We start from the raw sequence: 236,929 nt of genomic DNA, 5'->3' as shown, positions 1-236,929 counted from the left end.
CAGAAACAATAGCTGGACTGTGGCCAGGGCCGGAGCCCGAGTGCAGGACGGGTCTACACTGTCTGCTGGACGATGGAACACACAGAAGTCTCTAGGCGGAGTCCAGAATCAGATTGAGATCCCTCCCTCTGTGACCCCACAGTCAGACTCAACCAGCACCTCGGGGAGATACCGGCACCCAGAGAAAGAGTCTAAGGGACTGGGGTGGGGACAGGAGTTCGGGTTTGGGCTAGAAGGTGAGGGGGTCCCTGAAAACCAGGAACCTGGGAGGCGTGCCAATGGGCACAGGAACGTTGGCAGGTGGGGTGAGCGGGAGGCAGGAGACCACAGTGACACAGGTGAGGACCCCAGCCGGACCAGGTAAGCCTCCGAGGCTCCGTCCCCAGCAGCCCTACTTTCTCCTCCCCTCTCCCAACCCCTCCCTCTTCCTGCCTTAACTCGGTGCGGCTCTTGCTTCTAGAACCTCCTGCCCTCCAGAACAGGGCCTGGCAAGGGACGGAGGCACATGAGAGGCCACAGAGCCCCAAGGGTTAAACGTGCGAGACTGCACTTGGATCAAGACAAACGAGCCATTATGTGAAATGCTGAAGCAAGATAAGTGATGGCATTGGGTGAGTGAGATCAATAAAAGTGATGTTTTATCAGGTAGAAATGACAACCCGGCTGATCGCAATTCGTTTTTAATACCACAAACCAATTGGGGACAGGGGCTTTAACTGTTCTTGCCCGGCTGGGGCGAGGTGGCTGGGGGCTGGGTGGGGAGCAGACCCAGGCCGGGGACAGGGGAGCTCGGCTCTGCAGCCTAGCCATTGAGGGGTCATCCAGGCACTCAGCCGGCCAAAGGCCAGTGGCCCGTTGGGCTCTTAGCAGCCTCCTGAGTCTGTGCAGCTTCGAGAGGCCCTGCCAGTCATGGAGAGACCCACCTCCGGGGCCCCTGGGTGAGGAAGTGGGCCAAGGCGACACCAAAAGGGTGACCCCTAAGGGCTCCCTTGCCTCCCAGAGAGAAGCTGAGGTCTCGACCTCCATCCATCCTGCCACCCACCCTCTGCTGCTACCCCCTCTCCTTCCCCAGCACTCCCCGTGACAAGCCAGCACCCCTCCCAAGCCATTTCTGCTCTGAAAGTCAGGCCACCTGCTGAGACCCAGGATGGTGACAGGAACAGGGCTGCTGGTGCACAAGCTCCAGGCAGACAGACAGGCTGGGGATCATCAAGCGAGCCCCCCCAACAGCGTCCCCGGGGTCAGAGTGCCTCAGGCCTCCGGAGAGAAGGATGAGGTGGGCCAGGCAGGGTGGCCGGTGGGAGCGCAGCCCTGGACCACAGAGTCCTCGTCTGTGAAACGGGATCCCCGACTCCTGCCAACTGAGGAGATCGGGGGAGGTTGGTGGGAGGTAGCGAGGGATGTCTGGACCCACAGGTGGGCCAGGGTCTTTTCCATGGGCCACACGCCACTGCCCAGGTAGGAAGGGACTGACCGACAGAGCCCTGGGCTGAGCTCCTCACGCTGCCCAGCATGCCGCTGCCTCTACACCCTCCCCACTGGAAGTGAAAGGGCTCCGAATGTGGGGACACGCACAGGCCCGAGCTGGACACGGTGGAGCTGGATTCCACGCCCCTGTCTGCCTCAGGGACCTGCCTCTCCCCTGCCTGGAGATGCCTCAGGACCTAGGAAGCCGCCCCAGCTTCTCCACTCAGGGGCCCCCAGCCTGCCCAGTGGCTCGGCTGGGAACTGATGAGGCTTCCCTCTGGGTACACTGGGGGTGCTACCTGCCCTTCCCCAACAAATATTCACGGGGCACCTAGGTGTCAAGTATGTATCCCCCTGCTGCCCCAGGCGGGTCCCCAAAGCCACACCTCCCTCCCTCCACACTAGCCTGGGGCCCTAAGGGCCCCATACAGCCCCTGGCCCAGCCCTGAGGATGGGAGGAGCATGGAGCTGCTGGGGCCAGCGCTCTAGGACAAAGAGGACCCGAGGAAGAGAACCGGGGTGAGCAGAGGCGGGTGCTCTGAGCAGTGTCCTGGGGCGAGGGTGGCAATGTCCCTCCTTCCCTTCCACCCCTCTTCCCCCTATCGGCTGCCCCTTCCCCAAGCCCCAGCTCCCAGAACTCAGCCTGTCAGGAGTCAAGCTCTGTGTCCTCCGGAGGCCAGCCCAGGCCCCCGGAGAGTCTCCACCAGGCCTGCAGGGGTCCAGCCCATGGGAACTGGCTCTCCCCTGCCTGGCGATGGGATGCCGGATGGGGTGACTCGGGCCCTGACGGACAGTGCTGGAGCCCCTCCCTTCACCCTCCTTACCAGGAGCCCAAACCAGCTCCGGTGGGAACGGAAGTCAGTTACTTAAGCCACAGAAGAGTCGGCCACACCTAGCCAGCCTGGTCAGCATGGCAAGAGGCCACTGCAAAACACGGGGATCAAGGCCTTAGACCGAACCATCTGGGGTGGGCAGGCCGCGGCTCCGTGACTGCACATTCTGCTATCTCGACACCTCCTCCTCAGAGGCTCCCATCCCCACTTCACACCCTCAAGAGACCTGCTGCTGCCGCTAAGTCACTTCAGTCATGTCCGACTCTGTGTGACCCCATAGACAGCAGCCCACCAGGCTGCCCCGTCCCTGGGATTCTCGAGGCAAGAACACTGGAGTGGGTTGCCATTTCCTTCTCCAATGCATGAAAGTGAAAAGGGAAAGGGAATCGCTCAGTCGTGTCCGACTCTTCACGACCCCATGGACTGCAGCCCACCAGGCTCCTCCGTCCATGGGATTTTCCAGGCAAGAGTACTGGAGTGTCAAGAGACCTGGGAGGGCCCAATTCGGGCCTAAAGAAGATAGGCTGGCCTCCAAACTGCCCTTCTGTGTGTCGCGCTACATTGAAGGGATGGAGCCTGGAGCCAGCACTCTCCGGGCATTTCCATCAATTCTGAAGTTCAGACACATTTCAACTTCTCTTCAGCCTACTCAAATCTCCAGGGCTGAGGACAAGGCCCTCCCCAGCATCTAGAAGCAGAAAGAGCATCCAAAGAACTGTTCTGTCACTTTGCTGATGGAGAGTGAGCCGCTCAGGGCCTAGAGAAGGGCTTAGAACAAGCTCACGACACAGCTGTGGGCACCTGACGCCATGCAGAGCTTGGAAAAGCTTTTATTTTCTTAGGTTCCAAGTTCCCCTGACAGTGTACTTTGCCCCCTTCCACTGCTTAGACTGAGCTTTCAGGCTCTCTCTATTTCAAGCCATCGCAACCTCAGGGTCAGTGGGGCCTACTCGAATGAGTGTTTCCAGCCTGACTTTGCGGGGCTCCCGAGGCAGACTGCATCCATCTTCAGAGAAAAAGCAAGACTGACCCAGCACCCCAGACTTGCCGGGCCAACACCCGTTGTTCAGGGAAAACCTTCACCAGTCCTGTCTCCCTCAACAGAGAAGGACAGGAGCCCTGGTGACACCCACGGCTGGCGGGGAAGGAGGCAATGCCTCCCACCCTTCGCAAACATCCTAGAATCCGCCATCCTGCCCATCAGAGAAGGACACGGCCTACATCTTTTCTCACCCCCTGCAGATGTGATCTGCTCCTGGCAGGAACACAACTTGTTTTCATCTGTCTGCTCACCCAAACATCCGTCTATTATTTCAGCAAGTATGTGCTGAAGACCTACTGTGTGCTGGGCCCTCTGCCAGGTACCATGATGCAGCATGGAGGGGGTGACACAAAGTGCCTGCCCTCTGAGAGCCTGAGCCCAGCCGGGAAGAAGGCTGGCCCAGAAACCACAGCATCCAGCAAACCCAGAAGCTGTGCACAGGGCGCCAGGCAGGGAGCACAAAGCAGCTGCAGGCTGAGAAATCCAGGTCAAGGACCCGGCGGGAGGGAGGGGAGCTCCTCTCCCAGGAAACCCAGCCCCTGGCAGAAGCACTTCTAGGGGCATCCACAGCTGCTTCCTTTAACTGGTTTAATCTGAAGAAAAATGTTTCAGCTGAAGAAGCTTTCAGAAGAAGGCTGAACTAGGGCTTTGCTAGGTAGGAACCATCTTCCCCTGGCCTCACCTTGAAAAACAGCAATGCGGAAAACAACTCAGGACCTGAGTTCTCAGCCCTGGGGCAGACTGGCCCTGAGGCCAGCAGGAACTCCGCTCTTTCTGAGCCTGGGAGTGGGGACTGGGGCTCCACTGAGAAAAACAGCTCCAGATGCCAGTGGGGTGAGCGAAATCCGAGGCCTCCCACAGCTCCTCTGCCCTAAGGTTCCCAGCAGTCAGGAGCCTCAGGCTCCCCAACCCTTCCCGCAGTGATGGAATGGTCCAAAGTCCTCCTCAAAGATTTGGTTTGCTGAGAGGGGAAAGTTAAAACCACCCTTTTTATTTGGGAGATTTTGAACAAGTTTAAGATCTTGCCCCTTGTCAGGAAATCTGTTTTCACTTATAAGAAACAGACTCAGGGGCCGGCGGTGAGCAGGGGGAGTGTCAGGAGACTCCGCACGGACAGGGTAATTATATTTTTCTCTACCGGACCTTCAGCCGACCCCTCTGATCCTGGGCAAAACACCCCAGGCCTGGGGTTCCCCGAGGTCCCTGCAATGGCTCCCTTCTTGTTGTTCCGATGGACGCAGGCTAGAAGCGGGTGTGGAGGGACTCTGCTGGAAAGGGACACGAGCCCAAGGACAAGACAGCGCCGGGGCAGCCTCTGCTCAGGCCATCAAAATTTCCGTGGGATCAGCAGGGAAACCACAGCACCCCAGCCCTGCGGGACTCCCTCCTTTGGCCAAAGTGGAAATGCCAAAGCCCTTGAAGCCTGCCCAAGGCCAATGTCCCAGTGGTCCAGAAGCCCCTGACCCAGCAGAAAGAGCCTCCTCTATAGTCCATGACCAAGACGACAGCACGAGGGACAACCACAGTGGGAAGACGCCATACTGGCAGCCAGGCCTTACTCTAGTCATATAACCTCAGCCTAGCCAATCAGAGTGCCTCTCCCACAGTGATTGGTTTTGGAGTGTGCATGTGACCCAAGCTGAGCCAATCAGGACCTGCTCCTGGGATTCTCAGGAGAGCTGGAGATAGGAGCATAGCCTTACTTTAAAAGCCAGGTGGGATGCATGAGCTGCAGGTACAGGTGAAGCCTGTATCTCCTGGCCTGGTACTAGACCCCAGCAGGTCCAACCTCTGACTGGACCGGGTCACCAGATAACATACGGGATGCCCAGTTTAATTTGACTTTTGGATAAACAACAAATGACTTTTAGTATAAGTATGGTCCATGGTAATAGGGATATACTAAAAATTATTCAGTGTCTAAGATTTCAATTTAACCCAATATCCTGGGACTTCCCTGGCAGTCCAGTGGTTAAGACTCTATGCTTTCTCTGCAAGGGGGGAGAGTTCAATCTCTGGTCAGCAAACTAAGATCCACACGCCATGTGGGATATAATAAAATAAAATGATAAATTTAACCCAACATCCTATATTTATTTGCTACTGTGGGATGATGGGTTGAACTTGAAATCCAACTAGTGCTCCCAACACAAACTGGGTGCTCCCCAGCCCACCTGGCCATAAAAAGGTGTATCCAGCAGCTTTTTATCATGGGGCAGGAAGGGTACACAATGAAGAGGCCAAGCAAACCCTGAAGGCACGGAAAGCCACTGGAGCCGGCTCCTGCTGAAAACCCAGTTCTGGCTTGGGGCAGGGGGAGGGGCAGGAAACACTGCTCTCCAGCCCAGATGAGGGGCTGATGCCAGGGTTGGGGGAAGGGGGGTTGCTGGGACTAAGAGGGCCAGCTCTCAGGTCCTCTCCTCTCTGCCTGTGTTCCTGTCCAGCACCAAGGGTACACTGGTCACCCAGAGCTTGGCCACCTGCCTCCTGTCCTGCCTTGCCTCCTATTCCCTGAGAAGTTGGGGTCTGGAGGGAGGGTGGTTATGGCTGCTCCTGTGTCCTGCTTAACAAGTAGGGAGACAGCCTTGGGCACTTCAAGGAAGGGAGTGATGGGGGCTTCATGGTCTTGAGTCTCCTTCACCACGTGGTAGAAATCTGGAAAGTTCTTAGCAGGGTCTGCTTCTCTTGGCCTATCTCCCAACTACAGGTCCTTGGATAAGCCACTTGCCTCCCTGAGACCTATGTTCCCTGTCTGTGAAAATAAGATGAAATGTGAGGACAGTTCATTGGTAGAGACTCCAGCATGTTCCGTGTACCCCATGGCCTCTGAGCTGCTGGGCCTAAGCAATGGCACTATCTGCAGAGAGGGACAGAGACAAAAGGTCATTTGTTGCCTTCAGCATCATCTCTTCATTTCCAGTTACCATCAGGGGCAGAGACTGTGCTGCCCCAATATGTCTTCCCCTTTTTCCTCAATAATAGAACCACAACTTATAACTGGGCACCTGTCTATCCAGAGTTAAGATCACATTTCCAGCTTCCCTTGCAGCTATTCCAAGTTCTGGCCAATGAGTGTGAACAGCAACATCATGTACAATCAGAAGTGTCTTTAACACAGGGTCTCTGCTCTTCTTTCTCCCTTCTCCTCTCCTGCTTGTTAGAATGTACGTGATGGCTGGTGCTTGAGCAGCCATCTCGGATCATGAGGAAGATTCCATATTTGAGAATAGTAGAGCAACAAGACAGAAGGAGAAGGAGCCTGGGTTCCTGATGACTGTGGAGTCTCTGGAGGCTTTTTGTGAAATGTTTCTCTTGTTTAAGTCACTGTTACTTTGGAGTTTCTGTGGACATTAATCCTCACTGAGTGTTGTATCTTGCTCGGTCCACCCCCAGTCTCTCAGGCTCTCCTTTCCTTGCCGCTTGTCTGTTGGTGTTGAGGACTTCCACTTCCACCTCCTGCCATTCTGCTGGGACACCTCTTTTAAGAGTCCCTGGGGCAATGTGATCTCTAATGTGGTTCATTCTCAGTCCTGATGTCATTGCCAGGTCAGGCCCTCTCGCAACACAAAGCGCTCATCACAGTCTATAATTATGTATTTATTGTGGATTTCCTTGATTGCCTGCTTCCCAGGACTGTCATTAATGTGAGGGCAGGGTCCCTGCCTGTGTGGGTTTACCATTATGTCCCTGCACCAGCTCAGGGCCTGGGCTCAGGTGTGCACCAGTTGGGTGCTGGCCCTGCTGACACCACTGTGCTCCCCAATCCTCCTCCTCGGCTCCACAGCCCCTCCTGCTCCCCACCCTCCTCCAATGCTCAGAGTCCCTTCCATAGCTCTCCTTGCTCTGCACCGGTCTTGACCTCCAAAGCCCAGAGGCTTCCGGCTATCAACACCACCACATTTCAGTTTCTGAGTTCTGGGTTCAGACATGAGGAAAGAATTGACTCTAGAACTCCAGAAGCAGCTCCAGGGCTTGCTGGCCATTCGGCTTCACTTCTCAGACCCTCCCCCCACTCTTGTCCCATAAATGAGGATAACACCACCCCCACCCAGGTAAGCATCCTATTCACAGGGGCATTAAGAAGACTGGGAGATGGGATGAGTTCCTCCAACCCCCAATGGCTAACAGTAAAAGACAATCTCAAATGCTGACACAGGACTGGGGCCACCAGAACTCACCCACACTGGCAATAAGAAAAGCAGTCCGGATTGCCACTTGGAGAACTAGTGGTATCTACTAAAGCTAACGCTGCCTCTTCAGCAACCCCACTGCCAGGCACAAACTCAGAAGACATGCACTAGAATTTAGTGACACTCTAAATTTTGGAGATAACTTGCACGTCCATTAACAGGACACTGGATGAATAAACTGGCATGCCCATACAACAGAATAAACCGGTGATGCTAAAGATCACAGCTCAGCCATGTATAGCAAAGAAGGAATCACACAGCTTTTGTTAAGGAAAGAGGACAGCCTCAGGACAGGTGGTGTGACCCCATTAATAGGAATATAAAGATCAGGCAAAAGTAATCTCTAGGGAGGCGTTTCTGGGTCTGGGATGAGAGGTGGCACTGGGGAGACACTGAAGGGGCAGTCATCTGGGTGCGATGGTGGCTGCATGGTGAACACAAATGGAAACTCCATCCACCTTTAAAACTGAGATCGGTGCTCTGCCTCAGGATTTTTAGATGAATTTTTTTTTTTTTTTGGCTGCATCACTCAACGTGCACAACTTCCCCAACCAGAGATTAAATCTGTGCCACCTGCAGTGGAAGCATGGAGTCTTAACCATTGGCTCAATAGGGAAGTCCATAGATGAACTTTTAAAACAAGGAGGTGTGGTCCAGGAGCACAGAACATAGGTTCACAGGAAAGTCTTGTCACTGAAACCCCAGACCAGCTCTTATTGCTCCTCCTCTCTCCCCATTTCTGTTCAGGACTCACTGGCCTCCTGCCCTCTGGGGTCTGCCAATTCCCTGGCCAAACCCCACACTCCCTGCAGCCACGTGCTTCTGTGCTCTCATACTCCTTCTGATGCAGTCTCTCTCTTTGACCTTGACAGGCACCCCCACCCTGGCCTCCCTGACCTTGAGTCAGGACTGCTCTGACAGCACTAGGGGCACCTGCACAACCCAACCCTGCAGCCAGAGGTGCTCTTAAAGACACGCCCTCCCCACCCGAGTAGCATTCCATCCACCTGCCCCGCTTCCTTCCTTCCTCCCTCTCTGCAAGGAGGATCCAGGTCTGAAACTGGCACTCCTGATTTCAGGCCATCACATCCCAACTTCTGATCTCAGCCGAGTCAGGGATGGCAAATTGGTCATCTTATGTGCCAGCTGCAATTGATTAGAGGGTTGCCTGGAGAATGTGCTGAGAAGGATTCTGAGGCCACCTTGGGCTCCACAGGAAGGAGTGGTTGATGGATGAGTGACACCTGCCACCTGTGATGGAAGAACGCGAGGCCACCGTACGGCCCTGTGGGCCACCTTCACTCTACAACCCCCATGGCCCCCAGACAGGCTCCCCAAATCCCACCAAACCCAACGCCACCTCCTTGACTACAACGAATGCTTATAATGACAGCTCACGTGTATTTATTGAGCCCATAATTACCATGTGCAAGACTATGCTAAGCACATCACATACAGTCTCTTTCAACCTGCCCGATAATCCTGTTATTACCACCATATGACAGGTAACTGAGGCGGGGTACTTGGCCCAGGCCCCCTGACTCCCATGTAGTGGGGTGCACACACAGCCAGATTTCCTAGAACCACCTCCTTGGATCTTGAGGTTTTACCTCTGTGCCCTTTGCCTTTCTTCACCTTCTCCAGTGCTCCAACGCCTACCTGTCCTTCCAAGCCACCTAAGGCACCACCTCCTTCCATCTCCCCTCCCCAAACTTTTCAGGGGTCCTTGGCTCAGGCTGCCTCATCCTGAACTTGTTGGACTACGAACTTCACACCTGGAACACATCCTTCCCTCCTTGGAGCCTCCTGGGACTGAGACCTGGCCAGGCAGAGAAAGGCCCCCTGAAAAGATGTGTTAAGTGAGTAAACACCCCTTGTCTCAGAGCAAAGCCTGTCAGACCATGCCAAGACAAAATGCAAAGGTCCGTCCACCCTCTAGTATGTGCTGAGCACTGTGGATGAGGCAGGCACGTGAAGAGACAACAGTGAGCAAGACCAGTCCCTGACCCTGGGACTTAGGGTCCCAGCGGTGCCCTTGACAGCCGCTTAATGAAAAGAGAGCATCAGGGAGGGCCTCCTGAAGGAGGCACTTGAACTGTGTGGCCCACGTGCACTGACAAGCACGCTCTGCACCCACTGCTCTGCCCTGTGTTCGACTCACTGCTTGCATGCTGTCTTCCCACTCCTAGAGCTTGGACTGGTTCTGCACCAGAGAGGAAGGCCGAACCCCGCCCCACTCATTTCTCAACAACCTCAGCATAAGAGTGCACAAGGGTTTCACTTACATCCTGTGTTACTGCCTACAAAACAAAACAGCAATGTTTCTGAGATGCTTTTATTCACACTTCCCAACAGGTGCTGGACACCTCCCCGTTTCCCTGCCCCAGCTGCCCTGCCTTGTGGCCTGAGGCTGACCTGTGGCTGCCGTGTTAATTGTAATTCAGCCAAAAAGGAGCCGGCAGATGAGAGGCGCAGGCAGGAGTAAAGTGAGGTCAGTATATATATCACCTGGCTCCTCCTGGCCAGCCGCTGTGTCCCTCCCTCCAAGGTCGGAGCTCCTACAGGATGGGCCTCTTCTGTGGCTACAGCTACCCTTCAGGTCAAAGTGGTAACAGCTCCCCTTTGTTGCTGGCCCTGGGCGGCACCATCTCTCCTTTAATTCATTCATTTTCCATTTATTCAACTCTCCTCAAATACTCTGTCTGAGGGTGCCATAAAAATGTAAGACCACGTCAACTGCCCATAAAGAACATTCTTGTATGTTCCACTTGGAGTAGCTTGGAAGGGAGACTAATGGAAACTAGGGGGAGGCTAACCTCCAAGCCTCCCCTGGGGCCACCGCTGTTCGTGTCCCCAGGATAATAGTAGAAGGTGTCGATAACTGACTCAATCGATATATGAACTGATCCCGCCTAGCCCCTCTACCACCCAAGAGCAGACTGCCTCTTCCTTCCTTCCACCCGATCCGCTTCAGCCTCCACGGCCAAGCCCAGATGGCATGCTCCTTCCTTCCTCGTCCCCTGAGATCAGGAGAGTACAGCGGTGAGTGAGTGGCTCAAGCCCCCAGGGAAGGTGAGGACCCGCGGCCGAGCAGCGGAGTCAGAAAACCGGGTCTCCAGGGGCTTCCGCCCTAACAGGCTAGGTGGATTTGAAGCTGTCACTTCACTCCACGTGTGCAATGGGAGCAACCACGACCCTAACCCTGCACAGCAGATGACCCAGAAGATGGTACAGCGCTTTGCGTGCAAAGGGCACTCAGGGACCCTCGGGGCGGTGGGGATCCTCAGGGTTGGGGGTCCTTGAGACGGCGCAAGTCGCTGTAAGGTGTCCCCGGCGCACCCAACTATCAGTACTCAGCCCGCCGCAGCCGGAGTACAGCGGCGCACGCCGCCCCACGTGGGGCCGCACGGGCTCGCGGCCCCGGCGCCCGATTGGTCTTCGTGCAGCCAATCAGAGGGCGTCGTTGACAGTGGCCTCGCCAATTGGCTGCGGGGAGCCGGCCAGAGAGGGGCGGGGCCTCCTTTTGTTCTTTCCTCCGCGGCACCGCGAGCCCCGCCTCTTGGGCCCCGTCTCGGGGGTACCCTACCGCCTGTGTTCCACCGTTGCGCGTACCCCAATCCCAGAGCTCAGGTTGGGGCCACTGGAGAGCTGCAGGCTGCGGCCGCGGACCCCACTAAGTGGCCGCTCCCGGGCCGGCCTCCCCTTCAGTCCCCTTTCCAACCACCCTCCCCGCAACGTGGTCACACACAGGAGAAAAAACCCGCAGCCTGAAACGCGGCCTGCGCTGGGGCTGACCTTGGACAAGCGCTTTCAGTTCTGTCCCTCAGTTCCCTTACCCTTGCTTTCTGTCTCCTAGGACTTGTGGACAAGAAGAACCCATAAAAAAAGAGCTCAGGCTCTTTCTAAAATGTACCCAGTGAATGACAGAAAGTCTCTTGATTTTTCCAGAGGGGAAGTTTGCCGAGGAGAGGAGACCAAGTGTCCGGATGTTGCTAGCCTGAGACCGTTTTCAGAGTGACAGTCTTCTCCTAATCAGAGGGGATGGTTGGGGGATGGGGCAAAAGCCCCTGCCTCATCCTGGCCAGCTGTGCAAACTCCCTAAATCATCTCCCTCTTCCATCACTTCACAGTGGCCTCCCTCTGGGGTGGAAAGTGGTGGCCTCAGGAGCCAGAGGCCCTTGCAAGGAGAGGGCTCTGGGCTGAGTTAGGGGGTCAGGGGTCTAGGTCTGGTCCCTTTCCTTCCCAGCCCACCACCTTCCCCCAGAAACTGCCTGGAGGCGTTTCCCAGTGCGATGGTGGCTACATACAAATCTCAGGCCGCAGTCAGCCTGCGGTACTGGCCCGGCTATGGACACAGGGCTCCCAATCTCTAGCTCCCCTCCCGCTCAGAGTTCCCCTGTGCCCCTTCTCCCCACCCACTGGGAACCCAGAGTCTCAGCTCCCTTCCTTCCATGAGGTGTCAACCAAGCGGACCACCAAGACAACAAGAGGTACAGGCCTGCAAGGGAGGAAGTCAAGCCCCAGGGACTCCTCAGCACCCACTCCAGCCCCCATTGACCTGGAAAAGCCCCCAGACCACTGCTGATGGAGTCCTAATGGTGGCTTAGGGACAGCAGCTTGAGAAACACAGGAGTCACCTCCAAAATCACCTGTCCAGACCTAGGAGTCTGTAAAAAATGTAATTCCCTGAGATAGACTGGAATCTGACCCGTGTTCAGAATGCCTCCACATGCCATCTGTGGAAGAGTCCCTCAGCCATCGTGTGTGACTCCTTGGTTCTGGTGTGTTGGGCCAACCACTCCAGCTCCCAGCAAGCATCATGGGGTTCAGAGGCCTCCCCTGCAGCCTGGCTGTAGTGGCCCTGGAAGGACTTCCAGTCTCAGGGCCTTGGCAGGTGTCTGCTGGTTCCCTGGGGGTGGGGTGCTGGAAGCCTGACATCTGCGGAGTGTTTTTACTGTTGGACAAATTGAATCAATTAAACAGGCCCCATCAGGGTGGCCGGGAGCCCAGTGAATGGGAAGGAGGAGGGGAGCAGAGCCAAGGGGGCAACACAGCCTGTCTGTGGGAGCATCTCACCAGCAAGGGTTCAGGGTGAAGAGGCAGGTGGAACATATCCCCTTCATGGCTGTTTGGGGGCAGGGACCCTCTATGCTGACCACAGAGAAGGAGGGTCTTGGGGCAAAAGCCAGCCAGGGGTGCTGGGGCAAGTTACAAGAGGTGACCCATTTCTCTGCCCAGAATGCAGACCTTCTGGGCTTCTCAGCCATCTGCCCTACAGATCCTTGGGGGCACCTCCTCAACACCTAGGCTCATTTCAGTGGCATTTTGTTGCACTCATATGGAGGCCTGCGGAAGCTGGAGGCTCCACTCAAGAAAGAGGAGGATGCCTAGGGAGGTTGGAGGAGCCAGCGGAGGGAAAAGGAAACAGACTTTGGAGGTGATAGCGAGGACCAGTCATCCACCTGGAGCGGAAGCCTCCCCTTGGGCAGGCCCAGGATGATTTAGGGGCCGGCTGCTTTGTGACCCAACTGACCCAGGGCTGGCCACTGCTTGGGAGGCTGAGCAGCTGCCGGAGCGTCCCACTAGCCCTGCATCCAGTTCCCCCAGTTCCCCGACTCTAGTGAGGGCAGCAGGGCCACCTTCTCAAATGCCCTTCCCCCGAGTCCTGAGTCCTGGGGCAGTGGTGTCTCCTGAGGCTGCAGCTGCAGGGTGGTGACAGAGTTTCTGTGAGTTGGGCCAAGATTCCCCTCCCCCACCAGCTGCCACCCTGGCACAGGCTCTCTCCAAAGTACCTTTGCTCTGCTCTTCAGATGCCATGGTGGTGATGATGTCACTGTCACCCTGGACAGCCAGACCACGTCTGTCCCTTGATGTCAAATGACTGTTACTGGGCCACCTGGGGCAGACGGTGTCTCAGCAGCAGCTTCCACGGAGGACAGAGCGGTCAGCAGGAGACCTCCATGGGGCAGAGGCTGAGAAAGGACACTGACCAGTGTCTGGGCCCGGGGACTGGCTGAGGGTCCCACTTCCAGAAGTTAGCTTGGGACCAGGGTCATTTCACTGGGAGATGAAGAGGAGACCCTTGCAGCTGCCACAGCCCTGTGATAATTTCACTGTGGATGCTGTCCTTTCCTGGTGAGGCCACTGGCACCCAGTCTGAATCCCCGGGGGTTGCTCTAACCAGAAGTCCTGCTAGGGGAGGAGACGCGGGAGGGCCGGGAGAGGGCGGCCGTCCATGTCTTGGTTCTTGCTTGCATGTCACCTGCTGAGGACCCCCAAACTCAGACCCCTCACCTCCCTCGTAGGTCAAGTTTTGAGGCATGGAGGTGTTGAATATGGGGCACAGGGACCCCAGAGGCATGCCAGGTCTTGGCCATCTAGTGCCTTGTCTTCAGGGAAGTGAGTGTTCAGATCACCTGGAAGGCACCCCCTCGGGAGGTGGGATTAGTACAGGTTTGCCTGCAGAGGAGCAGTTAACAGGCAGGCACGGGGTCCTGGGAGCAAGGAACTGCGTTTGCTTTCTCCACTGAGCCTTTGCTACATTTTCGCCCCCGACCTCACCAGCTGCAGTGCAGTCTCAGGGCCGGAAGTCGCCGCCCGCCCGCTCCCACACTTGGTTCTACCGCCCTGACGTGAACCAGGAGATCAACCTCCTTCGCCGCCGAGGGCTCAGTGGTGGAGGGCGGGGGAAAGCCAGCGGCCGGCAGGAGCGGTGTTGGGGCGCCCTCCAGCGGCTGCAGCAGGAACGACGGCAGACCTGTGGAACCGAAGAGCAGGCGGGGGTGGGTGGGGGTGGGGGTGGGGGTGGGGCGCACCGGTTGTAGGGGATCCAGCCTGGATCCAGCCTGGGGACCCTCTCGGCGCCCCGTATTCTTGATTGGATCTCAGATAACTTGGGAACCAAAAAGGGAGCTGCCCCGTGAGGCACTCTGCTCCTCACAGCTCACCAAGTGAGGTGAAGGGTAGCACACACACCAGGTAAAGCATCGGGGTATTAGCCACCCCCACCTCCCCAGGAGTAATCAATACCTCCAAACTCAAATCCTGCCACACCCAGGCCCAGAGCACTTTGAGAGCAGAGAAGGCAGATACTGTTTCGAATATAACTCGCATACTCCGTACAATTTGCCCCTTTAAAGTGTACAATTCCATAGTTTGGGGATGTTGCATCATTAATTTTTTAAATTGTGGTAAATATATATAACAAGATCTGTCATTTTAAAACCATTATCAAGTATACAGGTCAATGGCATTTAGTACATTCTCAGTGTTCAGTAACCACCACCACTATCCATTTCCTGAGCTTTTGCATTATCCCAGAGAGAAACTCTGTACCAACCAAGCAATAACTCTTCATTCTTCCCTATCTCATAACCTCTAATCTACTGTCTGTCTCCCTGAATTTGCCAAGGTTAGGTGTTTCATGTAAATGAAGTCATACAATACTTGTGCTTTTCCCTGATGGCTCAAATGGTAAAGACTCTGCCTGCAATGCAGGAGACCTAGGTTCGATCCCTGTTCTGGAAGATCCCCTGAAGAAAAGAATGACTGCCCACTCCAGTATTCTTGCCTGGAGAATTTCCATGGACAGAGGAGCCTGGTGGGCTACAGTCCATGGGGTCGCAAGGAGTCAAACACAACTGAGCGACTTTCACTTCACTATTCAGTCGGACACGACTGAGCGACTGATCTGATCTGATCTGATTCAGTATGTCACTTAGCATAGTGTCTTCAATGTCCATCCGTGTTCCAGTGTGTGTCAGAACTTCATTCCTTCTCATGGCTGAGTAGTATTCCTTTATATGGATAAACCATGTTATATCCATTCATTTGTTGATGGATCTTTTCCCTACTGTGATAATGTTACAAGATACATTGACTTACAAGTATTTATTTGTTCGAGCCACTGCTCAAGAGGAGTGAGGATGGACTAATTGTTTTAGGTAAGGCTGCACCAGCACTTTATGAGGGCTCAAATTTCTCTACAATCTCACCAACACTTGTTACTTTCATCATCATTAAAATTTTTTTTAAGTAATATTTTCTTCTTTAAAATTATTTATCTTTGGTTGCACTTCATTGCTGCACTCCGGCTTTATCTAGTTCTGGAGAGTGGGGACTACTCTCTACTTGGGTGCATGGGCTTCTCATTGTGGTGACTTCCTCTTATTGCAGAGCATGAGTTCCAGCTAGGGGCATGGGCTTCAGTAGCTGCAGCACAGGGGCTCAATGGCTTATGGCTCTCAGGCCTAGAGTGTGCAGGCTCCAGTAGTTGTAGTATGCAGGCTCTGTAGTTGTGGTGCATGGGCTTAGTTGCTCCTCAGCATGTGGAATCTTCCCGGACCAGGGATCAAACTCATGTCCCCTGCATTGACAGGTAGATTCTTATCCACTGCTCCACCAGTAAGGTCCTAAAGTAATATTTTCAATACAAAACATATCTGTTGAAACTAATTTGTAAGCCAGCTTCCCAGGTGGCTCAGTGGTAAAGAATTCCCCTGCCGATGCCAGTTCAATCCCTGGGTCAGGAAGATTCCCCTGGAGAAGAAAATGTCAGTCCACTCTAACAGTCTTGCCTGGGAAATCTCATAGACAGAGGAGCCTGGCAGATTAAACAATTTATAAGCTACAGAGAAGAAAAAGTTTGTATTCATCTCCAACTCCACCACCTAGAAAAGACCACGGGTAATCTGTGGTGACACTGTTGGTTTTGGGAAATGTCTCGTCTACTAACTTTCTAAGGCCCAGGGCAACTCCCGGCCAGCACTGGGTGGGGCGGGGGCTTCACGTCAGGCCGACTTCGGTTCTGTGCACAGGCCCATTATTTGCGGGGGGCGGGGGTCGACAAGAATCGCGGGCTCACTTCCCTTACTGAAGGGCGGCAGAGGAAGGTTAAAGAGAGACCCCAGGAACCACAGAGCTGGCCCCAATCAGACCCGCCACCCGGGCCCTACTGCCATCGCCCCCGCGGCTGGGCGATCTGGGAGCCGCGCGCCCATTGGCCAAGAGCGCATTCGCTCGGACCAATCACAGAGGCGGTTTCCCGGCGACCAATGCTGGCGCGCTGCAGCGGGCGCACGCGCGCTGAACCATGCGCACGGCCCCGCCCCCGCCGCTCGGGGGTTCGCCGCGGTGAGCCCCTGGGTTCTGGTGGGGTTCTCGTGCCGCGTGCGAACCTGTTCTCCCTCCTGGCTTTAGTCCTGGGGAGCGCGAGCAGGGGGTCCTGCAGATGCGCCGTCCCTCCCTAGTCGTGCAGTCCCCTGCCCTGACCGATGGTCGGTGCTCGCCCGCCCTCTCCGAGGCCCCGCAACCCACGCATCCCCCGGTCCCTTCAACTAGGACCGGGAGGTGAAAGCCCCTATTACCGCACTACTGTCGTTATTGTAAGAGAATAAACGCTTCAGTACAAAAGGGAGACGTAGAATTTATGAGATGGCCCCCCCAGAGCCCGTGGACGACATCTGGCTGCGAGAGGGGTCCCTTTTATCCATAGACAAAGGAGCCCCTGGGCCCGCGAGGCCGCAGTGGCGGAGGTCCCTGTCAGCCCTGCGTGCGGTCGTGGGGAGGCCGCACTTGGGAGCGGCGAGGGCTCTCGGTGGCCGATCGCGTCTCAGAACCCCCGTCCCGACTTCAGGCTGGCCTTCCCCCACCCCCGCGTCGGGTTTCCCCTCCCTCCCCTCCCCTCCCCTCCTCTACCTCCCCTCCCGCCCTTTCTCCATTCTCCCCTCCTCCCTTTCCTCCCTTCTCTCCGCCCTTCTCCCTCCCCTCCCCCTACCCCGCAGCAGAGCGGCAAGGTTAAAAGAAAAGGCTTCAGGAGAATTTTCATTAAGTCATCTCTGCTTCGGGGAATAACTAATAGAATCAAGGGCGGCCGCGACCCCGCCCCTCTCCTAGGGAGATAACTTATCACGGGTTCTGAAGGGCCTTCGGGGGATCAGGGCTCTTCCTGGACAGAATCTTGTCCCTTCCCTGGGGAGCCTGGCCCCTGGAAGACCCCCGCCCCTCCCTACCCGTCCGGCTAGATCGCTCAGCGGGACCGACGGAGGGTGCTGCTGCTTCCGCCCCAGGCCAGCGCAGGTGGCCGAGGCGGAGCTCTGCACAAAGGCCGCGGGGATCGAAAGCCTCAGCCCCTCGCATTTGACCGACCCCTAGATGACCGAGATTGAGGCCCCAGGGCAGCCCCCAAGAGGCAGGCCAGGCCCGCAGCACCTCCAGAAAGGAGAAGGGGCTGAGTGAGAGGGCTGGTGAGCAGGTGCTGTCCCCCACTCCCTCCTGGGAACAGGCAGGGCTAGCAGCACCTCGCCCCTGTGCACAGTGCCCCCCACCCCCCAGCTGCAGGGACATGTGACTGGGTAAAACCCATCACCGCCATCTCCCTACCCTTCCTGTCACCAGGCCTGGGCCTTTGCTCCCCAAGAGCTTCCTGGGTATGGATCAGAAACCCCAACTCCCAGAGAGTAGGGAGAACAGAGCAGACCAGGAGGTCCTCCCAAGGGCCTGTGGACCCAGCGCTGGGTGTGATCTGCCTCAATATCCTTAGAACCCTGTAAGTCACTGTTTCCAGCTGTCTACTCAGCCCTGAGCGAACCCGCTGCCCTGATCATCTTAACTCCCTGCTGAGTCCACCAGCATCTCATAACCCCAGATTCCAGATAGCTTCTCCTATAGTTCCTGGAATTCACCCAGACCTGCACTCCCCCCGGGGCCTTCGCATTGTCCATCTCTCTTTACCCCTCCATCTATCTCCTCCTTTTAATCTTTGTTCAAATGTTGTCTTCTCAGAGGGCTCTCCTCTAACCCCCTTCTTAAAATTTTCACCTCCGCCCCAGTCCCTGTGCCCTCCGTCCCAGTTCCAGCTTTGCTTCTCTATAGCTAGCGTCCGCCTCCAATGCAAAGCAGTTTCCTTGTTTTAAGAGTCTGTTTCCGCCTACTAGGATGTGAGTTCTTTCTGCCATTGTGTTTCCGACTATATCCTGCCTGGCCCCCAGGAGGCCCTCTCTAAGTATTTGTTGACAATAAAATAGTGAATATAAATCCAAAAAATCTGCAGACCACCTTTCAGATCAAGGCTGACCCTCCTCCCAGCTACACACCAGAGCTGTGGCAATAGGCCAGGCCACTGTGTATAACATACACGAAGAAACATTAGCGATAACATTCTCAACACAGCAGAGAGTCTTTATTAACCATAGAGGAGAAACAGCAGTACTTCAATAGAAAATAGGCAATAGTTATGATAAAGACATTCCACGAAGGCCCCAAACAAATGAAAAGACGCTTCAACCCTCCAAAATTAGACATGCACATTCAAACAGCCAGGAGGTGTCATTTTTCACCTACCAGACTGGCAAACATTTCAGCATTTCAGGGTGGTCGTAGCTGGTGTTGGTAGGATGTGGGGGTAGGGGGAAGGATAGGGGGTGGGGGAAGCCCACAGTAGGAAGGAGGAGGAAGGAGCTGTGCTCAGGCCCCAAAGAGTAACCGCACAGGAGAGTCTGGCCTGGCCCCAGGGTAGCCAGTGAGACCTTCCCCAGGACGGAAGGGCGCCCACCCCTTACTCCTTCTCATCTCTTCCCTGGTGGCATTGTATTTGATGTTCCCAAACACGAGCTAGAAGGACACACGCCTCTTGGCCTGGCCAGTAGATGCCAAGACTGAGCGTTGGCTGTGTTCACAACCTCAGTGAAGGGGCCCCCGGGCACCCTGTGGTTGGTGCAAGGCTGCCAGAACAGCCCCAGAAATGCTTATTAAAGAGCCAATAAATCACACGGCTCCATCCACCTCCCCACCCTCTCCCTTCCATGTTGCTGCCTGACGTTTTTTTATATTGATGCATTTAATTTATCTTTAAAAATGAGCCAGACTGCTTGTTTGACTTCCACAGGGGCCTCGTGGGGCAGAGAACAGACAAATTATCTCCTGACCCCGCTGTCTGATGTCAGGGGTCCCCGGCACTGAAGGCCCCGTTCCCTTCTCCTTCATGCTCCTCGCTTTGGCTCTGGGCCACTCCCCCTGCTTTGACATCACAGCCAGTGCGGTCCTTGGCAGCTGGCTTGTTCCCCCATAGCTGTGGACACCTATAGAGTTCAGGAGACCCCTGCCAGGTGGCAGGTGTGGCCCAGGCCTCTCTGGTCCATGCCTCCCAGGGATATGGGAACTCCGGGCTGGGGAAGGGCTGGTGAGTGCTGACCCCTCCTTGGGCCTGACAAGGCTGCAGGGACACTTTGGATTATTCCTTTGCCTGAATCATCAAGACAGACTAGATCTATGAGCATCACAAAAAGGGATTAATTTTCAACCAATGAATATTTTCAGCAAAAAGAAATCTGGAGAAGGAATTCAAGGAAATTCTTTGTCAACGCTGGACAGGCTGAGGCCATCTGAGCCTGTAGAATGTCCCAAGAAAGGATTCCGGAAGAATGCCAGCAGAAAAGCCTCAACCTGTTTCAGGTGGACTTAAGGCATCTTAAGAATAAAGCTGGCTAGTTAGCTTTTTACATAAACACATAGGAATTCCCTGTGGTCCAGTGGTTAGGACTCCACACTTCCACCGGGGAACTAAGATCCCACAAGCTGCGTGGTGTGGCCAAAACAAAACAAAACAAAACTCACAGATGGGCAAACACTCGACAGCAGCCGTGACTGCCTCCAAGGTGACCCCATGGCCCCACCTCCAGGTCCTCAAGCCCCCAGCCCCCCTCAGACTGGACCAGGGCAGGTCTGGCAGTCAGCAGAGGAGGACAGAGCAACAGCACTTCTGAGAGCAGGTTGTGAGACCACGGCTCTCTCCATCACCTCCTCCTCCCGGCAAGGAACACAGACTCCTGCCAACAGCCACGTGAGCTGTTGGCAGTCCCCGTTGAGTCTTCAGAAACCATGGTCCCAGACCACAGCTTGACCACAACCTTGTGGGAGACCCTGAGTTAGGACCACCCAAGAAGGCTGCTTCCTGACCTTCGGATATGGTTGTTTTAAGATGCCAAGTTTTGGGACAGTTGGTTACCCAAGAGAGAGGACGCACCTGCCCCCAAAAGCAGCAGACAGTACAGACAGCCTGGCATCCTTAATGAGTTGGTTATGAAAACAGAAAAGGCGGGAAGGGAAGGGATTCTGTAGCCACACAGTTTTCCTTTCCTAACAAAGGACAGAGGGTAGAGCCTGGATTTGGCATCAGAGCCCTGACTGGAGCCCTGCAAGTCCCCATTCCCTGGGGGCTACTGGGCAGCTCTATGATCAGCTCTCCTTCCTGGCATTCTTGCACATGGAATTCCTTCCACCCAGAAAGTTCTCAGCCTTCCTGTGCCCTGCAAGGCCCTGCCCCTGTCCACCTTCTAGGGAGGTTATACCTGCACAGGCATTCCCTCCCCACCATGGAGTCAGGCAACCCCTGCAGCAGGCATTACCCAAGTTCAAGGATCTGCTTGAACCGCACTAGGCATCCAGTGGGTGCTTGATAAATGTTACTGACTCAGGTCAGGCAGCCTCAATTTTCAGTCTGTTCTACATCAGAAGGAGAGGGTGTTGGGGATAATAGCACTTAAACAAGTTAACACAACAGTCCCCACAGCACTGCAAGGTAGGTACTCCAATGTTACCACGGAGACTAAGGCTCAGAGACGCCGAGGAACTCACCTAAGATCACACAGCTGTGGCAGAGCTGGGATTCAGGTGCTCAGACTGGCACTGAAGCCATGCTCCTAACTCCCGTCTTCGCTGCTTCTTTGCTGTTGGGGTGGCCCCCACATCAGCCACCATGCATTAGGGTTCAGGTTTGGCCCAGTGATTTCACATTAGGTAATCTCTCTCTCCAGAATGGTAGTGATGGGGAAGCACTAACACACATGTCATCACGATGGGGCGGATTATAACCACAATCTGCGGCATCAACCACCTTTTCCAAAGAGGAGAATATGTGAATCCTGGCCCAGTCATCCTTACAAAGAATGTTTAATAATCTAGGGAGATGCTTGGGTTAAAATGGTAGATGAAAAGACCAGATAAGCCTGTGGTTGTCTTGGCAAAGTCTGCTAATGTATTATTTACTGACATCAAGAAACCAGCTACACAGGCCTGCCTGATTTGCCCCCACTTTTTTTTTTTTTTTTTTGGCAACGAGGCATTTGAGATCTTAGTTCCTTGATCAGTGATAGAACCCAAGGCTGCTGCATTGGGAGCACGGAATCTTAACCACTGACCTGCCAGGGAAATCCTAAGACTTGCCTGATTGAACTTAGTTGGCGGAATGATTTGGAAATTTGGAACAGTCTCCACATTTTTTCTTTGTATTTATTCTTTTTTTTAAATCTGGGTGTAGTTGCTTTACAATATTGTGTTAGTACAATGAAGCGATTGGGAAAGACTGAAGACAGGAGGAGAAGGGGTTGACAGAGGATGAGACAGTTGGATGGCATCACTGACTCAATGGACATGAGTTTGAGAAAATTCCAGGAGTTGGTGAAGGACAGTTGCAGTCCATAGGGCCGCAAAGAGTCGCACACTACTGAATGACTGAGCAACAATGAAGCGAATCAGCTGTATGGATACGTATACTCCCTCCCTCTTGGACCTCCCCTGCCAACTGAGTCTCCAGATTTAAACAGAAATTACCCCATGAAGATTAGGGAAAGTCTTAAAATGCAAATACCCTTGAAGAAAGCTTGAGGTTGGTTGGCTGAGAGCTTTGAGGAAATGAGCATTTCCAGACAAGTTCACAAAGATGCATAAATAAGAAAGCCCATCACTGTGTTATGTGAATTAGTAAGAATCTTAAAGCCACCTCAGTAGCCATTAGTAGAGAGGTAGTTCAGTTCAGTTAAGTCACACAGTTGTGTCCAATTCTTTGTGACCCCAGGACTGCAGCACGCCAGGCTTCCCTGTCCATCACCAACTCCTAAAGCTTGCTCACACTCATGTCCATCGAGTTGGTGATGCCATTCAACCATCTCATCCTCTGTCGTCCCCTTCTCCTCCCACCTTCAAAGTTTCCCAGCATCAGGGTCTTTTCCAATGAGTCAGTTCTTCACATCAGGTGGCCAAAGTATTGGAGTTTCAGCTCCAGCATCGGTCCTTCCAATGAATATTCAGGGCTGATTTCCTTTAGGATGGACTGGTTGGATCTCCTTGCAGTCCAAGGGACTCTCAAGAGTCTTCTCCAACACCACAGTTCAAAAGAATCAATTCTTCAGCCAGCGCTCAGCTTTCTTTATAGTCCAATTCTCACATTCCTTACATGACTACTGAAAAAACCATAATCTTGACTAGACAGATCTTTGTTGGAAAGTAATGTTTCTACTTTTTAATATGTGCTCTAGGTTGGTCATAGTTTTTCTTCCAAAGAGCAAGCATCTTTTAATTTCATGGCTACAATCACAATCTGCAGTAATTTTGGAGCCCCCCCAAAAATAAGGTCTCTCACTGTTTCCATGTTCCCTTATCTATTTACCATGAAGTGATGGGACTGGACGCCATGATCTTTGTTTTTTGAATGTTGGGTTTGAAGTCAGCTTTTTCACTCTCCTCTTTCATTTTCATCAAGAGGCTCTTTAGTTCTTCTTCCCTTTCTGCCACAAGGGTGGTGTCATCTGCATGTCTGAGGTTATTGATATTTCTCCTGGCAATCTTGATTCCAGCTTGTGCTTCTTCCAGTCCAGCATTTCTCATGATGTACTCTGCATATAATTTAAATAAGCAGGGTGACAATATACAGCCTTGATGTACTCCTTTTCCTATTTGGAACCAGTCTGTTGTTCCATGTCCAGTTCTAACTGTTGCTTCCTGACCTGCGTACAGATTTCTCAGGAGGCAGGTGAGGTGTTCTGGTATTCTCATCTCTTGAAGAATTTTCCACAGTTTGTTGTGATCCACACAGTCAAAATCTTTGGCATAGTCAATAAATGAGAAGTAGATGTTTTTCTGGAACTCTCTTGCTTTTTTGATGATCCAGCGGATGTTGGCAATTTGATCTCTGATTTCTCTGTCTTTTCTAAATCCAGCTTGAACATCTGGAAGTTCATGGTTCACATACAGTTGAAGCCTGGCTTGGAGAATTTTGAGCATTACTTTGCTAGCATTTGAGATGAGTGCAATTGTGCAGTAGTTTGAATATTCAGTGCCAAACAATGCCAAAGAGAGGTAGTTAGTTAATGATAAATTTCCACAGCAGAATACTACATAGCCATGAAGAAGGTACATTCAAACATATTGACATGGAAAGATGTCACTAGCATGTCAATAAAAGGAAAATCAGATCATGGAAGAATATAACCTTTATGCATAAAAATATGTCAATATATATATATTACAAAACATAGAACTTCTACTTTTGGCTATCATGGGATAATTGGTATGGGATTTGCTCTCCTGCCATAAATGACTAGAAAACTGGGAAGAAAAAACATGAGGCAACTATTTTTAGACATTGGACAGTAGGCATTCCAGGTCTGTGATCCCTAAGGGAAGAGAAACATCAAATGTGAGCCCTACAATTATTGGCTTTCTGTCTAGAGGTACTTTCTGGACTGAGGTGCAGAACACAGAGGTCATGTGAGTTGAGACACAGAGACTGGAGTTTGGAGCAGCTGAAATGTTTGGCATGTGCAAAGCAGAGTGTCTAAGGAGGTGACTGCGCAGAGAACAAGCTCTGGAAATCTGCATAGGGGTCCCCTAATTATGAATTTTTAACTGTGCATGTGGACCAGAAACCCCATGAGACTCAGCAAAGAACAATTCCCAGAAAGCTGTGAAGCTGAACCATTCCCAGAGCTTCAGACCAAGACACATGTGGGTTCCCAACAGACCTCATTAAGCATCCAAGGTGCTTCATGGAGATCCCGTAAGAGTCACACCAGGAGTAGCGCTAAACCAGAATCAAAGGGTAATCTAGACTCAGCCTAACAAAGCTTTAAAATTGCCTCCAAAAGATCAAACTTCTCTGCAAGTAAGTTGACTTCCTGTGGGAATGAAATTCAATACTCTTAAAAAAAAGGACAATAAAATCCAGAGATTCAATAATGTAACACTTACGATGTCCAACTGGATGAAAAACCACTAGACATGTAGAAGCAGGGAAATGTGACCCATACCAGAGAAAAATCAGTCAACAGAATCAGGCCCAGATATGAGATGGTGGAATTAGCAGACAAGGATTTTAAAAGAGATGTTACATATTCGTTCACAAATGTAAAATAAAACCTGAACATAATACAGAGAATGAGATGATCTAAAAGAAACCAAATGGAACTTCTAAGGCTGAAAAATACAATATTTAAAATTAAGAATGCATCCCATGGGGACTTCCCTTAGTCCAGTGGCTAAGACTCAGTGATCCCCATGCTGGGGGCCTAGATTCAATCCCTACTCAGGGAACTAGATCCAACGTGCCAGAACTAAGACCCAGGGCAGCCAAGTAAATAAAATGACATTTTAAAAAAGGAAGAAGAATGAATCACATGGACTTAACAGCAGAAGAACAAAACAAAATACCAAAGACCTGGAGGATACAATAGTAACTATCCAAACTAAATCACAGAGAGGAAAAACACAATGTATCAACATTTTGGGGACTCAGCCAAAACAGTGATTAGAGGATATAGTTTTAATGTTTATATTTTTAAAAGAAGTCCCCAAATCAATGATCTTTGCTGTTGTCTTAAGACGTAGAAAAGAGAAGATTAAATCCAAAATGGAAGGACAAAGAAAGTAGGAAAAATCAATGAAAATGACATAGAAAATGAATATGCAGGAGAGAAAAATCACTAGTAAAAACTAGTTATTTGGGGACTTCCCTGGTGGTCCAGTGGTTAAGAATCCGCCTGCCAGTGCAGAGGACACAGGTTCAATTCCCAGTCTGGGAAGATCCCACAGACTGCAGGGAAGCTAAGCCTGTGTGCCACGACTACTGCAGCCTGTGCACCCGAGAGGCCGCGCTCCACAAGGAGAAGCCATCGTGGTGAGAAGCCAGCCCAGCCCAGCCAGGAGCAGCCCCTGCTTACCGAAACTGAGAAAAGACCACAGATAGCAACAAAGACCCAGGGCAGCCAAAAATAAATAAATAAAATTTTAAAAACTTTTTAAAAAGCTAGTTCTTTGAGAACTTCAATAACTTTGATAAAACTTTAGCTATACTATTAAGGGCTGAATTGTGTGCCCCCTCTGATTCATCTATTGAAGTGCTAACCCCCAGGACCTCAGCATGTGATTGTATTTGGAAATGGGTGGCTTTAAAGAGCTCATTTAACTTATATGCAGAGTACATCATAAGAAACGCTGGGCTGGATGAAGCACAAGCTGGAATCAAAATTGCTGGGAAAAATATCAATAACTTCAGATATGTAGATGACACCACCCTTATTGTAGAAAATGAAGAAGAACTAAAGAGCCTCTTGATGAAAGTGAAAGTGGAGAGTGAAAAAGTTGGCTTAAAGCCCAACATTCAGAAAACAAAGATCATGGCATCTGGTCCCATCACTTCATGGCAAATAGATGGAGAAACAGTGGAAACAGTGAGAGACTTTATTTTTTGGGCTCCAAAATCACTGCAGATGGTGACTGCAGCCATGAAATAAAAAGATGCTTACTCCTTGGAAGAAAAGTTATGACCAACCTAGACAGCATATGAAAAAGCAGAAACATTACTTTGCCAATGAAGGTCTGTCTAGTCAAGTTTATGGTTTTTCCAGTAGTCATGTATGGATGTGAGAGTTGGACTATAAATAAAGCTGAGTGCAGAAGAATTGATGCTTTTGAACTGTGGTGTTGGAGAAGACTCTTGAGAATCCCTTGGACTGCAAGGAGATCCAACCAGTCCATCCTAAAGGAAATCAGTCCTGAATATTCATTGGAAGGACTGATGCTGAAGCTAACTAAAACTCCAATACTTTGGCCACCTGATGTGAAGAACTGACTCATTGGAAAAGACCCTGATGCTGGGAAAGATTGAAGGTAGGAGGAGAAGGGGACGACAGAGGATGAGATGGTTGGATGGCATCACCGTCTCAATGGACATGAGTTTGAGTAAACTCTGGGAGTTGGTGATAGATAGGGAGGCCTGGCATGCTGCAGTCCATGGGGTCGCAAAGAATTGGACACAACTGAGCAACTGAACTGAACTGAAAGAGTTAATTAAACTAAAATGAGGTCATGTGGATGGGCCCTAATCCAACGTGACTGGTGTCCTTATGAGAAGAGATAAAGACAGACACACCCACAAAGGACATTCCAGTGAGGACACAGGGAGGGAAAGGACCATGTACTTGCCTAAGAGCGTGGCCTCAGGAGAAACAACCCTGCCAGCACCCTGATCTCATTCTTTTTTTTTTTTTCTGATCTCATTCTGTTAGCCTCCAGAATTGTGAAAAAATAAATATTTGTTGGTTAAGCTCCCTGGTCTATGGTAATATGTTACTGCAGTCCTAACAAATTAATAAAAGTGATCAAGAAAAAAAAAAAAAGAGAAAAATCACAGACCCTGACACCAAAACTTGGCAAAGATACTACAAGAAAAGAATACTGCATACACACGAATATCACTTAAAATACAGATACAGAAACACTTAACATACTAGCAAACTAAATCAACGATATACAGAAGAGTCTGACAAAGTGGGGTTTACGCCCAGGAATACAAGATCAGTTTAACACTCAACAATCAGTCACTGTAATTCATCATGATAACAGAATAAAGGGGAAAAACTGATCTTCTCAATGAGGCAGAAACATCATTTGACAAAATTCAATACCCATTTCTGATTAAAAAAAAAAAATCATGGGACTTCCATGGTAAGCCAGTGGTTAATATTTCCTACTCTCAATACAGGGGGCATGGTTTGATCCCTAGTTGGGGAACTAAGACTCTGCAAGCCACACAGTGCAGCCTAAAAAAAACAAAAGAACAAAAAACAACAACAACAAAAAAACCAGCCTCATATCAAAATAAAAATAGAAGGGGAATTCCTGAACCTGATAAAAAGTATGAAACACCCACAGCTGACCACACTGAATGATTAAAGACTGAGAGCTTTCTCTCTAAGATAAGGAACTACTGTTATCACTCCTGTTCAGTCTGCTGAATTATCATACTGGAGATGCTAGCCAGTACAATCAGACAAAAATAATTATTAAAAGCAAACATATCTGAAAGAAAAGTAATAATAAATGACTCCTTATTCATGACCAGGATCTGGTCATGTGTATAGAACACCTACTTCTGGAATTAACAAGTGAATTAGCAAGATCTCTAGATGCCAGACCAGATGCAAAAATCATTTGCCACTGTTTCTCTCACTAGCAGTGAGCAACTGGAAAGTGAAAAGAACCAGATCATTCACAAGTATAGCCCAGAACATCAAATACCTAAGAATAAATTAGGGCTATGTATGGATGTGAGAGTTGGACTGTGAAGAAAGCTGAGTGCCGAAGAATTGATGCTTTTGAACTGTGGTGTTGGAGAAGACTCTTGAGAGTCCCTTGGAATGCAAGGAGATCCAACCAGTTCATTCTGAAGGAGATCAGCCCTGGGTGTTCTTTGGAAGGAGTGATGCTAAAGCTGAAACTTCAGTACTTTGGCCACCTCATGCGAAGAGTTGACTCATTGGAAAAGACCCTGATGCTGGGAGGGATTGGGGGCAGGAGGAGAAGGGGATGACAGAGGATGAGATGGCTGGATGGCATCACTGACTTGATGGACATGAGTTTGAGTGAACTCCGGGAGTTGATGATGGACAGGGAGATCTGGTGTGCTGCGATTCATGGGGTCGCAAAGAGTCGAACATGATTGATCGACTGAACTGAACTGAACTGAACTGAACACCCGTCAACTGAAAACTATAAAATCTTACTGAGAGAAATGAAAGAAGACCTAAATAGATGGAGGGAAAGAAAACACATATTATTTGGAGGACTCAGTATTGTTGTCGATTCTTCTCAAACTGACTATAGATTTAATGCAGCCGTAATCAAAATCCCAAGGGCTTTTGTTTATAGAAAATGACAACCTGATTCTAAAATGGGTATGGAATGCAAAGAACTTAGAGCAGCCAAAGCAATTTTAAGAAAAAAGAACGAGGTTGGAGGACATATACCACTTGATTTCAAGACAATGTAAAGCTGAAGTAATCAAGAGAGTTTGCTCTGAGGAGGATGTATATATAGGTCAATGGGACAAGGTAAAGAGGTCAGAAGTAGACCCACGCAGGCAGTTGATTTCTGACACATTTCAAGACAACTTAATAAAGAAAGGAAAATCCTTTCAACAAATGGTTCTGGAACAACTGGATATCTCTGAGGGAAAAAATGAACTCTTACCGTACGTCATTCACCAGTGATCAACTTTTTTTTTTTTTTGCCCCGCACCATGGCTTGCAGGAGCTTAGTTCCCTGACCAGGGATGGAACCTCAGGCCATGGCAGTGAAAACACTGAGCCCCAACCAATGAACTGCCAGGAAATTCCCACACAATAATCAACTTTAAATGAATCATGGATCTCAATGTAAAAGTTCGAACCGTAGCACTTATGGGAGAAAATAAAAGTAGGACAAAATCTTGATGGCCTTACAGTAGTACCTAAAAAACCCTAATGATAAAAGGAAAATGGGTGGAGGCTCCCTGGTGGCCTGGTGGTTATGAGCCCGGGCTTTCAGTGCCGTGGCCCGAGTTCAATCCCTGGTTGGGAACTGAGATCCTGCAAGTCACACAGTGCAGCCAAAAAGAAAAAGGAAAAATGGAAAATAAGATGTCAACAACTCTTGAACGTTCTGTTCTTCAAAGTACACTGTTAAAAAATGAAACGGCAAGTTATAAAATGAGATAAAGTACAACATATGCATCTGATAAATTATTAGTGTCCAAATAGACAAAGAACCCTTACCACTCAATAATAATAAAAAGACCAACAACTCAATAAAAATGGGCAAAAGAATAGACTATATACTTCAGAAAAGAAGACATAGAATAGACCAATAAACACATAAAGAGATGCTCAATATTATTATTTATTAGGAAAATGCAAATTAAGACCACATTATGAGGCCACTAACATCTAACAAATGACTAAAATTTGAAAACATTGACAACACCAAATGCTGGTGAGCATGTGGAGCAACAGAAATTCTCCTTCATTGCCAGTGGAAAATTCAGAATGGTACAGCCACTTTGGAAAACAAGTTGGTCATTTCTTACAGGGACTTCCCGGATAGCTCAGTTGGTAAAGAATCCACCTGCAATTCAGGAGACCCTGGTTTGATTCCTGGATCAGGAAGATCCGCTAGAGAAGGGATAGGCTACCCACTCCAGTATTCTTGGGCTTCCCTTGCGGCTCAGCTGGTAAAGAATCTGCCTGCAATGCAGGAGACCAGGGATTGATCCCTGGGTTGGGAAGATCCCCTGGAGAAGGGAAAGGCTACCCACTCAGTATTGTGGCCTGGAGAATTCCATGGACTGTATAGCCCATGGGGTCACAAAGAGTTGGACATGACTGAGCAACTTTCACTTCACTTCACTTCGTTTCTTACAGAGATAAACACAATCTTACCATACAATCCAGCAGTTATACTCCTAGGATTTTTGCCTAATGGATCTGAAAACTTATGTCCACACAAAAATGTCCAAAAAAAAAAAATGTTTATAGCAGCTTTATTCATAATTACCAAAATCTGGAAACAAGCAAGATGTCTTTCAATAGGGGAATGGAAGGCTTCCCTGGTGGCTCAGTGGTAAAGAATCTGCCTGCTAAGGCAGGAGACACAGGTTCAGTCCCTGATCCAGGAAGATCCCACATGCCTCGGAGCAACTAAGCCCCCGAGCCACAGCTGTTGAGCCTGTGCTCTAGAGTCTGGGAGCTGCAAATACTGAGCCCATGGGCCACAACTACTGAAGCCCTCAAGCCCGCAAGCCCGAGCTCTGCAACAAGAGAAGCCACCGCAATGAGAAGCCTGTTCTTGGCAACAGAGTGGCCCCACTGGCCACAATTAGAGAAAAGCTGGCACAGCAGTGAAGACCCAGCGCGGCCAAAAATAAATATATAAATAAGCAAATTAATTAAATTATTTTTAATAAGCATTTAGGAAATCAAGGGACCCCAGGAAGGAAGGCAGAATGTGGCAAAACAAGGTAACAATTACAAATGGATGAAACCACCTCACTAAAGTGGGTGGGGGAAAGGTACTGACCTGGGTAACTTTGGGAATGGGAGGATCCCTGAGACTAAAGGCAAAAGAACAGTACATAGCCCCATACTGCAGTTGGTAAAGTTGTTTCGTGCTGGTACTGGTTAATTCTGAAATGCTGTACAGTTCAGTTCAGTTCAGTCGCTCAGTCGTGTCCAACTCTTTGTGGCCCCATGAATCACAGCACGCCAGGCCTCCCTGTCCATCACCAACTCCTGGAGTTCACTCAGACTCACCTTCATTGAGTCAGTGATGCCATCCAGCCATCTCATCCTCTGTCGTCCCCTTTTCCTCCTGCCCCTAATCCCTCCCAGAATCAGGGTCTTTTCCAATGAGTCAACTCTTCACATGAGGTGGCCAGAGTATTGGAGTTTCAGCTTTAGCATCATTCCTTCCAAAGAACACCCAGGACTGATCTCCTTTAGGATGGACTGGTTGGATCTCCTTGCAGTCCAAAGGACTCTCAAGAGTCTTCTCCAACACCACAGTTCAAAAGAATCAATTCTTCGGCGCTCAGCTTTCTTCACAGTCCAACTCTCACGTCCATACATGACTACTGGAAAATCCATAGCCTTGACTAGACAGATCTTTGTTGGAAAAGTAATGTCTCTGCTTTTGAATATGCTATCTAGGTTGGTCATAACTTTCCTTCCAAAGAGTAGGCATCTTTTAATTTCATGGCTGCAGTCACCGTCTGCAGTGATTTTGGAGCCCCCCAAAATTAAGTCTGACACTATTTCCACTGTTTCCCCATCTATTTTCCATGAAGTGATGGGACCAGATGCCATGATCTTAGTTTTCTAAATGTTGAGCTTTAAGCCACTTTTTCACTCTCCTCTTTCACTTTCATCAAGAGGCTTGTTAGTTCCTCTTCACTTTCTGCCATAAGGGTGGTGTCATCTGCATATCTGAGGTTATTGATATTTCTCCCGGCAATCTTGATTCCAGCTTGTGCTTCTTCCAGCCCAGTGTTTCTCATGATGTACTCTGCATAGAAGTTAAATAAGCAGGGTGACAATATACAGCCTTGACGTACTCCTTTTCCTATTTGGAACCAGTTTGTTGTTCCATGTCCAGTTCTAACTGTTGCTTCCTGAACTGTACGCTGTACAGGAAGACCTATTTTTTTTTTTGAGCTTCAGTTTATTGCACATTTTTTACAAATCAAAGGTTTGTGGCAATTCTACCTTGAGCAAGTCTGTCGGCCCCACTTTCCCAACAGCATTTGCTCCCTTCATGTCTCTGTGTCACATTTTGGTAATTCTCATATTTCAAACTTTTTCATTATTATCATATGTGTTACAGTGACCTGTGTTCTTTGATCATATGTGTTACATTTGTGTTACAGTGACCTGTGATCTTGTGATCTACTACAACTCACTAATGGCTCAGATGATAGTTAGCATCTTTTAGCAATAAAGTATTATTTTAATTAAGGTACATACATTTTTTTTTTTAAGACAATGCTATTGCACACTTGAGGCTTCCCTGGTGGCTCAGATGGTAAAGAGTCTGCCTGCAGTGCAGGAGACCTGGGTTCAATCCTTGGGTCGGGAAGATCCCCTAGAGATGGGAATGACTACCCACTCCAGTATACTTGCATGGAGAATTCCATGGACAGAGGAGCCTGCCGGGCAGAGTCGGACAAGACTGGGTGACTAACGTATTTCACACTTAATAACTACAGTACAATGTAAACATGTTTTTAAAGATGTTTTTGTTGTGGACCGTTTTTAAAGTCTTTATTGAATTTGTTACAATATTGCTTCTGTTTTATGTTCTGTTTTTTTGACTATGAGGCATGTGGGATCTTAGCTCCCCGACCAGGGATTGAACATGTACCCCTGCAGTGGAAGGCAAAGTCTTAACCACTGGACTGCTAGGGAAGTCCTAAACACAACTGTTATATGCACCAGGCAAGAAAAAAATTCATGTGACGGACTTTATTGCAATATTTGCTTTATTTGGTGGCCTGGACCTGCAATATCTCCGTTCTGCCTGTACATATACACTGGAATTGATGATTAAATGAATGTATGGTGGATGCTGGGGCTTCCCTGGTAGCTCAGCTGGTAAAGAATCTGCCTGCAATGCAGGAGACCCTGGTTTGATTTTTGGGTCAGGAAGATCCCCTGGAGAAGGGATAGACTACTCACTCTGGTATTCTTGGGCTTCCCTGGTGGCTCAGATGGTAAAGAATCCATCTGCAATGTGGGAGACCTGGATTTAATCCCTGGGTTGGGAAGATCCCTTGGAGGAGGGTGTGGCAACCCACTCCAGTATTCTTGCCTGGAGAAACCCCTGGACAGAGGAGCCTGATGGGCTACAGTCCATGGGATCACAAAGAGTTGGACACAACTGAGCGACTAAGCACAGCACAGCACAGCATGATGGATGCTGGAATCCAGGTTTCTCATTGTTAGAGTAAGAGTTTACAGAAAAATGAAGACAGAAGAGCAGACTGATCCAGTGGTAATGATTAGAGCTGGAGACATCAGTAGGAGCTCATGCTTAACTTAATATAGATACAGATGGTTTTATATATATTACGTGTGCACATCAAACCCAGTGTCATGAAGCTTTTGTCCTGTTCTCTTTTTTAAAAAAATTATTTTAATTGGAGGCTAATTACTTTACAATATTGTAGAGTGGCTTTTGCCATACATTGACATGAATCAGCCATGGGTGTACATGTGTTCCCCATCCTGAACCACCCTCCCACCTCGCTCCCCATCCCATCCCTCAGGGTCATCCCAGTGTACCAGCCCTGAGCACCCTGTCTCATGTATCGAACCTGGGCTGGCGATCTGTTTCACATATGTGTCCTGTTCTCTTCTAAGAGTTGTGTAGTTTTAGGTTTTACATGTAGGTCCTTAATCCATTTTGAGTTAATCTTTGTATATGGTGTGAGGTAAGGGTCCAGCTTCACTCTGTTGCATGTGAAGATCCTGTTTTCACAGCACCATTTGTTGAAAGGAATATACTTTCTCCATTGAATGGTCTTAGCAACCCTGTCGAAAATTATTTGGCCATATATGGGAGGGTATATTTCTGGGCTCTTCCCATTGTTTTATGTCTGTCTTTATGCCAGGACCAACCACACTGTTTTGATTACTTGTGCTTTGTAGTTAAGTTTTGAAACCAGAAAGTGCTCCATCCTCCAGCTCTGTGCTTTTTCAGGATTGTTTTGGCTATGCACGGCGCTTGAGATTCTATGTTAATTTTAGGATGGATTTTTCTGTTTCTGAAAAAAAAAATGTCATTGGGATTTTGGTAACAATTGCACTGAATCTATAGATTGCTTTGGATAATATTGACATTTTAACAATATTGTCTTCCAATCCATGAACATGAGATATTTGTGCCTTCTTTCATTTCTTTAAGCAATGTTTAGTAGCTTTAATTGGACACATCTTTCATCTCCTTGGGGAAATCAATTCCTAAGTATTTTATTCTTTTTAATGCTATTGTAAAAAGGATAAATTTTATATACTGTGTATATTTACCATCATTTAAAAACAAAAGCACCTCACAGACCCGTGAGGGAGACAGATAACACAGGCATTGAAGTGGTAGGATAGGTGTACAAGGGGTGGGGCAGGGCTGTGCAGGGATATCATGGTACAGATGCACAGGTGGCGCACTGCACAACTCTAGGGGTAGCCACTCATATATACAGTGATGCTGTATCAGATCACACCGCTGAGGCTTCGTTATTCTGCATAACCAGTGATTCTGTAATTTCACCAACTTACAGCAATAAGGATTTGTTTCTTGCTCAAGCTCTATGTCCAAACATGTTAGCATTGATGATGTCTCTCAGGCCTCCAGGCTGATGCAGAAGCCCTTGTCTGGAACACTGTGGTCCCAGAGCAGAGGGAAAAGAGAGCAAGTCCACCCTACATAGGTTCCTCCAGCCTCTTCACTCCTATTTCATTGTCTAAAAATGTGTCCAGGGTCAAACTCACCATCGATGGGGTAGGAAATGGAACAGACCCCAAAAAGGGGCAGCCTCTGGACCCTGCACTGAGACAGGTCCCCCTGGAGGGCACCCCTTAGGGCCTCAGCAAGAAGCTGAAAGAGGAAAGGGAACTTCCATCAGGAAAACAAATCTGAATGGCCACTGGTCAATGAGGGTTGAATCTGCAGACCAGCACAGCTGTGAGAGGCTGCCCTCACAGAAGGCAGCTCTAGCTGGGGTGGCTCACGTGCCTCTCGGGAGGAACACCCCATGGAGAGCTCTCCAGGGCTGAAGTTTGGTGCCTCTAACCAGAAAAGGGTCCTGGGAAGCCACAATCTCCAAGTCATCAGAGGCTAGTCTTTCCAGTGTGAATCCTTGCAACTCCCTCCTTGAAACACTCTCTGTCCTCTACCCAAATACTGACAATTCCTGATAAAAGGGCCTCGAACTTGAAGTTGCATCCAACAAACACAACATCCACCTCTTGCCGGGGGATGCTAATTTTGAGTCGGCGTCATCACTGACCGCCCACCAGGCACGTGGATGGGCTCCTCACGCCGCAGGAAGGCTGGGCACCCATGAACCTCCTGCGTCACTCGCTGTCCTCCACCTGTCTCAGCATCAGGACACCAGGGGCCCTGGAGAAGAAGAGCCTCTCAAGGGTTCAGCTCACAGATTTCCTCAGGACATGTGTTTCTCTGAGGAGGCAGCCCTTCCAGAAGCTTCCATTCATTAAGCTAATTGGCATTAAGACATCAGTCTTTGAGGTTTTCTTGCCTTCCCTAAGTGGCCCATCTGAATGTTTTTCTCTCATCTGTGGTCCTTCCGTGGTCTGGAGATACATACATATATATATATATATATATTTTTTTTTTAAATTAGCCTTTATGTCTTTTTAAATATTTGGCTGCATCAGGTCTTAACTGTGGCTTGCAGGTTCAGTAGCTTCGTGGCATGTGTGACCTTAGTTCCCAGACCGGGATCAAACCCACGTCCCCTGTATTGGCCTGCAGATCTGTGGTCTGCAGATTTATCCCATTTTCCACTTCAAAGATGCTGCATCCCAAAGATGCTGCTGGCTTTGTTAATGATGTTCTCCCTTGAAGAGCTCCTTCTTTCTGTAGAAGTGGGCAGAGCTGGGACTTGCCTGGCACTCCAGTGGTCAAGAATCTGCCTTCCAGTGGAGGGGATGCGGGTTCAATCCCTGGCCAGGGAACAAAGATCCCACATGCCAAGGGGTAGCTAAGACCATGCACCGCAACTAGAGAGAGATGCCCATGTGACACAACTAAATCCCCATGCAGCCCAAAAAAAGAGAGACAGAAGTGACCAGAGCTGTCCACCTCTTGCTTTGTTTTGAGCAAATTGTGTCCAAAGTCATAGTGGCTAGTCCATCTTTTCCTCCAGCTTCCTCTCCCGTGCATTTTGCTGTATTCTGTAGGCAGAGCTGACAAAGGTGAGATTTTCCACACAGGCTGGAGGGGGGCCTCCCTCTGGTGTGAAGTCTCTTTTCACAGATGGCACCCTGCTGAGCTCTCCAACAGGTCCAGCCAACGGCACCAGAGGCCAGGCTTCCCCACATGCTCCTTCCTCCAGTGGGTACAGTGATTGGGTTTGACATCCATTAACTGTCCCCAGAATGCCACGAAGCAAGGCCAGTGTCTTCTGTGCTGCAGAAATCTTGCTATACCCAAGAGCAGAAGGGCAGGCTGCCATGTGCCCCTTCCATGCATGGGGATGGTGGCTGGCCTCCACGTGGAGCAGGCACTGTTCTCGTTTGCAGAGGGGACAGAGACCCAGAGTAGAGGGCCATGCTCACTGGACCCAATGCAAGGAAGGGTTTATGGAGCTGGGATTGTGGTCACCCAGGCAGCCACCTTTCTCCTCCCAGTTCCTAAAGGTGTTCTCTCCTCCCTGCTCACCTGAGTCCGGTCTATCCTGTTCCCTGAATCCAATCAGGCTTCAAATCAGATTTTCCTGTTCTGAAAGTGGAATGCTGCCCAAGGCAAAGTAGTCATTTCTGACCCATCACTCTGTGTTCCATGAGTGGTCACGGCGTGCTGTGAGCAAGCAGACAGGAGCAAAGCAGTTGGAGGTCTGGGCTTGGCAGGGTCCACATTTTGTTCCCAAGAGACTCCCCATCTCCTTCAGTTATTTGTTCTTAGGGCCCCTGGCTCCTGACCCAGTCTAACAAGGCCTCCCTCCCCTGGACCTGGAAGCCCCACCCCAACCACAAGGTTAAACTAGAAAGCACTACCAGCCCCCGCAGGTGAAACTTGCTTCCCAACAGCTGAGGAATGCAATCTCGATACCTAAACCGTGTTCTTCCATACCCTTAAAAGCTTTTTCAATCTAGTGAAGTTTAGGTCTGACCCAACCTGCCAAATTTGAAAACCTGAAATAGCTGTGGAAGACTCTGCCTGCCCTTAGGGAAAGCTTTGGGGCTGGAGCCTGAGTCAAGTTCCCCCTACCAGGTGACCCTTATCAGCAGACTGAAGGTTCCACAGCTCATCAATCCGGCTCTCATCAACCCCATGGTTGCTTCACTGACCAGAGTGCACCGCCACCCGCCCACTACCTGTGTGCTGAGAAAGCCACGCCCTTTGTGCTTCTATGGCAGCACATCTTTATGCCAAAGACACCAAGTGTAAGATGCCACCCTCCTCCCAGCCCCCTTGGGGGTTAGTCCCACTCAAGCTTTCCTTTTCCCTGGAAGCTCAACCTGACGCAGACTCTAGATGCTCACGGGACCTCTGTTCACCTCTGGTTTTGGAGAAATCAGTTTCTGTTGCCTAATTTGACACCCGCACACAGCCCACCGCTCCCCACTGATGAACACAGGCACCGATCGGTTTACTGCAGCACTTTTATTTCCTCACAATGACGCGTTGCTGGGGCCTAATGTTCTCACATGACAGTAGAAAATCAAAGTCTGTTGTCATCTCTTAAAAGAATTGAGAATTGCGTACAAAAACCTTACATAAATTAAAAGGATGAATAAATTTACAGGTGTGAATGCAAACTGTTTCCAACTCAAGGCAAGTAACCAGAACAGTGCTCTGGTGGGAAATCTTCAGTAAGAAAGGAAAGCAGGTCCTACGGCTTGGACCTTCCCAACCCCGTGTAAGACCGGCCAAGACAGAAATGACAACTGTTTCAGGACTCTTGCCAGCCTCTAGAGAAATCCTGGAATAGGCAGCTCTGACACATTAATACCCTGCACAGACTGAGAGACTCACAGTCTCCCAGATTCTTATCAAGCCATTGGATTTCTCTTCCATAAACATTCTCACCTCAGCTCGAGGTGAGAGAGCCGCATATAACTAGGGGTTTAAATCAAAGATATGCACAGGGTATTAAACATATACCAAGGTAAGAGTTAACTTGAATACAAGGTCAAAATCAGCAACAAGTTCTACAATCCAGTGCTGATATCAGATACAAGCTTCAAGGACAAATTTCTTTTCAAAGGCTTATTCCAGTTTCATGAGGCTAGCATGAGGTGTATACATTTGCCACGGCAAATTTATACTTCTGAATTAACTCATGCAGCAAATGCTACGCATCTGCTCGCAGTCCATTTAGAAGCATTTGCGGTGGACAATGGAGGGGCCAGACTCGTCATACTCCTGCTTGCTGATCCACATCTGCTGGAAGGTGGACAGGGAGGCCAGGATGGAGCCTCCGATCCACACCGAGTACTTGCGCTCGGGAGGAGCAATGATCTGAAACGACAAGAATGGGGCTTTAGCAGGTAGCACCATCTTAGCCGCAAGGCCCCTGGGCCCAAGGCCACAGCCGCCTCTGCCTCACCTTGATCTTCATCGTGCTTGGAGCCAGAGCGGTGATCTCCTTCTGCATCCTGTCAGCGATGCCAGGGTACATGGTGGTCCCACCAGACAGCACTGTGTTGGCATACAGGTCCTTTCGGATGTCCACGTCACACTTCATGATGGAGTTGAAGGTGGTCTCATGGATGCCACAGGACTCCATACCTAAGGGACAAAACTCACCCTCAGAAATTGCACGTTCAAGGTGAAAAGCACCTTGACCCTCGGCAGCCTCAGAGGGAGGTCACTCATGCTGCCCGCCAGACACCTACCCAGGAAGGACGGCTGGAAGAGCGCCTCGGGACACCGGAACCGCTCATTGCCAATGGTGATCACCTGACCATCGGGCAGCTCATAGCTCTTCTCCAAGGAGGAGGAGGATGCAGCAGTAGCCATCTCCTGCTCGAAGTCCAGGGCGACGTAGCAGAGCTTCTCCTTGATGTCACGCACAATTTCCCGCTCGGCTGTGGTGGTAAAGCTGTAACCACGTTCCGTGAGGATCTTCATGAGGTAGTCTGTCAGGTCCCGGCCAGCCAGGTCCAGACGCAGGATGGCGTGGGGGAGGGCGTACCCCTCGTAGATGGGCACCGTGTGGGTGACCCCGTCCCCAGAGTCCATGACAATGCCAGTGGTGCGGCCAGAGGCGTACAGAGACAGCACAGCCTGGATGGCCACATACATGGCAGGAGTGTTGAACGTCTCGAACATGATCTGCAGGAGACAAAAGGCTTCTTTACTCAAAGGAAGGGACTCAGGGCCACCCCATGCTCTCACACCATGCCAGCATGCCACAAATGTGATGTGTGGAGAAAAGAAAAGGAAGCAAGCAGAAACACAAATAAGAAACCTTGAGACTTCAGGAAGGAAATGCCAGGAGAAGAACAGAACCCTGGAAATATTGAAAGAAATACTTGAATTTCAGAAAACAAAACTGAACATGAAATGACTAGCGAAATAGGTGAAATGGCTCAACCCACCCGGCTGTGCTTACCTGGGTCATCTTCTCACGGTTGGCCTTGGGGTTCAGAGGGGCCTCCGTCAGCAGCACGGGGTGCTCCTCGGGGGCCACACGCAGCTCGTTGTAGAAGGTGTGGTGCCAGATCTTCTCCATGTCGTCCCAGTTGGTGACGATGCCGTGCTCGATGGGGTACTTAAGGGTCAGGATGCCACGCTTGCTCTGGGCCTCGTCGCCCACGTAGCTGTCCTTCTGCCCCATGCCCACCATGACGCCCTGGTGTCGGGGACGCCCAACGATGGACGGGAACACGGCCCGGGGGGCGTCATCCCCAGCAAAGCCAGCTTTGCACATGCCAGAACCATTGTCGATGACGAGGGCGGCAATTTCTTCTTCCATGGCGATCTATTCAAAGATGAGACCAACTCAGGCGCGCCCTGACGCTCAGAGAACGGCCCCGGCAATGGCCCTCCCCGCGAGGCGTTCCACCTCCCCCCGACCCGGCTGCAGAGTAACCGCCTGGAACCGGAGCCGGCTTTTATGTAACGCCCCCTCCCACGTCGTTCCGCGGAAAGAAGACTGGGGGCTCTCAATACTGCCGCCCGGACTCGCCCTGCCCCCTCCCCCAGCAGCACACCCGCTGCGCCCTCCGCGAACCAGCTGGGGCGCGTCCCAGCCCACTTACCCCACCCCGCCCCACACGACCACCCTTTGTTCCCGGGGTCGAGGTGGCCAGGCCTCTAGGGCCGGGAGTAGAAAGAGGAACTGCGAAGGGGTGCGAGGGCCCGGATACCCGGACAGGCCGCCTAGGCCTGGTCGCTTACCGATGGAGGAGACGGGCCGCGGGGTGCGGAAGAGCGAGCAAAGAAGCGCGGGAGGACACGGAACACGAGCCGGCTGCGGCGAGTGAGACCGTCCGCGGCCTCCCCCGCCGGTATTTAAGCGAAGCGGGGCGCGCGCGCGGACCGGCGGCGCGCGCGGCCCCAGAACATGTCCATATATGGCGATCTTTCCGAACGCCGGGCGCCCATTGGCCCGCCCGAGAGGGGCACGTGGGGCCCCGCGCCCGGTCCCGCCCCCCGCCCGCACCGCCCCCAACCGCCCCGCCCGCGCTGCCCCCGGGCGCCCGAGACCCCCAGAATGGGACCCCGCGCTGACCGGCGCGCGGGTGGGATGGGTGGGCGCCCCCGGGGGGCTGCAGGGGTGGTCGCATAGGAGGCCGGGAGCTGACCTGGGGGCCCCGCCCCGGGACTGTCGCGCGCCGTGGGGGAGGGCCCGGCTGCACCCCGAAACTGCCTGGCCCGGGGCTGGGCGGCACCCGGAGCAGGGTGTGTACCCGCGGCCTGGCCGCGCCGGTGGGCTTTCCTCCCCGCGCCCCCTTTAATCTTCCCCTAGTCTCTGCAGGCCATCAAGGGGGGGTTCCCGGCACCGGGCTGGGGGAGGGGAGGGTAGTGGTCCCGGGAGGGTGGTGGTCCCGGCCGGCCTCCCTTGCGGCACTGTGGGCCCGGTGTTCCAAGGCGGTCCTGGGGAGCCGTGACCTCGACCCTGTCTGGATGGGAAGGAGCCGCTTTTCCCCCACCGCAGCCAGGATCGCGTAGGCCTCAGCGTCGGAGTTGGGGCACCGTGGTCCCTGACTGTACAGAGACTGGCCCGATTCTACCACACCCAACGCATCCTGCCCCTCAAACCGCAGGCCCGATTGTCCCCAGGCGGGGGCTCCACTCTGGGTTTGGGGTCACCCCGTCCCCTCTGGGGAGGGGCTGGAGCTTTGTTTCATTTTAATGACCTTTGAGCGTTGTAGGGAAACTGAGGCAGGGAAGAAGTCTTGACTGCCTAAACGGTCAACTCCTCCTCTAAACTTGAAGGTGGCACCCTCTCTTCTGTTTAAGTTGTGTGTGTGTGTGTGTCTGTGCGTGCGTACAGTCGGTCACTTGTGTCCCACTGTTGGACCCTGCTGCCCTGGGGCTGTGGTTTTCCCGGGTCCAGGGCGCGCCCTTTCTCCCAGGAGCTGGCATTGAAGACTTGTCACCTCTGGCAGGGTCCTGATGACCCCCTCTGCCCGCCAGTATTTGGGTTATGTCCAGAGGGAACTAGGTATCATGGTTTCCTTGGACTTGTAAGCTTCAGGATTGCTCAGTAATGAATGAAAACATCACGGGAGACATAGGGAAGAGCAGTGGCCAAAGAGGGATGGCAATGGTGCCAGGCAGAGTGAGTCTGGGGACTCGTCCAATGTCCAGGTGCTCTGGCTGGCATCTGATGGGGGGCGGGGCCGAGCGCCCCAAAGAGCTGGGCAAGGTCTGGTGTCTAGCTGATGTCCATATCTACCTTTGCGCTAGGCAGGTAAAGCAGGTGCCCAGCTCACCTGCGGACTGCAGTCACCCAGATGCCAAAGCCATACCTGTGGCCACCCTTGCTGCCAGGCCTAGCTGGGTTCCCGACTCCCAAGACTTTGCAAGGGCACAGGGCAAGGCTGCTGTCCATCAGGTGTGTGCTCCACCCAAGGGAGAACCTGGGGCTGTCTCCCTCCAGAAAAACCCACCCTTACAGGCGCCCCTGGGCACAACCACGGGGCCTTCAATCCCCAGGTGGGGGAGTGTGTGAAGATGACTGCAGTACTTGGCGGGAGGGGGGGGGTCCCAAGATGTCACACATGGCAAGTGGGAAGTTTCCAGTATCGTCCAAGGCGTCGCGCCCAGTGTCCGCCTACCCGCATTCCACTCAGGCTCTCTCGTCTGCGGGGGCCTCCCCTCCCCGGACTCCAGTTCCCTCCGGCACTCCTTTGTCTGGTGCGCCCGGGCTGCTTCGTAGGACAGATGGGGAGGGGGCGGAGGCCGTTGAAACTCTGTCCCCTTCCCCACCCCACCCCCCGCTGCCATCTTCCCCACTTTGCAAGGGCGCTGGATGCACAAGTCAAGGAGTCGTGGGGGGAAGTGGGACCCGGCCTGGGTTCCCGGGGGCTCCCACCCTAGGCAGCCAGACCCCCACCCGCAGGGCCGGCCAGCGGCGGAGGGGCAGGGGCACTCTCAGCCGGCCTGGCGCGGGGTGGGATGAGCTGGGGGAGCAGCTTCCACTTCCGCGGCTGTGTCACCCGGCGCGGGGCGGGGGGGGGGGTCAAGGTGCGGCCGCAGGTGCGCAGGTGGGGGGCGGCGGCGCGCAGTGCGGCCATATTTGGCCATTTCGGCGCCGCCGGAGCCCCGCCCGCCGCCCGGGAGGCCGCAGCCCGGGCAGCCCTGTCCCCGCCCGCCGCCGGCCCTGAGTCACCGGCCTGGCGGGGGGCGGAAGTAACGGACTAGGGGCTCTGGGCGCGCTCCTCGCCTTATTTAGTCAAGGAGGCCGCGGATTGGCCGGCGAGACAAAGGGGCGGTGGCGGGCGGCCGGGGCGGGGGCAAGGAGGCCCCGGCTGCCTTCGAGAGGACGGGGCGGGGAGGGGGGGGCACGCCGCCGCCGCTCCCACCCTGTCCGCGGGTCCGGGAGACCCCGCCGCCCCGCGTCACACCCGGCCGCGAGAGCGAAGGGTGGGGTGCGCGTGTCCCCAGAGGTCAGGTGGCGCGGGCGGGGATGGGGGGTGGGGAAGCGAAGCTGGAGGTTTGGCTAGGGTGTGGAGGGGGCGACCCCTCGCCTGGGAAGCACCCCCACCCGGAACCAGCAGTAAGTGGATGCTGCGGGTCCAGGGACCGAGCCCCACAAAGAGAGAGACCTCCAAACCCTGCGCAGGGGGCTTGGGGAACGCCGCATTCTGTGCTGTGATTTTTCTGTTTTGCAACTGGCAGTGTGAGGCCTCGCCCAAGGTCATCTCAGGGCTGTGCTAATGGAAGCACAAGGCCGCCCCTCCTCCCTCAAGATGGAGGGGCCCAGGAATCCCTTGGGAGGGGACCGCACGAATGTGGCAGCCCCTGGCTCGGGTGAGCAGGGAGGCCCTGGGAGGAGCGAGAGACGGCAGCTGCACTTCTGCCCAGAAGCGGGTGTGTCCTTCCATCGTGAGGATGGAGGGTGGTCAGAGAAATGATGTGATTTTTTTTTTTTTTTTTTTAATTCGGTGCTGGGTTTGGTGGATTTATCGTGTGCTTGCTGCGTCTCGTTTCATCTTGCGGCCATATAACGGCAGAGAAGACACTGGTGCAGGGAGGTGGCATCCCCTTGCAAGGAAGTGTGGCCTGACTGACTTAGCCCCAGGCCTCCCCAGCCCTGGGGCACTGCCAGGCAACCCCAGCTCAGGGTCTTTCTTTATTTTTCCCTCTGACAGCCACACCAGCCTGTCAGTCTCCCAGCTCCAGCCTCCAGGGATCCTTTGCAGGATCCAGGGTCATCTCTGCACCTGGTAGCCTGACCTGCAGCCCATCACCCCATCCCTGCCTCCCGCCTCTCATCATCTCCCACTAGCCAGTTACTTGCCAGGCAGGCAGCCTAGGGACTTGGTAATGAGTCCCCCTTTCTGCTTTTGCCTCTGCCACTCCACCTGCCAGGAATGCCTTTCTTTCCCCTCCCCCCAAACGCAACGTGGGATTCTGAGTTGGATCCTCGAACAGGAAGGGAAAAAAGACAGTAGTGGAAGAACCGGTGAAATCTGAGCCAAGTCTGAAGTTTAATGAATTAAGTACCAGTCAATTTCAGTACGACAGCCGTACCATGACTTGTGTAAGATGTTAACGTTAGGGGAAACCAGGCGGAAAGTCTGCAGAAATACTAATACTGACTTTGGGGCGTTTGTGTCAGTCTAAAATTATCTCATAAAAGGACTTAATTTTTAAAATGCCAAGGAGGATTTTCCTGGTGGTCCAGTGGTTAAGACTCTGTGCTTCCACTGAAGGGGGCACAAGTTCAATCCCTGGACAGGACATGTAGGGAAGTTCTGTGTGCCACAGTATGGCAAAAAAAAAAAAAAAAAATCCAAGGAAAACCACAAAGTTTCCCTACCCTCAGCTCACTGTCGTATTCTCCTGGGCTTGTGGGTCAAACGCAAGATGACTGTTCTATCACATAAGGCCTTCTCCAGGGTGCTGGGCTGGCTCCCACGGCGGCAGGCACAGCCCCTGGAGTGGTTCTGTCTGTTTGGAACAAGGGTCCCCAAACTGCCCTGGTAAACAAAGTCAGGTTCTGCTGGCTTGGCCTGCCTACCTCTAAGTTTCAGATCAATAAACAGAGTCAGACCACATACTTCTGTCTCTGGTCTAGGTGTCTAGAGGGATTTGTTCTGCTGGCACTTTATAGACAGGCACGCAAAGTCCAGCTGTCCCAAGGCACCCCAGGAGCCTGGGGCTGCAGCCCCAAGCCCTGTGGAGCCTCCATGGTGGCCAAATGCTTGGGTACTCAGGCGTTGGTGAATTTTCAGGTGCTGTATGCTCATCCCTGCCATTTGTCCTGTGCCAGGATGCACTGGGCCAGGCCTCTTCATGTGTCATCCAGTCATTGCTGCATGAGGCAGGTAAACAGGGTCACAGGGTGTACCCCCCCATGAAGTTAGGGGGTCAGGTACACAGAGATACCCAGGCCAGAGCTTCACTGCTCTGGCAGTGGAGAGCTCCAGGTATCTTTTAGACAGGCCCCACTGGAGTTTCTGGAAGCTTCCCATCTCACTATGATGCAATGGGAACCGAGGGGGCCCTTGGAAGAGTACTGGGCTGGGAGTCAGGACCTGAGTTCTGGGTCTCAATTTCTGTAAAGAAGATGGGCCAGTGATGTGAGTGATGTTTGACCCACCAGAGGCTCTGAGCCTGGTGGCCCTCCTGCACTGGACATAGGTGTGGGGACAGGATGCCCCTGGATGGCCCAGTGAACTTTCCCCAAGCCTCACTACTGAGGTTTTCCAGACCTCTGGCCTCGATGTCCCCAGGCATTCAGTTTTCTTTGATGAGTAAGAGGTACTCAGTCAGCACCTCCACGTGTCAGACCTGAGATTCTCTGGAGCAGCAGTCTCCGCACTCTGCTTCCAACGGCGCATCCCCAGGCCTCACTGACCTGGGCCTCCGGGGCCAGTGACAGCGCTCTCTACACCACTGAGCAGCCTGCTGGCCTGGCACAGAGGCCCAGAAGTGGTCACAGTCTGCTTTTCACCTTTGCTTGCACACATGCCAAGAGCACACTTTGCCCACCCGTGTGGACCCTGCTCTCTTTGGTTAGGGCTTATCATGTGTGCACAGTTCTTACTCTTGGTGAGCTGTGTCCAGAGATTGCCAAAAGGAACCAAGGATTATACCCAGAATTCTGGGCTTCCAGCTGCTTCATGATAGCCCTACCTCAGCATGTGGCTAAAGACAGAAACCCGGGTGCCTGCCAGACCATAGCACTCTGCACATCCTGGTCCTGTGTCTGTCCAGTCCAGCTGCCAGCCTTCTGCTTCCCTCCAATTAATGCTACAAACCCATCACCCTGCCCCCCTTGCCACCCACTGCCTTGAAATAGAAATTCAGCCCCTTACCCTGTTGCTGGGGGCTCTCATGGCAAGCTCTGATTGACCCCTCCACCCCCTCACCTCACACACCTCCCACTCACAGCCCTCCAGCCCAGGACCAGCATCTGCCCAGAAAGATTTTCCCATTGGCTGCTGCCTCTGCAGGCCTCCAGGTCATCCCCTGGCGTTGGGACAAGTCCCCACCTCCCACCTGAATGCTTGTTATTCAGTTTGTCCCTGCCCTTGGCCCCAGAGTGTGGTTCTTCTGAGGCAAGGTGCAGCTGGTGTCCCCTTATACTTGGGAGGGAAGAAGGAATAGAGGTAGAGGGTTTCCAGACAGCCCTGCCAGAGGGAAGGGCCTTCCCTGAGAGTCAGAAGAGGGACAGGGGAGCGGCTGCTCAGAATATGACTCTAGAGCTGAGAGGGAAAGGAGACCCACCCAAGGCCTGACTATCCCCAGGAACCCTCATCCAGTAATGCAGCTGGTAGGCGCATGGGGCTGTCGGCAACAAGGGTGGGGCCCACCTCCTGCACCTCTCGTTCTGGCCCCAGGCTGCGGGGGGCTCGCCCAGCCAGCCGAATTCTCTTGAGTTGGACTAGGTCAGGACTGTCGCGACAGGTGTCCCCACCCCCGGGACACCTGGCGCCACACGTAAGACGGGGAGGCGGATCAGGGCAAAACACAGGGAGGAGGCCGCTGCTCTGATGCTGTCTGCTCCCCGCTACTACTCCAAAGGCTGCAGCTGGGGTGAGCAGAGTGGTGCGGGGCGAGGTCAGGGCCGAGGTCGAGTCGGTTCCGGACGGGTCACCCGGGCCTTCGCCGCACCCACATTCCCGGGCTCGGACTTCCCGGGGAAGCTGCGCTCCGGGGGCGGGGCCTATAGAGCCCGGCCCCGCCCACTCCGGACTCGCTGGCGGGGCCTAGGGTAGCTTTTCCTAATTTGGTCCCGGGGCGGGTCCCAGGCCTCGAGTCCTAGCGCGCGCCTCCCCGTCCCCCGGCTCGCTTCCACCTCCGGGAGCCTGACCCCAGCCCCAGCACCGGCTTTCCCTGGGCCCTTTGGGGTCAGCGCCGGAGTCCCGGGAGAAGCTAGGTCCAGCGGGCGGCGGAGAGAGTGCGGAAGAGGCTGCCTCTGAAGCAGCGCCAACTGGGTCCGGAAGCCTGGGGCGCCCTGCCACCCACGGCCATTCTGCGCCCCCTCTGTTAGCGGGTTTCAGATCTGGGACCGCCCGTTCACCGCTCAACCCGCATCTCCGCAACGGGTTGCGGGCAGGGCACTGCACGCATGGCCCTGCAGACTGGGGAGGTGGGCGCCAGTGCCCGCAGGCAACACGCACCTCTCCAGATCAGGCACGGGCTGGGTGCGGGTCATCCCCTGTAAGCAGCGAGTTTGGAGGCTTGGGCCAGGAGATGGCGCTCTGGCCGGTCGCGGCGGCCCGGAGCGTCCAGCTCTAAAACAGGCCACTGTCATTCCCAGGTGGGCCGCCAGGTGGATCCCGCTATCGCGGCAAAGTGCCCCGGGTCGGGCGAGGACTGGGCGAGTCGGGGCCGCACCTGTCAGCCCCACCCTAACCCTCCACCGGGCTGGCCGGGGCCTCCCGCACAACACCGGCAGCCACTGACCCGGGCTGGGGAGGTCGCTGTCGGTGGCCGCTGAGTCACTGCCGCCCAAGGGTGACAGGGAGTGGCTTGGGAGTGGCCGGTGACTTCAGTCCGTACTGACGCAGGGAGACAAGGTGGGATTGGGGTCAGCCTGTACCCAGGGCAACAGAAGAAGGGAGGGCCAGGGCCACCACTCAGGAGGCAGGGCCAGCCCACCCCTATGTCCCTGTACCTTCTGTTCAGGGAGCAGACAGCACCCACAGAGGGATCCCAAAGCTAGAGCAGACCCTGGGCCTGAGTGTGTCTGTTGGATACACAGCTGGTTTAGATGGCAGCTGCCATACCGTCTGCTCACCGGACACGCTGGGTTATTTCAGCAGCTAGACCACCTGGGCAGATGGCCATAGATAACCAGTTCAGAGAGGAGGAGGAGGCTCAGAGAGGCCGAGGTTGGTTTGAGGACGCACAGCATGATTTGAGGGGTGGGACTCTGAGCCCCTCCCCCAACTACACACATCCTGCTGGCATGGGCAGGCCTGGGTTGGGGGCCGAAGGGGTGTGTGTTCAAACCACTTCTCTAGAAGCTATGCAAGGGCTGTCAGCTGGGGGGCTAGGTCATTTGGGGTTGGGTTAGCCCCAGGAATGTGGGAGTGGGAGCTGGTGGAGGTGCAGCCTCTAGGGAACCTGGAGTGCCACGCCAGGGCAACAAGACCCAGAACGCCCTGGGGTGGGTGGGTGGGTAGGGAGTTGAGGGCAGACTCATGAGGTCTCCCTGAAAGTTGATAGGCAGGGGGCAGAGAGAGCCAGATTGGGGTCAGGTCATTCCTGGGAAAGGACAGAGGATGCCCATGGGCAGGTGGCCAGAGCGGCACCTCTGCCTCCCTGGGTGACAGGTGAGTCACCCTACCTGTGTGTCCACCAGGGCCTGTGTGAGTGAATTGTCTCGGAGCCAGCCCCCAGGAGCAGCCCTGACCCACAGGAGTCAGCCAGGGTTAGCAGTACTGAGCAGGCTCACAGACCCACTCCTGCCCACAGCATTTTCTTCCCTACTTTGCCCAGACACAGACTGAGTGTGGGGCTGGGAAGGGGCAGGCCTAGGGCCTGTAAGTAGGAGCAAGTTGGCATATCTGCAGGTGCCTGTGTCTTACCTACCTGGGAACAAGGGAGGGAGTTTCAAGATGAAAATGTTCCCTCGGATTTTTTGGATGAATGTTCAGCATGCAGGATCTTATTTCCCTGTTAGTTGCTCAGTCGTATCTGATTCTTTGTAACCCCATGGACTGTATCTGCCAGGCTCCTCTGTCCACGGAATTCTCCAGGCAAGAATACTGGAGTGGGTTGCCATTCCCTTCTGCAAGGGATCTTCCCAATCCAGAGATCAAACCCAGGTCTCCCATATAGCAGGCAGATTCTTTACCACCTGAGCCACAAGGGAAGCCCTATAATACTAGAGTGGTTTGCCATGACGTCCTCCAGGGGATCTTCCCGAATCAGGGATCGAACCCGCATCTCTTATATCTCCTGTATTGGCAAGGGTGTTCTTTACCACCTGGGAAGCCCTAGTTCCCTGACTAGGGATCAAGCCCACACCCCCTGAGTGAAAGGATGGACTCTATTCCACTGGATGGCCAGGGAAGTGCTATGTTCCCTCAGGCATTGAAGACTTGACTCCCTGGCTCTTCCTACTACTGCTCTTGGGATATGGTTGTCATTTGAGCCCCAACCCAGAGTCCATGGTTTTTTGTGTTTCTCCACAAGAGTTTGTTGGGCTTCCCAGGTGGCGCTAGTGGTAAAGAACCTCCCGCCAATGCAGGAGACTAAGAAACATGGGTTTGATTCCTGGATCAGGAAGATCCCCTGGAGGAGGGCATGGCAACCCACTCCAGTATTCTTGCTTGGAGAATCCCATGAACAGAGGAGCCTGGGAGGTAGGCTCCTGGTGGGTAGCAAAGAGTAGGACACGACTGAAGTAGCTTAGCATGCATGCACAAGAATTTAGGCTTTCCCCCTTTTTTTCCAGCTGATCTGAGATTTCTGGGGTACCAGTACTGAAGACTTCTCATTCTTGTCTTGACCATTACTAAGCCCTAGGCCCTCAATGTCCTTCAGTTCTTCGGAATTTTCTCATGTTATTTCTTTCATATTTTCCCTCTATCCTGTTTTATTTTTTCTGTTCTTTGGTTTGGGGTTTTCTATTAATAGGCTGGTCATACCTCCTGGTTGAATCTTTTAATCATCCTATTTTTCCTTCTATCTCTTTATATTTTTTTAACTTCCTGTAATGATTTTCAACTTGTTCTGACCCTGCAGTGGAATTTAATTTTATTTATTTATTTTAGTTACACAGTGCAGCATGTGGATCTTAGTTCCCTGACCAGGGATTGAACCCATGCCCCCTGCAGTGGAAGCGTGAATTCTTAACCACTAGACCTCCAAGGAAGTCCTACAGTGGATTTAAAATTAGTTATTATGGTTTAAAAAAATTTTTTTGAGACACTTTAAGATGCACTAATTTTTTTTACCATTTGTCACACTTGTCTTATTTTCTTTTTATTTTTCTCTTTTAATTTCTAAACCATTTGGGAGTTGGTCTCAGACATTCTGACCTTTACTCCTTAATATTTCAGTGTCTTTTCCCTAAGAACAGGGACATTGTCTTATATAACCACAGTACAGCAACCAAAATCAGGCAGTTTCACATCAATATGACACAGTTTATCTAATCTGCAGTCTGAATTTCAGTGATGACAGTTGTCCCAATAATGTCCTACACAGAATTTTTTCCTGACCTAATCCAAGATCTGCATTGCATTTAGTTATCCTAACTTATGACACACTTAATCCCCAGAGCCTCACTCCTGTTCTCTGTACCATTTATAGCATATCACCTATAGGTGAGAAGATTTTTATCAGAAGCAGACCAGCACTAATGCCTCAAGCTGAGTGGCTTGGCATGGTCCCCATGGGAACCATTTGATGAAGGTGCCCATGTGCAGAGCCTGTTTGACTGTAGGACCAGGCAATGAACCATTTCTGTTTTGGCCCAGAAGTCAGAGATGGAGCTTAGTCCATTTTGGATCCCCAGCAAGGTTTCTGGCACACAGTAGGTACTTAATAAGTGCCTGTGATTGTTGGACATGAAGTGTCTGATTCTTTCATGATGGCCTGAGCCTCTGCAGATAGATTTGGGCTTGGCATGGGTGTTTGGCTGAGAAAAGAAGAGAATGTAAAGGCAAAGGAGAAAAGGAAAGATACCCCCATCTGAATGCAGAGTTCCAAAGAATAGCGAGGAGAGATAAGAAAGCCTTCCTCAGCGATCAATGCAAAGAAATAGAGGGAAACAATAGATGAGAAAGTCTAGAGATCTCTTCAAGAAGATTAGAGATACCAATGGAACATTTCATGCAAAGATGGGCACAATAAAGGACAGAAATGGTATGGACCTAAACAGAAGCAGAAGATATTACAAAGATGTGGCAAGAATTCACAGCAGAACTATACAAAAAACATCTTCATAACCCAGATAACCACGATGGTGTGATCAGTCACCTAGAGCTAGACATTCTGGAATGTGAAGTCAGGTGGGCCTTAGGAAGCATCACTATGAACAAAGGTAGTGGAGGTCATGGAATTCCAGTTGAGCTATTTCAAATCCTAAAAGATGATGCTGTGAAAGTGTTGCACTCAATATGCCAGCAAATTTGGGAAACTCAGCAGTGACCACAGGACTGGAAAAGGTCAGTTTTCATTCCAGTCCCAAAGAAAGGCAATGCCAAAGAATGCTCAAACTACTGCGCAATTGCACTCATCTCACACACTAGCGAAGTAATGCTTAAAATTCTCCAAGTCAGGCTTCAACAGTATGTGAACCGTGAACTTCCAGATGTTCAAGCTGGTTTTAGAAAAGGCAGAGGAACCAGAGATCAAATTGCCAACATTTGTTGGATCATTGAAAAAGCAAAAGAGTTCCAGAAAAATGTCTACTTCTGCTTTGTTGACTCCAGCAAAGCCTTTGACTGTGTGGATCACAACAAACTGTGGAAAATTCTTCAAGAGATGGGAATACCAGACCACCTGACCTGCCTCCTGAGAAATCTGTATGCAGGTCAAGAAGCAACAGTTAGAACTGGACATGGAACAATAGACTGGTTCCAAATAGGAAAAGGAGTACGTCAAGGCTGTATATTTTCACCCTGCTTATTTAACTTATATGCAGAGTACATCATGTGAAATGCTGGGCTGGAAGAAGCACAAGCTGGAATCAAGATTGCCAGGAGAAAAAAAAAAAAGATTGCCAGGAGAAATATCAATAACCTTAGATACGCAGATGATACCATCCTTATGGCAGAAAGTGAAGAACTAAAGAGCCTCTTGATGAAAGTGAAAGAGAAGAGTGAAAAAGCTGGCTTAAAACTCAACATTCAGAAAACCAAGATCATGGCATCTGGTCCATCATTTCATGTCAAATAGATGGGGAAACAATGGAAACAACGAGAGACTTTATTTTTGGGCTCCCAAATCACTGCAGATGGTGACTGCAGCCATGAATTAAAAGATGCTTGCTCCTGGAAGAAAAGCTATGACCAACCTAGATAGCATATTAAAAAGCAGAGACATTACTTTGCCAACAAAGGTCTGTCTAGTCAAACCTATGGTTTTTCCAGTAGTCATGTATGGATGTGAGAGTTGAACTGTAAAGAAAGCTGAGCACAAAAGAATTGATGCTTTTGAATTGTGGTGTTGGAGAATACTCTTGAGTTCCTTGGACTGCAGGGAGATCCAACCAGTCCATCCAAAGGAAATCAGTCCTGAATATTCATTGGAAGGACTGATGCTGAAGCTCAAACTCCAATACTTTGGCCACCTGACATGAAGAACTGACTCATTTGAAAAGCCCCTGATGCTGGGAAAGATTGAGGGCAGGAGGAGACGGGGACGACAGAGGATGAGATGGTTGGATGGCATCACCAACTTGATGGACATGAGTTTGAGCAAGCTCTGGGAGTTGGTGATGGACAGGGAGGCCTGGCGTGCTGCAGTCCATGGGGTCACAAAGAGTCAGACACAACTGATCGACTGAACTGAACTGAACTGAACTGGGTGTCTGTGTGTGTGTGTGTGTGTACAGGCATCTGTGTGTGTTTTTGTGTGAAGGTGCACCCAGGCAGAGTCTGGGCAGAGGCTTCTGTGGTCACCTGCAGAATTGTGAGCTCCTGACTGTCCATGCCAAGTATTGACACACCTTAGGCACTGGTGTGTCTGGAAACCCAGGTGGGCAGTAGGCAGTCATATTTTGATGAAGCTGACCTGGTCCTCACTCAGTCCCATACAGCCGGGACTCACTAGGATAATATGAGTGCTCCTCTTATCCCAAGAATGTGCAAAGGTCCTGAGGTGTGGGTGCTGGAAGATTGCCCAGTGGTCATTGCCCTCAATCTTGTCCTTGTGGTCCCTTTGGAAACTTTTGGCCTTGCTGGAGCCTGGAGGCCTCTGGTCTCTCCCTCCCCCTCCTGCCAGATATAGCCCTCATCTCCTACTCTCCCCAGCCCCTCACCTTATGGCTTTACAAGAGACAAAAACTAGGAGATTCACCAACTTCGCACCCTGACAGCCCCAAGTGGGGGTCTCCCCAGCCCAGCCAGTAGGTCTCTGCTTAAAGTGGAACTGCCGAGATGGTGTGTGTGTGTGGGTGCATGTACATGTGTGTGTGTGTGTGTGTGTGTGTGTGTGTGTGTGTGTGTGTGTAGATGAGGGTCTTGGGAGGAGGGGTCGGTGGGGGAGGTGAGAGGTCTTGAGAGATGGTGGTGGGTGGAGCAGGCCGGGCACCCCCAGTGTTTGCCCAGACGGTGCAGTCTGAGATGTGGGCGCCCCCTCCTTCTGCCCTGCTGAGGGGAGCTGTCACCCTAAACCGCCAGCAGGCCTCCAGTAAACCAACCTAGTCCCCCGCCCGCCCGTGTAAGTGGAACTGCGGGGCAGCAGAGAGCTCCGCCATGAAAAAATCATGAGGACACCAAGCTGTGGGCCTGTTTCAGGAACAATGCAGGAGTCTAGGCCCTGGGCACCTGCCGAGCTGGACCCCAGAAGCAGATGATGAGCCCAGGAGTGAGGAAATCAGGGCTTCGGGCTGTGCCCAGCGGCACCTGGACCACCAGGACGGCCCTCACCTTGTGGGGCCGAGGAGTCTGGGGCAGAGGGTTAAGGAGAGACGGCAGAGGCCTGGCATGGGAGGGATGGTGTGCCCAGGGTGGGGTGGGAGAACACCATCTAGGGCAGCAGCTGGCCAAGGCCTGGGGCTGAGGCTCTGGGGTGAGGCGTCAGCGATCTGCTCTGTGAGGAGTAATTCCCAGACTCACTGCCCTGCGGGCCCTTCTGCCGTTGCTCAGCGCCGGGAGTCCAGACCTGATTTGGGAAAGGTGTGACTGTGGAGGTTCCTTAGCCGGTGGGGCTGCCCTTGCCCCTATCCTGGGCCAGTTTCCAGGGCTCCAGGCCAGCTGAGGCAGGGAGGGCCCCCTCCCCCAGCCTGCACACACACAGCACCTGTGCCAGCTCACACCACCAGCATCAGCGTTGCCCGGGCACCGAGCCTGGCGCACGCTCTGGTTGCCATGGCAGCAGGCAGCGTGCTGGCAGGAACCCAGGCTGGGCTCTAGCATCAAGGGCTGGCTGTCTAGACGTGCAGAGGTGGGGGTGCTTTCCCTGGTAGCCCCGGAGGGGTATGGCTGGGGGGAGTGGGAGGGGGTCCCTCCAAATGGCTAGGACTGCCCAATCCCCAGCATTCCAGGAAAGGAACAGTTTCCTGAGAGCTACAGGGTGAATGTTAGAGGTCTGGGGGGCTTTAAGGCCCTCTCTGCTCCTGGTCCCACCTGGACACTAAGGGGGGCAGGAGGTCGAGGATCAGCCCCAGCCTTGTCTGCTGGGGGCGTCTGATAGCTGAGGCCACTCCCACCTTCCGGGGCCAGCTGTGGTCCGAAGGGCCCATCTGGCTGTGTCCATCCACAGATGGCAGGGCCAGAGGCATGGCTCGTTGCAGGAAATGGCGCCCTCCTCCAGTCAAACATACTAAAGTTGGTGTGTTAGACGGCCTGACATCTGTGCTCAGGCCTGGTCCCGGTTGCAGATGCCAGCTCAGGGTGGGTTCATGCCCCCACCCCTGGGAAGGGATGGGGTCAGGTTCAGAAGTGAGCAGGGCAAGTGAATAGGGCTCCCAGAGTGGCAAGGACCTTTTATGTCCCAGGGCGAAGGCTGGACAAGGCAGTGGTGGGCACATTTGTGTGCCCCAAGTGGGTGGCTGTATGGACAAGTTCTGGCAGGGGGCATGGGGTTCTGTGGGAAGGGTGCTCCCCATTGCCTGCGGATGCTGCCCCAGTGTGAGAGGAGCCCCTGAAACAAACTCCCTTAGGCCACCCACAGCCTGGTCATCCTGCTGGGCAGCCCCGAGGGGGTTCTGAGGCTGGGATCCAGAGTAGCATCTCCAAGCTGGGGCTGACCCAGCAGATGACTGTGGCTCACTCTGCCCAATTCCTGCCTGTGTGTACTTACACACACACACACACACACACGGCCAGACTTGCAGGCATCCTGCCCCACCTATCAGCAGATGCTGGGCCCATCACACAGGAACCCCCACATCAAACATTCACAGGCAGTTATTAAGTACCTACTGTGTGCCAGAGCCTTGCAGGGGATCCAGAAAGGAACCATGACCCTAGCAGGCAGCTGGGCGAGGCCCTGAGATCCTGATGGGGGGAGGGAGGAAGGGAGGGAGGAGGGACCATCTGTGCAATCCCCCTCCCTTCAAGGAAGCCTGTGCTGGAAGGGCCGCCTCTCAGAGCCCACCCCCCAGCCCCCGGGGCCTGAAACGCCACCCGGCTCATGCCCCTGGATCAGTGCCGGGGAGCCCCACCCTACCCCCACTTGGGGCTGTGGGGCCTGAGAATTGAGAGGCCACGGCACTTCTGGCTCTGCTGCTGAGAGGCTGCCTGGAGCCAGGCCTGCTTAGCGCCTGGTGGCTGGGCTTCCTCCCGCGGGGCACGTGATGCCTGTGAGCGCCCTGCCAGCACCAGTCAGCGCTAATGAGGCCGTCGTGCTAATCGGCCCGGCTGGGCTCCTTCAGAAGGCTGGCTGGGAGTTGGGAGTGCAAGGAGAGAACAGTGCCCATGCCTGGGGTGGCCACGGCCACAGCTGCCCCTCGGGCTGCCCATACACACAGGAACTGAAGTGCGGACAGCATCACGGCTGGTACGCCCAAACCAGGACGTTTCCCTGGCATCAAGCGCTGGGCAATGCAGTCCCCTGGGAACGTGGGGGGATTTCATGTGGGCATCATCTCTGTGGAGGGGGTGCAACCCCAGATGGCATCTCCCTACCATGGGGTGCCTGGCACACAGCCTAGTCAGTCAGTGTCCCGTAAACACCTGTGGGCCACAGAGGTGGACGACACTAGCCAAGACCAGTTCCTCGCTCAGTATGCACCATGCTGTCATGGGGATTTGTGTGCAGACCTATCTCCCTGAACCCCAGTGTGAACCCCTCAAGCAAGGGGTCGGGTCTCCTGGTCTCCTGCTCAGTGTCTGCACATGCCTGGGGAGGTCACTGCCCGGGATTGGGAACATGGAGGAACGACTCCAGAGCCGTGTGCCCATCCGCCCCACCCACCTCCTGGGGCCTCCGCATGCCCAACCTGAGGCCCCTTCATTCTGTTGGACCCTCACATGGCCTTGAAAGGGATGGAGGGGTGATGCCTGGAGCATCAAGAGCAAGACTCAGGAGGCCAAGGCTGGAAGTGCCCTGTGGCTCCCACTCCGGGTCCCCAGGGAGGCCTGAGGGTCACATGCTGAGATGAGGAAGAAGACACCGAGGCTGGCCCGGGCCCAGGGCAGGTGGCTCTGGTTTCACTACTTGGCTCCTGGCCCCTGAGGCAGGTGCAAGAGACAGACAGGCAGGGCGAAGCTGAGCAGGCCCACCGCAGCCCCCTAAGACAGCATCCACAGGCTCAGGGTTTGGGGAGGTACAACAGGGTGGGACCCCAGAGACTGAGCTGGGAGGTACCAGGGTCCGAGGGAGTCAGCTGTGGCTTCTCCTAGCCTGCTACCCTTATCCTTCTGCTGGGAAGGCTTTGCTTCTGTGCGATAGTGGGACCCGGCCCATTAAGGACCCCATAAGGACCCACAGTCAGGCCAGTCGCTCTATGTAGTGTGAGTGGCAGTTCAGGGGTCCCCAGGGCCATTCATCAAGGCTGGCTTCACCAGAGCCCACCCATGGCAGACAGAGCAACCTCATAGGCCCTGAGAGTCGCTCAGGGTACAGGGGTCGGGTCCGAGCCTGGCCCTGTGACCCCAAGTCCCGCGGCCTGCCACCTCCTCATGCTGCCCAGGATGACGCCTGCTCCACACGTGTGCTCCCAGGTCACCCTCTCGCTGTGCAGCCCGCGAGTTGGGCGTGACTGTCTCCATCACACAGCTGCCACCTCAGCCCAAACCGAGGGCCCTTCCCCCCAGGGCCCGGCAAAGCCAGGCTGCCTGGCCAGTGTGAATCTGGCTGAGCAGCTGCCTCTTCACACCTGGCATGGATCTGGGTGCCATGAGTACCAGGATGGGGGGGTTGCCTGGCCCGCTCACTGGTACTGACAGCCCTGCCTGCCACTTTCCCAGCTACAGGTCATCCTTGGGAAGCACCAGACTCGGGGCTGCAGGCTGTGACCCAGGGGCTGCTGAGGAGGACAGTGCAAGGCTCAGTCACAGCCGCCCAGGTAGCAGCAAGGAATCAGAGAAGCGGTAACTGGATCTGGCGGCCGAGGGTGGAGGGCTGCGATCGGGTTGCGGCCACACGCAAGTTTTCCACCAGGCAGCTTTCTCTACCCCGGGAAAGAGCTGGGCTGGGCTGGCGAGTCTGTGCAGTGGGTCTGGGGGCCCGGAGGTGGGCAAGGAGAGAGGCCAAGACTGGGGGGTGGGTATCCAGAGGGTGGGGCACAGTGCCGGAGCCAGGGCCGGGCAGCCGCCAGTGAGCACAAAGAGGTGGTCAGCCCTGCGGCGAGTGGCACTCTCCAGCCCCGCCGGCCCCGGGCTCTGGCCCCTGGGCAGTCCGGGAGTGGCTGAAATCCAAGCTGGGGTAACGAAAGGCTGTTCCTAAGCCGGCACACTTCTGATCCGCCCTCCCACCCTCCCTCTGCTGCCCGCTGGCCATGTAAGAGCTGCCTGGGCCCTCCACTGCTGGTCAGAGGCAGCATCTGAGAGGGCAGCGGGTCCATGACGCCAGCCGGGCCTGGGGGGCGTGGGCCAACCCAGACGAGCCGGGCCTCTAGGGGACCTCAGGGGCCGTGAGCACAGAGAGAGCTTCCTGGGCCCCCGTCGGGGACCTCAGCCAGGCCCGAAGATGCCTACCAATGGCCTGCACCAGGTGCTGAAAATCCAGTTTGGCCTCGTCAATGACACTGACCGCTACCTGACGGCCGAGAGCTTTGGCTTCAAGGTCAACGCCTCAGCACCCAGCCTCAAGCGGAAGCAGATGTGGGTGCTGGAGCCGGACCCAGGGGAGGGCACTGCTGTGCTGTTTCGCAGCAGCCACCTGGGCCGTTACCTGTCGGCCGAGGAGGACGGGCGTGTGGCCTGCGAGGCGGAGCGGCCGGGTCGTGACTGCCGCTTCCTGGTCCTGCCGCAGCCCGACGGGCGCTGGGTGCTGCAGTCGGAACCGCACGGCCGCTTCTTTGGTGGCACCGAGGACCAGCTGTCCTGCTTCGCCACGGCCATCACCCCAGCCGAGCTGTGGACAGTGCACCTGGCCATCCACCCGCAGGCCCACCTGCTGAGCGTGAGCCGGCGGCGCTACGCACACCTATGCCCGCAGGAAGATGAGATCGCAGCGGACAGCAATACGCCATGGGGTGTGGACGCGCTTGTCACGCTCATCTTCCAGAACCGGCAGTACTGCCTCAAGTCCTGTGACAGCCGCTACCTGCGCAGCGACGGCCGCCTCGTCTGGGAGCCTGAGGCTCGTGCCCGCTACACGCTTGAGTTCAAGGCGGGCAAGTTGGCCTTCAAGGACTGCGATGGCCACTACCTGGCACCTGTGGGCCCCGCGGGCACGCTCAGGGCGGGCCGCAACACACGGCCTGGCAAGGACGAGCTCTTCGACCTGGAGGAGAGTCACCCACAGGTGGTGCTGGTGGCCGCCAACCACCGCTACGTGTCCGTGCGGCAAGGTAACGGGGTGCGGGCCTGTGTGTGTGTGTGTGTGTGTGTAGGGTCCTGTAGTGAGTGGCTCCGGGTTGAGGGGTGAGAATACACTTGTAGAATACAGTGGGCCGTAGGCCAGGTATGGGGTCCCTGCTGAGCCTCAGGCCCGCCGGACAGCTGCTGAACGCAGGATGGGCAGCGCCCAGGTGGAGGTGGTTGAGGCCCAGGCTTGCTGTGGTGAGGGGCAGGAGGGCAGGCCCCATCCGCACCAGGCTGCCCCCTGACCGCCCTTCCCCTTTTCTTCTATCACCCCACTTCTGAACTTTAAAGGAAATTGGGGCTATGGCCAAGGGCAGCGAGGGCAGGCAGCAGGAATGGAGTGGGGCGGGATCCTGGGGGCCTTCCAGTCCAGGGAGATGCAAGCGGCTCCTCCAGAGCCTGGACTCCTTGGTGGGAAGACACTCTCTGCTCAGCAGGTGTCGAGTGGCTCCCCCCAGGTCCCCGATCATTGGTCACCTGCTTCATGTGACCCGCGGGCCCTTCTACACATGATCACCTGCCTATGGGGTGAACATGGGCAGCTCCTACTTCCCCTCGAGGAAAGTGAGGTTCCAGAGTGGCTCCATGCTGCCTGGACTCCTGGCTCTGTGCACCCAGAAGGGGTGGGTGTACCCGGACCCGGCTCACTGCCACCACCTGGTCCCAGCCCTGAGCACATAGAGGGGTGGCCAGCTGTGGCTCTAGGGACTCCTACCTGTCGTTTGGATCTTCAAGGCCAGTGCTGAGTAGGGACCGGCATTCAGCAAACACCCCTGAATCCTTGTGGAGTGTGGTTGGGCCCTGAGGTGTAAGGGAGGACAGACAGCCCCAGTCTTTCCCGTCACAGGTCCTACTGTCTGGCCACACTGCTTTCTGGCCTTGACCAAGGCCCATATGCTTGGTTTGCCAGTAAAAGGTGGGCAGTAGTGGGGAAAGCTTTCTCTGTGAGTCAAAGGAAATGCTGGCTACAAAGCATTTGTCCACGTTCAGCTTGTGAGCGAGACAAGTGGTAGTGTGGATGGTGGTGATGGTAAGGGTGCCATGGTGACAGAGCTGGTGCCGGTGGCCCTGCTGCTGATGGTGATGGTATTGGTGCTGATGGAGATGACGGTGGTGGTGGTGGTGAGGGGGGATGGTAGCCGTATAAACCATTTTTCATTCTTTGGATTACCCTGCATCTGACCCGATCCCTTTGATGGGGGAATTCCCGCACAAAGGAACAGATTCACCTCCCCACCAGCACCACTGTGAGGCCAGAGGTACCTACATTCACCTCCCTGCTTTCCTTGCATAAGCCTGGGGGCACCAGACCTGGCCCTGAGATGTTCCGATGTTGACTGCTAACCAGTGATTCAGGGAAGCAGAGTGTGGCATCTCAGGCTGAGGGAGCAGGGGATAGAGCCGCTAGGTTTTCAGGCAGCTGGGGTGGTGGCTTCTGCAGAGTGGGCTGCTGGTCCCTTGGTCCCTGTCATTTTGCTGGCCAGGTAGCCCCCAGACTTGTCTCCTTCCCCCAGGCCAGGGCGTTTGTGAGCAAATTGGCTTTTCCTGTTGATTTTTTTTTTCTTTCCCAACCTCCATCAGCCAGAGTCTGCTTGTTTCTGCTATGTCCACTGCCAGCCCTCACTGATGTGGCATTGCTGCCAGGCTGCCCAACAAGCAGTGTTTGCTGCTGCAAGTAACAATGGCTGCTTATTGGCTTAAGCCACGAGGACACTAATATCTCGCCTAAGTAGAGGTCTGCGGGCACAGGGGTGGTGGGGTCCCAAACAGGCACCACATCCAGCTCAGTGGCATCACCAAAGTCCTCTGCTCTTTCCTCTTTGAGGAACTGCTCTCCCAGGACAGCTCTGACCTCAGACTGGTGCCCCTGTGGTTACAAGACGGCTGCTGCTATTCCAGACCTCACGTCCAAACAGAACAAAGTCCAAAGGGAAGAGGGGCACTGGCTCTTCTTGTGGCTTTGCAGGAGTAAGAATAGGTCTCCTGTAAATGCTCTCAGACACCCCTTCTTGCTCACACATCCACCACTTGATCAATCCCTCCTGGGACAGTAGGGTCCATACTCTTTGCTGGCACCAGCCAGGACTCCATGAGACCCTGATGCTGCAAGATCGGGGTCCCAGGAGCAGCCAACTGTGTGAGACCGAGCCCCTGGGCTGTATCCTATCTAGAGAGGGTGTGTGGAAGGTGATGCTGGGGACAGCAAGAGGCTTGACCTCAGAGATGGGGATGAAAAACTTGAAGCCACAGCCTCAGACTCCTGGCTTCACGCCTCCCTTTAGTACCTGTCGGATGGCTCCCTCACCTTCTCAGGTCCTGCTTCAGGGAGGCCATCCCTGGCCAAAACCCCAGCAGTCGTGGGCACTGGACATACCATTTTTGTTGTCCACTGCTCCCCCGGGCCAGCGTCTGGAGAACAAGGCCATTGTCTTGTTATTGCTGATCACAGGCTGGGGGCAGCAGGAGCTCACTTTGTGCAGCACTGCTGATGGGATGGTGGGGTTGGCAAGGAGAAGGGGTCACTTTCTTGGGATCTGATCAGTGATCTGTGTAAGAAGGGAGACAGACTCCAGTCTGGGGGACAAAGAGGACAAAGCCATGGCCCCCCCTCTCCAGTCTGGGCCCTGCGTGCTGCCCCACTTCCTTCCCAGGGAGCGGGGCAGGACAGGATATGGCCCTGACCCTTCAGCCCTGGTGGGGGTATGCCCCACTCCCTTCTGCTCTGCTTGCTGGAACTGCTGGGGCTCTGCCTCAGTGGAACTCTGATCTGCCAGTTGCGATGAAACAAGGATGTGGTTTATGGGAAGATACCAGGGAAACCCCACTGCCTGACTGCTCTTCCCCACCCTGGTCATAGATGCCCCATTCATCATTCATCTCCCTCCCAAGCAGAGTCCCAAGTAGCTTTGCCCTCCCTCCGGGGTCCTGGGAGACCATACACATGTGCATGAGGGGCTGAGGAGATGACAGGGGGCCAGCCCCAGCTCAGTGCCCAGGAGCAGACCCCAGGCCCCCGCTGTGTCCTGAACCATGCTAGGGAAGGACAGGGACCCTGCTGTGTCCACCCGGCAGCTTAGAGAGGAGTTATAAATAGAGGCTGCTGTAAGTCCTGGGTCCAGAGAGCAGGAGCAAGTAGATTACCTGCTGATTAGCTGAGGCAGGGGATTTGGTGGCACGGAAGGGCCTGGCTCCTGGGGCTGTGTTGGGAACCTGGCCTCCAGGAAGCGGTGTGTGTGTGTCCACAATGTGCCTGCATGGCGCTGGGGCAGAACTCCAAATCTTCTCAAGTCCAAAGGGTTCTAGAAGAGACCCCCGCTGACTTCAGGGATGCCCCAAGAGCATGCCTTCCCATCCCTCTGCTCCCCACCCCACCCAGGGTGAGGCGTGAGGGGCTTCCCATCTCCTCCCTCCAGGGGTCAATGTCTCAGCCAACCAAGATGAAGAACTGGATCACGAGACCTTCTTGATGCAAATTGACCAGGAGACAAAGAAGTGCACCTTCTATTCCAGCACTGGGGGCTACTGGACCCTGGTCACCCACGGGGGCATCCAGGCCACAGCTACACAAGTGTGAGTGCGCCATCCTCACCTCTGTGACCCCCTGCATCTCCACCATCACCTCCTTTACACACACCACTTCCGTTGCCGTCACCACCACCTCCTCCACCATCACCACCACCATCATCATCTCCATTTCCACTACCATCTGCATCACCGCCTCCACCTCAACCATGGGGACCACGTAGCCGCCCAACCAGGGAAGAAGGCTGCTAGCGTGCAGGGCAGCTCTTCATGGTGGCGGGCGTAGCAGTGGAAGTCAAGTGCCTTGAGCGGGTGGTACTGGACTTGAAGGGGATGGGGGAGGTCTGACCCTGAGTCCCCATGTCCTGCTCCTCTGAGGGGACCTTGACCTGCTTCTTCCAGTTCTGAGAACACCATGTTTGAAATGGAGTGGCGGGGCCGACGGGTGGCCCTCAAGGCCAGTAACGGGCGCTATGTGTGCATGAAGAAGAATGGGCAGCTGGCGGCCATCAGCGATTTTGTGGGTGAGCACACCCCTCCTGCCCCGGGGAGCCTGGGGCTGGGCGCTCTGCCTGGGGGCAGTGCCAGCTCAGCCCCTGTCTCCACCCAGGGTTGGGCCCTCTCCCTCCCCATGGAGCTGCTGCTGTCTACGACAAGAGTCGTACTCCCTGGTCCAGCCCGTTGCTCTTGACGTGGGGGCTCAGATCCAGAGCCCCCGGATCTCTGCTGCACTTCTGGGGAACCAAGGGCTCACATAAGCGGTGGGCAGATCCAGGCGCACAAGCGGGGCCGGTCCTGGCCTGGCGATCTCGCGCGGCTGTGGGAAGGCCCCTCAAGCCCTTGTCTCGCCAGCAGGGGAGGACGAGGAGTTCACGCTCAAGCTTATCAACCGGCCCATCCTGGTCCTGCGCGGCCTGGACGGCTTCGTCTGCCACCGACGTGGCTCCAACCAGCTGGACACCAACCGCTCGGTTTACGACGTGTTCCACCTGAGCTTCAGCGACGGCGCCTACCAGATCCGAGGTGCGGGCAAGCGGGATGGGGCTGGGGAGCAGCGGGAGGTGGGGGCCGGAGAGAGTGGGGGCTGTGCCCAGCCCAGATCGGGGAGCGAGCCGCCCGTCAAGCCCTCTCTGCCCCACCCCAGGCCGCGGCGGCGGGTTCTGGCACACCGGCAGCCACGGCAGCGTGTGCAGCGACGGCGAGCGCGCCGAGGACTTCCTGTTCGAGTTCCGGGAGCGCGGCCGCCTGGCCATCCGGGCCCGGAGCGGCAAGTACCTGCGTGGCGGCGCCTCGGGGCTGCTGCGCGCGGACGCGGACGCGCCGGCTGGGGTTGCGCTCTGGGAATACTGAGCGCCGCCCGTCTGTCCCCCATTAAACCGTGTCTGTGACCAGCGGCTCGCGGGTCAGTGGCGCCGCTCGGGGTGCGTGGGGAAGGGTTTGCACCGACCCGCCGCAGGCCCGCTGGGCCTTTCCTGCGATGGTCGCTCGACTGCTCGACACTCCGCCATCCCTCATGCCCAGAAAATCCAAGGTTAGCGCTTGTCCAGCCGATTGAACGTCCCGAGACCCCTTCCTGGACTGCCAGTCCCAGGCCTTCTTTTGTCTGCATCACTCCTTGGCACATAGCTCCTCCCCAAGCTCGTGGGGAGTGGAGAGGACCCCCATTCTACTCAGCAGGACAGGGATGGGAGTGGGACAGTTGGGAGGAGCCTCATCCCAGTCCCCAGCAAGTCAGGTAGATTAGAGGGTCTTCAGGGTTTTCATAGCACACATCACTGCTCCCTTCCCCAGGGGCAGGGTCTTAGGGAATCCTGGAAGCACCTGATGAAGTGATCTCCAGCCCTCCCAGACAGGGTTATGTGCAGCCAACCATGGGGGAGAGGGCTCTTCTCAGCCTGTGCACTGGCCTGCTGCCACCCAGTGTAGGAAGGGTGGACCACCAGAACAAGGCCCATGGTTCACCCACAGGTCTCCCCAAACCAGCTGGCACCCAAACACCCCAGTCGCCAACGACCCCCACCCAGGCCAATACCTCCTGGAGGTGCTGGGTAACCTGGACCACAGGAGGTGGGAGTGGGTTGGGAGGTGTGCCCCCTGGGATTGGCCTAGGCCTTGAGGCCTGGGGTGATGGAGGGCTGGGGGGACAGCCTGAGCAAAAGTAGGGGGAGACCACCGGCCTCACCGACCGTTCCCCTCAGCCCACACCCTCTCCCACCCTGGGCAGCCCCCACTCTTGCCTGGGGCCTGAAGTGCCCCTTCCAGTGAGTCTGGCCAGTGTGAGGCGCTTTGGGAAAGGGGGGCAGCTGGGACTCCTCTCCAGGGCCCCCCCTTGGCTGGTTCCCTGCCTCACCGCTTCCCCACACCTTAGGGATGGCCCCACATGGGCCAACAGGTCAAGGTGGGCTCTAATGGACACTGGCCCGGAGGGGACGAGGGGACTGCCCTGCGTGCGGTCTGCACTGCCCCCTGGTGGCCTGAGGGACAAGAGGGTTGCCTGCCGGGCGCTCTTGGCACCCTTGTTCAAGTGCTCCAGTAGGCGCCAAGGAAGGTCTCCTGTTTGCTGACCTTGGCTGGACTTGGGTACTTGGCCTCAGACACGCTGAGCGGAGTCTGTGCAGCCCAGGGCAGTGGCTGGAGACGGGAGGCAGGGAAGAGGGCTTGGGGGTCCCTGTGGGCTGGCCTGCCCACTTCCTCCTCCCCCGGGAGGTGACAGGAAGATGACCCTCAGAAACAGCCACTAAGGGGGTGCAGGCCCTTCCCTGGTTGGGCCACAGCTCCCCTCCAGGCTGTGTAAGGACCACCCAAGCCAGCAGGGACCGGAGGCCAACTGCTTGCTCATCCTTGAAGGCAACTGTTACACTGCTTCCAGCACACACGGGGACAGGAGGCGCAGAACAGACTGGGTGGGCAGAAACCCCTCCCCGTCCTCCCTCCTGCTCAGAAGAACACTCCAGTGCTGGGTCTGTGTGATGACCCCAGACCCCAACTTGGAGCACACCACCGCCCTTCTCCCTCAATGGAGGATGACGAAGAGGTGCCCATGGTCCTCCTGCGGAGGGGCCCTCATGACCTGAATGGCCCTGCAGGGACCACTTCACCCCAGTGTGAGGGTTCCCACTGGCCTGAGGGCCCCACAGAGGCCAGTTCAAGGCTCCTCTGGGGAGTGCAGTGGCCACCAGCCTTGGCGGGGGCTTGGAGCTGCAGTGAGCCCAGGAATCCAGGTCAAAGCTGCCACCAGACCGCAGGGGGAGGCTTAAAAAAAAAGCCCAGGACAAGGCAGAGCAACAGAAAGGGTCATTTTTTGAGGCAGGATGCCTCGCAGGCCCTGCATGCACAGCAGGAGAGCACCGTGTGAAGTCCCGGGGGAGAGCCACCCTCCCCCAGAGCACCGGAGCCACCCCGGGGCTGCTGTCTGCCCTGAGGGACCCTTGGAAACAACGCACAGTGCTGGGCGCTGGGTGTGGCCCCGGCCAGAGGCACCTAGTTGTTGAGTGTTGTGGCCACAGGGCACCTGCAGGAAAAAACCCCCACCCCCCCACCCCCACCCCGAGTCTTTGTGCTTTGGTCACAGGGAGCACCCTCCCACCTGGTGACCCCAGTAACTGCAAAGAAGCAGAACCAAGGCACCAGAGCGGGCCAGCTGCGCAGGTGTGGACAGTACTGGACAAGAGGCCTATGGGAAGGCGAGTGCTGCTGCCCCAGGCTTTGGGCACCGTGGTGGGAACCAGACAACCGCTGAAACGCACCTGCCTGAGTCTCAACCCTGAAGCCCTGTCTCCGGGGCCCCTGCAGGCAGCGAGGGCAGCAGCAATCCTGCTCTGCAGTCTAGACCCCACGGCCAGGCCCGACTTCTGAGTGGAGCGACGTCGGTGATCCAGCCCCAACGTTCTGGGTGGGCGGCGGCCCAGCGGCGTGGAGGTTGAGTGCAGAGGCTGTGGCAGCTGCTGGAGGAAAGGAAGGAGTGATGTGGGAGGCCAACGGGCCCCCGGCCCAGCGGGGTCACGGACTGCCTGGCTATCCTGACACAACAGCTACATGACCCGCCTCCTCTGAGCACACCCACCCCGGGGGGCACCGGGTGGCCATCTGGGGGTGCTGGCTGCATTCACCCCAGACCTTCCCCAGCTGTAACCAGGCCGAGTGCCTCCTGGGTCAGGAGCCAGGTTATCTCCATAAAACCATGGAGGTACTGTGAGCTGTCAAGGGTTCAGAGGCCGGGAAGGCCCCGGGCAGGGTGGGGTGGGGGTTTGGGGAGGGGGCTGCCAGTGTCCTGGGCGGGGCGGGGCCCACCTGGCGTCACAGCAGGAGGAGGCTGGGGCTGCGGAGGCGCCTGTACACCTGCAGCAGCCTCTGGGCGGTGGCGCAGGAGCTGGCTTCGTCCTCTGTGCATAGCCGGTCCCGCAGCGTCTGCACCTCCCGCAGCAGCGTCTACAGGAAGGGAAGGGTGGCGACAAGCTAGGGGCCACCTTCCTACCGGGCACGTCAGCAGGCCCCTCCGAGGCGGGGGGACACCCACCACTCAGATCCCACCCAGGCTGTGGCAGGTGGCCCAGGAAACACACTCCTCTGTGGCCTTAACGTGATGACCCCTAGGCACAGGAGGTGTGGCTGGGCTCAGGGGAGACCCCGTCCCCAGGGGACGGGAATGTCCCGGCCAAGGTGGAGCAGCGTGACCATGCCCACTCTGCCCTCATCTCGCCCCTGCAACAGGAGCCCAGACCTGACTCTGGGCTGAGCGGACTAGGAGGCCCCGCCAAGCTGGGCGATACGCAGATGCTTGTGTATGTGACCCCAGTGGAGCCCCAGAGGGTGGAAGGTTCAGGGCACGGACCCCCGAAGGGCCTCACCTCGTGGTTGGCCTGCATCTGGTGGAGATACTGCAGGCGGAGATCAGGCGGGCTGGAGCCCCGGGCGGCCTGCTCCACCACCAGCCTCTGGAGGGTTACAAGGGGTAAGTGGCTGGAGAGGGTGCCCCTCCTGTGTGTCCCCAGACACAGCCCAGGGCTCCTGGCACCGGCCCGCAGAGCCAGGCAGCCCTCCCCGCTAGCTGAGACATCCATCAGGCCTCCCTGCCTCGGCCCTAGTTAATCTCCGCTCCACACGAGCCCCAGCCTGACAGTCTTTTACTTGGAAGTAACCTTCCTGATTCCCAGGGAGGATGCTCCCAGATGGATCCAGGCAGCAAGGCCCCCACTGGTCTCTGGGGCAAAGAACTGAGAAGAGACCCCAACACCCCGAGAGGCAGCAGGAGGTGCCACCAGAAGCAGAAACTACACATCTGACAAGGTCCCCCCAAGTCTGAGCGGCCAAGTGAATGAACATCCTGTCATAGGTGTGCGATGTGGCAGACGGAGGGCAGAGGTCTGCAGCCCACGAGAAGATTCCCATCAGGGGAGTGCCCGCAGCACTCCGTTAGGGGCTGACTCATGCCTCCCAGATTCACACGTGAAAGGTCCAGCCCCCAGCACCTCAGGTGATGGTGTTTGGAGAGAGAGGGGTCTTCACAGATAATCAAATTAAAATGAGGTCAGGTGTGTGGGCCTTAATCCCACAGGACTGGTGTCCTTCTAAAAAGAGATTAGGACATGGACATGCCAAGGGAAGATCCTGTGAGGACCTGGGGAGGAGTTGGCAGTCCACATACCCAGGAGAAAGGCCTCGGAAGGAATCACCCTGCAGACACACGGATCCCGGCCTCCAAACTGAACCCACTGTGTCCCGTCTGTGGCACTTGGTCACTTGATCCTAGCAGCCCTGGGATGCTAACTCCCCTTCTTGCGCGAAGTCTGGTCAGCACGCTCCCCACCACCCCAGTTTCTCACAACTGTCCACCTATCAGCTGCTGCGCTCGGCAGGTCTGCAGACGGCCCTGCACGTTTCAGGCCCAGCAAGAGCAACCACGTGGCACCCTCTGGGGTGGAGGGAAACAAGGGTGGGAGCTCTGCTCTGGGGACAGGAGAACAGATTCCTGAGCCCGGGCGTGAAGCCAAGGCTGTGCCATGGCAGGGCCGTCATAGCACGGCTGAGGGGGACCTCTGGTCAGGGACTGGCCCCCAGGCTTGCCTGGGCACATAGGTGGGTCTATTAATTGAACAGCAGCCTCTGATCCCTGCTGGAGCTCGGACTGCAACTCTCCGACTTGGGGTCTGGGGTGGGGTCTGGGCATGTGTACTGGTAAGTTCCCAGGTGAGGCTGACGCAGAGCCCACACGTAAGGAAAAGCATGGGAATCGGCTGATAGCTGCCAACCCAGACTGCTCTGTGCAGCCGAGGCCATGCACACAGAACAGGCAGGAGAGGGGCCACCCGGCCCTGGGTCCAGCCTGCCAAGGGCCCCAGCTCACAGATTTCCCTGGGGGACACAAAGACCTCCCCTCAGATCCTAGACTCGTGGCCCCAGTAGCCCCACAAGGCACTGAAGTGGCAGTGAGCGGCCCCCAGGGCTTTGTGTGTGTGGGGGGCTGGCTGCCAACTCTCTCTTTCTTGGCAAAGACATGGAAGCCCCGACAAGCAGATACGTTATCCCAGGACCCGAGGCAGACCTCTCCACACTACTGTATGGAAATTTCATGCTGACAAGTCACAGGTGGGCTGTCTCCCTGTAACCACGTGTGCTCACGGGCCACTGGGGGCTACTGCCAGGAGGGTGAGAGACAAGTTCCCCCCACCTCCCAACTGGCCACAGCTCATCTGCAACCCCGGGCAGGAAGCCAAGCCACCAGGGTCCAGTGTCCCCACCACCCCAGAGAGACCTCCCAGGCAAGCCCATGAGGGCCAACAGACCTGCAAACGCCCAACGATGGCGTGGTGTGCCCTGCACATGTTGGCTAGAGAGGAGCTTTCCACCTGGATCTCCATGGCCTGGATGGGGCCCGCTGGGCACAGGTCAGTGACGGTCGCCTGCAACGCACGAGAAGCCTCATTGGCTGTCCACAGCCTCGCCCGGACCGAGGGCAGCGTGGCCTATGGGAGCGTCTGAGCTGGCTGAGGCACGTAAGGCCTGGGTGGCCCCTCCACATCCCACTGTGGGCAAAGCCTGGGGGGCCCTGGGCCTCGATCTCCACACCCAGCATGAGTTTCCACCTGCAGAACCAGCTAGTCAAGCAACAGCAAAGCTGCTCATCTGGAAACATCCGTCCAGGAAGAGCCCTGCTCCCTCTGAGTCCAGGTGTGTGGCACTTACGCCAGAGATGGTGATGGCTGTGGCTGCACCACCACGGAGAGCCCACGCCCCAACCCCTCCAGGGCCACCCTGTGCATTCCAAGTCACCCGATAGCAAGGTCAGGTTGTAAAAAACAGGGAGGGGTCTGGGCAACGGAGATCTCTGCCTAGTGCCCTCCAGCCAAAGATAAAACCTGGCAAAGATGGGTGACAGCCAGGACACAGGCAAGACCCCGGGGACCTCAGGAAGGATGTCCCTGGAAGCTCTTCCTTCTGGGACTGTGGGATGGCTGGGCACCTCGCCCTCTCCACCACCAGGCCCCCGGGACACCCGACCTTGTTGCTGCCTAGTGTGGGTGGACCTGAAAGGGCCGCCAGTGGGCAGCCTCCACCCACCACCCTCAGAGGGGTGTGCCGGGTCACACGGGATGCTCCGCCACAGGCACCAACGCTGCGGCATGAGGGTCAGCTGGATGTGACCCCGAGGCTGCCAGGAGGGTCTCCGGAAGGAAGGTGTGTGCAAGGACTGCACCCAGAGGACTAAGCCCCGCCTCAGTGTCTCAGCGGCCCCTGGGTGGGATGTCTGTGACAGGGCCCAGCACCCTGGGGCTCTGGGGGCTGCGTGACTCAGGGGCTGGAGGGCTTGTGCTGCTGCTGGCGGCACAAGTGAGTGAGTTGCTCGGGCCACTATGAACTCCAGCTGGACGTAGGGCCAGGGCCATGCATGGGGAGCGCTGGACAGGGTGGCCCTCATGGAGACCCAGCTGGGAGGCTGATGCAGCTTCCAGCCCTACGAAGACCACCCCATCACAGCCTGCCTCTCGGACGTGGATGCATCGGACTCCTCCGGAAGGTGGGCCCCAGAATCTGATTCCTCTCGAGCAGCCTCGGGACCCTACTCAGAACTGCTGCTGTCGAGGCCAATGTCCCCCCGGGGCAGGAGAGCTGACCCCTGCTTGCCTCTCGGATGATGAGGTGGACATCTGTGCCATCGGGGGCCACTCCCTGGACAGAGGACAGCGCCTGGGCCTTTATGATGTCTGCGGCAGCGTTCTCGGCGAGGAGCCACTGCAGGGTGGCACAGCCCAGGGACACGCCTGGAGGAGAGAGGTGCACCAGTGAGGCTGGCCGGATTCCGGGGAGGGAGGAAGGGCCCCGAGGCTGCCTGAGGCCAGTCGATGTCACCAACCTGCATGACTGTCCCCCAAGGCGGCCCTGAGCAGCTCTGCCGACACCTTGATGGTGGCCACTGACGGGGGCAGGTACTTGGCCCGCAGGGACTCGGGTCCCGCTGGCTGGCTGCCCGGCACGCGGCAAGTTCCCAGGAAGGTGTGGATGGGGTCCCTGGCCGGGCCCAGGGCCTGCGTGTGGGGCACGCCCAGGCTGGGGAAGCGCAGGCCCTGCAGCATGTCCACTGTGTGCTCGCTCAGGGGCAGGCACACGCCATCCTGCTCGGGTAGGACGATGGGGGTGCACTCGGCCGAAGGGGGGTCCTTGAAAGGGTCCTGGGGGGTGAGGGCCCTGCCCACGACCTCCCGGAGGCTGTAGAAGAGTGCGCAGGACACGGTCACGGGCAGGTCGAGGGCACCGTCCTCGCCGGGGCCCAGGGGCAGCGTCACCTCGCGCTGACCGCCGGGGCCGAGCTGGTCCACAGGGATGGTGTAGGTAACGGCTGAGCCAGCCGAGTCCAGGTCTAAGGCCCGGGAGCTGCGGAGCACCTGGATGCACAGGGCCCAGCCCCGGTCCAGGCTGAAGCCGCTGCTGTTCTCCAGCAGGCAGGTGGCCACCAACACGTCCTGCAGCTGCAGGTGGCTCCAGGTGGTGCTGATGGTGCAGGAAATGGGCCGCGGACCCTCCCGGCTCGACAGCAGGGCACAGCTCACGTTCATGACTTCGTTGAGGCAGGTCAGGGCCTTGTCCCGCTGGTCAACTGCCTTCTTCAGAGAAGACACTCTGGAAACAGACGTGGCTGCTGAGGGAAGACCCAGACCTCTCTCCTCCTTAGCATAGGGTGAGAAGCCTTCACCTCAGGAGCTCCCGTCCTTCTCACACGACTGTCTAACCTGATCTTCCTCTCAAGCAACAAGAGAAGAGAGGGTGGAGGATGGAGTTGGGGCAGCCTGGACTTGGTGGCCTGGCCTTGCCCCCTGGGCTCACAGAGCCTGTAGCCCAATCTGGGCCACTGGGCCAGGAAGTGCCCATGGTGGGGCTGGCCACCCCTGCTGTGCTCCCTGACATGTTCCAAGTTGGCCCAGGTGCTCCTCTGCAGAGCCACCGTTGACAGCCCAGAGGGTGGCATGCACCCTGGAAATGGTCCTAAGCCACAGGGGCCTGGCGTCCACGCTGGCCTTTAGTATCACCTTTGGCCAGGCACCGCGACATCTGGGGTGATCTCGGGGGTCAAAGGCAAAGTCACAGGCCCTGTCGGGACCAGCGCCAGTGCCAATGTCTCAGACACCTCCTGGATGCTGTGCTGGCCTCTGCCTGGGCCGCAGCTCCCTGCTCACCTCTCAGACACGGTGCCAATTCCAGACAACAGCTGCTTAATTTTCTTGCCAGCCTTTGCTGAGGTCACTCTGGAGGACTGAGGTGCCTCATTGTGTGGGTCCAGGTGGCAGATCATCAGCCGGCCTTTGGCAGACAGGGCCAGGAGCTCGGCACCCCCTGCAGAAGACACGCAGGGCTTGGGTGGCAGGCAGGGAGGGGCACACGCCTGGGAACATCCAGCAGTTTCTGGACTCAGATACATGTTGGCAGAACAGCAATGCCCCTGTGAGGAAAAGAGAGTCCTAGGGACATCCTTGAGGAGCCTGGAGTGCATCCTGGGCTGGGCACAGGCTGTGAGGGGCCTCCCTGGCAGGGGGTCAGCCAGCAGAGGCGTCACCTTGTACGTGGACTAAAAGGGAACAGATGAGGGCCGTCGAATTAGCAGGGTGCGTGCCCCTTTCAACACCTGAGTAGTAGAGCTGCTCTGAGATTTCCTAAGAGAAATGAGTGCTACGCAGGCCCAGGCCTCCTTCACTGACCAGTCTGCACTTGCTGGGGCCTTTCTGGAAGCCTGCCACCTCCCCAGCAGCGTTCTGCCTCTGTTCCCCATCCTGGGCACCAGGAGCTCCCTGGGAAACAGGTTCCATCTCCTGCAACCCACTGGTTCTGCAGGTCCAGTACGACTGAGGCCCTGAGCCCTGCCCAGAGGTATGGCTCCCCCATTGCCTGCTACAGGCAGCCCTTCTTTCCCTGTGGGAGACAGCAGTTTCTTCCCTTCGAAAGCATTTCTTTCCTGTCGAGTATGGTCCACGGCAGGTCTTAGAGTGCACTCATGGGCCATCTTAAGGGGAATATACAGTGGGGGGAGGACGGCTGTACCCCTCCCCCCAGCACTGGGCAGACACGGCTGAAACCCTCTCCGGCCCTGTCCGGAGAGAACACACAAATCAGAGCTCCGGGATGCCCCCTTCCTGCCCCCCGCCTTCAGGGCAGGATGGGCTCCTTGGAGGCCACTCGGTAAGTGGAACAAATGTTTTCCAGCTTTCAGGAGAAACGTAAAGGCTTGACCTGAACCAGTTTCAGTTTCCCTTGGATCACCTGCTACGTGAGACCTGTCACGGGAAAATGCTCTTACCAGGGGGCGTCCAAGTGCAGACCCTACCTAGGCAGAGGGGCACAAACCCCACCCTGAAACCCACACAGGACCCCAAGACCAGCACACCACGAGGCTGCGGCAGCGGAGGGTCGGGCTGCCCGGGGCAGTTTTAAGGAGAGCAGGAATGAGGCAGGGAGAGGAAAACGGCCAGTTCACAGGGAGGAGATGCCAGGGCGGGGGCTCTACCCCCCACCGCGGCTTTGGTTTTTAGCTTTCGGCCGTGGCTCCTACCTTCAGGCGCGCTCGATGACACACAGAGAGTGACAAGGCTGCCGACACCCAAGTTGTCTGGATACAGTAGAGGGGGCAGGCTTCCTGGGGCCCCGTCACGCTCCGTGGGGTCCAAGGGGGAACCCTCCTGAGCCAGGTCGACTACACGGAGGCCCGCAGAGGTGCTGTGGTACACGTGGCTGCTCCTGTCGCAGGCCGCGCAGAGCACGGGCCCTGGGATGCTGTACTCCCGCAGCTCAGGCACCAGGTGCCCTGCCTCATCCCAGCTGGCCTTGATGGCCAGTGTCCGGCCGTGGTGACCGAGGGCCACTAGGCAGTCGCAGTGTACGTCTTCCATGTCCTCGGCCAGTGGCTCTGTCCTCAAGGCGCCAATGAAGACGACAGGCTCCTCCAGGTGATGGAGGATCTTGACAAGGGCCTTCGGATCACCCGGGGCTGACATGGAGGTGACCAGGGTCTTGATGATCACACAGCAGAGCTGGCCATCGGGGAGCCCACAGAGGACCACGGGTGACTCCAGGAGGGCGGCATCAGCTCCAAAGAGTAGCCCAAAGAGGGCCCCCTCCAGCATGACACCCTCAGAGCTCCGTGAGTGGCCGAGTGGGGTCCTGGAGCCAGGTGGTGATGCACAGCACAGCACTGGGAGGAAGCGGGGGGCTGCGGACTCCCCCTGGCTCCCAACTGGGGGGGTGCAGGTGGACAACTCCACCTCACCAATCTGGCCTCCGGGCCTGGGGTCCTCCCCTGGAGAGGGACGCTCAAACAGCTGCATCTTCCACTGGGTGGGGCCCAGTGCCAAGGTGACGAGCGTGTCATCAAGGACGGTGAAGGCATGCAGCGAGGCGTCCGGGAGCACACAGGAGTCTGGGTCCACGGGGATCACAGGGACAGGGGGCTCACCGACCTGCCCATCCTCCCTGTCCTGGTCGTCCCCGCCATCCTCCTCGTCTCGGCTCACAGACCTTGGAGAACCCAGGGGACTGTCGGTTTCAGTGCTCACAGGCTCCCTTCGGGACAGCCTGCCACTGACATGACGGGTGTGGGGTCTGCACAGGGAGCGATCTCAGAGGCTGCCACCAGGGAGCAGCTGGCATGCCACAGTGCCTCCTACCTGCTCCAGGGAATGCTCTGCTTCCCCCACCCCGGTCACCCAGGGACACATGCATAACAGCATGTATCAAGGCTTGCAGAAATGGGGTTTGGATAGAAAATTCTCAACAATGCAGAACTGTCAGGACCCCGAGTCCTCGCCTGTGGTGAGTGCTCATTCTGAACCCCGTCCAGAGGTGACCAGCCCATATAGGTCACAGGGGCAGTGTTTGAGGACGACAGGGAAGTACTACCACTCAGAAACAGTGACAAGCCCATCTGAGGACATGTCAGCCTCAACCTGGTAGAGGCCAGTGTGGGCCCAACCCAAAGCAGTGCCCTCCAGCGACCAAGCCTCACCTGGTCGTCTGGTCCAAAGACAAGCAATAGATGCCGCTCCGGGCGCACAGGACATAGAGCACCTTGCGAAGGGCCAGGAGCTCCAGGTGCCACACCTGACCGGGAAACTTGTACACGGCCTGGACGACCGGGGAGAAGGGCAGTGTTGGGTCAGGGGCGTGGGGGCTCAGGTGAAGCAGAGGACAAACTCCTCAAATGCGCCGGCCGCTCCGAACATCCACGCCCGACCCCGCCCCCTCCAGGGCCCGGGATCCCTCCCGCCCCAGCCCCCCAGCCCCTAGGCCCCCAGTCCCGGCCCCTCCCCGGTGTGCCCGGTGCTCACGATCAGCAGCCGCCCCTCCCGGTCGTAGACATAGACCATCTCTCCCCCAGTGGACAGGAAGATCTCCGCCCCGTGGCACAGCACGCGAGGCTTGCCCGCCGCCACGCCCCCGAGCGGGCAGCAGAAGCCCGCCAGGTATTCGACCCGCGGCCTGGGGTCGGACATCGTGGGATCGCCCTGGAGCCCGGCCAACGGCGGGGGCTCGGCCTCGCGGCGCGGGAGCCGGGGGGCGGGGCCCTACGCTTTACGGCCGCCCAGGTCGTAGCGCGGCCTCCGCCGTACGGCGGGGCCGGGGGGCGGGGCAGCTGCGCGCCGAGTCTCGGGGGCGTCTCAGCGGGAGCTGGGCCCTCGTGCCGCTGGGATAAAGCTAGCGCACACAGAGCTGTATGCCAAAGGGCCAACGTGTTTAAAGCCAAACGCGGGAAGCACGAGGGCCTGGCTTCTCCACTCCTCTCCACTCGGGGGCTCCACTGGACCCGCCCGAAGTCGAAGGGCCGGGCAGGCTCCCCCAGGGCGGCGACCCCTCATAGCATGTCTCCTCCGAGCGGACAGTCCGCTCCTAAAGCGACTGTCTAGCGTTTTGGGGTTGGGCCTGTTAAGTCCAGGAGGGGGCGGGCAGCGCCAGGTCTTGACATTTTCGCAGCCGGGGTCTCTTCCCTCTGAGCTACTGAGCCACATCCACGCCTACCCCGTCCCCAGGACACTGCCGCCTCTGAACCTAACATGGACAGAAGGGTCTCTTCCTTTAATGCTTTAACTGCCTGTGGGTGTGTTGGTTTGACTGGACAGTGGGGAAAATGGGTAAGCCAGAGGAATTCTGGGTTGAGGGCAGAAGACCATAAAGAAAACCACTGGTTAGGCCTTGGTAAGGGGGTTGGGTACAGCTCACCAGTAGTCATCCTGGCAGTCAGGGTGAAGACAGGGCAAGACATCTCTTCTCCCTAACCCTATCCTCCACGGCTTTGGGGAAAGGTCTGATCAGATGGCCCAAGAGTTCTCTGAATAGAGACTGAGCTCAGAGTGACACTGAAAGATGTTTGCAGATAGGTCAGTTACACTCCTCTCAAGGCCAAACATCTAGGAATGAAAGAGGCATCTGCAGGGGTGTGGCCACAGGCCAAGTTGAAGGGGCCCAGCAGCCAAGTGTTTTCCCGGCTTGAGTTAAACTGACCTCACCAAGGCTGATCTACCTACCAAACAAGAAACCAGTGGCACAAGTTCTAACCCCCCTTGTTGAGGTTGGTGCTCAACCCCTAGGGCAGTGGACAGCCACTGTGCTTCTGGGTTGGACCCAGCATGAGTGCACCATCTGCAGTTTGTCCTTTGCCCTAAGACCAGCTCCTGCTTGGCTTTTGGAATTAGAAGTGAGGACTCCTCTCAAGACACACCACTCTGAATTCCTCCTCTACCCGCCCCCCCACAACCCCCACCTCCGAGTGCAATGTGTTCTTGGCTTGTGTTATGACCACCAATCCTTGTGGGTGATGTGTCCATACCAATTTCTACTCTGATCCTCCCAGACTTCCAACTCCAAGGGAACTACACTGAGATTGTCCCAGAGAAAATGACCATATGGGCAAGTGGACTTCGAGGAGATGGGCTAAGCCAGTCAGGCCTCACCACTCTGCTTCAGCCCGGACTGGCCAGGCACTGTGAAGTTGATCACTGCTCTGCCCCACTCCCTTCGGCTCTGGAGGGCTAGCAGGCTCCTGGCCCCAAACCCAGGCAAACCTGACACTCTACAAGGATTTATGACCATCAACAGTCTATCCTGAACAGCGAGGGGTCCCTGAATGCTGATCGCCCTGGAGAGTACAGACATGAGCAAGGGGCTTAGCCAGCTCAGGGGTGATGCAGAGGCCGAGCCCCTCATGTGGGTGTCCCCAGAAGGCCTGTGGCAGGAAGTGAGACAGTAGAGCGTGCTGTGGAGTCAGTTGGTCTCTGTGCCACATGGAAGCTGTATCGTCTTCCAAGGACAAACTACTGACAGCACTGGGTGTGGTGGGGGGACAGGACACAGCATGCACAGGTAGTGCCAATCACTTCTCATAGCAACATGGAATGCCAACATGTTGAACGTGCCAAGAAAGGGGGTGGCAGGACCCTGAGCTCTACTTCCAAGCAGTACCTTCCATTTGCTTGATTTCGAGGGGAGGGGGGATATTCCAGAACCTCATTACTTCATAGAACCAACAAGGTCAGCAGCCTGAGCCATGCAGAGGGCAGAACACTGCTAGTAAAAGCACGCAAACTCAGGGACAGGACTGGAGCTGGGAGCTGAGGCCACTCACCCCAGTCGAGAAGCTAAGCTGGGCCTGCCTCACCCTAGGGCCCCTTGGACATCAGTGGTGGCGTTTCTTATATATGTGTTCAAGGAGCAGTGGGTCAGTGGCCAAAGGACAGTCGGCTGTTAGGTATGTGTGAAGGCTGTCACTCGACAAGTAATTCAGGCCAGGCAGCATGTCCCCTCCAGGCCTTGCTCCCCTCGCACCTGTCTAAGTTCACGGGCTTCTGGCCTTTGTCCTTCACCTGCTGCCTGGCTGCCTGCACCTGACCCACCAAAGGCCAGGAGCAGCCACATGGCTGACAGTGGGAAGGGTACAGGAAAGGCACAGAGGAGGCCAGGCTCTGCTCCTCCCAGGGACATCATGCTGGGACCACAGGCCGACGAGCCTGGGCAGGAGGGGGTCTCTATCCTTCATACTCTAAACACATCAGCAAAGGACAGTGACATGTGGAGAGGAAGTCATCAAGTCACCCGACAAGGTAGGCAGGTCAAGGATCAGGGCAGGGAGAGGCCTCAGGGCCCAGGAAGGACAAACGGGGCGCTGACAGTCGCTTCAGGTGCTTTTATTGGTTCACTTGCAGGGCTGGAGTCCAGGCAACACTACTGCAAACCCAACCGACACACACCTGCAAGACCCAAGTGGGAGCACGGGGAGCAGACTGGTCAGTGGAGGCTGGGCACCTAGTCACCCTTCGCTGAGTTATGGTGCCTGGTGGCATGAGAGGGTGTGTCCACATGAGGGCAGGTAGGATGAAGGTGGGGCTGGGGGCCCCCTCCCTTGTGTAAAAGGAGATGGCTAAGCTGCCTGGGCCTGAGTCTGCTGGCAGGGTGCCCCCGCTCCTTATGCTGACCCCTGACTGTCTTTGGACAATAAAGTGCATTACTGAACAAAGAGTGACTCAAAACCAGAAGCAGAGAAATCACAACACTTTTTCTTTAGCTAAAAGACAGACGGAAATGAACTATGCAGATGCCAGAACTTCAGGGTGAGCAGGATATTGGTCGAAGAGAAGGTAAAGACCAGAACAAGAGGAGGAGGAACGGTGGGGGCCGTGAGGTCTGAGGTTAGCGCACTCCTGCTCCCCCTGCAGACTCACGTCTGATCAAAGGAGCAGGCGACCTGGGCCAGAACACACGCCCAGCTTTCTGGCAGGCAGCCACAGATGAGCTGGGGAAACGGGGCTCTGTGCCTCGTGCCCCTAGAACAGGCCCAACCCACTGGCCACTTGAGTGTCCTATGCCAGGTCAACCCGGAGGTGCCAGGCACACCCCTGCCACAAATAAACACAACACCCAGGTGTGCTCTGTTCACAGGCCAAGGGCGAGGGAGGGTCACATAGATTTGCGTCCTGCCCTAGGACAGAGACACGAAGTCCTCAAGCAGCCTGTGTCTGGGTCCACCTCTCCCGGGGATGAGTGCAGTGCAGCTCAGAGATACAGGTTTTTTTTAAGGCAAAGAGGCATCAGGATGTCCACAGCTCCTGGGGAAGGGCCAGATTGGAACCCAGCTGTAGAAGAAATGCAGGACCCTAGAGCACGTGCAAGGTCTGACCACAACCTTTGTCCTGGGATGGTCTGTACCCACACCTCAGCACAGTACCCACTTTCTGACGACCCAGCAGCAGCTCCACAGCCCTCTACAACCAGGTTCCTACTCCCTGACCTGGCTTGTAATGTGGCCTTGTCAGAGGCCAGGGTCTAGGCAGGACAAGAAGAAGGAATGGTGGGGACAAAAGGGACCAGAGCTTCCAGCCCTGCCTGGGGCCACCCAGCTCACCCGATGCAGGCCTGGTCAAGTGTTGGCTGCCCGAGGGGCTGCCTGCTCAGTGGGGGACACTGCCATGCTCCTGCTTGGTCCTGGGTCTGCAGCTGTGCCAGCCATGTGGCCTGGCAGGAAAGTCTCAGGCACTGAGGTTCACTTGTGAGGAGACCTGACTGTGGGTCCCCCGTCCACTCACCCAGGCTGCACACACCTCCAGGGACTCATTAAAGGAGGGACGAAGGTGGAAACTAGTCTCTCTCACTCCCCTTTTATGCAGTTTTTATCTTAAAAAAAATAAATAAAAGTCTTCTGGGCAGGAATTACTGATTAACTGTTATTGCAACCAAAGCAGACTTTAAAACCCCCCCATGGAAGCTGGGTGGGAGCAGGAAAGGGCGGGCAGCAGATTCACCTGCAGACCAGGCGGACAGGAGGCCATGAGCCTCTGGCCACACATTTCCACTGCATGATGGCTACCAGAAGGGGAAGAGGTGGCCCTCACAGGCAGGGTCTGCCCCAGAGCAACAGGGTACAGAGGTCACCAAGAGCTCCCAACCAAAACAGGAACAGGAGCAGGAACAAAAAGCATCCAAGGAAGGAAAAAAGAAAGCTGGATGGTGGCAGCGAGCCCTCCCACCCCGATTCCAGGTGATGATTCAGAGGCACCTAGTCCTTCTACCACAGTGGGGGCTGCTGTGGGCGGCCAGTTGAGGCCACACCGTGCCTCCACCAGGATACTGGTTTTAGCCCGCAGAGCACCAGCCTGACTCCCTCTCTCCAGGGAAGCCTGGTGCTGAGAAGCTTCCTGGGTCAGGGACCCCAGGGCAGCCGCCCCCACCTTGCCTTCAGGGCTGCTGAGGTGGGGCACGGTCACAACAATCTCGGCTTCTGAGAGGGCTGGGGTAGGCCCAGTCCCGCCAGCAGGGCCTGGGAGCCCTAGGTCCTGGGGAGGCTGCACATCTCGCAGTGGCCGGTGCCCGGCTGGTTCATGAAGGTGCAGTGCTGACAGGCCCACATGGCGGACGAGGCGGCATGTGTGGAGCCACCGACGGCTCCGTACTCCTGGAGGCCTGGAAGCTGCACACCAACTGTGCCTGTGGGGTAGGGAGAGAAGCAGTATTCATCCATTCTGCACAGGAAGCTGTCCCACCCCACTCTGAGAGCTGCTGCTTATCAGGACAGGAGGGGACTCGAAAAGCAACTGCCATGGGCGTGGACAAACGTGGCTTGAGAGCCCCACCTTGGGTCCTCTGCTCTCTCTCACACACAAAGCCCTGCTAAGGAAAGCTGCTGTCTGCTGAGCAGAAGGCTGCCAGCTGTGGCCACTCATGCACCTGCCCACTGCCCCTGCCCAGCTGCTGTGTCAGTGGCTCCTTCCTTTTCACTGCTGAGCAGCAGTATGTGGTATGAAGAGCATCTCTGGTTATCTGTCTCCCTCCTGATGCACACTTGGGTCACTGCCAGTTTTAAGCTATTGTGAACAAAGCTGCCACGAATATTCTTAACACAAATCTTAGTGCGGATTTGTGTTTGCCTGTCTCTTGAGTAGCAGTGGGCTGGCTGGGTCATCCTTACCAGGGCGTGGGAGAGCTCCAGCTGCTCTGGGAGTGTGTGAGCACGCAATGCAGCCAGAGTCTGCATCTCATCTCACAGCATGTAATGGTAGCTTATTCAATTTCCACTTTTCTGATGACTGATGGTGACCTTACTGAAGCTTTTTGTGGGACATCTTCTATGGCGTATCTTCTCCTAGTCTGTGCCTTGCCTTTTCAAGTTTTAGACAACATTTCTTCATGAGCCCAAGTGTTTCATTCTGATAAAGTCCACCTGACCAATCTTTTAGTCAGTGTTTTTCTCTGTCCTACCTTCAAGGTCCTGAACATATTCAACTCTTTTTTTAACATATATCTTTACAGTTGTAGATCTTACCACTAGGTCTATCAGCCTGTGATAGACCTAATGTCCCAGCCTGTATTGATTTTTTGTTTCTTTGATTAAAAAAAAAAATCTTTTAGCTTCTCCTGTTGCAGCACACAGGCTCAGTAGCTGCAGCTCGCCGGATCTAGAGCTCATAGGCTTCAATATTTGTGGCACACAGGCTGTTGCTCCACAGCATGTAGAATCTTCCTGTGTCCCCTGCACTGGCAGGCAGATTCTTAGCCACTGTACCACCAGGGAAGTCCTGTGTTGATTTTTATATATGGGGTGTACTGCAGAAGTCCAAGTTCATTTTACCCACACAGATACCCATTTGCTTCAATGTGTTTTCCTAAAAAGGGTATATCTCAATCAGGTGCCTTGTTATCACCCAATTCTCAACTCTCCATCTGGCCCATCAGCCTATTTATTCTCATGCCAACAGCACCCCGTTTTAACCATGGCAGCCTTACTATTGAAAACAGACAGTTCACATCCTCCAGCTTCTTTTTTTTTAAATATTTTATTTCTTTGGCTGCACCAGGTCTTAGCTGTGGCACGTGGGACCTTCGATTTTCACTGCAGCATACAAGATCTTTAGTCGTGGCATGCTAACTCTTAGCTGCAGCGTGTGGGTTCTAGTTCTCTGACCAGGGATCGAACTTGGACCCTCTGCGCTGGGAATGCAGAGCCCAATGGCACCCCACTCCAGTACTCTTGCCTGGAAATCCCATGGATGGAGGAGCCTGGTGGGCTGTAGACCATGGGGTCGCTAAGAGTTGGACATGACTGAGCAACTTCACTTTCACTTTTCTCTTTCATGTATTGGAGAAGGAAATGGCAACCCACTCCAGTGTTCTTGCCTGGAGCATCCAGGGACGGGGGAGCCTGGTGGGCTCCCATCCATGGGGTTGCACAGAGTCGGACACACTGAAGCGACTTAGCAGCAGCAGTAGCCACTGGACCACCTAGAAGTCTCCATTCTTCTTTTTTCATGATTGTTTTCTAGCCCCTCTACACCCCCAGATAAATTTTAAAACTTTTTCCCCTCCCTTCCCTTGCAAAATAAATATGTCTAAAGGGGAATGATGATTGAGACTGTACCAATTAATTTTGGGAAAACTGACATCTTAGAAATATCTTGCCTTCCAGTCCAGAACAATGGTATTTCTTTACGATCTATTTAGCTCTTCTGGCAAAGTGTTAGCTTTCAGCAGAGAGCTCTTACATGGCATCAGTAGACTGTGTCACGAGATCACTCACGTTCTGTGACTCTGCATCTGCAAAAGGTACTCCATTGCTAATTTACGTTACCAACCCCTGTGTAGTGAGCAGAGTTCTGTGAGTAGTGTATCTGTTGAAAGCATTTGACAACCACACAGCATGTTTTAGCAAAGTGACAGGCGCTTTCCCAATAGAGGCTCCAGGCAGTGGGTCCAGACCATACCATCCTGCTGCTGTGAGACTGATGCTTGACATAGGTTTGGGTTTCTTCCCAACAGAAGTATGAGGCGTGGAGCCAATGGGACCCAGCTCCTATGGGGTCACTAGCTTTTCATTAGTTTCTAGTGAGGATGGCAAGGCATACCACATGCTCAGACGAAATCCTTTCCTGATCTGGTTTTCTTTTCTCCCAACTGGGCCAGTGCTTATCTAGGAAAACCTCTTGGTCAAGCCACCCTCCTTTCCCAGCTTCCCCATGTGCTCTTTCTGGAGCTCTCTTTTTAGAGAGAGGGCTCCAAACCACTAAAGCTGCTGCAGTCAATGTTTCTGTGTGAGGCATCTGAAGAATAACACCAGAAGCTGGGAGAGCCCAGTACGTGGGAGAGCTGGACCAGGAGCTGAGACCCTGGCCAGCACCTCACACTGTCCACCCAAGGACATGAGGCCATGGGCTTGGCTGTAGGAATTTGGTGACAACATTGGGTCCTCTGTTTCAGAACGTGAGGACAAGAAGTAGATGGCATGTTCAGCTCTTTTACCGTTTGGCTGTCAGAATCATATAAAAAGAAAATTTAAACAGAAGAGCAACACAATGAATACCAAGGCTCCTCAAGCCCTGAACTTCCAGGTACTCAGTGTACAGAAAGTAAGAACCCCACGGGGCTCCCTGTGGCCTGGGCTCCACTGAGGGTTTCCTGACTAACTCTGGCTCGAGTAGCTGCCCTCCAGACTGAGAAAATGTTTAAACACTTTTTCATATGTACTTTCAGGTGTGTTTTCAGGGGGCACTGCAGTTCTTCTCAAAGCCACAGGGCAGAGGGCCACCAGGGTCACCATCCTCTCGAGCTCTTGGCGAGGGCGCTGGGAGTATGGGGGCAGCTGGATGGAGGCTGATGGTTGGAGGCTCTCACTCTGAAGACACAAGATCCCCTAGTTCTATTCTCTTTTCCTCTTTTTCCACCAAGAATACTCTGATGATTGACGGGGAAAGGGGAAAACAAAAGCCTGAGGAGCCCAAAAGCTGTCTGCGCTCAGCACTTAGGTGAGTGTGAAATTCCTGTTCACCTAAAACAATGACTTTCAAACTACTCCTAGAATCATGTACAAAAATCCATAGAACTGTGTATCCAAGATGTGTGGCCTTTACACATATGCTACAGTGATCAAAAACATCTGTGGGCCCCAGCAAAGGTCTGTCTGTGCTTGTTCCACTGCCCATGATGCCATCAGGATACATCTGGGCTCAGGTTTCCAGGGCCCAGGAAGAAGTACTGGGGCCTGAAGGGCAGGAGTCTGAGCCCTGGTCATGGGGGTTGCTGGAGGGGAGGACACTTACTGCAGAGCTGCTCGATGGTGGCCCATTGCTCAGACTTCTTCCAGGTCTGGGCAAGCTCCTCATTTCTGGTCCTCACGGCCTCCAGCAACAAGCTGATGCTGTCCTGCAAGAAACCAGAATGGAAGAGTCCAACTCGCTTCACTGACAGTAGACAGACTTGCTCACAAGTTTTTCCTCCCCAATATCAAGACACACTTAAGGGAGAATTGCGAATATCTCCCAGGCCGTCACATGAAACGCAAAACAACACACACTTAGTCTATAAAGACAAATGCTACATTGAGGTAAAATATAAATTCTTCCCAGAGAGCCCCAAGGTGACCACTGTGCTGCTCTCTCTCCTGGGCTGACTGCTCCACCCCTAGGTAGTCACAGCTCACAGGCCTTCTCCTGAGGGCCTGGGCAGACGGGCAGGAGCCCCATGGCCATGAGGCCCACCCTCGTCCCTCTCGCCTCCCTCAGTCCTCTGTCTTCATCACGTCTATATCTCAGTGCACTTTGCAACCTAGAACCCCAGGGTTAAAGTGCAGGGAACTAAATAGCTTTTTTTTTTTTTTTTTTAAATAGCTTTTATAATTAGAAACTTACAAAGCCTTCCAGGGGCTCTCAGGCAGTACCTTCAGAAAATGTTTCCTAACAGATGACTACAACAACAGCACACAGTTTCCAGTGAGAAGGCCCTAAGCTTTCACCACCTTCCCAACCAGACAGGCAGCAGCTGAGCCTGGGACTGGAGCTGCAACTCTCTGGGCTAAGCAGAGAAGGCAAAGCTAGTGTGAAGCCTCAGGATGCCCAACGTCAAGTATCACAAGTGAGCAGTTTGGACAAAAACAAACACAAGATCAACCCAGCAGGACACAAGAACAGCTACAGAAAAGCAGTGGGAGGAAGGGGCCTCGCCCTTCTACTCTGTCTCCTTGTAGAAATGCGTTTCCTTGGGTCTCAGGCAGAAAAAGGGCCAAAGTAAAAGGACAGCCACAACACAACCCATGCAAGAGGCTTCCTGATTGGACCTGCTACTCCTGTGCTGCTCAGAAAGCAGCTGCCATCTGTAACACTTCACCATCATCTCCCCACAAAGCATGTCCTAAAAACGCCAACTGTGCAGCTGTGCGCCCAGGGCCTGGATGTTGGCCAACCTTCTGGGCCAAGGTGATAAACCAGAGCTGATTCGGGAGAAGGGGAGATCAGGAAGAAGCAGAGGCTGGGATTCTCAAACTGTTCCAACAGGAATTTTTTAATTGCTGATTTCTAATGCTTCCCTTAGAAGGACACAGCTAAGCGGCCTCTGTGTCCCGTATGATTTGTCCTCCGTCATGGAGGGCAGACACTTTTGAACAAGCTGTTCTAGTGCAAACTCTAAAACTGAGAAAGTCACCTGTCAAGGTCCTTGTGCAAAGCTGCTGCCCACAGGACAGGTTAAGGGGGCCTTAGCTGCTCCGGTGCTGCCCAGAGTGCTCCAGTCTGAGGACAGAAAGCCCACCTGGTTCGTACCTGCAGAGGCATGACGTCATTGGTGACCAGGAACAGCAGGAGGTGGAAATCCGAGATAGTGTCCAGGAACACAGATGAGGTGTTGTGGGACAGGTAGGTGGCCAGGCTGTGGAAATCCTAGAGGTCCAGGTAAGGGGGGGAGGAGGGGGAGACAGACACAAGCACCCGTTGGTCCCAGGTCAGAGTCAGAGGAGAGCCACTGTCCTACAAAAACGAGACTGACCACATTTAGCGCTGAGGGATGGCCCACCCCCTCTCCTTCTAGAACCATTTACTGGGAGCCAGGGATTGAGAAACACAGCTGCAGAGGAAAACTTCCAGGAAAACACTCAGTACATCTGACTTACGGAAGAGTGTAAGCAACATGTCTGTGAAACTGACCCAGCTGTGAGACACATTCAAACTCACCTCTGGGGAAGAGTAGGAGTGGGAAGGCCACGTGGGGCTGCAGAAGCCCTGTCTGTCCGGGTGCACTGCTGACCACGGCAGCAGAGTAGTGAGGAACAGGAATTGCGGCAGAGGGACAGGGGGATTATATGACACTAACACTTTCAACAGGACTGAAGCAGGACATTCAAGGGTGCTACCCCAGTCAGTGGCTCTGCTCCTCCACCAGCACCTGGCCAGGTGGGCGGTGAGGAAACCAAAGTATCAGAGAGGCCCTGGACACGAGTCACTGCTTCAGAAGAAACTTTCAATGCAGACATTCTCTAACCAGGCCCATTTCTGCAGCACCTGTGATCAACTTGGAATGTGTGTTCACAGGCCACTGACGTGAGGACACGGCAGTCAGGGCAGTTCTGACTGGCCTAATGTGCAGGTGAGAGCCGAGGTGGCCAGGCCACATGAGGCCCCATGGTTTGGATGGTGCCAGAGAAACGTGGCAAGGTGATGTGGTAGAGGGCAGAGCACACAGCAAAGCAAGACACCGCCACAAAAGACGGCGCTTACCAACAATCAATAACCTTGCTGGAAGAGGACCTGAAGTGACCAATAAAACAGGCCCCCTGAGAATGGTCCTTCCGGCAAATCCGCAGGCCTGAGGACTTAGAGGGATTTGCCTCTATGCTCATCCACTGCCGCTGCCCTGGAGAGGGCTCATGAGATCAGCAGTATCTTAGAAAAAAGCCTAACCAGGCTTTGTCACAAGAACGAACGAGGAGAGTCAGAAACCTTGATACTTTCTGGAAAAACAATAGTGACACTAGATAAACAAGCAGCGGCGACTTTAAATTATGTTTCTAAAGACAAAGAGCTTACCTGTGTCTCACCCAGTACATCCCGGTTTTCAATAGGAAATGGATTTTGTGAAATAGAAAAAGTATAAACTGGATCCTTGGGGAAAGTTGTTGTGATCTAATGAACAAAAACACAAACCCATGATAAATTAATTGTGTCGTAAACAGGGATGTGGGCCCTGAGTACACCAATCCTTGGAGCCCCGAGCTGCTCACAGGAGCAAAGTCCTAACTGTTCTACCCTGAATGGGATGCTTAGCTCTTAGGACAGCCCCTAAATGAAAATTCTGAAACTGTGACTCTCAGAGGCAATTAAAGACTCATTTTTCATATCTGGTAAGACTGTGGTACCCGTGGGCAGTTTCCTAACTCCATCTCCACTGGGACGGCCTCTCAGCTGCTCTCCTGCTGCCAAGGGGGAGCTAGAGGGTGGGCCACGGGAAAGAACAGAGGCACGAGCGCCATCTCAGGAGCCAACGCTGTTCCCACCACCATGTCTGGAGGGCAAGTGCAGAACCAGTTCCTGATGGTTTTGAAAGCCATGGTGCCCTCCAGCGAGCTGGCTGAGGCCCCTTCCAATTCCCAGGCACCACTCCATGGAGCCAGGGCATGACCAGGCAAGAGGAGAGGCCAGGCTGGGGAGATACAGGGCATGGCTCTCCCCTGAAGATGGCTGGAGCCAGGAGCTCGCGTCCAAAGCGGGGGCTGAAACCCTGCAGGGCCTCAGACGTGGTTCAGAAATGACAGAGGGCATTTAAAATTCAAAATCAATAGAAGCTACAGGGACAATGGCAAATGTGCAAAAATCAATACAAATACAGTTTCTCATTCCTCCTGGCAGGTGCCCCTCCCCCCAAACGCACCCAAGTGTGCACCACCATCAGCCATCTTTTGGTTGACGCAGCTCTTCCTCTGCAATATGACACTAGCAGCAGATTACACCTCGTCCAGATTTAGCACAGCTATTCTGGTTCCTTCGGGACTATTTCTAAAGAATGAAAATGTGGTTCTGGCCTGTTTTCTGCATCAGTGAAGGCAGCGAGCTGTGCCAGGCTGGCTGGCCCAGGACCCGCTGTGCCCGTGCCAGCGCTGTGACAGTAAGCTGAGCCGTCAGCAGCTCCTTCACTCGAGCCCTGCTTGCCTTTTATGGATGAGACCACGTGGCCTCGGGGCACAGGGTGTGAACTCAGCACAGCGCCAAGTCCTACTGTGAGGCCTCGCTTGGTTCATCTGAGAGATACAGAGATCGGACAGCCCATGCCTCCTAAGGCTCTGTGAGGATCAAGTGTGCCCAGTCATATGGAGCCCGCAAAATGGGCAGCATACGTGGGGCTCAGTCTCAGCTGCCATCATGATTCTAGAGATGGCAGAGGGGCCACCTCACTGCAGAGACAAGGCCTGTGGTGGGCTCACACCCCTCCCTTTGGAAGGCAGATACAGGAGTGGACCGGCAACAACAGAAGACCCACTAGTAAGTAAATGTGGAATCAAGGGAACTATTTGTTAGACCTGTAACTGCCCCTTGGAGAACTTCAGAGCCAAGTTCACATGGCAGTCTGACTATCCCAGAAACCCAGGGGAGAGGATGCAGGGTGTCAAGCACTTTATTTTGTGCTCAAGCCCTGTCCCCACCCAGCCTGCCTGGCAGACAACCCCCTACATGCGAAGCACCTCCACAGAAGGCCTGAACGGCTGCCTGGCCACGAGGCTTATTTAAAGTCATTGAATGTGCTGATCAGGTGGGGGTCTGGGGCCGGGTGAGGAGTGAGCACGCCTGTCTGGGCACCTGCTCCAACCTCCTTCCACAGGAAGAGAGCACGTGAGTATCACAGGGTGGAATGCTTCCCCATCAACCAAATGGTACTGCAACAGCACTAAGGCAAGAGCTTAGCTCCTTCGTGAAAGGAAACGGGTGGGGAGGCCACTGGGAAAGAAGACCTCAGGAAGCTGGCTTTAAATCATGCAGACTCCCCCTAAGTGTATGCTCCATCAATCTGTTTTCATCTTAATTACACCCTAGGTAGTCTAAAAAGCAGATGCCTTTATGGCCTAGGTAATAAATATGTTCTCGGGAGCTGTCAGTGGGAATGGAGCGTTGGCGGGCTCAGCTCACAGGGACCCGCTGCTCCAAATGCAATGATACTTTACAGCCTGAATCACATGCCTGTCCTAGTCCAAATGCGGCCTGAATTCATTCTGGCAGGCAGCAGTTAGGAAACGAGCCACCTCCCGTACCCTGTACAGGACAGAGCACAGACTGCAGCAAATGCATCAGGCTCTGGTCCTGCAGCATGTGCTGCCCTCTGCCCACGACCACATCTCCGTGAGCAGAGCACACCTCCAGAAAGGAGCCAAGGCTTGGGGATGGTGTGCCAGTACCAGGTGCCTTCCTGGCTCCTACAGTGCCCTCCCAGAGACCATGCTGTCCCTTCACTCAAGGGCAGAGTCACGGCTGTGTTCCCTACGGATCGACTTGCAGCAGCCCATCATGGGCCTGGCTGTGGCGGCTGCTGTGGCCAGGGCAGAACCTGCGCACAGAGCCAGGGAGAGGCTCGCTGACCTCTGGGGCTGCTTGGCCTAGTCGGCGGTCCTCTGCTGCACTGTAGATTGGGAGAAGTTAACCCCTTAAGTTGTTTTTAAGGGAAAAAAAAACGAAAAGCCCTTAAGGTTTCTAGCTTTTCAGGGATGCCAGGAGCTCAGTGACTCAAACATCTCTGGGTGGCTATTCTGCGCAGGCAGAGGGGCAGGTGTTCAAGCGGCGCCCTCTCAAGGCCTCCCCTAGCTGTCCTGACCTCCGCGGGGAGATGACACACACTTACGTCTATGATCAGATACTCCACAGGCAGGGGGCGGGCCAGCTGGGTGATCTCGTTGCCAAACTTGTCTATGTCCTGAAACAGGAGACAAAGGTCCAGGGTGTGAGTGCTGACCTGTGATGGGTTTTCTGTCCACAAGCTTGTCTCACTCCTTAAATTACTACAATTCCTGTTGAAGTGTATGAAAAGCAGAGAGGAAAATGTGCACATTTTTGCAATGACTCTACCTTCCACCATTTCTTGGAGGCCACGACTCAAGAAAGTAGACTTGCTTTTGGCCACAGGTGTCTCCGCCCCTCAGCCTGGTGCTGAAGCTGTGGGAGACAGACCCCAGCTCCCTTGAGGACAGGTTCCTGGAAACAATGCCCCTCAGGCTGCATCTGTGCACCCCACCTTCTCTATAAGCTCTCCCAGTCTCTCACCTGAATCCTAACTCTTAACAACCTCCCTCACACCTTTGGAAAACCCAACTTCATGGAAACTTAATCCTTACACATTAATAAACACACACACACACACACACACACACACACACGAGTACACATACTACTATGCAAACATGAAAACCCCACCACCAATCTGTCAAAGTCTAAACTTGTTTTGCTTTGTCAGATGCACGGAACATAAAGTTTAATTATGGGGAAAAATGGCCAGCATATGTTCATTAATCATAAAATGACAATTAGATCTGATTTATGTCAAACATGCTGAGTTCAAACAGAGCTCTCGAAATAAATTCATAAGAACCAACGCTTTTCATTAAAGATTCTGCAAGAGAGGGTCATATTTTCTATCTAACTCATCACTTAACATTATATAAATCATTCATTGAGTCATATATAAATTAGACATCCATAATTTCCAATTATGGGACCTTACATAAAAGTTTATGTTTATTAAAGCTCTCAGACCCTAATGGATGCCAAGCAGATCTCCCTGGGGCATGCAGGTGACGCAGTGCCACCCCAGCACATCACACCTTTTGGGGAAGTCAGAGGCCCATGCCGTCTTTTGAGACAACATTCACAGGCTGTCCTACGTTAAACTGAGTCTGTTATCCTAACCAGAAGTCTAGAGGCTCCATGCAGCCCTGCTCCTTTTTTTTTCTTCCAGATATTAAACTCTTTGGTCCATAGCACATTTCAGATTACCCACCTTTTCTCGGTTCACAACCCAGAGAGCTGCTGGCAAGCATGTGCCCCTCTGCCCTTCCAGAAACTGGTTCAAATACATCTAAGCAAACACATCTAACCAGCCACACAGGGAATAAGAGCACCAGCAGAGGACAGGTTCCTGGAAACAATGCCCGTTCTGTCTGTCCGCCCTCCTTGGAAGCTGGAATCCTGTCCCCTCCACCTGGGCAAGAATCTTTGGTCTTTCCGCATGCTCACTGCTGCAGCATATGGAGTAGGCTTGGCTTTCTGTGGCTCTACCAGCTTTGACACTGGCAGCCCAAGACATGAGGCTTGCTGAATGGGTCCTGGGCCCCAAAAGTGGTAGTTTTTCAATGGAGGAAACATGGTAGGAGGCGGGAATCAAACCCAATCAAACTACATCACCATTTCCAAAAATACATGCTTGCCCCTACAAGAAACAACCTGCAACAACTCACACATAATTAGCCCGTCTGGAATTCATCTTCAAATCTAATTAAGCTCTAATATGCAGAGACATTTTCACAGCACCTGTTCGCTTTAATCTTCCCCTCTAGGGATGTTTCTTGCTAAATGCCCCCCTCTCTTTTTTTTGTGTCATGCGATTCTCTTTCAAATTTAACTACCCCACTGTACCCTTCTGCTCCCCAAGAAAATAAAGGTGCTGCATCCCCCTCTCTTCCCTGGAGGAAAAGCAGGTACCTTCTATCTCTCCCCCATGCTTTCACGCAAATGTTTTTGCCAGCCAAGCCCTAGCCCCACACACCATTTTAAAAGGCAATTACTTTTTATGGGCGTTAGCAAATGTCAGGCAGAATACACTAGGAGGAAGACATCTTAATTCTAAGTTTGGCAGCCACCAAAGTGTCAGCAGTTTTATCTCCACCTGGAGCAAGACACTGGGAGAGTCAGAAATCGAGGTCCCTGATGCCTCGCTACCTCCCATCGGTCACGTCTACGAAACGTCAATGAGAAATCCAGGGATCTCTGTCTGTGTTAGGGATCTCTGTCTGTGTTAGCTCAGAGGCAAGCAGGCTTTGTGCCAGGACAACAGCAAAGTCCACTGACTGGGTGGCACCAGCTTGCTTTGGAAAAGGTGAATGAAATCCTTAATGTATTGCTTTTCTCCTTAAAGAACTGGCAAGAAGACAGTAAGTGAAACTAGCACCTTGATCTGAGACTTCACAGGATAAAGCAAGAAAAAACAACATTCTCAGGACAAAGTCTCTTAAAGAATTACCATTAGGAAGCAGTCCAGTTGATAAGCACCTAAAGAGCGCTTGTTAGCAACAAAAGACCAGCAGAGCCTGGTCCAGGCTTGACAGTGTGTGGATGCACCCAGCGGGCCCCAGAGCACACGGAGGGCACAAAGGGGTATGAGGACAAGCTGCTCTGCCCGAGATCTAACAGCCAGGAGGGGCAGAGGGCAGGTGGCACAGCAGCTGTGTCCACTTCAGACTCCAGATCTCAGTACCAGGACTCGGGCTCTGCTCCTCCGCAGCCCTGCCACCAAGGGTGTGCATGTCCAGCCTACTTCCACCCTCGTGGGGATCTGACGACAGACTTGTCATCTCCAGCTCAATGGAAAGAATGAAAGCCAAGCTCACAGGTCTCAGAGGCCACAGAATCCCTCTCCCTAGACTGGGATGTTGCTCAGTTTCTTCTCTTGCTGGCAATTTCTTGGTTCCTTGATACATTTTCCTGAATAATGCTGGAGGCAAACACAATCTCCTGTGATGAAAACACTCGTCTAGAATTCCCTGGTAGTCCAGTTGTTAGCACTTGGTGCTTTCACTGCCAGGACTCAGGTTCAATCCCTAGTTGGGGAACTAAGATCCTGCAAGCCAAGTGGCACAGCCAAAAATAAAAGAAAGTTTTAAAAATAAATAGGCAAAAAATAAAACATTTGCTTAAAAAAGTTGAACAGTGCAGAGTCTTGCCCTAACAAATATAAAACTGTATTATGAAACTAGATAAATGGATAAACATTATAAATCTCAATACAAAATTAAATCAAAAAGCACTAAAAGAAAATATAAGTAAATAGATAGCTTTAAATAAAGTAAAGAATTACTTTCTAAGTATGATGACCAAAGCAGGAATTACAATTTAAAAAGATTAAGGTATCTCTGAATCAGAAAATGTTAAAACTTCCTTTGTATGTAAAGTTAAAGAAATGATATATATGACAAAGGGTTTACGTATAAAGACCCCTCATAAATGAACACAAAAATGATGAATCGCCTTACAAATACCTCAGGGAACAGAGAGGCAATTCACAGAGAAAACAGCAATGCACACAAGAGACTTGGGACAGAGTGAGTGCAGAGCACGGGGTCCCGAGGTCAGAGCATGGGGTGTTGAGGGCAGGGCCCAGGTGGGTGAGCGGACGAGCACAGGGCTGGTCTGCAGCACAGCCTCCTGTAGCCTTCTCGGGGAAACTTTGGGAGGCCACGTGAAACCCGTGAAATATAGGTTAACTTTTGACAAAACAATGCTGTTGGTTTGCTCAGAATGTCCCAGGTAACTCAGAACACACACGGAGTGAGCTCCGGATGAGTCACAAAGCACAGCTAGTCAGTGCCAGATGCTAGGACAAACCCATGTTGGGCTGAAGACAGGTGGGTAAATGATGGGTGGGACAGAGAGGACTCCACAGGCCTCCAGAGAGTGCTGGTCCCCTCCATAGCCACGACACCCCAGCTGCCTGTGTGCTCTCTCCTCCCCACCACAGCCACCTGTCAGCTCTTCCAGATCCTCATCACTGAGGCCACAAGCCCCTCATACCGGGAGAATCCACCATGCCACCCCCCTGCCTGGGCAGCCACCTCAGAGCAGCATTCCCTGGGGTCTCTAAGACCCTCCTCGTCCACTGAACAGTCCACCTTCTCTCCTCTACTTCCTGGGCTTTAACCTGAGGTGTCCTGGCAGATAACCCCGAAGAGGCACTCTTGGTTGGCACCTCTTGCCTTCCTTCCTGTCCCACCGCATCCAACTTCAAAACACGGGGACCTCTTCCCACCTTGACAGAAGGTGCTCCCCGGCCATTCTTTCACTGGCTCCACAGAGCTTCCCAGGACAAACAGATCAGAGCTGCAGACAAAGGTGGACCCTCAAGCTTTCCAGCCCTGTCCTCTGTGTGAACCCACACACAAATGTGTGTACATACATGCACCAACATCTACAGGAATTGGGATTTTTACTATACATACAGACACATTTTATTTTTAAAATATATTTATTTACTGAGCTGCGCCAGGTCTTAGTTGTGGCTTGTGGGATCTAGTTCCCTGACCAGGGACCGAACCCAGGCCCCCTGCATTGAGAGCAGGGTCTTAGCTGCTGGACCACCAGAGAAGTCCCATACAGATACGTTTTAAATCTTACTTCACGAGTTTTATCGCATATCTTCACATAATTTTCAAACACACATTTTTAGTGATCACAGAATATCCCACCATATAGATGTATTATAATTTAATGTTCCCGTTACTAGACTTTTAGATTGCTTTAAGTTTTTGTTACCACAGATAACACCATGATGAACAGCCTTAGACAAACACGAGTATGTGTCCTGTTTACAAGGTATATTTTAAATCAACCCCAAAGCCCACAGGAGGACTAAAAGGATTACTTAAATGTTTGCTTTCATAGGTCTCTTTGCTCAAACTGATATTTTCCTGAAATGTATGAGAAATGAGTGTGTCAACTCCTACAGGGCTATAAACAATTCTGAGAAGCCCTTCTAGCCTGCTCTCACTAACGGGCACATAAGCAATCTAAGAAAACAGCAGCATGATTAAGGAAATAATATGTTCCGGGACAAAAGGGAGCTCTCTTCTTAAGGGGAGGAAACTTACAAGACATGGAAATAAACAGCAAATTTCCAACATGATAAAGGGTACAAAGAAACAACACACAAAAAAGCCCCACAGCAAACTCACAGTTAATGATGAAATCCTGAAAACACATCTTTTTAAAAACCAGACAAAAGCACTGGTTATTCAACTCTTCCAAAAGCCCTAGCCAGCACAAGGAGCCAAAACGAAGGGAACAATCATCACTCCTGCATAATGCAGAGAATCCAGAACACATGTACAAATTAGAGGAACAAGTAACAGAGAGCTGAACTGCCCAGCGGTGCTCACTGCAGTATGCAGAAACCACAAAGTGCCCGGGAACAATCCAACAAGCAACGGACAAAACCTTCAGTGGAAAAATCCTGACTTTCTGAGGGACGTCAAGGGTATCGCTCGTGTCTGTGTGTGTGTCTCTGTGTGCGTGAGAGAAAGAGGGAGAGAGAGAGAGGGAGAATCACATCTGGGTGAAACCTGCAGGCTGGTCCTGAAGTCTACAAGCGGCAGGGGAGGGTCAGGAACAGTCCGGGCTTGGGGAGATAAGCAGGGCAGGGCTGCAACAGATCGGAGAAAAGTGAAGTTACAGTGACTTGAACAGCGAGGTACTGGTGCTGAGCAACACCAGCCAGGGGACAGAAGAGAGGACAGAGGTGAGGCCACGATCACAGAGATGACTGCTAATGGAGAAGCACCACAGATCAACAGAGAAAGACAGTTTTCCCAATAAATGGTGTTCACACAGAATATGGCTACAATAAATTGAGAGGAAAACTGGGCCCCTACCTTGGAACACACATTTGAAGCAATCCTGCTGCTGCTGCTGCTAGGTCACTTCAGTCGTGTCCGACTCTGTGTGACCCCATAGACGGCAGCCACCAGGCTCCCCCGTCCCTGGGATTCTCCAGGCAAGAACATTGGAGTGGGTTGCCATTTCCTTCTCCAATGCAGGAAAGTGAAAAGTGAAAGTGAAGTCGCTCAGTCGTGTCCGACTCTTAGCAACCCCACGGACTGCAGCCTACCAGGCTCCTCTGTCCATGGGATTTTCCAGGCAAGAGTACTGGAGTGGGGTGCCATTGCCTTCTCCGTGAAGCAATCCTATGTGGACTTAAAACCACCAACCTTAGAGAAGACAAGATAACAGATTTTCTTTATGATTCAAAATGCCAAACCGTAGAAAGCTGACCACATGGAAATGTAAGCTTTCTGCTTCAATGACACCACGGAAGAGAAGAGGCAGAGGTGTCACCCTCCTGACACAGTCAGAGGCAGGGAGAAGACTGAACCACCCAGGGAGGAACAGGAAACAGATACAACCAGCACATCACAGGAGACAGGACGGAGCAAACAAATGAAGAAAAAGGAGCCTGGCCTCACTTATGATCAGGATGGCACAATGACAGCTCAAGAAAACGCCCCATGGATGTCGGAATGGTGAGCAGGACTTGGGCCCGAGGCTGTGGAGCACGGTGCCTCACATGGCGTTCTGCTCACAGTGGACTCGTGCCAAGGCAACACAATGGCCACACACAGGTAGGTCTCAGGCTGCTCCAGGGTCAGGGAATGTGGCCTAGCTTGGAGGACACAAGAGCACAGTTTTGGGTCTACTGTGTGCAGCAACATGTAAAACTCACAGTACCTGGTTTAGGAAAACATACATAGGAGGTAAAACTAGAAGAAAAGCAAGGAAGTCATACTGCACTCCTTCTGGAAGCAGACAGGAAGACCCAGCAACTTCAGAGGCCACAGGAACGTTCTGGTTCTTAATTCTGGGAATTAGTATTTCTGCTTTTTTAAATTTCTTAAACATGTTTTATAAATAATCTTTTATATCTACTCAGTATTTAATTTTTAAAATTCTGGGGAAAGAAAAGAGATGGCAGCCTGATGCCTTGGAGCGATGTATGCACGTGCACTGGGCACGCTGGGCTTCACAGGCCTTTGCGGCTAACAGGGAGCAGCTGTCCATGAAGACACCAGACTTGCAGCTAATAGGGAGCAGCTCTCCATGAAGACACCAGACTTGCAGCTAATAGGGAGCAGCTCTCCATGAAGACACCAGACTTGCAGCTAACAGGGAGCAGCTCTCCATGAAGACACCAGACTTGCAGCTAACAGGGAGCAGCTCTCCATGAAGGCACCAGACTTGCAGCTAACAGGGAGCAGCTCTCCATGAAGACACCAGACTTGCGGCTAACAGGGAGCAGCTCTCCATGAAGGCACCAGACTTGCGGCTAACGGGGAGCAGCTCTCCATGAAGACACCAGACTTGCGGCTAACAGGGAGCAGCTCTCCATGAAGGCATCAGACTTGCAGCTAACAGGGAGCAGCTCTCCATGAAGACACCAGACTTGCGGCTAACGGGGAGCAGCTCTCCATGAAGACGCCAGACTTGCGGCTAACGGGGAGCAGCTCTCCATGAAGACGCCAGACTTGCGGCTAACGGGGAGCAGCTCTCCATGAAGACACCAGGCCCCACCACTGCCCCCAGGCCGGCAAGCTGTCCCCAGAAGGCTCAGGACCACAACTAGCAGGACCGCCAGGTCTTAGGGTCTGTAAGTGAGCCATTCTGCATTCCGAAACATGCCGTACAGACATATCTTGTAAGACAGGAACTTTTGGGGAGAAGATCAAACTTTCACAGTGGTTCCCAGCATGGTGTGATTTTGACGTGTGAATGTTTAATAATGGTTTAAGAGTATTTATTCAGAGTACCTGATGCACACAGAATTTGTGTAAGGGCAAAATCTGTGTTATCAAGCCAGAAATTGTTACTGAACACCACAGGAGAGAAAAGACAACAGAATTCTTAATCAAGACTCTTTGGAAGTGTTTCCTTTCAAGAATGATATGGAGAACCCTTTCCCAGAGCTCCTTACTGTCCCACAAATCTGAGGGGACGCCTGAGCGAGCTATCACAGGCCAGCCTCACTGTGTCTCTTCACTGCCACCAGCTGAAAGGAGCAGATACAGCATCGAGGCCTGCCTGCTCAGCGAGCATTTCCTGACAGGCTGCTACAGAGCAAAGACAGGTTGCTTGCTACCACAGTGACCCGGCCTTCCTGGCACAATGACAGTCCCTGCCCCCACTACCCTCAGACCATGCAGAAGCTCAGATTCAAAAGTAGAAGGCAGACCTTCATTCCAAAGAGCTGAGGGGGAGACCAGGGGCAGGGACAAGACCCTCAGGCTCTCGTATTTTTCCTTTGCACATTACCCACTGCCACAGACGCCCACAGCAAGAAAGATACAGCTTCAGACAGTCTCAGCCCCACTTGTAATCCCTGAGGAGGTGAAGTCTTTGTCACAATCATGTAGTGTCTAGCCTTCAAGTCACCACCAGGATGAGGCCCTGGAGCCCCTCAGCTCTGGGCGCTCTCCTGGGTGTCTGACATGTCCCATAGGTAGTAGGGTGTGTCCTTGGCACCGAATGCTATTCAGCAATGAAAAGAATGAAGCACTGCAGACTGCAGGCATGGATGAACCATGAGACACTATAAGTGGTGAAAAGTCAAGTCACAAAAGACCACACACTGTAGGATTCCATCAAGGAAACCAGAGAAAGCAAATCAGTGGTTGTCAGGAGTTGGGAGGACTGGGGTATAATTGCTAAACGATGCAGGGCTTCTTTTTGGGGGACAAAACTGTTCTAAAATTAGATGGTGGTGATGGCTACGCAACCCTGCAAATATCCTAAGAGCCCCTGAGCTGGGCACTTCAAATCAGTGAACTGTGTGATGTGCAAACTGCATCTCAATAAAGTTATTTAAAAATACAGCCTTGTTGGAACAATAAAAACAAACAGAAAAATGACTAGACACTGTTTAGTGTCTAGTCATTGCACACACTGATACAAAAAGAATGCTAGAAGAATCAAATCATTTTAAAGAAGCTGGCTCGTCACTCTTACGGGCTTTCACTGCTTGCCTATTTTTGGTTCCAGGCCCCTTCTGCCAGCAAGTCTTTGTGGCCTAAGTGCAGTGAGACCACAAGCCGAACGGTGAGCCTACAACTGGTTACGTGGTGAAAACATCCTTCAGCAATGGAGACGAGGTACTTCTCAGACACGAAAGCAGCCCTGCACCACAGGAAATAAAGGCTCCTCCAGGAAGAGCAGTGCCGGAGGGAAACTGGAGTCTGCCCAGGACGGGGAGCAGGCACAGAGCCCGACTGTGACCCCGAACAACTCCCACGAGCAGGACGGGAACCAGGTCACGAGCCTCCAGGAAAGTACCCAACGCGGACTGTCCAAACCAGATCACAGCTTTCTTTATTGGGAGGGGGCAGGGGTGTGGCACGCCATACAGCATGCAGGACCTCAGCTCCCGGACCAGGGATGGAACCCGTGTTCCCTGTAATGGAAGCCCAGAGTCTTAACCACTAGACCACCAGGGAAGTCCCTACAGTTTTCAATAAAAGTCATTTTTATAGCTTTCACAGGAAACAGATTTAGAAATGGATGACTGGATCTCCTCAGGAGGGCCCCACTTCTGTCAGGCAGCTCCAACCTTCACTCCTGCTGAGGCCCACAGGCGCCAATTCTCCTTTTCAGAAACTGAGAGAGTCTGTGCTGCAATGGTCTCACTTGTTATGCACCCCAACCTCAGTGTGCAGCATCCCCACTTCTGCTTATAAGCCCTGACACTACACAATCCTGCATAGTCAACAAAAGCCCTGGAAAAGGTACAGATTCCTTATCCACAAGCTGGCCTCTAGACGACCATGGTGGACCCATGGCCAGAATGCACCAAAATTAGTAACGTCCAGGACAGGTCAGCGTCCACACTGCTCTCCATCCACTTCTCTCTTCTGGTACCATCGCACTTTTACCTTATAAAACACATCAGGCACGTACTGCTCGCTGCTGGACTCCTTGGCATAGCCGAGCTCAGGGGCATCCTTGCAGGGCAGCAGGCATTCATCTCGGACCAGGGCCATGCATTGATTGGACACCTGGTACCCTTCAAAGTGGACCTGGTTGTCGGGGCCACCTGCAAGAGAAAGACCTTCAATGAGAATCCACTGGAGGATGTTCAAAGCAGTGTCATTCCTCATCTCGGATTTGCAGAACCAACTCCCGTGTATGTGTCTTGGGTAGAATCAAAAAAGTTCGACTGCAGCTTCATGAGAGCTGTGGGCACAAAGCCGTGAACACAGGCTGTGGAAATGCCACTGCAGCTTCTCAAACAGGCCCACCAGCAACATGCTCTCTCAGAACTGGAGGTATGACTGTTAAACCTTCTCTAACACCCATCCAAAAGCACACTTGGGCTCCTGGATTTTAGTAACACAGGGATGTGAACAACAGAGCCCCATGTTCCAGCAAATTTCATTCTTGAGTGAATGCAGGAAGACGGATGGGAGTGAATGGGAGAAGACTAGTTACGCTAGTTATCTGCACACTGCAGAGGGCAGTCCTGACCTCAGACACCTGGACAGCCGGCATATCTGCGAGGCAGACGTGGACCCTGCTGCAGCACTTAGGCGGCCACTCTCCCTGCGCCGAGCCCTGCCCTCCATGCTAACCTTTCTCAGGTCCTACTCCATAGAAACCTGCCTCAGGGTTACAGTTCAAGATGAGGGTAAAACCCATGGAGGTGGTCAGGCAGGACCAATCATTCAGCCATCTTCCTCCCCTCCAGAATCAGGGTCACACCCTGACAACTGCGATAGCTTTGGAGAATTAAAAAAAACAAAAAGCTCTCAACATCTCTAACTTAGCTTCTTTATAAAAGGAGGATAAAGTACCGATCAAGGAACACCATCCATCTCCACCCCCAAGGAAAGGGAGAGAAATTACGCATCTGAGCATCTCACAGCACTACCAAGGACAGCTCAGCCCAGATCTGAAAGGACTCTAACTGCAGATCTTATTATAAGTGATTTACTACCTTACAGTTTTAAAACCTGTCAGTAAAGTGCCAATTTCAGAAGCAAAAATTCCACGGACAATCTGTAATTTCCAAATTCCCAACAACAGGTATGACTCAATAACTGAGAGTACAGGCAGCTCCTGACTTGGAGACTATTTATAATTCTAAACATGTACCAGTTCTTTGGGCTCATCAAATAATTCCCCATAGAAACAGTAATTAAAGGGGTTAGGTTACCATGGGAGCCCATGGAAGCCTAAAACAACAGTGCTCACGAGAAGCAGTTCTGAAAATCTGTGGAGGTGACTTTTGTTTTTCTTAATGAAGTTGGGCAGGGTGGGGCAGGAGCTGCCAGTTTTAGCAGGCTAGAGTCAAGGTGCCGGACGCCCTGCTATGTTCAAGTAAGTCCCTCACGACTAACAACCGCTCCACATCACACCTGGCCTTGAAATGTCCTGTGCACACTCCTATAGGCAAAACCCGTATTTGTGGAGACCTGGGATTAGAATCGACTGCATTTTATACACAACCACAGAAATATACTCATAGCTTTAACAGCGTATCATCTATGAACAGGATACCGTATAAGCTGAGGAAGGGCCCTGCCTGGCTCAGAGTTCTATGGAGGGCTGCTGGCTGAATGTCTAGGAATCATGTCACTGATGCCTACAAAGGGCCCGCCCACAAGACTGGCAGCCCTCCACAGTGCTGTCCTCAGCAAGCATCAGTCCCCAAGCACTTGCTGGCTCATGGAGTGTACTGTCTTATTACACGTTCCTTCACTATTATTTTTCCTTAATGTTACAGTCATCCTACAACTCTGCTTTCTTTTTAGAATCAGGTGTGTAGGCTGGTATATTATCTATGAATTTTACTTTCTGGATAGTAAAGACGTGTCATAAATGTACTGAAGAGCAGGTATCAGGTCTGATAGGTTTGAGAACCACCAGCCTAAATGCCTAGACCCAGAATCTCAGCCTAAATGAAGCGAGTGGGGGTTATGTGATGTAGGAAGTTGAAAGAGAATACTTTCCTCCCGTGTCAAACAGAAAGCTGGCTTGGCAAAATTCTGATAATGTACAACCTGTCTCTTCTCTGCTTTCCCCCTTGGCTCCTGCTGCCCTGAGCGTTCTCATCACAATAGGTTCCCTGCCCCATAAGGCCCTGGTAGAAGGACTCTATGCTACAGAATTAGTGCTTTCACTAATCCCTGTCCAAACTCCCATCCACTGCCTTAAGCACCTGACCCCGTTAATTCACGTTAACATGTGAACGATGCTGCCATAGCCTCTTGTGCCCCAAAGTACATTCATTTCAAAGAGAAGGTGCCTGTCACTCTAAATGGATCGCAAATCAAATGGATCTTAAAAATTCAGACAGCATGAAAGATGTTTTCCTTCATGGTTCCCATGGCAGTGGTAACAGGCTCAGCTGGGATTAATAGGGGATATAGTTACTTATGGAAAAGGAAATGGCAACCCACTCAAGGATTCTTGCCTGGAAAATTCCATGGCTAGAGGAGCCTGGCGGGCTAGTCGATGGGGTCATAAAGAGTTGGACACGACTGAGCACATATTTTTTAATATGCTTTAGGATGTTTGTAAACTGGGTTTTTAAACTAGAAGAAGTGTGGTAACCATGAATGAACTGGATTATCACCTCTGTGATAGAAGAACTCAAGGCTTCACAGGATCAAGGTTAGTGTTTAATAAACTGACCAAAGAGACTGTTTTTATGAGTTGGTTTTCCAAGTTTCAAATTCCTACTCCTTTTGAACCATATGGTCTTATACTTGGCTTTTTTCTAGGACAGCATCTCAAGTGTATTATAGAAGATTTGGTGGCACTTTTTTACAGGCCATAATCTTTTATTACTATGTATTCATGACGTATGGGCTTCCCTTGTGGTTCAGCTGGTAAAGATTCTGCCTGCAATGTGGGAGACCTGGATTCAATCCCAGGGTTGGGAAGATCCCCTGGAGAAGGAAAGGCTACCCACTCCAGTATTCTGGCCTAGAGGATTCCATGGACTGTATAGCCCATGGGGTCACAAAGAGCTGCACACGACTTAGCAACTTTCATGACATATATGTAACATGTAATACAATAGACACAATATCACAAACACACTCATCACTCCCAATAAAAGCTTTATGGAAAAGATTTCTTAAAATGACACTTCCACTCATAAATAAACAAGTAACAGGAACAGTAAATTCCTTTTCTCTTACTTAACCAGAGCCATCCTTGGTTACTGGAAAGGGGCAAAGGCAGCCTAGAATTCAGATCCAGAACCAAGTGAACCTGGACTAAGGCTAAGAGAGTGGACCAGAGGAGGGCTACACCGAGGCCACGATTCTAGCATTAACAGTTTGGGGCGACGCTGAGTTCAGGATTTCTGCCACAAACCAGAAAGAAGAATTTTATGTCTCACAGGCCCATTCAGAAAATCTATTGTAACTACGTTAACAATGCAAGGCTTTTCTGGTTGCTCACTAGTAAAGAATCCACCTTTCAACGCAGGAGACCCAAGTTTGACCCCTGGGTTGGGAAGATCCCCTGGAGAAGGAAATGGCAACCCACTCCAGTACTCTTGCCTGAGAAAACCCCATGGCAGAGGAGCCTGGTGGGGTCACAGGCCACAGGGTTGCAGAGAGTTAGACATGACTTGGTGACTAAACCAACAACTGGGCAGCAGAGCAGGCTAAACACAGACTTGACATGATTTAATCCTTTCTTTCCTACATCCATTCAGGCCTGGTACCAGGGTGAGGCAAAAAAAAAAAAGTGCCTAAAAAAGAATGCAAAGAGGAACAAAACCTATCGACAGGGTAGTAATGGTTATAACATAACTCTGCCTCCATTTATACCTGTAGCCACTGCAGTAACAAACTTGGATCCAAAATGTCCATCTGGAGATAGTCGACATATGTTGGGATGCTTATTTTGGAAGTCTCCTGCAGTGATACATTCTTCTGAACTCAGGAAATAGGTGTCCTAAGAAAAGAGAACCAGCATATCAAGTTCTACAGCATCTTGTCAAAATATGCTTCTATTTCTTCTTTAGAAAATAGTAAGAACTAAACTATGGCACGTCACAAACTACAGTGAAACGAGCACCTACACTTACTGCTACCAACCCCTCACAGAAAACCACTTGCAACCAGTAAGGCCAGAAGCACGTGGCAATTCACCTCACGGGCTGACCTCTGAAAGGCAGGGCTTTATAAAGGTAAGGAGGATTTTGATTTCCAACACAGAATGAACAGACTCAGCCTTAATTTACCAACAACAATGTGTTGAAAATAATGTGGTCTAAAAACAAGAAGCTGTGCTGAGATGCCCACGAGTGCAGCCCAGAGCTGGTCTGTAACAAGGTCCTGTCAAGCAAACATGCCCGCCCCACCTCACCTTATTTCGACTGTATCGAACTGTACCCTTCCGAGTATCTTCTGAGACAAGGTCTGTAAATATCCAGCCAACCTGTAAGAGAGAAAAATACCTTCTGAGTCTCTCCCTGAAACAGATGATGAATGCCTTCTAGCTTCTGCCCAGAGAGGAGACTCCTGGGAGTCAGTCCTTTCTTTCTAGGTGAGTCAGCTCCTCAGCTAAGCCATTGTCCAAACCAGGGCTCTCAAACAGTACTCAGCTGACACTGGTTGTCCTCCCCCTGATGTTGCCAGGTGGAGATGAGGGCAAAGAGCAAAGCTCATTTATGTGTTAGAAACTAAGACTCAGCACCATCTCTGGGCCCAGCACTGTGCTAGGTGCAGGGGACTCTGGGGTGGTCAAAACTAACAGAATATCAGTGAAAAGGGAATTGGCACTCTGGAGAGAAGGAGAAACAACGAGCAAGCAAATAAAGACAGTGATACTTCAGATGCTACGGCTTTCTCCATAAGACAGGAGAACATACTCCCTAGAGAATGCATTTAGAATAAAAGTAAAAACACAACAGAGACTTCACCCAGCTACTCCTCTGAGCTCCAGTGCAGGGCTGAAGGAAGCATCTGAGGGTACAGGGATCTGAAACGCCAATCCCAGACCTCAGCACAGTCAGCCTTCCTGGCACATCCTGCTACAGCAACAGTGCCTGTCCATGTGCTCGGTGAACCCTGGCCCTCCTGTGCCCATGAATCTCACAGCTGGTTACCCTTCCTGAACCAGAACCTGGCTGGGAAGTTAAAGAGCGATGATGGAATCCAGACACACACCCATTTCAGTCCTTCAAAGAAGTGACCTGGTGCCTGTGACCCTCTCCAGTACAACCCTGACATGAAACTCAACTCCATCTCCTGCAGACATGACCAGCCAAATCAAGAGACTTTCGTTTTCTTTAAAAATGCCCAAATGAACAAAACCCCCAAGGAGGATGGCAATGGAGAAAATGAGACTTAAGGGATAAATGTAATTTAACCATTAAACAAAACAGAATCAAAATCAAGCTGAGATAAGGGCTAAGGAATTAGTGTTTGGAGAAAGGCATTTAAGTAATTTCAAGATCTTCTACTCTAACATGAACCAAACATTTACAACAAAAATGGGTTTAAAATAAAAACACTGATTTCTCTTTTCAACACGAGAAACTTTCAGAATTTAAACCAAAATATGCCCCTAAATCATGATACTGACTCCTTTTTAGAAACAACAGGAGTCTTTTTCTTAAAATGAAGTAGTAACTTTGCTCCATAGCATTCCTGGGTTATAAGGCTCATTTCCAGTCTTCCCCCATTTATCTGTACAGAGTCTATTTCTCCCTGTCTAAACTGATTAGGAAACAAACGATAAAACTTACATAGTGAATTTTTAAAATGTGTTCAAATTCACATTTCAACATTGTCTATAAAAAGTCATCTTTACAGTTCCTAGGAACTCTACCAAAGATGTGAGATAAACTAGACAAACAGATTCAAAAAGAAAACCCTCTGTCTTCTAACTGCCCAGAAAACTAGCAAGGCTTATATGCTCAGATGCCTCAATTACAAACAGGAGGTTCAATGAGGACTAAAGAGGAACCACCAGAATCTCCAAGTACAGGGGAGAGAAAATGATCCGTGCAGACAGACACGTGAAGGGAGAGCACACACCCAGAAGGATGTGCCTTAGCAGGCAGGTGGGACAGAGCCTGGTGTCAGGTCCCTTGCAGCAGAAGTAGGGGTCTTGCTCCTGCGGCTTCTTTCCTGGCTCACTTTGAGGCAATCCGCAAGAAGTATGTCTGGTGGATTTACATGCAACAGTCCCTACACTGGCATCCTTTTTTAGGCACCCAATAAATACATGTGAGGCTTCAAAACGTGCAGGGTCTGCATCTGACCTTGAGCAGCTGGGAGTTCAGTCCCGGATCAGGCCTGGCCATGCGACACACCTAGATGTCCCCAACACAGAGCCCAGGTCCTCCCTCAAGGACAAAAATAGTCTCAGTACCTTCCTCAGGCCAAGTTTGGCAGCAATTTCATCAACCACCTCGGCCTTTGGGTCTTCAAGAAGCTCCAAGCTATTCTGTGTACCAATCTGTGAGGGTATTAAAGAGAAGGTGGATTTAGAGGGGTTCAGGAAAGCAGCAAGCAGCTCTGCTCCATTTCTGGTCGGTTGTCACAAAGGAGCACCAATCTCCCTTGCCAAACAGGAGATTTTCAGCAGCAAAAAAGCTCAACCAGATCCATAAGCCAAGCCCTCCAGGCTCTTTCCTTCCAGGGCTCGGCTTTGCTTTTAATCAAGATTCAGAGAACATGAAGAGCCGATATTCAGGCTGGTTCACATTAGCAGCTCCACATGAAATGTGTGGTTGTTCAGGACTAGAGAAGGCTCTCTATACCTTAAGGTTCCTTTGTTTGGGATAGAAGTTAGGTTCAAAACTCCCTTGGATAAATAGTTTAACTCCAGGTAAGCTTGGCTAGATTAAGCAAGGTTAGAGTTACAAAGTAACATTCATTCCCAGAAAAAACAGCCTTGGAAAACCTGCACACAACTTCTACAGGGACAGTGCTTAGTTTCACCGGCAAGGCAGAATAAGAGAGCACAGAAGATAAGCACACTCTAAGCCAACAAAAGGGCACCTGAAATGGGTATCCTGTTGACTGGTGAGGAGAGCGCTCAGCTCGGGGCAGTGGGGGGGCCTGGGCTGGCTCACATGCAACCTACACTGGCCACAGGACTCCACTTCTTGCAGTAGACAAAGCATGCTGACATCTTTAATCTGCACCAAAATGCAGCTCATAGGTTAAGCATCATACTGAGCAGAAGACACGGCTATGAACAGGAAAGTGAAAGTAACTCCAAATTGAGTTATGCTAATTGGGTATATCCTTGTAAATTAGTCAAATCCTGGCAAAATAACAAAAGAACTTTATGTTGCTGGGTATGACCCATATGGAGATGATTAATACATACAGGGCACAGGTCAAAGCACAAACTCAGAACAAACCTAAGGATTTTTGTTTCATGACATGTGGCATCATGAGCTTCAACTTCTAATGAGCTGGAGGTTATTAGAGCTCAAATGTTTCAACCTCCAGGATCCCCAGTTTGGGAGCTCTGATGATGCTGTGAGTAGTTTCGACGCCAAAGGCTTCTGATTCCATTTTTTGTTCAATCGTACTCTTAACAGAACTGTTAAAATACTTCATGAAAGGACCCTCCTCAAAACTGAACTGGAACATCATGAAGGGCCCTCCTCAAAGCTGAACTGGAACCTCATGTGCTTCCAAAAGCAGATCCCGCTTACAGAGCACATTCAGCAGTTGAAGGGTTGGACAAGCAGGGTCTCTGGGTGAGCACCTACTGCCATCTTCCATCTCCTTACAAGTGAACCATCACAGAAGGCCTGGTCCAACATTTCCTCTGTGGCTCTCAATAGATAACAAGAATGTCAAGGGGGTAGACGACACACAATCTGTATAAATACACCCAGGGAAGAACTGGTATCTCTCCAGGAGCCACACACCTGCACCGGCCACAAGCCCTGCAGTTCCAGACCCTGGTTTATTAAAAAAAAAAAAGGAACCAGCCATGGCAAGATCTCCAGAGCACAGCACAAGGTGACACACGTGTATGGCATGGTGCCCACCAGAGATAAAGGAGAAGACAGCAGTATCTATGTACCCACTTATACTAAAAAAAAATCAAACTTCACAGATCTAAGCCAAAAATTGTTTAAAGTGAGGGATACCTGTAGGGGAGGGAGGAAATCAGATGAAGGGGAAGACGCTGTTTGTAGCTCTCACTTTGCAAACATGCAAATTTCTTTTCCACCATTTTTTAAAATAAAAAATTTCAGGCATACAACAAAGTTTAAAGAATCAGTAGTGAACACCTATACACCCACCACCTAATTCAGTCCAACATTTACTATGTTCCATTTGTTCCTGTTCATGCCTCAACGCATTGCATTTTTGTGTTTTTGCATCACAGTAACCTGTAGGAACAAGACCCTCTCCTAACTATCTCAACACATCATAAACCAGGATGCAACACAGTTCCAGTCTTCACTTTTGTAGTGAACTTACTATATATAATAAAACATTATATTACACATATATATATTATACAACCATATAAAAGTTTTATGTAATTGTACAACAAATTTAAATACATATATATAAAACCAATCCTTAAATACTGAAAATCAAATGAACGTAAATGTTGGTTATAACCTGTTGGTGACATAATCATACAAAGAAGATCTTCCAGGCAACTTTAAACACAGAAACCAACTGCTGGTCCCTAGTGGGATATACCCTAGGGACTCTACCCTTCCACCTAAACGATTCTAAACTGTTTTCAGTCCTACACTGGTGGTAATCTTGATACTGTTATTAAGTTATATGTGTGGCATAAGATAAAGAACTAGAGTAATTTTGTGACTCTAATTTCATAATTCCTAGGATAGGTGATAGTAGGCATGAGCAGAGGAGATAGGGAATCAGAAGACAGCAACTTTATGACACTTTGGGGGAACTGACAAAAGTGGAATAAGATGGCAGATTAGATCTATATCAAAGTTCAACTTACTTAAATTGCTCAATGCACTTGTTATATAAGAACGCGTCCTTATTCTTTGGAAACATACACTGAAATATTTAGGGGCTATGTTCTTAGTCTCCAAATGTTCTTTTTGAGTGTGTCTACAGACTGTGGCAAATGATGCAATAAGAAAAGAAACAAGCAATCTGAAAAAGGCATCCCATAGAGCCGTCAAAATAAAGCAACAGAGACCCACAGACTGTAAATCCTGTTCACGTCTACCTGAGGAGGCTCATAAATTGCAGCTACTTCAGCCCTGATACCAAGAGGAATGTCTTTGTGCTCCGTGTACCGTCCATACAAGTACCCGAAGTGCTGGTTCCCCGTCTTCCTCCAGAAGTCAAGGAAGCGGTCAGCAACTGTATGATTCTCAAACATGATGTTGTCCACATGTCTGTATTTCTGTAGAGTTAACAATAGGTTAAATTCAAGCACTCAATAAAAAATAATTCTTTTAGCACAAACCGTTCACAAGTATCTTTTACCTAGCTTTTTAAACACACAGACTTTAAAAATGTGCTCTGCCCTTCAGACTACTTCAGATTTTAGCAGGTAGAAGGGGTAACGGTGGGATTCCTCAATAAATTAATTCAAATTTATCTCGCTGGGGGACATCCCTAGCAGTCCAGTGGTTAAGACTCTGCACTTCCACTGCAGGGGGGAGTATTCGATCCCACATGGGATTTCACCTAAAATAAAGGTTTTCACATTTTCTAAGTCAAAAAAAGTTTTCAAAAAGAAATTAAGACAGAAAGAAAGAAAAAAGAGAACTAGAGTGATGGATAGAAGGAAGGAAAGAAAGAAAAGGAGAAAGGTTCTCAGTCAAGGAGGTCATGGGATTCTAAGCAGTTAAACACGGGCTGGCAGCGGCAAGGCAAAGACAAGGCGAGTTATTCTTGGAGGGCTGGACGATAAGAGTGGAAAAGGCCAGAATAACTACACAAAATTTTCCCTGAGCTCCTTCTTGAGCCAAGGCTCCTTCCTGAGCCCAGTTCCCTTCTTAACCTGGCTTGGAAAGATGTCCTGAGCTGGTCCCAGGACAGTTCTGTTTATAGTTGAGCCATAGCCAACTTCCAGAGCCACAGTTTCTTAAAAGGCAAAGTCACAACCACCAAGCATTTTAAACAGTCACCAAGAAAATTTTGCCTCCATATAAGCCAACAAGACAGAAAACTGAAGGCTCTCCTCTATGCTTGAAGGAGTTAGAGATCTTTCCTTAGCCATGAACATAAATATACTGCTTTCTGCATCTAGATGGACAGACAACATCTCACCTGTCTGTTCAGCGTGATGGCACTTGGCTGGCACTTAGTACAGATGCCGTTAGGCCATGGAAGGTGTCCCTCACACCCTGATTTAATCTTGCAACTGATGTTCTCCAGGGCAACAAATTTCCCCCTGAACAAGAAAATGCAACTTAATTAAACATTACAATGGTGAAAAGTTTAGCAGGAGGCTGGAAATAAAATGTAAGATACCTTACACTTCCTGAATAGAGTTCTCAGGAGCTAAACACGTGGTAGCAACAGCAGGGAAAATGTGCTAAAATTTATTCTAATGGAGTTCTAGCTTTTGTCCCGTACACTTAACACTGTACAGGATTCAGAACTATTTCTGACAAAAACAGTTCGTTTTCACTATCACTAACATCTATGAAGATTTTCAAGAGTACTGCTGAATATCTAGATTTAACCTATGCCTCTGAGAGAAAATGAAACTCTTTTTAAATTTCATCAGCTTAACAGAAATATTTACATAATGAGTCTAGTACTTAAGATTTCTGTACAGAATTCTTATCCATAGAAAAAATGTGATTAGGATACATAACAAAGATATCACCACTCTGTTTTTGGTCAGTGAGGATGTCCTGGGCCCCACTGGACTTGGCGGTGAGCCTGCACAAGCGTCTGCAACCTCCGTCACTTTCCTGTTCACAAACAGCCCAGTGAGCAGCACTGTCCCCACAAGCCAGCGGCATCATGAAAATGACAGCACTTGGGAAGCAAGGGTTACCACCAAGGCTACGTGTTAACGACAGCGACAAGCGAGCCCTTGACCTAGACTGACAAAAGGCCAGCAGACCTCAGCTCACTTGTGCTCTGGTCCAGACAGCTTCAGAGCTTACCCCACGGACAAAGCAAGAATAGGCTGCTGGTAGATTTTTTTTTTCCCTGATCTAAGTTTTTTTTTTAAGTCATTTCAGGATGTCAGCAGGCTGTCAGAGAAAAACTACAAGCGGGCGAACATGACATTCTTCAAGAAATGTTGCTGAGTTGGGTTCAACCACCATCTCCTCTCGCTGCACAGACAGGAATCATAAAATCCCAATAAGAAGTCCGTTCCTTTTTGGTGAGGTGAACACATCAGCAGGATGGGGCTGCATGGCAAGGACTTGATGTAATTCAGAAGAAATCAAAGTGCTCTCAGCTTGCCACTGTCATAGCTGCTCTGTAAGAGCCAGCCGTCCCCGCTGCCCACCTGCACCCACCCTGCCCGCCTGGCTGAGCCTGCAGATGGCAATGCCGAGGCACCAGAGGCCAAGCCAGGGGTAACACCCTACCTCGGCCTTACTATGGCTGTGAAGTTGAGATGCTAACGAGGCAGGCTCCAGGGCAAAGGGCTGACGGGGGCTGTGAAACAGGAGAGCCAAGAGGACTGGGGGGAGGTGGTCAGGTTTTCCAAAAAGCAGAGGGAAGGTGTGCTCAGACTCCACAGACACAGGACTGGCCACTGTCATACCTCATCTCATCCATCTTCGCAAACAACTAGCTGCCAGGACACCACATACCCGAGAGAAGGTTGCCAAGGTACCCCTGGGCCTTCACCGTGGCCACTGCCAGCCTGGCCTCTGCCCTGCACTGGGCACTGCGGACTACAGCAGGTACCAGAGTCTCCACCCACCTGTTTCCTCTTCTAGAATCAGAATAAGATTCACAAATTCAAACAACGCATGCCCAGACTCTTAACTTTACTTTTCTCACTCATATGCCAAGGGGCTTTAAGCAACGTGTGCAAGTGACGAAAAATGAACTTCTGTGCCCCAAAGCCAAACGGGTGCCACCCCCACATTCAAGCTGCTTACTTGTCAGCCCCTCCAGTCAGCTTTCGGATGTACGCGTGGAAGGACATGTGCTTCACGGGAGGCTCCAGGTGGTTTAGGTAGTCCTCATCAAACGGCTGCCAAAACACACAATCAACAGAGTCACGCACCTGCGCCTGGGGTCGCGGCCACAGCCTCCACCTGCCCAGCCCTGAGGCAGGTGGGCAGTAGGAGAACTGATGCTGGGTCCTCACTATTGTTCTAGGTCAGAACCCAGTTTTCTGTGTACCAGTTATCTTTAAAAGATTAAAATGAATCTCTATTAAATATAAAATGATGTAAGTCAAGTAAGGATCAAGTAAAAAAAAAAAAAAAAAAAAAGCCACAAGATGAAGCAAGAGGAGCCTCATGAAGAAAATCAGGTTGGCCTTCCTGCCATAAATTCAGTGTTAACCAGTCACAAGTCAGCATTATTATGGTAACTCTCAATCTCACCAGGACAAATCAGTAGAGACGTGAGATTCAGGGCAAAGTAAATCAAAACAATGATGAACACGAAAACCGCCAGGCCCAGCTTTGTGTCAGGTTGTAAAAGGATTGTCCAGGGAACCCAGTGTAAATGCTGCCCCTTTATCACAGCAATACCCTGTCCCAGCTGTTCATAATCCACCCAGAAGGTCACTCCCATAAATAAAGGCTCAGCCTCTCAGTGCAGCCTGTACTAGGGGGAATACGAGGCCCAGGGCAATAAATAGGTAAGTTCTTTGAACCACTCCAACCCAGCCCAGGACTTAGAGGTGTGGAGACAGCTCTGGGAACTCACTCTGCATGGACTCTCACCTCGAGAGGAACGCAGTGCACGCACTTCCCCAGAGGCCCGTGCCGGCACCTAGAGCATAAGAAAGGGAAACGCACAGTGTCAGCACGTGCTCTTCTGCCTCCTTGCATGCTGATACTCACAATGCATGTCATACCTAATGAAATGCTGCCCCACCCACGTGAAATTATCTGAAATGGTACATGGTGAAGAGAGCTTCTAACAGTTTAATATTTTGGTGTGTATTAAAACTATTGACCTGTGCATCAAACCTGTTATTCCATGGATATTAACTGCTTAAAATGACACAAACCAAAAGCAAAAGTGAATGAATTTAAAGTCAATTTAAATAAAAATGTTAGGTGAAGACTAAGAAAGTTGGTATGTGGATGTGGCAAAAACCCTGAAAATGGTACATAAATAGCTCAAGTGTGGAAAACACCCACTCTGCGTACGTATTTTGAAAAAAGGATGAAAGGATCACTTGGCTCTGTGGGTTTCAGTCTGCACAGGACAGTGGGGATGTGGGAGCTGGCGAGGGTGCTGACAGGTGCAGCCACAGCACTGTCCACACGGGGTGAGAGCGCTCAGGTGCACCTCGTTCTGTATTTCAGAGCAAAACCCGCCTGGATCCCCCAACAGGCAGGCTCTTCCAGGTAATGCACACAGAGGCACATGAACTCTGAAAAAGATTTCTAATGAGCCTCACGAACACTGATCAGAGTGGGAGCCACCCGGGTCCCTGGGAGGAATGCAAATGGGGTGGAGAGCTGACTGATGGCCACAGCCACAGAGTGGTTCCACGCCAACTGCATCTCAGCACTGTCTGGGGCCCTCTGATTGGAGACATACAAGTTCCTAATGCAGCATGCTGAATTCCAATATCTCAATGTCAGGCCTGCAGAGTGATGCAGTTACACACTCCACTGCAGAGACAACTTTCACTCAGTTTTACATCAGAGTGTGAACTCAGATGTTTCTAACTAGTCTCCTTAAAAAGGACAGCCAAATATCTGAAATAAACAATTGTACACAAGCATAAGCATTTTACACACTCCTCGGTGAAAAGTGAACATTCCTAAGGGAGCGGCACCTTTAGCAAATGAAACATTTCCCAGAAGAACGGAAAGAGCGCACTGAGTATGGGAGGCTGAGCATCGTCCATGAGAATTAAACCAGACAATGTGAATGAGGACCTGTGCCGGCGGGTGCTGGGGTCCCCCTACCCCGCCACACTTGCTAAGGCCCTCTCTGCACGTGCATCCAGGTATTTCAGGGGCACACCACAGAGAGGACTTGGTTTAAGGCTCCTCCCTTCTTTCAAATCTCTTAGTTCTCACCAATTTAAAACTTTTAAAATACAAATGGAGCACAGTTAGAGATTCAAACAATGAGAAAAAGCTCACAGTTATAACTTAAGTGAGATCTAAGTTGAAAATAGATGGTCAAACTCGAAACTTACATTTCTTCATCAGGACACATTACAGACATTTCACTTGACTGACCCCGTGGCCCCGAGGGCACTTACAGCTGTGGGTCGCGGCTCCTGTAGATCTTCCCATCCTGCCTGCTGAGGTACTGGTCAATCTCATCTTCCACCACGTTGGGAGCACCACAGGCCTTCAACCCCTGAGGGGCTGATGTCTCCATCTCAGACGACGGTCCCGCAAGGTTCGAGGGAAACAGGAACAACAGATCTCCATGCCTGTTCAAACAACAAATGTTAAGTTGAGGCTGTCTTTCTTTCTCCACAACCTGAGCTGCACAGAAGATCAACTCACGCAAAAACCTCTGACGCCTACAAACAGCCAACACCAACCACCCCAACGGACTAGACAGTAAAACTTCCAATTGTAAAGAGAGTCGAATGCTCCTTTCCTGTCTCCCCTGTGCCTGTCCACCTTATCAAGATCAGCAGCAGGCTCTCTGGACTGAAACATAACTTCCTTACCATCAGACTGCAGGATCTACGCTGCACAGGCACAGACACACCTAGTCCCACACAGAAGACGCACAAGCTCAGCAGACGCTGGGGCAGCACAGCCTCTACCCTCCTCCTCCTCCTCTGCTTGGCACCCACTTCCCCTCATTCCTTCCTTGGCCCTCTCTTTAGCTCCCTCATTTACCTCCCTGGGGCATCTTCCTTCCACTTCTTTACATTCACACACATGTCCATAACATGCATGTCACTAATATACAACCCTGAGATGATTAGACACACACTTTCTGTATTTGCTGTTCCCACACAATCCCTCCAAAGATGGTCTGCCTCTAGTCAAGGCTCCACGGTGAAGCCACCCTACAGTACGCTTTGCTGCTCCCGCATGACAGGCAAGGCTCTTGAGAGACCTGCCACTACCATGCCACCAAGAGATGGCACAGTCTCCTGGCCGCAGGGCAGATTTCCCAGAGAGAGTACATTAGACTTCAGGAGTTTTATTTGTTCTTAAAGCTGCTGACATACTGCTTTCTACAAAGGCTGCCATGATTCACACTGCAAAGGGCAACATTTGATTTTCGATCATTTTCGATATGAACAGCGTCCTTTCCCCATTAGACCCACTGCAGACTTCAGCAGAGCCTGACTGCCCACCTACCACCATGCCTGAGGCCAGTGAACAGTCCCACCTGGGAGCACTGCGGGTCCTGAGACAATCAGTCAGCCAGTCTGGGAGGAAAAGCTGTAGCACCACCACTGGGTAAGTATTTCCTTGCTCTCAAGAGGCACGTGCAGAAAGCAAGACTGGAAGCATAGCCTGGAGCCTCCAACCAACAGAGAGAACAGGCGCCTCAGCCAGGACGGGGAGGCTGGGCTGCAACTCTTCAACGGGTCTGCTCGGCCCTCTTTTTCCTCTCACAATTTAGGGTGATAAGACAGCCAACTTGTAATCAAAGATGTCTATGTCTAACAGCAAATGAGATATTCCTAAACATCCTCCAGGTTCAGGATACTTGGCTCAACTATCCATCAGTTTTAACAAACACACTCTAAAAGGCATTGTGGAGCTCTAAAGAAGGGAACTCCCAAGGGTCCAAAAACCCAGGGCAGCTCAAACAAGACTAGTGAGGGAACTTATGGCCAGCTCACGAGGGGAACCTTGAAGTTGGCTTGTAATCATTCTCTGGGTGACAGAGATGAGGCCTCAAGCCTGCCTGCCCAAAGCGAGTTGCTGAGCCCAAAATGCCACACAGAGCCAGATGTCTGAAGATATCTCAACAGCTGGGAAAAAACCTACCAGTTGACAAAACAGACCAAGGAGAAATCCTATCTGCCTCCATCCACTACGCTGTAGGCAAAACTGTCCGAGAGTCTGAAACCAAAGGCTTGCTCTTGCAAGCATCCAGGGTACACTTAGGGATGCTATTTGGTTCAGGAAACCAAAGACAGAAATTAACTTGAGTGCGGAGCCCACAACGCCCCCTTGTGCTTACAGAAACAAATGCTTCTCAGTAAGTAAGTCAGTCGCTCAGTTGCGCCCAACTCTTTGCGACCCCATGGACTGCAGCCCACCAGGCTCCTCTGTCCATGAGATTTTCCAGGCAAGGATACTGGAGTAGGTTGCCATTTCCTTCAGTAGGAAAGCCAATAACTCCAGATCCTTCAGGGCTCCCTAAGACCAAGTTTGGGCAAATATAAGCTCTCAAGAAAAGGTCACCAAATGTACAAGATAAACGAACCATCAGGACCAAGAGAGGGTGGGAAACAATCAACAGATTTAGATAGCCAAAGACTTCAGGTGTGGAATTCAAAACAAAGGATATATACTTATGAGTGAAATGTCAGCTGGAAATGGAATGAAGAATTGTGAGCAACAAGAGGCTATCTGCAATGACCAGGGGCTCCAAGAGTGGGCAGAGGGGCCACAGACTTAGTAGCTCTTCCCAAATCCCCTGCATAGAACAGGCTAGACAACACCAGCAATAGTGCAACAGGATCCTCACAAACCCTAAATACACTCAGGAGAGGCAGACTCCAGACACCTCAGGACCTGAGAGGGAAGCACCAGGTGTGTGACAGGCCAAGGCAGAACCCCAAGGAACCCAGCAGTCTTCACTGGCAGCCTGGGGGCCAGCGTGAGAGTAGAGCAGGAGCCGGAAAGAAGCCCCTGTGAGCATATGAGCTAACAGCCAGGGCTGAAAGAAATCAAATAGAAAAAAGTAAAAAATGTAATCACTGAAATAATACAGAGACTGAAGGAGAGGTATTATTTAAAGAGATAAAGGGGAAGAATTCTCTACACCTCACCTGCAGATACAGAAAATACATTTTACATCAGGTAGAATTACACACAGCAACTAACAAACCATCAAGTCCACACCTGGACAGATCAAACAGAAACCACAGGACCCCAAGACCAACAGAAGATCTTTAAAGCAGCCAGAGGAGGAAAAAAAGAACCTACAAATGAGTTAGAGAATTAGAACAGCCAGTTGAACTGTGAAAATGGCAACAAAGGCAGTGGAGTGAGCCCCGCACGGAGCTCTGGGTGACCGACTCTTACAGACGTGGTCGGGTAACTCTCGAGCAGGGACAGGACGTGCTTCTCATGCTGCTCAGCAAGCATCACAACTATCACTGAAAAGACGCGCTCTAGGATCACCCAGAAAGACACGCCCTCCAAGTGTGACCGCATGGCAGGTGGACAGCCTTGCCTAAAGGGTACTTCATCCTGCAGCCCCCCTTTCCTGGCATCCAGCCGTCAGAATAGTTCTGAGACACACAGCTGCCACATTCACAGTGCTCGTCCTGTGTAGGGACCAGACAACCATGTGGAGGAGGCGCAAGCCCCCACCCCCAACAGACAAGGGTGGAGGGGCCCAGTGACACTGGGTGACTATTCAGGCACACAGCCGGGGTAGTGGGTGTGAGTCCAAACCTGAGCAACACCCACGAGAAGTGATTCTCAAGATGCGGAAACCCTTTGTGAGCTGGGAGGAAAGTTTGCGAGCTGGGAGGAAAGTCGGCCCTCATCCACTGGCAACGAATATACATAAGACAAGGCTTTACATCATCACAGCAGCAGGCAATGAGCAGGTGCCAAACAAATATCCGTTGAAGAACAAATAAATTCATGTTAAAATTGCATTTTTTCCCCTAAGATATACTAATTGTGAGTCTAAAATGGACCACACAGATTGCCAAGACAGCCTATTATTCTGACTGGTAAAAGTCACACAGCCAAGTACCAACAAAGCCCAGCCCAACCCTCACTAGTGGCCACAGCAGCCAGGCTACCTGTAGCCCAAATAGGAGAATTCCCTGCCCGCTACCTAAGGACAGCGAAAGACCTGAAGGGTTCTACTCACTAACCCGTGAGCAGGTGTGCCCACACAGCTCAGACAGGGGTGAGCAAACCTTTTCTTTAAAGGGCCAGACAGTAAAATATTTTTGGCTTTGCAGACCAGACAGCCTCTGTCACAATCACTCAGCCCTGCCCTTGCAGCATGAAGACATATAAACGAATGGACGGACGTGGCTGTGCTCCCATAAAACTAAAAAAACAGAAGAGGTCTCTGCACCCAAGAAATCCTTCTGACATTACCCATCAATTCTAAGGCATTCCAGGGGTCGTGCCAGCAAGAAATACAACACAGACCTACCAAGCAGGTCTCAAGGCAGAACTACACACAGAGTTACATTCAAGGTCCTTCTCTGCATGAAGCAGCTGAGTGTGCAGTTGCTCACACACTATAACTCCTCCTCTGTGACGCATATCCCTGAATTCTGCAAGTCAAACAGATCGGCTCGACAGTAACTGTAGATTCGGCATGGCTGCCAAACACCTGGCAAGCAGCATGGTCACCCGCACTCTGGTCCACGTTCAAGACCGTAATCACAGTAGCAGAAGGAAACGGGGGAGAACTTAGTGACTTCAGGCGGGTAACTAGTGCCAGCATGCCCTCCCCACTCCCCACCTTCTCCCCTCGGGCACTCACTTGATCTTCAGCAGGTTGAGGGATTTGTTAGATGATGCTGTTATTTCTCCAGTCTTGTTTCTATTGATGTAAACTGAGAAGCCATTATTTTGGAAGCCAAACTCCTTTGCGACCTAAAACAAGCCCCAAACAACAGAGACTTAATAAAATATTTAAGGGAATTCCCTGATGGTCCAGTGGTTAGGACTCTGAACTTTCAGGGTTAAGGACCTGGGTCCAATACCTGGCTGGGGAACTAAAACCTCACAAGTCACACAGCACAGCAAATAACATACCAAAATATTTAAGTCTCACTACTCTGACCACATATACACATCAGACATTCCTAGTGAGTTTAGAAACTGCTCCTCCTTAAACAAATACCTCTTGTTATTTTGCTTTCTTACAAGGAAACTCGAGTTTGGGGCCAAGACATGCAGCTCAACTCTTAGGGTCATCTGAGACAGGGAATTTTGGCACAGAAACAGAAATTATAAAATATAATCCAATGGAAATTCTACAACTGAAATAGAAAATTCACTGGATGGGCTTATCATCAGAAAGGAAATGACAAAAACAAAATAAAAAAAAAAGTCAATTAAAGATGGGTTAACAGAGATTACAATCTACAGATAGAGATTTGAAAGAATGAACAGAGCCTTAGGGAACCTCCGGAGCCATAGCAAATGATCCTCCGGAGAAGAGAATAAGGCTAGGACTGAAAAATATTTGAAGAAAGAATGGCCAAAACCCTCAAATTTGATGAAAAACATACGAGTTAACAAATCCAGGAAGTTCAGCAAAACCAAAATAGGATAAATAAAGAGAAAACTATGTCTGGGCACACTGTCATCACACCGCTAAAAACCAAAGATCAATGGAGAACAGAAGACAATGGAACAACATCTTTAAAGTGCTGAGGCAGGAATAAAAATCTGTCAACTCAGAATTCTCCATCTGGAGACAATACCCTTCAAATACAAGGGCAAAATGAAAACATTCTCAAGTTGACAAGATCCAAGGGCACCTGTTGCTGACAGCCTCCACCACAATAAATGCCAGAGGATGTTCTTCAGGCTGAACACCAGACAGAAACTCAGAAGCAGAGGACACACAAAGATAAGGACTCCAAATCAAACAACAGGAAATCATCACAGAATCGCCATGAGAATCCTGAGAGAGCAACAGTGCTGGTCAGGAACAGGAGCAGGTATTTTCTTGGCAGTCCAGGGGTTAAGATTCCATGCTCTCAATGCAGAGGGCATGGGTTCAATTCCTGGTCAGGGCCTAAGATCCTGCATGCTGCGCAGTGTGGCCAAAGACAAAGAAACAGACAAGACTAAAGACTTTGACCTTTTTCTGAAACAGCGATAAACTGAAATTAACAAATTGTGGCACTTTATCTGTTCTGCAAAACCATACTGTTTTTCTATAGGCAGAGCACTGCAAGCTATTGCCAAGAATAAGAAAGAAGTCTTGCACCAGGAACATCGTTCTTGTGTGAGTTAGGATAGCACCCCTGGGATGTAAGGCAATCTCTGAAGTGGTGCAGGGTATCGTGTGGGCAGCCCTGTGGGCAGAGGGAAATCCCTATGACCACATGACTGAGATCTGTGCTTTCTATCAGGACAGAGGGCAGCAGTATTTTCAAATACAACAGCCAGCAACATTACTTCACACATGCTGAATCCCACTGTTGGGAGATGCAGAAATATATATACTAGGTTCTATACGGTGCTCCTGTGAAAATAACTGCTTCTGTGAACTCTGAATTCTTTATCTAAAGATACAGAAATCGAACACAAGGCATCAAGCATTAAAAAAAAAAAAAAAAAAACTTAGCAGAGTCTTACAAGAGCACAGTTAAAATCTTAAAAACTGGGACTCTGCTGTCAGTCCAGTGGTTAAGACTCTGCCTTCCAAAGCAGAGGGCACAAGTCCCCAGTAGAAGAACTAAGATCCCACATGCCATACAGCGCAGCCAGGAAAAAAAGCTTAAAAACTTCATTTCACACCTGAGATAATCTTGATGTGTGACTACTGTAATAAAACCAGAAACATGGTACTATGTAAGATGAATACAAATGTTTATAATGGAAAGTAACAAAAAAGAATACATGGCATGATTTCATTTAAGTTGAAAAACAGCCAAAACTAAAATTTAGGGTTTAGGAAGGCATAGAGGTGGTAAAACACAGAAAAGTGGGGAAGCAGCTCCCATCAGGTCAGGAGAGGAGTGACAGGGTGAGGAGGTGGGAAGGCTGACCGACGGTTCCTGGAGGCTGGCACCGCTCCAACCCAGACCTGGGTATTTTCTTCATCATCAGTCTTTTTGACTGTTCACATTTTTCAAGCATCTCTTAGCAGGTACTTTAATTCACAGGTAAAAAAACATGTATAATATTATAAAGAGAAAGGACAGAGTCACTTGCTGCTAAGAGGTCGGTTAAGAAAGGACTGAGGGAAATTTCCTGACAACCCAGCAGTTAGGATTCTGCGTTTTCATGGCTGAGGGTGCACATTTGATCCCTCGTTGGGGAACTAAGATCCCAGAAGCCACAAGGTGCAGCCAAAAAACAAGGACAGAGGTAGGATCTGGGGTGACTCAGTAAGGGCCCTTTCAGGGAAGTGACAGCAGCAGAAGCAAACCCTTGGATCCTGGAGATGAGGAAAGACGATGCCAAGCAAGACAGCCAGAAGAACCTGTCCTGGAGGGGTTTATGGTCTAATGATTCACAGAGAAGGAAAGGATCCAGTAACTCAAGATTCTATGAGAGATTTTCATTGCAAGATGTCTCATTACACTTACAAAACCAATTTCCTTAGAGAGCATAATGCCACATATTAAACCAGGATCAAGGATGTCAAGTGTGGGGATGGGAAGTTGGAGCCAACAAAGTTCAGTGGTTAACATACTTTTCAGGCCAAGTCTGTGAGGCGAAAGGAAGGCCATTTCAAAGCCCACTTACAGGGCACAAATGCACAACCAAATTATTAATTATCAAAAATCAGTACGAGTCCACTTATATGACAAACCTGGAGAGACAGAATGTAGGGTGGTTACCAGAGCTGAAGGGGAGGAGGGGAGAGGAAGTTTGTGTTTAATGGGAACAGAGTTTCAGTGTGGGAAGATGAGGAAATTCTGGAGATGGGTGGTGGTGATGTACAACACTATGAATGTACTTAACGCTACTAAACTATACACTTAAATGTGGTTTGCATGGCAGATTTTATGTTATTCTTATCACAGTTAAAAAAACAAGATACAAATCTACATTTGTTGACATAGAGTCATGTCCATAACCTATTGTAAAGTGAAAAAAGCAGGTTACAAATGATCACAAGGTGAGATGTGAATTTCTCTAGAATGGGTGCATCTTCTGCCTGCAGGGCAGGAGGACTGACATATGGGTCACTGCCTGGACTCATGTAACTTGTCACCCAGATAGCTAAACAACCATGAGCCCTCAACACCGCCATCAAACAATCCATTCAATGATCAATCAAGGACGAAAGAGGGATCTTGGTTGTTGAGCCTTGTCGGTAAGGTGGAGAGTGTCCTAGCACCAGCGCCTGAAACACAGGTGTTGGTGGCTGGCTCACTGGTCTTCCTGACAGGGCAGACAGTGACCCCTTCAGTGAGACATAACATGGTCACATGAATCAAAAAATGGTTCAGGAAGGTTGGACTCTGAATGTGAGGTCACAGGGAGAGCCTATTATCCAATTAATTTCAGTTGGATTTTCCTCTTTACCAATGCATAATACATGATTAAAATACATTATTTCCAAATCAGTCTTAAAAAAGCACTTTACATATAAATTAAAATGCAGGCATGCCAGTTTTTGTTTCGTGTTTTGTACTAAGTTGCTTCAGTCATATCCAACTCTTCGCAACCCTACACGCTACAGACCACCAGGCTCCTCATGAGATTCTCCAGGCAAGAGTACCAGAGTAGGTTTGCCAATTCCTTCTCCATTTTTTTCTTTGGTGATCCATAAATGTTTCTCCTTAACCTCAGATATGAAATACAGCAGTAGTAGAGTATGCTCCTATTTTGGTGAAAGTACATTACATGCATACACAGGGATGTATGTGCACATATGCCTGCACATGTGTACACATAAAGACATGCTACACGGCTAGTAAAATTTTGAGTTATTATTATTGCTTCTTTATACTTCCTGTATTGTTCAAGGCTTTTATAATTAATCCGTATTATTTGCATAATCAGAGGAAAGGATTTTCACTTGAGGGGAAACATCTCAGCGTAATAAATGTTTGTTTTTGAGTATTCCCAAACAAATTTCTCCTAAGCAATGACTGCTGCGGTGATAATGGCTTCAGAAATTAGGTCAACACTAAACTGTACCTCCCTGACTCCACCCCCATCCAGTGACAGCTATTGTGTCCATATTCCCTATGCAAGGCAACAAGTAAATACCCAGAGGGAGCACTAGGATTTCAGGATACTTCTGAGGCAAATAAAAGTCAGAATAATCCTGTATTTTTAGGCTTCTTTTAAATCATTTGAATTTAACCCGTCCAACAACTCTATATTTGATGCCAAGCACGAAAACCTCAAGTTAAAAACAAAACCATATCTCTACATGGTTACTACAGATATAAGAAATTTTCATATAACAAAGACTCAGAAAAGTAAAGAACAACTGTAGGCAGTATTTTTAATCTCACGTTTATCCCCACAACTGTCCAAGCAATAGCCACTTAATGCTTCATCTTTGCTCAGACGATCTCTCAAGAACTCAAGCTTTTAGGGTATCCTAGCACCATCACCAGGAGTGAGCTGACAATGGTCAGCTACTACTAAAAAAGCAAAGAGTAAAATATTAAAATGGAGTAGGAAAAGGCAACCCACTCCATTATTCTTGCCTGGAAAATTCCATGGCAGGCTATAGTTCATGGGGTCACAAAGAGGTGGACGTGACTGAGCAAGTAAGCACACATGCAGGATATTAAAAAGTCCTTGAAGACACAGAGATTCTCTTTTCTGCTGTCTACTGCACCTGGGTTTTTTTCTTTTATTCTTGTAAATACGGTCACTTAAGCAGCACTGTTGGAACCAGAATAGAAACTACTTTTCAGAAACCAAACTTCTCAGGTAAGTGCTATGACTTCCTTAACAGATCACAGTGTAATCCTCAGCAAATCTCCTTATTCCCTGGACTTCAATTTCCATCTTTGTGAAAACAAAAAGATCAGACTACCTGACACTGAAAATTCCCTCTGGCTTTAACAGTCTGTGACCTTTTTTTTATTTTGCTTATGAAAAGTGACTTTTTAAATCATTATAAAAGTTAATACCTATCTACAACAAATTCAAATAATAAAGAATGTATAAAATAGAGGTTGGCAAATTTTCTCTGTAAAGAGCCAGGCAGTAAATATTTTCAGCTTTCAGGCCATACAATCTGTCACAACTACTCAGCTCTGCCCCTGGAGCTCAAAAGCAGCCAGACAGTACATAAGCCAAAGAGTACGGCTGAGTTCCAATGAAAATAGGCGGCCAGCCATGAACCATGCTTTGTCGACCTCTAGAATGAAGCATCAAGCAAAAGCCACTCTCCTTCCTTTGGCCTCCTCTTCCAGAGCTACCCCTTTTAGGTCTGGCTTATGCTCTTTAAACCACATTCTCACATCACAGATTTGTAAATGGAGCTTAATTTAATTTTTTAAGAAGAAAGTGGGATCATTCTATACATGTTAATAATTCCCCTTTGCTGAAAAACGATTCAAGTTCTTCACTCTCTGATTTTTCACTCACAAATGCTCCTCCTATGAAATCCTTTTACACTGACCTTTGGGCCCTTGGTCCTGCAATGGTAAGCAGTGGTCAGCTGTGACACATCTGATCCTGTATCAGTCCCACCAATCATGACAGAGAAAACCAATGCAAGAGACTAAACTTGGGAGTGGGGAGGAATCAAGAAAATGAGGGAAAGAGAAAAGGTACAGACTAGGAAGGGAACAACAGCGGAGGATGAAGAAAGGTCAATACCCAGCCATAGGTACCTTTTTCAAAAATGTTGCAGCCGTTTCTCTCTTTGTTGCCGTGATCCGCTTCACCCCATCTGGGGACTGGACACGTATTATCTATGGTAAATGAAACAAGGTGGTTACTGTGCAGACTTGGAAGGTCCTGACCTATTACTGAAACTAACATCTGCAGTCTCTTGGCATATGAGTCACTGGAACTTAAAGAGTCAAACTTCACCTTTCCCCCTGCGTATTGTAACCCAATGTTTCTAGAAGATGAAGCAGAGGTCTGAGAGTCATCAGCACAGGGGAGGACATCCTAAGAGGGCTGCCCTAATAGTCAACTCGTGTCATTTCACTCAGAAAAATACAGCTTCAATTTTTTTCTAATTTATTTGGCCATGCCACATGGCTTGTGGAATTTTAGTTCCCCAACCAGGGCTTGAACCCACACCCTAAGCAGTGAAAGTGCGAAGTCCCAACCTCTGGACCACCAGGGAATTCCTACAACCTCAACTTTTAACCATTATTTATAAAGAATATATCTGAAAGATCAACATTTTTCTCTTCAGGTTTATACAAATATATTTTTTTTTATCAGCAGGAAAAAAAACAAGAATCATGAACAACTGAGTTGTTTAAAAAAACATTTTTGTTCCCAGATCCATACAGATTACTTTTAAAACATCACAGAATTCCACGTGGAACTCCCTAGCAGACTATCAAGGGTTAGGACCCGCAGTGAAAGCCAAGGGCACAGGTTCGATCCTTGGTTAGAAACCAAGATCCCCCCAAGCCATGAGGCCAAAATAGAAAAAAAACTAAAAACATTAAAGGATTGCAGGAAATCTAATTTGTTATTTACTTTCAATAAAAAGAATAAAAGAAAAGAAATAAGATGTTTAATACCATGGTAAAATTTGTCAGAGTTTTAAATATATGGATTTTCATGGCTAGCCATGAAATGGTTGTCAGGTCTGGAAGACAGCTGGACAGAGCAGCACTTTCTAGACTTGATTTTCACCCTGATAGAAGCCCAGTGAAGGTGAGCTGCTATGTCCAGGCCAACCATCTGAGGTCTTGCCTCAATGGGGAGCATGAAAAGGCATGCCCTGCCATGACAAGATGCAAGACAGAGGATGTTCCAACCACCTGAGGGATGGGAGGAGCCACGAACAGAATGTGCCAGAAAGTACTCACGTTCTTCCTCTCAGCAACACTGCACTGTATATTGTATTCAAAATAACACTATACAGATGAGAAATGTCATAAGCAACTGTTTTTGAAAGGCTTTCATTGATACAGGACAAAATGCCACAACGGCTTTCGATCTGGTCTATTTTATCAAACAAATTAAGAATAATGTAGGGATTTCCCTGGTGGTTCAGTGGCTAAGACTCTGGGTCCCAATGTAGGGTGCTGGCGTTCGATCCCTGGTCAGGGGACTAGATCCCACATGCCACAACTAAGATTCTGTGCAGCCAAATAAACAAATATTCTTTAAATAATAATAATTTAGATTTTCCTAAAATTATTCCTACATTTCCTAAAAAATAGCTTGCCTCTGTCTTTCTCTGTTTTGGTTTTTTCGGTCATACCTCTCAGCATGCAGAACTTTCCCAACCAGGCATCAAACCCCTAACCCCTGCAGGGGAAGCAAGGAGTCCTGTCTCAACTACTGGACTACCAGTGAAGTCCTTTCTCATTTTCTAGTAACGTGTGTGTGTGTGTGTGTGTGTGTGTATTCACTTGTGTCGGACTCTGTAACCCCATGAACTGTAACCCACCAGGCTCCTCTGTTTACGGAATTTTTCAGGCAAGAATACCGGAGCGGGTTGCCATTTCCTACTCCAGGGGATCTTCCTGACCCAGAGATCGAATAACTTTTGCTTAACTGAAAAGGTTTCCCCCCCATGTTGTATTCAATTTTAAGATTTTGTTTTGAATAGTCCTTATGAAATCCCAATTGTTAAGAATGTATTTTCTTTATTTTTGCTTCTCAATAACATCTGTTTAACTTTCTCATTCATCTGTGTGTACCACAAACAAAAAGTCTTTTGACTTTTGATTTCTAGTATACTCTAGATTCAAGATCTAGAAAAATGTTTTAATACACAGCCTGGACATGAGGTAACCTCCCACTTATTTGTTTCTGCAACCTGTCTCCAATACTGAGGCAGGTTAAGCAGTAAAGAGCCCTGCTTCTCTTTGAGGGATGTAGTGACTGTGGCTTTGAATGTTCACTTAGGACCAAGAGCATGACACTCTACTCCTTGAGGAGTTAAAGGTCAGGATTACACGTTTCTGGAGAGTTTCAAAGCTTAAGAAGTTATTCTACTTGTTCGTTTACAACAAGACATAGAAGTCAAGATTTCCAAGCTAAGCTCAGTATTTAACTCCGAAAGACAAACATAACTTATACTGAGGGAAGTTATGGCCTGGCCTTTGACACAGGCTATAAAATACACAAGAAAACACAAACCAGGCAACAGAGACACATTAACTTCTTGGTAACCTAGGTCTCCCTATTTATGAGAAAAGTGAGCCCAGAATACTTCTTGGGGGAGTCAAAGAATTAGTAAGATAAAAATCAAGTTTTTACACAAAAAATTTTAGAAGACTTCTTCTAAATAAGTAAATAAACTTTTGAAATAAATCTCAGAATGATCTGTTTCAATTCCTCACAATGTGAGAAATTCAGCAAGAGATCCATGCTATCCACTAGAGCTTTGCCTTATACACAGACACAAAAGTGGCTTTCTCAGAAACAACTCACTTATCCACAGGTATTTCAATTCAGTTAAAAATACTACAGTAAAGAGAAAGTTTGGAAGCATATTTGAGTGCTCTTAACCTATTTCTAGGATGAGTTACCAAGAATTGGTGGTAAGTCTTATTTTAAAACGAGTTAGTTGCTCATTTCTTTTGGGCCATTTATTCCCTCTGCTCATCTCTAGGCTGGGAAACAGGGAGAAGGAGCCAGGGCCCCTGAATAGAGAGCAGAGCTAGGACTCACTAGAGGAAAAGTCTCAAAGTCCCAGAGCTGGAGGTTCCTGCAGACCTGACCATCCAGAGAGAATGCGTGCTATTCCCAACACCTGGCAAAACTGTTCGAGGCCCTCCCAAGGCCAAGTTCTGAACATGACTTGCCACCCCACACTGCTTTTGCTTCCCCCAGGAAATTCCAAGTGGTCCTTAAAGTTAACCAAAAAATTCTTCTGTTCAGCTGGTCTGTTGGGTTTTTTCCGGCTACACTGACTTCTGAGAGGAACTTTTCTCAAGTTAAGAGACGGCCAGTTTTTTTCTGATTTTCACTTAAAGAAAACAAAAAAACAAACAAAAAAAAAACACAAAAACTTTAAGGGGACGTGTGTTAATCTCTAACTTCGGGTACAAAATGAGATCTAACATCCCTTTACAGACAGGTAGCTGTCAAGGTCTCCTTGCCATCCGCCAGTCCACCGTCTCCCTTCTTCGCAGCTTCCTCTAGCGGAGAGGGGGGTCCCCATTTGTAGAAAACGCTTTTAGTGACCTGTGACAAGGCACTCACTGGGGCAACGGCAGGAGGCAGGAAAGACGGACAGGAGGCGAGGAGGGGTCTTAGCCCCCGGCAACCCGGAGCCCCTCTTCTAGGCGCGCCCGGCGAGACCCCGCGACCAGGAATAGACCGCCCGGCCTCCTACTCCAGCCGGGGACGGGAGGAGCTGAGAGGAGGTCGGGAGCCCAGCCGGCTGGCCGGCCCAGGAGGAGGAGGGCGGGCCGCTGCGCCTCTCCGCAGGCCGCGCCGGCAAATATGCTGCCTCATCCCGGCGCCCTCCCGCCCGGCCGCCCCACTCACGATGCTCTCGGCCATGGTGGCCGCTCCCGTGTCCGGGCTCGGGCCCCGGGCTGCCGCCGCCTGCCGCCCCACGGGCCTCGCAGCCCCGACCCCGGCCTCAGCCCCGGCCCCAGCCTCCCGCCGCCGCCGCCACCGCCGCTCCAGCTTCGCCGCCCGGCCGCCACCGCCGCGACGTCCTGTGCCTCACCCGACGCGCTCCCCCGGCCGCGCGGCCGCGCAACCAGGTTCCGGCCCCGCAATCAGGTTCCGGCCCCACCAACGGCCCGCGCCTGCGCAGGGCGGCCCCGCGCTGGGCTCTGCGTGGAGGGGCGCCCCCTGCTGACCACGCGGTGGAGAGAGGCTGCGCTGCAGTCCAGATGGAAGCATCGGAGCGCATCTCATCCACCGACAGAGATCGGTGGGCTCGAACTGGGCGCCTTGCTGGTCACACGGAAATTCTATTCTAAGTGTGTTCGGGAGGTCTTTGGGGAGGTGAGAGTGGAGGAAGCATGCGCTGTGTAACATTGTAGGATTCTTCTAGAAACTGAATGGAGAATAGTGCAGGAGGAGAATCAGAGAGACCCTTGGGGAGACTGAGGCTTTATTTAGTTCAGAGGGCAGAACACAGTGGCCATGAGGGGGCTGGACGCGGGACAAACGTTGCCGGAAGAGTTGATAGGGTTGCTCCTATCAAGGGGGAAGGTGTGTAGTTTTTATCCTGCTGACACACATCCTGCTTTCTCACCCTGTCCTGCTCTTCTTGTACAGGACGGCCTTTTTGCTTCTCATACAGTATGCTTCTCATACTGACTGTATCCCTCACCCAGAAGGACAAAACTGCGTCCTGGTGGTGAGGTCTCCTGGTGTGGTCACGTCCAAGCATTGACAGACATGCTGTTCTCCTCTACACCGCTTGCCTTTTAATCTCCGTTGTGTGACTGTGAAGGTATTACATTAACGTTTTAAAGTTGTATTAGTAGTTATATTTCTGGGGCTGCCATGACAAAATACCACAGACTGAGTGGCTTAAACTTATTTTCTCACAGTTCTGGAGGCCGGAAGTCGGAGATCAGGCTTGGTGTCTTCTGCGGCCGCTCTCCTTGGCTTGCAGATGGCCGTCTTCGTCCTGTGTCTTCCCTCTGTGCAAGTGCATCCCTGGTGTCTCTCTGTGTCCCAGTTTCCTTTTCTTATAAGGACATTAGAGGACGGCCCGCCTTAATGGCCTGATTTTAAGTTAACTACCTCTTTAAAGGCCTTACCTTCAAAGTCTCATTCTAAGGCCCTGGGTTTGGACTTCAACATAGAAATTTGGAGAGGGACACAGTTCAGCCCATAAAAGTGGGAGTAACTACACTTTCATCCAAAGGCTACCCAATATCAGAACAGGGCTGAGATGGAGCCAGAGAGGTGACAGCCATCTTCCTGAGATCCTGCTCTGAAGCCTGATGCAGCAACTGATGAGGCCGGACGTGTCCTCTTTGAGGAAGAGACGAGCCACAGTCTGGCTACACTGGGCCTGACCTCCAGCTCCCGTCCTATCCCTGACCTTCTGCCCGTAGCACAGCAGCCTGAGTAGTCCTTTTGTCAAATTGGATGCACCTTACTCAACACCTGTCATCTCCTCATCTCACTCAGAGAAAAATTTGAAGACAGCCATCCTTATTCAGACTTTCCAGGCTTGTTCCCACCTAAGGTACTACATGTGCCCGAAACGCTCTTCCTGCACGTCAGCCTGGCGTGTGCCGAGGGCACTGCCCAGACCCCCACTCAGGACCAAAGCTGCTGGCAGCGCTGGCTGAGCTCCCCTTTTGGGACTTAGCTTACTCCAGATCACAGTCCCTTCCCCCAGGCAGCTCATGCCCAATAACAGCAATGGTTAGCAAGGCCCACCCCCATGTCTCAGTCTGGTACAATTCTGCAGGCCATCCCAGCTGCGAGGATCCCTGAGGCCTTTATTGGGATTGTCTGATTGCTCACCTTCTCCCTCCGCCTGTGCCATGCTGCTTCCATTGCAGGTCTGGATCCTGAGACACTCCCGGGTGACCTTCCTAAAGTCATCCTCACAGGGGCCTTGCCCCAAGAAAATCTATGGGGCTCATTCCCTCTCTTCCTTCAGCTTCTCAGTCCTCTTGTTCTTTTCTTTTCTTTTTTTTTAAATTTTTTAAAATATTTATTTATTTATTTGGCTGTACTGAGTCTTAGTTGCAGTACCAGGGATATTAGATCCTGGCATGCCAGGATCTTTAGTTGCAGCATGTAAACTCTTTACTTGTGACATGTGAAATCTAGTTCCCTGACCAGAGATCGGACCTGGGCCCCCTGCATTGGGAGCACAGAGTCTTAGCCTCTTGACCTCCAGGGAAGTCCCTCTTTTCTTTTTTTAAATTGAGATGACATTCACAGAACATACAGTTAACCATTCTAAAGGGGAAAACTCACTGTCCTTTAGTGCATTCCTGATGTTGAACAATCACCTTCTCTATCTAGTCCTAAAGCTTTCATCAACCCCTGAAGGAAACCTCACACTCATTCAGCCGTGGCTGCCGTTTCCCCCTTCCCCAACCACTGGCAACCACTAACCTACCTTCTGTCCCTATGGCTTTACCTATTCTACAAGTGGAATCACATAATATGTGGGCTTTTGTGTCTGACCTCTTTCACTGAGCATCATGCTTTCAAGGTTCATCCATATTGTAGCCTGTGTTAGAGCTTCTTTCTATTTTATGGCTGAGTATGGTAGGCTTCCTGGTGGCTCAGTGGTAAAGACTCTGCCTGCAGTGCAGGAGCTGCAGGAGATACTGGTTTGATCACTGTGTTGGGGAGATCTCCTGGAGGAGGGCTTGGCAACCCACTCCAGTATTCTTGCTGGAGAATCCTATGGACAGAGGAGCCTGGTGAGCTATAGTTCATAAGGTCACAAAGAGTCAGACATGACTGAAGCAACTAAACACATATGCACACATATTCCATGGCATGTATGGAGCACATTCTGTTTGTCCATTCTTCATCAATGGACGCCTGCGTTGTATCCATCTTTTGGCTGCTATGATCTACGTATTTGTTTGAGTCCCTGTTTTCAATACTTTTGGGTGTATACCTAGGAACCAGAGCCTTACAGTGAGGCCTTCCTGATCACCTCATACAAGACATCACCACTATTTCCTTTCCTTGCTTCATGACACTTGTGACCATATAAAACAGCACATATTTGCTTGTTTCTCCACATACTGTCTGACTTCCCCTGTACTTGAATGTAAGCGCCTAATGATGGGGGATCGTCAACTTTCATCACTCTATACTGCAGGGCTCTGCACTGCAGACCAGTCCCTGACAGAGAATAAACTCTGTGTCAGTCATTTGTGCTCACAATACTGCTACGTAATGAACCCTCCCAAAATTCAGTGGCTTAACACTCAGCTGGCCCTCTGCCTGAGTTTAGGCTGGGCTCCAAGGAGTAGTCATTATGGGAGCAGCTAGTGAGGAACCTGAAGCAAAAACACAGATGGGAGCTTCCCTGGTGGCTCAGTGGTAAAGAATCCGCCTGCCAATGCAGGAGACATGGGTTTGATCTCTGGCCTGGGAAGATCCCCTATGCCGAGGAGCAACTAAGCCCGTGTGCCACAACTATTGAGCCTGTGCTCTGGAGCCTGAGAGCCACAACTACTGAGCCCACGTGCCACAACTTCTGTGCTCTAGAGCCTGGGAGCCACAGCTTCTGAAGCCCATGTGTCCTAGACCCCGTGCTCCTGTGCAACAAGAGAAAGTGAAAGTCGCTCAGTCCTGCCCGACTCTTTGTGACTCCATGGACTATACAATCCATGGAATTCTCCAAACCAGGATACTGGAGTGGGTAGCCTTTCCCTTCTCCAGGGGATCTTCCCAACCCAGGGATCGAACCCAGTTCTCCTGCATTGCAGGTGAATTCTTTACCAGCTGAGCCACCAGGGAAGCCCAAGAATACTAGAGTGGGTATTCTCCAAACCAGGATACTGGAGTGGGTAGCCTATCCCTTCTCCAGGAGATCTTCCTGATCCAGGAATCGAACCGGGGTCTCCTGCATTGCAGGTGGATTCTTTACCAACCGAGCCACCAGGGAAGCCCGTGCAACGAGAGAAGCCACTGCAAAGAGAAGCCTGCATACCACAACTAGAGAGTAGCCCTTGCTTGCTGCAACTAGAGTAAAGCCCACACAGCAACAAACACCCAGAGCAACCAAGTATAAATAAAGTGTGTGTGTGTATATATATATAAAAGGACAAGATAAAGCAAATAAAAAATAAAAAGTGCTCCCTGGGCCATACTAGTCTGGAATTGGACACCAGGAAGAGATTTCAGGGGATGGCATAGGTCAGGGACCATCAGTGCCAGGCTGATCAGGGCCCAGCAAGCAGCCCATGTGTCTGGATTGTGAAGTGGTAAGTGAGGAAGGAAAAGAGATGGGCTAAAACATCAAACAGAAGAAGCTGAGAAAAGGAGTGGGGAGGACGATGGAGACAGGACAGGGCACACAAACCCCCCAGAGACCACCCTTTCTCCTGCCATGCAAACGTGTTTGCAGAGGGGCTCCTGGCAGCCTCTGTTTTCCACGGTCTCAGGGCTCTAGCAGCCAATAGCAGCATCCACACACATCATAGTCTCATGCAGTCCATAAGCTGGACTCAGGAGGTGTGGAGGTTCATGCCCAGGGTCTTGCAGAGTTGGTGAGGGTAGGGTCCTGCTCTGAGCCAGTCTTCCCACTGCATCCAAGCAAGGCAGGCAGGGCGAGAAGGCAGATGATGCAGGCTCAGGGAGCCTGGAGCACACCTCTGTCTGTTCTCTGCTGCATGGTCAGGGTCCTTTCAAGCTCTAGGGCCCAATAGTGACCTTGACAAAGTTCTGCTGCTGAGAAACTCAGAGGGTGAGGGATCCCGGGTTCCTTAAAACCAAGAAGGATGTAATTTACCCAGTGACATGTGAAAATAAAAAGGCACTTCAAATATACATACATACATTTGTATACTTATGGGCTTCCCTGGTGACTCAAACGGTAAAAAATCTGCCTGGGATGCAGGAGACTGGGCTTTAATCCCTGGGTCGGGAGGATCTCCTGGAGAAGGGAAAGGCTCTGCATTCCAGTAGTCTTGTCTGGAGAATTCCATGAACAAAGGAGCCTGCCGGGCTACAGTCCATGGGGCCACAAAGAGTCAGATACAACTGAAGCAACTAGGCACACACACAACACACGTAATTATATGTATATATTTATATATGTGGAGAAGGCAATGGCACCTCACTCCAGTCCTCTTGCCTGGGAAGGCCCATGGACGGAGGAGCCTGGTGGGCTGCAGTCCATGGGGTCGCAAAGAGTCGGACATGACTGAGCGACTTCACTTTCACTTGTCACTTTCATGCATTGGAGAAGGAGATGGCAACCCACTCCAGTGTTCTTGCCTGGAGAATCCCAGGGACGGGGTAGCCTCGTGGGCTGCCGTCTGTGGGGTCGCACAGAGTCAGACACGACTGAAGCGACTTAGCAGCAGCAGCAGCAGCATTTACATATGTATGTATATAATTATGTTGGTCAGTCGCTAAGTTGTGTCCGACCCTTTGCAACCCCATGAATTGCAGCACACCAGGCTTCCCTGTCCTTCACTATCTCCTGGAGTTTTCTCAAACTCATATTCATATATATATATATATATATATATATATAATTTCTTTCTTTCAGTGAATAAGTCAGAGGATAAACTGGCATTTAGCTGTGGGCTGGTCTCCCAGGCTATTACTGGGGCCCAGGATCTGATCCTCCAGCTGAGCTGAGGGGCAGCACTGAATCTGCCAGGCTGTCCACACCGGGACCCTCTAGCGATGACCACGAGGCCAGCCCCCTGACAGCTCCCACGTCATGCCTGCACAGAGCAAGGCCAAGAATCTGGGCTCAGGAAGAAGAATTCTCTGCATCTCAACAAGCAGAGGCTGTGTTAAGCCCTAAAATATGACTCCTCACATGATCTGGTCGTGACCACGGCATCCCAGTGGGGCTCACAGCTCACAGAGCAGCCAAGGCCACAGGCAACACCAGGCCTGGTGTCCCAGCCAGAGAAGCCAGCAGGGTTCAGTACACCTGTCCTGGGGAAGGATGGAGGAGGGGGAAAGGAGCCCCCTGCTGTCCCAGGTAAGCAATGACTGCCAGGGTTGGGGGTGTTCTCTCTCCGAACCCACCCAGAGCCCCAATGTGTACTGGGGAGGCAGGATGCCCTGCTGCTAAGATTGGGGTGGGGCTTTACTAATCAGGTGCCTTAACCACCCCCAGCACCCTGTTCCGACCCTGAAAGGTGACCCAGCGTTGCCCTTGTGTTTAACATGGTGTGGGGTGCATCCACACCCCAAGGATAGCACACACCCAGGGACCATCACCCATCGGGCCACCCCCACATTTCCCCTGCCCCCACCCACCTGTGACCCAGCCCCCATCGGCCTTCTCATCTCCCTGTTGCCCACTGTCTAAGGCTGCCATCCACTCAGCCCCGAATGGCCCCTAGACAGGAGATCTGGCAGGTCTCCCTGTGGATCTGGGTGATGGGAGGGTGGGCTCTGGCTCGGTGCAGAAGGGGCTGAAGGCCAACGTCATCGGCAGCTTGTCCTTTTGCTCTTACTGACGTGAGGTCTGGGGGATGCTGATCAATAACCCTTCTTTCCTCTGCTCTGATGCGATCAGACAGGTGGGGAGTAAAGGGCTCATTTCTTCCTGGGAAACTGGGGACTCTGCCCAGGCCTGGGGTCTTAGCTTCCTCATTCTTCCCGCAACCAGACTTCAAGGGCCTGCTGCCCCTTCCCCTACAGAGAGGGGGCAGAAGCCCTCCCACACCTGCCTGCCAGTGGAGGGGTTGGGGAACAGGCAAAACTGAGGTGGAGACTGTCCGTCAAGGGATGAAGTTCCATCGATGAAACTGGCAGCTTCTCCCAACCTCATGATCAGTGATTCAGGCATCTGTTGGGGAACTGGGAGGAGGATGGGACCCCCAACCTTCAGCACCCCGTTATTCTTTACCTGGGTAAGGTCAGGGCCCCCAAACTTGGCTTAGTGTCCTCCTGGAGGGCAAGGTGGAGTCTTTGGGAGGCCCTGCATCCCACAGAGCCCTGGTCTCCTGGCCACACCCATGTCCCTGGGCTTCTAGGGTCTCTGAACGCCCCCTTCCACCTCCGCTGTCCAGCTTCCTCCCCCTGAAGGGTCTAACCCTGCTCCCAGCTGAGTGTCACAGGGTCTGAGTGAAGGGGGTCGCACCGGTGAGACCTCCCTGTTCCTTCTTCCTCTGCAGGAGGCTGGAGGTCAGGAATCACCCCTCGCCGGGAGCAGCTCCCTCACTTCCAGTCGCCCAGGACTAGCTCCCTGGGAGGACCCGGCCTGGAGGGCAGGCTTTGGGGGGTTCCTGGCCTGCTTGCTCCCCTCAGAAAGCAGCTGCCTCAAGTGCCTACTCTTCTTGTCCAACTTCCTCTTCTCCCTGCTCAGCCTGCTGGCCCTGGCCATTGGGCTCTGGGGCCTGGCTGTCAAGGGGTCTCTGGGGAGTAGTTGGGGGTCCCCCCTGCCCGCAGACCCCATGCTGGGACTGGTGCTGGGCGGGCTGGCGGTCAGCGTGGTGAGCCTGGCGGGCTGCCTGGGTGCCCTCTGCGAGAACACCTTTCTGCTGCGCTGCTTCTCCGGGGGTGTCCTTGCCTTCCTGGTGCTGGAGGCCGTGGTGGGGGCCCTGGTGGTGGCCCTCTGGGGTCAGTTACAGGATGGCCTGGAGCACGTCCTGCGCCTGGCCATCACCCACTACCAAGACAACCCAGACCTGTGCTTCCTCATCGACCAAGTCCAGCTGGGGCTGCAGTGCTGTGGGGCGGCCTCCTACCAGGACTGGCAGCGGAACCTGTGAGTCCTGGAGCCCATGAGGGAGGAGGGCTGGAGAGGGGGTGGGCCGCACTCATATGCCCATACTCACTTGTACACACACTCACCTGTACAGGCTCCTCACCCATATACTCACATGTGTGCACACGCTCATGCAGGCACATTTGCACATGTACATGCTCGGGCCCAGCCAGGGCCACGTGATCACGCAGGGATGTTAACAGAGAAACTCAGCTGGCAGACGTAGAAAATCATTTTTGGAGATTGTTGTTTTGTTTTTTTCCAGTAAGGACATCATACAAGACATCTCAGTGTCAATTGAAAATATCTTTTAGGTGAATCTAGCTTCCCTTAGAGAAGGAAATGGCAACCCACTCCAATATTCTTGCCTGGAGAATCCCATGGATAGAGGAGCCTGGCAAGCTATAGTCCATGGGATCACAAGAGTCGAACACGACTTAGTGACTAAACCACCACCAGCTTCCCTTGTGGCTCAGCTGGTAAAGAATCCGCCTGCAATGTGGAAGACCTGGGTTCAATCCCTGGGCTGGGAAGATCCCTTGGAGAAGACAAAGGCTACTTCAGTATTCTGGCCTGGAGATTTCCATGGACTGTGTAGTCCATGGGGTCGCAAAGAGTTGGACATGACTGAGCAATTTTCACTTTCACTTTAGGTTAATCCAGGACATCCCTCTAGACTATGACCCCACGGTTCTCCCTCTACCATGTGTGTATGTATGTGTACATGTGTGTGTGTTTAGAGTCACATGGAGACTCTTGAAAACCAGCCACTTGTACCCGAGACTCCCTGAGATGTGCTGAGCCCTTCCTTCCGATTACCAGGCACCCTACAAGCACTCGCAAGGCTTGTTCTCACTGGGTGGCCATGTGTGACTTTGGGTTGGTGGCAGCCCTTTCTGATGTTGTTATGTTCACCCAGCCTACCGGTTTCCAAGCCCCGGCCTTAGTGAAGCCCACTCTTCGAGGAGATGAGACTGTGCCTGTATGGGGCGGGGGGCAGTGAGGGATGAGCCTGCAGCTCACAGGGCCCTGGACGCTTTGACTAGATGCCTAATCAAAGCCAGGGGCACCTGAGGGCTGCCTGAAGCAGGTGATAAGAGCAACACTCCCCCCAGGCCCTGTGAGCTCCTCCCAAGCCTCCTGTCCCTTGTTGCTGTCCAGTGTGGCCCCTCACACCCCCACCACAACCCACTGATCCCTACAGAAGCCTCTGCCAGTCCTCAACCCACCTTCTCCGGCTCCAACCCTGCTGCTCAGACCAACTCAGCAGCATCTGTGGGGCGAGGCCGTCTTCCTTCCAGCCCCCATCAAACGCTGGCCTCCCTCCAACTGTCGTGTGTGGTGTGTGCCTTCTAGCCAAGAAGCTTGTGCAGAGGCCTGCCTGGTGTGGGATGAGTTATAGAGAACTGGATATTGTGTGTGTGTGCACGCGCGCATGCGCAGGTGTGCATGTGTGTGCCTCTATACATGCATGCCAGTGTGGATTCATGCTGTGTGTGTGTGTGCACTCATGCCTCTGTACTTGCATGCATACACGCGTGCATGCCTACATGCCTATGCATGTGTGTGGCCATGGAAGTTTGGAGGTGGGTAGGAGACATTCTGGGAAGCTCAGTGGTAAAGAATCTGCCTGCCAGTGCAGGAGACACGAGTTCAGTCCCTGGGTAGGGAAGATCCCCTGGAGAAAGAAATGGCTACCCACTCCAGTATTCTTGCCTGGAGAATCCCATGGACAGAGGAGCCTGGAGGACTACAGTCCATGGGATTGCAAAAGAGTCAAGCACAACTTTAGCGACTAAGCAACCGCAAAGAGACAGTTCACACTGGGGTCCCAGACCAGGGGACCTGCCCTCCAGACTGACACTGTATGCCCTTCCAGGTACTTTAACTGCAGCTCCCCTGGGGTCCAGGCCTGCAGCCTTCCTGCCTCCTGCTGCGTTGACCCCTGGGAAGGCGGAGCCTCTGTCAATGACCAGTGCGGCTTCGGGGCCCTGGGCCTGGACGAGGACGCGGCCCAGAGGGTGGTGCATCTGGAGGGCTGTGGCCCCCCGCTCCTCCAGTGGCTGCGCAGTAACATCCGGACTGTGGGCTGCTACGCCATCGTGGCGGTGCTGGTCCAGGGGGTGGAGCTCCTGCTGGCCATCCAGCTGGTGAGGGCCCTGACTGTCCACAAGGGGGCAGAAGGGAGTGGGGGCCTGTCTGGAGGAACCCCAGACCCAGTGTCCCACCCTCTGCTAAACCGGTCCTGGTCTGACCAGCTGGGGGGACAAAAGACCCCAAAAAGATGCGGTCTGGGGCCGCAGGCCTCCCCTCCCCTCCCAGGGCATATGTCAGAGTAACCTGCCTGGGTGCTTAGGGACACACGTCTTGAACCCTCAGGCCACCTCCACCTACTGACTTCCAGCTTCCTAGGGTTCCCTTTCCCTCACACTGCCTGCTTGCTTGCAAACGCTGCTGTTCCAAGTGTAAGCTGACCTTGACGATGGCCTGGCCAGCATCTGCCTCCCACGAAGGGTGCCAGGCAAAGCCACCTGGCCGGCAGGGAGAGCGGGGGGCGAGAACTGGATGAAATCCTGCTGCCAAGCCCCCAGCTCTGAATTTCACCTTGACTCTCACTTCCAATTTTCACCTCTGACCTCCGCTCCCAACTGCCTCCAAGTCCCACCTCCAAGCCCAGCCTTCGAAGCCCCATGTCTTCACCGTAGCCTGGCACCTGCACTCCTCTGGGGCCATCTCCCCCTTTCCTGTCCGTTGAGGCTCAGGCCTCTCCCTCCAGAGTCTTTTTTTTTGGCACAGTGTAAGTTTTATTGCGATGTATCACTCATACAGTAAATTGCACCAACCTTAAGTGGGCAGCGTGAGGCTTCTTACTCGCCTACACACCTGTGCACCCCCTACCACTCCCAGGTCTAGCTCCAGCTCCAGCAGAGTTCTTTGTCCCCTACCCAAGGTCACCCCCGTTGGACCCTTGTTACCTTCAGTTCGCATGGCTTTTTCTGACCTTCACATAGACAGGATCATGGGGCCCCCTTCTTGAGAGTCACTGTCCAGTCACTGCTGTATGAACAGAGCCCCACATCCGTGTGGACATGCACCTGGGCAGTTTCCAGAAGGTGACTGCTAGTAGGGACAGTTTTGTGCAGGTCTATGTGTATATATGACAACGTGCCCCGCTGTGGGGTCAGGAGTGGAGTTGCAGAGTTGCTGGTGGGCATCTGTCTGGCTTTAGTGGACACTAAGGGTGGGCAGGGGAGCCCAGTTTCCCTGCACCTGTCTCCTCACCTGTGGGGAGCAAACAGGCCTTCTCTCCCCTTGACCCAAGCTCCCATCCCTGCAGTACATGAGGCTGCCCGCCTTGCCCCGATCCAGCCTTCAGGAGCCTTCTCAGCACCCAACGTGTTTCCTCCCCTCAGCCTGGCCGAGGCCCCCCCCCATCCCTGCCACCTGCGCCTGTGCCATCCACTCCTACTGAACAGACCCTATCCTCGGGCCCTGTCCCCACTGACAGCACACCCCAGACAAGTGGTGGGGAGCACGGCTAACTTTATTTGAAACAGGACAGCGAGCATGGGCCACGTTGGAAAGGACAAGCTTCCTACTGGTGTGACTGGTCCAGGGGGTTCTCATTGTCTGACGCCTGCAGGACTCCTGGCATCCACCTGCTGGCCCAACGGCTTCAACTGGGAAAGGCTAGTGAGGGGAGCCCGTTCTCACCCCCAGACAGTCAGGCCAGGAGGCGGGGTGTGGCAGACACCACTGGGAGGCCTGCCCTAGCTTTCCAGCCTGGGGAGGAGAGGGTCTGTGGATCAGTGTTTCTGGAAGTTAAGCAGAGCCTGGCTGCCCCGAGAGGGTGTCCTGAAGGGAACTGGTGGGCTCCTGGTAACTAGCATTCAGGAGGCTCCAGGCTGCCGCCCTGTGAGGGTCTCCAGACACAATCCAGACACTCTGGACCTCCCGGGGCACAGCTCTCCTCACAGGAATCTTGAGCAGGGGGTCAGGGTGGGCAGCGGAGTAGAGGGGCTGAGGGCGGGGGTCCAGGGCTAGATGATGCCGTACTGGGCCAGCTCGTGCAGCTCCAGGTGGTTGAAGGCCTCCCACGGGCAGATGACGGTGATGTCTGCAGGACAAGGGGGCAGCAGGTTGAGGGTCCCATGGCCCCCAGTGCCGCCACGCCCTCCGGGCCCTGTTGTCCACACCCCAGTGGTGAGAGTACAAGGTCCTTGAGCGTAGAGCCCTCCTCTCAGGACACACTACCTCTGGGGGGTATTGAATGGGTGCCTTGCCCAGGAAGAGAGTGGGTACAGCAGGCCTGGAGGAGGTGGGGTGCAAGGTGGGCCTTGCTGCTGGTGAGGGGGGGTTGGGGTGGGGACAGCAAGAGCTTTGTTCCTCCCAGCCCCTCCAAGCACCCACTGAGTAGGAACGACCCCACTCAGGTGGTGTCTGAAGCTTGCAGTCGGGAAAGGGAATGAATCACAGCTAGGGGGAGGTGCCCTCTGCCTGGGGTGGGGGGCTGGGCGAGCGGGGGGACCTAGGTGGACACTTGTGGTTGTCATACCTGTTCCCAGGCCTTCCATTCCAGGGATGTCATCACCAAACCTGCAAGGACAGAGCAGTCAGGGCCGGTGGCCAGGAAGAGGAGGGAGGGGGGCGTGTGTGGACTTGAGTGCAGGTTCCTGGGAACGTGGTGTGTCTGAGTGTGTCCTAGGTGTGTACAGATAGGGCTGCGTGTGTGGAGATGCACATCAGTAAGTGGGGTGCTGGTTGAGTGTCTGGGTGACAGTGTGGGTGGGTGTGCTTTCCAGACCTTTCAGCAATAACAGCTAAAAAGGACCCCCCTACCCGTCCCCAGGGAATGGGGACCCTGAGACAGGCCGGCTCAGGCCCCCGAGAACTGCCCCACCCACTTAAGAGGATGGGATCGCCTTCCACCAGAAAAGGGTGGCTGAGGCCCCACCCAGCCCCCCACCCGCAGTGCAGCCCCCCTCCCTCCTGTACAGCTGGTGGGCCCTCCACCCCCCTCTCAGAGCCACCCCTCCCACAGCTCTGCTTACCCTTGGACACCTTTCTTGGGGGGCTTGCTCTTGAACTGCCTGGTTTGCCGCTGCTTAAATTTTGGGGGCCCTTTCCTGGGAGTGACGGGTCCCCCCATCACCCTGGTGGCCGACCGGATCTCGGCCTTGGGTGGCTCCAGGTTCATGGCCAGGTTGGCAGAGATCCTGCAGCGACCTTCAGCTTCTGGACTCCCTCACGCTCTGGGCCCTCCTGCTTCCGACCCTCCTCGCAGGTCTCAACTCCCTGGAGTAGAGGAAATCCTGCAATATGAGACCCACTGGTCCCCAGTAGGACTTGGACGGCAGTCCCCTGCCCTGGGGAGCCTCTGCCAACTGCACCTGGGGCCCAAATGAGGACCAGGAACGGGGTGAGAGTGCTGGGTGGTCCCCAGGGGCACCCTCCTGATGGCTTCCTCCTTCTGCATTCCCCATCCCAATCTCTGGGGTGGAACACTCAGCCTCATTTATGGGGGCATGTTGGGCACCCAATGGTGCCTAAAAGTAGCCTGAGAAATGGGAGGGCAGGGGAGGGGCCTGTGTCACATTGAAACCCCCAACTGTGTAGCTGTGTAGCCTTGGTTCTAGCAGCATCTTCCCTCTGCTGGTAAACACAACCCCTCCACCCGCCACCACTCGCTAGGTGCCAGCAGCACCTGCTGGTGTCCTTAAACCCACTGCATGAAGTGGCCTCCCTTCCTCCTCTCCCCCAGAGCTTCCCCCTGGATGCCCTAAGCCCTGGTGACCTTGGCCAGGGGAAGCTCACCTTCCTTTAAGCCTATTAGCACCAGAGGGAGACTCTAATCTCTCAGGAAACACTGTGAGCCCAGAAGGTTCTGGGGCTAAGTACATGACACAGCCAGGAGCCGTAGCTACCCTGGCACTGGATGCCCCAGGCACCACCTCTTGTGGCCCCTTTTCTTGTCCCCCATTTGTGGGCTGCAATGCCTGACTTCTGTCTGTGGCCACTGCCTGCCGCCTGCTAGAGTTTAAGGGCTGAGACTAGTTGGGAGGCAAGGACAGCTGGTTCTATCAAGACCAGTGAGGAAGGCCTGGCCATGAGTACCAGGGCACCTAGGGTTGGATGGGCCCCGCTGTGGACCTCCCCTCCCTAAGTTTTGGCCTCTGTGCTGGCACCAGCATCAGCCTGAGAGGAACCGGGGATCAGGGGCTGGATCTACACTGGGGCCAAGGTGGACAGCAGCAGGTCTGGTGGCCCTGACGGCTCAAACCCCACAACACCCGCTCCTCACGGCCCAGGCGCTGTAGGCCCAGCCAGACCCTTTCGTCAGTCCCAGGCCATGGGCCTGGTGTGGGCAGTTCTGAGACCTGATGGAGCTCCAACTATCAGATGCTATCCCATGGAAACCACTGCCTGAGCTGCCCTGGCTCCAGCCTGGCCTGTGGCTTGTGCCCATTTAGGTTGGTTGAGGGTGTGTGGCCTGAGGTTCCGAGACCAGTGCTAGCCTGGGGGACAGCCTGCACCACCATCTGACACGGGGAGCAGAGGACGTGATAGGCTGGGCATCCTCTCTGAACAGGGCAGTGGCTGGCCTCCCAGAGACCCAGACCTCAGGACGGTGGTGAAAAGCCCACCAGCTCCCCACTCTCTAGGCAGATACCCACTAACACCCTTGGGTAAGAGGCCACCAGGAAAGGCAACCTGGGAAGGTTGCTACTCACCAGGTTCTGGGGCAGCAAGTCTCAAGGGACCGTGGGTGTGAGTGGCAGGCCTCCCTCAGCAGGGTGCCCGCTGGGCATTTATCCTGCAGCTGGGTAAGCTGATTAGGACTGTGCCTGACATCTCACTAATGAGATTGTGGGGCTGGGTAGCACTACCGAGGATTCCCCGAGATGGGGGAAGGGGCTCAGGTGCGGTCAAGGTAAGGACAAGCTGGGGACAGGGTCAGGACAAGCAAGGGATGTATGATCATGAACAACCAGCCTCTCCTGAAGCTGCTTGTTTTTAAAAAAATATTTATTTGCTACGCTGGGTCCTAGTTGTGGCATGCGAGATCTGTAGTTGCAGCATGGGAACTCTTAGTTGTGGCATGTGGGATCTAGTTCCCAGATCCGGGGTTGAACCCAGGCCCCCTGCATTGGAAGTACGGAGTCTTAACCCCTGGGCCACCAGGAAGTCCCTGAAGCTGCTCATTTTTGAAGCAAAGATGACACGGCACTGGCTGCCATCTCAGGCCTCTCTCCGCTTTCAGTCCTGACTGCCGAGGAACCCCTTTCTGGCCCCCAAAGCCAGGTAGCCTGGTCCTGATTCACTTTGGTGGGCTCGCCTCTTATCCCTCCTCTTGCTGTGTGTTCTAAGGAACTCCTTCCACCCAAGGGCCTTTGTACCTGCTATTCCCACCACGTGGTACATTTTCTACATCTCTCACCTTCCCCTAGCTTCCTCCTCCTGGGACTTCACAAAGATCAACCCCAGGTTCATATACACATAGAAAATCTTTCTTTTTTTTTTTCATAAATATGTTTTATTGAGAAACATACAGTAACTTCTTCCTACATCTCTGAGATTAACTACCTCTATGTTGTAGACCCCTTCAGGGGCCTCAGGCCCACTAAGGTCTGTTGTGCTTTTGTCTCCCAGGAAATCTCTTCCTGGGCCGTTTTCAAATCTGTAGGACATGACTGAAGTAGATGCTCTCTGACATAAAGTGTAACAAACCTGTATTGCTACTATCATGTATTGCTACTATCATGTTTCTCTGAAAAAACCAAAGCTGATTCTAGATGACATCATTAGCTGGCCAAGACAGCTGGCACGACTGAGTGTATCCTCAGGCATTATTAGCATGGCAGCATGTCTTAGGGCTGTGTCGTTTCATTCTTCTGTCCACAGATCTGCCTTCATGGAAAATGCTGGCTTTACATTGAAGGCCTCTACCTGGGAAGGCCTGTTTTATCAGCTCAACTCCTTCGTGAAGTTGGATGAAGTCGGATCACAACCCTAGCTTTTCTTTTAAATGAGGAGATAAAATAGGCATAAATTCGTTTAACCCTGTCCGTCCAGGCCACTGGTATCAGAGCTTGGAAGTCTGCAGTTGGATGGATGGGATGCTTCCCAGGCCATCTGTGGGCATCTGTGCCCACCAGTGCTTTGCTAATGGCCACCTCACAGGACCAGATGGTCCTCCCTCTGCCGCACCACTGACAGTGACCAGAGCTGACCTGTGAGTGAGACTTCTGGGATGCTGGGACATGGAAGGGGGCCCCTGGGGTCATTGTCACTTGAATAGTCAAGGAAACAGGTTTATTTTCACCTTCACAGATTGGTGAAGGCTGTAGGTGCCCTGTGGACATATGATAATATGACATAAGCCTACAGATGATGACACAAAAGCCTGCTGTCTAACCACCGCAGAGAACATATTTATTCTCAGGCAAAGTCAATAAACAGCTCTTCCTACTCCTGCCGACACCAGCCGCACGAACGGGCCGTGGATAAAGGTGGCGGTGCGGGATCCTGAGGAGGAGTATGTCGGGGTGAGGGTGTCTGGCCAGGTGGCTCAGCCTCCACTCCTAATGCGGAGCTGGATCTCCATCCGGAGGAAGGCCTTGAGGTTCTCATCAGTCACATGCTCCTCCAGGGCAGCCAGGGCCCGCTCCCCGCCGTCCTGATAGTGCTGCAGCAGCGCATCTGCGTATTCCACCCACACACAGTTGGGGCAGCCACTCATGCAGCAGTTGGTGGGTGGCTGGAGCTCAGGTGGTGGTGGGTACAGGGGTCCTGAAGGGCCCCCACCCTGTAGGGAGGACTTGGGCTGCCCGGTGCCCGCTGCACCTGCTTGGGACCCCACTTCCACATGGTTCTTTCCAAACTCTCTGTGGGCTTCACGGACTTGGATCCTGCGAAGAAGGCTGCCGCCTCCAGGAAGCTTTTGGCACCAGTCCCAGCTGGACAGTGGCCCCTAAGGATGCAGATAAGCACATGAGTCTCTAGGAAGCTGGTAAGGCCCAGCCTGCCTCCTGCTCTGGGCAAACTTTGGCTTCCTGTCACTGGCAGGGGACTCCATGTCTTTCTCAGCTTCCTTAATTCCTGCATGACCTTAGACAAGTTACTTCTTCTTTAGACTCAGTTTCCCATTTGTAAAAGGGACCTGACGCTTGGGATGAGGATGACCCATAAGTTCATGAGAGAGGCTGGGTTCAAGGCCTGGCACTAGGCAGGCACTCCAGCAGATGGTGAGTGGAGAGACTGTACCTCCAGCTAAGATGCCTTTGCCTGGTGGTCAGGACTGTGGCGGGGGTGGAGGCTTGTGAGCTCCAGGCCAAACAGCCACCTCTCCCTCTCCAACCAGTACTCCCACATTTCCCTCCCGTGACCATCCTGACTAATCGCATCACCCCTTCATCCCTCTTCCTTCTGTCACAGGAGAAGCCCAAGTCATTCCCAAGGTCCAGGGCGCAGCCTTCTCCCCACCTGGAGCCCCCACCCAGGCCCCTTGCTCTGTCTCCAGGGCACTGAACACGGGCCCAAACTTTATTTCTCTAACTTCTCCAGCGAGGAGCATCAGCTCCTATTCACTGAGGTTTCCCCAAAGGCCTTGCACACAGCAGCTGTTCAACAGGTACTGGACGGGGGGAACGAGAGCAGAACCCGCCGGCACTACCCCGAGGTCTGATCAGCGGCCGGAAAAGCGGGGCTCCTCCGCCCCCATGGGGCCCAGCCTCCCGAACACATCCCGTCCCCGTCTCCGTCCCCGCTTGTACTTGCCCCGCCGAGGGTAGCGGCAACCACCGCCCGGCCTCCCCCAGTTACCCTTCTCAGCAGCATTGCCCGCGGCCTGGCTCACTGCGCACGCGCTGCAGGCGGCCGTGAAAGGCGGCCGTCCTGGCCAATCCCGACCCGTCAGGGAACTGTACAGCGCCGATGGGAGCAGGAAGCGGAAGTGGGGGGCGTAGGGCGGGACCGCGCGGGAGTGCGGAAATGGCTGTTCTGTGAACCCCGTGCTTGCAGAGATGGCTGGACTCCGGCGCGGAGCGGCGGCGGTGGCCCCGGCGGGAACGGCGGGGTTTGGGAGACCAGGGCGACCGCAGGGCCGGAGGCAGCAAGAGTTGGGGAAGCAGCGCGCGGCGCCACGGCCGGGACCGCGCAGGTGGGTACGGATCTCACCGCCCTGAAGACACCTCGGCGCCCCTCCGCATGCCGGGCACAGCTCGCTGCCGGGTCCGGGCGGTGGGCGTCCCGGAGGATCAGCTGGGTCGGCAGAGCCGTGACGGAGTCTCCGGTGTGGCCCATGTCACCTTCCGGGCGCCGTCTTGTCATCCTGGACGAAGTCAGGTCCTCCCACGCAGGGAAACCGGTCCAGGGACAGTCTCCGGGCGGGCTAGGACGAGGTCGTGCTCCCTTGACCGGCACGCCCGAAAGCGGCCCGGTTAGCCTGCGAAGTTTCTTTCTCCAGGCTGAGCTGCGGTTTCTCTGATTCTGTTTATGCTCCACTTGAGACCTGTCTCACCCCCGTGTTCTCCTTCACAGCAAAGAAAAGAAGAAAGTGAATTGCAAGCCCAAGAACCAGGATGAACAGGAAATTCCTTTCAGGCTGCGAGAGATTATGAGGAGCCGGCAAGAGATGAAAAATCCTATCAGTAACAAGAAGAGGAAGAAAGAGGGTAACTGCAGGCCTATGCTGGGTGGCCAAAAAGCCTTGTGTGTTTGAATCCACTTAATTTCACAAATAAAAAGAAATCTGCCAGGCTTGGGCAGTTCAGACGGTGCAGGAGCATGTGGAAGGCTGACTGAAGGCTGGTGTCACCAGGGCCAGAGCGGTGGGTGGCAGCAGGTGACAAGGTGGTTTCAGGTGAGGCTCCAAAAGGAGTCCCTGGGGCCTCATGGGTTAAGATGGAAGTGTTGATTTCCACCACTGCCCCCCAAGAGTAGTGGAGATACATCAGAGGGGACAGTCAGTTCAGATTTACTTGAAGAAAAAGGTTGCTATGTAAGGATTGAGGGAGTGAGAGGACACTGCAGGCCAGCCTTACTATGATGATGGTTCCTTGGACCAGAGTGCAGAAGTCATGGTGGAGAGAAGTGGATGGTTTCCAGAGGTTATGGAGGGAATTGATCAGACCCTCTGGGAAGTTCATTTCCACACCCCCCCGCCCCACCCCTTTCCCCAAGGCCAGGTGGGGTGCCCACCTGTCAGCCTCTCCCTGAATGCTGGGGGAATTGGGTCCAGAGTGTTTGTGTTTCGTGTACACGTATAGGTGTATGTGTTCCTAAACATGATACTGACTTTGCAGCAATGCTGTTTTGTCATTTCTTTGTAAACCTTAGTCTTTTTATTGGGGGTTAGATGGCTGCCAAATCAATAGTGAAGTAAAGAATTGAGGAAGCAGAGGGGTAGAGGAGGTCACTGACCCAGATGGATGATGGCACATTCTGAACCATGCCCTATAGAGTCAGCACTTTTGGGGGGTTAAATTATTTTAAAAAACATAAACTTATGTATATGGTGAAATCAATTCTGAAAGGTATGAGGTGAGGTGTCTTTGAATCCTGTTCCCTCCCCCTAAAAGAAACCACTATTCATCTTCTTTTTGCCTTCCCAGGGGAAATGTTAGGCCTATTTTAGTTATTCACATGTTAGTCATACATATTTCACATTTCACATATTAGTAAAAGCTATACTTTCATTCTGTATATTGTTTGGTGTCCTGGGTTTTCCCTTCCAGTGGATTTTGTAGATCTTTCCATGCCCTTTCCCATAGCTCCACGAAGCTCTCCTCAGCAGTTGTGCAGTGACACGTTTGGATGAACATAAGGGCATTCATTCAGCTGGTCACCTAGTGACGGACACTTAAGGTCTCGTCACTTTTTTCAGCTGAGCTGCAGAGGACATCTTTGATGTGTGCCAGTGAGCTGTGGGGATGCCACCCAAGGGTGCCCCCAGCTGGCATCTTAGAGATTGTTTAGTTCCCATGTGAGTCTGCTCTTCCCTTTCTGCAGCCTGGGGAGGGGAGATGGACATGGTGACCAGCCCAGCACCACCCAGTCCACCCCGCTGCCTTCATCACTCTCCCCTCTGAGGTCTCCCTTTGTCCTCAGCCCAGGCGGCCTTCAGTAAGACATTGGAGAAGGAAGCAAAGGGAGTGGAACCAGACATTGCCATACCCAAGTTCAAGCAGAGGAAGTGGGAGTCCGACAGGGCCTATGTCCGGCGTATGGAACAGGAGGCGCAGCATGTGCTGTTCCTCAGCAAGAACCAGGCCAACCGGCAGCCCGAGGTGCAGGCGGCTCCCAAGAAGGAGAAGTCAGAGCGGAAGAAAGCGTGAGTGGGAGCTGGAGGGGCTGGGAGGCAAGGCTGTGGGGTTCCTCGAATGTCTTCTACATTGACAGCATCTTGTTGCCAAGGGGCACCCTCCCCACCCCATGATTCAGAGCAAGCAGGACCTGGTGTCAGTCTCTGTTTTTCTCTGCACCTCAGCCGTTTGACCTAGGAGGCTCTGAACCCACAGAACTCTGAAAGCCTAGCGTTCAGAGTTTGTCTGTGCCTCTCTGTGGAAAGCATCAAGGGATCCAGGAGCCAAGCGAGGGCGAGCTGTCCCCTCCAGCCCAGTCATTGTAGGGAAGTAGAAAAAACGTGAGACTCCTTCCCAGGAGTGCTTGCAAGCCACCAGGGGGACTGTTCCTGCCCCACAGAAGTTAGTTTCCAGGATTGACCTTTCCAGCCCCAAAAAGATTTGAGAGCCTGTAGCTGTGTCATTTGGACAAGTTCTGTGACCTGTCAGACTCAGCTTCCTGGTGAAGATACTGGCACCAGGAGGAAGCCCACCACCAGCTGCCCATCCCTACTCTCAGCCCTAGAGGTCTAGGACACAAGCTATATGCTACCTTCTTGAGCCTGTGGGTGGGGGCTGGGGCAGTGGTTTTAGCAAACAAATGCTTTTTGAGATGTGTTTCTGCCTCTACTGAAACTTTTGTCGTGAACCAAGCCAGGCCTTCATCAGAAATTTCTCTGAAAGCAGGGACTGCCTGGGTAGCCCAGTGCTGCCACTGCGAGGGGCATGAGTTCCATCCCTGCTTGGGGGAACTGAGATCCTGCATGCCATGTGGCGTGGACTTAATTTAAAAAGAAAGAAAAAAATTTCCCTAAAGCTGTAAAAGTTTGATTGTTTTCAGCTTTGTGGAGTTTCTCCATGTCCACTTATAGTACACGTACTCCTCATATTAGCCAATGAAAATAACATCACACAAAACCGGTCCCAGGTACCAGTAAAAGCCACAGTGATCTCCAGCACTCATTGGACGCTGATTCCAGTAACAGTAAGGAGCCACGTCACACATGCTACTGTGCAGGGCCCTTGAGACCCAGCAGCACAGTTGACACTTGGGGCAGGTGATTCTCTGGGGTGGGGGCTGTTCCATGCCCCGTAGGACAGTGAGTGGCATACCTGGCCTCCACCCATGAGGTGCCAAGAGCACCCCACACACACACACATTGTAACAGCCCAGGACATCTCTAGACATTGTCACATGGCTCCAGGGCTACTGATGCTGAGGACCCTTGACCTAGAGCTTTGGGAGGGTCTGCTGGGTTCAGGAGCGCTCTCTGTAGGTCGTGGGGTTTGGAGGCAGCCCCCTGGGGTCTGCCGTGGAGCATCCCCCGTGAGCAGGGGTGACCTCTGCCTCTTCCCGAGTCCAGTCAACCGAGGGTTTAGGAGTAAGAGCAGCACTGTGCTCTCTTCCCAGGTTCCAGAAGCGGCGACTGGACAAGGCCCGGCAGAGGAGGGAGGAGAAGGCAGCAGAGAGGCTAGAGCAGGAGCTGCTCCAAGGTAGCTTTTCCAGAAGCAGTTGTGTTGGGGTCAGTGGGTGGGCTAACAGTGGCTCTGGGTGCCAGGGCTGCAGGGCTTGTGTGGGCACCAGGCTTCAGCTGTGCTCCTCTGCCCCTGCAGACACGGTGAAGTTCGGTGAGGTCGTGCTGCAGCCCCCAGAGCTGACTGCCAAGCCCAGGATGAGTGTGAGTAGGGACCAGGTAAGCAGGAGTTCGGGGAGTTGCCCTTTTTGCTCCTTGATGCTGCTGGGTCCAGGGCATACAGGAGAGCACCATGTTCTCACGGACTGACTTTTGGACTTTTGAACTGACCTAGACCCTTCCTGGCGTGCTGCGATTCATGGGGTTGCAAAGAGTTGGACACAACTGAGCGACTGAACTGAGACCCTTCCTTAACCTCCCCTCCTTCGTGAACCTGTGCCTCAGCCTCCCTCTCTCTGTTCTTCAGCCTGGCAAGAAATCACTGATGCTGAAGAAGCTTTTAAGCCCCGGCAGTGTGTCCCAGCCTTTGACCACCTCGCTGGCCAGACAGAGGATCGTGGCGGAGGAGAGGGAGCGGGCCGTGAACGCCTACAGGGCGCTAAAGAGACTGCAGCAGCAGCGGCAGGAGACTCAGTCGCCACAGCCACCCCACCTCCCTCCCGGGAAGAAGCCAGAGATGCAGCTGTGATGACGAGGGACCAGAGCTGCTGCACCTCGGCTGGAGCTGGACAAGCAGATGGCCTACAGTTGAGCGTCCTTTCCTAGGACATATCCTGGGACTCAGGTGGGGGAGTGGGCTCCTGTGTTTTTTTCTCCCTAGAAACTGCTCTTTCAGGAGTGACCATCCACTGGACCCATGTCTCGCACAGAGCATCGTCTGTCTCCTGAGCCCCCGTAGATGGAGCCACCATCTGGGTGAGATGCAGTCAGCGTCGTTCCCTTAAGCCTAGCGTCACATGCAGCTTTGTTCTGAACACACAGGTCCAGGCTGAGACACAACCCAGGGCCACTTTAGGGAGGGCCAATCCCGTAATCCTGTCCCTAAATGCCAGTGAGTTGTAGATACTGCTGACTCGATAAGCGAGGCTCTACCGGATTCGACAGAGCCACATGGCTGGAGCCAAAGCCAGACAGCAGGCTGGTGTGGGGCAGGGGCGGGGGGTCAGCATCTAGGCCACCTAGACCACTGTCATCATGGTCCCCACAGGGCAGGCGGAGCCACCCCAGCTTATGTTGGGGTGCGAAGACTAAGCCACCCACACCGTGGATGGGGAGGCTGAGTCCTTATATCATTAGGGTCTCTGGGGAGGACACGGCAGGGCTCTCCAGCAGGTCAGGAGTGGCTAGACAGCAAGGACAGGGGCCCAGCTCAGGGCTCTCGCGATCAGAGCAGCCATGTGAGTTCCTGCTAAGGGCAGGGCCTGGCAAGGTTTGAACCTCCCACGGGCGCCAAAGGAGAGAGGACCTGGGTTTAATCCTCCTGCTCAGGTGTGGGATATAAATGAGAGCATGGGGATGTGGCTTACAGGCTGCTAGCAGTCGAACATGGAGGGACAGGGTCAGGGCGCTTATCGCCCTGTTGGAGGTTGACAGCTGCTGGGCTGCCTTGCTCTCTACAGCTCAGGCTCCTCTAGCCAGCAAAGGTGGCCTGGGCACCTCAGCCAGTGCTAGGCCTCAGCGCTTGCCAGGGCGGCCCGAGAGAATGAGTGTGGAGTGGTATGGGGTCTGTTTTGCTCTTCCCCAAGTTTGTATTTTATGCAGTGAAGTTTATTTTTGAATTAAAAGATTGAAGTTCTGGAAGCTGTACCTGGAATCAGGGTGTCACTCTCTGGGGTGTGTTTCTGCATGGTGGGTGGCCCCAGCCCTTGCATGGGGCGGCCAGGTGCTGGCTGGCTGCAGTAGCCAGGACTCACCCCCCATCACATGGCAGTTGGGGCGGGCAGCGCATCTCTCGTTCAGTGCTGGCATCCTTCTTACAATTGGGTTCTGAGACAGGCAGGGCAGTGAGAGCAAGGGATGAGGTGGAGCCGCTAAGAAACACCGGTGTTTCCTGGACGCACTGTAAGTATGGATTGAACGTGGGAATGAGGAAACAGGTCATGGTGAAGGAAGTTTGCCCTTGGTCACATGAAATGTGGAAATTATATTTCCTTAGACCCTTGTTGGAGTGCCTCTAAAAACTGGTCAAGTCGCCTCAGCTGGCTTTACCATCAGAGATGTCACCAGGCCCAACCTAACCCATCAGTGATGGTGACCAGGCTGGGGTCATCCCTCTGAGATGGGCCCCCAAGCTGGGCATCACCCCTCAGGAATGGACCCAGATTCAGGTCACCTTTAGAGATAGAACCCAGGTAGGATCAGCCATCAGGACATCCAGCCTGCGTTAAGGGTGTTGACTCTTGGCATGAAATAAGATCTTTGGCGAAAATGAGTTTATTGGAATCAGAATTTCAATTCAGAACAAGCAAACTGTGTGGCAAGATGGAGAAGACAAAGGGAAGGTGAGCTTTTACTAGGTTTTAGGAGGAATTGATGCTTTTGAACTGAAGTGTCGGAGAAGACTCTTGAGTCCCTTGGACTGCAAGGAGGTCAAACCAGTCAATCATAGAGGAAATCAGTCCTGACTGTTCATTGGAAGGACTGATGCTGAAGCTGAAGCTCCAATACTTTGGCCACCTGATTTGAAGAACTGATTCATTTGGAAAAGACACTGATGCTGGGAAAGATTGAAGGCAGGAGAAGGGGACGATAGGGGAGGAGATGGTTGGATGGCCTCACCGACTCGATGGACATGAGTTTGAGGAAGCTCGGCAAGTTGGTGATGGACAGGGAAGCCTGACGTGCTGAAGTCTGTGGGGTCGCAGAGAGTCAGACACGACTGAGCGACTGAACTGAAGTGAGGAGGAAATTAGGAGGGATCTGGTTTTCCATTGGCTGCAGTGAGTAGCTTGTTTCTGAATCAGAGGAAATCTTTCTGCTGGGCCTGTGAGCTGTGGTGCTGAGGGATGCATGCATGAGAGAGCCTTCCCTTCAGAGCTTCCCGACTCCATTCTGATTGAGCTTTCCTTTGCTCATTTCCACATTTCCTCCTCCCTTTTGATCCGGTCTTTGCTTGAGAGCATCACTGATCAGTTTTAGTGGAATTGTATTTTGTCCCTCAATGCCAGGACCTTGCCTGGACATCGTGTCCCACATCAGAGAGAAAGTGCATAGTGATTGACACTGAGTGAGGCCACGTTTGAGTAACAAGGAAAGTAGAAGGAGAAACTCTCAGCCACTTTCCCTGTTAAAATCATATCTTGTAAAGAAAGTACAAGCATCAGTAGTCATCTCAAGGCACTGAGTCAACATCATTGTATTTAGTGTGCATTTCTGACATGTACGAAGTTTTAAAATAGGGAATTCCTGGTGGTTCAGTGGTTAGTACTTTGCACTTTCCCTGCCAAGAGCCCAAGTTCAATCCCTGGTTGGGGAACTAAGATCATGCAAGCTATGCAGCATGGGAAAAAAAAAAAAAACAAACAAAAAACCAAAACTATGCAAAGCAGAATGCAAAAGTAATATATGACAACTAGCTTGTATGATGGTTCTAAACCATGACCCTAGACCTGAAGGTAGCTGAAAAATCAAAGGGCCAAGGAGAGTCAGGTGAAATTCGTGCTTGTTCCCTCATCTTGTGTAATTGAGTTTCTACTTCTCCAAAGGTGTTTATCCAAGTAGTAGTAGTTGTATTTGCTATTGGACAAATGTCTCCTTATTCATTAAGTACGAGATCAAAGTCTCTGTGGCTGTCTAAAGTTACTTTAGTGGATGAATCAAGTGCTAGTTGTTGGGCCGCACAATTTCTGGTTATGTGCCCATTGGCACGTACTCTGACCTAAGGAGGTTTTGATGAGAACTGGCCAAATGACACAGACTTGTATAGACAGCACTTGACCAATAAAGTGGGTTCCTCCGTCGCTATGAAGTTCAAAAAGTGTTCCTTTCCAATGGTATCTGAGCCACCGAGGAGGCAGTGGCCTGGCTGGGTGGAAAAGCTTCAGTCCAATGAAAAAACATGCAAATCATTGTTGCTGTTTGGTCATTAAGTCATGTCCAACTCTTTGCAACCTCATGGGCTATAGCGCACCAGGCTCCTCTGTCTGTGGGATTTCCTGGGCAAGAATACTAGAATAGGTTGCCATTTCCTTCTCCAGAGGATCTTCCCCACCAAGGGATGGAACTTGCGTCTCCAGCATAGGCAGGGTCCTTTACCACTGAGTCACCAGGGAAGCCCTGCCAATACCAAGAATTATACCCATGAGATGGTGGGCAGCTCTGTGAAACCCACTTGCCAAACCTCAAATGGTCTGTCAGGCAATTTGGAGCGTCTGGGAGGGAGCCGCGTGGACACTTTTTCTGGATTGCATTTTCAGAATGTGACACCAACCCTGGATCCAATATCTTCCCACATAATGCTGCATAAGTGCCTGGCAGTGTCTGCTGAGAATTCATTACTCGGGAAAGCAACACTGAAGCCTGCACACTGGTGTTCAGCTTCTTAAGGCCCAGCACTGTAAACAGCGTGTCCACCTGCCCCTCACTTTATCACCACCAGTCTGGTGTAAGGGCACGATCTCTTCACTCCTGTTGGAAGAGCACTAAGTGTTGTGGGTTCAGTATCTTTTTTTCTTGATTTGCTGAGGTTTATTGGAGACCTCCACAATTGGGAATCGAGCTCTGAGGCAGGGACTGTTCAGTAGTACTGGGTTTGAGCACTGAGAATGTAGCTCCAGTATAGAAAATTCATTCCCAGTCTGGAGAGTTGTTTCTCTGAACCAATTAAGAGGGAGACTTGGAAAAACTGATTTCCTGGAGTCCCATCACTGAGAAGTGGGAGGACACTAGAAAGATGGATTGGGTGACTGAAGATGTCCAGAGCGCTTTGGTTTCTCGAAGTCTTTCTTTCAATGTCCTGGCTTCTTAAAATAATGATGAAGGCTGGGAGGACTTTGCTTAGGGGACTCTTAGCTGTTGAACTGAAATATTAAGGATTTTAATGTTTTTCTTTCTTAGTAGACTCATCTAGGGTGCAGGCTAATCGGTTTGCCAAGTTAACTATGTCTTCAGAGGACAGTTTCCCATTCTATTCTAGTTCTCTTAACCAAGAAAGTCCTGGTTTGGCCTGTTAATGAACAGAGTTGAAGGATAGGGAGACCAGCATTCTTCTGAAAAACAATTTGGAATCGACTTGTGATGGTGTGATTTATGTATAATACACATTTAGTCTTCATCCTCATTTCTGGCACAGAGCTCCTAAAACCCTTGGAATTTTCTGATTAGAGCAACAAAGATGTCTCTTGTTAGGTGAATGAGTTGGGTTTTGGACCCCACCTAAACATCGGGGCTGGCTACCAAGAGAACCAACGTGATTAGAGGGTTAGAACTTCTCAGTGTCCATTACCTCCAACTGCCCAAACTCCAGGGAGGGGAGAGGGCCTGGAAGTTGAATTAATGATTCAATCAATTATAAAACACAAAGGGCAGAATTTAGCGAACTTTCAGGTTGGTAAACATGGCAACGTGGGGAGTGTTCACTGGAGGGCGCATGGGAACTCTGCCCTTTCCCCATACCTTGTTCTAGGGCTCTTTTTCATCTGGCTGAGTCATGTTCTTTTATAACCAGTGATCTGGTAAGTAAACTGTCTCTGAGTTCTGTGAGCCACTCTAGCATATTAGTTGAACCTGAGGAGGGCGGTCTTGGGAATCCGATTTATAGCCTAGCTGTCAGTCAAGAGCAGAGGTAGCAACCTGGGCTTGCAATTGGCTTCTGAGGGCAGTTGTTCAGTCTTGCACCTCATCTTATAAAAACAGAAGGCATATAACTGCCGTTCGGGACATGCTAAATGGAAACCAGTAAGGGTGGCTGAAAAAGACCCTGATGCTGGGAAAGATTGAAGGTGGGAGAAGGGGACGACAGTGGATGAGATGGTTGGATGGCATCACTGACTCAATGGACATGAGTTTGAGTAAACTCTGAGAGTTGGTGATGGACAGGGAGGCCTGGTGTGCTGCAGTCCATGGGTCACAGAGTCGGACGTGACTGAGTGAACTGAAGGGTGGCTGAACCCAGTGTGGGGTAGAAGGTTGGGTGCCATGGTGGCCCTGTGTGGAGGGCAAGAGCCTGTGAGCACCCCCCTAGCGGCAGCTGCTGGGACTTTGGATGGGAGAACTTCTGCTCGAGGAGGGTTTACCACCTTGCCACCTGACAATAACTGAAGCTGCCCCAGTGACTGAAGGATATAAAATGATCTTAAGCTCCAATAGCTGTGATGTCTCGGACAATGTCAGAGAAACACTTCAATGCCGGTGGCAGCGCCCAGAAGGTTTCCATATAGACATGGAAGTGGAAATGGCTTACACCAGACCAAGCTGCCTGCAGAAAGCAAGGAGGTGCAGGAAGCCTTTTCATCCGGGCAGACCCTGGAACCATGAGGAGGTGCTGGACTCTACTTGGGAGTCACTTGGACAGTGCCCTACAAGCTGCTCTCGACTGGCCAACAAAGAGCTGTTCACTTTGTAAATGGCAGTTCCAAGTTGAATAGACAGCATTTTGTTTGGAAAGCTTCTACGTAAAGACCAACAAATGGAGACTGATTGAAATAGGTTAAAAAGGACCAGCTTGTTTGGGCTAAATTACATGCATTTTTCCTAGCAGTGATGAAGCACTGAGCTGTAGAAGCCCCTATGTTTGAGTTTTTACTGACTGGGGTAGTGGCCAATGGCCTGGCCATAGGGTCAGGCAGGAGGGCAGTGGCCTCTTTAAGGATGTCCATTTGGGGCACAGTCCCATGGAAATCGATGATGACCATTTGAGGGGTGTGTTGAGTAGGACATGTCAGTGCCTATCAGAAGAACCCCTTTCCAGGTTTGGAAGGTGACTGGAACAAAGATACCCCATGTGCTCCCGTGAGATAACTACCTGGGTCCATGACATCTGTGGACATGGGCGCTGCAGCAACACTGAGATAGGCTGAATGTAGATAAACAGGCAGCCCTCATTTTATTATGCTTCACAGATAACTTTTTTTAACAAATTGAAGGTTTGTGATAACTGTATCAAGCAAGTCTACAGGTGTCATTTTTCCAAAAGCATTTGCTCACTTCATGTCTGTCACATTTTGGCAACATTCACAGTATTTCACACTTACGGGCTGGGGAACTAAAATATTTGTGTGGCTGACTTTATTATACTTGCTTTATTGTGGTGGCCTAGAACTGGAATACTCAGCATCACAGAGGTGCCTGTAGACCTCTTGCACCCTCTGAGGTCCAAAATGCCAGTAACAATTGTCCTGTCTGCCAACATGAGACACTGAGACCATGGATCCTCATGTGCCAGGTGCACTGGTGGGCAGGCCCTGAGCACAGGGTCACGTCAGACTGGTGCCAGAAACCCAGGGCTACAAGGGGTTCTGACGTGAAGAGATGCCAACTCTGGACGGTGCTGTGCCGCCCTGGTGGTAGATGCAAATGCTCAGAATACTATGAAAGAATCACAACAGAGGATTTTGCACCAGTTTGGGTAGCTGACCATCACTTCATCAGACCAAGGAACTCACTGTGATGTCTACCGATGGGCAGATATTATTCTAGATGTTTCTGTGAAGGTGTTTTTTAGATGAGATTAACATCAGTAGACTCTATGCATAAAGCAGATTACCTTCCATAATACAGGTGGACTTCAGTTAAGACCTTAATAACAGAAGAGACTGACCTCACCCGCACAAAGAAGGCTTTGCCAGCCCATGGCCTTCAGACTATAAACATCCCATCAACCTGCTTCACCAGCCCGCTGCCCAGTCCTGCCGATTGTGGACTTGCCAGCCTCCACAACGACATGAGCTCGTTCCTGAAAATAAATGTCATTCTCTCTTTCTCCTGGTCTCTCTGTTTGTATTAATAGATACACATAGGTGCTGGATCACAGCCCCCACCCCCAGCTATACCATCCAAAATATTTCCAGAGTGTCCACTGGTGGCCAGACTGTCCCAGTTAAGAACCACTGTGTATATAAATCTTTTCTGTTTCTTGCTGCTAGTTTGTGGTCTGCTTCATCTATGTCTTATACATTTCTTGACAGTTTACTCCTGAATATTAAAAACTATCACTTTGTGAATGAAAGTCACGATTCATTAAATTGTCTAACTTTACTGATATTTAAAAAATATTTTATTTTACTCATTTTTAACAGGTGGGCAACTGAATTATCTTAAACATATTGTTATATACTTATATTTCATACGAGTATGATGTATACAAAAAATATTTGGGGATGGCACTAGTGTTCCAGGCCTGCTCTTAGCGTGGGGGCCAGGAGGAGGCAGTCTTTGCTATGGTCCTTGGCTGACACCTGGGGGACTCTTGCCCACTTGCCCACCCACCCTCCCAGCCAGTCTAGGAATAAGGACACCTGAGGGCAGCATCAGCACTTTTGAGAACTCAGTACTGACTTCAGGGAGCCCTGTGGCATCCTCAGGCTCTGGGGGTCCAGGGTCCATTGCGTCGACGAGCTCTGTAGGTGACTGGGAAAGCAGAGTGGGGAGAACACAGAATGGACGGGCTCCTCCGATGGCCAACCTTGGGAGGTGTGTTGGGGCCTAGTGGGACCGCAGCATTCAGAAGCTCACCCTGCAATCTGGGCGAGTGGGGAGTGTGCACAGGTGGCATATTCTCCAGGGAGAACGACCAGCCCCTCACCAGATTCTCAGGTTCCAGACAGCAGAACAGCTCAGAACCTTGCTCCATCCCAGATGGGAAGATGGGTTCTGGGCAGCCAGCGTGCCTTCCTGGGTCACAGTCACAGAATGGTCCCCACCAGGGCTCCAAACTTCTGCCGCGCCCATGTTCAGGTGTTACAAACACTGCAAAGCACTCTCCTACGGCCTTAGACTGACCCAGCCAGCCAGCGGCTCCCTCCAAAAACCAGCTATTCTCTCCAGGTTTCGGGAAGGCTGTCTTTAAGATTCTTCAGGATGGCTTGCCCAACCCCAGGGCCCCTTCACAGAGCGTGTTTACTCCATCTGAGAGCTGTTTCTCAGAACAACTGGGGAAACAGAAGCAGGCTGAGGATGTAGGTCAACTTGAAGCCCAGACCCCTCAGCCCACTCTCCTGGAGTGTGTACTGAGCCCCCTGCCTGGCCCCTCTGGGCCTGGACATCTGGCCCTGGGATCAGAGTGGGTGAGGCCAAAGCACAACCACAGGGGTGGCCCAGGCAGGCCAGTGTGAACTGTTCTGGCCCTAGGGAAACCTCAGGGTGTTGGGGCCCTGGGTCCCACAAGGCTAAAGGGGGCCATGCAGGCCTTCCAAAGGCCCTTGGAGCCCAGTGAGCTAGACCACCAGCTGAGACAGAGGAAGGTATTGTAGGAAACTCACAACCACACTCAGAAGCAGAGGATTTCTTACCAGACTGCAGCAGGTTTAATAGCAGCCCCAAAGGTATGCCCAAGTTGTAACCCCCAGAACCTACAAAGAGGACCTGATTTGGAAAAACAATCTTTGTACATGTGATTGTGGGTTTTGAGATGAACTCAATCTGGATTAAGGTGGGCCCTTGTTTGTGCTCAGCTGCTCAGTTATGTCGACTCTTTGCGACCCCATGGGCTGTAGCCTGCCAGGCTCCTCTGTCCATAGACTTTTCCAGGCAACAATACTGGAGTGGGTTGCCATTTCCTACTCCAGGGGATTGTCCTGACCCAGGGATCAAACCTGTGTCTCTTGCAATTCCTGCATTGGCAGTCTGATTCTTTATCACTGTCACATCCTCATAAGAAGAAAAGATCATGTGAAGACAGAGGCAGAGAATGTCCCTGGTGGTACAGTGGGTAAGACTCTGCCTGCCTATGTGGGGAACATGGATTCAATCTCTGGTCTGGGAAGATGCCACGTGCCGTGGAGCAACCAAGCCTGAGTGCAACAACTACGCCCTAGAAGCCTGTACCCTAGACCCTGGGCTAGTCACTCAGTCGTGTCCAACTCTTTGGACCCGATGGACTGTAGCTCCCAGGCTCCTCTGTCCATGGAATTCTCCAGGCAAGAATACTGGAGTGGGTTGCCATTCCCTTCTCCAGGGGATCTTCCCAATTCAGGGATTGAACCCGAGTCTCCTGCATTACAGGCGATTCTTTACCGTCTAAGCCACGAGGGAAGCCCGCAACAAGAGAACCCACTGCAACAAGCCCATGCGCTACTCTTAGCCCCAGCTCTCTGCAACTAGAGAAAGCCCTCAAGCAGCAACAAAGACCCAGCACAACCAAAAAAATAAATAATAAAAACCAAAAAAAGACAAGAGTCAGGGATTCAAGTCCTGCAAGCCACAAGCCAAGGACACCATGCAGCAACCACAGCAAGGAATGGATTCTCCCTTGGAGTCTGCAAAAGGATCACCCCTGCTGATACCTCAATTTCAGACTTCTGGCTTCCAGTCCTATGACTGTTAAGTTTATGTTGCTACAAGCCACCATTTATGGTGGTTCATTACAGGGGCCCTAGGACACAAATGCACCAGCAATAGATGTAGGTGTTTCCTGCAAGCTCTCTTAGCTGAGAACACAGCAGGCCATGGGGGAACTGTGGCCTGAGGGCCTGGCCATGAGCTCACCAGCACCTCCCATACCCCATCAGAGCCTCTCTCTACCCTGGCCTACCTGTGGGATCCCTGACCACTGAGGCACCTCTGAGTAGTAAATGTTAACTGTTTCTAACCCAAAGCCTGGTTTTCCCTACCACACTGACTCATGTACCTGACGCTGTCTGTGGGGTATCCCACCGTTAGGGTACCAGAAACTTTACAGGTTTGAGCTTTTATCACAGTTGAGAGAGCAGATCTCCTGGGGAGAGGGGAACAATTCCCCTAAAACCATCCCAGGATGGTACGGGACACAAGCCACCTGGCAGGCCTGTCTTCCTCTCCCAACCCTGGAGCCAGAGGGCAGACATCAGGAGTTTCTGTAACCTGGGTGACTCAGTTTATCCATCACTGCAACTCAGCACAGAACCCCGTCTTCCAGGGCTTAGCCTGCTTTTATAAAAGCAACAGATGGCCGATGGCCAAGCAGTACCGCCTCTGCCTTGTTGCCACAGAGCAGGCCGGCCATGCTTCTCCACCCTGCAGTCAACCATTGGTTCTGTGGGTGTCCTGGAGCCAGCGCAGCACGTCTGACAAGCCAGTGCCTTTCCAGGCACTGATTTCTAAGGTGGTGATATTCTGCTTGGCGCAAGCCATGAGGTCCGGGAGCCTGATTAACGACTTCATCTCTTCTATGGTCATGTAACAGGGCAGGTCGCTGGAGTGAAAGCAGCACACATCAGAGTGGGCTGCCAGAAGCCCACCCTAGCCATCACTGGGCCCTCCCACCCCCCAGTGGGCCACCTTCCTGGTTACCCTCTACAGGAGCTCCGCCCGGGGGCACACCTGCACTCCCGCTCACCTCACAGACACGTACATTTTATTGAAGAGAATCAGAACTGATGCTTTTGCGAGTTCTTCTGCCGACAGGAGACCCAGGAGCTGCACACAGGATGCCGAGAGCTGGGTGGGGTTAGAGGCATCCACCATGAACTGGAAAGAAGTGAATGGAGATTAGGGCCCCCCTGGGATGAAATACCATCCTTGCCAAATCTCTATTCACATCACAAGCCTGGCTCAGGAAGAGCAAGGAAGGCTTCAGGAAAAGCAGAGGGGAGCGAGCTATGCAAGAATCACCAGTGTTATTTGTTTCCACCTACACGGAAGTCGCTCTACTCGTGTAGCCATTACTTTTAAAAGGAGGTGTCCCAGAATTTGGGGCATAGATCTTGCCAGGATGGGATGAACCAGGGCATACATAATTAAAACATAAAACACACAAACACACCCAGAACAATAAGACAGTGAGTGGATGACACAGTTATCTGCAGAGAAGAAATACTGTCTTCAGCAACCCTTCGGTGAGCTTTCACCTTTGCCTGGGAGCAGCAGCATTAGGGAGCAGCTGGAGTCCCAGAGGGAAGCAATTCTGGCCTGGGCCATGTTTCCTTGACTAGCATAGCTGCCTGGGAACCCAAATTCTATCTCACACAGAAAGTGAAACTGGGGACTAGACAACACTGAAATGGGGACTTTCTTCCCCAAAGGAAGGGCAAAAGACTAGGACCTACCAGGAGAGAATGACAGTTTCCATAGTAACTGGACCAGATGGGGCCCATGCAGCCCCCCAGCTCCCGGATGGTGATCTTTTTTTGAGCCACAATGTCCGTTAAATTGGTACCCACCTGTGGAAAAAACCGGGATGTAGAGACCACCACAAGCGCTTTCCCACTGGCAAGTCCTGGAGAGCAATGTGCCCAGCCCTTTACACTGCGACCTAACCACTAACATAGGTCTTCTCAAGTGTTTAGGCTCTAAGGCAGAACCCACAAGGGAGGAGGTCTAAAGATGCTCCCCGGGGTGCAGGACCCACAGGGCTGGCTGTGACACCCACCAAAGGGATTTGCCCTGTGCGGGGAGCAGCAAACTCAATCTGACCAGTGGTGAGGGGCAGGCGGCTCCGGATGCCCTGCGACTCTGTCCCGGCGGAGCCAGGCTCCCCGCGGTGACACCCACCACCTCCGGAAAGGTGTCTTGAACACACCCACCAGTCAGACCCCTGCTTCCAATTAAAGGAACCCAAAGCTCTGCTAATCTCAAGGGGACCCACTTCTCCTAAACCTGCAGGACGCCTACCGTGGGCCGCGTCGGGGGCGGATCGCCCAGGTCGCCCTTCCCATCCCGGGAACTCAACTGTGCCAGGAAGTCAAGGACTCTGAGTGGGGCCAAGGAGGGCTCCGGCCGGACCCCGCCCCCAGCCCGAGCGCCCCCGACGCACCCCGCCCCGCTCGCCACCAGCGCCCCTCGGATCCCCACGCCCCTCCGGACCCCCTCCACCCCCCGCCCGGCACGGAAGGATAGTCTGCAGGCGTTTCACCAACAGCGACTTCCCCACGCCCGTGGCCCCCAGGAGGAGACACATCCCGCTTCCCGCTCCACTCGACAGCCTTAGCTCCGAGAGCCACGCAAGGCCCACCCTCAGCTCCGCTCTCATCAGATAGACTCCGCCGCCGGGCAGCTCATTGGCTCCCGACTCTAGCCGTCTCAGTAGGCGCGGTCTAATCGGCGCCCAGCGTCTGGGGCGAGCGGAAAGACCCGCCTCCCCACGGCTCGCGGGCTGGCCGGCGACGTGCGCGTGCGCGCGTCTGAGAGGCAGGCGGAAGCGGAAGTCGGGGGCGCGCCGGCCAGCAGTGGGGATCGCCGCGGCGTCTGGTTGGGGTCCCGGGTCGCCATGGGGCGTGGCAGTGGCACCTTCGAGCGTCTCCTAGGTAACGCTGCCCCCGCTCCCCGGTGGGAAAGACCCCCGCCCCCAGTGCTCCCGGGCGACCGCCGCGCGACTCGGGCCCGGGGCGGGCGCGCAGACGACGTAAGGCCCGGCTGTCCTGGGCGCAGGGCCTGGCGCCGACCGATTGGGTGAAGGTCCGCGCAGGAGACCGGCTAGGAGCTTGGGGAAGTTAACTACCAGCGTCTGGCCAAGCGGGCCTCACGTCCTGAGTCAGGAGAATGGATGACTCAGTGAAATAGTAAAGTCTCAGTAGACCCTCTCTCCCCGCCAAAAACCTAGGTTGCCTGGAATTTGGGGATTCTGACACATACGTGGGCCCCAAGGGTGGAGCCAGCAGTGTCTTCCCTGGGACCTGCCAGCTCTTCGGAGCGCTGCTTCCCCAGGGATCCAGACCCGCGCCGTATGTCCCCACTGGGCTCCGGGAAGAAGCGCCGGGGCTAAGAAGGCGTCTCCTCTGTTGGGGTGGATAGTTGATCTTTCTGAACCTCCTGGAAGTCACAGGTTTTAGGAAGGAAAATCAATGTTTATGGACAAGCTCACTCTCCTTCAGGAAACTGTTCTGTGTTTTGGACAGGCGCTCTGGGTAGTCGAATGGTCAGCCTGAACCTGGCCTCCTTTTTCCTCACATGCGATTTCGGAGGGACCTCAGATGAGGTTCATTGAATTATCTGGGCTGAGAAACTCAGCTCATGAGATGGTTCAGCCCTTCAGTGATCAATCCAGGAGTCACTGTCAGATCCTTTTTGATCTTCTGCACGACTCCAGGGACCATGGTCCTGACTGAACTGGGAGAGCAGCCCCTGAGCCACTCATCTGTGTGTCTGAGGCCACAGTGATGTAGACTAGAGGTGGTCGTTGGAGAATCCTCCTTGGCAGGTCAACCCTGTCTGCACTCCACAAAACACTTGAGGCAGAGAACCGGGGTCTCTGTCGTTGGAGAATCCTTCTTGGCAGATCAGCCCCGTCTGCATTCCACAGAACACTTGAGGCAGAGGACCAGGGTTTCTGCTGTATGTCTCTCCAGCAGTGCCACAGCTGAGAGCTAAACAAACAGGCTAAACTTCTGAAAACAAGGGACTATGAGGGATGAGACAGCAGAGCTTAGTGTTGAATTCTCGCTCCACCCCAGCAAGCTGTGTGATTTCAGGCCCAGTGACTTTACCTCTCTTCACTTCTCACCTAGTTTCTTTGTCCACAGAGAAGGTGGAAATATCCCCTAATTCTTAAGGTTTGTTTGAGAGTTGAGTGAGTTCGCGTAAAGTGTTTGGAACAGCACTTGTGTGTAAAAAGCCCACATTGTCTTTCAGGAAGGACAGTGCTTTCCACCGTTATTGTCAGGTGTCAGGAGGATGGTCACGCAGTTTTCCGTTTGGTCCAGATGTCTAAAATAAAATGGGAAGGAGGTAGTTCCTCCTGCCTGTTGCTGAGCTGGGGATCCAGCTAGGGGATCACCCAGCAGGATGAGCCCCTGTAATGGTGCGTTTCTGCCTTAGACAAAGCGACCAGCCAGCTTCTTCTGGAGACTGACTGGGAGTCCATCCTCCAGATCTGTGACCTGATCCGCCAGGGGGACACGCAGTAAGTGCACCCTCGGGAGCAGGGGGTTGGCCGCACTGTGGACTGGGGTTGCTTTGTGCCCACTCATCTTCCAAGATCCTGCCCTGATGAAAGCTGAGCATGTTAGGCCCCGATGGAGTACTGTGCGGTCTGTGTGCTATGGCTCTTGAGATCTCAGGACAGTTAAAGGACTTTTTCTGTACTGTTTGGGAGTGCATGGTTACCTGGACGTTTGCCTAGGGGGTCTCAAGGACCAGATGGCCAATGGGCTTTTCCTCAGTCTTAGAAGCTGTTTTCTTCTTCTTTTTTTTTTCTGTTTGCTTTTACCAATGCCTTTTTTTCTGTCAGGGCAAAATATGCAGTGAGTTCCATCAAGAAGAAAGTTAACGATAAGAATCCCCACGTGGCCTTGTACGCCCTAGAGGTAATCAGACCCTGTACTCCAGTCAGCCCTGGTCGGGGTGGCAGCGATGGGCGCGCTGCCAACAGTGGAGGCACCAGGGACAGAGGGCTGGGCTGGGCTGGGAGCAGTGCTTCTGCTTTTCCACCTGAGGCTGACACGTGTAGCCCCTGAGGTTGACTCCAGTGTCTGTCCTTGGTGGTAAAGCATGGAGTTAAAAGGAGCAGGTGTAGCCCTGGCTGCTGCTTGCCTTGGAGACTGCTCCGTGGGCTTTCCTATCCCACTGGGTGGTCTGAGGGCCGTATTGAGGCCCACCTTGTGGGGAAGGTGGACCTGTCCAGGACGGGGAGTTCCTGCCCTGACCTGCAGCTTAAGTCTTCCCCTCGCTGGGATCTGCAGGTCATGGAGTCTGTGGTGAAGAATTGCGGCCAGACAGTCCATGATGAGGTGGCAAACAAGCAGACCATGGAGGAGCTGAAGGATCTGCTGAAGGTGGGTGCTCTTCAGGGAGCAGAGAGGCCTGTGTGGGGGGAGCACCACCCCAGGGGCTTCTTGGGGCTTTGCTGGCACCTGTGTCAGAAACAGTGCCGAGGGCTGGAGGGCAAGTGTTTGTGATCCCTGCCTGGAGAGATCAGGCCTTCCCAGAAGTTAGGCAGGGCTGCATCTGGGAGTGCGGAGAAGACCCCACTCCTGCAAGGTGAGGAAAACTTCCTGGGGGCAGGAGCTGAGTCTGAAGGGCAGGGGATGCTCACTGAGTAGCAGAGAAGGTGGGGAGGAACAGTGTGCGTGTGGCCATGGCAGAGCATGTGAGTGGAGACCTGGGGTCCCCAAAAGACTTGCATAGAGCAGGGAGGCACGTGAGTTTGATGTGTTTGTGGAGGCAGAGCTGGGGAACGCAACAGAGAAGGGATGCCAGAACCCGCCCCCCACCCCACCCGCCAAGGCAGAGAAGGAAAAAGTCCTCCAGGGCCTCAAGGGGTCATCCGGGCAGGGCAGGTTTGCTGCCCACCTGTAGGGATTGTGATGTGGGCAGTGACACCAGGAGGTTGTATGATGTAGAGTGGGGTGGTGCAGCCATTCTTGGAGGTGAAGGGCGTCCCGTAGAGCTGAGGCCGCCCTAGGTGGCAACCTAGGAGCACAGCTCTGGCACCAACTCCACCACCACTGACCTGGGCCTGTTGGGTGCCTGTGGGCCTCGCAGCCTGGAGCCCATCTGAGGCTGAGCTGACAGCAGGACTTTTTCAAAGCCCTGACTGGAGGCCTGGCCAGCCCCTCCTCTGTCCTGGATGACAGAGGAAGAATTAGAACCTGTCCTCCTCGTATGGGCATGATCGTGTCCTGTTCACACGGCACGGGGTCTGAGTCCTTGGAGGGCCGGGGCTACCTGGAGAGGGGTCCACTGACTGGACCCAGGTTATAAAAAAGAGCAGGAACTCTGGCATGTGAGCTGTGGTGGGTGTCTCCTCGAAGCAACTTTCTTGACCCACTGTCCTGAGCATTGTGTGTGTATGTCATCGAGAGAGCTTTAGAAGTGGGATTGGTTGTGCTTTAATCTGCTGGAGGTGGTGGCCTTGTATGTAGGGAACTTTCTGGAGCCATTCATCCCACCTGTCTGGGCTGCCTGTGACTGGAAGGAGGCAGCTGGCTGACCGTGCGTCTGCACCCTCAGCCCAGGCTCGGTTGGCTCTGCCTGTTGCTGGCTGGCCTTAGCCAGCCCCACAGTGGGTCACAGGCTGAGGGGCTCCCTAGGTAGTCAGGGTCCTGTAGGGCACAGGGGTAAGGTGGGCAGAGACAGGTGGTGATGAGACAGTAGGGGTGGGAGAACCTTCACTTGAGGGATTCCCCAGGTTCTCCCAGGCGTTTAGAGACCAGTGCAGGCCCTTAGTCGACAGACAGGGGGAATGGATTTGTCTTTGGGGATGGGGTTCCTGGAGGAGGCCTGGATCTGGGGAGTGGCTCCCTACATGGCCCCGTCTCCAGCTGGGGTCTGCCAGTTGCTTCCTTGTTCTGAGATATCTCTTTGGCACCTCCATCTCCTCATCTTCCTTCTTCCCTTGCCTACAGAGGCAGGTGGAAGTAAACGTCCGGAACAAGATCCTGTATCTGATTCAGGCCTGGGCACACGCCTTCCGGAACGAGCCCAAGTACAAGGTGGTCCAGGACACGTACCAGATCATGAAGGTGGAAGGTGAGTCGGGGGTGGGGGCGAGAGGGTCCGGTCCTGGGCTTGGGACGCACCATCAGGAGTTGAGGGGCTGCCCTGCACCAGGTGCGCCCAAGGGAGGCTGTGCTGGGGGTGGCACTGTGCTCTGAGCACAGTGGACTTGGAGAGTCTTACGCGGGGCTGTGGCAGCTGAGGCAGGCTTCTTCAGGCCCAGTGCATGTTCCTCCCTGTTGTTGTACCTGTGGAGAGATGTTGGGGTTCTGGCAAGGAGAGCGGTGGATTCAGGCCGTGTTTGGAAGATTTCCTGGTGCTCCCACCAGGTGTGGATGAGAGGGCAGGCTGGGTCCTCTCCCACCTCTGCCGCACAGCTGGGCCAGGTCTTCTGACCCCAAGATGAGCCACGGAGTGGGAGCAAGGGCACTGCCTGTTGGTTGCAGGGTGAGCAGGACTGCTGACACTGTGTGATGAAGGACCCATCCAGGTCGATAAGCTGGTCTCGGACTCTCAATTCCTGAACTTCAGACATGAGAGAGAACATCCAGAGTTTATGGAGGGAATTTCCAGGCAGTCCACTGGTTAAGATTCTGGATTTTCACTGTCAGGGACCCAGATTTGATCTCTGGATGGGGAACTAAATCCCACAAGTCACACAGCATGGCCAAAAAAAAAAAACCCAACCAAAAACAAAGACTTATGGGATTTCATGGGTCCATGGCTCAAAAAAAAAAACCTCTGGTTTAAAAGCTCTGAGAATTGTGGTTGGCTGGAATGCAGGCCAGGAGCCAGATGGGAGGCCCAGGAAAGACCCGCGAGGCCTTGATGTGGTGGGAGCAAGGCTTGGCTCTGTGTGTGGTCCCTAGGACTCAGCGGCCGTGCGGAGCCACCCCAGCTGTGGGGCAGGCTGGCTGAGCTGCGCCCCTAGACGCCCTTGTGCAGTGTGAGGTCACTGTGCCTGCTGCCTCAGGCTCTGGGCCTCTTCTGTCTGCTCGGGGAGGAGCAGACGCCAAGGACTGGGATGTGATCGCTGGAGGCCTCAGGGCTGATGGGTAAGGACAGGTGAGGCTGGGGGCCTCACACACCAGGGCAGCATTCAGTGGTAACAGGGGCCTCCTTTTTCCAGGACACGTCTTCCCAGAGTTCAAGGAGAGCGATGCCATGTTTGCTGCGGAGAGAGTGAGTTCACAGGGTGCTGGGTCCAGGAGTTAGGCTGCTTGCAGGAGGCAGAAGGGAGACCCTGGGATCTGGGCTTGTTGGGAGCAGGTGAGCTGCTAATTGATCTCAACGTGAGAATGCCCTTTGAGTAGAATATGCAGCTTTGTCTGCAGGTTGAGAAAGGAACCTGGTTGAAGGTGCCTTAGGGCTGTGGTTCCCAGTTAAATACTTCCATGTCCCTGAAGCTGTGGGAAGTCTTGCAGTCAGGTCTTTAGAAAGAAAAGAGGACCATTTTGGAGGGAGGTCTTCCTCAAGTCACGTCTGCGGTGGGTTGGCCGCAGCCCCCTGCAGCCCCTGCACCCCTTGTGGAAAGCGGGGTGGCCAGGGAGGGCCAGGGCGTGTGACCTGACTCTGCCCATCCCCAGGCCCCTGACTGGGTGGATGCTGAGGAGTGCCACCGGTGCCGGGTGCAGTTTGGGGTCATGACCCGCAAGGTGAGTGCGCCTGCCTCAGGGAGGGCCCCAGCTCCCCACCTGGCCAGGACAGACCCCAAGCCTCCCGCTGTTAGCACAAGGCCACTGCGCGCACAGCAGGCCCTTTCACTCTGGACTGGGACCTGGCGGCGTGGGGAGTGAGGTCACCTGGGATCTGTATCCAATGGTCAGTGCCCTCAGGCAAAGTTCAGGCAAGGCTGCACTCCTGGGGAACGCAAGCACCCCATGCCCAGGGGTTTGGGTCTGCATTGCCTCGGCCAGTAGCCCCCTCGCTGAGTCTCCTCAGCTGACTTGGCTTGTCTGGCTTGGACCTTCCCTCTGCTCACTGAAGCTGGGGCCTGGGACATCTGAGCAGACTCCTCAGACTCACTGTACAGCAAAACTCACTCATTAGGACAGCTTATGTGTTCTTGTGTGAACTTTTTTTGTCAGCGTGACTACTTTTCCTCAAAGTGGAGCCTATAACTGGGAGCTCGCGAGTGTGCCCTGTTCCCCAGGTCCTTTGTGGCCTCCCAAGCTCACCTTCTGCCCACCCCAGCCTGGGAGGCCCAGCCTGGCACTTCCTGCAGCGGGTGGTGCTGGGCAGAAGGTGGGAGTGAAGAGTGGCTGACCAGGCCTCCCTGACCACCCCGTGTCACAGCACCACTGCCGGGCGTGTGGCCAGATCTTCTGCGGCAAGTGCTCTTCCAAGTACTCCACCATCCCCAAGTTCGGCATTGAGAAGGAGGTGCGGGTGTGTGAGCCCTGCTTTGAGCAGCTCAACAAGTGAGTCCCTTGGGACACTGGAGCTAGGGCGGTGCCCGGCAGGGCCCCTAGCTCTGAGTCCTGCTGGCCAGTTGCTTGGGTTTGTTTATAAAGTGTTGGGAGAAGAGACACAGGAGTTGCCTGGAGACCCTCACCCCACGACAGTAAATTGCCTTTCTGCAGCCCCATTGACTCCATCTCTCTCTCTCTCTCACACACACACCACCCCCACCCTCCCAGGCTTGTGTGCCCACACACACCTTGTATCCTGAACCAGTCAAGAGTGAGCCGCAGGCACCCTGTCCCTCTCCCCTCAACTCCCATGTGTGCTTCCCAAGGGGAGCTTTTCCCACGAGACTGCTGGTAGCAGTCGAGTGGGGCATTTGGCATCAGTGCAGTTAGTCCCTGTTCAGGGTTCCCAAGTCCCAGTAACGTCCCATGGTGGTTCGGTCCTGTTAGGACCCAGCCGCCTCCTCAGCTCTCTAACCTGGTGAGTTTGAGCCTCTTTTTCTTTTGTGACAAGGACATCGCTGAGGGGCCTAGGCTGTTTGAGGCACATCTCTGGGTTTGGGTCCAGGGTTTCCTTGTGGTGACAGTCAGGCTCAGTGTGGCTGGCCCAGGAGCCCGTGTTGTCCATCTTCCCAGCATCAGGGATGGGATCTGATCTATTGGGGAAGTGGTATCTGTAGGCTGCTCCATTGGGAGGTGTTTTCTTTGGAAAGCCGCAGCGTGGCGGGTGTTGGAGCCCCATTTCCAGGAAAGGGGCTGTCTTTTAGGCCAGTGACTTGCCCAGGGCCCTGCAGCCCAGAGGTGACAACTGGTTCATGGGTCCAGCTTTTCTCTGGAGTGTGGTCTGCGGAACTTCTGTCTTCCTTCCCTGAGGGTGTCAGAGGGGAGCCCCAGGCTGTTTGCAAGAACACATGGGGGTGGGATACAGCGCCTGGTGACACACGGCATCCTGTCTCCTCCAGGAAAGCGGAGGGAAAAGCGGCCTCGACGACAGAGCTGCCCCCGGAGTACCTGACCAGCCCGCTGTCTCAGCAGTCGCAGGTACTGCCCAGGCCTCTGGGGGCGCCTTGACCCTTGGCCCCGCTAACTCTGCCCTGTCATCCTCAGCTGCCCCCTAAAAGGGATGAGACAGCCCTGCAGGAAGAGGAGGAGCTGCAGCTGGCCCTGGCCCTGTCTCAGTCGGAGGCCGAGGAGAAGGAACGGATGGTGAGCGGGGGCAGCCTTGCTGAGTCTGGGGGTGCCCGGGAAAGTGCGGCGTGCACCTCAGACACCTCCTCCTGGTCATCCTGCAGAGGCAGAAGTCGGCCTATACCGCGTACCCCAAGGCGGAACCCACGCCCGTGGCCTCCTCAGCACCCCCCGCCAGCAGCCTGTATTCTTCGCCTGTGGTGAGCCTGCCCTTCAGCTCAGCCCCAGCGGCTTGGACCCCCTTCCTATGGGATGGGGGGGGGGAGCAAGCGATTGTGCCTCAGCAGGGATGCTTGAGTCTCCTGGGCAGGGGCAGAGGCAGCCTGGTACCCACAGGTCTCGGCTCCCTGGTCAGGACCCCGGTGGAGCAGAGGACACTGCAAGGGCTGGAGGCCTCACTGTCGAGACCCCAGTGTCTTCCATACCCCCCAAGCAGGAGGAGCTGGGGACACCTTGGGTCAAAGTGCTCTGTTTTTCTAGCCTCCAGTGAGGCCGTCACAGGTCTGTTTGCTGGAGGTGGACCGAATTCTTTCTGTAAAAAGGAGGAAGGTGGCAGGTGGGGCAGAGGTTTAGAAAGTCATTTGCAAACCCTGCAGGGCACTGTGGGTAGAGCTGAGAGAAGCCCTGCCAGTTGCCCACCCAACCCTGTGGTCAGTGGGAGGGCTGGTGGGGCAGCACCCTGCATCCCATCTACAGTTACGGAGCCCCTTGGCGCTTGGACAGGCTTCGGCCAGTCTGCAGGGTCCACTCTCATGGCTATATCATCCAGGCCACTCCTCTGGCCTGTGGCCTCTCACATCCACCATGTCTCCCCAGAACTCGTCGGCGCCTCTGGCTGAGGACATCGATCCTGAGGTGAGGATACCCCAAGTGTGGTGCTTTCCCCTCGCTGCTTCCTGGCCCTTGGGAGTGACCCCCTCTTGCCTGTGCAGCTTGCGCGGTACCTGAACCGGAACTACTGGGAGAAGAAGCAGGAGGAGGCTCGGAAGAGCCCCACGCCGTCCGCGCCGGTGCCTCTGACAGAGCCCACGGCCCAGCCTGGGGAGGGACACGCAATCCCTGCCAACGTGGAGGTAAGGGGCCACTCTCAGGCTTCAGACTGTGGTCCCTTGGGAGAGGGACACCAGGATAGGCAGAAATGGAGTCTCACTGTCTGGTCTCTTCCAGACTTCCCTCCCAGAGACAGACCCTCAGGCCGTAACTGCAGCCGGAGCTGCCTTTAGTGAGGTAAGCCATGACTCCCTTCTCGGGCTGGGGGCAGACTTGGCCTCCCGGAGTGCAGAGCGCCAGGCTCACAGCGGCCCCCCAGAGGTGGGCTCTTGCCACTTACAGCTCTCCAGTGAACGCCTCTGGGTTGGCTGCAGGCTCTGCTCAGCGCCTTGCTGTCTACCCCGAACAGGCTGGAATATTCTGGGGCTCTGCACTTTGGTGCCCAGTGGAGTAAGAGGCCAGGGCCAGGACAGCTTCGTCTCGGCCACGCTGTGCCTGTGGGCAAAAGCCGAGCCTCCCTGGGCCTCCGTTTCCTCCCTTGTGAACCGGGTGCTGGGGGTGCCTCTCGCAGACCCCCCAGGAGGACCCAGTCAGTCCTGCAGCAAGCTCAGAGCTCAGCACCTGGCTCAGCCGGACAGAGGGATCCTGTCCCCACTCGGGCTGGGGGTGTGGGAGGTGCTCAGGCAGACTCCTGTGCCCCGGCAGCAGTACCAGAATGGGGAGTCGGAGGAGAGCCACGCACAGTTCCTGAAGGCCCTCCAGAATGCCGTCACCACCTTCGTCAACCGCATGAAGAGCAACCACGTGCGGGGCCGCAGCATCACCAACGACTCGGCCGTGCTGTCCCTCTTCCAGTCCATCAACACCATGCACCCCCAGCTGCTGGAGCTGCTCAACCAGCTGGATGAGCGCAGGCGTACGTGCACCCTCCCAGGTGTCCCTCCAGGCCTCAGGGGCTCCCATCGGGCCTGCCACACCCGCTAGGGGCAGTGGGTACCTTCTGGGCCAGGCATTATCGCGCCTGGGGTGGTGTGGGCAGGGCTGCCGCGAGGGACCTTGGGCTCTGCATGAGGGAGTCCCAGTGGCAGATGTCCCACTGAGCACAGTGAGCTGGCGGGAGTGTGTATGTGTACGTATGTGTGCCCACACATGTGCATGTGCGTCCACCTGCTCTGGAGCCCCTATGCCAGCTGCACCCTGTAGACAGGTGCTCAGCTGGGCCCTGCCATTTCCCAAGCCAGGCTGGGCAGCAGTGCCCACTGCTGGGCAGCTTGTGTTCCAGCCAATACCAAGGCCCCCAGCTTGCCCCCTCCCCACAGTATACTACGAGGGACTGCAAGACAAGCTGGCACAGATCCGTGACGCCCGGGGGGCACTTAGCGCCCTGCGGGAGGAGCACCGGGAGAAGCTTCGCCGCGCAGCTGAGGAGGCTGAGCGCCAGCGCCAGATCCAGCTGGCCCAGAAGCTGGAGATCATGCGGCAGAAGAAGCAGGTGCGGCGGTGGCGGCCTGCCCAGCCGTAGGGTGTGGGGCCAGAGCCGGCCCTGACGCCTGCCTCGTGGTCCACAGGAGTACTTAGAGGTGCAGCGGCAGCTGGCCATCCAGCGCCTGCAGGAGCAGGAGAAGGAGCGGCAGATGCGCCTGGAGCAGCAGAAGCAGACCATCCAGATGCGGGCCCAGATGCCCGCTTTCTCCCTGCCCTACGCCCAGGCACGTGCCAACCACACACCCCGGTCCCTCGGGGCACCCTGGTGACGGACAAGGGCCCTGAAAGTGGTCTCTCTCTCCAGCTCCAGGCCATGCCTGCAGCAGGGGGCGTGCTGTACCAGCCTTCCGGCCCGGCGAGCTTCGCGGGCACCTTCAGCCCGGCCGGCTCGGTGGAGGGCTCGCCCATGCACACCATGTACATGAGTCAGCCGGCCCCGGCTGCCAGCGGCCCCTACCCCAGCATGCCAGCAGCCGCAGCAGGTAACAGAGTGGGGTGGGGCAGGAGGGTGAGGGGCCAACAGCCAAGACGAACCCCAGACCGCTACCCTTTCCTTCTTTTGTTGTGTTGGTGTGATCGCAAACTTACAGAACAGTCGGCAGAGCAGTACACAGTGTTTTTCAGATTCACACTCTCTCCCCACACTCACTCTCTTCTGACCCAATTTAGGGGGAGTGGCGGGTGTGACACCCTTCACTACTAGAGGCCTCTACGTTTGCTAGATCAGGATGCTCTGCAGAGCCTGGGCACAGGTGCCAGACAAGGAGCCCAGAGGCCCTGGTGTGACTGCATCTGCGGCTGGCTTGCGCTCACACGGCCCCAGGGCCTCACCTGTGCCAACAGGAAACCCGGCCCCTGTTTAGCTGTCCTCCCTCTTAGAACGTTCTGTGGGCTTCTCTGACACTGACTTCCCAAAGACCGCTGGCCTGTCGTCTTGCAGACCATTTGGGCTGTGACTGGTCTTCTGAGAGTGTGACATTCTGTGGGTCCTTTCCTGTTTTTGTTGATTTCACTTACTATTCTTTTGTGAGAATGTGAAACACAAACTTATTTCTGTAAGTCACAAGGAAAAGGGAAACTCAAGCCCCTGTCCCTTGCCCCATCCTCAGAGTTCTGAGCTCTCTCCTCTGTCTGCAGACCCCAGCATGGTGAGTGCTTACATGTATCCAGCAGGGGCGGCTGGTGCACAGGCAGCCGCACAGGGCCCCGCAGGGCCCACCACCAGCCCAGCCTACTCATCATACCAGCCTACTCCCACGCAGGGCTATCAGGTAGGTGGGGAGGCCACCCCTTCCCTACAAGGGCCCTAGGCCCAACTGTCTCCCATCGCCCTCTCTCCTCCACAGACCGTGGCCTCCCAGGCCCCACAGAGCCTCCCAGCCATCTCCCAGCCCCCGCAGTCTGGTACGATGGGCTACATGGGGAGCCAGTCAGTGTCCATGGGCTACCAGCCTTATAGCATGCAGGTGAGAGGCTGTCGGGGGGCCTCAGATGGGAGGAGCAGGGCCTTTTGGGGTGGGAGCATGCTGGGCAGGCTCCATGCTCTGCTCACTGCCCCATGTCCCCTCCACTGCCTCTCTGCTGGTTGGCATTGACCTGGTTACAGAGCTGCTTTCTTAGCATGGGGCTGTTTCATTGTCCACAGAATCTCATGCCGACCCTCCCCGGCCAAGACGCGCCTCTGCCGCCCCCACAGCAACCCTATATCTCAGGGCAGCAGCCCGTGTACCAGCAGGTGAGCCTCTCCTGGGACCACCGTGGGTCATGACAGGGGACAGGCTTCACTGTGGACCCCATCTGCAGTGGGGCTGCCCTGGGAAGTGCGGCTGGCGTGGGCCAGGATTGCTGCTCTTCAGGCAGGACCAGGACAGGCACATAGCAATAGCTGTTGGGTGTCAAAACCATATGTTTACTTAAAAGCCCGAGGTCCCATCTACTCAGCTCCAGAGACATGAATCCGGAATGCCTGGGGAGTGGGCTCTGCTGGGGACAGGAAGCGGACAGGGAATCTGTGATGACTGGAGGAAGGGAAGGAGTCAGGAGCATGGGCTTGAGGGGCCTAAATACTGGGCCAGGCTGGTTTGTGGAGTGTTCTGGAGAGGAGCTGGTAGAGGATGGGGAGGCTGGGGCCTGAAGAGGGAAGTCAGACCACTGGCCTGTGTGTCCTCCCACAGATGGCGCCCTCCAGCGGCCCTCCTCAGCAGCAGCCCCCAGTGGCCCAGCAGCCCCCAGCACAGGGCCCGCCAGCACAGGGCAGTGAAGCCCAGCTCATCTCGTTTGACTGACCCCGGCTGGGAGCTCCCCATCTAGAGTAACACTACGGTTCTCCAAAACTGCCGCCTCCATCTCTAACTAGCGTGGTCCTCCTGCCTCGCGCTCTACCTTCTGCGTGGGCAGGGTGGCCCTTCACTCCGGCCCTCCTCCATCTTTGTCCTTGCCTGCCAGCTCCTGGTTCGCCTAGGCCCCATCCTTGTCTCTGGCTCCTTAAGTTCATGTCTGACTCCTTTCCCCAGGGCTGGGCCTCGGGGAGGAGGGTGGAAGGGAAGGACCTTCCCTGAGAGGAAGCCCCCAGCCTAGTTATGTCGGGTTCTGTGAGGGCTGGCCAGAGTGGGGTCTCTGCCCCGCACAGCTCATGCCCTCCCATCCCCACCCGGGAGACCTTGAGGCCATGGTCTGTGACTAGTGTGAGTGCTCCCCAGAGTTCTCCAGCATGGCCCCCCAGGCTGTCAGCAGGGATGCTCCTGGCCCTCACAGGAAGGGTGGGGCCTGTCTCCAGCTTCTCTGCTTCTGAGCTGCCATCTTATCCAGTGCCCTGAGTAGATGGAATGGAACAGCGATAATAAAAATGTCTTTCAACAAGTATCAGGGTGTCTGCTCAGAGGGAAAGTGCTGGGCAGCTGTTTCAGTTCTGGGTGGGTGTGTGGGTGCCTCCTCACAGGCCAGCTGCCCCTCGCCCCAGGCCTAGCTCCACAGGAGTCTCAACTGGTGCACGCTACTCGGCCTTGAGATTGGTTGTCTTTCTCCCTGAGATTGAGCACCAAGGACCTGTGCCCTCTCCACCCAGCTGCCCTGACTCCTGGGAGAGGCGTGGGGCCTGGGCTCTAGTCTGAGTGCACTGTCAGAATTGTAGCCTAGAAGAAAATGTTCATGACAACATAGACTCACGGCATCTCACATCCAGGGTTCAGTACATTTCGTAAACTAAGTGTGCAGACCTCTTGGGTGACTCCCCTTGTTAGCTCTTCTATGAAGCAATGCAGTAGTTTAATGGGCTCAGAGCTCAGGTCAAAAGCCCGCCCAGGATCACAGAGATGCTGGGCAAAAGGAAGCCCAGCCTTCTTCGACCTAAAGTCAGGATTGTTATCCCTGGGCTCTTAGAAAATCACCTATGGTATCTAGGACAGAAGGAGAGCGGTATGTCCTCTACTGCATTTAAGGAGCAAAGGCCCTAGGACCCGAAGGGCTGGGGATACCCCATGTGTCAGATATTTGGGAGCTGAACTAAGAGGCAAGAGTGCAGAGGATTCGGGCAGCTGGAGACAAGAGTCCAGGCTTACAAATTCTCCCAAGGACCCCATCCTCGACCCCTTCGGGCTCAATCCCAACCCTTGGCAGACGCTGCAAGCAGAGTTTATAGCTCGCTGCGGGTCTGGTTCAGGCGGAGGGTGGTGGCTTCGCTACTGCGGCTCCCAGGACGGAAGGACCAAATATGCTCCCGAGCTGGCCTGCAAGACATCCGTTTAGATACAGGAGACCGAGGAGAAAGCGGCCCAGAGGGCTGGGGAGCTCCCTCCCACCAGGTGACCACAGGCCACGGGCGGCTGGGCCCCCAGAACGGACTTTAGGAGGAAGGGCACTAGGGATGCCCGGGCGTGTCCTGCGGCAGCACAAACGTCATATGCCCGGACTCTGCTGCAGGTGTCACTGTGCCGTTCAACAGGGTCAGGTCCCTGCCCGTCGTCCCTAGTGTATCGAGGGCCCAGTCGGCTTCCCCGACTCGAACGAACCCTGGCGACGGGTCTCAGCCTTCTCTCGGCTTCATTCGCCCCTCGGCGGGAAGGACCCAGGTCAGCCGCCGTCGGGCCCCCGCCCCCTCAACGAAGCTCTGCGCCTGCGCCGCTCGTTGTCTTTTGCGTAATCTCGCGGAGCGAGAGGAGACAAGTCGAGTTGAGGCTAGAGCGTCCTTCTCCAGCTTGTGTGCGCGACTGTCCTGCAGGCTAGAACGTACTACCCAACTCTATGCTCGGTAGTCTTGGCGGCTAGAGTGTCCTCCCCAGCTCGTATGTCCGGTGGCCCCGGCGGCTAGAGCGTCCCGCCTACTAGGATCCGCGTGTGACCTTCTCGCCTGTGGAGCGATGCTGCCGTCGGCCACAAGCCTCCTACGGGGGCCGTGTCTCGGGCTTCGAGCCGCTGCGCTTCGCCTCGTCAGGTACTGCGGACCGCTGAGGGCCGGGCAGGCTGGTAGGATGGGGCCCTTGGCCCGGCACTGAGGGTGCACGTTGGGGCGGCGCCCGCGGGCGGGGGGCTTCCCCCGACTCGGCGAGTCCCTACGTGGTTGGTAGGCACGGGGCCTCCACTTAACGATCCCCTAACCTCACGGGCCGCCGATAGTTCTGGAGTGGCCCCGGATGACCTTGGACCGGTCCGTGCTTTCCTCCGGGCCTCAGTTTCCCCTGCAGCACAGTGACGTGGTAGGACTCCCATGAGTTGATCTGGCGTTCTACAGCCAGGGACCGCAGGTTCTGAAAGTTTGCGCGGCAAAGTGCATTCAGGTAATTGCTTTACGTCCATGGACTGGAAGAGTTCATCCAAACCGGAAACGTCGTCGGTAGCATGTCTGCAAACAGTTATGTGGGTTTCCAAGGCCCTTTGAAGAATATATAAAATGGCCGGGAAATCCCTTTTGTTATCCACGCGGTCCCTGGAGTCTGAGAACCTGGGTTAGGACGAAGGAGCTAGATCTGAGCTCATGGCACCTACCTGCCTGGCCCATGTCACCTGCCTGTGCTAGGCTGACGACTCTGTTCTAATGGGGTTCAGGCAACAGGTACCTCACGTCTGCGCTGTGCGGCTTATGAGATGCAGCAGCCATCAAAGGGGGGAGGCCCTCACTGGTGCCCCCCTGGATAACGCCCCCAAGGAGTACCCCCCCAAGATCCAGCAGCTGGTCCAGGACATTGCCAGCCTCACGCTGCTGGAGATCTCCGACCTCAACGAGCTCCTGAAGGTATCAGTGTTCAGGCTGGGCAGGGAGCTCTGGGGCCCCTTGCTGGGATATTTGGGAGTTTGGTAAATTATCCAAAGTGTGCTCCATAAATGCAAGGACCTTGCCAGGCGTGTTCCTGAGCATGTCTGGGTGTGACAACCAGCTCCTGAAACTACCCTTCTTTGTCCCTGCAGAAAACACTGAAGATCCAAGATGTCGGGTTGATGCCAATGGGTGGCATGGTGCCTGGGGCTGCCCCTGCCCCAACAGCCCCGGAGGTGAGCTCAGGCCGGGGCATAAAGCGGTGTTTCTCTGGTGTCCAGCTGATATTTTGCCTCACCTCACATGGCCAGGTTTCCCTCCTCATCCTTCATCTTGTTCCTGCATCAACCAGGCACAGCCTGCAGGCCTGTGCGCTTTCTGGCTGTGGGCACCCCTGCAGCCTCACTGGCATCTCCTCCCTGCCAAGACTGTGCAGGTTCCTGCCCATATGAAGACCATGTTTGTGGTGAAAGGTAACAGCCAAAGGCGAGGAAACAAGAAAAAAAGAATTTGTATCAAACAGAAAGGGAAAAGAGTAAGGAAGAAGCTCTTAAGGGAGGGAAAGGGTTACAGTTTCAAGAAAGGCTGCAGGGAAGGTGACTCTGAGGAAACACTTGAGCTAAGGATGCGAGTGAGGCAGAGGGATGGCAGGGCCTTGGAAATCTCGGACTTATCCACAAGGAGAAATAACATAATTATTGATATATGCATCTCCCAGCGTCAGAAATCATAAAGGTTTTGCCACATTTGCTTCACCTGTTCTTTGAAGCTTGAGACAGATTTCTGATGTCTTCTGCCTCGTGTGTCCCACCATCCATCTCTGAAAGCACCAGTGTTTCCTCACGTTACCAGGAGCTGTCTCAAGTGCAATTAGCAGGGTTTCCTACCCCAGCCTCTCCAAGTTTTGCTAATAGTTCCAGACTTTTTAAAATAGTTTTTTATTTATTAGTCTTAGTTGCGGCATGCAGGATCTTCTTTTCTGTTGTAGAGGCAGGAGGGCTTCGTTGCCCCAAGCCATGCGGGATCTTAGTTCCCTGACCAGGAATCAAACCCTTGTCCTCTGCATTGGAAGGCATATTCTTTAACCGCTGGACCACCAGGGAAGTTCCATTTCCAGACCCTTTTTTTTTTTTTAATTTAGTTTTGCTTTTGGTCGCACAGGGTCTTCGTTACTGCTTGCAGGCTTTCTCTAGTTGTGGAGAGCGAGGGCTCGTCTAGTTGTGGTGCACTGGCCTCTTGTTGCGGTCACTTCTCTTGTTGGTGGAGCATAGGCTCTAGACCTCGGGCTCAGTAGTTGTGGCGCATGGGCATAGTTATTCCAAAGCATGTGGAATCTTCCCTGACCAGGGATCAAACCCTGTGCCCTGCATTGGCAGGCGGATTTTTATCCACTGTAGCACCAGGAACGTCCCAGACTTTAAAACAGTCAGTTTGCTGCTGCTGCTGCTGCTAAATCGCTTCAGTCGTGTCCGACTCTGTGCGACCCCAGAGACGGCAGCCCACCAGGCTCCCCCGCCCCTGGGATTCTCCAGGCAAGAACACTGGAGTGGGTTGCCATTTCCTTCTCCAATGCATGAAAGTGAAAAGTGAAAGTGAAGTCGCTCAGTTGTGTCCGACTCTTCGCGACCCCATGGACTGCAGCCCACCAGGCTCCTCCATCCATGGGATTTTCCAGGCAAGAGCACTGGAGTGGGGTGTCATTGCCTTCTCTGAAAACAGTCAGTTTACTCAAATCAAAAAATGAGGTCTCTGTGTTGCATTTGGTTGTTGGGTTTCTCAAGCCTCTTAAATCTGGGTGGCTGCCCTCAGCCCCCTTCCCCCAGCCAGCACCTACTGAGGAAACCAGGTCAGGGGTCCTGTGGAGCGTCTCACATCCCACATGTGTCTGATAGTGCCACCAGCCTTGTCCACACTTGTCCTCACACCATGAACTGGAAGGTGACTATACAGGCTAAACACCTGGGGCAAGGAGAGAGAGAATTACTGTGTAACTTGTCTAAACTGGAGCGCTTTTAAGAATAAAGGGAGTGCTGTTAATAATTAGGCAGCAGACCCACAGTAGAACTGCCCCAGGCTGTGGGCCCATGTAGTCCCTGCTCTAGAGGTGCTGTGGCCTTCACCGCTGGAGCTCGGTCGTGCCCAGTTGTCCCATTATCAGTCACCTGGTGGAGCTGAAGCTGGTTGTACATTTGTCATCAGTATGTAACCTTGGGCTTGCACTGCTTTTCTGGAGTGTTATTTTATCTGCAGAGCGCTTATGGTGTCATTTTTCCTTGTCTCAAAAGTTACAATTTTTAAAGGACAAGGAAACGAGAGTGCTGGGTGGTGGGGGCAGAAGGTGGTTTTAGAGCAGCATCTGGAGAGATGGGTTGGATTGGAATGGATTAGCCAAGGAGAGCACCCAGTTTGGCAGCCTGAGCCCGCTTGGCTCACTCTGGCCTCCTGGCAAAATCGTAGGCTTTGTCAGGCAGCCTGCCTGGGTCTTGCCTTTGGGTTACAGGACAGGGTGGCCTGGGAATGAATCTGCTTGCTTCACCCCGTCCTTTCTCACCTTGCTCCCTCCCTCCCCCAGGCAGCAGAAGAAGACGTCCCCAAACAAAAAGAACGGACACATTTCACTGTCCGCCTGACAGAGGCAAAGCCCGTGGACAAGGTGAAGCTGATCAAGGAGATCAAGAACTATGTCCAGGGCATCAACCTCGTCCAGGTGAGGTTCCGTGTACCGCACAGCCCTCTCCCGCCGTCACTGACAGCTCTCTGGCTGGCCCAAGCCCAGGTTGGGTTCTGACTTTACTCTCTGGCAGGCAAAGAAGCTGGTGGAATCCCTGCCTCAGGAAATCAAAGCCAACGTGGCCAAGGCCGAGGCCGAGAAGATCAAGGCGGCCCTGGAGGCAGTGGGCGGCACCGTGGTTCTGGAGTAGCTGCCCAGGAGACTGTGGACAGGGTTCCCGGGCCCTGAGTGGGGCTCTGCCTGCTTTGCGCCCAGCACCCAGGCTCAGTGGATAGAGCAGCCTTGGAGCAGAACTGGGCTGCACCACGAGGCCAACTCAGTTCTGGGACAACCGGATGGACCTGCTGAGATGGGGAGGGAGGGGCAGCCACTGACTCTGCAGCCCCAGGGAGAAGGACTCTAGAACCTACCAGGAGTGTACACGCCCCCCGCCCCCCGTGGCCGCTGGGAAAAATGCATTGTGCAGGCCCTGTGTGTGGAGTCGTGTGTGTCGGTTGGGCACCACGTGCAGCGGGCTGTCCTCTGAGATCCCAACGCATGCCTGTCCTGCTTGTAGGGGTGGCAACTCCTGCGTGGCTGGCACTAAATCTTCACCTGGGAGCTATGGGGGTGCCTTTGGAACTCCTTGTCTTTAAGTATTGGTGGTCTTTAACAACAAATACAGACCTGGGCAGGTGAGAGTGAGGTCTGTACCATAGATGGGGCACAGAAGGCAGGAGGGTGTGCTTTGCAAGCCTATAGCAGTTGGGGATCTGTCAGCTGCTCCCTTAGAGGGGCTCAAGGAGCTTTGTCATAGAGCCAGGGGTTTGGTAAGAAGAGGTGACCTGGTGCCAGAGTGACGTTTACAGGTGGCAGTGACCACCCAAGCTTGCAGGCTCTGCCTAGTGCTCTCTTTTTTCCAAGGACCCTTGGCTTCCTTCTGGGAAAGCGCCGTCACTGGCCCATGACAGGAGGCCCCTGGGGCTGAGAGCAGGCAGCTGCAGGGCTTTTTGAGTATCTACTCTGGGGAGGCCTACAGTTCTGTGACTCGTGGGGACCTACCCATCTGGCCTGGGTCTTCAGGTCCCACCTGGAGTTCCCTCCCTTGGTTTGTGGGACCAGAAGGGGACACTCAGTCTGGGAGTGCTACCCTCTGGGTGAGATGGCTCAGGATAGGCCCAGGAGCTGCCAGGCTCCCAGATGGACGTGCCTAGCAACCCCCACACCACCTAGGGGTCCTCCACAAGGACATGCTTCCAGCTGGCTGTCATTGCAGGAAGAATCCCAGGAGAGGGGAGGCGGCCCCCTGACTGGAGAGCCCCACTAGCCAAGCCTGGGGCCCGTGAAGTTAACGATTGGCCGGCACCAGATCTCTGGGTGTGCCTTCACTTAGCAGAGGGGACAGCTGGCTACCTGGGGCTAAGTGTGGGCTGCTGATCTGCTGCCTTTTCCTAGGGGCAGGGAGTGGTCCAGGCTCAGGGACACCCCTCACCCCAGGCCTGTGTGGTCACACCCCACCTCCTGGCCTGTGGGTGACCTTTAAAGGCCGCTTATCCTCTGAGCGCCTTCATCTTTTTCCAGGGCAGCTAGGGTGATGACATGGGCTCCCTTCACCCCACCCGCCAAGGAGGGGTCACTTTGTTCATGGTAGTACTGCTAAAGGTGTCTACCTGCGGGACCATCAAGCCCAACTCCTCCCGCATTGCTTACGACAGACAGGATGCTGCCATGGTGCCCCCACCTGACCAAAAAGCCCTGTCTGAAGCCGCTGAAGATCCTTGGCCTCCCCTTCCCAGGCAGCCCCCTGGCCCAGGCCTCTCGACCCTTCCAGCACCCCCTGACCTGCTCCAGCCTGTGGTAGCTCTAAGGTGTCTCAGACCTGGAAATAGGTTGGGTGTGCCACTGGGGATCACCCTGGGTCCCTGAAGCCCACTTAGCCCTTAGGCCTGGTGTTGGGAGGTGGGTCTGCTGGGCATCCCGAGTTGCCCTGCTGGCACCCACAGAATTTAGAAGATCCCTTCAGAGCCTTGTAGGAGTTGGCCTTCGTGCAGACTCATGAGATAATCACAGAGGACACAGCAGTGGGAGAACCAGAGCTGGCCATGTGCTCACCCCATAGACACCCCCCACCTCCTCCTCCCTGCCAATTCCAGGGACCCTGACATATGCCAGGCCACCCACATGGCTGCATCCTCCCTGTCCGGAAACTAAGAGAAAATGTAAATGCTGTAGCACAGACACCAGATCCCAAAACAGGCCTGGCCTGGCAGCCTGGCCAAGCCGTTGCCCAAAGTCCCCATCCCTTCGGATTTATGCACAAGTGTTTGGGATCCTTTTGAAAATTTGGGATCTTTTTGAGTTCCTTTGCAAAATCCAGCTTTTTCTAAAAAGGGTGCCCCTTTCTTGGGGCATTTCTGTTTTTCCCAGGATTTCTCCCATACTTCCAACTGCCTTTTCAGCACATCTCTACCACTGGCCCCATCCCAGGCTCCTTGGCAATATTGGGCTGGAAATCTCTGTAGCCAGCTGTTCACCCTCCCAACTGATGACCAAGCGCAGAGGCCTCCTGTGGTTCTAGCAGGCATTTTCCCTAGTTTCCAGGAGGCCGCGTTAGGTAAATAGCAGGGTTTGCTCTGGCAACTTTTGCCTCCGACAGAGAATCCCTGTGTGCTTAGGCTGGGCTGGACTTGTTATTCCTGGTGTCTGGTGGGTCCAGGGGCCAAGATTTGCTTCCCTGGTGCCCCTCACCCTTCTCCCTTGGGGTGGGGGCTGCAGTGGCTAAGCTGGGACAGCAGGACCTTTACTAGTCCCCATTACATGGGGCCTTTACTAGTGCAGGGGTCTCTGGCTCTGCCTCCCCTGAGATCCATGGGGCCCCGTCCAAAAGCGGCCCTGGGGACCCAGATCTCTCTGCCCCGCAGGCGCGCCTTCTGGCCAGCAGCGCACCCGCGCTTCCAGTTTGCTGGGAGGACAGTTTGTTGACTACCGCCTCCCAGGAGCCTGAGCCCTCACGCCCAGAATCCCCATCCTGTTCCGCCTCAGAGTAGCTGCCTGGGGGCTGTCTGGTCAGAGCTAGCCTAAGGCTGGGGGTTCGGGAGGGATGGGCAGGCGGGGCGGCTAGTCTCCGAATTGCCTGTAATCCGCAGGTTGTAATCCGTGGAGGTTTTCCGCTGCCTGCGCCGCGTGGGTAGGAAGCCGGGTGCAAGTTCCGGGCCGCGGCAGGGGCAGGGCGCTTATGGGAGGAAGGCCTCTAGGAGGGGTGGGCTGGCCGAGCGCCCAGGCTACTCGGGCCGTGACCTTTGCAGACATGCCTTAGGCGCCGGGGCCGCCCCGCGGGCTGGCCGGCGCAGAATAAGGGAGGCCGCAGGTCCCTGAGAGGAACGAGGAAGGTCCACCTAGCAGGCTTCCTGCGGTCCGGCCAGTGGGGGGGTCCCACTGAGCGGCCTCCACTGGGGCGGCTCGCTGGAGCCCACCGCTTTAGCCTACCGAGCCGCGGCCGCTTTAAGGCTCGGGACCCACCCTCGGACTTGGGGGCGGGGTCTGCGAAACCCCGCCCGTTAGCTCCCGCCCCCGGGCCGCGCGGGTGCATTGGTTGTCGGCGGCGAGGGCGTCCGGCGAACCTTTGAACGCGCGGCGGGCGTCTACGAGAACCGGGCCGGGGTGGGGGCTGGAGCGGGGCCGGGCCAGCGTCTGGGTTTCACAGGCCGGGTCGGGGCCGGTACCTGCGCTCCTTGGCGGCGGCGGCGGCGGCGGCGGCGCCCGGGCCATGGCGGATGAGGCGCGCGTGTCGCGCTGGTACTTCGGTGGGCTGGCGTCATGCGGGGCCGCCTGCTGCACGCACCCGCTGGACCTGCTCAAGGTGAGCACGGCTGTGGGGAGGGCCTCGGGCCGGGCTGTCGCCCCTGCCCGGAGGCTCTGCGTGGAACGGGCGGCAGAGATGCCCCTTGGCCCCCGCTCTGCTACCTGTGTGACCTTGGGCTGGTCTCCCTCCCAGCTCTCCTGAGGGTAGTTCTCAGTGAGCGCAGCTGTCGGCACCCCGGCAGGACCACGCGCTCCCTCTGCCTAGTGGGTGCCCACCAAACACACTGGTAGACGGAGGAGGGATGTGGCCGGCACCCCTGCTTTGGGCTGCTTCCTCCTGGGAGGTGGGTGAGCATCTGGAAGCCATGATCCCAGCCTGCGTGCAGGTCTTGCCCAATGAGGGTGATTGTTTCTTCCATCGAGAAGCGATCACACTCTTTCTACATTTTTTTTTCTTAAATGCCTATGGGGCAGAATAAGACAGAGTTTCCCTTGTCTCTGAGGCAGACCAGTTTTTTGCTCCGTTCTCACCACAAACAACAAAGAAAGGCCAGAAACTCAAAGCATATTTTGGCAAGTGGGCTCTGGGCCACAGTACCTGGGCTGTGGTCTTGGGGAGGCTGTTGGCAAGAGTGGTCACTTGGCCATCCCCTACCTTATTCCCACCCAGAGCAGCCTGAAACCCATGCTGGCCCCCTTGGAAGGATTGGCACCTGTGTCTTGGGCTGATCCAACCATCCCTCAAGCTTCGGTCTGGCCACCAGGAAAGGCAGGATTAGTAGACATTGGGGGTGGGGCTGAAACTGGCAGCCCCTCCAGCATTTCAGAGACCTGGGAGAGTCCTCTGTGGCTCCTGGTAGCCTCCAGGGCCTGTGATGTGGCCTGGCCCAGCAGGGCCAGGTATTAAGGTGCTTTGGGTCTGTAGGAAGAGGAAACCTTTCTCCTGCACACTGTTTTACTTTCTGCCCGTGCAGGTCCCTGTGCCCTCCCCCACCTCCCCCATCACAGGCCCTGGAGGGTCAGACTGACTGTCTGCCCGGGAGGTAGAAACAGCTTTCAAGGACTCTTGGAGCCTTCCCTGGCCCCAGGCCAGTCTTTCCCTTGTTCAAGGCTCCTTTGGGCGTCACTGCCCCTTGCCCTACCCCCAGGTGTTATTTTGCTGCAGCACACTTAGCGTGGGGGTGGGAGTCTGGGAGGTGGCTGGCCACAGGAATGTGGCCACTCTCTGGCCCAGGGAGCACATGGCCTTGGGCTGGGCTGCAGCAGGCAGTGTGGGCAGCCATAGAGGCCTCCAGCAGAGGAGGCCCTGGCCAGAGTTTTTAATCTCTCGGCATTGTCTTTGGAAAAAAAAGTATCTTAAAGCTCCTTGATCTCTGCCTTTGCCCCACATCTTGGCTGAACCCTCACAGTGGCTTGCCTGCATGGGGTGCTGCTGCGTGGCCACCCTGCCCCCAGACTCTAGGTTCCCAGCTCACAGCCAAGAGAGACTAAGGCAGCAGAGTCAGTAACTTGCCCCAGCATGTCCAGTCAGGACGTGTAGGACCTGAGAGTGTGATGGAAGAATGGACTCCGAAGTGCCCCTCCCCCTGGGTGCCCCACGGAACTCCACCCACCTCTCCTGAGTCTCCCCTGTTTCCTCAGGACATCTCTGAGTCCACTAATACTGTCCCCCTTGGGAGGCTACCAAGTGGGGCTCTGGAGTCTCCCAGTGTCCTCATCTAAAGGACGGGGCTGATGACTCCGCCCCAGGGCAGCTGGAATTGCACTCCCTTATTGGCTGGCGTTGTCTCCTGTGAGGTGATGGCGTGGAACAGAGCTTGGCGCCAGACGCCCCAGCTGGTGCCTTAGGAGGCCTCAGTTTCCTGTCTCTCAGTACAGGCGCTGGTAGCACTTGGAGCAAAGGGCTTCAGAGCAGAGCTGGCCGCGGCGGGCTCCAGGTGGGGTGCGGCTCTGAGCGGTGGGACCCCTCCCCCACAGGTGCACCTGCAGACGCAGCAGGAGGTGAAGCTGCGCATGACGGGCATGGCGCTGCAGGTGGTGCGCTCTGACGGCGTCCTGGCGCTCTACAACGGGCTGAGCGCCTCCCTGTGCAGACAGGTACCTCTGGGGGGCCCCATCTCCCAGGGCAGTGGGTGGGTGGAGGCTCATGGCCAGCGATCCCTTAGGTCTTGATCCCAGAGCCCACTCTCAGCCCACGGAGGCAGAGGGGTCGCTGGCCTCCCTCCTGCACACCATAGGTGCCCTTTGGGCCTGGAAGTTACTCTCTCATTCTCAAGACTGCTTACAAGGACAGAACTACAAGACCTGGGGGACCAGCAACCGCCCGGGGTGGGCGCAGGGCGTGGCTTCTGCCTTGCACAGAGTCGGGCCAGCTGAGACCTCCACCTACAGATGGGAAAACTGAGGCTTGCAGGGACGTGATAGGGGATGAGGAGGGATGGGGCCTGGACTCAGTCAGCCCCAGGTGTTTTAAACGGCTCAGCTGCTTGCTGGCTGCGTGGCCTCTGGAAGGTTCCTGGGTGTCCCTGTGGCCCACATGGTGATGTCCGTGCACCGGAGGGCCAAGGATGTGGGGGTGCCCAGTGCCATCCTTCCTCCTGGACCCTCTGAGCTGGGCCCCTTCTCCCCAGATGACCTACTCCCTAACTCGGTTTGCCATCTATGAGACCGTGCGGGACCAGGTGACCAAGGGCAGTGAGGGCCCCCTGCCCTTCTACAAGAAGGTCTTGCTGGGCTCCATCAGCGGTGAGCAGCTGGGAGGGAGGGGGTGGTGCAGGTGAGGCAGGAGGCATTGCCAGTGGTCACGTGTTTGCTGTTGTGCCAGGTTGCATCGGCGGCTTTGTGGGGACCCCTGCGGACATGGTCAACGTCAGGTCAGTGCGGCCCTGAGGCCAGGGTCTTGCTGTCCCCCAGCGGGGCCAGGTTGGCTCACTAGGGTCTCAGTGTGTTTAGCCTAAAACGTGCCACTCAGATCTTGGGGTCCGGGGCGCAGGAGGGTGGTGCTGAGCCTGTGGTGGGGCAGCCCCGGGTGGGGCCGGCTGCTCACTCCCGCTAGGGCCTATGGGGTGTCTCTGAGTCCCCTAAAACCCTGTCCCCTTGAACTCTCTGCTTGTTTTCAGGATGCAGAATGACATGAAGCTGCCCCAGAATCAGCGCCGAAAGTGAGTCACATGGTGTGCCCAGGGGTTTGGGGGCCAGGGCTGAGAAGACCCCTGAGCAGCTCTGAGGAACCCAGTGGGGACTCCTACGGGCCACCACACCTGTGGGGTCACGTGGAGCAATGGGACGGCTGGTGGATGTTGGAAGCATACATCGTGAGGGGGCTTCCAGCATCTCTGGGTCCTACCACTGTGGAGGACCCAGGGTTGGAGCCGGACTGGGAGGTGGGCAGGGCTGGTCACTCTTTGCTCCCTCTTGCACCTGCACATCTTTCACGGAGGGTAAGTTAGAAGCTTGTGCGGTCTTCTAAAGGGTTTGGGAGCTGGGAGGTGGTTTCTGTGATAAAAACATCATATTGTGTGAGATCTGAGACACCGTGGGTTCTGAGACCCTGTTTATGGACAGACACTGTAGTTAAACCCTGGGCGCCAGCATCAGCCAATTCAGGGAGAAGTGTGGCCCCAGGCGATCCCATTGTCCGCTCTCTGGCCGGAGCATAGGCCATGGGGAGGGCAGACTGAGTAGGTTGGGAAGGGGACCTGGCAGGGCGTCCCATCCTCCCGCCCTTGGTAACAGCCTACAGACATGACCAGCCTCGGAGCTGGCAGGCCCCCCAGCGAGGGGGTTTTCCTGTGGAACCTGGGGGATCTTTAGGCCCTGGGGTCCCCTGAGCAGTGAGACCACTCTGAGCTCTCAGAAAAGGCTGATGTCCTCTGGCCCTGTGATGCTTTGGGTTCCTCCTGGCCTGTGATGGGGGCATGGCTCTTCGCGGGGAGGACCTTCCCGTGGGAGCCTGTGGTCAGGGAGAGCCTCACTCTCTGTCGCTCGGCAGCTATGCCCACGCCCTGGACGGCCTGTACCGTGTGGCCCGAGAAGGTAAGACAGGAGGTGGAGGCCTGGGACAGCCTCCAGGCGCGACCCAGTAGCGGGCCTTGGGGGACACTAGGGGGGTGCTTCGGGCTGGGCACCCAACCTCTCCTCTTCCCCCGACAGAGGGTCTGAAGAAGCTGTTCTCAGGCGCAACCATGGCGTCCAGTCGAGGGATGTTGGTCACCGTGGGCCAGGTAGGATTTTGGCTTGGGGTGGCACTCTCAGGTAGCATCCGAAGCTCAGGGGCCCGGAAGGCAGCGGGCACTAACACACGTGGGGCTCAGGCAGGTCTGGGCCTCATCTGTCCACCCCCGTATGACGTCTGTAGATGACCCACAAAGCAGGTACTTGGTCAGTCCAGTTGGTGTCGTTGCGGGCCCCATCTGCTTTCCCCTGAGCTGTCCCTCGTGTCCTGACCATCCCCATTTCCTAACAGCTGTCCTGCTATGATCAAGCCAAGCAGCTGGTCCTCAGCACGGGCTACTTATCTGACAGCATCTTCACTCACTTTATCGCCAGCTTCATTGCGGTGAGTAGTGGGGGGGGTCCCTGACCAGCCTTGGCAGCTGGGGGCACCTGGGCGGAACAAGGGCTCAGAATGGTGGGAGGCTTTGGTGAGAGTGGTGGCTGCCCCTCTCGGGCTCTGCATTAGTGAGAGGAGCCCACGGATCCCCAGAGCCCAGGCTAGGACTGTTCGTGTTGTCCCCATGGCCCTGGGGACACCTCCTGGGGGTCCAGACAGGCCTGCGGAAGGGAGGTAAGGGGTGCCCTCCTGGCTGACCCATTGGTGACAACTTGCCCTCCAGGGTGGATGTGCCACATTCCTGTGCCAGCCCCTGGATGTGCTGAAGACCCGGCTGATGAATGCCAAGGGCGAGTATCGGGTGAGTGGGCTTCCCACCCTGCTGCTGCCGGGTGAGCCGGTGTCCCTGGGCCGGGGTGCAGACAAAGCTGTGTCCCGCCCAGTTGCCCAGGCCGCCTGGGCCCCGAATGTATTTTTAAGTCAGGTTCTTTGACATGGTAACAGAGGCAGCCTGGTCTTAGCAGGGTGGCAGGTCCAGCGCCTGGGGCCAAGCACCTGTCCGGGGCTCCCTCCATTACCCATGGTATCTTCTGTGTCTGTGGCAGCCGCCCAAGAACCATGGGTGCCTGGCGGGTCAGCCTGGCCCTGGTGTGCTTTTAAATTCTAGTTCTGCCTGGCTAACGGGTGAGGGTAGCCCTTGACCTTTGTGCCCACCAGCCCTACTTCCCATGTTAACCTTTGAACGTTCGGGCCTGCTGCTCTGTACACTTACGCCCACTATCAGTGTGACCAGCTACTGGCACTGGTGGTGGGGAGTGGGGATAAGGTGGTCGGGGTTCCTGCCTTTCAAGAAGCAGTTTTCCATTTTATTTCATTATTTGGTGTTTTTTTGCAGGGTGTTCTGCACTGCGCCATGGAGACAGCAAAGCTGGGGCCGCTGGCCTTTTACAAGGTTTGGGGCCGGGGGGGTGTAGGGGAGGGGCTCTCCCTCCAGGGCTGTCTTCATGCTCCCCTCCTTTCTCCCGCAGGGCCTCGTGCCTGCCGGTATCCGCCTCATGCCCCACACCGTGCTTACGTTCGTGTTTCTGGAACAGCTTCGCAAGCACTTTGGCATCAAAGTGCCGTCCTGATGTGGCGGTGGGAGCAGCTGGGTCACGCCCAGCCCCCTGCGCCAGTTTATTCCAGAGTGCCAGAGGGCTGGCAGCTGAGCACTGCCCTGAGCCCAGCCCCTGCCCACTGTGCTCCAGCCCCCTCCTGCCAGGCCCAGGACCCCCACCCCAGCCTGCCTGGCCAGCCCAGTGACCGTTGTCCCCTCCGAGCTGCTGGCTTCACCTCCACCTCCCGCTGCCACCACTGACTCTCCCTACGTGGTGTCCAGCAGCGCCCTGTGCACAGCAGTGACTCTCAGAGGGTGTAGGCCCCGGGTTGGGTGTTCTCTCCCCAGGTAGGCAGTTAACCCTGGAGTTGGGAGGGGTGGGCTGGCCAGACTTTTACAGTCTGGGGTCTCCAGTTCCTGAAGTCTCTTCCTTTCACGAAGCCCAGGACCCCCAGCAGCTCCCACTGAGGACCCGGGTGGCGGAGTAGGGGGTGTGAACCCCCAGCACCACCCATCGAATGGTGTGTACACTTGCACTTTCATCCCAGCAGAGGGACCATAGCTTTCATGATGTTCTTTAAGACAGCTGCGCCCCACAGCTGCCAGGTCAGGGCAGAATGAGTACCCAGGAGGAAGGGCCTGCGTGTGACCCTCAGGCACCCCACCCACCCCTCCTGGTCCAGCCCACCCCCACTGGCTTTAACAAGTGAAAGTGAAAGTCGCTCAGTCATGTCCAACTCTTTGCGACCCCACGGACTGTCCAGTCCATGGAATTCTCCAGGCCAGAATGCCAGAGTGGGTAACCGTTCCCTTCTCCAGGGGATCTTCCCAACCCAGGGATTGAACCAGGTCTTCTGCATTGCAGGCATATTCTTTACCAGCTGAGCCACCAGGGAAGCCCAGCTTTAAACAATTAGTTTCACCAAAACCTTTCAGCTCCAGGAGCGGCTTCTGTCTTCGGGGCTGTGCAGTGACCCCTCCCGGCTCCCTGAGCAGGAGCGGCACATCCACGGGGGCTGACTGCACAGTGGTCACCTGCAAGGTCTCCAGGAGCCGGTCAGCCAAAATGCCCAAAGCAGCCTGCAGATGAGGCTGGGGGCTGCATCTGTCGGCCTCCCCCAGTCACGTGGGCACTGTGCCACTACCCCGCACCCCAGCAAGTGGCCAGCAGTCCCACATTGCCCTGCAGGGATGTTAATAAAGGACGGTGAAGTGCTGAGTCTGGTTCTGCATCCAGGCCCCTAACTAGTCTGCCTCGAGGTCAGGGCCTATGAGATCCTCCTTTGCACCTTCCAAAGAGGGCTCTAGGGTTTATGGAGGGGCAGGGTCCAAAGCAGGGGAGAAGCCACAGCTCTGACTGGATACACTGGGATGGCCTGTGGGCAGAGGGCTGGGGGAAGAGCGGGGCATGGGGCTGGTTGAGGGACTCGTCAGTGTTGCGGTCCTGGATCCAGGTCACCGTGGACCCCCACCCAGGGCTGCCCCTTCCAGCAGGCACCTGCCACTACAAGCCCCCGAGACAGTCCTGTGGCGGGCAGGGGGTGGTGCTGCAGCCTGGTCTCCCTGGAGGTGCCCCTTGAGTCAGAGCCCTGGCCTCTTGGATGCTGGCCTATCCAGCAAACCCAGACTGGACTGCCAGACCCAGGTTCTGTGGGCTCCAGACCCTCAGGCTGGGGCAGGAGCTGGTGTAAACACCACCAGTGACCTTTTGCTGTTCCAGGACAGATGGAAGCTACCCTGGGGCCCCTGCTGCCCAGTTGAGAAAGAACAGATGTGCCCCAGGCGGTTCAGACATCAGTGCCTCTGACCCTGTGCCATGAGGCAAGGAGACTTATGGAGCATTTCAAGCAGATAAAAAAATAAGTCATGGTTATGGTTGCATAGCTCTGTAACCCGAAAATTACTGAATTACAACAAAGCTGTTACTTAAACAACAAACCACCCACATGCCCACCCACCCGAGCCTCAGCAGTGAGTTTTCACCAGGCCTGTGTTCTCCAAGCCCTACAGACCCTTTCCCACCACTGGATTATTTGGAAGCAAATCCCAGATGTCCTGTCATTTATAGATAAATACTTAACAAGCCTCTGAAAACGGTCTTTTAAAAGTTCTAACATAACTGCAATAATAATTCATTGTACATAAAATGGCCCATGTTACCATCATCAAATTTCCTGGGTTACCACGTGCATGTCATTAAGTAGTTCGTTTTGTTTGAATCAAGTCCGGCTGAGATCTACTCACATCTCTATGGCGCATGTCCCTCTCCTCGTCCTCTCCGCGAGATAAGCTGGGTCCTGCATCCAGTTGCTTCTCCCGTCCAATTTGGCCCCTTTGTGAATTTCCTAAAACTGGCAGAGAGACCTGGATTAGAGTCACATTTTTGGGTGACGGTGCTGGGTGTAGAGTGCAGTTTCTGCTGCAGTGTTTGAGCACGAAGCAGCCATGGGTCTGGAAGAACATGTGGCTGTGGGCCAGACTTCCTGAGCCCCAGGCAGGCAGGCAGGCATGGAGCACCCAGAGCCTCACAGAAAGCCCAGTCTGGTGCCCCGGCACCCAGGCTGGAGTCCCACTGAGGTGGTTGGAACCCAGAGCCCAGGAAGTAAAGCAGGAGGGGTGGGTGCACATGACTCTGGTCACGGAGCAGGCTGCCACTTCTCTCAGACCCCTGGCAAGTTGAAAACAGCAAATCTCAGAAATGTTGGCCACACAGGACCACATTCTCTGCCCTTAAAGCTGCTTTGATTTGAAGCATTGGGATCCTCTTTACTTGCCTGCAAGGGTGCCCAGGCAGTCTGGGAAGATGGCATTTCACCAGCCTCCTCCCAGCCCAGCCAGCTTACATGGCGCTTCCTGGACCAGTGTCAGGGGACGAAGGGCCCCATGTGGTTTGGGGAGGGTACTGCAGGGCGGGGTGCAAAGGGTAGTGAAGGGTTGCAGTGTTTACTGGTGGGCCGCGGGGGAGGGCTTCAGGCACAGTACCTGCCCTCCTGCCCTGCAGGGGCCCAGCTTCCTGGATGGGGGCAAGAGGGGGAAAACGGGGCAGGCAGGGGAAAGCAGGAAAATCGGGGCAAGTCAGGGCTGAGGAGGCCCTTCCCCAGGGAGTTCTCCACCTGTATTGGCTCAGAACCAGCCTGAGAAGGCGAGCAAAATAGAGGAGCAGCCCCACCTGTGGGTCACCTGATTCCGGGTAAGGAAGTGATGGATTTCACGCTGGCAGGGAAGCAAGCTCAGCATTTCATGATTCAATCTCCACCTTTCTTCCTTAAAGACAATAGTTCACAACAAGTTACACAACAGGAGTCCATTGTCAAGAAGTTTGAGCAAGGGTGCCAAGACCAAGCAGCAGGGAAAGACGCCTTTTCAACAACGACACCCACACGAAGAGTGAGCGTGGGAGCGTGCCTCCCGCACACAGGCAGACGTTCCTCAAAACGGACCACAGAGCTGGAGCTATAAAATGTGTAGATATGAACGAAGACCACGCAAAATGAGAACAAGCGGAGCTGTGTGCTCGGTCGGCTTGCTCTAGCGGGAGGCAGCCCCCTCACTTGCATGCTGGCCGAACCTCAAAGACAGGCAGAGGAGGGGGTGGCTTCATCACGAGACGGGGGCTCAGGTGCACCCCAAGTGGGAGCTGTGGGCTTGGGGAAGCTGTAGGGGGCCGACTGGAGGTGCTGCAACCCCTGTGGTTCGTTAGGGGAGCGTACTTGGCTTTCTCTGGTTGGTGCTGAGTTGGAAGTGGAGGCAGAAATTAGGGAAGCTGGCAGTTATTGGCCAAGTTTGGGCCTATTGCTACAGGGGCTTAGAAACACTTGGCCACGAAAAAACTTGCACAGGAATCTTCAGAGCAGCATTTTACTCATTACAACGAAAAGGTGGAAACAACCCAAGTGGCCATCACCTGATGAGCAGATAAGTCAAATGTGGTCTATTTGTATAATGCAATACTCTTTGGCCGTAAAAGGGAGTGAAACACTGCCCTGCTACAACAGAGATGAAACCTGAAAACACGCTGAGTGGAAGAAGTCAGTCGCTAAAGACAACGTATTATGTGATTCTGGCTACAGTCCATGGGGTCACAAAGAGTCAGATGCCACTGAGCGAATATCACTTTCACTTTTTCATTTGTATGAAGGGTTTAGAACAGGCCGATCCAGAGACAGGAGGTATTGGGTTGGCAAAAAAGTTCATTCAGGTTTTCCTGCATGATCTTATGGGAAAACCAGAATGAACTTCCTGGCCAACCCAATAGATGAGTGGTTGCTAGGAGCTGGGGTGGGGTGGGGTGGGGAAATTAGGAGTGACTACAGATGGAGACAGATTTCTTTCTGGAGTTATGGAAATGTTTCAGATGTAGGAATATAGGATGATTGCACAATTCTATGAATAATACTAAAATTCATTGACTTGTACACTTTATCTTTTAAAATATTTATTTAGCTGCACTGGGTCTTAATTCTGGCACGTGGGATCTAGTTCCCTGAACAGAGATCGAACCTGCACACCCCTGCATTGGGAGCACGGAGTCTTAGCCACTGACCACCAAGGAAGTCCCCTGAATTGTACACTTTTAATGGAGGGATTGTATGGTGTGTGGTGACTAAAATTTTCTCTCCTTGACTAAACTCTAGCCAGGCTTGTCTCAAAGCCTGCTTCTGCATCAGGCCTAGAAAGACTCGGTTTCTGACAGCTCAAACTGCATCCCTGGGGCAACCCCAGCCCCATTTAGAGCGCCCACCTGAGGCTGGACATCTCGGGCCTCTGTGAGAACCCAGAGGCTCATTCCGGACAAGTGCTGTTAAGGAACCAGATGGGGTCTCCCAGCCTCCTGCCTGCTTTATAACTGTCTGCTGCCTGACTCCACTGCCTGAGCTCTCAGCTGTCCCGATTCCCATATTCTCACTTTAAAATGCCAGTCACCTCCGCACAAGTTGAAATTGAGTTCAGTTCATGCTGGAATTGCCCCACTGGGAGTATAGTGCTGATTAGAACCTGTCCTTTGCACTTCGGCGTCTGGCTGTGTTGATCTCTGTGGTCTCTGGACTGTGTCTCAGTGAGGCTGTCTAGTGCTCCATCCAGCAGGCTCCATCCCGAGGTCAGGAAGACCCCCTGGAGGAGGGCATACATGGAAATGCCAGTCTTCCAGTACTCTTGCCTGAAGAATCCCATGGGCAGAGGAGCCTGATGGGCTACAGTCCACGGGGTCGCAAAGAGTCAGACAACTGAAGTGACTTAGCATGCACGCACACAAGGAACATATTAAATGAGGAATGCCGTGTGGTGCCCATAGAGGCAGCAGCAGAGAGCCTCACTGATGTGATGGACGCTGGGGACTCTGGGGACAGGAGGGCATCTTTGTGATGTACACACTCCTAAGTACCTCTCCTGCTCCAGCCCTGTTGATCCAGCCCTTGGTGGAATTCTGGATCCTGGAACGAGGCTGCTGGCATTGGGGGCAGCTGAAGATGAGGTGCAAATCTTGCAATCAGCCCAAAGGAGCACAGAGGGCCGGACGGGGCAGGTAGGAGTGGTGGCCTGGGAAGGGAGCTGACCTCCACCAGCTGACCCAGGGACAAGGCTGGGCTGTCCACGTCTCCCCTGCCTCACTCCCTTGTTACTGAAACTGGTCATTCTGCGTGTTTATAAATAGTTGTTTCAAGTAACCCATGCACCACAATACAAATTCGCACACCCAGCAGGGTTTCCAGGGGATGGATTACTTCCTTCCCGCCAACCCCGGGCCCTGACCCCTTCCCAGAAGAACAACCACGGCCACTAGGTCTTGGGTATTTTCCCCAGTTTGCTTGAATTTAACAGAAAAAAAAAAAAAAAAGAAAAACAGAAGTGAGGGGGAGGAAATGCCAGTCTTCAGAAAGTATTTATTTTCCACCAGAGATACTAGTTCCCCAAAGAGGATAGAAACACCAGAAAGTGGAGTCACGCGGTTTTGCTCCCTTCCTACTCCCCTCCTTGTGACACCACCCACTCCCCACCTCCTAATTGCTGACAAGCTGGAGGCACCGGAAGGCACCCAACACAGCACCCAGGGGCCCAGTACCACCTCTGGGAGGCCAGTCTGAGCTCGGCTCCCACAGCTGCCCTCCCATCCCCAGGGGTCAGGCAGCAGCCTGGCTGGTGGAGGGGGGCGGTGTGTGTACAGCTTGTCCTCATGGCCACATTGCCGTCCTACTGGTGCTACAAGCCGGGACTCTGTCCTGAGAGCTCAGACCCATGCTCTGTGGCCAGCAGGACCCCTTCTCAGCTGAAGGGAGTGGGACCTGCCCTCTCCTTACCCGCACCTGTGACCTGCACCTCTTACCCTCTCCCATCTTCCCCGCACCTGTGACCCTCGAGGACGCCTATCCTGTTGGGTCCCCTCCTCACAGCCACACTGTAAGGGGAAGAAGAACCTTGTATTCTATGACAAGTTAATCGCTAAAGGAATGTGGCCTATAAGCTCAAATTATATGCATTGGTCCAGCTCTGGGAACTCCACCTCCCAGGTAATGAGCATTAAGCTAAAGTACCTTTGCTTAGCTCACAAGAAATATCCTGACCAGGCCCACCTGAAATGACGGCAGGGAGAAAGAAATGAACACACCCCCTCCAGAGGCTGATGGGAACCGGGAAATGTTTGACTTTAACTCCCTTCCCATTTAATATAAAAGAAACCTGAATTCTAACTCAGGCAAGATGGTTCTTTGTGGGGAGGGGTGAATGAGCCTACCATCTTGGCGATTTGCTGGCTTTCCAAATAAAGTCATATTCCTTGCCCCAACAATAACAACACGATAGTTTTACATCATCGAAGTCTAAACACTCAAGGCTGTGTCTTGTATATTGTCGTACAGAGGGTGTGCCTCCGTTCTGTTTGTAAAAGCTGAGCCCTGGTCTTGATTCTGCTCCAGGACACCCAGGTCCCCTCACCCTCCCTGGGGGCCTGGAGGGCCATCCAGTGTCCAGGACTGAGAGGGGCTGTCCTGGCCCTAGAGGGGCTGTCCTGGCCTCCTGGAGGAGTCTGTTGAAGGCCCTGCCCTCTCCCTGGCCTCTCTAGCAATCTTCTTGCTTGTCTGGACTGCCAGGGTTTCTTTTGTGGGTGGTCTTTCCCAGAAAGGCTGGGTAGGGTTGGAGGTCTGGGGTCTGCTCATCACTCTGGAGCCTGAACCACAGCTTAACTTCTGTAAGCTTCCAGATGCCATCTCCCCTGTAAACGCTGACCTGATTCCCCACCCTCTCTGGGTGACAGCCTCGTTTTGGGTTGAAGCCTAAATAGTTCTTTGGCCCTGAACGTCAGAAACAACCAGGATCTATTTGTCTCAGGGTCAGCTTGGCAAAGTTCCCGGAGCCAGGCGTGCCCTTGGTCTGTAATATTGGCTTCCCCACATCCCTGCTTGGCTTCTGCTGTGCCTTTAAGAACATTCTGCCTCAGCTTAGGGTCACCTCTGACCTCTTCTCTGCTCTGTCCGGTGCTTTTAGTCTGTGACCTGCTGCCACACCCCATGCCCTCCAGCCCTTTGTTCCCTCTGCCACCCCTCCTCCCCCATGGGTGTGTCCCCTCCTCTTTGAGAGCAGATGGTTAATTGGAGTGATTCCTCTAATTTTCTCTGATGCCTTTTGCCCCACTGGGTTAACTCTCCCCAGATTGGGTGTTTGGTGTGCCCCACCCAGGCTGCAGACTTTCTTCTTTCCTTTCTTTTTCTGCACCACCCCTCACCTTTCTTTCTTGTTTCCGGCACCCTGTTTGAAGGTCAGTCTGTCCCTTGTCTGGACCCTGCCTTATTTCTGGGCCCCCTGCTCTGATATAGTTCAGTCCCTGGGCTCCTGGGTGGCTGACCTCCCTCCATCCTGGCCCAGGGCCTCCCAGGGGACCTGCCACAAGACAGTGGAGCCAAGGGCAGAGCTACCTGGCTGCCCAGTCCCAGGCTGGTGCCCAGGGTGGGGCGATCCTGGGCAGCCTCGTGAAGCAGGGCTATGGCCATGGACTCCCCCGCCCCAGAGGCTCAGGGCCTGCGACCAGACACCGACTGCCAGGAACAGAGGCCTCCTTGCCTTCCATGAATCAGTTCCTGCCGGCCAAGGTGTTCCAGCTGCTAGCCCTGGGCCTGCAGTGACACAGCCAAGACCAGGCTCCCATGAAGGACCCAAGGGAGGCCAGTAGCTGACCACGGGGCCTCCCAGTGGCCTCCGTGTGGCTTGGGCCTCTCCCAGCACAGCTACTGGGTTCCAGAAGGACCTTCCCAAGAGCCAATGTTCCAGAAGGCCACTTGAGAGGTCTTAACAGTGTCACTGTCATGTAATTCGTCCTAACGTGATGAACCGTGCACAATCGCAGCGCACAATTTTAGAAGTTTGTGCAGACAACAACCTTGAAACTGCCACCCCAGGCCAGATTGCAAACATTGCCCCCAAATCCTCCTCTGGCCCCTCTTTGCCCTCCCCATCCTCAAACAATCACTGACAGGTTGTAGATGTCTAGAGATTCATTTCATGGATTTCTTATGGACTTCTATATTCTATACTCCCATATAATGAAAACACATAACATGCTCTCTTTTTGTCAGATTTCCTTGCTCAGCATAAGAACTCTGAGATTCATATAAGTTGCTCAGGACATTTCACACCAGGGACCATGCCACTGCATGGATGAAGAGACCTCAATGTGCTTGTCCACTCACCCACTGATGGACAGTAGGGCTGTCTCCAGTTTGGGGATATTACAAATAAAGCAGCTATGAAAATTTTTGCAGTGTTTGTATGGACACATATGTACTTTCATTCCTCTTGGTAAAAATCACTAAGAAAGTGACAGTTTTCCACAGGGTTGTACCATTTTCACCACCAGTAGTAAAGGAATTTCAACTCCCTCCAGCGCTTGGTAGAGTCAGATTATTTTTTTAGCCCTTTTCATATTATGCAGTGGGATCTCATTGTAGTTCTAAACTGCATTTTCCTAATGACTAAATATGTAGACCATCTTTCATGGGCTTACTTATTTGTCATCTATGTATTTTCTTTGGTAAGGTGTCTTTTCAACCACTTTGACCAATTTTTTTTTTAATAATTAAATTGCTTTCTCATTATTGAGTTTTTAAAAACATAACCTCACCAAGCAATTTCAGTTTTCTTTGTGGGAAGATTTTAATTTTATTTTATTTAAGTCTCCACTACCCCCTCCCTTTTTTTTAGCCTCTTGGCATGGAGAATATTAGTTCCCTGATCAGGGATCGTACCCTCTCACCTCAGAAGTGAAAGCACAGAATCCTAACCACTGGACTGCTAAGGAATTCCCAAGGGAAGATTTTAAACTAACAGTTCCATTTTTAAAAGAGACATAGGGCTATTCAGGTTATCTTCTTATTTGGTGAGTTTGGCAATTTGTTTCTCAAGGCATTTGTCAAAGGCATTGACATAGAGTTGTTCATTATATTTCCTTAATATTCTTTTAATCACTAGAGTGATTACTAATCATTCATGTTTTCTAAGTTATGTATTTAAGGCCATAAAGTTTTCCCTCTGAGACTGAATTGGGCTCTATTGCACAAGCTTTACACCAATAGTGTTCTCTCATATTATACAAAATTTTTCATCTGCTCTTTTACTCAAAAGTTAGTTATCTGAAGACTCTCATTTTTAAAAATAAGACAAATCCATAATTATAGCTAGAGACATCACCACCCCTCTCTCAGTAGTTGATAGAAATCTAGATTTCTGATTTTCTAGAAATCTAGAAAGTCAGTTGGGATGTTAAAGGCTTCAATATTATCAGCCAACAGAATCTAACTGGCATTTATCGGACTTTCCACCCACAAGAGCAAGGCACAACATGCAGTTCTAATTGCCGTGTGATCATGGTCACAGCAGCCACCAGGAACCACCTGAATGTACCTTCTGCTGAAATGCCCGGGGAACATATTCCACAGTAGCCAGAAAACAAGCATCAATAGATTTAAAGGACTGAAATCATAGAAGTTGTGTCTCTGATCATGGTGGAATCAAACTAGAAGTCTTCAACAGAAAGATAACAAGAAAATCCAAACACTTGGAAAAAACACATGTCAAAATCATCAGCAGGTCAAAAGAGGACATCTCAAGGGAAGCTACGGAATAAGCTGAACTGAATAAAAATGAAAATACAACATATAAAAATGTGAAAAATGTCTGGTCAGCAACAAACACGGGGTTTAGAGGGAACTCATAGCATTAAATGCTTATATGAGAAAAGACTATATAAGAATAGATCTTTCAAATGGAAAAAAAAATGTAAGCTTCCACCTTGCTAAGTCGCTTCAGTCATGTCCGACTCTGTGCGACCCCATAGACAGCAGCCCACCAGGCTCCGCCGTCCCTGGGATTCTCCAGGCAAGAACACTGGAGTGGGTTGCCATTTCCTTCTCCAATGCACGAAAGTGAAAAGTGAAAGCGAAGTCGCTCAGTCATGTCCGACTCTTAGCGACCCCATGGACTGCAGCCCACCAGGCTCCTCCATCCATGGGATTTTCCAGGCAAGAGCACTGGAGTGGGGTGCCATTGCCTTCTTATGAACTAGAAAAAGAAGAGCAAAAATAAATCGAAAGTAAAAAGAAGGAAATTCTAAAGGCAGAAACCAATTAAGTTGTAAATAGACAAAAAATAGAAAAAATCAATGAAACAGAATGTATTTCTTTGAAAAGATTAATCAAAATGGCAAACTCATAGCAAGACTGATAAAGGGGGACATCACTACAGACCTTGCAGACACGAAAAGGGAGGCAAGGGAATATTACAAACAACCGCAAAGCATAATGTGATGATTGAGATGAACTGGAACAAGTCCTGGAAAAAGTACAAACCACCACAACCTATCCAGTTTAGAATGGACCGTGGGAATAGCCCCATAACTATTATGGACAGTGACTCCATAATCTCCCAAAGGTTTGGGTCTCCCAAAGGAAGACCCAAACATCCCAGGTGGTTTCATGGAGAATTCTACCAAACATTTAAAGAAAAAATTTACACAATCTCATCCATAAAACAAGAGGAGGAGATACTTCTCAATTTATTTCGTGAAGTTAGTATTGTCCAGATACCATAACCAAACAAAGACAATACAAAATAAGAAAACGGGAGACACACTTCTCTTATGATAGATGCAAAAACCTACAGCTAACATTATATACTTAATAGTGAAAGATTGAATACTTTCCCTGTAAATTAGAATGAGGCAAGGCTGTCCACTCTCACCATCCTTATGCAGTGTAGGATTGGATGGAGTTTCTAGCCAGTGGACGAAGGCAAGAAAATATAAGGCATTCATACATGAGAAGGAAGAAATAAAACTGCCCCTATTTCAGATCATATGACTCTCAATGTAGAAAATCCCAAGAAAACTACCAAAAAAACCCCCAAAAAACCCTCCTAGAATTAAATTTTCTTTTTGTGTAAAAAGAGAGTTTGGATTTTTGTAAAGAATGCCATATTCCTAGAAACTAAAACATGCATTCTCCTAAATAACAGCTTCTAAAGAGATAATCACAATGGAAACTGAAAATTTTTGAATTGCCCAACAATGGAAATATGACACGTAGTAAGTTGCAACACTGAATGGAAGCATATAGCCTTAACAGCATTTATCACAAAACTGAAAGGGTTAAAAAAAGTATCTAAATATTCAATTTAAGCAATTACAAAAGAGCAGAGTAAATCCCAGGGAGCAGAAGCAAGTACCAAAGGTAAGAACAGAAAGGAAAGAAATGGAAATTGACTAACAAAAACTCAGAACTGGTACTTTAGGGGACTTTCTGCGGCCCAGTGGTTAAGACTCAGTGCTCCCAATGTAGGGAGTGCAAGTTCGATCCTTGGTTGGGGAACAAAGATCCCACTGGTCATGCAACATGGCCAAAAGTAAATGAATAAATTAATTTAAAAAACTGGTACTTTAAAAAGACGTGTCATGTCATCACACCACTAACATGTCCAACAAGAACAATGAGAAAAGACATGAATCTGCAATGAAAGAGAAAAACATATAAAAGAAATATTAGATATTGAAATTATTAGCGAATCCTACAAACAACTTGATACCAGTACATTTAAAAGGGAAAAAGAAAGGGGTAACATTCTAGGAAAACACAGAGAGATTGAAATACTGGGACCATGACTACTAGCAGGCTTCCCAGGTGGGGCAGTGGTAAAGAATCCACCTGCCAATGAAGAGGAGGCAAGAGACGCAGGTTCAGTCCCTGGGTGGGGAAGATCCCCAGAGGAACAAATGGCAACCAACCCACTCTCGTATTCTTGCCTGGGAAATTCCATGGACAGAGGAGCCTGGAAGGCCACAGTCTAGAGGGTTGCAAGGAGTCAGACACGACTGAGAATGCACACACACACACACACACACACAGCCACTAGATATGCCAACAGAACTCAGCCAGCCCCAAACGGCCAGGACTTGGCCAATACCGGCCAGCTTCCCTAATTTCTGCCTCCACTTCCGGCTCAGGACCAACCAGAGAAAGTCAAGCACGCTGCTGTAACCAACCAGATGGGTTGCAGCACCTCCAGTCGGCTGCCCACAGCTTCCCCAAGCCCATAGCCCCCTCTTGGAGTGCACCTGAGCTCCCCTTTCACGATGGAGCTGCCCCCTCCTCTGTCTGCCTTGAATCTCTCCAGCATGCAAGTGAGGGGGCTACTTCCCTATCAGAGCAAGGTGAGCACATAGCCTCTCTTGTTCTGATTTACATGGTCTTTGGTTACTGCCACAATGTTTGACCAAAACTCACACACAAGCACACCAAATATGGCTGATTTCACAGGTGAATTTTTACTGTGATCGTGGAGCAGAAAACTCCCTATCTTAACAATTTTAGAGACTTCCTGGCTGTCCAGTGGTTAAGACTCTCAAGTTTGAGGGGGAATGAAGAGAGAAAATGGGTTTGACCTCAGATTGGGGAGGACCCCTCATGCTACATGGCACAGCCAAAAATAAGTTTAAAAAAAAATCAGGGAAGGCTAGCATGATCTCAACTCCAAAACGAAAGTTAAAAGACCAATCTAATTCCTGATGGTGAATGCAGAAAACCCAAAGAAACTTTTAATAAATTGAAGTCAACTATATAACAAAAAATGTTAGACCTCTGACCATGTTGGGTTTACAGTGGGTTTTCAATGTCAGGAAACTGATGTATGTACTTCCCATTACAGGTTAAAGGAAAACAAAATCCACGATCATCTTAACAGATGCAGAAGGAGGACTTGAAACAATTGAAAACTCATTTGTGATTTTTTAAAAATCGTCTAGCAACCTAGGAGTAGAAGAACAACTTGTTGATCTGATAAAGGGCATTGCCATAAAAAGATACAGTAAAATTAAAGACCACAAATTATGGGAGGAAAGACAGACATTTGATCATACAACAATTTTTGGAATTATGCATGACAAAACATTCTATAAAGAAATACATACAAACATGCACAAACAGATCAGAGAAAACATTTGCAAAGTATATGGTAAAAAGTTCCTAATATACTAATTGCTCTTACAAATCACTAAGAAAAAAATCCACCTGATAGAAAATGGGCTAAGATTGCAAAACTTTTCTGGGCCGTAGACCCTGCACTGGGCTTCCCCCATGGCTCAGCAGTAAAGAATCTGCTTACAATTCAAGAGACACAGGTTCGATCCCTGAGTTGGGAAGAGCCCCTGGAGGAGGGCACAGCAGTCCACTCAAGTATTCTTGCCTGGAGAATCCCCATGGACAGAGGAGCTTGGTGGGCTCCATAAGGTCACAAAGAGTTGGACACGACTGAAGTGACTGAGCACACACACATGCAGACCCTGCGTTAATCAGGAATCGTTTGATTACGTAGTACAGAAACCCAGTTCAAACTGTATTGACTCACCTGGACATAAGGCATGACTTAATCCGGATGTGTCATCCATCTCTCTTCCTGTTTCAGTCTGACTTTCCTCCACATGGCTTCATTCCTGGGCAGTCTCTTCTGAAATCCTGGCCACATTGTGCCAGCTCACCGTCTCCATGGAGAAAACGAGAGCAGACCTGGGTGACTTCTCATTGCCCCCACCTGAGCCATTTGCCTCTGTGAACCAACTTCAGCTGCCAAGGACAGACTGGCTGGCCAATATGGGTTTCTAACGTCCCCCAGACTAAGAGTGGGGAGAGAGACCCCAAAAGGAAACCAAAGTACTCTTACCAGAAAAGAGCCGAGGGCTGCAGAAAGTTATGCAGGCAAAAGGGAGCTCAGCCCATCCCAATCCTATTTAGAAATTAAAACAGGTCTGGATGGCCTTTTGCTCAAAGAATTTCTTCTTCTACCGAATAATTTGAAACATCTATTGTGTGCTTTTCTTTTCCATGAAAAAAAAAATTGTATTAGGTTTTGTAATCCAGTACCACAATCTATTATGTACTTTAAAACATAGAGTACTTGCCCTTCTGGTGCCTCCAGACGTGGATTCTAATTAACTAATTGCATAAACGCCATGGAAGCAAAGTAGGAAAGGACTTCTGGGAGCCTGCCTGTGTTTCTGGGAGGAATTCTGGGAGGACAGAAGAAAAGCAGGAGGGAGGCAGGAGAGCTCCATGTGGAGAACCTGGTGCTTGCCAAACCCCTGCAGTGGGCGGGAGGCTGGGGGCTGAGTCCAGGATGGAAGCCAGCGGGTGGAGGGTGGAGGGCAGAAGGTGGGCCAGCAGGGCCTGGGCTATGAGGTCAGACACTGTCAGAGGGCCTTGATCAGGGCTGTGACTGGGTCAGGCGTGGATATTAAAGGATTCTCAGGGCTGGCAGTTCATCAATTAAATATAGAGTTACCATGGTTGTCACTGTTTAGTTACTAAGAGTTGCTATGAAAGTATTAAGTCACTCAGGCGTGTTCAACTCTCTTGGACCCTATGGACTATAGCCCGCCAGGCTCCTCTGTCCATGGAATTCTCCAGGCAAAAATACTGGAGTGGGTAGCCATTCCCATCTTCCTGACCCAGGGATTGAACCCAAATCTCCCACATTGCAGGCCGATTCTTTACCAGCTGAGCCACCAGGGAAGCCCTATGAGTTATCATGTTACCTAGCAATTCCTCTTCTGGGTTTATTCCCAAGAGAAATGATAACATGTGTCCACATGAAAGGCTGTTAAATGGGTGATCACAGCCGCCTTATCACAGTCTCCAGAAGTCCATCTGTGTATGAAGCGATAAACAAATCGTGGTCCATCCATTCAATAGGTGGACCTATCCAGCTTTTAAAGGGAATGAAACCCTCACTCCTGTTAAAACACAGCTACACCCTGAAGACATTCAGTTCAATTCAGTTCAATCACTCAGTCGTGTCCGACCATTTGTGACCCCATGAATCACAGCACACCAGACCTCCCTGTCCATCACCAACTCCTAGAGTTCACTCAGACTCACATCCATCGAGTCGGTGATGCCATCCAGCCATCTCATATTCTGTCATCCCCTTCTCCTCCTGCCCTCAATCCCTCCCAGCATCAGGGTCTTTTCCAATGAGTCATCTCTTCACATGAGGTGGCCAAAGTACTGGAGTTTCAGCCTAAGCATCAGTTCTTTCAGTGAACACCCAGGAGGACTGATCTCCTTTAGGATGGACTGGTTGGATCTCCTTGCAGTCCAAGGGACTCTCAAGAGTCTTCTCCAACACCACAGTTCAAAAGCATCAATTCTTTGGTGCTCAGCTTTCTTCACAGTCCAACTCTCACATCCATACATGACCACTGGAAAAACCATAGCCTTGACTAGACGGACCTTTGTTGGCAAAGTGATCTCTCTGCTTTTGAATATGCTATCTAGGTTGGTCATAACTTTCCTTCCAAGGAGTAAGCATCTTTTAATTTCATGGCTGCGAACACCATCTGCAGTGATTTTTGAGCCCCCCAAAATAAAGTCTGACACTGTTTCCACTGTTTTCCCATCTATTTCCCATGAAGTGATGGGACCCGATGCCATGATCTTAGTTTTATGAATGTTGAGCTTTAAGCCAACTTTTTCACTCTCCTCTTTCACTTTCATCAAGAGGCTTTTTAGTTCCTCTTCACTTTCTGCCATAAGGGTGGTGTCATCTGCATATCTGAGGTTATTGATATTTCTCCCGGCAATCTTGATTCCAGCTTGTGCTTCTTCCAGCCCAGCGTTTCTCATGATGTAGCTGCATATAAGTTAAATAAGCAGGGTGACAATATACAGCCTTGATGTACTCCTTTTCCTACTTGGAACCAGTCTGTTGTTCCATGTCCAGTTCTAACTGTTGCTTCCTGACCTGCGTATAGGTTTCTCAAGAGGCAGGTCAGGTGGTCTGGTATTCCCATCTCTTTCAGAATTTTCCACAGTTTATTGTGATCCACACAGTCAAAGGCTTTGGCAAACATTAAGCTCAGTGAAAAGAGTCAGACAAACTCATAGAGACAGAGAGTGTATTAGCACTTGCCTAGGGCTGGGAGAAGGCAATGGCACCCAACTTCAGTACTTTTACCTGGAAAATCCCATGGACAGAGGAGCCTGGTAGGCTGTAGTCCATGAGGTTGCTAGACTCGGACACGACTGAGCGACTTCACTTTCACTTTTCCCTTTCATGCATTGGAGAAGGAAATGGCAACCCACTCCAGTGTTCTTGCCTGGAGAATCCCAGGGACGGCGGAGCCTGGTGGGCTGCTGTCTATGGGGTCGCACAGAGTCGGACACGACTGAAGCGACGCAGCAGCAGCAGGGCTGGGAGGGATGGAGGGCTGAGGGATGGGGGCTAGAAGGCAGGAGGTTTCCTTTTGAAGTGATGAAGTGTTCTAAAAATTAACTGTGGTGACAGCTGCATGGCTGTGAACACACTAAAAACCACTGAACTGTGCGCTTCAGATGAGTGAATTATATGGTATGTGAATTACGTCTCAACAAAGCTGTTAAAAGAAAACAGGGACTTCCCTGATGGTCCAGTGGTTAAGACTCTGCCTTCCAATGCAGGGCGCACGGCTTCCACCCTTGGTCCAGGAAGATCCCACAGGCCACGAAGCAACTAAATCCATGAGCCCTAAAACCCACACGCCACAATGAAGAGAAGCTCCCACCTGCCGCAGCTAGAGACAGCCCGCGAGCAGCAACGAAGACCCAGTGCAGCCAAAAATAAAGAATGATTTACTAAAACTAAAAAAGGACAGTCCTCACAGGTGAGTTAAAAATGCAGAGAGAAGCTGGGTGGAGTGGGGGAGCCCCTGGAACAGATGCAGTCCACTGATGACTCGGGCCACAGCCTGGGGGGAGGAGGCCACGACTCTCACAGAAGCAGCATCTTCTCGCCCACAACGTGGCCCCGGGCAGAATGACAGGCAGAATCCGTGAGGCTGGGACAGAAGGAGCCCCCCTACTTTCTCATCCCTCCTGTCATCTGCCCGGTTGCTTTTGTTTTATCAGTCTGATGGGTTTAATTTTTATTGTGAGGTAGTTCAACCAATCTCAAGTATTTTCTGACATAAATTCAATGGAAGTTTCAATCTTGCCTCTTGTTTGTGTGTGTGGAGTATGGTTTATTAAGCTGTGCCTTAGTACAGGTTGCTGGGGCTTGCCCGTGGTGCTTTTAATGGACAAGGCCCTGATGTGCTGCCAACTTTCCTTGAGCAATGATACCAGGAAGTTGACAGCTAAGTGGATGTTGTACACAGCTCCTCGTCTGTCATCTTCACGTCGCCAACAGCCACTGCCAGACACAGCAGCTTCTGCATCTGGAACTTGATCGTGGACTTCACTTCATCAGCTTCGGCCACCATGTTCCCACTGTGGGTCAGCAAGGATGGGAACTTGCCAGCCTTGTTCAGGTCTGGGCCCAGGATTCGTGGGATCTGCTTAATCAGGGAGAGACGCTGAAGCCAGAAAGACATCATACTTCTTGGCCAGCTTCTTGACCAGTTTCTTGCTCTTGTTGAGTTTCTTCAGCACCTTGCTGTCCATGTGGGGGATAGCCAAGCCTTGGCCTTATCACACTGCTGCTGGTCCCCCAGGACACATACTTGGGGTGGGGAGTGGACACCACAAGCAGGGCATTAAGCCTGATAGTGCCTGGGAGCATTTGCCCTTCTGAGGGTCATAGTTCTTCAGGCTGCCCTGAAGCTCCACCGTCTCCAAACACTTCCAGGGCTTGTGCTGTTCCTGGACAGGACTTCCTGCACTGCCTATAGAGGGTGTCTCAGGAGACTGCTGCTCATGGTTCCTTGAACCCTGAAAACCAGAAAAGAGTTGCCTTTTTTTTTAATTGGTGTATAATTGCTTTACCATGTTGTATTAGTTTCTGCTCTACAATGGATTGAATCAGCTATATGTATACATATATCCCCTCTCTCTTGGACCTCCCTTCCACTGCACCGCCCCCCCATCCCACCTCTCTAGGTCATCACAGAGCACCGAGCTGAGTTCCCCGGGCCATACAGAAGGTTCCCACTACATTTTACACATGGTGGTGTATTTATGGGGCTTCCCTGGTAGCTCAGATGGTAAAGAATCGCCTGCAATGCAGGAGACCCAGCTTCGAACCCTGGGTCGGGAAGATCCCCTGGAGAAGGGAAAGGCACCCACTCCAGATTCTTGCCTGGAGAATTCCATGAACATAGGAGCCTGGCAGGCTACAATCCATGGAGCTGCAAAGAGTTGGAAATGACTAAGCAACTGACACTTTTTCGCTTTCAGTGTATGTATATCAATCCCAATCTCCCAATTCATCCCACCATCCCCAGTTGTTGGACCCCATCTGTGTCCCAGCTAGAAAGTCAGCCCCTTGGGAGGAGGGCTGAGCTCTTTCTCTGGCTGAGTCCTTCCAGCCATGAGATCCGTCGGGACCTGGCTCAGCTGGGCTCCCAGTGGTCTGCTAAGTGAATGAATGAGTGAACAGATGAGTGAGTGGGTGAGGGAGAAAATAGATGGGAGAAGCAGCTGGGCCTGGGTGGGTCCATCCAGCAGGCCGGTTGCCAAACAGAAAGCTGTCCACTCCCCGAGTGGCCGCTGGGTGGCAGCCTGGTGACACTATGGCCAGGAGGGTTCAGAGCCGGAGGTATAGGGAGGCCCAATGACTGGGGGGACTGCTGCCTAGCAGGGGCTAACGGGGCTCCCCTTTGCCAGGCTGCCTTCCAAGATGAAAGGAGGGTGACCAAAGGAAAATTTGGCTGGAATGTTTTCCAGGAACAGCAGTGGTCTAGAAAGTATTAATACAAAACTCCAAAAGGCAAGGGTCTAGATCCCATCAAAGCCACCCGCCCAGGGTAAAACCCAGCGCCTTCAGAGAGAGGGCAGCGGCCTGGCCCAGGTGGGAGGAGAACTCAGGTTTCGGGACAGGGGCTTCTCCAGACCCTCAGCCTTCCTGGAGCTCAGCCAGCCTTTGGGAGAGGGGATATGACCTAGGTCCATGACCGGACACTCCACCAGCATCACCAGTGCCCAGTGTGGGCTACTGGGCTGACGGGAGAGAGGATTCAGACACGAGAGCCTTACTCCTGGAGGAGGGGGCAGGCAGGAAGGATGGGGGAGGGCAAGCCACGAGGACTCACAGGGTACCGTGATCAAGCCCGGAAGGGCCAGCGGGTGACTGGGTGGAGAGTGCAGAGCCATTCTGTGTGGTCTGAAAGCTGGCTGGGAAAGATACAAGGGGGCAAGACCAGACCCTGTGGCCAGTCTGTCCCGTGGGGAGCATCTGTCTGTTCTGATTGTTGCTGCGGACAGTGGGCGTTCTGCAGCAGGGTCTCGATCCCAGCTGGCCTGGGGGCAGAGTGTGGAAAGAAGGCTCTGGCTGAGAATCCCAGGGACGGGGGAGCCTGGTGGGCTGCCGTCTATGGGGTCGCACAGAGTTGGACACGACTGAAGCGACTTAGCAGCAGCAGCAGCCTTTGGTGAATAATTTTGGGGGTGTGATGGTGGGGTTCCAGTGGAACAAGGGAGGGCTGGGAGGAGAGAGGGCTTCAGAGGAAACCCATTACTGTAGGCCCTGGGGGCACTGGACATGGGGTGCAGTGAAGGGGTGCTGAGAGGGGCTGGTCAAGTTTCCGGTGTGGTCTCCCGCGTCTTTGCATCCTCCCTTCATCCTCCAACCCCCCTCTTCTGCACTGTGGTCGACCAGCTCCTTCCTCACATAAGCTAACTGGGCCCAGCTTTATTTTCCAGACCCTAGGAGGGTGACCAGGAAGCCCAGGACCCCGGTGGGGCTCCCTCTCTTCCAGCAGCCAACACAGAGCTCCCAGTGAGGGGAACTGGAGGACTAGCCACCCTTGCCTACACTGCCACGCACGGCCACTGCAGGGGCCACACCTGGCAGCAGGGGTCAGCTATCTGGGGACACTCTGCACCCTGGGCAGGGGGGCTCACCTCCCACCACAGGTCCCAGTGTCCAGGCTCAGCCCTGGACCCCATCATCCCTGGAGGTCTGGTCACTGTGGGCTCTACAGGTCACTCCTTCCAGAGGGTCCACCAGGCCCCGGTGAGGGTCAGGGTCAGGCTGGACCCTAAAGCATGTTGTTTTTCCATCCATTTATCCTTCCAGCCAGCTAGTTGCGTTTCCAACAACTCACAACCAGAAACATCTTTCCTGTTTCCCAATATTAGAGTTGGCGGCAGCAGCCGCGGAGACAGGGCCCCAGGGCAGGGGAACATGCCACCACTTCCCCTCTGATGAGGACGCAGGAAGCACGCTCCCTGGGTGGGTGCCTGCAGGACTCAGCGGAGGCTGAGGGAGGAGCTGGCCTGCTGGGCTGCTGCGCTCAGGGCCCCGCTTCATGGCTAGTGCTGGCAGCAGTCATGCCCCAGAATTAAACAAGGGTATGAATTTGCTGTACAGCTCAGGAAACTCAAACAGGGGCTCTGTATCAACCTAGAGCAGCAGGATGAGAAGGGAGATGGGAGGGAGGTTCAAAAGGGAGAGGATATATGTACACCTGTGGCCGATTCATGTTGAGGTTTGACAGAAAATAACAACATTCTGTAAAGCAATTATCCTTCAATAAAATAATAAATAAATAAAATTTTTAAAAGATTCAAAAAAAAAAGGTATGACATGTATAAGCCTCCCTGCATCTTAAGACTTAAAATTTTTTTCATTGTGGTAAAATACAATAAAATATAACAAGTAACATAAAGAGAAAGCCCACTTACAGCAACGAGACCCAGCAGAGCCAAAAACTAAAATAAATAAATAATAAATATATATATTTTAAAATATGTATTTAAAAATATATATTTCATAGTGATGCTATGAACACGAACGTACACATATCTGTTCAAGCCCCATATTCAGTTCTTTTGGGAATACACCCAGGAGTGGACTTGCTGGATCACATGGTGATTCCATGTCTAACTTTTTAAGGAGTCTGTGTCTTAGGTCTTTAAGAGTCTGGACGCCCCACCCAAAAGGGAGGCTTCATGGTTCCTTCATGTCTTGGTCTCAGGGTCAACACCCTCATCTGCAGCTCTGGAGATATCTGAGAGGTCTCCTCTGTCCTGGGTCGAGGCTCGGGTCTGGAGTGTCAGGGAAGGGTCACCCACCCTTGACCTTTCTAGGGGATAAAAATGAAGCAATGCCCTCATGGCTGCCCACCCCCACTCCCTGAGGGGGCTCCTCTAACTGCCCCAGGACCCTACCCTGTCATCCACGCCCTCATGAAGTCCTCTCTCCTGAGTGCAGACTCGACTTGCCTCTAATAGAAGGTGACAAAGTGACAGGATGTCCCTTGTGAGATAACATTAAAGACTGGCTGCCATCTTGCTCTGGCCCCGAGGAAGGAGCCACCGTGTCCAGCCAGCACCCAGCAAAGACCTAAGGACGTGACAGCCATGCCATGGGGGCCTGGGAGCTCCCTCCCAGGGCTTCCTTATTGTTCTCCATCAGCTGCAGGTCCTCTTGCAAATACATCCCCCAGCTCTACCCGTTTCCCCAGACTCCGTCGTCCTCAGTCTCCCACGAGCTATTCCAGCAGCCTCTTAGGACCCAGTCCAGGTGTCCTTGCCAGGATTTGGAAAATGCCCTTATCAGTACCTTCCCCCTCCCTAGGCAAGTTCCACCATTTGCTCCAGATCCTCAATATCCACTTCTCCTTCTCCTGGGTCCTGCTGGCACATGCCTGCCTGGCCACTGCTGCTGCTGCTGCTGCTGCGTCGCTTCAGTTGTGTCCGACTCTGTGCGACCCCATAAACGGCAGCCAACCAGGCTTCCCCTCCCTGGGATTCTCCAGGCAAGAACACTGGAGTGGGTTGCCATTTCCTTCTCCAATGCATGAAAGTGAAAAGTGAAAGTGAAGTTGCTCAGTCGTGTCCGACTCTAGCAACCCCATGAACTGCAGCCTACCAGGCTCCTCCGTCCATGGGATTTTCTAGGCAAAAGTACTGGAGTGGGGTGCCATTGCCTTCTCCATGCCTGGCCACAGCTCCCTGGAAAATGCTCCATCTCTGCCCATCATCAGGCCACACAAGACTCGCCCCTCGTGATGGTCAGGGGCTTGGAGGGGAGGCAGGCGGACCTGGTGAAGGACCCCTACCTGGTGACGCCTGTGTGGCCTGGGCAGCCGGAGGCTGGTCTCCTCCAGCCAGGCTTGTGGCCACTTCTGCTGCCAGCAGTTTCGGGAGGTCTGAGTTCCAGGCCTGAGGGTTTCCACTCTGACACCTGATCTGGGTTGCAGGGTCCACCCTCTGCTATGGGTCCTGACATTGGCCCAGGAGACGGTGAAGCACAAACGTCCTTTCCTTTGCGGCCCCACACCTCCCCAGAATCAAGTCTTTGACCCGACTACCTGCAAACCTGCCCTCTGGCTTTAGGGGCCGTGACTCTACGTACTGCATGATGGCTGTGTGAGTGTCTTGGGGCTGCCACAGCGGCTGGACAGACTGGGTGGCTTGAACCAGAGTTTTATCAACTTACAGTCTGCGGGACTTCCCTTGTGGTCCAGTGGCTAAGCCTCTGAACTCCGAGTGCAGGGGGCGCGGGTTCAATCCCTGGTCCCCCATGTCACAACCAAGAGTTTGAGTGCCACACTGACGATCACACATGCTGCAATTAAGACCCAGTGCAGCCAAATACATATATATAACAATTCACAGTCTGGAGCCCGGATGCCCAAGACCAGAGTGTACAAGGCTGGCTCCTCCTAAGACCTCTCCTGGGCATGCGGCCCTGCATTCTCCCTGCGTCCTCACACGGGCGTCCCTCTGTGAGTGTCTGTGTTCTAATCTCCTCTTCTTATAAGGATACAGTCAGATTGGGTTAGTGTCCACTCTGAAGGCCTCATTTTACCTTAATTACCTCTGAAAAAGCCCCATCTCTAAACACAGTCTCATCCCAAGGTGCTGGGGGTTCATGCACGTTTTGTTGTTGTTGTTGTTCAGTCGCCCAGTCGTGTCAGACTCTTTTTGACCCCATGGACTGCAGCACGCCAGGCCTCCCTGTCCTTCCCGGAGTTTGCCCAAGTTCCTGTTCATTGTATCAATGATGCCGTCCAGCCATCTCATCCTCTGACGTCCTCTTCTTCTGCCCTCAATCTTTCCCAGCATCAGGGACTTTTCCAGTGGGTTGTCTGTTCTCATCAGATGACCAAACTACTGGAGCTTCAGCAACAGGCTTTCCACTGCAGTCCTTCCAGTGAATAAACAGGGTTGATTTCCCTTAAAATTGACTAGTTTGGTCTCCTTGCTGTCCAAAGGACTTTCAGGAGTCATCTCCAGCATTACAGTTCAAAGGCATTAATTCTTTGGTGTTCTGCCTTCTTTCCAATCCGGCTCTCACACCTGTACGTGATCACTGGGAAGACCAAAGCCTTGATTACATAGACCGTTGTCAGCAGAGTAATGTCTCTGCTTTTCAACACACTGTCTAGGTTTGTCATCGCTTCCCTGCCAAGAAGCAATCATCCTCTGGTTTCATGGCTGCAGTCACCGTCTGCAGGGATTCTGGAGCCCAAGAAGAGGAAATCTGTCACTACTTTCACCTTTTCTGCTTCTATTTGTCATGCAGTAATGGGGCTGGATGACATGACCTTAGTTTTTTTAGTATTTAGTTTTAAGTTGGCTCTTTCACTCTCCTCTTTCACCCTCATCAAGAGGCTCTTTAGTTCCTCTTCGCTTTCTGCCACTATACACATTTTGGGGGGATACAACTCAGCTGGAAACAGAGGGCTCTGGATCTCACTGCGACCCTGAACTGGCTGACCAGAGATTTCTTTGAGGCTTCAGGCCGCTCGATGTCCAACCCTTAAAACTTCTGTTCCCTCTCCAACATCTCTCTGATGCTGAAGACAAGGCTCAACCAGTGTGCCCCTGCCCACTCGTGGCTCAGGCCAGTCCACCCTAGGTGAGCAGCTGTCACGACCCCATCACCAGCCGCCTCGAGGAATGGGAATGGTGGATAAACCCCAGCTTTGTTGCTCCAGGGTTCCATCAATTCCCACCTCTCAGAGGTTGAGGCCATTACTCAGAGAAAGCATCAGATTTTTTCTGCAGAAGTCCGTGGCATAGAGGAGCCACTGCAGGTGAGCTCTGGGGTCAGCTGGGAGAATGGGTGACAGAAGACTGGGGAAGCTAGTTAAGGAAGACCAGCTGGGCCAGCCTGTGGACCAGTCTACACCACTGTGAGGAGACACAGCCCTGGAGGCAAAGGGGAACTATCGGAGGTTGTAAGAACATGGTGTGGTGGGAAGAAGTGAGGACAATCCATGAATGCTTACGCTTTGGGGCGAGTCTGACACAAGCAAAATTCCAAGTTTCATTCCCTACACTCTGGCCCCCAGCCCTGCAGGACCCCTCCCCATCTTTTCCAGCCTCCTTGTCACCCCCTTCTCCATTCCACTTGGCCTGGGCTCATTCTGCAGGAGCCCTTGGGTCCTGCTTCCTCCATTCCCACCTCACCTGTGTTCTGCATCCTGCCCTGATGGCCCAGATGGGGGCCTGGGCTTGTCTGCCCCCCTCACCCTGGGCAACTGGGTCAGGGGCCTCAGCGCTGGGGCCCCTTCCTGTTGCTCCCATTGCGCTAAGTGATTTGATTTGATTGAGCCATGCTGGATGCCACCTAATGTGACTTTGCTCAGCCTGACGACCTTGATGGTGGCTCAGGGCAAGAGTCAGCCAGCAAGACAGAGGCCAAGACCCAGAGGGCAGGGGTCACCTGGGGAGAGAACGACGGCCATGGAGGGAGGACACTGCACCCCTCAGTCAGCCCAGGTTGAAGACTCTGGACTGGCCACTTGGCTTCCAGAGCCTCAAGCTCCTCATCTGTAAAATGGGAGTGGGGATAAAGGAACCTGGAATGGTGGTCAGCCAGCTCTATACCTTGTCTCTCAGTTAACTGGCCTGCCATGCGGTGAGCGGACTGAGTTTGGACTGGGCAACAAAGCACTTAATGTCATTGAACAATACACTTAAGGGTTAAAATGGTAAATTTTGTGTTGTGTGTATTTTATCACATACAAGCTTACTACCAAATCAGCCCTCTTCTGTTAACAGGACAGAGCTGAGTTTATTTCCTAGGACAGTAAAAGGGAACACCACCAGGACAGAACTTTCACAGTGTCTTAGAGGTCAAGGTTAAGTTAAAATTTATTGAGAAATTGCAGTTTGGTTCAAGGCAATTCTCCCCGTACTAGGGACTTGATTGGATAAGATGAGTAAGAATCATGATAATCAGACTAGGCATGGTAGGAAAAGCAGGCTGAGGATTTGAGAGGAAGAATTTAAAGAATCTTTTAAAATAGGAACTTTATGGAGATATAACTCCCATACCATTAAATTCAACCATTTAATGTGTACAATATGATGGGTTTTAGTAACTTCACAGAGTTATGCAGCCATCATCACAATCAATGTTTAGATATTTTCACTAGCCCTCCAACTAAACCCCCTACCCATTAGCAGTCACCCCCATTTTCCTCCAATCTTCTGCATCCCCTCTGTTGGGAGGAAAATCTTTCCTCCTACCAAATTAGGTTCAATAGTTTGAATTAACAATTGAGTAACTGGAGAAAAGAAAGCAAGTCTTATTTATAGGCAGACAAAAAAGAAAAATAAATAAATAAATAAAATGGGAGTGGGGATCCCAACCCTCTGAAGAGACTGTTCTCTAGGTCCAGTGTCCCATTTGGTCAAGACAGAGCATTCTGGGCCTCCACTGCCCCCACCTCGACTGAGGTCCTCGGACAGGCTCAAGTTCTCCAGTTACTTTTTCTTAAAGAGGCCAGATCCCCAACACCACCCTCCAGGGAGAATTCAGAGAGGCTGTGTGGGAGATGTAGAAAACAAACTTGTCCCTACCAGGGGGAAAGGAGGAGGGAAGGATAAATTGGGAGATGGGCTTCCCTGGTGGCTCAGATGGTAAAGAATCTCCCTGCAATGCAGGAGACCCGGGTTCAATCCCTAGCTCAGGAAGATGTCATGGAGAAGGGAACGACAACCCACTCCAGCATTCTTGCCTGGAGAATCCCATGGACAGAGGAGCCTGGCAGGTTACAGTCCATGGGGTCACAAAGTTGGACACGACTGAGTGACTAACACTTACTTACTTGGACTGACTATTTACACACTGCTGCTGCTGCTGCTAAGTCGCTTCAGTCGTGTCCGACTCTGTGTGACCCCATAGACAGCAGCCCACCAGGCTTCCCCGTCCCTGGGATTCTCCAGGCAGGAACACTGGAGTGGGTTGCCATTCCCTTCTCCAATGCATGAAAGTGAAAAGTGAAAGTGAAGTCGCTCAGTCGTGTCTGACTCTTCTCGACCCCATGGACTGCAGCCTACCAGGCTCCTCCGTCCATGGGATTTTCCAGGCAAGAGTACTGGAGTGGGGTGCCATTGCCTTCTCCGATTTACACACTACTATGTATAAAATACACAAAACCTACAGCGCAGCACAGAGAACTCTACTCAGTACTCTGTGAAGACCTATGTGTGTTCAGTCACTCAGTCGTATCAGCCTCTTTATGACCCCATGGGTTATAGCCCACCAGGCTCCTCTGTCCACGGAATTTTCCAGACAAGATACTGGAGCAGGTTGCCATTTCCTTCTCCAGGAGATCTTCCCAACTTGCGTCTCCTGACATCTTCTGCATTGGCAGGCGGATTCTTGACCACTAGCACCACCTGAGCAGCCCTGTAAAGATCTATATGGGAATAGAATCTGAAGGAAAAAAGTGGATATATGTGTAGGTATAACTGATTCATTTTTCTGTACAGCAGAAACTAGCACCACATTGTAAATCAACATTACTCCAATTAAAAAAAATTTTCTTTTTAAAGAGGGCATGTGGGTGGGGATTGGCCCGGGACCCAACCTGCAAAGGACCTGGGTGAACGCTAGGGGTAAGCTGACCCTCCCAGAGGATGGGCACTGAGTGGGGACAGGTCCTGGGTGCCCTAGAGGCTGTCTAGACTTGGGGGTGACTGTGGCTGGTTATGGTGAGCCTGGCTTCTCCCTGTTCCAGGCTCCGCCACACCTTTGAGCATATCCCCGCCCTCTGGAGGTGGGGTCTGGGCATGGTCCATGTGCACAGTGGCCACCCCAGCCTCAGTTTATCTGGAGGTCACAGATGGAGACTGGAGGTCAGTTTGGAGTGGGGTGGTCCCTGGCAGCAGGAGGGCAGCCATGGTGTCCAACAGGCAGAGGAGGCCTGCGTGGAGGGCAAGGAGAGGTAGCCTCCACCGGATTCATGGCTGTGTGAGTGGACAGGCTTGAAGGGGCGCTCAGGCCAGTGACCACCTGCTACCACGGCAGCGGGACCTGGGAAGACTGCTGAGGCCAGAGAGCAGCAGGGCCGGCAACGTCTACTTGTAGGAGTTTCTCTTGTAATCAAAATCAAGATTAGGGGAGGAGGAGCTGGCAGGTCAGAAAGGTAGGGGGATGAACAGCAGGGAGGAGGCTCGGAGAGGAGGGGCCTCAGCTCAGACCTGCCCCAGGAGGAAGGCTCCACTCTGTTCCAGACAGGTTTCGACCAACAGTGACCCAACACCTTTTTCCTTTACTGTAAGAAAATACTGGGAGTTCCCTGGTGGCCGCATAGTTAGGATTCTAGACTTTCACTGCTGTGGCTGGGGTTTAGCCCGTGGTCAGGGAACTGAGATTCTGAAAATGCAGAGTCCTAAGCACTGGACTGCTGGGGAATTCCAGCAAAAGAAAGTCTTAAATCCTGCTTTACCATCTGAGCTACTGCCGCTGCTGCTGCTAAGTCGCTTCAGTCGTGTCCGACTCTGTGTGACTCCATAGACGGCAGCCCATCAGGCTCCACCATCCCTGGGATTCTCCAGGCAAGAACACTGGAGTGGGTTGCCATTTCCTTCTCCAATGCATCAAAGTGAAAAGTGAAAGTGAAGTTGCTCAGTCGTGTCCGACTTAGCGACCCCACGGACTGCAGCCCACCAGGCTCCTCCGTCCATGGGATTTTCCAGGCAAGAGTACTGGAGTGGGGTGCCATTGCCTTCTCCTACAGGGAAACCCTAAATCCTGCTAGAGATACTAAAAAATCGGCACAATAATTTCAAACAGCAATGGGGCAATATCTAGGGAAATAGCACTATGTCTATTTTAAAAAGTGAATGTGTAGTTAAAAACCTTCCTACAAAAAAGACAGTCTGGACCCAGATGCTTCAGAAATGAATTCTATCACTGTCTAAGGAAGTAATGGGCTTCCTGGTGGCTCAGGGGTTAAAGTGTCTACCTGCGTCTGCCTGCCATGCAGGAGACCTGGGTTCGATTCCTGGCTTGGGAAGATCCCCTGGAGAAGGAAATGGCAACCCACTCCAGTATTCTTGCCTGGAGAATCCCATGGACAGAGGAGCCTGGTGGGCTGCGGTCCAAGGTGTTGCAAAGAGTCGGACACGACTGAGCGACTTCACTTCACTTCAAGGAAGTAATACTACCAATTCTATACAGACTTCCAGAAAACAGAAGAGGGAGGCATACTTAGCAGCTCATTTTATGAGGCCAGTATCATCTCGATACCAAAGCCAGACAATTTTCTTATTATAAGAAAATAAAATTACACACTAAAGTCCTTAACGAACACAGATGCAAAAGCTCTTCATAAAATGTCAGCAAATCTAACCCAGAAGTACATAAAAAGGAGAATATTTCATGACCAAATGAAATGCATCCCAGGAATGCAAGGTTGGTAAACGTTTGAAAATCAGTGTTATTCAGTACAACAATAGAGAAAAACAAATCTCACAAAAAACCAAAGACATCTGATAAAATTCAACATTCATTCATGATTAAAAAAAAATCTCTCAGCAAGCTAGGAATGAATGGAAACATTCTCAAATTGATAAAGGGCAACTCTGTAAAACCTATAAATAACATCATACTTACTGGTGGAAAACTGAATGCTTTTCTCCCAACAATTGGGAATAAAGCAGGGATATGAGCTCTGATCACTTTTGCTCAATGTTGTCCTATAGGTCACAGCCTGTACAATAAGTTACCAAAAAATAAATAACCAGGTACACAGATTGTAAAGGAAGAAAACATCCTTTCTTACAGACTGCATGGTCACCTCCATAGAAAAACCCAAGGAATCCACACACACAAGTAGAACTAATAAATGAGTTTAGCAAGGTCACAGGATACAAAATTAACAGGCAAAAACATCAGCTGCATTTCTATACAGTAGCAATAAGCAACTGGAAACAGAAATTTCACAAAATTACCCTTCACGATAGCATCAAAAATCATGAAATACTGTCCCTAACAACAACAACCAAAAATCTGTATGACCTATGTACTGGAAATGATCAAACACTGCTGAGAGAAATGAAAGAAGACCTGAATAAATGAAGAGATGCATCTTGTTTGTGGCTGGGAAGATTCAATGTTAAGGTGTCTTTTCTCCCCAACTTAACGTATAGATTCAACTGAATCTCAATCAAAGTCTTAGTAGGCTTTTTTGGTAGCAATTGACAACCTGATTTTAATATTCAAATGAAAATGCAATGAACGTATAGTACAAAAACATCTTTGAAAGAGTTGAATAAAGCTGGAGAAGTCACAGTACCCAATTTCAAGACATGCTACAAAGCTACAGTAACCAAGAGAGCGCAGTCTTGACATAAAGATGGACATAGAGAACAACGAAAAGAAGAGAGCTCAGAAAGAGACCCACAGTGATGGTCAAGAGATTCTTTTACAAAGGTGCTGAGGCAACTCAGTGAGGAAAGAGTCTTTTCAGTAAATGGAGCTGGAGCAACTGGGTGCATTTGCCAAACAAACAAACTCACGTTGTACCGCATGCCAGGACAGCTTACCATAAATCATAGATCAATGTGTAAGAGCTGAAACGACAAATCTTCAAGAGAAAACACGGGAGAAAGTCTTAGCCACCTTGGATTAGGCAAAGATGTCTCAGATGGGGCACAAAAAGCACAAGTCCTGAAACAAAAATATGATATTTGGATTTCATCAAAATTAAAAAACGTCTGCTCTCTGAAGAACAAATAAGAAAGTAGGAGAGCAAGTCATTGAACAGGAGAAAATATTTACAAGACATGCATCTGGTGAAGGACTTGCATTGGAACATATTGGAAGTGGAATGGTTAAAAAATCAGAATCGACAATTCAAAAACCCTGAAGAGCTTGAGGGCCTAGAAGGATTCGGGGCGATGGCAGCTCTCCCTAAAGGCCATTGGAGATGCAGGACAGTGAAGCCGCTCAGGACAAGAGCTTGGAGGTTTCTTATAAAGTCAGACATGGGCCTGGGAACCACAATCCCACCCCGAGGTATTTCCTCCGGAGAAATGAAAACATGTGTCCACATAAAGATCTGCACACAACCGTTTAGAGGAGACGAATTCACAACGCCAAAATCTGAGAACAACTTGAGACTTCCATGGTAATTCAATAGTTAAGGCTCTGCGCTTCCAGTGCAAGGGGCGTGGGTTCGGTCCCAGGAAACTAAGATCCTTCATGCCATGTAGTTCAACACACACACACACACACACACAAACTGGGAACGACCCAAATGTCCATGTCCACCAACTGGATGGATAACCAAAACCTCAGGCCATCCATCCAGTGAAACAGGACTCAGCAACAAACAGAAGTAACCACTATTACAGGCTGTACCACTGGTGGGTCTCAAAAACTTTGCCATATATGAGAAGCCAGACACAGAAGACTATATATCCCATTTATATGTATTCTTGGAAAGGCAGACCCATAGGCCCAGAAATCAGGTCAGTGATGGCCAGGGGCCTGGAGGGTGAGGATGGACTGCAGGGGGTCATGAAGGAATTTGAGGGCAACAAAAAAGTCCTATGTGTATTTTTATAGTACACTTTGGTAGCCCACCCTCAATGTTTTTTAAAAATGTATTTATTTTTGGCCACGCTGGGTCTTAATTGCAGCACTCGGGATCTTTGATCTTCATCGCAGCACGTTAGATCTTTACTTGTGGCATACAAATGCTTAGCTGCAGCATGTGGGATCTAATTCCCTGATTAGGGATCAAACCTGGACTCTGCATCGGAGGACGGAGTCTTAGCCACTGGACCATCAGGGAAGTCCCTATTTTTAATATTTTAGACCAAAAATGGGAGAGTTGAGTTTTTCCTAGGTGTTTACACGTCTAGGGGGTTTAAGTAAAGAACTCCATTGTGATCCCCTCAAATAATAACTAACTACTCACTCCCCAACCCAGGTCAGCACGAATGCAGCCCAAAAGCATATTGCTGAGTAGAAAAACAGATATATCAGACCTGGTGTTTTAAGAACAGGCCATGGAATTGTAAATCAACAATACTTCAACAACAAAAAAAAAAAAAAACCCTGCCACAGATATCATGCATCATCTCTATATTTGTGCAACAGCAGTATGGAAAACTAAGGGAGAAACACCCAGTTTGGAGCAGTGGGAATTTTAGGGGGAGGGGTAGGCAAGGCCTGGGAACATCCAGGACTTTAAGAAAATATGTACAGTAACCACATTCTTCACTCTATCTCCCCATCTGCCGTATTTTCTTTATCAGAACCTGACGTCACAGCAGGAACACGCAGATCTGCTGGGTTGTGTATTGTCCGCCTCCCTCTCCTAAGATGTCAGCTTCCCTCCGTCTCCCAGCATCCAAGACACAGTAGGTGCTCAATGGATAGTTTGGATCGGTCTTGATTTGCTCTGTACAGCATTATCCCAACTTCCCAGAACCCCAACCAGGGCCCTCGTGCCCTCTTCCCCCACCTCAATCCAGAGGCATCATGACCTTCTGCATTCGTACCTTAATTGTGGAAATTTTGCTGGTGTAGGGTCGGTGGGTGACCTGGGGCTATGATTACATTTCCTTCTTGATAGAGTTTCTTGGTGTTTCTAGACGGTGCTGGCCAACAGAAATATTTTTCATCACAACGGTGAACCAACGTGTCATTTCAAACATTTTGTAACCACATTTAAAAAGGAAAAGGAACTGGTGAAATGAAGGTTGCCCTGGTGGCCCAGTCGTAAGGAAACTGCCTGCCAATGCAGGAGACACGGGTTCGATCTCTGGGTTGGGAAGATCCTTTGGAGTGGGAAATGGTAACTCACTCCAGTATTCTTGCCTGGGAAATCCCATAGACAGAGGAGCCTGGCGGGCTACAGTCCATGGGGTCACAAAAGAGTTGGACACGACTTAGTGACTAAACAACAATACCTTTTATTTAACCCAATTTGTCAGGGAGAGGATTGCTTCAACATGTACCAGCACACACGATTTGTGACACTTTATGTTCTATTTTTATACTAAGCTTTCAAAATCCAGTGTCTTCTTGACTGGATGGTATCCCACTCCATGCTGGGTGGCTCAAGCTTGGAGCTTCTTAAGAAGAACTGCATGGGAAGTTAAGAGTCCTCTGGTGTCTGGAAATGTCCTTATTCTGCCCTTGCAACCTGTGGCATGACTTGGAAGATGGTGGTCCTGGTGCGAGGACGTGAGGTGAGAAATCCCGTCACTGGGAACGTGGCTCCCTCAGCTGCAGGCAACAGGTCTGATGCCACGCTGAGCAACGCCCATCTCCGGGAGACCTCTGTTCACACTCTAGAAACTTTCCATATCTTCTCTTTATTCTGAGATGTTTGAAACTTCATGAGGTGGCAACATGGTTGAATTTTTTAATCCATTAGCTGGTTTGCTGTTTTTATTGTGCTGGGTAGTTGGCAGACTTTTCCACTACAAAAGTTCTAGGAAGAACTTTGTATTACTTCTTCACAATTGTCTTCCTCCTCCACTGATCTTTGTTTGGAAACTCTGTCCCTCTGACCCTCCATATGGATCCTCCACCATCCCTTATCTTCTCTTTCCTAGTTTCTGTCTCTCTGATTTTTGTTCTTTCTTCTGTGAAATTTCTTCACTTCCTCTTTCAATCCTTCTACCAAATTTTTAAGTTTTCAGATATTATTTTCTACCTTACAAGGACTCTTTCTTGTTTTCTTCCTGTTTTTGAAGTGCCCTCTCCTAGTCGCACGGGTGCCTTGTCTTTCCCTATCTGAGGAAGATCGTCTGAAGTTTTCTTTGGATCCCTGCATTAGCTCGTTTCCTCTGGTGTCCTCTTTTCTGTTGGTTCTCTGTCTCTCAAGCATGTCTGAGCGAGGCACCAGGATGCAGTTTGGGGCTCATTCCCTGGAGTGGTGGGGGGCATACCTGAAACAGCTTGGGACTGTTCCCTTTTTTGATTCCTATATCCTGCGAATGGTTGCGTAAAGTCTGACAGACCCACACAATGGAATACTAAGTGCCCATGTACCATGGTGTTGAGAGGACTTCTTATGAAGATGGGGAAATGCTTATGTTACCAGCTGTGCGGGGAAACCTTGACATAAAACTCTATCAAAAGCAATGAATTGAGGCACAGTAAAGAGATCTGAAAGGAGCCGCCTTGTGACATTAACAGCCGTCTCTCTGGGGGCACCATCTCTTTTCCCTCTGCCCCCTTTTCTGCAGCTCCCAAATCCAGGGTCCCTCTGCCCTGGATTTCTACCAAGAACCACCCCATCTGGCCATGAACCACTCCATCTGGCCACGAACCACCCCATCTGGCCATGAACCACCCCATGCGGCCACCTCTTTCCTGGCCGCTTATCATCATCTTCCCCCCAGAACTTGAGGCTGGGGTGTCTGCTTCATCGGCAGTACTAGCTCATACCACTCAGCCAAATGCCTAAACTGAACTCTGGGTGTGTCTCCAGAGCCCACAGAGCAGACAGACAGGACAGCACTCCTGAGGCTGCAGAGGGCAGCCCCCAGCGCCCCCGCCTGCCCTGGCACATGGGAGCCAGCACATCTCCAAGGCGCCAACGGGACCCTCAGGGACTCAGTGGTAGACAGGCCCCTTTCTCAGTACCCAGACCTCCAACACCCCGTGGGAAGGCCCAGCCCCCTTCGTTCCCAGTTTCTGGTCTATTTATGTCTTATGAATTCAGTTATGTAAATAAGGGTGGCCCAGCCCAGGGAGGGGCCCTCACCCCCATCTGCTCCCTTTCCCTCTGCCTTCTGCTCCCCACTGTGACCACACATTTCAGGTATGCCCCCACCCCCATATCATACACTCTACATTTATGCTTTCTTATCTCTTCCTGCTAGAACCCAACGGGGGCCACCCAGAACCTCCCCGCAGACTGCCGGGCCTCCACCCAACCAAAACACAGTCAGGAAAATAAGGTCCAGAGGGCCTCTTTGAAGATCACACAGCAGGGATGACCTTCCCATCTCCTCAGGTTAATCCCACATCTAGGAAGAACCTCTAGATTCTCCCCTGAGCCTCACAGACACCCAGAGTGGTGCCAGTTACCCGGCTTACAGTGAGGCAGGAACCCAAGGTTACAAGCAAGATTCCACCTACTCAGATCAGTGTGGTCCCTATGGGTGCCCCACCCCAGACAGGTGGGAGGAGAGCTGGAAGAGAGGTGCCAGAGGAGGGGAGAAGAGCGTGGAGGATGGTGGTCTTTGGGGACCCATCTCAGAAAGCTCCCTGCCCCCAGAAACTGCCCCCGGCACTTGCACAGTCAGCCCTATGTAAGCAGAGCTCGACTTTCTGACCTTTGCCTCTGACCTTTGCCTTTGGCCATTGCCTGAACCAAAACAGGCTGCTCTAGAGGCAGGGTTCCAGGTGGGCTGATAAGAATGGGGGTCTGGAGGGCACTCTCAGTAATACTCCTCCATCCTGAGCCTTCAGACAGCGTCAGGGCAGGTGTGTAGAGGTCAGGTTACCAAGCACCGACTACCTGTGGGCATGTCATGGGGTGCTGGGACCAGCTTCAGCTCTGCTCTGAGGGCTGGAGGGTGGGGGAGCCATGGGTAGAGGAGAACCACATGTTCCAATGTCCCCCCACCCCCAAACAGAAGTAGAATTTAGAGAAGGGCCCCAAGGATAAAGGACAGCATCTAAGAAAGAGCTGACCCAGTGGGTCAGGGAAGGCACCCAGGACAGCGGTTGACAGTGGATTCCAGAGAAACATGAGAGGGAGAACTAGGATTTGGTGATGGGCTGGAAACCTCAGGATCCCTGCCAGGTGTCCAGCTGGTGGGTGGGCCGAGAAAGTGCATCCAGGAAATGGCAGCGGGCCAGTGGAGAGGGGTCCTGATGTGGCGCTGGGCATCTAGCAGTGTGAACACCAGGAGACCCGGGTGGTACACAGGGAACTGTCCAAGGGAAAAAGGAGTGCAGAGAGGAGGTGATGGGAATGCCAGCCTGGAAACCATATCCATGGGAGAACATTCCATAGGAGGGCATGACCATCAGGGTCCCCGGATCCTGAAACGCCAGCAAAAATGAGGCCCTAAAGTATCCATGTGGTTTGGTGGCCCTGAGGTCACTGGGGACTGACCGCTGGGGTGTGTGTAGGGTGCAGGTGAGGAAGTGAAAAGGGCCCTAAAGCAGCAGCTGAGACGCTGGCTGGCTGTAGACCGGAGGGGTCGTGGGAGAAGAGGACATAGTCAGGGGAGTGAATCTGGGATCTGGCGTTAGGAAGGAGGAAGTGTGGGAAGGAGGAGGTGTGGAAGGAGCAGAGCGTTGTCCTCTCCAAGTAGGAGAAGCGGTGGCCAGGGACTCTGGGCAGCCGGCTTGGTGTAGAGGGTGGGGTTGGGGGCTCTTGGATGAACTGCGCTGGAGGGGGCTTAAGGGAGAAGACTCAGGACACCGGGCTTAAAGAGGCATCCCAGGGGCCACTCTTCCCCGCCTGGCGTGGGCTCGGCCATTGGAGGGCCTTGGCCCCCGCTCCAATCCAGCTTGCTCTGGGCGCTGGAAGGGTCACCTAGGAGCCACGTTGAGGGCTAAGTGGAGCGTCAGTCCTCCCCGCAATCAGCACCCGGGAAAGAAGCGGCGAAGGCCCAGAACCCGGAGGAAGTGAGGGGAAGGGGCAGGGGGCAACAGCCCCCGTCTCTGGTCGCGCGCCTACCACGCATCACACCTGTCCGTCCACCGCTCCTTTCCCGGCTGGGAGCTGCAATCGGCCGGCCGGGGTTCCCCGGGCGGGGGTCTCCCCAGTGAGCTCTGGGTGGGGAGGTCTGCGGGGCGGTGTCCTCGGGGAGAGTCCCGCAGGATGGGAGTCCGCGAGGCAGGTGCCGGCATCGGCGCGCAGGGAGGGGTCTGTCGGGCAGGGCTCCGGGGCGGCGAGTCGCTCGCCGCGGCCGCGGCAGGAGGGCGGAGGCGCGGGCAGGGGCTCGGAGCGGCAGGCGGGGACCCTCGGCCGCCGCTCCACCTGCGGGCCGCTGCTGCCCCCGCCCCCTCCCTCCCCCTCCCTCCGCCGCCGCCCAGCGTCGCCGCCGCCGGAAAGTTCGCGTGCGGCTGGCGCGGGGCGCGGGCGCGGGCGCGGAGCCGGCGCCGACCCTGATCAGGCAGCGCTGCGGGGGCGAGCGGCTGCGGGCCCGAGCGGCTGCGAGCCCCCGACCCGTGAGCGCGGAGGACGGCGGAGAGCGCGGAGAGGCCGGAGCGGCGCGCGGTGAGCACCTGGGACGGGCTCGAGGGCAAGTTCCCGGCCAGGGGCCGAAGGCTGGAGCGCGGGACTGGCTGGCGCGCACCCCTCTCGTGGGTGGGCGATCTCGGGCCCCGGGTATTGCCCTCCTCATCCGTCGGACACCCTCTTCCCAACCCCAGGATGCGCCCTTCCAGCTCGGACGGGTCAACCTGGTTCCGAACTACCCGGAGGGCTGAGGGTCTCAGCGCTTCCTCGCTTCCTCCGTCCTCTCCTCCCCGAGGAGCGCGTCCCGGGGGGAAAAGAGTGGGGTGCCTGTGGCAGCCGGGAGCTCTGTCCTGCTGCCCCTCCACTCCCGATTCCTCCCTCCACTCCCGATTCCTCCCTCCAGCACCCCCTCTTCTCCCCTCCCCGAGCATACACAGAACCGCGGAGACACCCCCAGAGGCGTGGGGACGGGCGCTGGGCAGCCCTGCTTCACTCCAGCAGCGGCTGCTCCCCAAAGCTTCCCAGCAGTGTCTTGGTTACCCGGGTTTCCCCGGAGGGGCCGAGGGGCTACAGCATCCAGCCTGACACATTCATCTGCGGAACCTACACTTATCACTCTGATCCACAGAGAGGACAGGGCATTGCCCAGTCTGCCCTTTCCTCACCGGCCAGCCCCCACTCACGGGCAGGGGCCACAGGGTTTCTGCCCCTACCAGGAACCCACTGACTCCTGATGTCTGGGCACCTGCATTCTCCGAGGACCCTTCGGGATGTTGTCCAGCCTTCTGTGCTGGGGGATGAGGGTTGGTGGGGCAGTAGCACCCTGGCCCACTTCCAGGCCCGCCCTGCCCCCACTGAGTGGGAGAGGACGCAGGAATCAGGCTTTGTCAACAACCTGTGGCCAGTGATCTGATCTCACCCTGGGGCCATGACCTTCTGCCACTTGCTCTGGTTTCACAAACACCCACCAAGCCCATTCTCATCAGAAGTTGGCAGGCCCCATTCAGAAGCTGGGGTGACCATGCTCACCTTTTGGAGCTCAACCATCCTGAGGGGGGGTGGTCTTTTCCCCAGTTCCAGGTCTGGGAGTCTGGGACATCCCCAAGGGAAACTGGGGAAACGGCTGAGCTTTGAGCCCCCAGGAGTTGTGCGTTCTGCCAAGCAGGGGGCAGAACACATGCCCCCCTCAGCCTGTGGAGTGCGGGAGTGGGAAACAGAGGAGGGGGTGAGGTGGGGCTGGGAGAAAGCTGGCCCTCCATCCCACCACATCAGTGTCTAATCCTGAGCTACCTGTGCTGGGCAGGTGCAGTCCAGGGCCAGAGAGAGAGCCAGGCCTCCAGGTCGGTGAAGGGAGAAGGCTTGGTCCCTTGGCGTTAGTCCCCCACCCCCCACTGGCGCCCGGGCCGTGCCAGGAGAGTAATAAGGTGGAAGACAGCAGCCCTGCCTGAGGCCTCAGCCAATGGGAGGCACGGAGGGGCACCTCTGCATCCAGGTGTCAGTCCTCATTCATTCAACAAATATTTATCCCTGGGCCTGGCAGGCTGCCTCTGGGGTTGCAGTGTCCCCCACGGTAGGGAGGGGGCCTGGACCTGATACTCTGTCCTCCTCTTCAAGTGGCAAAGCTCATTTACTCTTTGGTGATGCGGAGCCAAGGATTTTACAAGTAGGAAACCGAGGCTCTGAGAAGTTAAATTATTGATATTTGCCCTTGGTCCCAGGACCAGAACTGGGCCCCGCAATGTCCCCCTCTCCTGTGGGGTCAGCCTCACACCTGGGCACCCATGGCAGGGACCTCAGGACCTCAGCCTTGCACACAGCTGAAAGTCATCCCGTACCCAGCCCTCATGCAGAGAGGTGTCTAGAAATCTTGCCCGTACTCCCCCTGAAAGGCATGGGGGGCCTCATCCATTTCTGCTGCTTCTTGTGTTTCTATCAGAGTCTTAGTGAGAGCAGTCATCCTCCTCTTAAATTGGTGTCAGGGTGCTGATGCCCTGATCCCTAGGGCCCTGGGGCCCTGGGTGCCTTGAACCGGTTACCCAGCCTGGGATCTGTAGGTACTGAATTGTGTGGAAATCTTCAAGGATTCCCAGCCCCATGTGCCAGACCAGAGTAAAGGGTATGGAGAATTGCTCCCCCCTCCCCTGCCCTGGCTGGGGCCCCAGGGCAGCCCATCCTTCCCTCCCCTCTACCCTGGGGCTCTGCTTCTCTCTGCGGTTCCCAGACTGACTGACTCCTACCTGGAAGGCAGACTGGCCCAGCTGTTGCCCTGCCCACCTTGAGCTCTCCTAACAGCCCTAGGAAGTCAGCAAGGTGAACTTCCACTTTTCAGATGGGAAAGTCAAGGCACAGCTGGGCCACCCCCCACCCCCAAGCTGGGCTCTGAGGGGGCTGACATCTTGCTTTGGAGCTCCTCACTGGACAAGTCCCGCTGCTTCACCCTCCCCTCACCACCGGCTGCAGGGCCTCTGGGCAGGGACAGCTTATCGGGCAGTATCTTTTCTCCCCTTGTCCCCTGCTTGCTGTGCACCTTCCGCTCCACCCCAGCCATCCTTTGTCACTCTCTGCCTCCCCCGCCCCTCCAGCCTCTAGTTATCCAGGCTGCCTCTGTCTCCCTGGGCCGGCCCACCCGTCTCCCCTTCTCCCGCAGCAGGGCCTCACACGGCAGGCTCTGTGGCCTGGGTGGGCAAGGGCAGGGCAGCAGGCTCTTTGATAAGAATCAGAAGATAAGGCCCCTTGGTCTAGGGACACCTGAACCACCCTCGTCTTCCACCCACCTGGGGGGCTACTGCCTCAGAAAGCCCTCCGGTCCAGCTCCTCCAGAGCAGCCCTAAACCTTGGCTCCTCACCTAGACCAGGGCCTGCAGACCAGCGACTCCTGGGCCCTGCCTCACCAGGCCTGACCCACACCCTGGCCCAAGGGTGAGGAGCCCCACGGCAGTCTGTGTGGACCCACCACATGGCGTCCCATGAAGGGTGAGGAATGAATCACAGGAGAGTCCACGTGAACTGGCCCCCTGAGGGCCCATCTGGACTCCGATGGGAGGAGACTGAGATCCAGGGTTGTCTGGGAACCCTCCACCTTCGGTCGTAGCCTGCGCCCCTCCTCCCTACCTCCTCCCTGGCTTCTCCCAGGCACTGCCTTCCAGCCAGCCAGTTTCGTCCATCTGTCCATCCATTGGTGCACCACATGCTCACTCTGTGGCAGGGTACCTGGTGGGAGGGGCCCATCCACAGCCCTAGAGGGGCTCGCGTGAGGGAGCCCCTCCCTGTGCCCTTGTGGAATTCAGTAGAGCAGAAAACGGACTCTGGAAGCAGTGACACATGCCTGATGGGGCCGCTGATGCCTCAAGCATGGCTCTGGCCAGGACCAGGCACCTCGGGCCCCCCGACTACAGGAACCACGAGGGCGGCGGTTCTGCATCTGAGCCCCCGGCAGCCCAGCAGTGTTCATCTCAAAGGAACACGCTGCGGCTGCCTGCATGCTATGGCCCAGGAAACCCAGGAAGCCTGGCTTGAGTCTTAGGAGGGGCCCAAGGAAGCCCCTAGACACCCCAGTCCTGGGCAAGGGAGTATGCCTGTGCCAGGGACCACTTTGAACATATGCCTGGCACTCCTGACTCCTGGCAAGGCTGGAACCTGGCCCAGGGCCACCTCAATAACCACATCCCTGGGGACTAAGTGATGATGGATTGTCCCAGCACCCTACCCCGGCCTGCCAAACTGACTTTCCCAGGGCTAAGAATATTGGGAAGGATAGCAAGGGCCGAAGAAGGAGGTGGGCAGTTAGGGAGGCTGCTTCCCCCCCCTGACGTCTTTGGTACCAGGCAGGACTGCGATCACTTAGCTAGCATGGAGGGGAGGGGCTCTGGGGCCGGCCCAGCCTCCAGACAGACAGTCACGGGCCGTGAGAAAGCAGCTCCCCTTGGGTAATGGCGCCAGCCCCCCAGGCACGGGGCCAGACCCCAACCCCCAAGTGGCAGAGTGACCACTTCTTGCATCACTTCCCTCCCAGCTCCCACTCCATCAGTAGGATTTGGAGACTCCGAGGGAGGGGTGGTTTTAGGGGAGCAGGACACCCTGTTGATCATGAGAGAAACCAGCTGTGCCTCTTCACGCCAGAGCCTGCCCCCCACTGCACAGACCCTGCTGCTCTGATACTCGCAACCCCAGAGGAGCGTGCACCCGTGAGGACCTCTTTGCCCCAGCTGTGCAACCCCAGCCAGATGTGGGGGGCAGCTGCCCAGAGGCATGCCCCCCATCCAGCCACACTACCCCCACCTCTTCCTGCTGCTGCTGCTGGCCTGCCAGGTGAGCACTGCCGGTCCCCCACCCAGCCCCTGACTCCCACCAGGCTGCCTGCTCCCTGTGCTGATGTCTGTCCCCTCTGTCCATTTGTACCCCCCCACCCCAGCCAGAGACCCCCTCTGCTCAGGTGATGGATTTCCTGTTTGAGAAGTGGAAGCTCTATGGTGACCAGTGTCTCCACAACCTGAGCCTGTTGCCCCTGCCGACTGGTGAGCCCTGCCTTTGGCCTGAGTCCAGTGCTCTCCTCATGGGAAAGCCCTGTGCCCCCAACCCCCACCCACCCATTTACAAGTGAGGAAACTGAGCCACAGAGGAGCTAGTGACTAGCCCAGGGCTACAGATCAGGGTGTCTAAGAAATAGAAGAACTGCCCCAGAACTAGGGTGCTTCACCACCCTCCTCTGCTGTTGGGCACCAGCCCTCCATGCTTGAGGCCTGGACACAGTCTTCGCTCCCATGGAGCTCAAGGCCTAGCAGGCAATGTGTGGAGGAAGTGAACCGGGAGGGGCAGGCAGAGGGCATCGGGCCTGGTGACATGCAGGGAGATGGGCCATTATTTGGAGTGCTCAGGCAGACCCAGCACCAGTGTTCTGGACAAGTTCTGAAGATCACTCGAGTGCAGAGAGAGAGAGAGACTAGGGCAGGAGGAGCGGCCTGGGAAGCCAAGCCATTGTCTGGGCGAGGAAGGGGGCTGGTGTTGGGCCCAGAAGGATGGCAACAGAATTGGGGTTCAGCCTCCAGGGACAGTAGTACTGCCAGAGGGGCACTAGGAAGAGGGGAGACCCCCAGGGTGAGAGGCGGGGCATCCAAGGGGAGGTGGCCAGGCACAGCTGGAGCTCAGGACCGGGCTGGACAGAGGCGTCCGGGGCAGGCAGGATGGTCACTACGCACTGGAGGGAGCAGAGAGCATGCCGCAGGGGCCGTGGGGGCCAGGCCCTGCTGAGGAGCAACCCTGGCCCCGCCTCTGCAGAGCTGGTCTGTAACAGAACCTTTGACAAATATTCCTGCTGGCCGGACACCCCTCCCAACACCACGGCCAATATCTCCTGCCCCTGGTACCTGCCCTGGTACCACAAAGGTAACCACAGGAGGGATGTGGGGGGTTGACTGAGGGGGTCGAGTGTGGGGGCAGGGTGCTGACCAGAGCCTGCCCCTCCCAGTGCAGCACCGCCTCGTCTTCAAGAGGTGTGGGCCCGATGGGCAGTGGGTGCGTGGGCCTCGGGGGCAGCCATGGCGAGACGCCTCCCAGTGTCAGATGGATGACGAGGAGCTTGAAGTCCAGGTCAGTCCGCGGTGGGTGCCACGGGGTGGGGTTGGGGTTAGGTGGGGTCAGGCGAGGCGGCCTTCTCCAGCCCCAACTGGCCACTGCCATTTGCAGAAGGAGGTGGCCAAGATGTACAGCAGTTTCCAGGTGATGTACACGGTGGGCTACTCCCTGTCCCTGGGGGCCCTGCTCCTGGCCCTCACCACCCTGTTGGGCCTCAGGTACACCCACTGACCCACACGGGGGTGGGGGTGGCGGGGCCACAGTGGGCAGGGGGACAGGGACTAACTCGCCGTGCCCACAGTAAGCTGCACTGCACCCGCAACTACATCCACATGAACCTGTTCGTGTCCTTCATGCTCAAGGCCAGCTCCGTGCTGGTCATCGACACGCTGCTCAAGACGCGCTACAGCCAGAGGATCGGGGACGACATCAGTGTGAGCGTCTGGCTGAGTGATGGGGTGAGTGCGGGGTGAGTGCCCGGGACCAGTTTCTTGGCCTCCGGGCCCCAGGGTGGTAGGCAGCTGGGAGACCTGTGCTCACACTGCCCCCGTGGCCAGGCAGTGGCTGGCTGCCGGGTGGCTGCGGTGTTCATGCAGTATGGCGTTGTGGCCAACTACTGCTGGCTGCTGGTGGAGGGCGTGTACCTGCACAGCCTGCTGAGCCTCGCCGCCGTCCCCGAGAGGAGCTGCTTCCCCCTCTACCTGGGCATCGGCTGGGGTGAGTGGGCTGGTGTGCAGGGGTCAGGGGTGAGGGCAGGCAGCCCAGGGCCTTGGACCAGAGCTGTTCTTTCCCCCCCGCAGGTGCCCCCATGCTGTTCGTCATCCCCTGGGCCGTGGTGAAGTGTCTGTTTGAGAACATTCAGTGAGTATCAGCTGACTGGAGGGTGGGCTGGAGAGGGGCTCACCTCTCCCGGCTGGGAGGTGAGCCCAGCCCTGTGGGGAATGGCCATGTGGCTTCAGAGTGTGAAAGCGGCTCGGGGGTCTCTGGCCAGCATCAGTAGGGGGTGGTGAGCAAACCTGGTGCCCCGGGGTGGAGGTCATGGGTAATTATCTCCCTTCTTTTCCTGAGGCACTAAGTAGATCCCACAGAATCTATGGGATGGCGGGGGTGGGAGGGGCGCGCTGGGAGGCTGCCAGGACACAAGCAGTCCCTGCCCTGTAGGTGCTGGACTAGCAATGACAACATGGCCTTCTGGTGGATTCTGCGCTTCCCTGTCTTCCTGGCCATCCTGGTGAGGAGACAGGGCACCTGCTGGCACCACAGGGAGGGCTGAGAGGCTGCTGGAGTTGCCCCCCCAGCCCCTCCTTCCTCCATCGGCCTGCAGCAGCCCAAGGAGACAGATGGCACCCTGCCGGGGTGGACAGGGAGGGAGACCTGGCACTCTGCCAGGACACTGGCCGGCGCCGTGTGTCTCGGGCCAGGCTTCTCATCCTTGAGTGGGTGCCCACAACCCTAGGGCCTAGGAGCCAGGGCCTGGCTGGCTGCCCGACCCACCTCCAGGAGGGATAGGTGGGGGCCAGGGGCTGCCCTGAGCTGTGTCCCCCCCACACACAGATCAACTTCTTCATCTTCATCCGTATCCTTCACCTCCTGGTGGCCAAGCTGCGAGCCCACCAGATGCGTTATACTGACTACAAATTCCGGTGGGTGTGGGGTTGTTGAGGGGTAGGCGGCTTACAGACCCAGACACCCCTGGGGGCCAGAGTGGGTATAGGTGGGTGTGGGGCACCAGAGCCCTGGTGAGGGCCTGGGCCGGATGGCTCAGGCTCTGCCCCTGCAGGCTGGCCAAGTCCACACTGACCCTCATCCCCCTGCTGGGAGTCCACGAGGTGGTGTTCGCCTTTGTGACCGATGAGCACGCCCAGGGCACTCTGCGCTCCGCCAAGCTCTTCTTCGACCTCTTCCTCAGCTCTTTCCAGGTGCCTTCCCGCCCCATAACCACCCAAAGCCCAGGCCCTGGGCGGCCCTGACCCCACCCCCTCTCTCCAGGGTCTGCTGGTGGCCATTCTCTACTGTTTCCTCAACAAGGAGGTAGGTGGCGGGTGGTGGTGTCAGGGGGAGTGTAGACAACCTCACCCTACCCCTGAGGGGTGCAAGCCCCTTGTGTCCAGCTGCACTTACTGGGCTCAGTTGCCGGGATGCTGGGTGTCAGGCCTGCCAAGATGGGTCAGCCTCAGCCGTGCACCTAGAGAGGGAGGGGTTCCCAGATGTCCCTAGCTTTCTGTGGTGACAGAGCCTGCCTGGTTCTATACCCAGGGCACCACACTGCCCTTCAAAGCTGGCAGCTTGGGGATCCTGGGAGGGTAGCAGGGGCAGGCCCTGGGTATGGCCCGACCCACCTGCCCACCCCAGGTGCAGTCAGAGCTGCTGCGGCGCTGGCATCGCTGGCGTGAGGGCAAAGCACTGCAGGAGGAGCGCCACGCTGGCAGCCACACGACCAGGCCCCTCAGGGGCCCCCCCAGTAAGAAGCTGCTGCTTGCAAGGGGCAGTAGCAGCAATGGGACTGGCCAGGACGCCTCTGCCGAGACCCGCTTGGCTGGTGGCCTTGCTGGATCGGCCGAAAACCCCCAGTGAAGCCCCCAGAATTCCAGCTGGGGCTGGACTCAGAGGCCCAGAGAGGCCATCATCAGAAATCTGGAACTGATGTCCAATGGAGGCTAGAGTGTGGAAGCAAGACAGCACCCTTGTCCACACATTCCCCAGTGTGGTGGTCTGAGGGGCACCTGCTCTGTGCCCAGGGGTGGGGGATGGCATGTGGTGGGAAAGCTGTTCTGTGAATGTGTGCCCCTTTGTCATCCTGGGTGTCAGCGTGTCCACGTTCAAGGAAACGTGTCCTCCAACAATAAAGAGCTCTGTGTACACCCTGCGTAGAGAGCTGGGCTAGAGGAGAAGGGCTGGCTGAGCCCAGGGCTTCCCCTGAGAAGGGAGTGGCCAAGGACAGCCCGTGTGGGCTCACCCCCTCTAGACTTTTCCTCACTACCCCATCATACCGGTGAATTGGAGCTGGAACCCCTCAGGATGTGAGTGGTGGCTGGAAGTGACCCACCTGCATGTGCTGCCCCTAGCCCAGTTTAGGTGGGCTTACCCCCACCCCCAGCCAGAGTGGACAGTGCCCATTCAGTCTTGGCCCCTCCACCCCTGGAGGGTCACCATTCGCCTGCAGAGGGAAATGAAGGGCGTAGATGGCCTAGGGGTGAGCCACTGACATCACAGTCCTACCAACCCCACATGAATACATCTGGCTCCCTGCTGGAGCCGAAGCCAGGGCTGGACTCAGGCTGGGTAAGGGCATCACTGAACAGGCCAGAACTGGATGTCCTCTACTGGTCTCTGCTTCCACCCCAGCATCGTAGTCCACTTGCCAACTGAAGCAGGGAGAGATGAATGCCCCAAATCGAGACCATCCAAGTGCAGGCACAGCAGAGTTTTCCTAAGACTGTGGCCCAACAGAACAGTCAGTTCACAGGAGTCCCTGCAGTCCTTGCTACTCCAGGACAGCTGTGCACGAGGGTGTTGTCTGTCGTGTGGTGGGTGGGCACCCTGCTTGGTAGTCAGTGAGGGCTGATGTTCATGCAGAAAGTCAGATGGGCATGCCCTGAGTCCAAGCTGTGGACCCCTGGGGCACAGTGCATCTGATGCAGAGGGTAGAGGCAAGTGCAGGAGCATCAGGACTATGGTCATGCCTCACGAGCTGCCTCTGTGGCTGGTGCCATGATGCCCAGTGCAGGGAGGTGTGAAGGGAGGAGCAGGGGTGCTGTCAAAAGAGGAAGGGGCAGCAGGAGCCAAGAGCAGAAGCCAAATGGGCCAGCCAGGTGGCCCTGCTTCTAGGAGCTGGTGGGAAGTGACTGCTGGGACCTGGGGGAGGGGGTGTTCAGTCTCCGCCCAGCCACGTGGGCTGGAGCTGCTCAGGCAAAGCTGGGTTAATTGGGGCAAATGAAAGGACAGGAGGCCTCTCAGGAAAGGTAAACAGAATTACTCACCTCCCAGGCACTGGGGCCCTCCTGAGGGGGACCCTGACCTCATGCCACCGGATATTGCAGGGAGGGAAGGGCAGAAAGT

At 53.2% G+C, this 236,929-nt stretch overlaps 13 protein-coding genes across 24 annotated transcripts; 7 read left to right on the top strand and 6 right to left on the bottom strand.

Moving 5' to 3' along the window:
• Positions 1 to 37,501: 37,501 nt before the first annotated feature.
• ACTG1 (actin gamma 1) lies at positions 37,502 to 40,420 on the bottom strand. The gene is made up of 5 exons (XM_070390195.1): positions 40,263 to 40,420; positions 39,475 to 39,843; positions 38,756 to 39,194; positions 38,467 to 38,648; positions 37,502 to 38,378 (listed from the first exon to the last, which is right to left on the bottom strand). Exons 2-5 carry the CDS (start codon positions 39,835 to 39,837, stop codon positions 38,235 to 38,237), a joined length of 1,128 nt encoding a protein of 375 aa, XP_070246296.1. The 5' UTR covers positions 39,838 to 39,843; positions 40,263 to 40,420; the 3' UTR covers positions 37,502 to 38,234.
• Positions 40,421 to 57,413: 16,993 nt separating this feature from the next.
• On the top strand, positions 57,414 to 63,511 carry FSCN2 (fascin actin-bundling protein 2, retinal). The gene is made up of 5 exons (XM_005905405.2): positions 57,414 to 58,626; positions 62,053 to 62,209; positions 62,564 to 62,685; positions 63,017 to 63,184; positions 63,306 to 63,511. The coding sequence occupies exons 1-5, from the start codon at positions 57,801 to 57,803 to the stop codon at positions 63,509 to 63,511; spliced, it is 1,479 nt and encodes a 492-aa protein (XP_005905467.2). The 5' UTR covers positions 57,414 to 57,800.
• A 1,911-nt stretch (positions 63,512 to 65,422) lies between these two features.
• Positions 65,423 to 76,364, bottom strand: FAAP100 (FA core complex associated protein 100). Of its 2 annotated transcripts, none has more exons than XM_070390194.1 (10): positions 74,968 to 76,364; positions 74,646 to 74,764; positions 73,197 to 74,158; positions 71,830 to 71,986; positions 70,512 to 71,275; positions 70,283 to 70,419; positions 68,944 to 69,060; positions 67,009 to 67,095; positions 66,452 to 66,589; positions 65,423 to 66,105 (listed from the first exon to the last, which is right to left on the bottom strand). In XM_070390194.1, the coding sequence occupies exons 1-9, from the start codon at positions 75,130 to 75,132 to the stop codon at positions 66,458 to 66,460; spliced, it is 2,640 nt and encodes an 879-aa protein (XP_070246295.1). In that variant the 5' UTR covers positions 75,133 to 76,364; the 3' UTR covers positions 65,423 to 66,105; positions 66,452 to 66,457. The 2 variants fall into 2 exon arrangements, with proteins under 2 accessions (XP_070246295.1, XP_070246294.1); XM_070390193.1 differs by having other exon boundaries at positions 65,423 to 66,102.
• Positions 76,365 to 77,801: 1,437 nt separating this feature from the next.
• Positions 77,802 to 127,942, bottom strand: NPLOC4 (NPL4 homolog, ubiquitin recognition factor). Of its 2 annotated transcripts, XM_070390191.1 has the most exons (17): positions 127,772 to 127,942; positions 123,970 to 124,050; positions 117,957 to 118,069; positions 113,548 to 113,724; positions 112,043 to 112,091; positions 111,245 to 111,339; positions 109,437 to 109,560; positions 108,385 to 108,564; positions 105,565 to 105,651; positions 103,552 to 103,623; positions 103,011 to 103,137; positions 99,099 to 99,259; positions 89,264 to 89,335; positions 86,467 to 86,562; positions 85,207 to 85,323; positions 83,713 to 83,815; positions 77,802 to 80,110 (listed from the first exon to the last, which is right to left on the bottom strand). In XM_070390191.1, the coding sequence occupies exons 1-17, from the start codon at positions 127,784 to 127,786 to the stop codon at positions 79,953 to 79,955; spliced, it is 1,827 nt and encodes a 608-aa protein (XP_070246292.1). In that variant the 5' UTR covers positions 127,787 to 127,942; the 3' UTR covers positions 77,802 to 79,952. The 2 variants fall into 2 exon arrangements, with proteins under 2 accessions (XP_070246292.1, XP_070246293.1); XM_070390192.1 differs by lacking the exon at positions 117,957 to 118,069 and having other exon boundaries at positions 127,772 to 127,841.
• A 6,731-nt stretch (positions 127,943 to 134,673) lies between these two features.
• Positions 134,674 to 139,627, top strand: TSPAN10 (tetraspanin 10). Its single transcript, XM_005905402.1, has 6 exons — positions 134,674 to 134,784; positions 135,049 to 135,641; positions 137,521 to 137,828; positions 138,979 to 139,093; positions 139,285 to 139,438; positions 139,619 to 139,627. The coding sequence occupies exons 1-6, from the start codon at positions 134,674 to 134,676 to the stop codon at positions 139,625 to 139,627; spliced, it is 1,290 nt and encodes a 429-aa protein (XP_005905464.1).
• PDE6G (phosphodiesterase 6G) lies at positions 139,184 to 145,634 on the bottom strand. Of its 2 annotated transcripts, none has more exons than XM_005905389.2 (4): positions 145,415 to 145,634; positions 140,693 to 140,932; positions 140,197 to 140,237; positions 139,184 to 139,758 (listed from the first exon to the last, which is right to left on the bottom strand). In XM_005905389.2, the coding sequence occupies exons 2-4, from the start codon at positions 140,836 to 140,838 to the stop codon at positions 139,682 to 139,684; spliced, it is 264 nt and encodes an 87-aa protein (XP_005905451.1). In that variant the 5' UTR covers positions 140,839 to 140,932; positions 145,415 to 145,634; the 3' UTR covers positions 139,184 to 139,681. The 2 variants fall into 2 exon arrangements, with proteins under 2 accessions (XP_005905451.1, XP_070246291.1); XM_070390190.1 differs by having other exon boundaries at positions 140,693 to 140,936; positions 145,464 to 145,634.
• OXLD1 (oxidoreductase like domain containing 1) lies at positions 144,052 to 145,589 on the bottom strand. Of its 2 annotated transcripts, none has more exons than XM_014481334.2 (2): positions 145,464 to 145,589; positions 144,052 to 144,612 (listed from the first exon to the last, which is right to left on the bottom strand). In XM_014481334.2, exons 1-2 carry the CDS (start codon positions 145,476 to 145,478, stop codon positions 144,211 to 144,213), a joined length of 417 nt encoding a protein of 138 aa, XP_014336820.1. In that variant the 5' UTR covers positions 145,479 to 145,589; the 3' UTR covers positions 144,052 to 144,210. The 2 variants fall into 2 exon arrangements, with proteins under 2 accessions (XP_014336820.1, XP_005905450.1); XM_005905388.2 differs by having other exon boundaries at positions 145,419 to 145,557.
• On the top strand, positions 145,586 to 151,263 carry CCDC137 (coiled-coil domain containing 137). Its single transcript, XM_005905387.3, has 6 exons — positions 145,586 to 145,800; positions 146,181 to 146,314; positions 147,750 to 147,972; positions 149,394 to 149,476; positions 149,597 to 149,676; positions 149,924 to 151,263. The coding sequence occupies exons 1-6, from the start codon at positions 145,664 to 145,666 to the stop codon at positions 150,143 to 150,145; spliced, it is 879 nt and encodes a 292-aa protein (XP_005905449.2). The 5' UTR covers positions 145,586 to 145,663; the 3' UTR covers positions 150,146 to 151,263.
• A 3,571-nt stretch (positions 151,264 to 154,834) lies between these two features.
• ARL16 (ARF like GTPase 16) lies at positions 154,835 to 162,524 on the bottom strand. Of its 5 annotated transcripts, none has more exons than XM_070390189.1 (5): positions 162,427 to 162,524; positions 162,202 to 162,258; positions 161,637 to 161,806; positions 160,943 to 161,058; positions 154,835 to 158,024 (listed from the first exon to the last, which is right to left on the bottom strand). In XM_070390189.1, the coding sequence occupies exons 1-5, from the start codon at positions 162,485 to 162,487 to the stop codon at positions 157,973 to 157,975; spliced, it is 456 nt and encodes a 151-aa protein (XP_070246290.1). In that variant the 5' UTR covers positions 162,488 to 162,524; the 3' UTR covers positions 154,835 to 157,972. The 5 variants fall into 5 exon arrangements, with proteins under 5 accessions (XP_070246290.1, XP_070246286.1, XP_070246289.1 ...); XM_070390185.1 differs by having other exon boundaries at positions 154,835 to 160,783; positions 160,928 to 161,058; positions 162,427 to 162,522; XM_070390188.1 differs by having other exon boundaries at positions 154,835 to 160,783; positions 161,751 to 161,806; positions 162,427 to 162,517.
• A 151-nt stretch (positions 162,525 to 162,675) lies between these two features.
• Positions 162,676 to 175,895, top strand: HGS (hepatocyte growth factor-regulated tyrosine kinase substrate). 2 transcript variants are annotated; one of them, XM_070390182.1, is made up of 22 exons: positions 162,676 to 162,833; positions 164,344 to 164,428; positions 164,756 to 164,831; positions 165,207 to 165,299; positions 166,872 to 166,995; positions 168,092 to 168,144; positions 168,549 to 168,617; positions 169,258 to 169,382; positions 170,333 to 170,411; positions 170,478 to 170,576; positions 170,663 to 170,758; positions 171,375 to 171,413; positions 171,491 to 171,631; positions 171,726 to 171,785; positions 172,257 to 172,464; positions 172,868 to 173,040; positions 173,117 to 173,257; positions 173,338 to 173,515; positions 174,171 to 174,304; positions 174,380 to 174,499; positions 174,679 to 174,768; positions 175,208 to 175,895. In XM_070390182.1, exons 1-22 carry the CDS (start codon positions 162,797 to 162,799, stop codon positions 175,316 to 175,318), a joined length of 2,331 nt encoding a protein of 776 aa, XP_070246283.1. In that variant the 5' UTR covers positions 162,676 to 162,796; the 3' UTR covers positions 175,319 to 175,895. The 2 variants fall into 2 exon arrangements, with proteins under 2 accessions (XP_070246283.1, XP_070246282.1); XM_070390181.1 differs by having other exon boundaries at positions 172,254 to 172,464.
• A 1,400-nt stretch (positions 175,896 to 177,295) lies between these two features.
• Positions 177,296 to 181,690, top strand: MRPL12 (mitochondrial ribosomal protein L12). The gene is made up of 5 exons (XM_005905385.3): positions 177,296 to 177,462; positions 178,074 to 178,260; positions 178,434 to 178,517; positions 180,854 to 180,988; positions 181,086 to 181,690. Exons 1-5 carry the CDS (start codon positions 177,389 to 177,391, stop codon positions 181,200 to 181,202), a joined length of 597 nt encoding a protein of 198 aa, XP_005905447.1. The 5' UTR covers positions 177,296 to 177,388; the 3' UTR covers positions 181,203 to 181,690.
• A 2,456-nt stretch (positions 181,691 to 184,146) lies between these two features.
• SLC25A10 (solute carrier family 25 member 10) lies at positions 184,147 to 190,619 on the top strand. Of its 2 annotated transcripts, none has more exons than XM_070390184.1 (11): positions 184,147 to 184,850; positions 186,671 to 186,889; positions 187,423 to 187,537; positions 187,617 to 187,665; positions 187,912 to 187,953; positions 188,784 to 188,827; positions 188,945 to 189,015; positions 189,258 to 189,350; positions 189,628 to 189,705; positions 190,240 to 190,296; positions 190,373 to 190,619. In XM_070390184.1, the coding sequence occupies exons 1-11, from the start codon at positions 184,758 to 184,760 to the stop codon at positions 190,472 to 190,474; spliced, it is 963 nt and encodes a 320-aa protein (XP_070246285.1). In that variant the 5' UTR covers positions 184,147 to 184,757; the 3' UTR covers positions 190,475 to 190,619. The 2 variants fall into 2 exon arrangements, with proteins under 2 accessions (XP_070246285.1, XP_005905446.1); XM_005905384.3 differs by having other exon boundaries at positions 184,208 to 184,850; positions 186,770 to 186,889.
• A 36,452-nt stretch (positions 190,620 to 227,071) lies between these two features.
• GCGR (glucagon receptor) lies at positions 227,072 to 235,727 on the top strand. Of its 2 annotated transcripts, XM_070388873.1 has the most exons (14): positions 227,076 to 227,338; positions 231,419 to 231,607; positions 231,711 to 231,813; positions 232,574 to 232,681; positions 232,764 to 232,885; positions 232,982 to 233,088; positions 233,172 to 233,328; positions 233,428 to 233,587; positions 233,671 to 233,731; positions 234,032 to 234,101; positions 234,425 to 234,513; positions 234,651 to 234,789; positions 234,860 to 234,901; positions 235,223 to 235,727. In XM_070388873.1, exons 2-14 carry the CDS (start codon positions 231,548 to 231,550, stop codon positions 235,442 to 235,444), a joined length of 1,440 nt encoding a protein of 479 aa, XP_070244974.1. In that variant the 5' UTR covers positions 227,076 to 227,338; positions 231,419 to 231,547; the 3' UTR covers positions 235,445 to 235,727. The 2 variants fall into 2 exon arrangements, with proteins under 2 accessions (XP_070244975.1, XP_070244974.1); XM_070388874.1 differs by lacking the exon at positions 232,982 to 233,088 and having other exon boundaries at positions 227,072 to 227,338; positions 233,233 to 233,328.
• The last annotated feature ends 1,202 nt before the right edge of the window (positions 235,728 to 236,929 follow it).

The sequence above is a fragment of the Bos mutus genome, chromosome 19 (genome assembly GCF_027580195.1).
Source record: "Bos mutus isolate GX-2022 chromosome 19, NWIPB_WYAK_1.1, whole genome shotgun sequence".
NCBI lineage: Eukaryota > Metazoa > Chordata > Mammalia > Artiodactyla > Bovidae > Bos > Bos mutus.
Note: the sequence above shows the minus strand (reverse complement) of the source record. Positions and strands in the feature narration are given on the sequence as shown.

What these genes read in the sequence shown, in the direction of transcription:
- ACTG1 (XM_070390195.1), bottom strand. Translation starts at nt 39,837, where the DNA reads ATGGAAGAAGAAATTGCCGCCCTCGTCATCGACAATGGTTCTGGCATG. An exon ending in ACCGTGAGAAGATGACCCAG is followed by an intron (nt 39,195 to 39,474) that starts GTAAGCACAGCC and finishes TGTCTCCTGCAG; the next exon opens with ATCATGTTCGAGACGTTCAA. An exon ending in CTTCCAGCCGTCCTTCCTGG is followed by an intron (nt 38,649 to 38,755) that starts GTAGGTGTCTGG and finishes TTTGTCCCTTAG; the next exon opens with GTATGGAGTCCTGTGGCATC.
- FSCN2 (XM_005905405.2), top strand. Translation starts at nt 57,801, where the DNA reads ATGCCTACCAATGGCCTGCACCAGGTGCTGAAAATCCAGTTTGGCCTC. An exon ending in CTACGTGTCCGTGCGGCAAG is followed by an intron (nt 58,627 to 62,052) that starts GTAACGGGGTGC and finishes TCCTCCCTCCAG; the next exon opens with GGGTCAATGTCTCAGCCAAC. An exon ending in GGCCATCAGCGATTTTGTGG is followed by an intron (nt 62,686 to 63,016) that starts GTGAGCACACCC and finishes TCTCGCCAGCAG; the next exon opens with GGGAGGACGAGGAGTTCACG.
- FAAP100 (XM_070390194.1), bottom strand. Translation starts at nt 75,132, where the DNA reads ATGTCCGACCCCAGGCCGCGGGTCGAATACCTGGCGGGCTTCTGCTGC. An exon ending in GGGAGGGGCGGCTGCTGATC is followed by an intron (nt 74,765 to 74,967) that starts GTGAGCACCGGG and finishes CCGGTCGTCCAG; the next exon opens with GCCGTGTACAAGTTTCCCGG. An exon ending in TCCACCTCATCATCCGAGAG is followed by an intron (nt 69,061 to 70,282) that starts GCAAGCAGGGGT and finishes CGTGCGTTGCAG; the next exon opens with GCGACCGTCACTGACCTGTG.
- NPLOC4 (XM_070390191.1), bottom strand. An exon ending in CTGCAACATTTTTGAAAAAG is followed by an intron (nt 118,070 to 123,969) that starts GTACCTATGGCT and finishes GGCTTGTTTTAG; the next exon opens with GTCGCAAAGGAGTTTGGCTT. An exon ending in ATGTACTGGGTGAGACACAG is followed by an intron (nt 85,324 to 86,466) that starts GTAAGCTCTTTG and finishes CTGGACCTCTAG; the next exon opens with GATTTCCACAGCCTGGCCAC.
- TSPAN10 (XM_005905402.1), top strand. Translation starts at nt 134,674, where the DNA reads ATGAAACTGGCAGCTTCTCCCAACCTCATGATCAGTGATTCAGGCATC. An exon ending in CAGGACTGGCAGCGGAACCT is followed by an intron (nt 135,642 to 137,520) that starts GTGAGTCCTGGA and finishes ATGCCCTTCCAG; the next exon opens with GTACTTTAACTGCAGCTCCC. An exon ending in CCACAAGGGGGCAGAAGGGA is followed by an intron (nt 137,829 to 138,978) that starts GTGGGGGCCTGT and finishes CCATCCCTGCAG; the next exon opens with TACATGAGGCTGCCCGCCTT.
- PDE6G (XM_005905389.2), bottom strand. Translation starts at nt 140,838, where the DNA reads ATGAACCTGGAGCCACCCAAGGCCGAGATCCGGTCGGCCACCAGGGTG. An exon ending in CCCAAGAAAGGTGTCCAAGG is followed by an intron (nt 140,238 to 140,692) that starts GTAAGCAGAGCT and finishes CTGTCCTTGCAG; the next exon opens with GTTTGGTGATGACATCCCTG. An exon ending in AATGGAAGGCCTGGGAACAG is followed by an intron (nt 139,759 to 140,196) that starts GTATGACAACCA and finishes CTTGTCCTGCAG; the next exon opens with ACATCACCGTCATCTGCCCG.
- OXLD1 (XM_005905388.2), bottom strand. Translation starts at nt 145,478, where the DNA reads ATGCTGCTGAGAAGGGTAACTGGGGGAGGCCGGGCGGTGGTTGCCGCT. An exon ending in TTGCCGCTACCCTCGGCGGG is followed by an intron (nt 144,613 to 145,418) that starts GCAAGTACAAGC and finishes CTGCATCCTTAG; the next exon opens with GGGCCACTGTCCAGCTGGGA.
- CCDC137 (XM_005905387.3), top strand. Translation starts at nt 145,664, where the DNA reads ATGGCTGGACTCCGGCGCGGAGCGGCGGCGGTGGCCCCGGCGGGAACG. An exon ending in AAGTCAGAGCGGAAGAAAGC is followed by an intron (nt 147,973 to 149,393) that starts GTGAGTGGGAGC and finishes CTCTCTTCCCAG; the next exon opens with GTTCCAGAAGCGGCGACTGG. An exon ending in AGAGCAGGAGCTGCTCCAAG is followed by an intron (nt 149,477 to 149,596) that starts GTAGCTTTTCCA and finishes CTGCCCCTGCAG; the next exon opens with ACACGGTGAAGTTCGGTGAG.
- ARL16 (XM_070390185.1), bottom strand. Translation starts at nt 162,487, where the DNA reads ATGTGTCTCCTCCTGGGGGCCACGGGCGTGGGGAAGTCGCTGTTGGTG. An exon ending in GTTGGTGAAACGCCTGCAGA is followed by an intron (nt 162,259 to 162,426) that starts CTATCCTTCCGT and finishes TTCCTGGCACAG; the next exon opens with TTGAGTTCCCGGGATGGGAA. An exon ending in AAAATGTACGTGTCTGTGAG is followed by an intron (nt 160,784 to 160,927) that starts GTGAGCGGGAGT and finishes CTTTCACTCCAG; the next exon opens with CGACCTGCCCTGTTACATGA.
- HGS (XM_070390181.1), top strand. Translation starts at nt 162,797, where the DNA reads ATGGGGCGTGGCAGTGGCACCTTCGAGCGTCTCCTAG. An exon ending in TTGGGGTCATGACCCGCAAG is followed by an intron (nt 168,618 to 169,257) that starts GTGAGTGCGCCT and finishes CCCGTGTCACAG; the next exon opens with CACCACTGCCGGGCGTGTGG. An exon ending in CGCTGTCTCAGCAGTCGCAG is followed by an intron (nt 170,412 to 170,477) that starts GTACTGCCCAGG and finishes TGTCATCCTCAG; the next exon opens with CTGCCCCCTAAAAGGGATGA.
- MRPL12 (XM_005905385.3), top strand. Translation starts at nt 177,389, where the DNA reads ATGCTGCCGTCGGCCACAAGCCTCCTACGGGGGCCGTGTCTCGGGCTT. An exon ending in ACCTCAACGAGCTCCTGAAG is followed by an intron (nt 178,261 to 178,433) that starts GTATCAGTGTTC and finishes TTGTCCCTGCAG; the next exon opens with AAAACACTGAAGATCCAAGA. An exon ending in CTGCCCCAACAGCCCCGGAG is followed by an intron (nt 178,518 to 180,853) that starts GTGAGCTCAGGC and finishes TCCCTCCCCCAG; the next exon opens with GCAGCAGAAGAAGACGTCCC.
- SLC25A10 (XM_070390184.1), top strand. Translation starts at nt 184,758, where the DNA reads ATGGCGGATGAGGCGCGCGTGTCGCGCTGGTACTTCGGTGGGCTGGCG. An exon ending in CCCCAGAATCAGCGCCGAAA is followed by an intron (nt 187,954 to 188,783) that starts GTGAGTCACATG and finishes GTCGCTCGGCAG; the next exon opens with CTATGCCCACGCCCTGGACG. An exon ending in ATGCCAAGGGCGAGTATCGG is followed by an intron (nt 189,706 to 190,239) that starts GTGAGTGGGCTT and finishes GTTTTTTTGCAG; the next exon opens with GGTGTTCTGCACTGCGCCAT.
- GCGR (XM_070388873.1), top strand. Translation starts at nt 231,548, where the DNA reads ATGCCCCCCATCCAGCCACACTACCCCCACCTCTTCCTGCTGCTGCTG. An exon ending in CTGTCTTCCTGGCCATCCTG is followed by an intron (nt 234,102 to 234,424) that starts GTGAGGAGACAG and finishes CCCCACACACAG; the next exon opens with ATCAACTTCTTCATCTTCAT. An exon ending in TATACTGACTACAAATTCCG is followed by an intron (nt 234,514 to 234,650) that starts GTGGGTGTGGGG and finishes CTGCCCCTGCAG; the next exon opens with GCTGGCCAAGTCCACACTGA.